Genomic DNA, 273,237 nt, shown 5'->3' on the forward strand with positions numbered 1-273,237 from the left:
ATGTAGGTACAGATGTACGCAACTAAATAAATAAATAGGAAGGAAGGAAGTAGGTAAGAAGTACGTAGGTAAGCAAGGAAGGAAGGTTATAGTAATTAGGAAGGATGGAAGGCAGGAAGTAAATAAGTAGGTACATAATTAAGTAAGAAGTATGTAAGGAAGGAAGTAAGTAAGGATATAGTAATTAGGAAGGATGGAAATATGTACATAAGAAAGTATTGAAGTAGGGAAGGGAAGAAATAAGTAGGTACGGATGTACGCAACTAAATAAATAAATAGGAAGGAAGTAGGTAAGAAGTATGTAGGTAAGGAAGTAAGTATGTAAGGATATAGCATTTAGGAAGTATGTAAGTCAGTAAGTAAGTAAGTAAGGATATAGTAATTAGAAAGGATGGAATGAAGGAAATATGTAAGTAAGTAAGGAAGTAAGTAAGAAGTATGGAAGAAAGGAGGAAGTAAATGGTAAGTAAGTAGGTACAGTTGTATGCCAGTAAGTAAATAAATAGGAAGGAAAGAAGGAAGTAGGTAAGAAGCATGTTGGTAAGTAAGTAAGTAAGGATATAGTAATTAGAAAGGCTGGAAAGTAGGAAGTAAGTAGGTACATAATTAAGTAAGAAGTATGTAAGGAAGGAAGTATGTAAGGAAGGAAGTAGGTAAGAAGCTTGTCGGTAAGTAAGTAAGTAAGGATAGAGTAATTAGGAAGGACAGAAAGTAAGTAAGTATAAGTAAGGAAGGAAGTATGTAAGTAAATAGCTATGTTATGAGCTAAGTTCATAGCAAGTAAGTAAATAAGAAGTGTGTGAGGAAAGAAGGACATAAATAGTAAGCAAGAAAGTAGCTAAGAAGTATGTATTATGTAAATAAGTAAGCAAGTAAGTAAATAAGAGTATAGTAATTACGAAGAATGGAAGGTAGGAAGTAGCAAGTAAGTAAGCAAGTAGGAAGTAGGTACAATGTAAGGAAGTAAGTAAATAGTAAGGAAAGAAGTAAGTATGCAAGAATGAAAGCAGGCAAGGAGGTAAGTTGTAAGTAAGTAAGTAGGTAAGAAGTGCGTATGGAAGGAGGGAAGGAAGTAGGTACATATAAAGGAAGTAAGTAAATAATAAAGAACGAAGGAAGAATGTCAGTAGGTAAGTAGTAATTAAGTAAATAAATAAGTAAATAGGAAGGAAGGAAGGAAGTAGGTATGTAAGGAAAGAAGTAGCTAAGAAGAATGTAGGTAGCTAAGTAAGTAAGGATTTAGGAAATAGGAAGGACAGAAGGTAGGAAGTAAGTAAGTAAATAAGTATGTAAGTTTATAGGTAAGTAACAGGTATGGTAGGAAGGAAGGAAGAAAGGAAGTAGGTACGTAGTAAGTAAGTAAGTAAGTAAGAAGGATATAGTAAGTAGGAAGGAAGGTAGGAAGGAAGAAAATAAGTAGGTATACAAGTAAGTAAGAAGTATGGAAGGAAGGAAGGAAGTAGTAAGTAAGCAAATAGATAAGTAAGTAGTAAGGAAGTAAATAGGAAGGAAGGAAGGAAGTAAGGAAGTAGTAAGTGATGAAAGAGCTGCTTTTAAAAACTACACATATTTGCTCAATGCAGAATTCACAGAATTTACAAAAAAAATCACAATACAGAAATAATGATGTAAACTTGTTACTACTGAAAACCTCATGTTTCATGTAACTTCCAACCTTCAGTTCAATTTAATTTTCGTTTTAATTGATACAGTCACAAAGCAGTTTTACAGAAATCCAGATGTAGGGTTGCGTTTAGATCCATAATGAACGACACACACACGTTACCTGCTGCACCACAGACAGCGGCAGAGACGAAGGAAAAACAACAGACTCCAGAGGGAAGCCGTGTTGTTCTGGGTGACACCAGATTATACTTTCTTTTTATTAAGATTAAGATTATTACTCTTGTACAGCTGTATGATGACTATAAGGTCTACAGTATCCAGGTAAAAACAGTGAAGAAGATGGAGGTCAGTGTTCACCTGAGAACATCCACATCAGTGCTGAGAATTTCCAGCCTTTACACCAGCACATTACACACACTGTACATGCAGTCAGGCTCCTGTTTTCCACAGTAACATGTGGGTTGATTGACTGGTGTGTTCTCTCTGCCTCGTGATGGGAAAAATGAGCAAACATGACCTCTTGTGGTGAACTTACACTACTACTATAACTACTATAACTACTATAACTATACCTACTCTAACTACTATAACTATAACTACTATAACTATAACTACTATAACTACTCTAACTACTATAACTATACCTATTATAACTATAACTACTATAACTATACCTATTATAACTACTATAACTACTATAAATATAACTACTATAACTACTATAACTATAACTACTATAACTACTATAACAACTATAACTATAACTACTATAACTACTATAACTACTATAACTATACCTACTATAACTATAACTACTATAACTATACCTATTATAACTACTATAACTACTATAAATATAACTACTATAACTACTATAACTATAACTACTATAACTATACCTATTATAACTACTATAACTATACCTATTATAACTACTATAACTACTTTAACTACTATAACTATAACTACTATAACTATAACTACTATAACTATAACTACTATAACTATACCTATTATAACTACTATAACTACTATAACTATACCTATTATAACTACTATAACTACTTTAACTACTATAACTATAACTACTATAACTACTATAACTATACCTATTATAACTACTATACCTACTATAACTATACCTATTATAACTACTATAACTACTATAACTATAACTACTTTAACTATAACTACTATAACTATACATATTATAACTATAACTACTATAACTACTGTATGTGTAGTATAAGCTATATAACAGTGTTATAAGATTGCAGCTAACGTGTTCATGTAGAGCTCATATGGCTTAAAACCACCAAGATCCATCTGTCCATTTGTCTATCTATCTATCTATCTATCTATCTATTGAGAGAGAGAAAGAGAGAGAGCGAGAGAGAGAGAGAGAGACTACCAGTATTTTCGTTTTTAATGAAGCAGGATTTGGTATTTTTCAGTAGCTCTTTTCCTTTCGTTTATGAACGAACAGACGACTCGTTGTATTTGTTGTTTGTTGTTGCTTCCTAGAAACCGCCGTCTAACAGAACCGGCCTGTCTATAGCACACCTGGAAAGGAGAAGAGAAGGAATGTAAATATAAAGGTATAAAACGACAGATACAGCCGCAGTCATTACAGGAAAAATAGCAAAAACTTTAGAAGTATGGTTTAAAAAAAGATTTATTTTACACTCAGATTTGATTGTCGTGTTACAGATATGTTCATGAACCTTTTCATGCATTTTAAATAAATCATTATCCTCTGGTATAGCTTTATAAACTTTCTACACAATCCCCCCAAACAAACAAACAAACAAACAAACAAACAAAATAAAAATCAGTCATAAACTGCGTACATTTTCAGGAATATTGCTATATTTTAGATCAGAATGTGAACCGTTTTCATTTATAAACACATTAGTAGATTTTTTTTAAATTTCTGATATAACATTTTATCCTTTTTTAAACCGTTTTTTTTTTAAACAACATATGAACCATTTGTTTATTTTTTAATATAAGAGATATTTAGAAAAATTCATGACATGCAGTTTTAAGTAAAGAAGCAAAAATTTTAGTAAAAATAGGTTCTACAGGAATAATAAATAATCTAAATAGTATTGTAGACATATAAATAATGCGCCTGTTTTTGTTTTTTTAAAATAGCTTATTTGCAAAAATAAATCCTCATTTATTTATTTATTTGTTTGTTTGTTTGTTTACAGTTAAATAAGTTCCTGACTGTAGAAGGTTTGAGAATCCCTCCCTGGTTTAAGAAACTTATGAGTATGCTAATTTAATTTTTTGAAAATGGGAAATGGAATAAATGAATGTTATATGGAGAATTTGCATCTAACACCATGATTATTTCCCTCTAAGGCCGAGCGATATGATCATATAATATCAATATCGTGACGATACACTTTACTGAGATCTTTTTTTACTGTTTTTATTTTATTGTATTTTTTAATACATTCCCTCGACCCTCACCAACTATTCCCAGAATCACGCCCATGCTGACCATTATGAGATTAATCGAAGAATAATTTGTATTTAAAAAGAAAAAAAAAAAAGTTGTTAAGTAAATAAATAAATTTAAAGAGTAGATGAAGTACTCTGGTTTGGTATCCTTTTAGAATTTGCTGAGTCAATAACAAGGAATTATTTGGTACATATGGATGGAAATGATGGATAAAGGGGTTCTTTAAGATCTTAAAGAACTGTTTTTCAGATCCTCTAAACGAGTATCTGACCTTTTCAAGATGGAGGCAAGATGTTATATCTCTGGTCCATTGAGTGTGAGTGGGCGGGGCATAATATCTGGATTTTTAAAATTGTGAAATGTTTTTAAAAATTTTGTGCAGATTTTAAAAAAAAATCCTCCTTTTCAGTGTTAATTTTGCATTTTGAAATGCAACACTTTGCTTTTGCTGGGACTTCTGTTTGACCTCTGTGTGACCTCTGATTGTAGAAATATCTTGAAAGATTGAGATGGGATATTTTTGTCATATATTGTTCGTGTGTAAAGTTTAGTCATGGTCTGCATTAGCTCGAACAGGAGTTCTGAAAGGGAGACTGATGTTTTCCGAGTGACTCACGTGACGCAGCAGAGCAGCGTGATGGCGATGAAGGTGACGGGGAGAGCGTACACGGTGGCAGGAGGAGCGTGGAGTTTGAAATGTCGAATCATCTTGCTCACAAATTCCTTCAAACCTCCATTTTGTTTCTGCACAGAAGCTGAAGGAGATGTGATGCTATAGAGCTGTATGTGTGTTAGTGAGCTGAATTAGTAACACATGACGAATTTGTTTATGACAAAGTGTAATTAAATCATAGTACCTTTAACTGTAGTGAAAGTCTAGGTTAGAAAAACATACAAACCTGCCATGAAACTCAGGAAGACTGTAAACCAATGAAAAGACAGTATGTGCAAATTTTGTGATTTTTCCAACAAAATAAAGCAGTTTATTCAGCAGCAGCAGCAGTGTCTGAGACAGTGAAGACAGATGAGCATCGCTGACCCAATTTATCAGCTAGCTTCAGTTTTAAATGCTTCAGCGTGATAATGATCTGCTAATTATATTACGCGAGACAAAACTCGTGGAGATCTCGCCATTTTAGAGCTCAACATCCAACCTGCGGAAACATGTACAGGTAAGCTGTTAGCTAGCTGAGTGAGCTAGACTAGCGCTAGCCAGATCTTTTAATCTTTTACAGTATGAAAGTAAACTTAAGGTGTCACTTCGATCTTCAGTAGAGATCGTCTGTTGTGTTAAATATCTCCAAGTGCTGCTGCAGCCTGTAGGACAACATGTCAGGGGCGATCGCTGTTCCTCAGATACAGAACATTTTCAGATTAGACATAATCAACTGAAATTAAAAAAAAATTTAATTTCTAAAGTAATTACTTCACCAGACGATTTATTTACTCTTAATTGTGTTGTTTTCTTGTTCACTACTTCTACTTTTACTCAAGATTATTATTATTATGATTATTATTATTATTATTACAGCAGCAGACCTTATACTCATCAGCTTAATAACAGGGTTGAAGTGTGTGTGTGTGTGTGTGTGTGTGTTAGAGCAGGTTAGGATCTCCAGGACCAGGGTTGGTGCTCCATAAAAGATCTATAACAGTACCACGGGTTCATCACCTCACCTGTACTTGCTGCTCTCTCTGATCCTCGAACAGGCCCAAAGACGTGATCTTTCCTCTGAACGCTCGTCCGTGTCGTCACTGATCGGTCTACGTCTCTGCGTACGCCTGTAGGTCGGCTGCTGACATCATCAACATGCGCCAGCAGCGACAGAACCAGACAAACTGCACACACCGTTTTAAAACCCATCGAATATAAACAGTAAAGAACAGAGCAGGATTTTTTCTTCTCCTCTGAACTGAAATCATCTGATGTTCTTCTTCACGCCTGGATTTCAGGCCTTTATTACACAAGATTCTGTTCCTTTATGATCTCAGAACCTTTCAGTCCATGATTCTTCACACGTTTTTTTTTTTTTTTTTTGCTATTGTTGTTGACACAATAGTCTCAATAATCATTTTACACCACGAGGATCTTTCCCAGTATATAGCTTACAGCATGTTTAGTGGGATTTGTTTCACTTCTTTGTGGCACCAACAAAATATAAGATCCATCAATCAACCTTCAGTTTCATACTTGTTTTATAAAATTATGGATAATTGTGAAACTGTATAAATGAAATATATCTGAAATATAAATGATCTGAATTAGAAATACATATACAGATAGATTTTTGTGCTAGAATTGTTAAGGCTGTTGTTTAAATGGTTCATAATGGTCCAGACTGCAGTTCATGAGAGGTAATGGTGTGTGATTATTCTAATAGAAATCCATAATTTCAGACTTTTCAGGGAAATGTGCAACTTTTCTGCCAGAAATGTTCAAAACATGACAAATCTCCTGACTAGACTATTAATGTTATTAAACTGGAAGCAAGAAAATCCCTCGACCCGCTGTATAAAATACAGATTAAGGAAATGATGCAGCGTTTTGTGAAATTAAGGCACACAGATGTTCCGCGAAGTGCTTTAAACTTTGGCGACTCTTTCTCGACAATATATTTATTATGTATAAATATAATAATTATAATGTGTAAAGGATAACTTCACAGTCTATACTGTACAGTACAGCCGATTATTTTTGCTTTTAATGCATCGTGTCTGTGTTAGCATATGGATTATTAACGTTACTATAGAAACGATAACATATTAGAATGAAGAACACCTTCATAGAAATCGGCCAGGACTACCTTCTGATTGGAGAACGAATGAACAGAAAACAGTCCGAAGTTTGTGAGGTCGAATCTCAACGAGTCCAAGAGAGCAGAATCGGTCTCGCTCTGGGGGTGGGAGGGGCATACTCTCTCTCCGCTGTCAATCACAGCGACACTAGCCAATCACGGGCGTCTATGAGGTCGTGTATGTGGAAGAGGGCGGATAGCGCTTTAATCCGAGCATGTTTACGCTGAATTGTGACGCAGTAGTTTGGGAAGATGCGATTGTTTTGGCTTCACGTGTCTCAGAGGAAGCACTTCACGTGTTAGCCTTCACTCTTCATGGCTGATGTATAATGAGGGGAATTTACTAAATTAGAGAGAAAAGAGGGGGAAAAATTCAATCCATGACTAAACATGAGTCCAAATTAATTTACAGCATGTTTTGAAATTGATAACATTCTGTTAATTAAGGTGTTAGTTTATTTTTTTTTTTTAACTGTTAATGTTACTTCACTGAACTTAATGTGTTTGTTAATTCATTTGTTAACTAAAGCATCAATAAAGGGAAATAAAGGGAAACCTTAATGCAAATTATTACCACAAAACTTTCATCTTTACCTGGAAATGTACAAAACAATGAAGTCAGGAAACAGATATTAACTTATTATAGACTCATTAACTTACGGGGAAATTTAATGACATTACAGTCCTTACAAATTCTTTTCCCGGTAAAACCAAGGGCTTCGTTTTTCTGAATAAACTCTTAGGCGAGATGAGCAGTGATGATGATGATAGTCAGTGAGTTTAGTGGTGTACCGTTAACATGGGTGGGGAGAAAACACTGAGTAATTTCTCAAACGTCTGATAGGACGGTTTCTGAGCAAAGCAGGAATTCACATTTATTTACTTCATTTTAATTAACAATTACATTATTTCCCCCTTTCCAAAATATTACAACTTTCATTTCTATTCTAACCCTAGCTTTAGCATTAGGCTGTTTCTGTAACTGAATTTTGTAAACATTTAGCATAATAATGATGCTGATGATGTTTTTTTTTTTTTTTAATTCTTTTTATTCTCTCACTCTTCAGTTACTCCATCACTGTTTTTCTGCCTTTCTTTTCTTTCCTTTATTTTTTTCTTTTCTTTCTTTTTTTTTTTTTTTAATTTTTAAAAAATATTTTAAGTTTTCCAACTTTTTTCATTCTATCATTCATACATGGTTAATTAGAGAAAATCTGAAGATAATTTGTGAAATCGTGAAATTCTAAAACTAGATTTAGGTTTCAAAAATGAACATATTGATCACATTATTTTAAAAATAAAAAAAGGAATATTTTAAAAACCACATTCACTTGGCTCCTTTGCTATGAAGGAAAATGTAAATACTCTTAATAAACATTTAAACTAACAGGTCTGGTAAAGCGTAGGACCGTTAAAACATTTTCACTGATGATGTTTTAACCATATTTCACCTAGGCAACATCAACGACAATGCACAAGTAAACAGAGAGAGAGAGAGAGAGAGAGAGAGGGAGGGAGAGAGAGAGAGAGAGAGAGAGAGAGAGAGAGAGAGAGAGAGAGAGAGAGAGAGAGTGTGAGCGAGAGAGAGAGAGAGAGAGAGAGAGACAGAGAGAGACAGAGAGAGAGACAGAGAGAGAGTGAGCGAGAGAGAGAGAGAGAGAGAGAGAGAGAGAGAGACAGAGAGAGACAGAGAGAGAGAGAGAGAGAGAGAGAGAGGGAGGGAGGGAGGGAGGGAGAGAGAGAGAGAAGGAGGGAGGCCCTGCCCACTATCGGGGGTTGCTGGGTAGTGACAGGCATTGCTCTCACTTCCTGTACACTACAAACTCACAAACTTTCCCTCTTCAGATGCTTGGGTTCTATATGATTCACCAGAAATTTTATGCAAATGTGCTTTATCCTGAGGTTATGACATCATTATTCGAACCTACATAAGGTCAACAGACACACAGAAGTGTGAGATGTGATGTAATGTGCTCATGCAGGGGAAATCATTTCATGAGAGAGAGAGAGAGAGAGAGAGAGAGAGAGAGTCTCACAAATCAAAATAAGTTCCTCTAAATATGATGCCCAGATAACTAACACACACACACACACACACACACACACAAAGTTCACCAGTGTAGTAATTTTCGGTTTGTTCCTCACGTTAATGGAAACTTTTAGAGTAATAATGATGCTAAGTGTTTTTTTTTGTTGTTGTTGTTGTTACTTTTGTTTTGTTTTTCTAACTCTCACTTCGTGATTTTTCACAAATGGTCCCGTGTGTGAGTTATTGTGTTTAATTCAGCATTATATCATTCACACACGGTTTTGGTGTCTGATTGAGCTAAACAAACAAACAAACAAACAAACAAACAAATAAATAAATAAATTCTGAAATCTATGCAAAAGTGCTAGTGGTGTTACTATTAACAATTAAATAACAATTAAATAAAGATCTCTGTATTTATTAAATAATTTTACATTTGTAAAAAAGCTTACTGTATAATGTACAAATTATGTTGAAAAATAAATAATTATAATAAAAAAATTAAATAAAATTATGCACAATATATATATAATATTAAAAAATATTAAACAATTTAATATTTTTGTTCTTTTTCAGGACAGTTTTTGGATTTAAAAAAGAAAACATTTTGAAGGTTTTGTCCATTTATAATCATCATAAAATATTATTATTCATTTATATATTTTGTAGCTTTATTTAATAAACCTTCATTTGATTGTAAATCATTTTTATATAAAAGACACACAACACCATAGGTTTGAATTTGTTATTGTTATTTTTAACTTTTTTTTAAAGGTAATGATTAATTTAAATAAATGATGTACTGTTTTGTTTTTGTTATGGAGAAAACATTTAATCAGGAAACAGCTACAGAACTGAACAGAAAGTAAAAAATTTTAAAAAGTAAATAATAAAAATTTTATTTCCTAAAACACACTCTCTAGAGAATATGCTTTAAAAACATTCTCAATGTCACTAATAGTTAATATAGTTTGAATTTTATTCCATTTTATTTTTCTTTGACACACCTTTGACCTTGAACTTTATATTCTAAAAAAATTATAAAATTGTATAAATAAAATAATGAACAAGAGCAAAACTAAAACATGTCAGTGATGTTTAAAAAATCTGTTAATGGAAATATAACAGTGAAATGTAATTCTTAGTCTTTTTTAAACTAAAGAAAATTGTTACTATCAGTAAAAAGGATTATTTACACGAACAATAATTTGTTAAGGTGAATAAAGTTAAAGAGAAATTTGACTCGAAATAAATCTGAAAGAAACTAGAAATTTTTTCAGGGCAAAAAAAACAAAACAAAACAAAACACAAAACTGAAAATGTAAAGATCAGAGAAACACTTGGTTACTGCTGCAATACAATATCAGTCTGTATGATTGTGATATTTTATATACACATTAAAAGCAAAACATTTAGTAGATTTACTAAACTCTGTAAGGTGGTGGTAAGATGGAGATTTGCGCTGAGCTGTGTGTCAGGAGCCGGCTGAGGGACTGTCCCTTACCAAGGTGACTAACATACATAATTCCCAGCCAGGTGAGGGGAGAGACCCAGGGGAAATTCATCAACACTCGATAAAACCGTGGCTTGCAGCTTGCCCTTGCACACTTGACAAGAGACACACATAGGAGCAGGAAGGTCTACAGCGCATATACACACACACATACACACACATACACACATACACACACTTGCACACTTACACAGTTTTCTTCTCTTCTGCGATCGAGGAAGTCGCTCATTTTTCTCTGTCGGATTCTTAGAATTCAGGGTCGAGTAAAGCGGGAGGAAGGATGTGGAGCAATAGGCAGTTTGCGTGAAATACCGCGCGAGAACTTCACTGGAAATAGGTATGGTCTGCAGCATGTTTTTCCGAGTCGACAGACGCTGCTTTGTGCATGAGTCGGTTCTACAGGAGATCTTCGAGACTTGTGCACTGGTGATGGAGCGCTGAAGAACCTCTCCGAAGCGTGCAGTAAGTTTTACTCTGAAGACAAATCAATCTAACAAAATCTAAAATGATGAAGAAATGTGAATCTGATTTTTTTTTTTTTTTTTTTTATGATGATGATGATGTTGATGATTGCAAGGTTAATTGTATCTCCAGGTTGAGAAATCTAACAAAAAGTTCAACTTTTATCTTAAGAGTTAAGAAGTCTGATCATATAATCCTCATGGAAATATAAGATATACGCTACTTCCAGCAAATCATCACAAGACCCTTTTTTCCCTCTTTAACAGTTTCAGCAGAGACAGAGAGATCTTTAACAAGAGACACGGAAGTGTGGACACATTTGGAGGTCAGGTCAGTTCATTCATGTGTGGATGTTTTTTGGGAAATAACCTTCTAAAGCGCATGTATAACACATAAAGGCCGTGGTATTCCCCCTAACAAACTCACAAGCAGCGAGAAGTTTCACTTTTATTAGTGCTTTCTTTCGGATCCGGCGTGCAAGAACGGCTTCAACCACAGCTTTACTTTCAACAGTGTCTTCCTCTGGATTTATTTACTTATTTATTTATTTTTTAAAACATGAACATTCACTTTTTCCACACTCATAGTTTTCTAACACACATTAGAGACCTGCAATCATCTCCATACATCCTACATTAAGACACAAACATAAACATATACAAATAATCCACACCAGGGTTGAAATATGCGATAAGAACTTGTTTTTAAAAGTGTATGAGTGAAATTTTTTTTTTAAGATGTAAGAGTTTTTTTAAGAGTTTTGGTTAAGTTTAATGTAGAAAGAGACGAATCTTTACCTCGAGACCTCTGCAGTTTCTCTGAGAAACATCTGGCTGGTTTTAGTTCGGATGTGTTTCTCTGACCCGGTACTCAGTGTAGGGTCTGTGTGTATCCAACTACAGCTACATCTGATTACTGGGTCAGGGATGACATCACTGCATCACCTGCATCACTTTAACTTTTACTGTCCATTTCTGTAAAAATGCATGTTTTGTTTTTAAATATTAAACATTATAAATCAACTTGAAATAAAAAAAAATCACAAATCACATTGTGATGCTTTCAGACTTCTTTTTTTTCCTTTCCTGTTTGTATTTCATTATTTCTATTCTTTATATTTCAGAGATAAAGCTGTTTATTTTAAAACTTTTCTGCTGAAAAATCCAGCTACCAGTTGCTAAACCACAGACTGAGCTTGTTAAACTGCTCTACGTTACTTACAGCTACTAATACAACCTCGCAGGCAGGCTGTGTAATAGAAAATAACACAATTACAAAATCTCAAACACTGATTGTTCAAATTAGACACGTCCCATGGAAGCCTGAGAAGCTCAAACAGTGTTTTATTTCCACGTAGCTGATCACACCAAGCTGGATTTTTCAGTAGAGTTGATCTACAATGGGGATGAAGTGTAATATTAAAGGATTATAAATACATAAATACATTAATACATACATGAGAAACTTGATCATAACACCTTCCTCATCCGTGTCACTAATCTACCTGTTTTGGGATTTATTTATCTCTTTAATCACTTTAGCTTTCATACACTGTCATGTATATCAACACTAACTCCACTGCGTTGGAGAAAGTCATAAACAGCCCATGAATCAGCTATAAAAGCTATAAAATAATGACGCTAAACACTGAAATGTAAGCTAGCAGCGTATAACGAGTCCTGATGTCACGGCAATCCTCAGCCAATTAGATGCGATGACACGTGTAGAGATGGCAGACTTCCCCAATATCCAGTTTTAAGATGAGAATTATGTCATGATGTGATAAAAGACAGCAATAATCTGCGAGTTACAGTGATTTTCCATCCATCCTCCGTACCGCTTATCCTACACAGGCTCGTAAGGAGCCTCGAGCTTATCCCAGGTGACTCAGGACGGGGGCCCAACCCATCACAGGGCACAATCTCACACACACACACACACACACAACAGACAATTTGGAAACGCCAATCAGCATAAATGCATGTCTTTAGACAGGGGGAGGAAACCGGAGTACCCAGAGAAAACCCCTGTAGCACGAGGAGAACATGCAAACACCACGCACACAGGATGGAGGTGAGATCTGAACCCCCAAGCCCAGAGGTGCGAGTCAACAGTGCTAACCGCTAAGCCACCATGCCCCCCTACAGTGATTTTATCAAGGCAAAGGGTGTTGTTAAGGCACCACGTGAAGTTTCTGTTCTTCTAAAATCTTCTCAATACCCTCCTGTGAGCGCATCACAATAATTAAGCTCTGTATTTAAACCAATAACAACGTTACACTTCAGGGTTCAGGGTTCAAGGTTCTTTATTTGTCACATACATATGACATACGTGTGACGTAATGTAGTGAAATGTTAAGCCATACCCTAAATTCCACCCTAATCTTTGCTTGTTATGTTGCTTAGCAACCAAAGTTTACTCTTAACGCACTACATGGTGTGATTTTAGAATAGTTCATTGTGAATATTATTAAGCAATAATGGCGGATGACGGTTTCAAGGTGGTTTAGACACTCGGCTTCATGTCGAACCCGTGATAACATCACTGTAAAGAGTGTCTTTATGCTTCACTGAAATAAACTGCACCACTGATTTCAGATTAATGAGCTACACCCATTTCTAACTTTCCTTCCAAATGTCCTTCAACCTTCAGAAACCTCGAGCCGTGAACCACGCCCTTACGGGCCACCATCTTGACGAGATCCAGAATAAATGCTTTTCATTTATTAGCAAGGTTTTTATTTTGCCATAACCTGCTCCAAGAACTTTAACTGTTATTTGTTGTTATTATTATGCAATAAAAATAAAATAAAAAATAAAAAAACAGACATTTGACAAGTTTCAAGTAACAAAAAAAATAAATAACTGGATAATTAGAGTCACAAAAATACATAAGTGACATTAATTCATAAAAGCATCATATATTTGAACAGTTTTTAAGCTTTTCTTGGTGTTCACCACTCTAAAGGTGATTGTTAATAAGGCAAAACTTTGAAAAATGAAAATTTGTTTAGGAAACAAATGAGACCCCGGGTGGGTCACGTGACTGAAAGGGTGTGCTCGGGATTAAGGTCCGGGTAGGAAACACAAACAAAATGGCTGGGAAGAAGAAAGGTAAGAAGGTTCTACTGCTTTTCTAAGAACAGCCTTAATTTTAAAATAAAATAAAATAAAATAATCTATCAGGGTGGAAGTTAAAAGGGAATTATTTTATCGTGTAGTATTGTTTTTATTGTATTTCAGAGTGACTACACAGGCTTGATGCTAGTCAGCTAGCAAGATTTACGCTAGTGCTGATTTATTTATTTGTATTTATTTATTTTAAAGTAATTAATAGGTAAGTGGTGTATAGGTGTTGGAGGAAATGTTGCTCCTGATTAACCTGAGAGGTTTCAGAGCATTGTAGCTTAAGAGTTTTGGTGACTTTGGTGAAAGAAACAAAGGGCTGAAATGACGCAGGGCTGAGGGTTTGAGGGGAAATCCTCTGCGACTGATTAGCGAAACGAAAGTTACCTCCGATTATTTTTTGGATGATTAAAAAAACCCAACAACAAGGCAATAATGTCTCACAAGGAGTCCCTACACAGACGGGTTTAATGACAAACCCTGTCTGATGGAAAGGATGACCAGTGCGCTGAAGCATGGTTCTGCGCATGCGCAGTTCTCTTCATGCTTCTTTATATAGGATATTTTAATATTTATAATATATATGACCGTAAAATTATCAAAGTACAGTTTTCTGATAATGTCGCTTCAGTAAAGTAGGCACCAAAAAAAACACAAAATACGGAAAAGTATAAAAGGCTAGGACATATTTGTGATTTGGACTTCCGAATCTTTTCAGTGAGTCAAATTATTTGACTCATCTCACGAACAAGAGTCGACTCCCAAATGACTCATTGCTATTTTTTTTGTCTTAAACGAGACAAATTCATACCAGTGATTGTTGTTCTTTGTATAACTATGACTAAAACTGTTTCATGAATTCTTACTCTACCTTCTGATGTACAACTGTATTTAAATAAAAGGTAAATCAGCGAGGAAGTACTAATATGCACTGTATATACAATAAACATTCGTGTATTAATGTTATTGTCTGTGTGCTTCATTTAGAAGATTCGGTTTAATTCATACTAATACTAATAATCACCTTCACCTAATACAGTACATGCTCACACACACACACACACACACACACACACAGACACACGAGCTATAAAATAAAAACCCTAAACGTCTCATATGCAAGAGTCGGCTCTCAACATTCATCAAAAAAGAATCAATTCAGAGAGTCGACTCGTTTGTGAATGACTCACCGCTTGGTGTCTGGTATTCAAGGGCTTCTGAGGTCATTGCTAACTCGGTAACCTCCAGTCATATTATCTTAGATTATCTTAGATTATCTTAAGCGGGGGAGAAAAAGCGGGGTTTGCAGAGGAAAAAGGTTGTAAAAATAACATTTTTTTTTAAAAAGGATTTTTTTTTTGGTGCACAAATGTACAAAAATATTCCGTTGCATACTTATAAATAAAAGAGTTAGAAAAATTTGCACGCATTGGAATTTGTTTGAGGGGAAAATATGCTAAATATGTGGAATATTCTGTACAATAAAAACGTACACGAATACATTAACACAAGCTCTAAACGACTCGGTTTTCTTTAGCCCTGTTCGGATCGGATTAGTTTCTCAGCGAGGCGTCTGTAATAAATATTTTACTCCTCGGGGAAAAAACTCTCGAATCCTGACAGCAATAAAATGATTCACAGCAGGAGCGAGTTTCTAGCAGGTTTTATTTTCTACGTCACGTTCGTCATTAGATATTTAAGGAGCCGTCAGTGTTCGTATTAGTCATTATTTATAGAAAAGCAAACGTTGATGATATTTTTGCGTACGTGAATATAAAGTAACGCTTTATACCTGTAGCTGGTGTTATAACGTCTCTTTTAATCAGCCTGCAGGATCTCGCTTTTATTAATGATTTTATTTTCTTCCTCCTCCAGAAAACGCAGAGTGTACGGCTGAACGTCGCTTCTAAACCATCCGCTTAACGTTTTGTGATTCAGGAAGTGTTTACTATCTGATACGTCTGAATAAATACAGCGAGTAGCAGCAGTCAGACATCTTTTTTTTTTTTCTTTTCCCAAACTTGAGGTGATCGAAATCTGCATAGAAAATCACATGTATCAGATGAGTAAAATGATCAGATGAGCGCTGAGTTTTGGTGAAAAACGGTAGAATTTTCTCAGAGGAGGATGGAGAAAAACACCGATACGTCCGATCCGGCTGGAAATAACATCACATCACAGAGTAGCTCCTGTAAAATAAAAAATGACCTTGTGTATAATTAATCCCGTCCGAATAGGGCTTTAGCTGTTCTATCGCTCTTACTACCTCCTCTCTAACAGCTTGATAGTATCCTGAAACCCTGTGACCTGTCAGTATTAGTGTGAGGAAATATTTTCCCAAGACTGGATGCAGCTTGATAAATGTTTTAAATGTAAAGAAATCCATAAGTTTAGAAAAACATGAGGTTTACAAATAGTTGCATCAGACTGAATTAGTAGTTGAGGTAAGTAATGTATTAATGCTGAATATGTTCTTGTTGTAACAGACGCTGAAACCTTCGACGTGATCGAGTTGGCCGAGCACGTCAAGAAGCAGAGATGGTGGAACAAAATGTTCGGAGATAATTCCGGCCCGGCTGCCGAGAAGTATTCCGTCGCAACGCAGCTCGCTATCGGTGGAGTGACTGGGTGGTGAGTAATACGATCTGAAATTGAGGGAAAATGGACCAAGCGTCATTTAGAGTGCCATCGTTTAACATTTGTTATGAGACTGCGTTAAAACCACGTGTTCGTGTTTCAGGTGTGCGGGATATTTGTTTCGGAAAGTCGGAAAAGTTGCAGCGTCGGCCGTAGGCGGCGGCTTCTTTTTGCTTCAGGTAACTCAGTATAAAGTTTTACTGCATTTATTTATTTATTTAGTGCATTTATATATTTTTATTCAGCCTTTTAATCCATAGTGACTTAGGAATGAGGTTGACTTCAGTTCATTGCTGCATTTGATTTAACTTAGAAGTGGGAACTCGGAATGTTCGAGCTCGAGAAGCAAAGTGGGGGGGAAAAAAACATGGATGCCTCCATGGACGCGTGTATTTTGTTAGCAAAAAAGCTAGCCAGCTAAGGTTAGCGATCATAAGGTCATGTCTGTGTTGTAAAGTAACTACTACTATAAACTCTTTTAAACTAAAGTAAAGGAGTGAAGTGATATTTTATTTACTGTTAATGGTATGTGCGGCCATTTTGACATTTCCTTCATCCAGGAAGAAAACAAAGAAAATGGGAACTCCTTTAACTCGAAATTCCGACTCAGGATCTCAGCTCCTCAACTCCGAGTTCAGCAAGTGACGTCAAATCAAAATGGCCGCTCGCAGCATCAGCAGTAAACTCAGCAGCACTTCTTACCTCAGCACAGTTAGCTGACTAGCTAAGTTGTTGCTTAGGAAAGATGAACAAAAAAGACTCTGTAGCTTGAAAATGACGTAATTCCGAGCTCTGACTTCCCACTTCCGAGGTAAGCTGAATACAGCATCAGGGTTGAGGGATACCATTCCCAACTTTCTGAGTAGGAATTCCTCACTGAGGGTTTTTTTATTTGTTTTCTCCTTTTGGAAATTTCAAACTAGCATTAGCTAGCAAAAGTTATTTTCTAAGAACACGTAGCTTTACATCATTGTGTCAATTGGCACACTGTCATATATATATTGGTATGATGGCGATTCTGCAGGAATTCCGTCCAATTTCTGAAGATTTTGATCACCATTTGTCTTGTGAGACGCAAACCTCTCGTGAGGCGGCATCTCTCAAACGTCAAACATCACGCAGTAACCATGGAGACGTCCCGGTCCCTCGGATCGGCTGGGAATGAAACCGATGTTCAGGATCACTGAAGTGTCCATGACGGTGTAGTTGCAGTTTTCTGAGTCTCCGGACACTAATTTGGAAATTGTCTATCACTGACAAACATAAGGATAGATAGATAGGTAGATAGGTAGATAGATAGATAGATGGATAGATAGATAGAGAGAGAGAGAGAGAGATAGATCGATGTACTTCATTGATGCACTTTTACTATACAGCATGTGTGTTTAATCCTGAGGAAAAACAAGTTGATAGCTCAAGAAAACAACTTTTGTAGTATATTTAAAGCTTCTCTTAAACCTTATTTCTTTAGGATTGCTTTTACTTGATTACTTTTTGTTTTTTGTTATTTAATTTTTATTAATAATAATAGTAATTGAATTGTAGTTTATTTTTAACTGTTGTTTGATACATGTCTATATACTCTTATGTAAAGTGCCTTGAAAGGCCTTTTAAAGACACTATATACAATAAAGTTTATTATTATTGTTATTATTATTATTAGTTTATTACAAGATCAGGGGGAAAAAATAACCCATAATAATAATCCATAATAATTCCAATGGTCTGATAAAGACAGGTTCAGGTTCAGGACCCCAACCTTCAGCTCACAACCTTCTGGTCATCACTGATCCTAAGAGCTGATCATCTGAAACGCTACAGGTCTGACCCCGGAGCTATTTTTGTCCTTTTCAGATTGCTAATCACACCGGATACATTACAGTTGACTGGAAGAGAGTGGAGCGTGACGTGAACAAGGCCAAGAAGCAGCTAAAGCTGAACGCAGAGAAACCGAGTCAAGAAGTGAAGACAAAAGTGCACGAGGTAACTGCGTGCAGTCCGATCGTGAGCGCTCGGTCGTACTAAGCCACACAGACAGTCCAAAATCCTTCTTTTCCTTTAATGATTAATTAAATTCATTTATTTAAGTAGTTATTCATTCAAAATTGTGTCAATACTAGTTCACCTTTACTTCTGAAAGACATACTTATGTGTTTAGTAGCTGCTGAAACACCTTTTCAGGGCAGAAACTTTAACGACTTGGAGTATATTTAATATTCTTCATTTTGTGCGTCTTCAGTTCAGACCAAAAGAGTCTGATCTTACGGCTAAAACTTCTCCAAGCGAAGAGTTTTGTTTTAAAACCTGCTGCGAGGGACTTTCACTAACAAATTCCTAAACTCAGGGAAAGATTATCATCCATCTATTAGTGTGTGAGAGAGCGAGGGCAAAATGTAAACAATAAAATAATAACGTTGCTATAAGAAATTATTTTGTGTGTCTGTAGTCTGATTGTTCGGGTCCCTGAAGTGGTCAGTCTGACTATTGTTCAAAAATAGCTTTCGTATAAAGAAAATGGCGACAGAATTAACAAAAGCTGTGTCATCTTTCAGAGTAATGAGTTGTCTATCTGGATATGAAATTTGATCTTTCTCTGTCTCTTTGTTTTGGAAAACAGATGCGTCGCCTCTGGGTTTGATTAAATACTCCTGATGCATCGTGGCCAAGTATTTGGGACAGCAGATGGATAGAAACAATAGTATCATAATTTATTTAATAAAATGAAATCTTTTTAAACCATGATCTATTTTGGTGCATGTCTGTCGTTTCGTTTAAGTGAGTAGTCTTTGGTGTGCAGTGCTTACATTTTGGGACTTAAACTGAATTAGTCCAAAAAAAGAAAATGAGAAATTACCGTATTTTGCCTTCTGAACAAAGGGGTTTTAAAAAATGCAAAAATAAAAACAGATTAATTAAAACATGACACAAAGCCGTGCACAGTTAAAAAACAAAAACAAAAAAAAGCTACTTTTTTGTTTGTACAATGAGTTCAGTTCTCTTTGCAGAACAGGCGATCCTCTCTGCCTGCGTCTAACAAACCAATCCTTCCTTCTTTCAGTACAAAATAGTGCCCTAAAAAGTCAGGTCTTTTTATTTTCTTAAGAAAGCGGGATTTGGGAATGAGATGCAGTTTGTTACGTGGAAAATGGTGTAGTGTGTGAGGCTCAGTCGCGTACTCTGCACACCGCTACGTCCACCACACAGCTGATCACAAGCGATTAAAGTCGTGTTCAGCGATTGTGATTTTTTTCCCCATAAAGTAAGTCATGTAGTGTGCACTTGTTTAAGTTCTGGCATGTTTAGGATCCGTTTTTCATGCTAAAATACTTTGCAAATTACTTTCACAAAAAAAAAAGAGGAGTCTATATATTAGGAGCAGTCTGAGAGATAACAAAACACTGATTTTATGTTCCAGTGACTATTTCTACGTTGAAAAGATCTTGTTGAAATAGCCATCTTTCAACAAATGACAAATCTATAACCTCCTGGCAGAGGCAACCAGGTTTACAGCTAAATTATCATCAGTAAGCTCAGGAGTCTGTAAAGCATTCAGTTTTTTTCATTATTTTTCCTCTTCCTCTCTTTTGTAAAGGTGCAGACGTTCGTGAAGAAGAACATCGTCCTCACAGGAGGCTTCGTCGGAGGATTCCTGCTCGGTCTGGCGTCATAAGAAGCCTCTCGTCCATTTCACATGGTCTTAGAAAGAACTACGAAAAATGTCAGCTTAGTGCAAGCAATAGATACATTTTCTTTTCTTTGACGACTTATTTATATCTTGTAGGTGGTTATATATTGCATGACAGCCAGCATTTAAATATTTGCACTGATTTTGTGCCTTTTGGTATTATTTTCACATTTTGGTGATCATTTCTCCTTTCAGTGTGACATTTTCTTTAAACCATTCCGGATTATATTTTGGGATATTAAAGATCATGGTACATATTTAAATATGTATGTCCAAATATCTGTACATACATACATACATACATACATACATACATACATAAGGCAACCTTTAAGCACTGTGTGTAAAGTGATGAATATTACAGATTTAAAAAGTGTTTAAGAATTTTCCCTTCAGCGGATTATAAAGCTTGAATTCATCGTGGCTAATAAATGGGATTCAAGGAAAAAAAAGTTGTAATTCCTTCTTTTCATATCCATAAATAAACAGTTAAAGTTCAACAACAGTTGTTCTCAGTCTTGTATTTAACTTTCAACTCAGTCGAGTTGGTTGTTGGAGTTTTAAGGTTTGTGGATTTGTTTTTGTGCATGAATGCTGCAAAAAGCACGTCAATACACACGCTCAGGGCTGCGTCCCAAACCGCAAACTATACGCTTATTGCCTTATCATGAAATGTGTGAAATGAAAAGATATCTCACCCCAAACCACTGACAGCCAAATAAGAGAGTTTAAATAGCAACGATACCATCAGCGGGCTTCATTTATCAATCTTTTACTGAAGTTGTGTGTAAATGTTTGTGAAAGCTAAACCGAACTAAAATTTTCCGAAAAGTTTTACAAAAGTTCTGTAAAATTTTACGAAAGTTTCAGAAATGTGGATTTTCTTTGTACTCACGTGTGTGTGTGTGTTGATCAGCTGTAACATGCACAATGTGTTTCCCACACAGCTGATTTGCATGTAGTGACGCCTACAAAACTCCATAAAAGGTAAAGTGCACAGACAGCAGGGAGCACGAAATGAGGGATCAGGGTGAAGACTGAAAAACAGAAGTGGAAGTTATTTTGACTCACTTCTACACCATTAAAAATATTTAATATTAATAATTAATAATAGTAGTAGTAGTAGTAAGTGAACACTAAATCCTCCATCAGCTGAGGTGTTTGTTTACGGCTTACGGCTCTGCGCAGACAGAGCGGCCCGTCCTCCATTTATACACCACCATTTCTTTTATGAGTGTGTGTGTTGCCTCACTTTCTTTATTTTTTATATTCTTTAATTAACACCAATAAAATAAAGCGTCTGGTTTTGAGTAAATGTTGTGGACGGAGCTCTGAGTCCCTGAGCGAGTGAACTAGCATGAGGACGTGTTTCTGATCGAGACTCTAAAGCTCTTCTATCAGTCGCTCTGGATAAGGGCGTCTGCTAAACGCTGCAAACGTCATAAACACAAACAGTTTAAACTCCACAGAATATTCCGGATAGAAAAGTGCAGTAATCCCTGCAGATTATAGGATCTGAAGTCGATCAAGTCGAGATTTACATTAGTTAGTCTTCTTATACGTAAATTTACACACACTCAGGAGCACAAGTAGGATACGATCAGATTTATTCGTAAATCATTCATATGAGCGTTTACACACATTAATGCATAAGAAGTCTAATTAGTGTAAACCTCAATTGATCGGCTTTGAATCTTGCAATTTGTGATGAGTTACCGCACTTTTATATACAAATTATGCTTAAGTTCCAATTAGAAATTTATTTCAAATACACAGATTAAATATTTTTTAGATGTCATTTTATATAGGCCTAAATATAAATATAAATATAAATATAGGCCTGTATCATACAGATACAGATCAAGAGCTTCAGTTAATGTTCACATCAAACATCAGAATGAAGAAAAAGTGATCCGTGACATGGCTGTTGGTACCAAATGGGCTGGTTTGAGGATTTCAGAAGCTGCTGATCTCCTGGGAATTTCACACACACCAGTCTCTAGAAGTTTACACAGAATGGTGCAAAAAACAAAAAACATCCTGTGAGTGGAGGATCTGCAGGCTTAAACACTGTGTTGATGAGAAAGGTCAGAGGAGAATGATCAGACTGGTTTGAGCTGACAGGAAGTCTACAGTAACTCAAATAATCACTCTTTACAACTGTGGTGAGCAGAAAAGCATCTCAGCATGCACAACACATCAAACCTTGAGGTGGATGAGCTACAACAGAGGAAGAGCACATCAGGTTCACATCAGGTTCCTCTCCTGTCAGCCAAGAACAGGAATCTGAGGCTCTCGTGGGCACAGACTCGCGTCTGAGTGCTGCCTGGCGATGAATTTTTTGATGAAGGTTTCTAATCTGAATAGTTAATAAACAAACAATAGTCGTGTCTGGATTTGATTTTTAATTAAAAAAAAACTTTTACTCATGAATATTTTAGCTTATTTAAATGTAGATCTTTCTGATTTTCACCCAAGTAGTGGGTTTGACAATACTTTGAGTAAAACGTTTGACACTACTAAAGTACACGTTTCTCTGTACTCTCTTTTCTTTTACACACCTGTGCAAACAATACAGGTAATAAAGGTTCAGGGTTATACATGTTTTCTTTCATTTTCCTTTAATCAACATTGAAGCACATTTTTAGAACAATGTAAAGTGGCTTCCTTGAAGGAATCAAACATCCACACATCACTGTTTATACACTATATGGCCAAAAGTTTGTGCCCCCCTGACCATCACAGCCGTGTTCTTGTTGAACATCACATTCCAGATTTATTCCCCCTGTGTTTGCTGTTATAATGAGCTCCACTTTTCTGAGAAGCTTTCCACTAGATGTTGGAGCGTGGCTGTGGGGATTTGTGTTCATTCAGCTACAAGAGCATTAGTGAGATCAGGCTCTGATGTTGGGTAAGGAGTCTCCAGTTCCAGTTCATCCCAAAGGTGTTCAGTGGGGTTGAGTAAGGTCAGGGCTCTGTGCAGGACACTCGAGTTCTTCCACTCCAACCTTCACACACCATGTCTTCATGGAGCTCGCTTTGTGCACAGGGGCATTGTCATGCTGGAACAGGTTTCAGCCTCTTAGTTCCAGTGAAGGGAAACTGTAAAGCTACAGCACACAGAGACGTTCTATACAATTGTGTGCTTTAAACTTTGTGGTAACAGTTTGGAGAAGAACCACATATTATTGGTGTGATGGTCAGGGGTGCACATACTTTTGGCCTTATAGTGTAGTTATTATAAATATGCAAGTCTTGAATAGGTGACATTATTTGGTAAGAGGTGCAGCTGGGTCTGTTTTATCCTCTGTGGTTTTGTGTTCTTGTGTAAATCCTGAGCAGCACACTGAGTTCTCTCCTGCATGAAGCTCACAGCATCTTCTCATCGCCCGGATCACATCTTCACACCGACCTTCAATGTAGCTGTTGGCTTCCAAAGACAGAAAAAAGACGAAAAGGGCTTTCATTTAGCTTAAGGTTTAAATGATATGGCTGTGAAACCTGATTTACCTTGTAAACACTTCTGTATGGCACAAGCTTGCTTCTGGCATGGATCCTTCGGAGGCATCTGCTTGGCAAAAAAAAAGGCTCAAATTTCTAAAACCTCTTAAATACTAATAAATTCTACTTTCCCTATAAATGTGCACTAATTATGGCATGATATAATAAATAATAGTTTCTATATATGACGTAGTTCTTTACGTTCAGGACACTATTGTAATGCACTGACAGCCTGGTGCACGTCTTATTTACTTCCGACTAGAAACAAATATCTTCCAAATTAAACTAAAGGTAGGGAAGATATTTCTTTTACAAACGCAGTGTAATAAGAAAGTATCCCTTTTTATGTAGGTTTGATTATATTCTTTTTTAACAAACACAAATATTTAATTAAACGATCATCAACTCCTTGGTGTTGTCCCCGGAACCATTTGATTGTAACGCAAGCAGGTAACGCTAATGCGGAAATACTGCATACAGGAAAAACATTAGTTAAAAATCAGAGCTAGGTAGGTCTGATTTAAAAAAAAAAACTTTTAAAGTAAATATCATGGCAGTGAGCGCGGTGCATTTAGAGTCAGACGCTTTTCTAGTTTGTATGAATCATGCCTTGAGTACAGAGAAAGAAGAAGTCATGGGGCTGTGCATCGGAGAGGTGAAGTTTTTCAACATTTTACTACTGAATTTGTTGCATGGCATCTCGAACTCGTCCTTTTTGGGATTTGTGTAAATAAATGATCACCTCCACAGGTTGACACAAATCGCATTGTCCATATTCACTCGGTTATTATTCTGCGGAGGTCAGACAAGAGGAAGGATCGAGTGGAGATTTCTCCTGAACAGCTTTCTGCAGCCTCCACTGAAGCTGAGATATCCTTTCACTACATCATCATCATCATCATCATCATTATTATCACCACCATCACCACCTTCATCACCACCACCATTATCATCATAATCATCATCATCATCATCACCATCATGATCATCAATATAATAATCATAATCATAACATCACCACTACCATCATCATCACCATCATCATCATCATCCTTATCATTATCATCACCACCATCATCATCACCATAATCATCATCATCCTTATCATTATCATCACCACCATCATCATCACCATAATCATCACCATCACCATTATCATCATCATCATCATCATCACCACCATCAAGATCATCAATATAATAATCATAATCATAACATCACCATTATCATCATTATCATCACCATCATCACCATCATCACCACTACCATCATCATCACCATCATCATCATCATCCTTATCATTATCATCACCACCATCATCATCACCATAATCATCATCATCATAATCACCATCATGATCATCAATATAATAATCATAATCATAACATCACCATTATCATTATCATCATCATCATCATCACCATTATGATCATCACCATCATCATCCCCAACACCACCACCATCATAATCAATATCATAATCATCATCATCATCATCATCGTCATCGTTGTCACCAGAATCATCACCAACACCACCATCATGACCATCACCATTATGATCACCACCATCATCATAATCACCATCATCATCATCATCATCACGAGACCAACAGCCTGACATTTCATCCAGATATACAGAGTCTGTGGCTGTCACTATCGATTTTATTGGTAATCACATAATCTGACGATTATTTTGACGATTAATGGAGTAATCAGATTTTTTTTAAATTCACAATAAAAATAGACTTAAGTGAACAATAAGTGCACTTAAGATAATTATTTAATCTCGCCAAACTATATATAAATCAAAAGGCTCTATCAGTAGATATTTGATATCTGACCACTGTTTTACGATAGAAATGTTACGGCGATTATAATTCCATGATTTGTGTGATGAGTAACCATGGAAACATGCGAACTCAGAGCGGGAGTTATGACCTTGTTATGAATGTTTTTCACATCTAACGTAAAGTTCTCCTAAAGTTCACGGACCCTCGTCTGCGCGCTGCCATTGCAGCCGTAATAGAGTCTAACCTTTTTGATTAGGCTTCTCAAACCTCTGGAGCTTTTCACAGACCATCTCATTACACATTTATTTTCCAAACAAACTATTTAAACTATTTATTTGTCTAAATGTGTACACTAATACAGTATACCTCTCTATTAATGTCTCATTCGATTCCATTTGACGTTATTTATAGGTACAGTAACTTTGATAACGGCAGGTTTACAATGTCTATCCCTGTAATAAAATGAAATAAATATGAAAAAGTTTTATTTCTTAACCTGAAGCACCGGTTGGCTGAGATGACGGGGCGTCCTGTAAGGGTGGTGGGATGGTACCACTCTCATCCTCACATCACCGTGTGGCCATCGCACGTCGGTCGGTGGAGTGCAGGCGTTCTCAAAGACCTGCACAACACACACACACACACACACACACACACACACACACACATATCTGAAGAAGAATCTAGGGAGTAACTGCGGTGTATTTATATAATTATCATAGATGTGGTAAAAGTGAAGTACACAGAGTTTCCAGAGGAACAGGAAAGATATTAAGGGTTACACGACTATTCGTTTTTTCTAGTTGTCCAGTAATTTAAAAAAGTACTCGACTAGTCGTCTTTTTCACAGTTAAAGCAAAAACTGTTTCAGGACATTGCTAGTTTTAAGGTTAACAGCCATATTGTAATTTTTTTGGCTACACTGTTCATGTGTTAATGACAACAGTAAATAAATAAAGAAAATAAATATCCCTGTTCGCTCGCTTTGATGTCGTATGACAGATTCATGAATCAGACACAGATTTGTTCGTATATCATTTCCTGCGCTCATGTATATGCAACATTGCTCAATTAGGGCAATATGTTTCAAAAGAATTGCTAAATATTGCGCAGCCTAAGTCGCATTATGTTCTTAAAGCAGATCGTCCGTCTCTCGTCACTTTAAATACACACGCGCAGAGCTCAAAGTACAAATAACATGCAACTATTTCATTGTTTAATTCTTCTTACATTATGACTTTTATCCTAGTAATTACTTCAATAAGGCGTAATTATATGTGTGTGTGTGTGTGTGTGTGTGTGTGTGTGTGACACTGTGCAGATGTGAGGACTCAGGCCATGTACCAAATGATGGATCAAGGTTTTGTTGGTCTCATCTTTTCTTGCTTCATAGAAGATAAGAACACAAAGGTAAGAGAAATGCAGGAGTTTCACTTAAGACACATTAGGAGAGAAAAACCTCAGGCTTGGACAAGGAACAAAATGATTTTGATTCATAAGTCAGCGATTCGATATTTGACGATACCATTGGATCTGATACGATACGATTCGATTCAGTATCAGAATCTGATCAGACTTTGTTCAGAATCTGGGGTAATTCTAGTGTTAATTCCTGAATGATGATGGAGGTAAAGAAGGCTTATTTTATAAATATCAGAGTTAAGAGCAATTTATGATTTTTGCATTAATTAAATTCAGTCGTTGCCTTTTAAATCAATGCATCAGTCCAAATCATTGCATCGTTACACACCTACTGTGCGTTAACTTTCTCTTAACTGACCTATTTTTTAACGCTTTAATTAACAAACCTCAACTTTCAGCATTAATAAGTAACATGAACAGAGTAACTAACACTTGTATTCACTGATGCTTTTAAAAAAAACAAAAAAAAAAACAAATATAGCCAAATAATCAACACATGTATTAACCTTTAATTAATGTTCATCCCATCAGTGAGTAAACTTAAACGCACAGTGACCGATATAAACCAACACTCTGATTAACAAAACTGGCTAACTTACTAACTTTTTTACACCACATTGTGTATGGTGTATAAATGTTGACTTTCATGGTCTGTTGTGTTAAATAAAGCAGTAAATAATTAGTTATATGTAAAGCAGAAGTTCCCAGACTTTATGAGAAATTAATTGGCTGGACCGAAAATTCAGTTTAGTGACCAATAACACAATAACAAATCCTCTTAAATGTGCATCTATTTATTTAGAGAGGGGGAAATCAATATAGTTAGCAAAATTACTTTGTACTGAAAAAACCTGACTGTTATGATTGTATAAGAATTCATCCCTTGTTGCTATAAAACCACTAAATATGTTCTTTTTGTAAGAGTCGTGATTAAATACATCAAATTTTTTAGCTTGCTAATTAAGAATTTCATATATTTAGCAGATTTTATCAGTAGCTGAGTTTATGGCTCTATTTCGCCCTCTAGTGGAATAACGCAGCTTTTAATTCAATAATGATGCAACAAGACAATTTGTCATTTAAAGCTTGGATTCTAAAGCTGGCTCCCGGACCGTGGACCGGATGTTTCACACCCCTGGCTTAACTCCTACGCTATCAGGAGAGCGAAAAAGACTAAAACAGCACGTACGCTCTTTATTTAAAATCGGCTTTTTTGAATGCGACTCGCAGTAACATTTCGAAATAATAACAGGAAATAAAATCCATCTTCACATTCATCCCTTGTTGCTATGATACCACTAAATATGTTCTTTATTTCGTGATATAAATTAGGTAAAATAAATGAATAAAACAAAAAGAGGAGATTTTCTCTCACGGTCCCATCTGTAAATGAAGGTGTCGCGGCCGTTAACAGATTTACAGGTTTGCTCATTTTAATGATGCTGGTTCTCTTTTAGACGGGTCGAGTTCTGTACACATGTTTTCAGTCAGTGCAAGCCCAGAAAGGCTCCGAGTAAGTACTGAACATTTATATATATATATATATATATATATATATATATATATATAATGTACATATATATTTTTTACAGAAATTATACTTTACTTAATCATTGGTCTATATATGTATATAAATATATATCGATTTTATTCATCTACAACAATTCATTTCATTTTTCTAACCCTGATCTGTGTGATTTTATTCATGATTTAAGTCATGAATTGTTCTTGTATGTAAGTATGTAAGATTGATTGAAAAATCATAAATATCTAAATTACATTAATAATATTTGCAAACTGAATGGTCTGCTGTTCAGCATCTTTAGCTTCATTAACCCCTTTGGTATGTCCGGATATATATATTCCTTTTTGTAAATTAGTTTTATTCGTTTTACTGTATGATATGCTGTTATGGATAAACAAATAATAAGATACGTTATAAGCGGTTAATGACTTCATCGCTTACTTTATATTTGTGCATGCATCTCAGTACCTCAGTATTGTTTTATTATTATACGACAATTATATACTAAACCATTTTCTCCGTATGACGACGAGATATGAGAGAATTGAGATTCCAATCCATGTGGTTCCTCACGAGGCCATCGGTAAAGTGTGTCTGGAATCTGCTGTGGAACTTCCCAGAATTCTCTGTCAAGAGGAGCAGGACACGTACAGAAGGATTCACAGGTGGAAAACTGTTCTAATAATGTACATAATGTTCCTTGAATCCACCAGAGGGTTTTAGTAAGTTGATTTATTAAACATATTTAAGAGCTCAGGATCCAGCGTGAAGAGAAAATATACTATGATGAAATAAAATAAAATAAACAAGTGCTCCAGGGGGGTTGTGGGGAATCAAAACGCACTGCGTAATGATTTTAAATCACATTTCTGTAAGATTATTGTGGAGACCGATCCAGGAAGTTCTAATCTAAGGTCACATGGTGATGAAGAGCAGCCTAAGATGATGTGCTGCTCATTATAATGATTCGATTTCTTTTTATGAAACTTGTACCATGGGGAAATGAACTAAATGAAATGTCTCTCTCTTTTTTTTTCTCTGTAGTTTAACTCATTTGGATCCGATCACAAAGATACACAATGGATCAGGTACTCTGCTTTACCTCCATAAATGTGCTCTGCAAATTCTGGTAGATTTTATGGCCTTTTTAATCGACTTGTTGGTTTAATCTGTTTTAAATTTGGAAAGCATGTTGTAAACTTGTTTTTTAAAAAGTGCTATATAGGTAAAATTATTATTATTAGTAGCAGTAGGAGTAAGAGTAGTAGTAGTTCGTGATGTAATAATAGTAGTAGCAGTTGCTGTACGGGTAGTTGTAGTAATAGTTGTAGGTACTGTAGTTGTAGGAGTAGCATTAGTAGTAGTAGAAGTTAGTAGTAGTAGTATTAGAAGTTGATGTAGCAGTAGTTGTAGTATTAGTAGTAGCTGTAGTAGTTGGAGGAGTTAGAAGTAGTAGTATTAGAAGTTGTAGCTGTACTTGTAGTATCAGAAGTTGTTGTAGTAGTTGGAGGAGTTAGTGGTAGTAGTAGAAGTTGTTGTAGCAGTAGTTGTAATATTAGTAGTAGTTGTAGTACCTGGAGGAGTTAGTAGTAGTATTAGAAGTTGTAGCTGTAGTTGTAGTATTAGTAGTAGCTATAGTAGTTGGAGGAGTTAGAAGTAGTAGTATTAGAAGTTGTAGCTGTACTTGTAGTATTAGTAGTAGCTGTAGTAGTTGGAGGAGTTAGAAGTAGTAGTATTAGAAGTTGTAGCTGTAGTTGTAGTATTAGTAGTAGCTGTAGTAGTTGGAGAAGTTAGAAGTAGTAGTATTAGTAGTAGCTGTAGTAGTTGGAGGAGTTAGAAGTAGTAGTATTAGAAGTTGTAGCTGTACTTGTAGTATTAGTAGCAGCTATAGTAGTTGGAGGAGTTAGAAGTAGTAGTATTAGAAGTTGTAGCTGTACTTGTAGTATTAGTAGTAGCTATAGTAGTTGGAGAAGTTAGAAGTAGTAGTATTAGTAGTAGCTGTAGTAGTTGGAGGAGTTAGAAGTAGTAGTATTAGAAGTTGTAGCTGTAGTTGTAGTATTAGTAGTAGCTGTAGTAGTAGTAGAAGTTAGTAGTAGTAGTATTAGACGCTGTTTTAGCAGTAGTTGTAGTATTAGTAGTAGTTGGAGGAGTTAGAAGTAGTAGTATTAGAAGTTGTAGCTGTACTTGTAGTATTAGTAGTAGCTATAGTAGTTGGAGAAGTTAGAAGTAGTAGTTGTAGGTATTGCAGTAGTTGAGGAGTAGTAGTATTAGAAGTTGTAGCAGTAGTGGTAGTATTAGAAGTTGTAGCAGTCGTTGTAATATTAGTAGTAGTTATATTAGAAGTTGTTGTAGTTGGAGGAGTTAGTAGTAGCTGTAGTAGTAGGAGTTAGTAGTAGTTGTATTAGAAGTTGTGGAAGGGGGAGTGGTTTCAGTTGTAGTAGTAGCTGTTGATGTAGCAGTTGTTGTTGTACAAGTAGTTGTTGATGTAGTAGCAGGAGCAGTTAGTAGTAGTTGTAGCTGTAGTTGTAGTAGGACTGGTGGCTGTAGTTACAGTAACAGTATGAGTAAGAGTATTTGTAGAGGAGTTTTAATAGTAGCAGTAGTTGTAGTACGAGTAGTAGTGTGTGTAGTTAGGAGTAGTTAGAGTTGTAGTTATAGGTGTAGGTGAAGTGCTTTTGGCTTTTTGTGAGGTATTTCGATATTTTAATATGTGTTCACCTATAACGTGTGTGTGTGTGTGTGTGTGTGTGTGTTTCAGTATTCACCAAAAACCTGTGCAGTCAGATGTCAGCAGTCAGCGGCCCGCTGTTGCAGTGGCTGGAGGATCGACTGGAGCAGAACAAAAAGAGCATCATGGAGCTGCAGAAAGAGAAAGAGAGACTGACCCAGGAGCTGGCCTCGTTATGAACACCACCAACACCACCATCACCAACACCGTCACCAACACCGTCACCAACACCGTCACCACCACCACCACGGTGCAGCTTCAGACCTCCATGTTCTACACTCGTAAAGAAGCTGGCGCACTGAACACAGCGGCCTTTCTGCCATTTTGCAAACTTGAGATCAGTAACCGGTGGTTATGAGGAGAGGAAGAAGGCAAACGGATGAAGAGATAGAGAGATGTGGAGTAGAGAGAGATACAGCGTCTGTCAGCGCCACTTTATAATGTTTATTACACTGTTGTTGTTGACGTTGTCGATGTTCTTGGCACAGTTTCTGCTGGTAGATTGTTTTTCCGAATCTTGCCTGATGTGACAGAAATGTAAATAGATTCTTTTTACTAAATATTTCTGCATACGTTTTGTTCTACATTATATCCTTTATTTTTTTCCCATTTATGTTCTCATGAACAAAATGTAATGGCAGTACTGTTTTGATGTTTTTTTCCCCACACACACACATACACACACACACACACACACACAATGCACAAAAATGTCAAATTATAATATTATAATGTTAAATAAACTGGGAAAGTTAAAAAGTCTGTAGCAGGAAGTTCTCAAGCTTTTTACAGCGCATCTCTTATGTCCATTTCACTTCTTTTATTTTAATCCCACTGTTATTTAGGTGATTTAGCAATGTGCTGAAGAAAATAAAATGCAGCTGCATCTTTACAAGCTGCATCTTTATGAGCTGCTTTATATTTTAAGTGGAAAAAAACCCCTGAATCCTAGCATTCCTAGCTAGTATTCATAATTAAAAACATTTTAAACAATTGAGACTCATCAATTGAGACAAGTATTGGTTTTACAATTATTTTAACCACTTACGAAGGTAATTAAAATACTAGCTTGATAAAAAAAAATATTTGCTCCCTTCACTTGATATCTGTAGCTGTAGAGTGCAGTAAGAAGGTTGTAGTTACAGACGAAGCCTAGAGCAATAATTTACAAACAGCAATCTATTGGTCATTTAATGAATTGCTAAATGGATCCCTGTGTGTTTTATAGCACAGTTATTTTCTTATATATACAGTGAGGAGAAATGAGTATTAGACACTTGGTTTTGTTATTTAATATATTTCCAGTTTATATATCTTCCTCAAATCACACATAATGTCTTTTGACTTTATACTTCTAATTATGCACAAAATAAAGGATGCATTCCTAAGCATAAACAAAGATCTGTTTAAAAAATGAAAGTGATAGAGAAAAAAGTATCTGGACACTAAACTCTAGATATAAAGTAAAGTTTTATAAAAGATGTTGCCACTGGTTGGGAAGATTTCACGCAAGTAGAAATCATGGTGAAGGTGAAAGAAGAAGGTGAAAGTTCTCAGGGACAATATTATTAAACAACACTCAGACGGAAAAAGCTACAGAGCCAGGATTAAGACTTTAAACATCCCTGTCAGTACAATTAATTCAACAAGAAGCAAGTGGAAAGCTCATTGAACCACAACTCATCGTCCCGGGACAGGCGAACCACGTCAGATTTCACAGCGTGCTCACAGACTAATGTAAAGGAAGATAAGAGAGAAGACAGCAGTCACTGGAAAAGAGTTGCAGGACGACCTGAAAGCAGCAGGAACAACAGTTACACAGAGAACAATAAGCAAAGAACTCGTCCGCTAAAAAAAAAAGAAGAACAGAGATGCACAGTGTAAAGCATTTGGACAAATCAGAACTCTTTGGGAACGACATACTCTGATCAGAGGAAACAGAGATAGGACTCTTTGGCAATAATTCAGCTTTTGGAGAAAGAAGGGGTCCATCAGAGGGATCCTTGTGACCTTGGGGAGTTGTAGACGATTTGCTGAGAGGACAAAAACGAACCACAATGCTACAAAAAATGAATTATTTCTTAGTGTTGATGTCTCAAAGTTGTAACTGCCAACAACGGCTTTGCAACAAGGACTAATGCCGGTAATTTCTGGTGTCCGAATACTTTTTTTACTTTTCCCCCCGATCAGTCTCATGTGTTAAACCTCTCTTTGTTTATGCTTTTAAATACACACTTTTTTAGTCATATTTATAAGCACAAAGTCAAAAGACATGATGTGTTTAAATTTAAAGTGGATATATGCACTGGAAGTATATTAAATTACTCAAACAGAATACTGTCTCAATACCTACTTCTCCTCACTGTAGACTGAAAATCTGAGAAGAGAGAGAATTATTATTATTAATAAATAATACAGTTAGTAAGCTTAGCTTTTAAATATGGACATATATTTATACATTCCAGAGGATCTGTTTTAAGTTGTCAAGCAGACCACAAGACCCTTGATATAGGAGCATCATGACTTATTCAAGCTCGTTTCGCAGTGCACCACAGTTTTTTAGGGTGTATTAATACATTAAACTAAACAAACTAATTATATATATAATTACAGATAAGACATTTTGTAGGCTGCAGGAAGAAAAGCAGGCAGCCATTTTTTTTGCTTGGAAAGAGGACAAACTGTCATTTAGCATCAAGTTCAGTGTTTGGAAACTCAAAACATAAAGGATTAGTCGATTAGTACGAGCAGCGCAACAAATCTCCAACAAATGAACTCCATAAAATGTCAATTATACCTTAAAGATGTTAATTTAATGTTCTTAATTAAAAACTCATGATTTAACACCCTGAACCAAATTCATTATGACTCTAGTTTCAAATCCAATAATTTTTGAACAACATGTAAACTTATTTCACAGTTTTATTTAACAGATTTCCATCAATATCTTAGACATGTTTTGATACACCCTAAAAAAATATAGTCCATCAAGCAATAGGTTTTTAGTTCGGATCTATGTGGATCTGTGAATAAGTTTCAGAAAATGTTCCAAGAATAATCTATAACCACCCAAAGTGAAAAACCTTCTGTAAGCGTTCCTAATTAACTGAAGGATTTATTAAAACTAACCATTTTACAAAAGTATTGTTATGCTCTGTTTGTTCCACAAGGGGGCAGGAAATGTCCAGTTGACACACAGTAAATAACTAAAAAAAATCTGAAGGGAAAATATGCAAAGAACATTCACACCTTTTTTCATAAGAAGATCAGTTCTGATTGTAATAATCTCAGATCTGTGAAGAACAACACTTTACGGTAGAAGATGATGAAATTGAGAGATTATAAGCTTACGCCAGTTCGGTCAAAGAGAAAATCACAAAGTGAAAGAATCACGGGAGAAAATCCTGGCAGATCATCATCACAGGTTTCGTATATTTATACACTTAAAGCAGACATACATGCTCTAAAAGCAAATACGTTTCTCCTTTTGCCACAAACGTATAAAAAGCATAAAAATGTAGATGGTTTCTGTTAGTCCTTTACTGTCACAGCATCACCTCCTTTGCTGATTCATACATACTGGGTGAGTAGACAAGTTAATATTGTGAAGGCCATGCTCCTGGGCATATGAGGAGGAGGGAGAGAGGGAGAGAGAGAGAGAGAGAGAGAGAGAGAGGACAGATCTCCTCCTCCTTCACGTCAAATTACTGTTTATTACCCCTGGCACGCGGTACCTTTTATTGAGTGCTAAGGGGAACTGACTCCAAAGTTCATTCCTCTATATATCTGGGAGAGAGTGTGAGTGTTTGCTTGTGTTTATCCCATAGTGGCTGTTCACTTTATTAGGTACACATGTACACCTTCTCATTCATGAAATTTTCAGTTAAGGTTCACATCAAACATCAGAATAAAGGAAAAAAAAATAAAATCTTGGTGATCTCAGTGTTGTTGACCGTGGAGTGGTTGGTGGTGCCAGATGAGCTGTGGTTTGAGTATTTCAGAAACTGTTAATCTCCTGGGATGTTCACACACAACAGTCTCTAGAGATTACAAAGAAACAAAAAAGAACCAATAAGCAGCAGTTCAGAAGGAGGTTGATGAGAGAGGTCAGAGAAGAATGGCCGGGGCTGAATACGGTAACTCAAATCACCACTCTTTACAACTGTGGTGAACAGAAAAGCATCTCAACACATTGAAAATTGAGAGGATGGGCTAAAACAGCGGAAGAACACGTCAGGTTTCATTCCTGTTATCCAAGAACCAAGGAATCTGAGGCTGCAGTGGGCACAGAAACTCGAGGATCGGAAAAAGACCAGGCGATGTTTCTCAGGTTTGGTGGCGTACACAAGGAAGGCGCCTGATGACAACGTTTTGCTCCCTGGATATATTTCTGGCAGAGGCTCTGATGACATGATCAATGATGAATATCCCAGAGGTCATCAGTCTGTGATTTAAAAATTTGGGATGAGAGACAAATCATGTCAACGCTGCCCTCTAAATATCCTTTGTAGGAATAATAATAAAGTGATTTAAGGACAGTGAAGAAAAAAAGTTTGAATCTGTTATACTTATATCACCAGCTTCCTTCTGAGGTGATCTTTGACCTTTCTTAAATGACTGTTTGTAGTTTTATACTACACCAACAGTATTTTATAGTTTGCTACCAACAAAAAACCTGGAGTTATATTACCACGACTCGAGCAGACATGAACACAAGGTCACTGCAAGTGTCAGCACACAGCACTTCAGTTTGAAGGCACACAATGCACAACAAAACCCATGACCTTAAAGTCTGCAAAAGTTTCAAAAGTGGACAGTCAGGCAGAATTTTAATATTTGTGTTGCGTTCTCTTAAAAAGGTCTGAATTTGTACTTGCATGCAAGTTGAGTGCTGGAAGATTTGATTTATGGGCTCATGCATCAAGTTAGATTTTATTTTTTACAAATGGCACTTTTACATTATCCCGCCCAACCTGCGCATTTTTATTTATTTCACATCCAGTTCCAGAAACATCCATCCTTTCAAACTTTCCGAAGCCACTCCATCAAAGACAGTGGCATCCAGCCCCATCTCTCTCTCCCTCCCTCTCTCCCTCCATCCCTTCATCCCAGGAGTGTTTACGGCTTTGATTTCACTCCGAGATTTATTCACTCTATTCCAATGAGAAGTACACCCTCCCCCTTTTTATTCACTCAAATCCATTTAATAACATCTGCTGCTGTTGCAAATCAAAGAATCCGTGAATGTGAAAAAAGATTAATATGGCACATCCAGGCGCAGGCGGCGTGTTGGAGCAGCGGTTTGCGTAGGTGAAATGGGAAGAGTGAATGAGGTGGAATGGGAAAATTCATTGCAATGGACTCTGGGATGAGTAACGGCAACATAACCAGCAGCTCCTGCAGCTCCTCTGGCAAAGAAGGTCACTCAACCTCTATAGCATAAACATTGATTTTCCATCTCCTCCTTCCTCCTAAATCAGCTTCCTGGTTAAATAAGAGAAAGTTATCATGAGGTCGGTGCAGATATTTATATGCATGCTTTCAAACAGCTTACTTGGTGTCTCTCTCTTTCTCTGCATCTCTCCGTTGCCTCATTTTTCGCCTCACCAAGCAAGTCTTCATTACACTGGTGGGGGTTGTTTGTGCAGAAAAACAAGAAATGGGGAGAAGATGGAGTTTGATGAAGATAAAGAAGTGTAGATTCTTTGCAAAAAAAGCTCTTGATATTGTGTGTACAAATACACTACATGGCCAAAAGTATTTGGACACCTGACCATGATACCCATAGGTGCTTGCTGAACATCGTATTCCAAAGGCATGGCATTAATATTGACTTTGCTGTTATAATGAGCTCCACTCTTCTGGGAAGCTTTCCACTAGATGTTGGAGCGTGGCTGTGGGGATTTGTGTTCATTCAGCTACAAGAGCATTAGTGAGATCAGGCTCTGATATTGGGTAAGGAGTCTCCAGTTCCAGTTCATCCCAAAGGTGTTCAGTGGGGTTGAGTAAGTTCAGGGCTCTGTGCAGGACACTCGAGTTCTTCCACTCCAACCTTCACACACCGTGTCTTCATGGAGCTCGCTTTGTGCACAGGGGCATTGTCATGCTGGAACAGTATTATATCATAATTTGATGTTATGGTGTACTCCATGTTAACACAATTAAATAATTTAAAAGAGGATTGCATATGTGGTGAAATAGAAATTAGTCTGGCCCTTTAAGGATTTCTCAGATGTATATGCCACTGAAGCTGGGAATTGCTCTTCACTCCTTGTGAACTTGTCATAAGCATGGCTTTACTCGGCTCTAAAGTACTGTAGGTTTCTGGTACCTGGTGGTACCACGTCTGAAGAACAGAAGGCCGTGATGAACTTCGCTGGTTGGCTGGCGACGGCTTCTATACCAGAATGGCTATTTGTAATCTTGTGACAGTGATGCTGCTATTTTGCCTTGATTTTACTTCTTGCACAAGTTACTCATCCTTTCATTGCCATTAGGCTGCTGTAGAAGCTTTGAGGGTTTTTTGTTTTGGAGAACTTTAGTGATTAGTTGTCTTCATTTGCTAAGAGGTTTCTTTTTGTGTTTGTTTTCTTGTGTGGATCTTGTATTGTATTGTTTATTTCTTTAAATGTTGTGATTCACTGATTTTATTTGAGTTTTAATTTTTTTGGTTGTATTGCTGATCTTCTTTTTCTCTTGATCTGTTTTGTTTCTATTTTTGCTTATGTGGTTGGGCCAGTAGTGTATAAAAGCCATATCTTTTTTTTTCTAGGAATTGTCAGTGATTGACCACGTAACAAATAATCGTACAGGTTATTGTGTGCGCTGTTTTGCATCGTATGAGGATTGTTTTAGTGAGGGTTTTTCTAACTATTTCTTTCCCTTTAGTTCAAACGCTAGTCCCCTGGTGGTGGCTGCTTTTATTACACTCTCTCATCTCACTGATTTACTGTGTGTTTGTCCATTTTGTGTGGTGTACAGTGGTGTAATGTGTGCATGTGTGGAGTGTAAGTCTAGGGCACACCCTGGAAGTTTCTCTCCCCAGTAACGCTCCACTCTGTTTTTAGTAGTCTTGTGGCCACTTTTAGCTTTTGAAAAATGTCAAAGATTGTGAATGAATTTGCTTTTTTTAAATAAATAAAATTTTGTTATTGTTAAAATTATGATTTGACTTATTTCCCTCGGTATAGTTCCTAGGGTGGTGTGGTCAAGTTCATTCCTCTCAGTCCCTCGGTATGTTACATGTATATACTTATGTATACTTAATAATCAGGGTTGGGAGGGTTAGTTTATAGAAGAGTAATGACTCTTAACCACACTATCAGAAGAAGATGGGTTCCATTTTTGAGTCTGGTTCATCACTTCTTCATGTCGTCTCAGCGAGTTTTTCATCACTCCTGTCTTCTATGGCATGTTTATTAGTGATCTTTCTATAAAGCTGCTTTGTGACAATGTCTATTTTAAATAAAAATTGAATTTTATTTCATTCACCTCTAAGCACAATATGGCAACAGGTTTCATTTTGCATACAAATACAAATACAGCATAAAATACATTGATGGACATAGACACAAATTGTTCATTAAAAAGCATGAAATATTTGAGACTTCGTGCAACACTATTACTCCTGTGATGTGCTTGCTCGAGAAGCAGGGCCTGATGTTTTCTCCTGTCACTTTATCCGAAGCAGTTTTTCACTGGTTTAGTTCAGTTGTCATGAAGTGAAAATAATTTCATAATCACGTCATTGTGATGATTTCAGGTGAACATGCTTCAGTTCTAGATTATAAGATTATACTGTATGTAAACAAATATTTGTCATCGCTTTAGCATCACATTTTAATCATATTTTGTTGACTATAAATTGTTTTATAATCTATCCCTGTATTTCAGGAATAGATTTTGTGTCATTTATTTGTCTCATGTCTTCCCTGTACAATTTTTTTACAGTTCAAAAGGCAAACAGAAATTTCATGTACTTAGACTGTATATACACTACATTTATCCTAGTATTATAAACGCTGCATTAAAGCAACAGAAGTGATTTTTATTGCTAATTAATCATCAGCCAAAATGTTATAATGGTGTAACATCATGTGTCCTATAACACAGGTAGATTTGGACTTTTGTTTCCTACACACACTAAACCCTATAACCCCTGACTGGACTAATTTGAGAGTTGGAACTTTCCCAAAAAGAGTTAAATGAATTTTTATCTGTCTTTATCTGTCTCCCAGCGGTGCCACTTTGCCTTTATTGACAGATGTGCTCAGACAGATGTGCTCTGTGCACATCGTAGCGTTTAGTATCGTGTATAGCTCTTTCGCTTTTCAGTGTGACGATGCCACAATACTTTGCAAGTGACCATGAGCTGGTGATTTGGTGTCTTTCTGTCACGTTCATTTTGAATGTAGGCCAAATGTGCCAAATCTGTTTGGGCTGAAAATTAACAAGCGACCGAAGAACAAAAGATAGCTGGAGAATGATATTTTTTATCTGCTTTAACTAAATACACATTTTTAACACATAACAACAAGGTTACAGCCACATTTTATTACTTTTATTTAGAAATACAGCAATACAGGCATGACATCTGGGTGAGACATCATGATTTCTGTCTAAAGTCTAACTTTCTCACTAAACTTCTTTTTCTTGTTTTGCCCGTGATGTGTTGGATAGCTTCATCTGTTAGCCACAGGACTGAACTAATCACATTAGTAATGATCTTTTTTTTTTTTCCTTGTGTGAATCCTACCGCATCATCACAACAAAAGATCTCAAATCGAGTTCTTAAACATGAAGTATTTACAGATGCAGAACGAAGCTGCGCTTGCACAAAAATATGATTTATCAACAAATAACGCTGAGGAAAAGATCAGTGGTCTAATCGCATAAGCTGCACAAATCCAATTATGCCAAATTGTCAAAAAGAGGCTCCAAGAGATTAAAAAAAAGTCTCAGTACTTTTTGTTTATTTTCACAGCAGCTTCGGGGTGAAGAGACTTCCTGTGGGTACCACCGTGACTTTATTGCACCAGGAAGTGACAAGGAGATAGTTTAAAGCATCAAGGTCAGTATGACAGGAAGCCTGTTGTCCTGTTATCAGGATTGTTGTGAAAAAACTGATTCACCCTTCGAGCCGTGTGGAAGAGAGGAAGATGGAGAAAAAGGAAAACGCTCTAGTCGTTTGTTTTGTTTATGTGTACTTGTATGGTGTTATGGTGTTACTTGTATTATAATTATATCAAATTTATAGTTTATTCTTCTCAATACGGCTGGACGATATGATAAAAATAGCATATCATGATTCTCGAAGGCATTTCTATGATAGACGATACGTCTCATGATATACGGGTTTGCTCACAAACTGCCAGCAATATGCTGCATTTAACAAAATGACAAAAAAAAAATCTGTATTTATTATTAATAAAGAAATGTATAATCATTTCATGTATATTTTTTATATAATAGAATAACATTTATTTATAAATTTGCTCCTTGCTGGGGTCTCCTAGTCTACAATATAAAACTAGAATAAAATTATGTGCAAAACTCAGCAGCTAGAATCCTGACTAGGTCCAGGACACCAAACCCAAGTTTATTCCTAATGCAATGCTCTTTTTGAGCAGGATAATAAGAATTTTGTTGCACGTTCAAACTCCACTAACGTACACCAATGATCGATAAAGTTCAATTCTATTTAATCTGCAAACAATAATGGGTTTTGCATTATTTAATCCTGTTGTGGAAAGACTACTTTACAAATACAGCACTGAAAAATCGGAAACCTAACCAGCAATGATCATCATAAAACCACAAAACACCTATTAATATTTTTTCCTCCACAGGTCACTGTCTTCCTTAACGCTAGCCAAAGGGAGCGGAGTGGCCTCATAAAAATGAATATTAGAGTGACCGGGAAGGAGGATTGTCTATTCTCAGGTTCAGTGGTTCATTTGATAGAGGCTTTACCAAGCAAATAAATAAAAGATGTCTTGCTGTATCAGGCGCTTTTCGACAAATTAAACGCAATACAGTGGAACGGAGTGTTCCGAGCAGACCGTCTGCTCCTGCTGTGTTCGAGTGGCGACTAACGGATGGCGCAGGCCCTTCTGCCAGCACTATTACAGATTTAACAAAACGAATATGTGCGAAAGTGGCTGAAAACGTATTAAACCCAGTAGGATCCACTTTAGTGTTACATTAATTGATCCTGATTAGCTTTTATTTTTGGTTAGCTGTGCACGATTGCTTTAGGAAGGTCATTTATGTGTTGTTTTGTTATTGATGGCTGCATTTGCCTGGCTGTGTAACTGGAATTCATTCCCCTTCTCAGGAATAGCTGTGATGTATCAGATCTGTGCTCTATTCAGAAGGTCAGACGCGGACCTTCGTTATACATGTGTTTTTATACTTGAAATGATTTTTCAAGGCCTCTATGCCTGTTTGCATGAAGTCATTATTCACAGTGAAACTTTAAGTAACATTAAATGACCCATAATATCAATCTCGGCTGCAAAACTGCATTGCATCACTTGCTCATTGCTTTAACATTTTATTCTTATGGTTTATGATGTATGTACATCTCATCCAGAGTGTATTCATGCCTTGCACACTGCATTCCCATTCCTGGGTTGCTGTTAGAACTGAAACACGAGGGCATTTGGGTCGGTTTTGCTGCTAGAACACAAAGCCAATGACAGGACAGAAGTGAAGCGAACATCTGAGAGAAAAGTCATAAGTATGTTCAACTGCACACATCTGCACTTTATTCCTCATATAGTCCACAATATTTCCTGTCATCTATCTTTTATATCCTTTATATAATATTTTATATTTTCTTTTTCTACTTCTACACTAGTAAATTTTGTTTTATTTAAAGCATTTCACTGCATGTTGTACTGTGTATAGTTTTGTGTGTGACCAATAAATTTTGAAATTTGAATTTGAATTCTCACATAGTCCTTTATTTAGGAAGTGGTGGCTCAGCGGTTAAAACTTTGGGCAACTGATTGGAAGGTTAAATTGAAAATTAAAATCCCAACAAGTACAAATCATTGCCAAGCTACCACTACTGAGTCCTGAAACCAGACCCTTAACCTTAACTGTACATCGCTTTGGATAAAAGCATTTTGGATAACATCATGTGGAAAAAAAAAAAAAAACAAGGAGTATGTTAACTTTAGTTAACACCTTCAACTAGCAAACTTTAGTTTGTTTTTTTCCTAACAGGACCGGTAAACTAGATAGACTTACAGCAATGAGCGTTCAGCTTGTAATTTAATATTAGCTAGCAATAATGCTTGAATTTACTCAGGAATGGTATCTAATGTTAGCCAGCTAGCATCAGAGCTCATGGCTGTAGCTAGAAAAATATGCCGATGCTAATCTTCGCAGTTAAAATAACTTAATTATATACTACTAAATGCATACTTTGTATTGCAATTGTAAACAAGCTTACAATTTCTAATTAAAATGGATTCAAATCTACATCCACACAAGGAAATAGTTCATGAGTAACATTTGGTCCATATTATTTTGTCCTTTGGCTCGATTTAGCATCTCGCATCTACAGAAAAATACCGCAGTCCACAAAAACCCTTGGCACATTTGCACGTTTTGGTTCACCTCCTGCAGTCGGGTCGAATCAGAATCTAATCGCTTTCTCACTGCAATCAAACTGCACTGGAGTCTGATTGGAACCAAACCTAGAACATCTCACTCAGACGCTCTCAAACCGCTGATTTTGGTCCACAGCCGAGTGTGATTGCTGTGCTCTCACCTGCTTAGAGAACCGCACCAAAGAGGAAAACACACCAGGGTTTGATTCAATAGAATAAACACTGCATATGTGAAAGCACTCTAAAATCAACAGCAGCAGTACTGAGATCAGTGGCCTTGCTTGTGGTACAAGAGGACAGTGCATACACAACACAAATATAACAGAGCTGCACATAGAGCTGGTTTGAAAAGAGTATGATATGTGTATTATAGTGCTCCAAGCTATGGGATGTATTACAGCAGCACATGGGAACTCATCAGGTCTTTTATCTTCCTCAAATACCATTCTGGTGAAACACTTTGCTGCATACGCCTCTCGTGCATGAGCAGGTCTTAGGCGCACAGCTTCAGGTAGCAGCGAATGATCACCTCTCCTTGGTTAAATGACGAAATAAACATATGGGACAGCAGGGAACCAGTGGGAGCCCCTACTCATGGTCATGTTATTTCTGAAGAAGTGAATATCTTATTGTGAATATATGGAAGGAGTTATGCAGGATACATCATGCACCACGTTGGTGTGCACGCAAGTCAGGACAAAGATCAAACACAGTTTTGAAAAGAGGTGGTTGATAACTTCAACAAAACAGACTTCATGTGAAAACTATAATGAATTTCCTGGTTACACAATCACACTATTTGTCCATGTAGTACACAGTTATAGAAGGGAATGATTTATAATCACACTATTTGGTGTCACCCAGATCAGGATGGTTCCCTTTTGAGTCTGATTCCTCTCAACGTTTCTTCCTCATATCATCTCACCACTGTCACCTCTGGCTCGCTCATTAGGGATAAATTTATAAATTTAAAATTTATATCCTGTACTAATATATTTCTGTAAAGCTGCTTAGTGACAATGTGTACTGTTATAAGTGCTATACAAATAAAATCAAATTGAATTGAATGTTGGGCTGGTTTCTGCTCCGCAATTAAAGTATTGGAAGTCAGTAATATCAGCGGATTCCCAGTGGCTACAGGAAACACAGTCAAAGTGCAAGATACAAACCAACTGGCCACTCCTACGGTAGCGAAGTCAGTGCTGGAAAAACGGGCAATACAGAGTGCAGATGAGCCAGAGTTCCTGGCTGGATTTTTCAAAAAATATTTCCTGATTTCAAAAACAGAGGCAGAATCTGCCATTTTCTAGATTTAAGAGACTTCTTAATGTCTTCTTAAAACACCTGCCATTCCATATGGAACTCATACACGATGTGATGCGAGTGATGAACAAACACGACTGGTTTGTGACCATTGTCCTGATAAATGCATTTTTCCACATTCCAGGTGCTCAGAAACACAGACAATTTCTTTGCTTCTGCATAAACACGGTGACATAACAATGCCGTCCTTCTTTTGGGTTAGCTTTAGCATCCAAGGTGTTCATGAAGCGTGTGTAAATCACCCTAGAGGGTTTGTGTGTACTTTCCTGTATATATATATATATATATATATATATATATATATATTTATGATAGACTGCTATGTCGACAGTCTGAGCAGCAAGTGATGTGACAGACGGAGCTCCTGATTATACACGTGGGGATAAACGTCAGTCACAAAAAGACGAGCCATTTGTCTCTGTACAGTTTATTGGAATGAAACACCGACTGCTTCGTGAGTCTTTCATGAAGCAACCTTGATTATGAAGGCAGTCACAGAACTGCAGCACGTATTGCACACATGCAGATTTTCTGCTTCTGACGAGGATGTTCGAGTAAAACGAGTCTCAGCGGTGACAGAAGCAGCCTGAAGTATCGGTCTATCTGATGCTTGTCCTTAAGAGCTTATCTTTACATTTCAGTTTTCTCCATTTTGTCGAATAGTTTCTGACAGCCATTCTCGCTTGCTCAGGGAGTGAAGGGAAAGTTGGAAGGAGCCACAAGGGACCAGGATCAGACGCTACCTCGTTTCCTCTTCCTTCTCATCGCTCCCTATGCTCCTGTCGTTGTCTGTCAAGCCCTCTGTTTTGTTTTTCCATGATTTCTCTCCACTCCTTTTCTCTGTGCTCCTCTGAGCAATGCATTTCCCAATTTGCCAACTGTTATCTAAGTGCCCCAGTTTCTGGGAGATCCAGCCCTTCAAGCCATAACACACATGAATACTCCATAGTGTAATGCCCAAAAACTCTGGCGATGGGAGAATCCAGAAGAAGTCGATTTTGTACAGACTGCTGTCTTGTTTAGTCTTGTCACTGTTTAGAAGTTAAGAAGTGTTTCTTAAGAAGATAATGGAAGTGGATATGGAAGTGTAAATGTAAGCATAAACATAAGCATCATTTCTTCAGGCACAAAAGTGATAAAAAATGGTGCTTGGACTTTATACTCAATATATTTTATGCTCACTGACATGCCTGAAGCTTACATTGTGCATGTGTGTGTGTGTGTGTGTGTGTGTGTGAGTGTGAGAGAGAGAGAGAGAGAGAGAGAGAGAGAGACTGCACCAGGATGAGTGATGGGAGTCCTGTTTCCAGCTACACCTCCCTTTGCTATCTGTTATCTGTGTGCTCAGTCATGAGGACTAGTGTGTGTGTGTGTGTGTGTGTGATTTAAAGCAACTCAGTTCTGAACATAAATTTCACAAGAGCCTAAAAGGTCTGCCTGTGCAGTGGTGTCACAAAGCAGCTAAGATGCACTGCACTGACTCGCTCATCCCCGTGATTTACCCAACTGCAGCAGGACCTGGGGTAAGTGGGGTATTTAGGGAGCTAGATATGACACACACACACACACACACACACACACACACACACCTGAATAGAGCTAAATGCCTTTAGAGCTTATCTGTAAACAAATCATGACCATGTGTGCAATCGCAGTGACATCAGTAAGCCTGGAACGTGCCACTGAGTGATGCTGTGGATAAATCGTGTCCCTAGTGACTGGTTTAATGCCTCATTAGTGGTTTATGTCAGCACACAAGAGCACACATGATTATGGGCTTTGTGATACTGATTTTTTTTTCCTGCTCATGATTTACCTGTTTAAAAAAATCATGATAAACAATTTAATAGTACAGAACCAAAAGCGTTAAAAAAAGACAGAAAAACGAGTGATAACTCGAAGTACTAGCGTACTCTGATGTTAAATTGCGGAGCTCCTGCGCAAAATGGTTGGCACGTCTGGTGATATAATCGGCGTAAACGCCACTGGATATCTTGGCAGTGTAATATTGTGTAGAGACGATTAAATTGTTATCATTACGGGCCTAGATCTCAGGATGCTCTAAAATCAGTCAGTTGAGAAATTCGTATAACACAAGAAAACTCTATGGCACTTGATTCAGGTGTTATGTCAATCTGACACCTTTTTAAATGTTCACGTGGGATTATGTCAGTCGTCATGAAGGGTTTATGCAGATGTCATGTATACTTCGCATACTAAACTAAACCGTTAACCTGTAAACATGAACACAAACAGGACAAAAGGACAGGATAGAAGCAAATGGAAATGGCTATGGCTTTTCTCTGCAAGAAAATGTCCTTTTTTTTCAGAAAGGATGTCCTTCAGCGCTCTTGGTTCTCAGACAGAATTTAATCAAGGACGACGTGAACACTAAAGAGACAATGCTGTACGGCTACTGCATATCTGTTGAGAAGTAACTGGGTAGAGAGAACCTTGACATTCAAAAGTATCTAAAGCTCAGCGTTCATATTTGAAAGTCAAATAGGAGGACGTTTAAAGTCTGTTTCCCTGTCTCAGTCCCAGCCTCTAGTTATGCACTTTTAGTTTTCTAATATAAAACATCTCAGCTGCTGAATAAAAGAATATGTAAATATTTAGAACCTAGGACACTGTTGGAAAAGTGGTTTCATCAACAACAGGATGTTAGGATCAGATCATTCGTTGGTCGGTTCGTTTCACTAATTGAGATCGTGTTCTTTGTGTGTTAATATTCTGCCTTTGACGTAACGCGGCAGCAGGAACTCGGAGCTTGGAATTACGTCATTTTCAGGCTCAGCACGTTCAAGTTGTAAAGTGGGGGAAAAAATCATAGACGCCTCCATGAAATTTACATTTATGGCATTTGGCAGACGCCCTTATCCAGAGCGACGTACAAAAGTGCTTTGAAGTCTCTATCAATAAATACATTCTCGTTCTCTAGCTCATAATCTAAGAATAGCATCAGTTCAAAATCTCTTGAGGAAGTAATATAGTAAATCACGTGTTCTGTTAGCATATTAGTGATCATGAGTTTATGATGTATTTACTTTCTTAAAAATGGAATTATATGGTCGGGGTTATAGATTTAACCAACGAACATGTCTATGTAAATTGATCTAAAGTAAATACTGCTATTAATGAATTTAAAGTGGTGATATTTTATTTAATATTGACCTTGCTGTGTTTCCAAGTAGGAATTCTGTTTTCTTTGTTTTTTTTCCCTAGTTGGAGGTCAGAAATTCAGAGTTGTGGGCTTTAGTTTTGGTCTCCAGTCAGGCAGAAAATGTAAGTGAATTCAAATGAGTTGTTCTGTTAGTTATGTTTCATCCTCAGAGGCATAGTTTTGGATTTGAACACCCTCTGAAGCGGTTTTCCAAATGCTTATTCATGGAACAAAACATATATACAGGTTCACATCATTATATATTAAATTTATGAACATTTCCGTACATTTTTGTACATTTATAACATTACGAACATCATTGCGCATTGACGGTGTTACAATAAAGTTCAGACGTGAAATGAACGTGTTGCTTAGTTTCTTTAGTCACATTTCATTGCCTAGCACCTGCAACAGTGAGAAACAGGATTAATCAGTTGGAATCATGAATTGGTCCTGTTTCTGGTTGAAAGCCAGCCAGCTACACTCTGCGCTCCGGGATATCGAGATGACAGGCAGGTGGAGGTTTACTTCGGGAAGAGAAAAAGAAGTGCAAAGAAATCTAGTTTTATAAGATAAAATGTCATTTCCTGGCTCCGGAGTGTTCAGGAGATTGAATCCCGACGATACCACAGCCATCGAGAGACAAGAGAGCAAAACTGGCTGTGTTTTCTGAGTGGGAGGGGCCTACACTTTCTGTCCCCTGTCAATCACAGTGACACTAGCCAATTGGTGGTGTCTGTGAGTTCATGTATGTGGAAGAGGGCAGATAGTGCTTGTGTGATACACTGCCCTGTGATGCAGCAGATTGAAAAGGAAGAAGCACGTGATAGTCTTCACCCTCCCAGTTGGTGGCTGTCGTATGATTGGTGAGAGCTGGTTGGTGGGAATTGCTCAAGACCAAATTGGGGAGAAATTGGGGGAAAAACAATTTTATGGAAGAGTTATTAATATGGTGAGATTGTGTGACGGCAAATCGTGCCTTAAATGATTAAAATAACACATTTGTGTCTCCTATTGCTGTCTCACATCAAACCCGAAATGCACAGTCATGCCACATTTATCAATTTAATTTCACAGACCATGCTGTGCTTTTATTCAGTACATTTCCTCATAAAAATGTAACTGCTGGCTAGTTAGTCTGGTTAGTTCAATTGCTAGATTAGTACTAGAATTCCTAAACCAATAACACTAACATTGTACACAAAGATGGATTCAAATGCACAGTGAACTGACTTGACTGATTTATTCAAAGAATTGCGTTCTTTTAGCATTTTTGCTATGATCACATATGATCATGTACGATCAAACTATTATCTCCAGATCACTGGCATGACTTGCTTTATGTCTGGTGCGAGCAAATTGGGCTTTTGGAACATCTTAATGGTCCAACAACAGTGATTTGTAGTTAGTGGGTGCTTCATGATTGACCAGAAGATGCTGCTATTGCTCTATGTCGTTTTTTCTGCACTGTAGCAGTCTCTTCATCTACAGTGTTGTACTCTAGAGAGAGAGAGAGAGAGAGAGAGAGAGAGAGAGAGAGAGAGAGAAATATATATATATATATATATATATATATATATATATATATATATATATATTCTATATACATATAAGAAAATGAACGTATGATGTTGCTGTGAATCAAGAGTTTGCTTCACATTATTTTTGGATATTTGCTGATGTTTGCAGAGTAAACAGGCCAGGTTTTCCTTCATGTAAATAAATGAAATGAGTGCTGTTAAGCTCCAAACACATCATGCATGAATAGATGGTTTCAAGGGCGTTTTACAGTTGCTAGGCAACATTCTTCTTGTTTCGGTTAAACTTCCGGTTTAAAGCTGTAAACACGAAAGTGCTGGACAATGAGAGTTGTCTGAAATGGTTTTTCGAGCTTGCTGCTCGTGATCTTTGGAAATTTTTCTGTCCGCCCAGATAGCGACTTCCTATCCAAAATAAAAGTCTATCATTCCTTATTTTTTTTTTGCTTTTAAATGGTGACATTTTGCTGTTTGTTTACAGTGAAAGCAAAAGTACAGTATGTATTTTACTTTGTTAAAAATGAAATGGTGAAGTATGATTACCCAGGTGTGAAATTGTTTTATCTACTGGGATGCTTGTTTTTTTTTTTTTTTTTTGGGAGATGTCAGTCTTCTGATCCTAGCCCTTGTCTGAAATAGTCTTTGCAGCACCTAGTCATGTTTGATACGTATATTTTGTTCTCCGCTCTGTGTTTCAGACTCTTAGCCTTGCGTGAACTATTGCTTTTGTTGCAGGTGAATGGGATAGTTTTTTTTTTTTGCTCCTGGTGTTCCTGTAGTCACTTGGTGTGATGCTCTGCAGGTCCACAGCATCCTGGTGACTCTGCTGAAGCTTAGCAGTGCTGGAGATCGTGTGTGGAACGGCATCATTGGCCATCAAATGGAGCAGCGAAACCACACCAATACAGTATATTGGCACATATACAGCTTTTTTGTGGACTCTATTGTCTGGTCCATGTCTGGTTTTGTGTCCTTCCTTTTCTTTTGCTTCTTGGAGAACTTTCCCACAAGACACCTCTCTGAAATTCATGCAAAGGAACAATCATTGTCAAATTACACTAATACAGGAACAATAAGCAATTCTGAAGAATCCAAATAAATCATTATTGGTATTTTGTTATTTTGAACCCCAAGATATTTAATAGTTCGACATTCAGTTGATCTAGGAGAGATTCTGTCTATACCAGAGAGGATGAAAAACCATAATCATTAAAAACTGACTAAATGAATCAAACATCAAATGAACATTTAACAAAAAAGAAATACTCTTAAAAGTCCAATTAGCAATATATGTATATCCTAACCTGTTTTTATCTGAACATACACAAATACAGTACATACAGTTCCTCCGTAACTGAAGCCTTATGTTTAAGAGAAACACCATTTTTAGCTGTAATCGGCTAAATCAACTCAACTCAGTTCTTACTTAGTGTAATATTATCCATTTCACTCCAGATGTAATGCTTCACTGGCATCCCATCATCACTAGCATCAGGGGTGAATTGTCTCACTTTGCACCCAGTGTTCCTGGGACAGACTCTGGATCCAAGACGGCCCTAACCTGGATGAAGCAGTTGCTGAAGATCAATAAATGATCAATAATATATTTAATATTGACCTCAAATGGCTGTTCATACTGAGTGTATTTACAGCCAAAACAAATTTCAGCACAACATATCATGGTTACGTCAAACTGCCAGACAGTGGCGCTGGACTTATTACTTCTCCTCACTCGAGCCGATATCATGCAAGAAAAATCGACCTAAGGGGTCGTAGGGTCAGAATTGTGTGTCTCTGTTTTAGCATACGTAAATCTTGTGAAACTCTTTGAATACCGCTAAAAAGTCAGTAATAATTTTTGAAGTATGAATATTTGCGGTATTAAATCTTCACTATGTGTTTAACTCAAAACTGAATATGACCCAGAGTTCTAGCAATGCTTATATATTGTTTTTTTTTTGCTTATATAATGTTTGCTGAACTATGAAGTGAACATGAAAGCCCCAACATGACATATCAGCTGTAAAATACACACACACACACACACACACACACACACACACACACACATTATGATATGCCAAAAAAGATGAAATGAACATGGTAAAAGGCACACAATAAAGAAAGAAAGAACAAAGTGAAAAACAGCAGGAGTCAGAATGACAGATTTTACACTGATTTTCTGCCCTTCTGCTGCAGACTTTATGTTATTGACCCTTCATCCAACACCTTCGACACCTAAAAACCCCATAAAAAATACCACGTGATATTCAGTTGTTTGGTGTGTTCATGAAACTGCACCTTGGTTTGACTCAAATGGAGTTTGTTCTATTATTTCAACTGTAGTGACATCACCTTCAATCTTCCACGAGTGGTTGAAAGTCATGACAATAACGTAGTTTCCATCATCTTTATGTCCGTATTGCAAACAGGAGAATGGAAACGCATTAAAAATGTTTTGTGAATTTTTCTGCTTTCATGAAATGGACTTCAAATGCTGAACGTAACGACGCCAGTTTTGCTTTATTGAGAAAAATATGTTCAATGCATTTCCACATTTCCATCAAGACTTTTGTGTATATGGCAAATTTTGCACATTTTTATCTTGTATGGCTTCCCTGAATTTTCCCTTACCTGCTGAAAAGAGTGATAAACATAGAACAGATAGGATCTACAGACAGACAGATAGGATCTACAGACAGACAGACAGGATCTACAGACAGACAGACAGGATCTACAGAATCTCCACTGTGACAAACATCTAAAGACAACAGTGCAGAAATAAAACAACTGATCACATAAAACAAGGAGCTTGTCCTCTAATGTGCCATAGTTTCCCTCAAATCCAGGCCTCGTATTATTTTATATCATTTAAAACATGTTCTCGTCTCAGTCTTCTGATCCTGGTCTAATCTAACGACCCTGGACATGATAACTCCTAACAGAAATCATTGTTTCAAAGCATTTTCCAAACTTATGGAACCATAAGCAAACAGATTCCTCCGTCTTTAGCCCATGATGTTCGTTTTCATAACTTCATAACATAAACAAATATAATAAAATCTATATAGTTTCAATCACCGTCAATCAGAAACAATGTCAGTAGTAAAAAATCCATTTAATAACACACAAATTGAACAGAACTCTTTCCAAATTGTTGACAAAAATAGGACTTCTCATGTCCTAAATCCCAGTTTTATTCCTGCATACTGGTGCAATGACCACTGAGGATCTCGCCCTCCCCAACTACATCTAAAAAAAACACACAAAAAGACCTGAAACTAGTCTGAAAAGATGAGGCAGTGGAAAAAAGGAGATCTTTTGGGGAAACAGGGTCACCGTGGTGCGCACGCATTTCTAATGTATGGATATTATCCACATAATCCCATAATCCTTCTTTCCCTCTCCCAAACTTTACAATATATCTTACAGTAGAAATTCTGTTCATCGTACACACACTGTCTGCACTTACACTTACACTATGTTTTATGGAAATTTAATTCAGATTATTTGCTTTAAAACTACATTTTGGTGGTGGTTGACTATTTTTAAACTCAAGCCCATTTTTTTGCGTAATAATACATGTTTTATGTGTTTTACTAGCTGTGTGACTGGCCCTGACTTTCCCATACATGCGACAAAATCCTTTATTTCAGTACAACATTAATATCCAATATGTTCAACAACCATATAGCATGAAAGCTGTAACTTATTTCCTTGTATAAGACCTCACAGAGGGGAATATAAAATCACAGTGTGATCTCAGCATCTACCGTCATCTGCCATGAACAACGATTTCAGATTTTACCCCCAAGTGCATAAAGTGCGTCAATTAATTTGGGAGTTCAGAAATGCAAGGAGGTTCGGGAATGTTTAAATTAAGTAACAATTTCCAGCATTCCTGTACATCGCTTGGTCTGTAGCAAGCTCCTGAGACAGTGTCTCAAGACAAATCTCTGAAGAAATTCATATTCAAGAAGCTAATTAATTCAGGTAGGAAACAGATCCAGTGTGAATCGCTCCTGTAAACTCAAGCGTCACTCTCTCTCTCTCTCTCTCTCTCTCTCGCTCTATGTCTCTCACATCTTCAAAAAAAAGCTGTTGATGAGATTGAGACATTGCAGTGCATTCTTTTTAACATGCAGATAATGTGAAAATGTCACCTGCTTATTTTAAGGTTAAAATATTCTTGCAAATTAAGACAGCTTTCACAGACGCTAACACGGACACACTTGACTGTGCAGCAGTCATTATTTATTTAAAAAAAAAAAATACTGTGTCATCTATGCAGTAGTTTGAATAATGAAATCTGAATGCAAATATGTTTTTTTTTTTTTTTTGTTTGCCACCATAACCTTTCTTTACTTTTCTTATTAAAAAAATGTGTAATTATTGAAAAGATTCAGGCAAGGCTGTAATCAAGAGGGGAATGTCAAGTCCGAGACCAGGACTAAAGTCGAGATCGAGTCCAAATGAAGGTGGCACAAAGTCAAGATTGAGAGATGAAACCATCAAGCCACTGATATTCAGTCAAAAAAAAAAAAAAAAAAACAGAGATGAAGCTGTAATCACAAAAAAGGTGTTCATACTCATGTCACATTTGCAATGATGTCCTTAAATTGCAATGATTTATTTAAATTATGTGTTTGCTGTTATAATGAGCTCCACTCTTCTGGGAAGCTTTCCACTAGATGTTGGAGCGTGGCTGTGGGGATTTGTGTTCATTCAGCTACTAGAGCATTAATGAGATCAGGCTCTGATGTTGGGTAAGGAGTCTCCAGTTCCAGTTCATCCCAAAGGTGTTCAGTGGGGTTGAGTAAGTTCAGGGCTCTGTGCAGGACACTCGAGTTCTTCCATTCCAACCTTCACACACCATGTCTTCATGGAGCTCGCTTTGTGCACAGGGGCATTGTCATGCTGGAACAGGTTTCAGCCTCTTAGTTCCAGTGAAGGGAAACTGTAAAGCTACAGCACACAGAGACGTTCTGTACAATCATGTGCTTCTAACATTGTGGTATCAGTTTGGGGAAGAACCACATATGGGTGTGATGGTCAGGTGTCCACATACTTTTGGCCATGTGTATTGTTTCAGTGATTAGGCTGTTTTCTACAGGGTGTCCCAAAAGTCTCCATACATAAGGGACTGTGTTTGCCAGCACCAAGCTGGTTGTGCTATCGTCAGTTCAATACTCGGTTGATCTGCAACACAACAAGTCTTTTTGAATTGTTTATAAGTTTGGCAACGGTGTCGTGTGTGATGTGCTCGCCATGTTTCCTGTTAAAGTCCATCGCAACCTTGCGACAGCTTCCTGATCCAGCCATGAGAATGATTTCCCTGCGTTCATCTTTTGTCAGAGGCGTTCTTAAAGGCTATCTGGAAAAAATATATATAAACTAAGGATGAAAATTTTGGAAGACATTTTGCTAAAAAGTGCTAACTTCCTCTATGTATGGAGACTTTTGGGCCATGCTGTAGAAGAAGGAATTACTTCCTGTCCAACTTTCTCAAAAGCATGTGAAAAGAAAAGATAACATTATTATAATTTTTTTTTTTTTACAAACTCTGTCAAGACTAAGTGCATATTTAGTGAGATCAAGAGAGGAACCAAGTATAGAAAAGTCTCGAGACTGGACCATATCCCCAGGTGCAGGTGTCTCACATTCGGAGGAAGCTTTGCTGCAGAAAGTCTAAAGACATTTTACTGGGTGCTTTTGTGAACCAGAGTCGGTTTGGAAACTCAGCTGAGCATCAGTCATGCGTGTGAATCAGCCAGCGAGGAGAAATGCAGCAAACTCATGCATACTCCGCCTGAGAGATCTGTGGAGCAGGAAGTGAGGGTATTACAGACACAGACAAGCTGAAGGAACTACAAATATTCAGACAATGCAATCTGCACCCAGGAGACCGGTGTCATTAGGAGCACTGTTCCCTTCTGAGCCGCTCTGACTAAGTGTAATCTGCATTACCAAAATCCCCGACAACGGGCTAATGATCCGATAAGAAATTAGCAATGAGCCAGGCGGTTTTGACTTTTCTCTCTGCCATGAGTGCTGCAGGCTGGTCTACAGGAGTTTGTTTCTTTTGTGTTTTGCTAAGAATTACACCCAGTAGGCACGAAACACAGTTAACACATATGATACAGTTAACCGACTTCAGTAGGGTGAAGTCGGTTAACTGTATCATAGAGAACAAGCAGTAATAACATCTGTGTTATAATCCTAGGGAATGCATGCGTATGCTCTTAAACTCTACAGCCCTGTTACAGGGTTCAGATTTACATTCTACAGCCTTCTAACTATGAGTGAATAACTTATAGCAGTGAATAATATGCTTTAAAACAGAGATAAACAGAGATCTCAGATCACCCTTGTGTTAAGTGACGTCTTCGTTCTAAGCAATAGGGCCACCTTCTGTCAAAAGCGCTGCCTTGAAACTCCAGTGTGTTTTTGGTGTTTCGTGTCGATAGACCACGAAGAACAGGAGATATCAGAAGTTAAATCTGATATAAAAATGATCTCGTGTTTGTTTCAATTGATTGTCAAACTGTGCTCAGGACAGTCTTTGCGTTTATTGGAATATCTTTGCCATTTTTTTTGTTGTATAAACAAATCTGATATTGTCGGTTTCTGATCCAGTGTGTAGATGTTTAAGTGAAAAAAATAATAATTACCAGGTCATATTGGTTAGGTTGTGCTGGAAAAAAAAAAAAAAAAAAAAAAGATAACAGACACTTGCATACTACACATTTTTAAAGGTGCCTTCGTAGAGATTTGCCAAAATTAGTCAACATTAGGTCCTTAATGGTTAAGTAAGTGGCGTCAAGAACGTTTGAATATATTTTTCCTTGAGCTCGTCGTCCTGTTCCTGCCCATGGACACAAAGCTCCACCTCTAGAACTTGGCACATTGTGTTCAGTTAGAGTTAGCATTAGCTTCAACTTAGCAATTAGTTCAACTGCTTGAAAAGACACGTTACATTATAAACATGTGAAATTCATCTCCTACTGATTTATGAGAATGGTCGAGTGCTTTTTGTTGTCCTGTTTTTTTTTATGTAAAAAATATCTGCCTGATTTGTTACGTGAAGCTGGCATTCAAACAACTCAAAGCTTTATACATACATGTCCAGAAGCAACGCTGCTAATTCTGCATCCAGCTTCACCCCCATCACTGGTAATAATTTACTCCATCTTGGAAAGCAGCAGTAAAGAAGCCTGTTGTAAGGAAACTGAGGCTCTGCTAATATTTCTCGCTGAAAATGACCATAAATGCACACATGACAAGTTGCAACTGATTAAACAATCTGAAGTATTTGGTTGATATTATTTCCAATGCAGGAAGACAGATTGATCCAGTTAGGATAGTTTCAATTTCCAAGTTACCCAGACCTCGCACCAAGAAGCTGGTTATGTCTCTTCTTGGCATGTTGAATTATTGTCATGCTTGGGTACCTAATTACGCTGAAATCTCCCAATCATTATCAGCTCATAAACACCCCATTCAGATGAATGATCCAGAAATCTGGACAGAAGAAGCCACAGCTGCATTTGAACACTTTGAATCTGCTACAGTCTGTGCTCCTTGTTTGGGTAACCCAGATAATACTAAACCCTTTAGATTTACGTTCATAAGAAAAATGGTTTCATGTCAGGTATTTTAACACAATCCCATGGTGAGAAATGGAAACCCGTTGCATATTACTTCAAGCACCTTGACCATGTCATGCGAGGACAACCTCCCTGTCTAAGATCTCTGTGAAAGCAGTCTTCTGTGCTTCTGACCCAGTAGCAATGCATGAGCTTGAAGTACATGTACCACATGATGTGCATTAAATTATCACTAGCGCTAGAACTATGAATCTATCGAACGCCAGGTTACTAACATTTCAGAATGTTTTATTTTTGTTGCAGAATGTGACTATACACAGACGCACCACTTTAAAATCCAGCACCTTTGCTCCCCTACACTGAGGATGGTGTACCACATGACTGTTTGATGGTACTGGATATAATATCTAAACCAAGACCTGATCTGACTGATGTTTTGTTGATGGCTCCAGACTGAGGTTGTCTGATGGTTCACCTTCATCTGTGTGTGATCAACACTGAGTTATTGAAAGTCATACATTGCCTGCTTCACTTTCAGCTCAGGCTGCCGAATTGTTTGCTCTTACTAGAGCATGTATTTTAGCTGAGAATAAGACAATGACCGTGTTTCAGATAGTGAGTATATATTTAGAACATTGCATGATACTGGTGTGTTGTACAAACACAGAGGGTTTCTTACTTCAACGAGCAAGCCCATAGCACATAAAAATTTTGATTATGAATTTATTGGATGAGATTTTGCTCCCCAAATCTATCTCTGTGTGTAAGCGCAAAGCTCACACACACACACACACACACACACACAAACACACAAACACACGACACGACACTGATCCCGTGTCATGCGAAAATGCATTAGCTGACTTGACTGTGAAACAGACTTCTGCGCAGTGACGCGATTCACACACACACACACTGCAGATGTTGGTGCAGCCAGATGTCAATCTCACTGATCTAAATGATTTGCCTCCCTTACAGCAAGCTGCTACGATACAGGAACTGAAACTGTGCAAAGCTCACTGCAGAAAGGACCCGAAAACAGATACACAGCTGGACGATCAGAACAGACCAGCCATTCTAATGATGCATTTCATCGAACCTACCCCTGCTCAAGGATACAGCTACGGTCTAGTAATAGTTGACATGTTTTCAAAAATACCCTGAATGTTTCCCTTGCAGGAGACAAGATACACTTACAGTGGATAAACAGTTGGTCAGAGAAATTATCCATCGTTGGGGGATCCCTAGAAACCTCTCATCAGACAATGCATGTACGTTTGTAAATAAAGTGATTAGATATTTGTCTGAAAAACTACATTTTGATTTGAAACAGCACTGTGCTTATCATCCACAATCAGCTGGTGGAAAAATTGAATCAAACTGTTAAATTTAAGCAGAAATTAAGGCAGACACAGGTCTCAATAGGTTTCAAGCACTACCATTAGTGCTCATATATATTAGAGAAAGGGCAAAAAGACAAATGGGACTGAGTCCATTGGAAGTTTTAACCAGTCTCTCAGTGAGATTAACTACCTCTCTTCCTTTCAGGTCACCTCAGTTGGAGGAATCTTTGCAGCCGTCAGATGATCAGTTGGTGTAATATATGTCTAAATTGTGCAAAATTGTCAAACTTGTTCGTTCACAGGTGAAAGAGGCGCTACCTTCACCGCTTGAAGGGTCTCTAAACAGTTTGAAAGCTGGAGACTGGGTGATAATGAAAACTCATAGAAGAAAAGCCTGGCACAGACCGAGGTGTGAATCCTTCCTTGGAGAATCCTTCCGATGACTCGAACAGCTATCAGGGTCGCTGAGAAAGACACCTGGATCCACTGCTCCACTGCCGGAAAATAAACTCACCAGATCTCACACCTGGCATTCCTCTAACTCTAGTAGATGTATAAGAGTCTCTAAGGGAGACCAACAAGGGTCTGGAGAGTAAGAAGGCTCAAAAACTGGGAGTGGGTGAAGAGTAGTATGAGAACGAATGTCTAATGAGAAACTTGCTTTTTCTTTTAAACTTCTGAATACATTGTTTGGATATTTATTGTGTTAGATATAAAGGTTATTTCTTTATACACACAATGATATAGATCATGATCTTTTCCCTTTTCTGGTTAAGCCCCCCGTTCTGGTTATGAGATTGTTTGAAAGAAAATCAGGATTTACTAACATACCAACTGTGAACATAGCAGTTCAGAACTGAGACAGAACAGATTGTCTGAAGAAAATGGGGAAATGAAATTTATGATCTTAGGGAGTTGTCCATTTTTGGGAGAAAGTACCGACTGTTCAGACAGTACTTCCCTGTTTGGAGAATTGACCCAGACAGACCCAGACAGGCAAGGGCAAGAAAAAGAAAACTGAAATAGATAACTAGAGTGGATGAGATAAGACGGGGATATATGATGTGAAGAAGATGATGAAGAGGAAGATAGGAGGTGGCATTTATGTTAAAATATGATAATATATCAGAGTACTCTGTTATCCAGTAGGATGTTGATTTCCTTGTTCTTTACTAAATGAATAAAAATAACTATGAACTTAATAATTCAAGAATGTAACCATATATACTCCAATCTTCTGTCTCAACCCTTGTAGCACTCGGAGCTAAGGTACGGTTGGTAAGGGAAGAGTGGCTACGCGGGCTCTTGAGCAACTGCTGATTGATTAAAATATTTAATGAAGCATATGAAAGTGTTGGTAGTGATTTCTCATTTTGCAGGTGAATTTCCACCACAGGTGCTTCCAGTGTTGATTCTAAACTGTGTTTCTTATTGCTAAGTTTCTTTGAGCACTTGGGAAGCGGAGTAAAGGGGTGGGGAGTGTCTATAAAATGACTGACAGGAGGTCCATGTAAACACACACACACACACACACACACACACACTCCGGACCATAGTGCAGTTTTCCAAACTGCTTTCCTCAGACATGTAATACACTTGCACTGAGGTTATGGATTAAACAGTGATTTTTTTAAAAAATCATGTTCTGTTTTTCAGGCTATTTGTACAGGTAAGTATTGTTTTTTCACCTATTGCACCTATAAAGGTTTTATTTATAGGCAAAATCAAAAGGATACAAAAAAAAGCCAATATACTGTAGCTCCAGATCCCCAAAAGGGTTAAGGAGTTAATGTGAGCGTAAGGAAATCGATCCTAGGTGAATCTGAGATGAAGCGTGGCGCAGATTGTCCTGTACATACACCATCATAGTTTTAATGCTGGCGTTCATGAGAACCACTAAGCAAACAGGAACGAGCTCCTTCTTTCCTCCCCCTTTTCCAAGGACATCGCACAGCTGTTCTAATTTGCTCTGTGAGGGACTTATGTCTCGTCCATAGGACAGCTCCGGTTTCTGCACCACAAATAATCGAAGGTTTGCCGTCTCTTGACAGCTCCAACAGACTACAGCCGTACTGTGCCAAAGACAAACAGCCTGCTCGTTAATTTTTTCCCCCCATCTCACCTCTAATGGTTCAGAACATCAGCTTTTGCTCATCAATCAAACATAAAGAACATGAAAGCTAAATGGCGTGCATCATGACGGTTGGGACTGGCAGGATGTTCAAGGATGGCATGCAGGTTTTTGAAACGAATCTTTCCTAGCCTGAAGCACTCAATGCAGCATGAATATTAGGTGGTGATAATTGCACAGGAAAGGCTTCGGGCACTTAAGAGCAATCTCTGTGGCAAATTGGGAAAGGCACGAAAGGAAAGTGCTGGTTATCACTAGCAGCAGATAATGATTTATCAGTGATTGCGCTCTTAAGCCTGAAACTTCAAAATAATTGGGTGGAATGGATGTAAGAGCAGGCGAGCAAGTAAACAGCAACGTCAAGCGATTCGTCATACCACTTTTTCCTGTCTCACTGAAGAAATATCGTCCAGCTTCTCAGGACCCGAGCAGAAATGTTGAGAAATTCAGTGTCAAGGTGCAAATTTACAGAGACTAGTGGTCCGATTCTTCCAAGAGTTCTTAAATAATTGGTACGATTTCACATACCAGTGAAGATCAATTGCAATTAAGATTTTCTACACAGTCACTGCCAAAGAGGCTTCTCACTTATGACAAAGACATTTCTAGGATACACGATATGGATTACGATATTATAGAACTATGAGCAAACTGCCGGTAAAGCAGTTGTAACATTTAAAATAAATAAATAAATAAATAAATAAATAAACTGAGTTTGATTACAGTTTTATGTCTACAAAAAAGTTACTTAAAATTGAAAAAGGGGAAAAAAGTTAAATAATTCTAATAAATTGAATAAAATAATGAAAAAAATGTATTTACAATTCCATTTTTTAAAATGTTTAAAAATTCAGTGCAACACTTTCTCAGATCAGCTGCCCCCAGTCAGAGTTTGTAATTATTTCAAATAAAAAAATATATTACGATACCTGTGACATTTCAGAAAAACAACAAATACAGTGTACTAGCATTTAATTTATCATGATGTCAATATTTTATCGTCATATTGCCCTTAACACAGCATGATTTCTAGAATCTTCCGTCTTAGACACTGGAGCACAGATCTGCAGCGCTGGCCCTTAAACGATTTGTCACGTTCAGAGGTTTGGGATCTCACTCTGCTCGACACAGTAGCTTTAATACAATCCTTGCAATAAATCCTAAATGACAAATCCGGGTCACTGAGATTCTGACTGTTATATGGGGAATTTCAAGCCAAAGGTCTGCTCGGAGTTCTGGCATCAGAGGTCTGAGAGCTAAGAGCAATCTTTTATGAGTCTGACAAAAGAGGGTGCTGCAGGGAAACCAAACAGAAATCTCCAGCACAATATACTGTAGAGCTTTAGGAAGAAAACTGAAAAACTCATCAAATCATGGGCACTAGGTATGATTTTTAGATTGATCCTGACTGAGCGAACTAACATGAAGATGTGTTTTAATAAAGACTTCAGAGCACTTTCGTACGTTGCTCTGGATACGGGCGTCTGTTAAATGCTGGAAATGTAAAATGTATATGGAAGTAAATTGCTGTTTTCTTTTAGGTCTTTAATAATTAAAACAAGTAATATTGACATGAACATACTGCATTGTAAAAAATGTACTGGAGAATTTACCAGTAAATAATTGTAAAACATTTACTGTAATATATTTTTACAGTATATTCCAATATACAGTATAAAATAAAATATAATCCACTACATTTTTCTGAAGCTTTTATCCCAAGTGACTAAGGCTGCTTACCTTGTGAGCGGAAATTCGCAGCTCGGAATGACGTCATTTTCAACCTCCCTGCGTTCGAGCTACAAAAAATAAATAAATAAATAAATAAACAAACATGGACGCCTCCACGTTGTATATTTACCTCGGGACAGTGAACTGTAGAGTCAGTGTTATAGATCTAACACCTGAACATGTCTGTATGCTGATTTATCTAAAGATAATATGTGTATATACATTTAAAAGTAAAAAGCACTGCTGCGTTTACTGCTGATGCTGTGAGCGGCCATTTTGATTTGACGTCACTTGCTGAACTCTGTGCAACTCCACCATTTCCCTCAACAAGCTCGCGCCGATTCCAACACCTCTTCCATCGATTTGAACTTGAACTAAAAGATGAGTTTCAGTGCTTCACGCTTTACTAAATTTCTACCTGCATATAAACTTATATCAGAGAGGGTTTTTTTTTAACCTAAAGTAACCACTAAAATTATTTTATGTTTATCACTCACTCCCAGAATAAAACATTAGATATCCCACTATGCATTGCGTTTTCTGGTATTGTACTGTAAAGCGATGCCATTGTTTGCTGTACAATAAATCCTAAAACATTTTTATTTTATAAGAAAATGCATTTCTTAATTCTCTCATTTCCACATACAAGATGTATTTAATTTTATATTGTTTTTTCTTAAACAGAATTTTATATACAGACAGCAAATAATCTAAAGTGAATATAAGCAGAATAATTTGTGTTAGAGTTTGTGTGTGTGTGTGTGTGTGTGTGTGTGTAAACAGCCTGTATAGAGGAAGTTTATTTTCACCAAGTCACACATTTCCCTCATGGTAATTGCTCGTTAGAAAATCCATTCAGTGTAATTACTCTCAGATCAATAGCTGACATTTCAGTGTTCAGTGAACATCTCAAAGCTTCGGAAACGTGTCTATATTCCAAACCAGGAGTGGAAAACACGTACATGGGTAATTGTACTTAGTTACTGTATTTAAGTATACGTATTCTGATATATTTATACTTTTATTATTGAAATTGAATACTTGTACTCTTGCTTTATTACATTTCCAATCAGAAAAACTTGACCTTCTCATGCTACACAGTGTAGTTAGCGCTATAGCTATCTGTGTGCGTCTGAAGACGACGGATAATCCACCGCACTGCAGTGTGGGAGTTGAGGATGAGCGTCCCGGGCCCTACCTCAGTAAAATATTTCAGTACGCTGGAGTAAACAAAGTAAACAAAGTAAAATGAGGCGTCTCCTTTAACCTCCCTAGAAGCCACAAACTCCATCTAAAAGCATGTTGAAGAAAGTTGAGCTATTTCTGAAACATTAACTAGCTATATTTAACTAAGTTAGCCTGTTTTCTTTGCTAATGCTAGGGTAGATTAGCATCGATTCCAGTAGCTAATGTCCATTAGCTAGGCAGCAAGTCAAATTCAAGCAAATGGTAAATATCAGTTATTTACAGGATATTTTACTTCTGATTAATTCATTAGCAAACTATGTAGCGCTAGTCATGTACACGAGCAGCAAACTTACACAGATTCTAAAATGATCTAACAATTTTTAGTAATAAAAGCTACTTTTCACACGATATCATGACATTAACTTCATTTCATCAGTTAAAAACAAATACTTTTTGAGTATGTTTAAAAGTAACAACGTTTTCTGACTTTCACTCGAGTACATTTTTGGTTGAATACTTTTAATTGTGTAAGATTTTGATACTTAAGTATAAATTTCTCAGTAATTTTTCCTCAAAGGCACAAAGAAACAGAAAATTCTGGATTTTTATTTTCTCTTTCTTGTTAATGTTACACTAGCAGTCAATCAGCAGTACAAGTGCTTTTCGTTCTCGATCATTTTCCGAGTTATTTCTAAGTTAACGTGTTCTTTGGTTGGTTGTTAAGAGGCTCTGAAAAGCAAAATAAACAAATAAACAGATTGGAAACTATTTCAGTCATGCATGTTAGAGTTTTCTCCATTTCATTCATTCATTTATTTATTTATTTATTTTTTGCACTGAAGACTAACAATATATTTTGAAAGATAACTACTCTATTACACTCCTTTTGCAGTAAAAGTACCTTTAATTGCAGCTGTTCCGCTGTGACTGCTGTATGGAGAAGAAGCGTTATCTTTTCTATCGGATCACACTGTAAGCAACATCTCTACACAAACACCCCGTTGTGTTGTGTTGTGATAATGATACTGTGTTTTTCATTGTTTATGATTAGACTTCCCTTAAAAAAAAAAAAACAATCTAAGACACACCACTGTTCACTTGAATAGGTTCTTTCTGATAATGATAGACTCTCAGTCAGAGGGGAAAAAAGGAATATTCAATCTCGATGATTATAAAAAGCAAACAAGAAGCATTCGCTCTGGTGTTTGACCATGAAATTGGATCTTAAAATTCACCTACAATAATGAAGAACTGGGGTTTGATTCCCTTCTGATCACCAATCGAACACTTTTACGCTGGAATAGGGAGGTTTTTGCAGATGATTATTAAGCCGTGGGAGTCTGGGGCTATTTAAAAAAAATTTTTTTTTTTAATGCTTTTCAAATTATATATACATTTACACTAAAGACGGCACAATACCAGGTTCTGACTTATGATACTGAAACATTGAGTATCAGCTGATACAGATAACCATGTAATTTTTTTTATTATTATTAAAAACTACTAAATGATTTTTGTTTTATTAACTGAAGCACTTCACTTTAAAAAATATAGAGACAGTTGAAAAACAGAACTTAGACAAAACTGCAGCTTTTTTATTCAGTTTAACTCTTAAATTATTTTTTAAAAATATGAATATAATAAAATCAATAAAATCAAAAAAAATAAATAAATAAATTCAAGCATGTTTCTTCATATGTAAACATTTCCAGTTCCCAAAAAAAAAAAAAAAAAAAATCTTTTCCAAATTCAATTCCAATCTTTGCCATTTATTACAGAATCAGTTTGAATTCATTGTTTTTTTTTTTTTTCTCTACGATATCCGATCCATCATTTTTCTCTGGTATCGGCCCGAGACTGATCCTGAGTATTGGAACAGTGGCATCTCTATACTTATAAAACCTTTAAAAATTTATTGTGCAAAACTTCTACTGTTTTCCCGCATATTTTGACAGCGAGTCCAATCCAGCCCGCAGATCTGAATCTGCAGATTCCAACATTTTTTTCCAGTTTGTTTATACAAAACAAAACAAAACAAAACAAAAAAAGGGCAAAGATATTCATATAAATGTAGTGACTTTTGACAATCAAAACAAGCATGAGATAATTTTTATATCAACTTTAACTTACTATATCTCTGTTTCAACATGGTCTATTGAGACCAAACAAAAACCACAATGAAATTTCAAGCCAGATTTTCAACAGAAGTTGTCTACTGCTTAGAATGACAGCATTCTTTGAGACACTGTCATTAAAAAAAATGACATGGGCATGAATGGTGTGACCTCGGTGTGTTAAAATAAAATTTTAAAAAGCACCGTGAAGTTGCATCATGGTGCAAATGCAAATGTCTGACATCTGATAAAATCCTGAAATTAATGGACTAATTGCAAACGCAGCTTAATGCAGGATGTCAGTTTTCAAGCTGATAGCAAATCTTCAGTGATTTTGAACACCTTCTCACATAATCCCACATTAGAAAAATGAATGGCAGGATGTCTCTAAACTCCAACTGAATATAGACACTTAGCTCATCTCATTCTCAAGAACAGAAAAGAACAGAACAGAATTTTCTTCCGGAAACATTTCAGTTTAGTTGACTGGAGCATTTCTTTGGAAGAACAGTCACTAATCAGACTTTACAGGAATCCATCATGGATTACATGTTATCTAGGTTTAAGTTGTATCTTCTGTCATCTTAATACTTTAAATGGACCGCTTGGCATGATGTTAGCATCACTGATTTGCTTTAATGATTGTGGCAAGACTGGTGCAGATGGACAGGCTAATCAATTCACAGCGATCTGGGCCGGCTAAACGACTGATTATGTCACACATCATCCCTGAAGAGTCGATATGATATTAAATCAATGCAACCTATGCTGTGGCACGAGTACTTCTCTTAATTAAATAATAACACATTAATGCTAAATTGGCAAACGCTTTCTCATTGACTTCAACTAAGCAAACATCTGTCAAAACAGCTGTATTGTACGGCAGCTCAGCGCTGCAGTGGTTTCATCTTAGATCCTGGTGCGTACACAAAATAAAAAAAATAATAAATAAATAAAAAAAATCACAAACAAAATGGATTCATAAACCAGAAATAAATCATATTCCCACATGCCTCTGCAGAAGAACAGAAAAGACGTAGAGTTCTGGTCAGGAAGCTTGTTCAGTGCTGTTAAGTGCAAGAGGATTTTTATTTTGCTCACTGGAGCGGATCCTGATGTGGTTTCCTGTGGAAAAGCGCTGAACTGTCTGTGGATGTGAAAATACATTTGCGCTGTGTGCTGACACAGATCATTTGAGCAAACATCTAACATGATACTGAAGTAAAGCAGTAAAGGGTTTAAAGGTGCAGTAGTTGAATCAATAACTTTTACAATTAACCTGGAAAATATGTACAGCATCTTTTGTAGTACAACAAATTTTGTAATTCTTTAAGCCATGGCTTCAGGACAAGTGAATTACGTGGCTGAGAAATCCCTTTTCGGGAAGAAATGCCTTCCCTATATAGGGCCTCCTGTCAATCATTTTCTAGCCACTCCCCAAAGCCTCTTCACCCCACCTACATCTGAAAAAATATGGCTGAAATCAGTAAGCGCCCAGCACAGCCAGATAATTAACCTGTGAGCATAAAATCATGCCGTGCTTCGAAAAAATGAATGAAATGCAGTGAAAACAGAATAAACTCTGGCAGCTCTTTTCCAAGATGGAGTCATTTATTACTGGTGAAGGAGATGAAGCTGGACACAGAGTTAGCATCTGGTCTGTAAATGCAATCGTTATAAAGCTTCGAACTGTTTGAATGGCCGGCTTCACATAACATATCATTACAAAGAAAAAAAAAAGACAGCAAAGGCACACCTGACTATTCTCATAAATCAGTGAGCCGAATTTCATCTTTATAGCGCTATAACTTTGCTTTCAAGCGGCTGAATGGCTTATAGTGTGGCTTAAAATGCTAACCATGCTAACCAGGTACTACCAAAGCTTTAAGGTTCATGAGACTTCATTGCAAAGAAAATCGGGAAGGCACACGAACATTGTCATAAATCAACAGGAGCTTTTACAGTAATAATTTTAATAATTTATAGTGTTATAACTTTCAGGCAGTTGAATGGCCAAGTGAGTTTGAAAGTGAGGTCATGACAGTCTTTGCTAATACTAATTCTAGTTAGCGTGATAACTAGTTGAAATCTAACATCCAGGTTCTGGTAGGTGAAGCTTTGTGAACAAAGGGGGGAATATTCCGGTTTCACACTTAGTGTTCCCTGGATAACAGGCTTTGGATTCGCCACAATCCTGACCAGCTAAAGCAGATATGAACGATGAATGAATAGAAAATTCATCCACTTAATATCCGGCATTCGGTTCCAAACAGTCAGTGTAGGTCAAAGCCATGAAAACGTCTTCAGTTATAACAGAAGCTGGATGTTGGAGGAAAAAAAAAAAATCAGCAGCAGCATCATGTCGAGCTGCGTAATGCAGACCCTGTATGGCCGTTTCAAACAGCTGCCAAGCTTCATTGCAGGCTTGTTAGCAAAGACGTCTGCTCAATCTGGTGGCATTCCCAATCCTGTCATTTGGAGCAATGACTGGCAGATCCATTTTTAGCATCTCCTGGCTTGGCGAAACGATCCTCCCAGATGGCACCTCTGTCTTCATCTTGTAATCAAATTTAGCAGAAAGTATGGTATGCCCAATCTTTAAAAGAAAATCACGTTATTCACGCTGAGAAAAGCCAGATATTCACTCAGGGTGTTGTAGGGAAATCGGAGGTGTTTCAACAGGAGGATCATTATGAGTTGAATGTTTTAAGTCAATAGAATGTATAATTACATTCAGTATTTATACTTACAAACCAACAGATATATAATTGCTATAATTACTGACCTAATTACTTTCATTTCTTGTCATGTACTGCTAATGGATTAATAGCATATACTGTACAATAATCACATGATGTAATAGCAAATACGTACAGACTAGATTTGATATTTCATTTCAGTTTTTCCTCAGATGTTTAAAAGAACTGTTTTAGGATATTTCTTCTTGTGCTTGAGATGGTTTTGTGCCATACAGCTTGCCTGAGACTCTAGATTACTGCTGCAGGTCTTCTCTATTCTCCAGGTCTGACGTCCCTGGATGCAGTCATCAAGGCTTGATGTAGCGTGACATTTCCCATGAAAACACTTCTGTGTGTTTGTGCAGGGACACATTTTCCTTCACTATACCCACTGTCTTATCCACTGGACTTTCTGTCTCGGGCCAAATTCAGAATTATTGGCCTTATTGTACATACAAAGTCCAATTTTTATGCTAATAACTGCTTTCAAAAGCCACTTCCTGTAACGTGGATGGATCTTAGACCACTCGTCAATGCAGAACATTGCTTTTGAATCGTAAGATTGTGCAGAGTGTCATGGAACGATGTACAACAAGCCAGAATATTTATTAGTCGTGTTTCCATTTGGGTTGTAAGTAAAATGGGATTATTTTTACACTCTAGGTTAATAGTTAATGTTGTGTTACTGCTTCACTCTAATAATGGGATCAATTCTAAAATCTAACAAAATGACTAATGGTTTAAAAAAGTTTTAAAAGGGTTTAGCTTCAAACCACACTTTGGTAGATAAAACATTCTTATCTAGGTTAAAGGAAACAGTGCTGCTTTTAAAACGCAGGAAGTCAGAACTCTTTGTACTCGGTAAACAACAGGGGAAGACCTGCTTTTATCTCTTTCACAGACACGCTCAGATTTGACAAAGTGTTTCGGCTCTCCGGCTAGTGCCTTGCCGATGCTATCACTTAAGAAATAATAACAGAGAAAAAGGAATGGCCCCTGCTAGCCGGGACATCGTTCTCATACTATAAAGGTCCTGTGGAGGCGGCAGGAACCAGAAAGGCCATCTGAGCTCTTATTGAAATGATCAGGAAACACAAAATAAAAAAAAGTCTGTTGGGGGAAAATAAAGCAATTAAAGAATACGAATCCAATCATCTGCAGGAGGTGACTGTTATTTCGAGGGTTAGATCAAGTTGCCTTGAGGGGAAAGTACAGAGCTGCGTTCATTCATCTAGCTACAGTCAACACTTGTTGGGAAGGAAAAAAAATTAACAGCACTGGTAAAGCAACACAATAAGCACTGAACTTGAGGTGTTATATTTAACAATAAAAAGAGTGACAAGATACAGTATTTAAGCACAAGTGACCAGCGTGGTTTCCATAGGCAAAAAAAAACAAACAAAAACACCTCACACTTTTACAGTACTGTGCAAAAGTCTTATGCACATGCAAAGAAAAGCTGTAGAGCAGAAATGCCTTCAAAAATAATGAAAATAAATGTTTTTACATTAAAAAATACTATAAAGAGCAGTAAACAGTAGTAAATGAAACAAAGTCGATGTTTGATGATGACCTTTTGCTTTAAAAAAAAAAGAAAAGAGCTGTTTCAGGTGCAGTGTGTGCAGTTTTATAAGGAAATGAGCTGGAAGTGTTACTGAGCATCTTGCAGAAGCAGCCACAGTTCTTCTGGAGACTTTGACTGTCGACTCGCTTCTTATTTCTGCAGCGAAACCCAGCAGCCTTCATTATGTTTTTATCTGAAAAGTTTTATCTCTTACATAATCTGCTGCTTTCTTTACTGACATACAAACATTTTTCTGTAACATTTGATTTTGTGCTGGAAAACTAATGTCTTCATTAGTTTGTGATTACTACATACCTCAACTCATCATTAGTTCATATTTAAGTGTTAATTGAGGTATTAGAGCATGATTATTCATATACTGTTATTGTAAAGTGTTATCAAAAATTCTATGTTTGTTATATAAGGAACAGTCAAATGAAGACTTTTTTATTTCGCATTGTTTAGTGAAAATAGGTGGCAAAAAGTGTATCAGGTTTAGTAGAAGAGGCGACTGAAAACAATGGTCCAGTCGTACATTTTTACTTTTTCAACTACAAATTTAATGTACTGCGTCTCTAATTTATGTCGCACTTTTAAGGTTTTTTATTTGACTTGCTCTTGTACAGTATTTATAGTACTGTGTAAAAAATCAGAGACCATCCTTTTGTTTTCAATCAAATGGCCATTCAGTATTTATTGTTAATTATTTGGTGGCAAACAGTAATGATGGGAAAATATCCAGTACATTAATTCCCTTTTCAGTTAAACAAGCCATGCAGTTCTTATTCATGCAGGTCAGAAAGTTCAATATTACAAAGAAAGTATTAACTGATCTCATACTGTTTTTACTGCTGAAGACCTTTGTGTGATTTATGAACAATAACAACAATAATGAACGATAATGATGGTGAAATGTTTTTAACAGAAAATCAGTTAAAGGTCTTCCACAGTAAAAAGAGTAAGTAAGTACTGCATGACTGTTTGACTGAAAATGAAATTAATGTACTAGATATTTTCTCATCATTACCGTTAAATAATTAACAATAAATACTCAATGGCCATTTGATGAAAAACAAAAGGGAGGCCTCAGCCTTCTGCACAGTTCATATGTCCACAATAAATCATGAAAAACATGTACAGAACAAAAAAATGAACTGTCATTAAGGATGATGTGCATGTGAACCATTTTCACTAATCACTGCTGACTAATCAGTTCACAGAAAGTAGAATTTCTATGAAATACTAAATCTTTCCAATTGGCCACTTAACAAATTCATATCCCTAGTTTGGAATGAATCACTCTTCTCCTAGTCTTTACATTTCTCTAATAACACTTTTTAAAAATTATTTTCAACCTATAAGTCATTCAACAGTTGGCAGTTTTAATGATAAATCATAAATCAAACTTTGAAGATCCATTGTACGGGGTTAGTTAGAGTTAGATAGGACAGTCAATACATGACCAGTAATGATGTAGTACATTAATTCACCAGATTAATAAATGATTCCCAAGTTTCCTGTGATCCAAAGCATACCACATCATCTGCCAAACATGGTGGAGGCAGTGTTGTGGCATGGGTATTTATGGCTGCCTATAGAACCGGGTCACTGGTGTTTGTTGATGATGTGACTGCTGATAGACGTAGCAGAAAGTGTATAGAGCTACTTTCTGCTCAGATTCAGTCAAATGCTGTAAAGCCAATAGGAGAGCGCTTCAAAGTGCAGACGGACAATGACCCAAAACATACTCCTAAAGCAACTCAAGAGCTTCTTAAGTTAAAGAAATGGAATGATCTTAAATGGCCGAGTCAGTCACCTGACCTCAACCCAGTTGAGCTGCTTTTCACTTACTGAAGACAAAACTGAAGACAGAAAGACCCACAAATAAGCAGCAACTGAAGGCGGCTGCAGTAAAGAGCTGGCAAAGCATCTCAATGGAGGAAACTCAACATGTGGTGATGTCCATGGCTTCCAGACTTTAGGCAGTCATTTACTGCAAAGGATTTACATCCAAGTATTAAAAATAATCCTAATATTTATGATTATGTTAGTTTGTACAATTACTTTTGAGCCTTGCCTGTAAAAAATGGCAGCAATTCCTAAAACATTAATGCAATATGTTTGTTGAACCCCATAAATTAAAGCTGAAAGCTGAAAAATTAAATCACATCTTGATTGCTTAATTTCAAATCCACGGTGGTGGTGTACAGAAGCAAAATTAAAACAATTGTGCCACTGTCCAAATACCTATGGACCTGACTGTATGAAAATATATACATATACAGATACATATACAAAAATTCACTTTATTTTACATTTCATCTTAGTTAGGCAACGCGTGTGAGGTTACTTCAGAACGTCACTGCACAGTATATGTACAGTAACCTAACAATAATAACGTTCTCTGACTTTAAATAATTGACTAGGATGATTTTAGTTATTTATGAATGTTAAAAATGAAGATATTACTTACCTGAAAGCAGCCAACAACATAGGAGATATAACATTAACTTTACTTTTAATCTAACCCAAACTGTTGGGTTGTTACCAAAAAATAACCCACCCAAACTACCCATTATCTGTAGTTTTTGGTGTGTATTGCTTTGATAACTCAACACAAGCAGTGTTTCATGTAACCCTGAGATTTCTTTTAAATCATTATGTTATAATGTGTCCTGAACTGCCAAGTATCCCACACGACACGTCTCTGCTCTACAGTCATTCACATTGACTTACATTTCAATTACACGGCTAAGCCTTTGGAGAGGACTACTTAAGTAAGATTGTACTATTTTTCCCCCTCACCATGACTGGCTCTCATGATTCACTGCTCTTGATTGGGTATGAAAGTCTGCTAATAACATTTTGAATCCGAAAGCCAGAAACTAGGTTTCAGACGGTGCAGACAAATGAGCTTCTAATTAGACAGGTTAGTTTCAGACAGATGTGACAGATGTGACACTTCCACCCCAAGCCAAGTTTCTGACTATTTTTAAAAATATATTTCCTTTCTGGTAAATTGGGGTACAAATGTATATCACAGACTGGCCTGGATTTGTCATTAATATGCTAATGAGAGTATACCAACACTGTGATCATTTGGATACGGCTGAAGAAAGGCCAGCGAGCTTTGGGGGCAACATGCCATTGTATTTTTGGCCTTTAATTAAAAATTCATGGCTGAAGTGCTTCTTGGAATAAATCAATGTTCCCAGAGGTAAGAGTTGATCCCAAACATGCTGACACGTTCCAGATCAGAGGTGTTGCTTGGAAAACAAAAAGTTCACGATGCACTGGCTCACTGGACTTGCCTATGCATTTTGTCCATGACGTTTCTGAGACTCGTGTGAAATTTAGAGAAATTATTTGTATTTTAAGTTGCAATTTTGCGTATACTCAATTCCATACACTGGTTTACTACTGGGTTTTTGAAGCAAGAAAAAAAAAAAATCAGTAAATTTGTTTGAAACACTGAGTGGTTAATAAGCAAAGTTACATCTAGTGAAAGAATGTCGGTCCTGGCCATGTTTAGTGACGAAAAGTACAATCAGAAGCGATATTTCAACACAATGCTTTTGTTCATCATCTTCGTGGCAATTTTTGACAAATCATACGAGACAGAAAAGACAGGCTCCTGTGATTAAATAAATCACAGACGAAATTTCAGAGCTGCTGCTCCATTTCCCACCTTCTCACAGGACATAATTAAAGAGCGATGATTAATAAAGTGCTTCCACACCTCAGACCTGTTGTGGGACAGCACAGGGCTCAGGGTTATGGAGACAACTATCCCATCTACCCTTGACTGAAATAGGTTTTGTGTTTTGTGAACTGGGTTGTCCCAAAAGTTTAATTTGGTATGAAAGTATGGGTCTGACCTGGATAGGAATGTCTAAAAAGTGATTCCAGGACAGCTAACTGGGTCCAGTCCAGAGAGCTTTGCTGCCATATGATGAACAGGACAATGCCGTGGACAGTCATATAACAAATAGCCTGAAGACCAGCTTAATAAGTAGTCAGTAATCCACATTAATTTAAGAATTTATGGTAAAACCTTAAAATGTATAGGAAAGAATAAGGCGTTTTGAGGAAGTACATATTTATAATTAGTATTCTGGTTCATTATAGTTGGTTACAAGCTACATTGTATGGCCATTTGTAGGTCAATGTAGTTATTACATCTTGGTGCAACAACAGCAACAAATATAGCCGCAAGCAGCGATGAAGGGGGCCAAGCACTTTCTGGATCCACCCCTCAGAGGTTTGGAGGAACCTTCTGAGACCATCAGTGCTTGTTCCCTCACTTCCTATTTTCAGTGATCTAATTTCAGTGGCATAGCTGATCACAGTTTCACTGAAGTCCTACGGTGGTACAGTCCACACAGACGAAAGCAAACACAGACACATCGCTGAACAGAAGGCTGAGCAGCTCCGAGACCACTCAGAACAACAGCACCAACCACCCGCCATCGACAAAAGTAACAGGCACTTCCAGTGACCAGATGCCACACTTTACACACATCACACATGGGAGATCAAGGCCAGGGGAAATTCACCACTCGAGCTTGAGTCTTGAGCTCCTTCACAACCGATAACAAGCTGACAAATTCCCACGAATGACCAAAAACATTAAAAGAAATAAAACAGAAAAAAAAAACAAATGTCAAACATCCAAATGTGAAAAAAGGAAAGAAAAAAAGAAAGGAAACGGTTCAGTGAGAAGCGGCAGCATCAAAGTGTGTAGCATGCTCTCAACCAGAAACAGATAAATCCAATCTAATCTAATCTTAACCAATTTCATTTCCTGTACTGACCTACTCCCACCCTGGTGAGCTTCCTTCTGACCCGTTTCTTACAACATTTCCCCCTCACGCGCTGCTCGATTCTTAATGCGTACAACCCAGTGCCCTCTACCTCTCCATAATCCTAATGCACTTTTAAAGCTAGCCAGGCTGCATCTATTGGACTGTAGTCCGGAGAGGATACTGTGTGACTGAACAGGAGATGGGAAGCTGATCAGAATTCAAGATTAAAGCTTGTACGGTTTGTTGTGTGAGGCTGAAGCGCCTGCCATCTGTCTTGATGCATTGCTTGGGCCACTGATCCACTTAGTCATTACTTGAGCACAAACCTTGAGCAAGGACAGCATTAGCTAAATATTGGAACAGAAAGCTTGTGGCATAGGGCAGGAAACACAGCGAAGAGTCGGTGTGGAGAGATGGAGAGGAAGTACAAGGATAAGGACAAGGTTGAGGCCGGGTATAACACTATAATATGCTTGTTTTATTCCTTTATTCAAACCAGAATTTAATTTAGCCTGTTGTAAGTACACATCAATAAGAGTATATGTTTGTATTCTTTAATGCTTTACATTACGGTCCCTTCACAGAACATATTTTGCATAGTTTTGTAAATAAAAATGTCCCTTTGAGCCAAAACTAATTTAGATATTAAGAAAACCTTACATCCAACATACATACACCAAATCAGCTTTCTAACAATACATAATTAAATAAGTAAAGATTTAAAACCACATGTTACACCTCTGTTTACTGTGACATAGCAAAAGATCTGATTCTTACTCATTCACTTCAGGTAAGCAGCGCTTTTTCCTGATCAGAGTCGCAGTGGATCCGGAGTGTATCCCAGGAACACTGGGCTTGAGGTGGGAATACACCCAGGATGTGAAACCAGTCCATTGCAAGGCACCACACACCCACATGTTCACACCTAAGGGCAACTGATTTTAGGAAATTTACATTTACATTTACATTAATGGCATTTGGCAGACGCCCTTATCCAGAGCGACTTACGATTATCTCATTTATACAGCTGAGTAGTTGAGGGTTAAAGGCCTTCCTCAGGGGCCCACAGTGGCAGCCTGGTGGTGCTGGGATTTGAACTCTCAACCTTCCAATCAGGAGTCCAACATCTTAACCACTGAGCTCCCACTTCCCATGAAATCCAGCTATCGGTATGTTTTTGGGAGGTGGGAGCAAAGCGGAGACCCCAGAAAACCCACATGGCACAGGGAGAACGTGAACAGACAGTAGCCCTAGCTCAGGATCAAACCGGAGAAGCTGCAGCTGTGAGGCAGTAATGATACCCGCTGCACTACCGCACCTCCATTTATAAACTGGAACACTGAACGTTCAAAGCAAAATCAGGTTTTACACCTGATCTTAACCATCCAAATATTTATGAAATTCACAAATCAAAAAGCTAGTCTTTACATCCTGATACACAAAAGTGAATATTAAAATTTCGCATGTTCTTCCTTGTGGCCGTGTGGGTTTCCTTTGGGTTCTCTGGTTTCCTCTCACCTCTCAAAAACATGCCAGTTAAACGGATTGGTTAAGATACATTGCTCCCTGTGCGAGAGTGTGTGTGTGTGTGTGTGTGTGTGTGTGTGTGTGTGAGTGAGAATGGTGCCTTGTGATCAAACGCTGGCATCAGCGCTTACTGAAATATGATATGCTTATTATACTTAAACATCTCTTCTCTAGTACTGTGTATATTGAAAAGAGACATTTTAAGAAACAACAGGAGAATTAGGACGAGGGGAAAACAGCAGAAGAAAGTGCATTAGTATGCAGGAGAACACCTCTGCATTGCTCACACTATAGTTTGATTCGCTTTCAGTCCACCTGAAATGACTCTTGTGCAAGATCATGATATGGATAGTAATTATAGAAAGAGATCTCGTCCTGTTTGCTGATAATGGAAAGTGGTAAAGCAATCTGAATCACACGATTCTTCAATTTTGCTATCCAAGTTGCTTTTCAGCCATTTTTTTATTACTGTGCTGACCAAAACAATTTTATATACAGTACAAGAATCAGGCTTTCTAAAATCTGCAGCTTTTAGTAAACTATAATAGATTTCTGACTAAATCCGAAGTTTTTTTTTTTTTTTCATTTTGTTGTTCTGATATCAGAAGTGATATACGTACCGTAGGGAATTGACGCAGAAGTGTGTTGGTAATCCTTTCAGCTCAAAAGTATGAAGAATGACCTGTAATAATAATTATATTAACTTCACATGACAAAATGAATGTTATCTAAAAAATAAACTGTACACTTGCAAGACCATCAGTTCGGGTTTAACTGCAAATCCAGATTTTTTTTCACAACTTGATCTCAAGGTAAGGGTTAGACGTGTGGTTAGCATTCTTACTTTTTTGTGTAAAAACTTCATTTGCATTAAATTGAATTAAATCCAACCCCATTTCCCTCGTTCAATTCAAATGTCTATGAATTTTTCATGAGATTCAACTTGTTTATAGCTGTACTCTAGTAGCTCTCAAACTCTGCAGTCAGGGACAAAGAAAATTTCCAAGGACCTTTTGTGATTTAATTTTAGAACAGGGAAAATATGTACACTCTCAGAAAAGTTACTTTTCCTTACAATATTTGGGGCGTTAACTTTAAGGGTTACATCTTTTTTTTTTTTTTACCTTTAGTGTGTATCTCCAATTTAGAAAGGTGAACCTTTAAAGCATTTCTCTAAAAGGTAATTAGGAACCTTAAATCTATTTAAAGGCACATTACATCCACATGTCCACGAGAAAGATACAAAAGATAAGGGTACCACTACAGCAAAGAAAGTTTAAAGAGTGTATCATCATATTCATTTATTTGATCCATTAGAGTATTTTTTATTCCTTTTATACCTTTAATGTTCCATTTTATAACTTTCCACTCACCGAGAGGCATATTTGAAAGACTGTATTTCATAGTAATATAATTTCCTGGCTTTATTAAAATTGCATTTAGATTTTGTACACTTGTTTTTTTTTTTCTTTAGACTAACCGCTTTCGTTTCAAGAGACCAGTGTTAACTTTACAACATTGATAATTAAATAACTTTAACATCACTGATAGTAGTTGATAGATAATCTCTACCACTGACCCCTGGGGTTCCCCGGACTCCACTTTGAGAACCATGTGTTCAATTTTTTTTATTAAATAGATGCATTTTATAGATCAGAAAAAAAGCACACATTCTGTGAATTAGTTTTCTGAGAATCACAAACAAACAAAAAAAAGCATTAAGTCATTGTGTGTAATGTATTTAAACTCAGATCAGGTGGCTCACTTAGCTATTCAGGAAATTATTGTCCAGGAAAAATAAGGTTGTCCAGATGTTATCTGCAGGGTGAGGTGCCATCCAGTGATCTTGGAGATAAGCATTAGGGATCTGAGCAGTTAAAATACATCTTTATGCTTTCAGATTCATCCTGTTGCTGCCATTTGGAGTCACATCATCAATAAAAACAAGCGAGATCCATGCAGTAGATGAAATGGTATGCTTCCTCATTCCATCACTGTGCTACAGGTTCATCTTTATCTGTCCAAGAGACCTTGAGCAGAACTCTACAGACCTTTTGTGGACTTTTTAGCAAACAATAACCTAGCTCTTTTTCCCTGCTTGTGAGTTAATATTTATAAAATCATCATAAAAGATTTAATCATCCAGAACTGATAACTTAAAAAAATGACCGAAACCACAAAGTTCTAATTTTTAACCATTTTTCTGTGGAATCCCTAATAAATGTATTTAATTGATAACTGTATATATATATATATATATATATATGTGTGTGTCTAATGTTCACTAAGTCGAACACACACTTATAGAGAAAGCGAGAGCGTGCTGCGTGTCCAGTCGAGAGCAGGTGAGATGGTGGAAGGGGGCGGGGCTTCCAGGTGATGTCAGTTAATATTGGAGAGTTGAAAAGACCTGCGCAAATCATTCCAGATTCATACGCTGATTGGATTATCTCCCGTTTTATTGGGGAGAAAAAGACTGAGTGATAATTCCTACTCTGATGTTAAATTGCAGAGCTCCTATGCAAAATGTGTAAAGGTTGGCAAGTCTGTTAATATAACTGGAGTAAATGTCACTGGATGTCATGGCAGGCAGATATCGTGTAGAGATGGTTAAACTATTTGACAAGAACAGAACGGAAGCAGCAAGCACAAAGTTACAGTGCATCTCAGGTTGTTCAAAACATTATGTAAACTTGTCGTGTTATCGACCCTTCCTGCCGAGCTCGGCGTCACTTCAGCCCACCTTTAAAATTAATCTGGATATTGCTTCTTCTGACACATCTATGCATCTACATCCAGGATAGTGTACTCGATCTGTTCAACAATTTGTCATCATGATTGAATGCTTCCTTCACTCGTCCACTGCTGACAGGTTTGTTTGCTATCGCTAAGCTCACCAGTGCGTTCTTGCTTAGAATGTATTAAACCATTTATTTTGGCACAGCTGAAGTTTTGGCTGCGGTTCTAATCGATTTACTCGGAGTGATTTGTCAGCCACGTGATGGACTGCTTTACTGGCATTGACACTTTGGGCCTCATGTTGTGTGAAAGCAGCGGCGGATACAAATGCCACACTTTACACACTATTTGTAGGAAGTGAACTTATGGTGTAACAATACAGCTGAATAAGAAATAACTCAGGATCCAACTGTGCAATTTCCTGAAATGAAAGGACTACTGTTCATTCAAATAAATATAACAGCTGCACGGTGGTGTCCCGCCACATACATCAGCCGTTCAACAAATGTTAATCTTAATAAAGTCCTCTTTTACAACTCCATACAGTTCAAATTCTGTTGAAATACTAATGACCTCTTCGTAGTGACTAACGATTTTTTTAAAAATGTCACTGTTTGACAGATATAAGCTGATACTCCGTTGATTTGCTCGCCTTTCTCTGTGTTGCGCGATCATGGCGCAGCGTGCTCACTGCCTCATTTAGCCCCATAGAGTTATTATTGCACCTAGTGGTCAAACATGAGAACTGCAACAGTTGTTAATAAAAATAGGGGTCCACTGGGGCAGGAATCAGGCTGCCCCATTCTCGCTCTATAAACGCTTTCAGTGAAGAAGGTGGAGCGAACAGGACAGGGAAACAAACCAGCTGCATTTTTTCTGCCAAACTGGGCTAGTTTAAAAATACTCTGAGGCCACCATGATCTTCTTTTATAGAAAAATAATCAGAATTAAATCTAATAAATCTCCAAAAACAGAGGCACAGTGTAAGTGCAGACAGCGTGTCTATGATGTACAGAACCATTTCTATTGTAAAGATTTATTGTAAAGATGCATGTACATCAGAGAAGGTGACCTTGTTTCCCCAAGCAAAGGCTGAGAAAAAGATCTCACTTTTCCAAAACCATTTTTTGAGGCTATTTGCAGGTCTTTTGGGAAATTTAGCTGAAACCTGGCAACCCTGGTTAATGAGATTAGCTCTTCAGCTCTTCAGGAAACACACCTGCTCTATGGAACACAGCTGAACAAAGATTCATCTAAAACCACTCAAAACGAGCTGCTAGACTGTACACCGCATGACTGTACGTTGTGGATTCTCAATTTGCTTATTCCAGGATTACTTTACTATATAGTAGCCTATAGCATGACTTCATTTTGTTATTAATGTCATTCCACAACACCAGAATCTATGTTCATAAGCCACCACAGTAAACAATACACTATGAGCATTTCACAGGTCTATCTCTTGCAAAAGGATGCTTCAAAAGTCCTGTTTGTTTTTTCCTCATGAGTGCGAGCGAGTATGATCTGCCATACATGCAGACTTAGATAAATAACACAGTTTTCTACGTGTCTGTATCTGATAAATGGTCTGACATATTGATGAATTCTCGTTCCTGCCTTCTGCTGCTTACATTAAGGTGTTCACATCCACAAAAAATTGGTTTGTATAAACCCTAGGTGCACTCCTGGTACAGTTTGATTACTTTGTACCAAACAATTCTCTTTACATGGACAGTAAATCATCATGTACTGTTACTCGATGACGCCTTCTTATTAGTTATGAAATGAAAAGCAATCAAAGACTGTGTCCTCTGAGCGAGTAGAAATAATTAATGATCACCATTAGAATGTTTCCTATGGGAAAGACGACACGCCACTCTCAAGACAAACATCCATTCAAGTATATCGAAACAGACATGATTGCAAACCTCCGTTTGTGCAACTTGTGGTGTGTCATTAAGAAGAGGACGTGATTCATGAACATCGTTAACTGGAACATTGTCAGATCTGGAGAAAGGATGGAGCTTCATTTGTTTCTACTCACAGACAGACCTGCTTTGGTACCGTGAGGTGTGTTATTCCGTCCCGGTCATCCAGCGTCCCGTGATTCACCTGATACCAAACATAGTCGTTTAAAGTTTAAAAAAAAAAAAAAAAATTAAAAAAAAGAATTACACTTTTTTTTGCCATTTTTCAGCTCCATTGTTATCGCTATCATTAGCAGTTCAGCTAGACAGTAGTTTAATAAAGAATAAACTACATATACTCTCGTTACAGTACTTGAGTACATGATTCACTGTCACGGTATTTAAAAAAAAAAAATAATAATAATACTTTTACTTCAGTTTTCTAAAAATGCACAGGGATGTAAAAAATGTACACATCAGATTAAGAGAATAAGCATTTTGCAAGACTTCAACACTAATTATGCGTGAAGGGCAAGAGAGCTTCCGTTAGTTTGCGCATAAATTATGTTTATTTTCTTCGCCTCAGTTTGCTGTATTTAATTGACATTTTTTGACCTTTCCTCCATCCGTGGTTGCTTCCAGCATTTGCATGTCTTCGCTTAACAGAATTTTTTTTCCTTGTACAAACTGTACTCATTCAGTTCTGCTCAAAATGTACAATGCGGATTTAGCTAAGCTTTATTACATTTTATCCAAATTAGATCAACTAGCACTTCCTTGGTTTTATTACTTTTTCCCACTTCCTCCTGTTTTTCCAGGTTTTTTCCCCCCAGTGAACTTCATCCACCAGTAAGACTTATTTAAACACATGGGAAAGATTAATATACAGTATAAATGTAATTATGCACAGTATGTTAGTTTTATTTATTTATTTATTTTTAATAACATTATTATTAAAACAGGACCCCATCCCACCTCTGATGCTACACAGAACTTAATAAACGGAGCTGGAACTGTACTGGAGACCCATTCTGACAAAATATTTCCCTCAATCGATGTTAAGACACTCGTGGTGAAGAGCGCTGTCTAACACACCGATCCAAATTGTCCCACAGGGCTGAGGTCTGGTGCCTGTGAAGGCCAAAGCATTTATTTTTATATCTATTAAACCATTCAGGAAGCCCTTGAGCTCTGTGGATGGGGGTGGAGTCATCCTGGAAGAGACCACTCCCATAAAGATAGAAACGTTTCCTCAGAGGATAAAGGTGATCAGTCAGAATGACTCTGTATTGATTTGCAGTATTGATGCTTCTCTTGAACGGGATTCAAAATGCCTCTCACGGCATAACAGCCACAAAAAACCTCCCCAAATTTATCACCTGTCTCACATGAGTTTAGTGTATAATGTGGCTAAGACACGCTGATCTCTTTATGCCTGTGAGGTTCTCCTTCCTTTCGTCCATAAACAGCCCTGACACCAGTAAGTTTTTTTTTTTTAAAGTTGAATATTTTGGTTTACCTGTAAGAAAGTTACCTGGTCATTTCAGCCTTGCAATATCGTAGAGCTTTTTTTTTTTTTTCTCCAGAACTTTGCTTTCATGTGTCTTTAAAAATGACAGTGAATTGACATCATTAAAAGAACACATGGTATATTTGTACAGCCTCTTATACTATTTATTTTATCTACTTATTAAAATTGAGCTTTTTATCAGTGTCAAAAATATAACTATTACTATTACAGGGCATTTTCTTTATTTTTCTTTTTTTCCTTGCAGATTTAAAACATTATTATTGTGATGATGATGTTGAATAAACTTATGCAAACTTATGCAAAACGAATGAATTCTAGGAAAAAAGATGTTGTGTACAGAAATTAATGAGAGTGTGCATGTAAACTGCTCTAGTGTCTACAATTTAATTAAAAAAAGACAAGCAGCAGCTTTTTCCCCCCAAGCGCCTAGTGGTTACTGTAAAACCCTGCAAACACACACACACACACACACACACACACACACACACATACACACACACCAAGGTCTGGACCTCCTTGTCCTCATAGCTACATGCAGCCTGAGGACCAGCTAGACTTTCAGTTGTTATTTTCTTGTTCGTCAACAAACAAACTTTGACTGAACAGTTGGTTTGGGCTTCGTTCCTCATATGTTTAATTATTTGTCCTGCATTGACAGATGAGACCGAAACCAAGAAGCATTGGATTGCAATCCGTCTTCTAGGACATCTCTCTCTTTTCTACTCCTCCTCCTTGAACAGATGTCAGCTGACACGGACGTCTGCTTGGAGTGATTTATGCACATGCTTGTTAAAAACCAGGATTTTACGGGAGGCATCTTGAAGACGTAAAAGCTTTTAGACTGCAGCAGGTGTTCAGCTAAATCCTCTTTTCCTACTACCAATAACTACAGAGACGATATACGTATCACGTTTAGGGAGGACAAACATAATGGACGATCCTCTTTAAGATGGAAGTGGATGTAAAACGCTCAATGAGGCATTTATGCTATAAATGGTATATTTTAAAGCAAATGAATTCTACTTTGATACAAAGCGGACTGAAAGCTTTATTTATTCACCGCTGTGTAATAGCTCTATTCCAGCACAAAGAACATTTCATGATTTTTCCCCATATTCAAAAAAACAAAACAAAACAAAACATTCTCTATTTATAAGAATTGCAATTCAACAACAATGATGGACAGAAGAAGTAAGAGATCAGTGTTGCATTAATATCAGATTAGGCTCGCAACTTTCTGAGAGCCTCAGACTACAACTCAGGATTCAGTTTAAACTCTGGAACAAGGTTTCTTCTGCCATGTGCGAGAAACCATCACAAACAAATCTCTAAAATGTTTACGTATAAATACACACACGCACAAAGTGATCGGCTTCATGGTCTTCACATGCTAGTTTTAAAATTAGGAGAAATAAATTCACGACCCAAGCCCAAATCTTCTCTCTCAATGTCAAGCGAAATTGTTTCAAGATTAAATTTAATGCAATGAACAATATTTAATATTTTCCTTCCCAGTATTATAAATGTTAATTATTTTATATAAAACTATACAACATCTGGACTGCAGTTCATAATATACTCAGGACAAACATTCTGTAATCTTTTTCTATACCAAGGCTGTTTCTAGCTTTAAGCTTTCTAAGCAGTTACATAATGTCACGAATCTCCTCAGCACCACGGTGCTTTTCCCAGCATGACTTGCACTGCTCGTGCTTTTATTGTGACATTTCTGTTTTGCCTTTCTCCTGTCTTAACATGGGTTAATTTCCCAATGGTGTTTACTTGTCCTCTTTTTAGATCCTGTGTTTTTATACCCTCTTGTATCTCCATCTCATGGCAGAACCTCGTTCCTTGTTCCTTATTTCATTTCTGTGTTTATTCTGACTCATTCCTAACTTTCACTTATGATTACAGATTTTACATTTTGATATTGCCTACTTGTGTATTGACCTCTGGATCATATGGGGACCCTGATTTTTGGAAAGCCCCCAGTATTGAGACGGCTGAGTGTACACACTCGCATCCTGCTTCTAATCGCATGTTACACTAAAACTGTATTAAACAATAAGATTGGTTTCCTTTTGAATCAGGTTCCTTCTCATTTGTTGTTATTATTGTCAACTTATCTCATTAAAATCTATGATCACGAGCCGCTGCTGCTGGTCAGTGCTATGATATTATTGTTATATTATCGGTGTTCTATTATTGCTAGATCACTATTCATAAAGGTGCATGAGGAAACCTGTCTAATATTTGATTTGGCAAGTTCTGGTGTTTCCATTTCCCATAACAATACTCCTAACAGCAAAAACACTTACACTCCTATTAATCAGCATCAGGCTCCTTGCTGTAAACCACTTATCTCTGGCTTTGGAGACACAACCAGATATGATCTTCATGGTTATTACAGTATGTGAAGATCCAGAAACAAAGAGCTTACTGAATATAAAGTAAATTGTCACTAGCTTTATTAAATGCACAAAAATTTCAGTTCACAATATTTCCATCACAGCCTTGTCATGCACAAGCTAAACCTTCTTTCCTTCCTTACATCAGAACTCCTGCATACAGAAATTATTTAAAATACATATCCAGCTTTTTTATGACTTAAAACTGCATGTCATGTGAAGTTGAACTTTTTCTACATCACTTATATTAAAAACTAAATACATTGTCCATGTGTAGGATAAAGAATCAAACAAAAATAATAATGTGTTTGTAAAGAAACACTGTTAAAAATTCAGGTATAAACTATTCAGTGCTGATGACCAGAATTTCTATAATATCAGTTTTGAACAAAATATAGATAGCAATATTCTTGATAGACATGAACGACATGAAAGCATGAAAAAACCTTTTATAAAAAAGCTAAGGTGTTCATGGGAGTCTGGCACAAATATATATTTTTTTATTTAAATTTTCAATTTTGTGTAGAAAGTTTGTAAAAACTGACCAGAGAAATTGAATATGTTACATTACAATAAGTGATTTAGAGGTAATTTACAACTTTAAAAAAGAAAAGAAAAAAAAGGTCTTAATTTGACCATCTGTAAGCGTGGACATTATGCATGAAAGAGTTCAAAGGAAACATTTGTCTAGTGAAGCAGGGATGCATGTAATTATCAGGAGAGAAGAGAAATTTCTCTAAATGGCAGGATAGAAAATTGGGGGCTATACACAGAGAGATCTGGCAGCATTAGCATCACGGAGGAGATAAATTATCCCTAGCAATGGAACCATCAGGTGCCACCTTCTCTTTTGGCTTTGAAATGCAGCGGAGGCGTACAATAGCTCCCCCTTCAGCTATTCACCTCTGGACAGAAAACCAGTGGATAGGGTAATCACCTGCTTCACATAACAATGCTCTTTTTCCCCTCCACATTCCACAGATCAGGCTGTCTTCTGAAAGGCACTGTGAAATTAGACACTGAATGTTTGAGGAGGTTCTTCTACCTTTCTTTATGACCGACTGGAGAGAAGGCTTAGATGTGAAATGACAAGATTTCTGAATGGAAGGTGTTTCTGAATTGCCACTTATCCCTCCCTTTTGTTGGCTGTGTGTGCAGCGCAGATGGAAGATTTGTTCCTTTTCACTGTAATGTGACAGAGGAGCTCTCTAAAATGACATGATTTTGGCCAGAAGTTTGAATGGACAAATGTTCTGTTACATTTCCAGACATACTGTACACTCGCCAAACCTGGACAGTTCAAGGAGATATTTTTCCAATCTTCATTTGTCTAGTTCCGGTGCCGACTGTAGCTCCTGTTCTTGGCTGACAGGAGTGCAACCAGACGTGGTCTTCTGCTGTTGTAGCCCATCTGCCTGAAGGTTTTACGTGTCGAGATGCTTTTCTGCTCACCACGGCTGTAAAGAGTGGTTGAGTTACTGTAGCCTTCCTGTCAGCTTGAATCAGTCTGGTCATTCTCCTGATCCTCTCTCATCAAAAAGGCATTTCAACCTGCAGAACTAGATTTTTTTTTTTGTTTGTTTTGTTTTTCACACCATTCTGTGTTGAGACTGTTGTGCCTGAAAAATCACAGGAGATCAGCAGTTTCTGAAATACTGAGATCACTGAGATTTTTCATTCTGATGTTTGATGTGAACATTAACTGAAGCTCTTGACCTGTATCTGCATGATATTATACATTGCATAAAAAACTGCCACCATTTGATTGGCTGATTGGTTAATTGCATGAATAATTAAAGTGGCTGGTTAGTGCATATTGACGCATTTTAAAATAGCATGAAACCACAAGGTAAATCAAAGGCTTGCAGTCGTTCTGATCTGTTTTCTCAGAGCTGTCCAGAGAGAAAGGTGATGTCCTGCAGAGTATACATTTGGGACAGCGGTTAGAAATCAGCTGAAAACGAACTTTACCCAGAGGTTATGGAGAGTTCTGTTCTTGGAGGAACAGATGAATGTATTTATTTACAGCTTTGCAGTGGGAACAGCTCATTTCTCCAAGCTCTTTTCAGTCATTACGTTGAGTTTATGTTATTGCTCATGCTAACCAGGGAGTGTGATTAGCATCCCAAATCACATTCTGGTGTATTAAATAATAATATGTAAAATACTGCCAGCTGTGTAAATACGTCATGCAGCGAAGTAGCTTCCTATTTAGAGTCGTAGCATGCATTTTGGACTCTTCAAAAATCTCATCATTTTTCTACAATGATTCAGTGAATTTATAGAACTAGCAGAAGCAAAAAAGTTTCATTCACATCAAGTTACTGTACTGTATTCCCTCAATAACAGCAGTTTATTATGTCCTTAAGAAATCCTGCTGGGAAACTGAACGACAAAGAGCATGAAAATGGTTGTGCTAATGCAAGAACATGTTTATAAAGTTAGAAACTCTCGTGTCAGCTTATAGTAGTGTGTTGCTTATTTTCTCAGCGTGTGCCAGCAAGTAAAAATAAAGTCAAAAGTCATGACTGAGGCAGAGCCGCTGTCCCGAACATACCAGTGGGAGTGATGCGAAGTTTTTTTGCAATTATTTCCCAGTCTTGCTGCTTACATTCTTTTCTCAAAGCGACAAAGCTAGTGGAAAAGAAAGATTCATCAGAATGGGAGGACCTGGGCGTCTGGGCTTGAACGGCAACAGTTTCAGCATTGATTTTTTTGCTTATTCTCTCCTCCTGGGTATTTTCTTTCGACTAGCTGAGCTGGCTACAGAGAGAGAAAGGCACATAAAGCAGCTTGTGAGACAGTACAGCAACAGCAGTGAAGCAAATAATCACACTCTGGGCTTCCAGTGTGCTGTCGAGTGCCAGTGACCGGACAGAAAGCAGCATGTTTCGCTCAATCAGGAGAATTTGTTTGAAACAGCTTGAGTGAAATTTACCATAAAGAACAAAATTGTTTTAAATATATGTAGTTTTACTCTCTCTGAGGTTAACAATTGGACACAAGCTGTAATCGTACTGAAAGTCTACTGAAACCATATTGTCATTTAATGGATAATTTCTTTCTACATGGGGGTGGGAACATTTGGTATACACGGACATGTTTGGCACACGAAACCACCGTTTCTCATGTGAAGAAGTGGAGTGCTTCAGCTTGTTTTATCATCAGGTTTTTCACAAACCTGACGTGTACATGTTTACTTCTATGTAGATAAAGTATGCAATGCAATGCCACTGTCTGTATCTGTGCAGTGTATCTGAATTCAGATTTGAATTCAAAGTGGGTGTGGCCTACACCAGAGGATGTTGTTTTGCAGGTGTTTTCAGGTTGTCCGTGTGTCTGTCAAGAGCAAGCGGTTGAATGTTTGTAGGATTTATATGGAATGATCATTGTAACAAGCAGATGAACTGATTAGATTTTGAATTGATCCAAACATCGTCAAGCTCACAGCAAGGTCAAATGTCTGAAATATTTTTTCCTCAATAGCTTCCTCCATGTTTGAAGTATATTTTAATGGTATTTGAGGCAATCAAATTAGTAAAAAGTAGGACTAGTCTTGTTGGTGGAAACGACTTCCTTATCCACATGATTGGCATCGAGTTCTACTTCTTCTGGAATTAAGTACTAAGCCTACAGCTAACCGAAAACCTTGACTTTCTTTTACACTTACATTTACAGTATTTGGCAGACGCCCTTATCCAGAGCGACTTACAGAAGTGCTTTGAAGTCTCTATCAATAAATACATCCTGACTCTGGTTCACGGACTGAGAATACTATCAGGCTAAAAAATTCTATAATTTTATTTGTATCTGTCTGTGACATTTTCTAACAAATTTAGTCTGCTCTATTTCCCAAAATATTAACAAACAAAAAGTAGCTAATTTAAACCAGAGCGAACCTGACCAGGCAGTTACTAAGGATGAATGAATGAACGCTGTAAATGCATCACGGAGCAAATCATTTTCATGTTAATGGCTCTTTCTTTGTCCCGTGAACGTCAAGCTCCTGCTCTCTTGACCTTCCTTCTTGTGTCTCTCCACAGGATCCCTGTCTGAGACACACCTCTAGTCTCACCCAGACAAGAAAAAAAAAGTAATGTGCACATATTCGGTTACTTCTAGCGGAGATATAGTTGTGCCAACATAAACAGATGGTACTTGATCTCATATAAGGCTTCGTAATTGTAATGATTTCTTAAAACTCATAAAGTACTGTAATTTTTCATGCAGAAATAATTGGCTTGTATGAATTCCTAGCAATCTGAATTTGTGACACATTGTATTATAAGTGGCTCTCAAAGAATAGCCAGTGGGGCTGTGATTTTTGTTACAGCTGTGAAAATCACAACCTACCATTAGCAAAGCTATTAAATTTATTATTTATTTAGAGTTCTTACAGTTATTAGCCTGTTTGACTAGTCACTGAAAATAAAATAGTTGGCCTATAAATAAAGTCAACTTGAATATATTGTGTTCTGTTGGTGGAAACTCTACTCTTCCAATACACAGCCAGAATATTATTATACAGATTTAAATAATGAGCCTAATTTTCAAATAGCTCGATTATGTGCATAAACAATCTGGAATGATGGGTCTGTGATATTTATTTCACAGTTAAAGGGGTCCCTGGCTGCAAAAAGAACCCGTTTGAGAACCCCAGGTGTAACAGACACAAGCCAATATAAATAAAGGCTTATTAAATCTTGTCAAACTGAGATTCCCTAGAGCGGAAAATCCCTTGCTTAATCTCTGTTTCTCAAAAGAAATATGAATGCTAACTAGCGTAAGCAAAACAGCCCCCGTTGCAGAACGCTCGTGGTCTTATACATGACATCATTTTACATCAGTAGTGGTAGTATTTGTAAACTCCAGGAAAAGTAATCACCTGAATCAGAATCTCATTTTGTAGAGGAGCTGTTAGACGTTAGACTAAAGTATTACTATGCTAATGGATGGTGTGGTGAATAAATCATCCTGACTTACAGATACTTCACTTCTTTTATGCTACCTTCAACACCCTCTCTGAACTTTCTTTCTCGCTTGCACTTGCGTAAATCACCACACAGGGCTCTGCAGTGGGAAGTGGGGAGAACTCGGAATGATGTAGTTGCAAATTTCACTATCCTGTGATTCAGAACCCAAGTGAAATGTGTCATATTGCAGTTTTTCCTTGCAGTTCATATCTGTTCTCACATTATGGACTGGTTCCTCAGTGTGTGTGGTTAGTCAAGTCAAACAAAGTGCTACCTTTCCCTTGAGAATAAACCATGAAATTAAGGAGGAGTTTTCCGTGCTTATGGACATGCCAAGGTCATGGACTCTACAGCCCTCTGGTCTTGGCTTTCAGCTGCAGTTTAGCCCTGGTGCCAATTTCAGTGAAACTGAAAAAAAGGGTTGCGGAGTAAAGGCTCTATTTTCAAACAAAGGTCTCTCTTAATCAATGTCTTTAGCCTCACCTATGGTCAAAAGCTATGGGTAGTGAAAGAAAGAATAAGGTCGCAAGTACAGGTCACACAAAGCAGAGTGAGTAGCTCAGTGATCCCAGAGAGCCTCGGAGTAGAGTCACTGCTCCTCCGAATTATGAGGAACCAGTTGAGTTGCTTTGACTTTGGAATTGTCACACATTCAGTGCAGCATTCTTGAGGTCGCTGTGAGAATCCATCTGCACCTTCCATCCGAGTCAGACACTAACTCCATGAGCAACATGGCTTGTAATACGATTATTTGTGGTATAGCGTGAACCATGCAATCAGTTGTTATGGTCGTATTTTGTCCCCAACTTGGTTTTCCTCTATTCTCTTTGTCTGCTTTATGTTCTCCATCATGCGAACCTCTCTTATAGAAGCATCGACTGCTCCAGTTCTTTTGAGTTCTCCATCTATTTCACTTGAGTTTTTATTAACAGATTTTACAGCATTACAGTAATGAATTAATTTTCTTTCTGCTTTTCCTGGTAGGGGTTGCAGTGGCAACAGATGGAGGAGGTCAGTCTAGACTTCTCTATCCCTGGTCACAGTCTCCAGCTCCTCCTGGGGGATCCCCAGACGTTCTAAAGCCAAATGTGTGTCATGACCTCTCCAGAGGGTCCGCCCCAGGGTCTTTATCCAGTGGGACGTGCCTGATACATCATTACCGAGAGCTAAATGCCCCCTAACCTAATCCAAGTCTACAGCATAAATACAGCATTTTCTGTTATAGTGTTTCTAATTAGGAATCATGCCAAACGTGTGATGGCATAAATATAACCTGAGCGAATAAAATGCTTCCGTGTGTTCACTGGGCATTCAGGGTAAAAGGCCACATTGCTGGACGTTGAAGAGAGAATGGATGAAGCGTTTTTTTTTCCCACATCTGGTGCAAAATTAGTGAGCGAGTATGTAAATAAGTAAGAAGTAATTTTCAATTATTTTATTTTAACCAAGTATTGCCTCCTGAAGAAGTGACACCTACACTGAACAATGACAGATTCATCATTTTCTATATCTTAGACCAAAAATAAGATAGGAGCTCAATCAGAAAGGAGTTAGTTTCATCATTCTGGACGTAAGAGCTCTTGTACGCCTCTGGCTAAACTCTGAGCAACTGTGCATCTTCAGCCTGAGGCACTGCAGCTGTTCTGTTAAGATCATCTGCACAAACAACAGCACAAAATAGATGAAGGAGAGACTATATGAAGCACAGTGCCTCATGATGTGCCTGGTGACAGTGAGCTGTAAAAGAAAAGCTGTCTCTTAATCTTCCAGTGACTGTTATATTCCTGGATATTCATCACATAATAAAAGAAATACATATTCTCTGAGTAGACAGGGCTTATAATAAAAGCAGAAACAATAGCATTTGAATAAATATGTTTGGATGTATCAAGATGAATAAGGCTTACACTTATGAATAAGAAACAAATTTCTCAGAGGAGGAATTTAGTAGGATCCCATACAGCTGAGGTTTGCTGGACCTCTACAATCGCTGGTTTACGAGGTGTAATCGGCATCTTATCAAAGGATTCAAGGAGCCAGGTGTCTATGTGCAGATAAAACTTCCCAGCAGCCTCAGCCCATTATTCAGGAGTTAAATAAGCACGGTAATCTTAGGAGGAGTTTCTTATCTTCTGTCATCTGTCACATGTGTCACTGTTCACTAATCCACAAAATGTTGTATAGTCCGTTTTCCACGGTGGCTCATCTGTAGTGTCAGGTTGTGTACAGCTCCACCATATAAATATAAATATAAATATAAATATAAATATAAATATAAATATAAATATATACACACACACACACAACATAAAAAAAAGTTGCTGTTTGAAAGGATATAAGACGATGTTCTGTTGATTTGCTCGTCTTTCTAGATGTAGCGCGATCATAGTGTGGCATACTCACTGCCCCGTTTAGCTCCATAAGAGTTATTATTGCACCTAGTGGTCAGAATGGGAACTGCAACAAGCGCTAATAAATAGAGGCCCACTGGGGCAGGAATCACGCTGCCCCATGCTGGTTTATTTTATTAAAAAAAACATTTTCAGTGAAAGAGGAGCAGAGGACAGGACAGTTAATGAAAGGGTTGCCTGGGTCACATTTTTATGCCAAATTGAGCTAGATTAAAAAATAAACCACAGCTGCCAATAAAAAAAAAATTAAAAAATAAACCACAGCCGCCAATAAAAAAAATTAAAAAATAAACCACAGCCAAGATCTGTTTTTATAGCCAAGAATTAAATCGAATACATTTCTTCAAACAGAGGCACAGTGTAAGTGCAGACAGTGTGTGTATGATGTACAGAACCATTTCTATTGTAAGATATATTGTAAAGGTTGGGAGAAGGAAAGGGGGATTATGGAGTGGATAATCCGTACATTAGAGTGTGCACCAAAAAGCAAGTTTCCCAAAGCAAAGGCTAAGAAAAAGAAGGAAAATGTGTCCAATGGCTGAATTTTTTGGGGCTAAATTAGCTGAAACCTGGCAACCCTGGTTAATGGTATTAATCTCCAACACAATTGAACAAAGTTAAATCTAAAACGGCTAAAAATGAGCTGCTAGTCTGTACGCTGGATGACTGTATATTATTGACTCTCAACTGCCTATTACTCTAAAAATTCACTAGATAGCGTAAGTCAAGTGTGATAGCTTCTTGACTTCATTTTGTTCGAGGCTATGTCTTTATTAATGTCGTCTTTCAACATGAAAATCTAGCCTAGCTGTAAAACAGACTGTGTCTGCATTTTACAGTGAAACCATCAATCCTGCACAAGCACCAAAACAGACTAAATGGGTTAAAAAAAAGATTGGATATGAAGTTATGAAATTATTTATCAGCCCGCTGAGGCAGATTTGGGGTGAGTGTGTTGGTGCTAGCTGGGTTGAATCACTACCTCTTGCACCAATTTCCGAAAATCCTTTTTGACACACACATTCAGTTGAATAAAAATGAGGCTGCCATGGCGGTGAAGGCCGGGGAATCAATCACTGTTGACAGGGTCTATTAGGTGGCAGCTGGTGACACAACATGACGTTTGCTAAGCGTGCGCAATTTCACCTACCACCATTACTTCAACTCTCTCCACAAAAAAATAATGCGAGCAAACTCTGTAAAATATATGGGCATTTGAGAGCAAAAGATCAGTAATAGTGTGACAGATGATATCTATCTCCATGTCATGTTGTGTGTTATTTTGTTTATTATGTTGAATGAAGCAGCAAAGATAAAATGTCAAGAAAAGAAGTCTTACCCTGCAAAAAAAAAAAAAAAAAAAAAAAAAAAAAAAAGACCTCAGCATCCATACTGTATATTTGGTTCCATATGCTGGGAACATGCTCTTAATATTTTACACTTGATAATGCTAACGAAAGATATTTAAAAGCTCTGAAACGGTGTCTCTGGTTTTCAAAAAACACTTTTTCATGACAGGTAATTTTGCAGTGTTTGACTCCGTGCTTTGAGATGCAATTGATCATAGGTGGAGGCAGGCAAGTGCATTCTCGGCAATTTTTTTGCAACCCAAGGTGAAATAAAAAAGTTTCACCCTCCATTATTCATCTGAAAGTGATGAAATGTGTACACACGCTAGCAACTCATTCAGATTTTTTGATTATAGGTGATGCTGAGAGACCGCTCTCTCAACTGTAATCCATGAATAAAATACTGTCATTGCTATAGCGTTTGCTGCTAACGTAATGCTAGCATATGGGGCATTCTGTGTTTTGCCACGCTTTGCACAGAAGGCCTACGGAAAGCCTGTTTAAGTCGTATTTACGAGTTTGCATGAATACTACAAACTCAGTATCATAAATGTAGTTTATTAACATCATCAGTCACACTTATTACTATTACTTACTGCTGTTAGAATGATTGACTTTCAGAATATATTTTCTTTCAACATCTACGAATAAATAAGCAATTCATTCAGAACTTTATGAGAACTTCATATTGTTCTGTCTATAAGAACAACAAAAACAAAGCGATTTTCCTCCACAGCATGCTGCTCATCTGTTCGTTTATAGCGTGTTACATAAAATTACCATCATTTCCCCCAGGATTCATTAAATACACTACTTAATTAAACTACTTAAAAGTACAGTTGATTTAGAGAGATTAGTTCTTGCTTATTTTAGATCTTAATAAACAAACCATTACCAGTTTTTTGGCATCAGTGGATCTTTCAGAGTCTAAAAAATAGTCTTAAAATGTTTTTAATTTTTCACCCTTTAGAAATTAAACTCTTCTCAAACATAATACTTTACTTCTACACTAATGATACACATTTATATCTATCAGTTCTGCCAGATTCAACAGCACAGCTACCTAAAATGGAAGACTTTGTTACTGACCTAAAATGCTTAGATGAATATAATCTTACTTTTTAAGGTGGTGATCTTGATTTTGAACTTCATTTGAATGTGTTGCTTGCTTTACCAGGTTGAAGTGACATAAATATCACATTTTTTTCCAGGAACACGTGAACACGAAAAGCCGATCTTTCTCAAATCCAAGTCACTTCCGTATTTGGTCCTGGATACGTGGTGATGGGAATGAGAAAGGTCAGCTGCTTTTCCCCCAACACGCATACACATCACTGTCGTCGTCATTATCCCGTTTCGGTGTTCCGGCAAAAACAACAACAATGATGGAGGGCAACTGCACAACAGCTGTGATTCGCTATATTCGGTGGAAGGATGGAGAAGTTGGTAATTTACTTGAAATTTGTGGAATCAGTTCAAGCAAAACTGGAAGGGACCTACAGAAACCGAGTAATATGGTGAAACGATTGGCCAAGAAATCAGTGTGTGTATGTGAGGTGTTTCAGGGGACAGGTGTGTTCACATTAAAAACACATACAGGTCATTTGCGGTGACATAGGCGAATCATCAAGACAGACAGATCCGATCTGAGAATGTTGCTACTAATGAGGCCTCAGTTAACTCAGTTAACTTTTCTCACCTCAAAAGGTAGGCACATGAATGATAAATAGTTTGTCAAAATTGTGATTGAAAACATATTCCGATCAGCCAGAGCATCACACTGCCTCCGCCAGCTTGCGTTCTTCCCATAGTGCATGCTGGTGCAATGTGTTCCCCAGGTAAGTGACGCACACGCACCCGGCCGTCCACATGATGTAAAAGAAAACGTAATTCATCAGACCAGGCCACCTTCTTCCATTGCTCCATGGTCCAGTTCTGATGCTCACATGCCCATTGTAGGAGCTTTCAGTGGTGGACAGGGTCAGCATGGGCTCTCTGACCGCTCTGCAGCTACGCAGCTCCATACACAGCAAGCTGCACTGCACTGTGTGTTCTGACTCCTTTCTATCAGAGCCAGCTTTAACTTTTTCAGCAGTTTGTGCTACAGTAGCTCTTCTGTGGGATCGGAGCAGACGGGCCTTCACTCCCCACACGCATCATTGAGCCTGTCGCTGGTTCACCGGTTGTCCTTCCTTGGACATTTTTTGGTAGGTACTAACCACTGCACACCGGGAACACCCCACAAGACCTGCTGTTTTGGAGATGCTCTGACCCAGTCGTCTAGCCATCACAATGTGGCCCTTGACAAAGTCGCTCAGATCCTTACGCTTGCCCATTTTTCCTGCTTCCAGCACAACAACTTCAAGAACTGACAGTTCACTTGGTGCCTAATATATCTCAACCCTTAACAAGTGCCATTTTACCAAGATATTCAATGTTATTCATGTCACCTGTCAGTGGTTTTAATGTTATGGCTGATCGGTGTAGATCATTCAGCATGTTTCTAAATGCAGCATTTCTCTAAATATCAAACAAAAAAGGAGAAGACAGAAGAAACCACACACTAACAAAAACTAAAAGGTCCAAATCCAAGTGTCTATAGGCAAAGCAGCACCGCTCTCTCCGCTGGGAAACGATGTCTTTTTTGGTGTAAAGTGGTTTTGCACCTGCATCGTCTACATTGGCTTCCCATTCAGCACTGCACTGACTACAAAGTCCTGCTTATGGTATTTTCTGCTCTGAATGGTTTACCTCCAGGATATCTTGCTGATCTGGGCTGAGTCAGGACGATTCTTAATCCAAGGAATCACACGCTGCTTGAATGTTCTGTTATTTTGCCAAAACCATTGGAAGTGTCCCAGGGAACATTAGGAACACAAACTCAGGTGTTTTTAAAATTCAAATTAAAAGCCTAATGACAGTTCTTGGGCTTTTATCTTGTTTTGTAGACTTTTCATGAGATGTCCATATCCTTGTATTTTCATGGTTCATATTTCTTTAATATGTTTATCATAAAGTCTTTGTGCAACCCTTTAATCTTTTACATGGAGTAAAAATCTGGATCTGGAGACTTTATGAAAGGTTTCATAGAAACAAAAATTTTGCACAGAAATGTCTTGGTCAAGCACAACGCCACGAAAGCAATGAGAACAGAAAAATGATTGACATGCCAATTTCAGAGGTGGGAAAGTGATAGAAAAAAAAGAAAGACAGCAATAAAAATTAGAATTCAGGTAGTGGACTGGATGTGACTTTGAGGATATTGTGGATCTCTATGCTTGCCTCAGCAGCATCACAAAACCTCTTCTGGTTATCATGCTCATGGCAAGTCCTCCATGCTATCGTTGCTAAGAAACTCCATGCACTTGGAGGCGCGCCCGCATGTCACACATTAAACGTAATGGCTCTCGTCACAGTGTCGGGCCACTGACATCTGCACACCACAAGACCTCCGCTACTCTCCAGCTCAAGACTGACACACTTGATTTGTCTGTTCACGCTTCTGTGGCTGTCGCTGCATGCCGCTGAGATCCAAACACAAAAAGCAACTGTGTTTTTTTAAGCATCATACAAATAAACCTTGCACAAACCTTACAGCTTTTTCCGCTTGTCTGCCCACTGCACCAAACCTGAAGAGGTTTAATTTAACGTTGGAATAAAAACTTGTTTATTCAATTTTATATACGACTTCAAATATGTATGTTGAAGCAGCCTATAGGAACTAAAGGGCAAGATTTAATTTAATCACCCCAATTTTAATATTGCTATATAGATTTTGCTCTTAATATCGCTGAAAGGTCAAACATTAAACAACAAGACAACAGCAACAAGCAGAATCTGGCCTAACTACAAATCTTCAGTAAATTGTAAGTTTTATTATTTTTGAATTCCAACTCCTCTATTAAAAGTCAGAGGTAAGTCAAAAAAGCTTTACAAAAAGTGTCCAGACACACTTCTGAATTTCAGTCTTCTCACAAAAACACTCTCCACTAACTCAGGAACAAAAAGGATCAAGCTCACCAGTCCTTGTAATCAGAAGATCTCCAACACGAGTGCATAAATCTTCTAAGATATGGTTCCAGTAGACCTCAGTTCATCCAGTGATCCACAGATTTTCTCCATCTGCTGTTCAATTTCTGAAGTCTTTTAGCCTTTTTGTGTGCATCCTGGATAAAAGAGAAAGCTAGCTACTTGGCAGGAGCGGTCTAGTTCTTTTTTTTAATCTTCCTCCTTTTCTTGGCCTTTATTCAGCCACTTAAAAACTATCTATTATTCTTTTTTCCCTCCAAAACAAACCCCGCCTCCTTTTCTTCTTCCACCAGGCCACACCCTAATAAGGATCAGCCAATGAAAAAAGGGCAGGTTAAAAAAAAAAAGAAAATGTGTAAATAATGTTGTAGTCTGCACCAACATGGCAATATTATAATCACCAGTGTCACTGCCCAAGACAGCCATAATGTTGCTGTAGCACTTGCATATGTTCATTTTATAACAAGGAATCTACTGTTAAATAGAAAAGTCACAACAAAAACAATAAATACATACTTTACATTTTAGCTTCTATTGCTCTTTTTGATATTATTTATTGCTCATGTTCAGCAGTGCGACTCTATTATTAATTGTTTTCTCTCACGTCATTAAGTTTGAAGCTTTTAGTCACACTGGGACACAGTTATCAAGCTGGATATGAATAAATTTATTTATTCACAGGTACTTTCAGACAAAATGTGGTATTCATTAAAAAAATGTGAATTTTTTTGTTCATTTTTGAATGTGTAAATTTATGTGTAAGGAGACTCACGAGTTGACTGATCGGCTTCAAATCGCAAAATTGGTTAAGAGTTACTGCGATTTTATACACTTTGTCAAATTTAAATAGCTTATTTATTGTAACTGCATGCATGTTTCATGAAAAAATTTGTTTCATATTGGTGACTTGAAAGAAAGCGATCCAAATACAAATACAAATTCACTCTATAAAAGAAGGAAGAGTTAGTCTGTGCTTATGGTGGCCGATGCGCTGCAGTGGCTGAGCTGGCATTATTGGAAGACCACAATGTCGTTTAGTCACCAGTTTGATGTTCGGCTCTCTGTGAGCTTTGCCTTTTATGGAGTTTTTTGGGTGTTAAATGTAGATGTAAATCATTGTCATTACAGCATACCCTCATGTGATCAGCTGTATGAGGGATGTAACTGAATACAAATACAGACACAAATAGGAGCCGTGCTTTTTGTTTATTATTATTTTTTTGACAGCTTGCCAGAAACTTGAGACTACACGTGTGTTTCAGGGGATTTCACAAGATGAAGCAAAAAAAAAAAACAACAAAACATAATAAAAATAAGAGGTGCACTTTTTTTTTTTTTCGGTTTTCTCTGTTAGTGGAACCTAAACACTGCCTTACTAAGCTCCAAAATAAAACAATACTTCTGAAAAATATAGTTCTGCAGAAAAAAATGAATTGACTTGAAATTAACTTATACATTCATTGCACATGTTTTTCGTTGATTTAAGTTATTGTTCTCCATCATTATTTAAAGAAAACCTTCCCAGTAAATCGTAGAGGCATTACAATGAAATGGAGAGTAAAGGACACCATTTTGACTTGCAGCAGCACTGTGTCTCAGCAGATTCTGATATCATGTCCAGCGAAAGTAAGGTATAAATATTATTAGAAGGTGGCTACAGATACTGATAGTGAAATTATGTTTACAACACTAAGCTGTATGTTTCTGATCATTATCTATATTTTTCTGAAACCTTAAATAACGCAAGTCCGGTCTCAAGATGTTTTCTGTATGCAAATACAGATGCAAATGCGTGACTTAAATACCCGTGCTCATTGGACAACTACGTGATACAGGTGCTCATGGTCATGTGACATGGTGCGTGCAGTGATCATGTGAAATGGCTTGTGGGTGATGTAGTCCAGTGCCGTATCAGCGCTACCGTGACAACTTGGACTTGTCTTTTGTCTCCTAAGCATTGGTCTTGCTTAATATGGTCTCAGTCTCCACTGAGAGTTTGTAAAATAATGTTCCTTTTGTCTTTTTCTTTCTTGCTTCTGGAAAACAGTTTAAACATTGGCACAATACATGAATGATTAAAGGCTTGGCCTTGAAAAGGATTTGATGGTTTTCAGTCTCCATCTTGAATCAGTCTTGCTTTCATTTGGACTCATTCTTGCCTCGACTCTTAAGCCTCGGTCTTGACTCGATTTTTGTGTATTCCTGATTTTGGACTTGTGTTGGATTTGACAATGTCAGTCTCGAGTACAGCCCTAATGAATACACCTCTCATCATGATGCACCTAACCCTAATCTTTTTTTGGAGTGGAACTTAACTCTGGGTAATTTGTGCCCTAAATTCATGAAAGGCTCCTCAGCCAGGCAGAACTAATTTGGCCAGAGTCACTTCTACTTTCCCTGGATAATAGTCCTGCCAAGAGAAGTGAGTGAGCGATGTTCTTATTATTAGCAACCATACAATTATACTAAAGCATGTGGTGCAAAAAAAAAAAATCTTGACAGACAAATCTTTTCATATTTCCACCTACCCCAGGGTTTTTCTTTTTTGTTCAGGATAATCTGTGCCATCCACCTCCCCGCTGGCTCAGCAACACGCTGCTTCATGATGGAGAAGAATGTGCAAGTGCAGCATGAAAGGTTACACTCACTCTGACATTTCCCAGTGCTGCTGTCTCTATTGAGGATGCTTTTGAAAGGCATGCCTCTCTCTCCTGGCTGCTAACAAGTACCTCAGCAAATTCATTCTCCCACTACAGTATTTTACGTCCCAAAATCCTGAGCTCCATAACAAACAGCGAGTTCCCAGGCGAGTCAAAACAATCAGGGCGTCTCACAGCATGCACAGTTGTAAATAAACCTGAGCTGCAAGCAAACACACATTACAGACAAAAATCACCACTTTGTTTGGAGGAGCTCTGAAGGAGGGCACTCAGTTTTTATTTATGTAGAGAAATAAATACACCGAGAAATTCTTAGTCATGAAGAATGCATGAGGAAAAAAGTGTGGGAGTGAGTCTCATCCATTACCATTGATTTAGTGAGTAGGAGGATCATTTAAATGAGGAAGTCGAGTGAGCGACTTGGCACATGAGTAAGCATGGTGGAGAGACCGTGATAATGGTGTGAATTAGTCCACTGCGGCTCGTCCATAGGGGCAGGAGTTGCAAAGAAAATATTGCTATTTGACATATATAAGTCGATGTTTCATTGATTTGCTTGCATTTCTAGATGTTGTGCAATCATGGTGCAGCGTCACTGCACCATTCAGCTCCATAGAGTTTTTATTGCACCTAGTGGTCAAAAATGGGAACTGCAACACACGCTAATAAATAGCAGTCCACTGGAGCAGAAATCACGCTGCTCCATGAATGTTTTGTTTACGAGTGGAGAAATAGGATCGTTAACACCATTACATCTTCTGTGTTCATTTCACACACTGTGATGATGGTGACGTGAAACAAACCAGCTGTATCGAAAACAGCTGGATTTTCTTTTAAATAACCCATTTGAAGTAAGTTATCAAAATGAACACTGCCATCTTTTTTAATCTATAGTTTTAAATCTTTTTCTTGATTAGGAAAGATGTGATTAAAGTTTAATCTTCACTTATCTAGTTATCTAGCTAGCTACGTAACTAGCTAAGCTGTCTTTAGCATGCAATTATCAGCAACCAGAAACCATCATAGTTGCACCAATTGCTTATAAAATCCAGTAAAGCTGCGATTGAAAAATTTGCATGTCTAAAAGATTGATGAGAATTTTTTTTTCAAATGAAGCAAATTGAACAGTGAGGTGGCAGCGTTGTGTTGAACAACACTGAGATTTACGTTTGAGTTTTTATTTCTGTTCTCTCGTTGAAAATTTGTGTTGAAAGATAAAGTGTAGAAATTCACTATTAGCCTATAGCATATGTCATGTGTGATAGCATCTCGCCTCGAGGTTCTGTCGTTGTTAATGTCGTCCTGCTCCACCAAAATCTGTGCTCACGAGTCGCCTGTAGACTTAGCGAACCATAGTTTCGTATGCTGTTCTGTTCCTGAGTGAGAGACTCCTTACTGCATGGTTGTTACCTGAGGCTAGCCTTAGAGGCTTCTGCTAGATCATGGCGTGATTCTCTCAGCCCCAGGGAGCCGGATTTGTGTCCAGAGAATCGATGTCTAGGTTACTCTGGCAGCTCTGCTTTTTTAATGACACATGCCTCAGGCAAAGATGCACAATACTTAATGGAGACCACAGATTTTCGGAACTGTTTCTTTTACATTTTTAGCCAGTGTAGCCGCCAGTTTCGAATGTTTCAAAGTTTCTTGCCTTGTCACAAAACCGTCTGGTGAACGGCTGAACATATTTCCACAGACATACATAAAAACGTGGTAATTAGGCTTGTGCGATATTTTAACCATTTAAAAACTGTTGTTATTGACAGATATAAGCCCATGTTCTGTTGATTTTATTGCCTTTCTAGATGTTCTAGCTCTTGTCTAGAGCTAGACATTTAGCTCCATAGAGTTATTATTGCACCTAGTGGTCAAAAATGGGAACTGCAACACACGCTAATAAATAGCAGTCCACTGGAGCAGGAATCACGCTGCTCTATGAATGTTTTGTTAATGAGTGGAGAAAGAGGATTGTCATCACCATTACATCTTCTGTGTTCATGTCACACACTGTGATGATGGTGACGTGAAACAAACCAGCTGCATCGAAAACAGCTGGATCAAAAATGGGAACTGCAACAAGCGCTAATAACTAGAGGCCTATTGGGGCAAGAATCACGCTGCCCCATGCTCTCTTTATGAACATTTTCAGTGAAAGAGGAGCAGCAGACAGGACAGTTAATGACAGTGTTGCCAGGGTTGCTGTTTTTACACCTAATTAATCTAGTTTAAAAATACTCAGAAGCTGCCAAGCTCTTGCTTTATAGCAAATAATTAAATCAGAATTCAGTCTAATAGATTTCTGCAAACAAAGGCAAAGTGTAAGTGCAGGCAGTGTGTATGGGTGAAGTGTGACAGCATCTCGACTTCATTTTATTTGAAGCTATCTCGTTATTAATGTCATCCTGCAACACCAAAAATAGATTCAGTCATGGAGCTCTACAAGGCATGAAATGTATGTATCTGGGAACCTATTCGGTTTAAATGAGTTGATCATCTATCGTTTAAATCAATGCCTGTACGGAACGTGTACAGAAATGACACATTTTTAAAAAGTCAGCCGTGACTTTGCTGTCCTGTGGCTTCATTCAAAGTTGTCAAAGGACACAATCATTTACTCGTGTTCATTAAAAGGCAATGGTGGAATCATGCTGCTGTCATTTTAATTCCCATGCTGACTAGTTGACATCAAACCAAGAGATATAGGAACACTCTTGACAGCCTGCTCTGTGCCTGTGCTGAGAGGGAGGAGTGTTTTTTCAGGAGGCTGCAAACAGGGAATGGGGAGCAGTAATCACGGACGTCTCCTCTGCTGACAAAATGAGTAGTGATCTCTGGTTAAGTGGTAATTACGTGACAAGGGCTGCCTCCTTCCCTCCCTGTCATACATCTACGGCAGGAAAGAAGGCAGATGTATTTGATAATATTTTGACCCAGCCTCTGAACGAAGGAGAAGTGAGATGATGCAACTCAGGGAGAACAGAACAAATGTTTCACTTGACACTGGAGGCAATGGTCTCATTGAACGTTTAATAATTTACAGGGCTGGACTCCTCCTGTGTGTCTTTTCAGGGACGCAGGGAGCCTGCTCCTGCAAAGTCAGACCTAGGTGAGTGCACCAGGGAAGCTGGCAAGAGCCGACAGTCGGTGCATCCCTCCACACGGCGGCTGTAATTTCCGAATGACAGCTTGAGTCATTCTAGTCAAGGACAGAAGAGGAGCTGCAGCGTTCCATGTCTATGTGGTAACTCTGGAGTCTAATAAGAGCGCTACCTCTTCCCTGCTTTTTGTACTTTCAATTTGCATTTGCAGAAAATCCGTTTCAATGCCATTATCTGTTAAGCGCTACAAATATTGGAATCTGTATTTCTTGAGTAAAAAAAACAAGGCTAAAACAAAATCAAACAAACAAATATCATATTTTATAGAACATAACTTTATTCAACTCCTGAATGTCTGTACCATTCCTCAACCTCAGCTACATCACTCAAGTTCATCATCACTCTCAACCAGATGCCCTGAGGATCTTTCTGGAAAGCTTTCTATCTAAACAACAACGTCTTTCCCAAATGTTGACAACAATAGCCACCTATCGGAATTTACTACAAAGCCGAGACACGGCGAGTCAAAACGGAGTCATTTAGCAAGTATTTTCTTTTAATAACGATGGAGAATGTTTATTTAAGATCACTGAAAAACATGCACAATGAACATACAAGTTCATGTTTTTAAAATTAATTAATTTTTTTTGTAGACCCCCAACAGAGAGTCGCTGCCCTGTACACAGCGCGTGGTCTGCGTGGGCTTTACGGAATGGCGTCTCTATGGATGAAAATATGGTTTTATTTTGGAGATCTGTGAGGCTACTGGAGGAAAAAACCAAACAAATAGCACACCTCGTATTCGTATCATGTTAATGAACACTGTCTTTGTCCTTCTAGTTCACCATTTCAGGGACGAAGTATACCATCAGGCTAAAACCCTGTTAGTGGGATGTTAGTACAGCTGGAAAAGAAAACACATGGGTCAAGTGATTTAAAAAAAATAAATTAAATAAAAGCTAATTCTCAAGTGGTTGGTGAAGATGCATGGTCTTGACTGTAGCTGGGTTTTACTTGGTTTTATCTGAGGATCCTACTGCAGTGATGTGATGAACTATTCATTTATTACAAAATTAAAAAAAAAGAGAGGAAGGAGAGTGAGTTGAGTGAGCATGTTTTTGACAAGAACATCTGCGGTGATGCCAATGGGGAACCAACGCTAAGATGCTTTTTGTCAGCAGACATCATGGTTTCTGAGCAGGATTCAAACAGCCAGGACATAAAGTGTTAATGCGAGGCATCTGGAGAGGTTCAGAAGACACACGGTGGACAAACAGTGGACTGGAAGCAGACTCACGTCTTCTCCATATGATCAGAGAACAGAGCTGAGTGTCTGGGAATTGTTAATAAAGAATTGTACAGTGTTTATAAGCATCTCACATACAACACAATCATAGGTAATAAAAGTGGAAGCCTTTTTTCTAATTTCTTGATTTTTACACTTATACTATGATCTAGCAGGGGTGAAAAGTACCAGACTACTGTATATGTACTCTTATTATAGGTCTTAAGTGCATGGTTCACTGTGATGGTACTTTTTTGGGAAGAATTAAATCATACTAATTTTACTATGAGGAGTTTTTACACTAAAAAATAATAACGGATTTAACCCTGGAAGCCTGACAGTCAGTTAAAAGACAGTGGGGTAAAATTATAATGATTTGAATTTAAGACCCAATCAAAATAAAGCAGAAAGTCTACACTTCAGACACCAAATATTTATTCAGCAGCAGCAGTGTCTGAGACAGTGAAGACAGATGAGGATCCCTGACCCAATTTATCAGCTAGCTTCAGTTTTAAATGCTTCAATGTGATAATGATCTGCTAATTATATTACGCGAGACAAAACTCGTGGAGATCTCGCCATTTTAGACTCAACATCCAACCTGCGGAAACATGTACAGGTAAGCTGTTAGCTAGCTGGGTGAGCTAGACTAGCGCTAGCCAGATCTTTTAGTGTTTTATGTATGAAAGTAAATTTAAGATATCATTTTGTTGTTCAGTAGCGATCGCATGTTGTGGTAAATATCTCTAAGTGCTGCTGCAGCCTGTAGGTAACGCTCAGGATAATGTGTAAGGGGCGACTTCGGTAAAGCAAGAAACATATATGAATTGACATGAACTAGCTAGGTAGCTATCAAACCTAGCAAGATACTCAAACACCAACAGCATTTGGCTAAGTTAGCTAGCCAGCTAATGTTACCAACATTCTTTATATATTGCTGATGATGGAGGTGCTGTTCACTTCAGAATAGCTCACTTGGTTAGTAATTACTCCACCAAGCAACTTATTCGAGTCATTTTCTTGATCACTACTTCTAGTTTTACTCAGTGTGGTTTGTACTCTTTACACCACCGGTGGATAACCCAGTTAAAATACAACCATAATTAAAGCAACACCAAGCAGGACAAGCTACACTTCTAAATATGGATTTGACAAATATCTTCTGAATAAATTTAGAGCATTGTGTCCAAACCAGAGTGGAAGGAGAGATTTCTTACAGACCTCACATACTGCGCATCTGAATTCCTGTAGGATGCAATTTGGAGGTTTCATTCTGAAGTATTTTGAAAGCCTGCTAACCAGATAGCTTTTCTGTGTGTGTGTGTGTGTGTGTTATTCCATGCAGGGTTCTCTCATTGAAGTAGGAGCACATCTTGCTACATCTGAGTCACTGATGCTCCCAAACCTTGAATGTGTCCTTCCTTGTTTGCTGTTTAATCTAGTCCACCTCTCCGTGGGTGCACAAACCTATTTATACATGTGGACGTGAGTGTGTGATCTGCCCGTATGTGGGCAGTTGTGTGTCGTCGAGCGTTATCTCCAAGTGTCAAGGGATGTAAGCGATGTTTGTGTTAGGTATTTGTTCTCTCTTAATCTTTCTACATCTCTCTCTCTCTCTCTTTCTCAGCAGCCGCAGTTGGAAGTATTTTAGTTCAGTGCCTATAGATTTCCCTCTGTCTCCACTTCGTCATGGCTGCCGTGAATTTAACGAAACAGCGGTCACTGTTCTGTTCTTTGACTCTGCGCTGAGATAGAGCAGAGAGCTCATTCTGCCTCTGAGCCTCTCTTCCACCAATCTTTTCGACCGCCTGTCCAATAAAACATCAATATTTACTGTGGTAAGCCAGCAGTTAGTGTTTACACATTAAATCTGAGAGAAAGAGAGAGAGAGAGAGAGAGAGAGAGAGAATGTTGAAGGGAGTAAAGAAGGTCTGGACAACTCCTTGCTTGAATGGCATTCATCTGAAAAGAAAAAGTCAACACAAATTTTATTTTTTATTTCTGAGAGTTACAGATGTCCTCAGTCAAAGCTTTGACAGTCGCTGATGTAAGACACCATGCACAACACAGCTTCTGAGAGTAATATCTCATTATAATTTGACCTTTACCTGCATCCAGGAGAGACTTTTAGAGGTCATGGCCTTATTATTATTAGCCTCAGTAGCACTGATGTCTTAAAAGCAAACATAAACCTCAAAGTTACATGTGGGTGTGTGCTAATGTTCTCTTCATTACAATAATAAAATATCATGCTTCTTCTGTTCATACTGAGCAAATGGATGCAAAATGGAGTCAGTAGACCTGCTATTGTCTTCCAATCCACCTGAGGGAGGAACACACACACACACACACACACACACTCAACACTCTGCACAGCCCGTGTTAAAGTAACTGTGTTTATATGCAAAGATTTTCACATTCGATCTTATCTTATACAATCTTCATTCATATATTCGTTACATCGAATCCGATCCAAACTTATTCAAACTTGTGTGCAAGCACGGAGCGAAGTTCCGGCCTGTTACTCTACGCAAGCCAACACGTGCAACAACGCAGAATTTTTGTTGCTATATACACGAACGTTACCCTCAGCACATCAAAATGGAGGACTTACGCATTTCCAGAAACAGTAGCTATCTCCATTCCGCTGCCACCTTTACGTCACTGCTGCTTATGACTCGTTCAGGTTGATAGAATATGTGTAAGTTATGTAAGAAAAACCTCGCATCAACTCACACACTTGTATTCACATTTGCATGCTTGCGTAGTGTATGTACCGGGTCATAAAAACGAGGCGCACGTGAGTCCGGTCAGCGTGTTCAGAAAAGCCGCTCAGCATTTCATGCTTGACTCAGATTCAGGAACAAGAACATTCTAGCTGTTGAAAATAACAAAATCCACACATCACCGTATCCATCACTATAACAGAAAGCTAACCGCTTTACTCATCATCTATTTGTATTGATATTAAAGACCATTTTTGGGAAACAAATTTATCAAAGTTCCAAGTTCCGCATATATGTTCGCTGAATTTCTGGCGAATATTAAATGCTGCCTCAGAATGTTCCAATACTGAAAATTATTTTAAATAAATTAAAATCTGTAATATAAGCTCTTTTGTTGCACCAGGACTGCTTCGTGACTCAAACACACATGCTCAGAGCGTACGCTGATTCTGATAGAGAACGTAATCTTTCTTAGAAGGACATTAACTCAGCTCGTTCAATCAGACTGAAATCGGTTTTCTCTTTTCCAGTTGAGGTCAATGTTTTTTTATTTTTTAAACTCTCAGGTTACTGACAGATTATTAAGATGCATGTAAACACAGCCACTGACTGATGAATAAGTAATACGTTTAGAAGTGCAGTATGATGAGGTTGTGTGAAGTGTGTTTTTATGATTCGGTGTTGTCGAAAGATATGAATAATCAGTTTGTTGGTATGCCTAATAATGTGATTTTTTTTTTTGAGAAGTTGGTTAAGAGCATCCCCAAACATCATACAGATACACCTTAATACAAATCCCATCCAGAAAGGATCAAAAGTTCAGTGAGTAAGAGCTGCTCTGCTTCACTGTGTTTATTTTCTCTCATCAGCTCACATCTGGCTGGAAGCGTTCTGGTAAATATTGAAGGACTCACAGGAGCTTTGCCTGGCCTTGTCTTTCACGTGTCTCACTGACTCTTTGAAGTGGAGGAGAGATTTCTGAGAGATTTCAGAAGGGGCTGATGCATCCTGAATGATGGATACGACTGCAGCAATCCTTCTCCCTCCATCCTCCACTCTGCACCAGCACTCAAAAAGAATACCACATTGCAACAATCTATATTTCATAAAATCGACGTCATTGCGAGAATGCCGCTAACGTACCTGGGGATGCAACACCATCCAAGGTCCACCAAGGTCAAAGCAATGAAGGAAAACCTCCATCTGACCCTGTGTGACTCACAGATTTTTAATTATTTCCTTACCCTTTTAGTTGTGATTGCCTTTCAATATCTTCAGCCCTGCATCCAAACCTGTCGCCATTTCATAACAAAACAAAAACAAAAAGTTCTCACGTTTAATCTGAATAAATCATGACCATTTTATCATAAGCTAAATTTCACTACTCAGGCAAAAGGACGACATTAGGCAGAGAAATTTTCATTGTGTGTTATAACATGTCTAAAAAAATACTGTATTTGATCAAATTCTGGTTATCATCACCATTAGCATTATTGGTAAATTGTTAGATTTGACATTTCATTGTTAGACATTGAATATTTAATCTTTTGAGGTGAAAAGGTGGGCGGGGCTTCCAGGCGGTGTCAGTTAATATCGGAGAGTGCGCAAATCATTCCATATCGACTGAATTGAAAAAGAACAAACTTTAAAAATGTCTGCAAAATGTTGAGTTCAAATCGATATATTTTTTTTGCTTGAGAATAGAGAAGCTAAGTAAGATGAGCGGTACTTATCCTGGTGCTTCTACGTGCGTGTTAGCAGTAATTAATCTGGATCTATAATGTCTATAAGTCTATAATGATTGACTAATATTGTCACAAATTCCTGACATGATGAGCAAATGTCGTGTTTTTTTATGCCACATGATTGTGTCTGAATGTGTATTTTGTGTATGTGTTTCTTGATTGTGTCCGTGTGTTCTGCGTTTAGTTCTTGATTAGTTTGTCTACTTTTACCCTCCTGTGTCTTCTTCTCTCATTGCGACATCTTCGAATGCATTTCGTATTGTTAAATCAGACCCTTGGTTCCCAGGTTCCGAGTTTTCTTTGGTTTGTGATTACGGATATTCCACGTTTTCTGTGTTTTTTTTTCCTGAGCCCTGTCTGGAATGACACACTGAGTATACACACTGAGTATACACACTTGCGTCCTGCCTCTTATGAATATATTTAACAGTCTGGGAAAAAAGTATTGTAATAGAGATGATGTTTCTAGTCTGTTCATTAAAAAAAAAATCAGTGGTTCTGGAATTTATTCGTGCCAAAATATAAATCTTTTAACTCTGTTCAATTTTTCCATTTCCAAAAGATAAATGTTAATGTATGCATGATATTTGTTGGATGGTAACATGGAAGGTGTTTACAGGGCCAAGAGGGCCAAGTTCAGACACACACACACACACACACACACACACACACACTTTAGAATACTCTGACATTAATGTGAACGCATTGAAAAAAATGACACAAGGCACATGAGTATCTGAAAGTTGAGTATCTTTATTCAATGTAAGGAACAGCTAACCCAGACACACGAAGGGTTAAAACAGAATACTGTCATTACGCTCACAAACAGATCACAACAAAAAGCACCTCAAAAACATAGCAAAACACCTCAAAGTCAAAATTTCCACAAAAAACATCCCCAATGCCTTTTCTGACTGTAACACCTTAACGTCTGGCTTTTACATGTTTCTGTAAAACACAGTGACACAGCGGCAGGAAGGACGTTTAAAATAGCAATTCAAAGACTTTTTACCTTTAACAGGAAATTTCAACAACAGATATAATCAGAGTTTACTGTTTTACTGTCTTCCAGGTTAAAATACAGTGTTAACTTTCTGTTCTTAAATAATACTGGACTCCTAAACTTTCCACAATAGATATCTTTACATTAGGGTCGTTGTGGCAGAATCTAATCCTAACTGTGACGGAGACTGGATTGTTTTGTTTTCTTTCCTTTTTTTTCAGAACTGTGTGAACACAAAAACCTAATCGTTTTAGATCTTTAGTGGTCCAAGATTAGATACACATCTGAAACGTGGTCTATCAGATTAGAATGTATTTCTGTATTTTTTTACTGATGGAAATGAGCAATAAAACTTACCCATGTCACAGAACACATATCTCATTAATCTCACTCTTGTGGAATTCTTCTACGGAAGTGAGCAATAAGCAGACGGTGTAAATGCGCAGTGCGGCTTATATAACAGCAGCTCCGACAGTTGTTCCGGCTGTAACATAAACGATTAATTGACATTTTTTTTATTAAAGCACTCGTTCTACTGTAATGCGTCATCGTTTCTATGGTAACAGCTCATTCACAGGGCGAAATCATGTTTTTGTTTAACAAAGAAAAACGTTTCATCGTTGATGTGGTGAAGCTTTCTGTTAGGACATTTTAGGTTTTTTTTTATGGAAGGAGTCTCCAGTGTCAGCGCTTTGTAACAATGACCTAACGATTTACAGTTTCTCGGTAGCTGTGTTTTTTTGTCTTATTAACTTCAAGAGAGAGAAAAAATGAGAGTCTGGTGAGGGAACGACTGTTTAAAGCTGCTATAACATAAGTGAGAACAGGAATAATTCATCTCATGGACGTTCCACATACAAAAGCATTGAATAAGCTGAACAGTTAAAAAGTGTGATGTTTCATACGTTACTGAATGCAAATCACTGTCGTATAAGAGGAATGAAACACTTCGGACTGAGCTCTTCTGCGAAAATAATTCACGTCAGGGTGGTAAGAGTAACTCGCTTCATCCCACGAATTATATACGGTACGTGACTCGTATAATCCATCATGATTCTAGAGAAGTGAGCCGGTACGAGGAGAGGTTTTTAACTGCACTCGGCTGTGTGAACACAGGAGGCGGTGGAGGGTCAGTGAGGCACCGCGAGCACTCGGCACAGTGGGAAAAACCTCAAAACACAGCAGGAGCCACAGAAAGCATTATCGATTTATAATTAATAGCAAAAGCATCTCCCACTAGCAAAAAGCACTACATCTCCACAGCAATTTGGAACCAAAAAGCTCAAGCTACGTTTTCAAATATTCATGTGGACATGATGGAGATTATTCCTTACATACGGAGTGTTTATCTGGGGGGAAAAAGGAGAAAGTTTGGCTCAGCTTCACTCTCATCTTGGAGAGTATAGCATTGGATGAAGATCTGAGATATTCCCAATTCTTTAAAGGTCGTCTGAGTACGCTTGTAGGAAAATAAATGCAGGGATGACGGTTTAAGTTCGTTCATTTGAACTGAAACTGACTCGCCTTTGCTCATTAGAGCGTCTGGATGAGACTGTTTTGACACAAGAATTGTTTTGAGCTGAGAAATATGCAAAATAGAAAGAGAAATTCTTTTACTGCTCACAATTACTGCAGTTCTGGAACCGGCAAATGGAAACTCCGTCACTAACATATTTTAAGCTCTCATGGCATCTCAATGGAGTCTGCTTGATTGAGGCACACACACACACACACACACACATACACACTCAACAAGTCAATATCTATGGGCAAATCAGTTCTCTCACTGCGCTTCTCTCAAAAGGTCATTTGGCACGGCTGATAATTTGGCAATAATCATGATGTATGGCTGAGGAAGCGAGTCGTAAACATTAGAATTTATTTTGAGGAAGGCAGCTTTATCAAGTCACCCTTGTTCTTAGCACAGTATTTTTTTTTTAAACTGCAAAACAATTTCTTTTCCGGACAAGGACTGCTTCCTTTTGACCACAAGTCTGGTTTATACAGAAAGTAACGGGCAGCGTGTGCTGAGTCTTTGTTTATCCGACAACGTCCTTACTCAAGACGATGACAATAAAAGCACTCGGTCATGTTTTGTGCAGACTTCACTTCATTCTGCGAAGACAATTCTTGCCCAGTCTTCCTTTAAAACTCAATCACAGTGTAATGCCACTAAAGGAAGCGTAATAATAATAATAATAATAATAATAATAATAATAACAAAATTGAGTGATTCAGCTTTCAAACCAAACTCTGGCAGACATTTACCATCCAATAGGCGTAGTTATACAGGTAAGGGATAATCCACGACTAGGTTCGCATTACACGATTTTAATGCACGACGTGGAGGCAAAGAACGACCGAAAGTGAAGCGGAGTGCATTAAATTCGTGTAACGCACACCTAGCCATGGACTATCCTGCTTATACCACGGTCACTCGCCTGCACTGACAAGTTAAAGCTGTCACTGATGTTTGCAGAACAAAATTTGACTGAAAGGATCAAAATAATGGTTAATTTTCGTTAGCTATTTTATATACGGGTCGCAAGATCTAGAATTCTGTCGCTCTAAATCATACACAGAGATAAAGTAGTGCCATAAGATTACATATATTTGAATGAATTATAATAAATAGTTATTATAGAGAGAGATAGATTGTGCCGCATCTCTACTAATAATGAAGCTGTGAATTTAACTACTATATGCGACTGTAAATGTATGTTGCTATGGTTACAAGTGTTTATAGGCAGCGCATTAATTTAGAACGGTGGTTAAACTGACTGGAACTACCTGGTTTGAATGCACACCTTCCAGCCAATCAGAACGGAGTATTCTGACAGACCATGGTATAATTATAAGTATACACTCACTTCACCGGTATTCATGCCATTATTTGATCAGCCAATCATGTTACAGCAGTGCAATGACATAATATCAGGTTTCAGATTATGTTCACATCAAACATCAGAATCTCAGTGAAACTGCTGATGTGCTGGGATTTTACACTTGAGTTTACACAGAATGGAGAGGAAAACAAACAAACAAACAAACAAACAAACAAAAAATCCAGTTCTGGGGGCAGAAAAGTCTTGTTGATGTGAGAGGTGAAGGAAGAGAGAATGGAGAGACTGGTTCGAGCTGACAGGAACTCACATAACCACTCTTTACAACCACGGTGAGCTGAAACGCATCTCAAAATGCCAAACTTTGAGGTGAATGTGCTACAAGACCACATCAGGTTCCACTCCTGTCAGCCAAGAACAGGAATCTGAGGATCCAGTGGACACCAAAACTGGACCAATGAAGACTGGAAAAATGTCACCTGGTCTTTTTTCTGAGGAGTTTCTGAAATACTCGAACCAGCCCATCTGACACCAACAACCACGCCACAGTCAAAGTCACTGAGATCACACTTTTTTCACATTCTGATGTTTGATGTGAACAGTAACAGAACCCTGTATCTGTATGATTTTATGCATTGTGCTGCTGCCACATGATTGGCTGGCTGATTGGATAACTGCACGAATGATCCCGGATACAGGTGTTCATACAGGTGAGCGTATAAATAAAAGACAACGCTGACTTCCCCTTAGGCCATTTATTATATCAAAAAGAACTAGCCAAGGGTCTAAAAAGGGATGAAATCTACCAGAGTTTGCATGTTGAAGCAGCTGAGACATGCATGAAACTGTAAGACTATTTTTTGCCCTTTTATATAGTATGTACAAGAAACCTTGCAGACAGAGCATTTTTTTTTCCAGAGTAAAAACGGAAAAAAAAAGTGCACACAAAGGCAGCACGACTACCACGCAAAGAATCTTGCCAGCAAATTTAGGTAATGTAGGGGACATCTGCTAAGAAGATTCAACCAGAACTAAGAAAAGGCTCTATTACAAACCATAACGAGGCAGCAAAATAAAAGCTTACCTCATGCTAATCGAGCAAAGATAAGCAGCATTAATACGGTGTTGTAAGAAACTGGCAGTGACAAACGTAACATATTAATACTGGATGTCTACAAACGTTAATCTAATCATGGCTTGGACACAAATGCAAATCACTCCTTCATCATCAAACCTTTCACCACAAACATAATCATCATAAAAATACATATCTAGAGTACTTCCTCAGTGTGCATATGCTAGACGGCAAAGTTATAGAGAACTGTTACACAGACGACAGGTTCCAAGTATCTTATTTAAATCGGATTCACAATACATAGAACTATCACAACTTTTACCTGGCCTTGAGTATAGATTGGAATACAGGTCTGGTCTAATTCACGGCACTACGTTGCTGTACGGATCACCGATTTTGTACATTTGTTCCGATATTATTAAACAAGGAAGCCCAGCTGCTGTCTCAGATGGTCTGACCAAGACTCAGAGTCCAGCACAGTTCACTACTGACTTCTCAAATAAACCTCAGAGATTCAGAAGGTTCATTAGAACAGGAAAATTCCCCTCTCTTGGGCTCCCCTGATATATATATATATATATGTCATATATTATGTCTATATATTGTGTATAATAAATACCATAAATAAATGTTATATCACTATATAAATATATTCCTATATTCAGATATGGTTTTATTTACGATTTACACTATTTGCGTCAAAATACAAACGTATGAAGTATCCCCATGACAACAAGGTATCTACAGACTCCAAATACAGCTATTTGGAGAAGCTACACGTCGGGCGTCATACTAAATCATGACAACCGGTGTAACAGGAGGTGACAGACTGAATATCGAAGAGATTGTCATGCATTAAATCTACTATTAATACAGCATGAGGTGTATATGAACAAACATATCTGTGGAGAAAAAAAAGAAAATAAAAGTATGTTCCATCCTCTAATTGAATTCTCTCATGTTTTTTTTTTTTAATGATGGATGGTAATTTATATTATGTACTCGGAACTATTAATCAATAGCAATGATTCATGAAATGGTCAGGTTAATGGGTTTTTTTGCTTCATATAGCTTGCTGTCACATAAGTACATACATTACGCAACTTTAGAAAAAAAAAATTCATTGTAAACTTGGCTCTTTCAAAGTAGAGAATGCAAAAGTCATATTTGTGATGATTTGGCACTTTTTTAAACATATTATCATTAATTAATATTGTAATCTACAAACTGTACGCCGAACATAATCACATGAAGCCTACTGATGGTTCTATTCACAGTTTAGCTCTTGATAATGGCATGGCACAGTAAATTTAACTTTAGTCACGATACTTTAACTTGGGTGTTAAAGCAGTAAAGCAGTCTTGTGATTTGTCACTGCAGACTAAAAAAAAAAAAAACAAAAAAAACATTCAGCTATAGACTGGAAAAAGCCTGTAAGCAATACAAGGTGCAATTCATGCAGATGAACATGGTGGAAAAAAAGGAGTAAATATAATTCACACGTGCTTTTAAATGCAATAAAATGTCAGGCGCTCTCAGTGGAGCGTAAGACGACTCTATGGGAGCTCGTTTTAAATTTCTTTGTTCGAGTAAAAGTGTAAGCTTGAGACAATGACCGTGAGTGATGAATGATTCATCTCAACAGGAGAGGGATTGAGAAAAGGCACACAGTTTCTTTACCTTTGAGCTTGCACGGGCTCTTAAAGCAATACAAAAACAAATAACCGAGGCAACTCATGGGGATGATGAAAAAGCAGTTCTAGATGATATTGGTCTAAATTAGCTGAGACTCCAAGAGCAAACACTGATCATTATGAACGATACACAGACATACGGACATCGCTGCTGGCTGCTGAAGGCTACAGACGATCGGCAAGTCGACTGACTACCAACGATGGCTCGGAGTTTTCTATCTAATGATATACGGCGTGTGGTGAGCATATAGCCTTGTAGATCATCCTGAACGAGTGGCGTCAAACAGGCGGCTGTTCATATTTTGCCATCGAAACGTACTACAAGGCTTACTCAGACCTTACCACACAAGTCTCCCATACACAACGTTATAAAGATTGTAAGTGAGTATACATAATCTACAAACACTTCATACCAATCGAACGATGGCATGTAAACCTGGCGTGGAACCGATGCAAACCTACAAATCAAAACAAATAAGAAAAATAAAATTGCACATGTGGTGGTAGCATCGTATGGCTACTCCAGACTTGACTAGGAGGTTTTTTTTTTCATTGTTGTTTATGGATATATTTCAGGTTCAGTTATGGGGGTTGGACCTCCTGATGGTTGGCTTCCTGTTGACATAAGTGGCCCAGTAGGCCAGGTTGAAGATGAAGAAGAGCACAGGAAAGATGATGCGTGAGATCTTGTCCACTTTGCTGACTCGGTTGTAGGACTTCTTGACACCTTCGCAGATGTACTCGCCATCCATTCTGGAGAGCCGCACCTCTCGGACGGGCTGAGCTGGGGCTGGGGCTGAGGCCGTGCTGGAAGCGCTCTTAGAAATAGTGGTCAGTCCCGGTTCTTTTCCCACGCTCATAGGATAAGTAGTGCCCACGATGTTAAACGTGTTGTTGGTCTTTTTGGAGAATGACGCAGACTCGCGTCTCTGTGGGAGAAGAAATCAGCAGAACCAGACTGTTATATAAATGCAGCGAAGTGCTTTTAAATGCTCAACAGTTTAAAAATGAAGTTCAATATTTCCTATAGCAGGATGAGTGAATCACAATTCATCTCACTAATAGCACATTCCATATGCACTGCTTTTTAACTCGCTGGATATATATAATAAAAATAATATGCAGAAATGACTCATCTGCAAAATGTTATGTGCCTGTGGTTTTCTGAACATCAGGATGACTTGGATACCTTCTTGTGAGTGTGTGCTGAATGCAAGGTCATGAAGTGACATATGATGGAGGATTTGCAGGAAATACTGCCGTCATACGGATTAACGCTGGTTCTGAAAGACAGGGAAGCCTGGTGGTTGTTCGGTTCTATTTCACTCCTTCTGAATCACCTGGATATATGGTGTTTGGAAATGAACGCCACACTCGTGGCACTGGGAAGGATGATGGTCACCCTGAAGAAAACAAACGCTGACACTAGCGCAAACTTCTTGGAGCAAAATGATGCCCATGAGGAAGAGCCAAGGGTGCCAAACGGAAACCAACTCAGGGACTAGCTATAAACAGTGCCTCGACTATGCTAGCGGCACTAGTCACAGGCCTGCTAGTAGGCTGGATAATGGGCTTTTTGGAAAAATGCAGACCCCTGGTGGTCAGGAGGGGTGAAATAGAACAAATTGTTTATTTTTTAAATTGTACTATATTTAATCTCAACATGAAATTCAAATGATCTTTAGGATATATTGTCAAAACCTCAGAAGACTGACCTTCTCAGCTACCAGTATACATGAATGATGATTCTTCTCTTGACAATGGAATACCATCAATTGTAAGGGCAAGTTAAGTGTCAATTTAAACAAGTTTTTGTCTGGTGCACTTATTTATTTATTTATTTGTTTGTTTATTGATTGATTGATTGATAAATTCAGGTTAAAAACCTACCTGTTCAAACTGTGATTATCATAAATCTATGATAAATCTTGATTTTTCCCCCACCACCTGTAGCATGTTTTACTAATTGGGAATTGTTTTATTATTTGTGTTATTTTTAATTATTGTACTTTTATCTTTCACCTTTTATCTTCACTGTCATCTAATTTCTTCGAGCTTTATACATAGTGTGTTTTATTATAGTTGACTCAAAATGAAAATGGTTATATAAAGAAAGATTATTATTGCTATTGCTGAAAAATAGGATTACATTTCCTTAGTCACAATCCCTAGTCAACTGACAGACTCCAAACTCATCAGACTCTTGATCTACCCATATAAGTTCATGGTCTGATCACTTCTGATTACTCGCACATCATCGTCATCAACTCACCAAGAACTTGGCAATATAAACCACAAATTGTTCACACGGCATTCGCTTTATTGTCTGCTACTCAGCCATGAATCACTCTGCATTGGTCTGTTCTGGTCTTGACATGACCTCGGTTTTAGTTCCTTTAGATTTGTGTGAGTGTAGCCTGGATTGCGCATCACCTGACCCTCTGACTGCTCTCAGATTTTTTATATCTGCCTCGTCATTCTGATTTAATAAACTCCTGCATTTGTATCCATTACCTGTCCAATTTCATGACACCTCGTCACTGCTGACATTTTTGCTTAAGTGCATTTATTGTGCGTTCCTGCTGTTATATGTAACACTGCTAAGCCTCGTAGGCACTCCGGTCAGGCAAATACTTCGATATGGTCATGACTGTGGGCTGATAACACAGCATTTACAGTATGCCTCCATTCTGACTCACTGGCCAAAGCTTTACTGAGAAATATCTTCTTGCTGAGATGGTTCCTTCTGAAAGAAAGAAAGAAAGAAAGAAAGAAAGAAGGAAAGAAAGAAAGAAAAAAGCTAGCCACCTGTTGCATCAGCTCTTAAGATTGTTGCCTGGTTTGAACGTAAATGGCCATTACATTCGTGTTTACAAACTACTGAAAAATTAACAGTTGCACCGAGTGGCATAGTAATATAGCCTTAAGTTATAACGTATAATTTACACACTTAAAACTACTGTGTGATTCTTTTCAAAGCAAACTTGAGATATTTGCTAGGTAGTATACGCCATAAAATATTTTTTAAAGGAGTTTAACGTAAACATAAAATTATACTGTCATTCAGCGTACTCAAATGCAGATTGAGTTTGCATGACTTTGTTATTTTTTTGTTCATTACCAGTATTAAAAATAAAAATACAAGACGTTATAGTCACCACTTTATTGTAAAGCACAGTCCTTCTTGATATGGTTCATTTATCTACGGTTAAAATATAATTAAAATCAATGAAAAAACACATTATCCCCAGATACTGATGTGTGAAACACATCACTCTGTGCGACACAATTCTGATCTACAATTTTGATCATTTCATGGACATGGATTTTTCCCCGATCACATGACAGCTAACAACCCAGGGAGGTTGAAGGTTAACATGTGCTTCCTCTGAGAAACGTGAAGCTGCCGACCGCATTGTTTCGAACTGCTGCTCATGCTGCATCACTGGGTGGTGTAACACACTCGGAGAAAAGTGCTATTCGACCTCTTGAGCTCACAGACTCCCGTGATTGTCTAGTGTCGCTGTGATTGGCAGGGGAGAGAGAGAGTAAGCCCCTCCCACCTAGAGAGCACGGACAATTTTTTCTCTCTTGGACTCGTAGCCTCAGATGGCTGTGGCATCATCGGGATTCAAACTCGCCATCTCTGAATGATCTCATGACAACCGAAATTAGACACTGCGCTAATTTTAAACTGACTCCTCTCACCGTATGGTTTAGGATTAAAATTATATTTTGCTAGTGCAAGAGGCCACAGGTTTTTATTAATCTTCATTCCTTTCCATCAGGCCATCTCTGCTCATAACAAAACATCCATATGTTAAAAAACCCAAAAGAGTTCCTAAGCGCAGGAAAGAGACTCATTACGTGTGAGTGGTTTAAACGTTTACACGTGTCGAGTGAGCGATAATAAACACCAGGCTCGTTATTTGTGAATGCTATAATATATCCGCTTCATTTATCCAACATTTCATTGGACAAGAGTCAGAGAAGGCTACAGTACGAACTGGTGCATCAAATGAGTAACTGGTCCTGAGAATGAGCAGCTCAAACCAGGGAATTAGGATACACACTGGCACACACAGCTAAATAAATAAATAAATAAATAAATGATAAATAAATAAGTGTTGGCCAGAATAGTTTCTGGCCTTGAGCCTCTGAGTGAAAAGGATTTTACCTGTCAAGCAACCTATCCCCTGGCCACGAAAACATTTGGCTGGTGATGTCAAGCTGGTGTCAAAACCAAAACAACCGCCTGCCTGGATGACAAGGTAGGCAGCAGAAAACTCGACTAAATAAGCAGAGCCTCTGTGAACCACAGGCCGACCGGGAACAAATACATATCAGTAGGAGATATGATGCCTTGACAGGACTACAGCACAATTCCTAACAGCACTGCATGGAAGCTGCAGAGGCAAAGAAAACCTTCATCCAAAGTTTTTTGAGGTGAACTAACGGTCACAAAGCATATTTACTCTAAATATCTAATAACATTAGCTGTGACTTATTATGCAGCAGAGCTCTAGTGGCAACAATTTATTATGACAAAATAGGGTATTAAAATCCAGGTGCGCTTTAATTTATATGTATAACAGCGAGTTTAGTGTGTATTTGAAGCTATTTGACCTTTATACTGAAGACACAAGGTACAAAATAATCTTTCCAGCACTCTGCTCCACACAAGAAAGGACAAAAATCCTCAACAAAATACGCAACAATGGCCGAGAACTCATTTATAAAACCGCTTGTAATGATTCCAAAACAGTTTTTGGAGAGAAGCACAAAGCTGAGATGTTTCCATGCCAGGATGCAGCTTCTGGTGTCTGATGCCAATGTTTGTGGAGGAGAGGAACACAAAGGAAGCACTGTCATTGTTACCTACTAAGGCTGGGTGATATTACTCCAAAAATATCAAATCATGATACTTGAAGACACAAAACATATCACAATATATGTAGGGCTGCTAAAGCAAAACAGTGTTGCATAAAAAAATATAAAAACTGAGTTTGATGATACTCTTATTTAATGTCTGCTGAAATGGAGAAAAAATAACTAATTCTAATTTTTGAGATTTTCCATTAAGAATTTTCAATATCAGTGTCCAATCAGAGCTTGTGTTTGTTAATTAAAAAAATGTTAGAAAAAGATATGATGTTGTATTGTGATATATCGGTTTACTCACAATTTCTCAGTAGTGTTGCATTAAAAAAAGTGTTCATTTATTTAAAGGATACAAAAATACATTTTATAGTAAGAATATCATTTATCTTTTTTTAAATGATGGGAATTTTTTTTTTTTTTACAATTTTAAAGATTAAGTATAAAACTATAACATGAAATCAGCTCTTCCAGATAGTTTGTAATTATTAAGAACAAAAAACATATATCTGAGAAAAGTGTATTATAACATAATTTATCATGATATCGATATTATATCATCATATCATCCAACCCTATGAAGTACATAACAGCTTATATCTTCATTAAGGACGGATCAGTAATAAAACGTTCCACATGTTCTGACCTGTTTAGACTCAGATCCTTAGAACTAGGTTACTGGGAACTTCCCAAACAGAGCAGCCTGGAAAAGGAGAAGGTTTTGCTTCCAGGTCTTTCTGATGGACTGCGTTTATTTCCACTTTACTGACACGATGCTTAAAATTTACAAAAAAATTACCACAGGATGGAGAAAACTTTTTGAATTTGAAGATCAGGGTAAATTTAACTTATTTTGTCTTCTGGGAAACATGTAACTATCTTCTGTATCTTCCCAGTAACCTAGTTCTAAGGACAGTACTAAATGAAAAAATACGATATTTAGGCAAAATAAGAAAAATGTTCACATCTCCACTCTGTTCAAAAGTTTTCACCCCCCAGCTCTTAATGCATGTTTTTTCCTTCTGGAGCATCAGTGAGTGTTTGAACCTTCTGTAATAGTTGCATACGAGTCGCTCAGTCGTCCTCAGTGTGAAAAGATGGATCTCAAAATCATACAGTCATTGTTGGAAAGGGCTCAAATACACAAAAATGCCGGAAAACCAAAGAATTTGTGGGACCTGAAGGATTTTTCTGAAGAACAGCAGGCAGTTTAACTGTTCAGGACAAACAAGCGACTCATGAACAACTATCAGTAAACAAAAGAACACAGCTGTGGATCATTCAGGTAACAACACAGTATTAAGAATCAAGGGGATGTAAACTTTTGAACGGGGTCATTTTTATAAATTCAGCTATTATTTTCTCTTGTGGACTTTATGTAAACATCTTTTATGTGAAATATCTTATTCAGGTCAGCAATAAATAAACAATAACATGCATTTTGTATGATCCTCTTATTTTGGTAAAATAATTAACATTTTGCAGATTCTGAAAGGGGGATGTAAACTTTTGACCTCAACTGTATATAAATTCTCTCCTTCCTGTCTGAACACACCATCAGAGGATACAGTGCTGCAGAAAAGAAGTCATGATGTGATTTAAACAAGAAAGTTTTTGTTGAATAACAACTCTGACCCAATGTCAGAAAAATTTAAAGAAAAAAAAAAAACCCCAAACAGAACCCAGTCTTAGTCAGAACAGTTATTTAACGAGGTTCATTAGTGACCTAATCACATTTGTCAGGAGACAGTTAGCCGCTAGGAATTTCTTGTTGTGAACTGTTTGCTGCTCAGACACTGCATATTTGCCGAGAGGGTGCGTTTCCTTTCAAATGCTTTCGATGGCAATGAAATGATTTGGGTGAAACGGTTCAGTCAGTGAATCAGCACAAAAATTACAATCATTACATTCTGTTTTTTGTTAAAGCTTTTAATGGTAAAACTCTCAATAGACCCCGTCTAGACGCGTGACTCTGACGTCAAAAACAAAGCGGGAGACTATTGTGATTTATAAAAGCAAGCCAGAATTTCTTTTATAAAATGTTGTGCTGCTTGGTGTCAGAATCTGAAGTTTTCATTTTATTTTTTTCCTGCATACTATCGAATCGGACACCTTTCCATTTTCCGTGTTGCTCCCAATTCATGTCAGCTAATTGAATCTGGCTTGCTAACAAAAAATTGAACAGGCTTAGCTTGTTAGTTATATTGCTTCAACAAACCCACGTAGCTCGCCTAAAATCTATAGCAGGAAACTAGCTAGCTAAGGCTACATATCTAGGTCATGTTCTTACTGAGGAGTTGCCTATAATGGACATGTTTAGCTAGCGAACTTTGCTCAGATAACTTGAGATTATGGCTTTCAGGGCCACGACGTCCGCAATGTTGTAGTCGCAAAACCATCCATCTTGAACGTTCCCACAAACAACAGTAAAAGTTGTAAGAATCAAGAGACTTGTACGCCTTCAATTTCTCTCTATAAACACTTGGAAGTTTCTAATATATACGTATGTGCTAGACCACCACTTAGCATCATTTATTCACTGACAGGACGCCGAGCCATAAGGATCTTTTAGAGCTACACCATGTGACAATGTTAGTTTAGCTGAATAACACTCCCTGTCTTTTAGAGCTAAAACACAGCAATAAGTGGAGAACATTTTAGCTAACATCAATCCAATTCCTAAATAAAATTCTTGACAGATTCTCCAGTCAGGTTATAAACAAGTAGCATCAGGTTTCTAGGCTACTGTTTCGTTTACAAACACTGAAGGCGTCTATATTCACAGGCGAGACTTTCCTCACTCTGAATAATTCATAGTAGTTACAAAATAATCTGCTTTAGGATGAGTAACTGAATCATAATCTGCGACTGTAAGTGGTTCAAGCTATCGTCTAGATGTTACACAGACACATGAACTGTTTAAACCCAGTGTGACCCAGTGTGTGTGTTACTCTCCACAGGGCTTAGTGGCTATACCGAGAGCTCGCGATGCTGCGTAATACCACTGGATTGGACTCATTATGGACTACTGTGTAATAAACAGGCTGTCAAGCAGCATGAATTAAACATGCTCCAAATCCCAAATGAAGGTAAATGCCTCCCATCCCTACTGCTAATTCTGCACTGATCCTCACTTTGTCTCAGAACCACACACAGACCAATTAACTCATACACACACACACACACACACACATACACACACACGGTGAAAATATGTTGTAGGTGTAACACTTACGTAATCCCATGTTATTTCCTTTCTTGCTCAAATCTTCTTCAATAGTTAAACTTTAGTCAAAATAGCATTTCTTTTGGCCTGGATTTATTTAGTTCTATTAGTTTTATTTATAAGGTTCTGATTCGCCAGAAAGATATTTTTAAGATGATCTACTGGAACAGAAAGTCAGACAGACACCAGAGCTAGATTCAACTCGAGAGAAGATTTAACCAGGAGATAGCTTTTTGCTATTAAAATGAAAGAAGACTAAAGTCATTACAGTATTTATTATAAAACAGAATAGCATTGTATGCAGCAGGTTATAACACTATAGCATTTGTAAAAGCAACAAGACTATGTCTGAAATGTTGTAGCTAATCAATTATTACGACTTAGAGCAATGTGGTTTCTTTTACATTGCAAATGTAGCTAATGTTCCTAGTCAGATTGTTGTCATCTAACTAGGCTAGTGGTTAGCTATGCTAAGCTAACAATATCATAGATGTAAAGAGTATGTAATGATATAGCTAGGTAGTTAAAAAAAGGTTTGTTTTTATGCACTGCACAAGATGAAATCTCAGCAAGTGAAAAAAACTTAAATATCTTAAATATGGGCAAAGGTATCTAATAGTTCTTTTTATGAGATTATTATAAATCAAATATAAGATTATTCAGCTTGTTTTTAGATGATTTCACTCATTTCAAGCTTTAGAGTTTCTTACTCTATTTGTAGATAATTTCACTTCTTTCTGCTAGAAAAATGACCTGCCAATAGAACAAGACTATGTCAAGCCTGAAATTGGTACAAATGTTTAGAAATAGGTTTAATTATCTTATATTTGGTTTATTGTAATCATATATTGGGAAACACTAGCTAGATTTGACTATATTCGAGATATTTTCACTTTTTAAGACGTCCTTTTTTGCTGTAGTTTATTTTCCCGTATCTACAATACCCAGAAGATCTGTAATGGAAGCTGTAGCGCAAACACATTCTCTCTTCTTTTCCACTTCACCTGCTTTCTATTCTGTTATCTCCACTCTTTTTACTCCTATCTATAGCAAATCAGGTTTAGCAGCATTTTTTATGCATTAGAACCTAGTGATTCAGTTCTTCCCCTTAATCATCTAGGTGCTTTTGGACTTTCTATTTTTCCCTATAAATACTTTACCATCACACTCATATGTGGTTCTTCTCCAAACTGTTACCACAAAGTCTGAAGCACACAATTGTATAGAACGTCTCTGTGTGCTGCAGCTTTACAGTTTCCCTTCACTGGAACTAAGAGGCTGAAACCTGTTCCAGCATGACAATGCTCCTGTGCACAAAGCGAGCTCCATGAAGACATGGTGTGTGAAGGTTGGAGTGGAAGAACTCGAGTGTCCTGCACAGAGCCCTGAACTTACTCAACCCCACTGAACACCTTTGGGATGAACTGGAACTGGAGACTCCTTACCCAACATCAGAGCCTGATCTCATTAATGCTCTTGTAGCTGAATGAACACAAATCCCCACAGCCACGCTCCAACATCTAGTGGAAAGCTTCCCAGAAGAGTGGATCACATTTTTTTGTAGTGTTGCCTCTCTTACATACTATCTATTTATCTGTATAATGATCATGAGCTTTAGTAATGAAACATCACGGTTCAAAAGGTTTCAAACCTACAAATATCGAGGAATAAAAGTTTTCTGTGCCTGCATTTTGGTATGTTAATGTGATGTGCTTTGTATGAATAAGGTGATAGAAGATCTGCTTCAAAAGCACAATAAAAAAAAGAATAAAAACTTAGCAAAAAAAAAAAAAAAAAAAAGGACAAACACTTCGTAAAAGCAGAGCTCAGCATTAGGAGCTGTGCAAATTCTCATCTTTCATTCACAAACTCGTATAAGATCATAAGATAGCTCCGTATACAACTGCCAGCCACAATTATTTCTCTCTATTTGTGCTGTAAAGATTTTTTTCAGCCATTTTCAGCACTTTTCTCCTGAGGCTCCACTTTTCTGTTCCATCTAATGAACAGTCACTGAAAAACAGCTAATGAATAAATAACATACTTCTTAACAGATTACACAAAGTTGACTACAGGAGAATGAAATGGAAATTTATATCAGCAATAACCCCTCATCCTGAAAACAATATGGCTTCCTCGCTAAGCTTTCTTTAGAGTGTTTCCCTGCCATTAGCTGTGAGTGCCCCATATTTCAGTGGTTATCAGGAGTAGGACAGAAAGAGGCAATATGCAGGAGTGAGCAAAAAGGCATTTGGGAAGGAATGAAGAGGGGACTGAATTTCTGAGATGGAGCAATCTGTCTGAAAAATTACAATCCTGACAAGTTTTTTTTTTCTTTTCAAGGACGCTGACTTAGACCAGAGATTTGTATTGTGTGTACTGCGACAGCTACAACTCTTTACCTATACTTGTGAAAGGGAACTCATTACTGAAATTCACTTCAGTTGCTAAACTGAAAAACTGTCCATTGTAAAGTCTTATATTTTGGTTCACAAGACAAACATTTTAAAGTCTGTAAACTGTAAAATAGAACAAAATGATAGCATCAAGGGTGGCCTTACCTTAACTTAACTTACCTTACCTTACTTTAAACTGACATTTTGACAGATTCCAGTCATTGCCCTTATAGAGGTATTAACACTTCTGGTATTCCTAGCTCTTAAGTGCTGCATTTGACACTGCGGATCATAAAGTACTTCTAGACAGGCAGGAAAATTGCGTAGGACTACCTAGGACAACCGAAAATGTTTCAAAAGGCTGGAGTTACTGATAGGATGTTTATGAAACATGGAATATCTCAGGGATCAGCTCACGGGCCGCTTTTATTCAATCTGATATCATTCTAACTGGCGTTCTAACAGAATCAGATCTCACCTTCACTAGATATACCAAAACTATCACTAAATCAGCCTTACATCATTTTAAAAACTTAGCCAAAAGATTTTAGGGTCCCAGCAAGATGGAGAGAAACTCATCCATGCTTTTAACTCCAGCAGAGTAGACTTGTGTAACAGGCTTTTAACTCCCCCAAAAACAGCTACAACTCATTCACAGTGCTGGTGCAAGAGTTTTAACCAGGACAAAGAGAACAGAGATCATTACTTCAGGTCTAAAATCTTTACTCCTGGCAACCAGTTAGTTACAGAATCGATTTTAAAGTGCTGCTATTAGTCGATAAATCACTAAATGGATTAGGCCCAGAATACGTTTCTGAAATGCTTAAAGAATAAACCAAGCGGGTCTCTTAGATCCAAGGGTACAGCTCAGCTTGTAGAATCAAAAACAAAACACTGTGAAGCAGCATTGAGCTTTTACGCTACAAACACCTCCCAGAAGATCTTCAGTATTCCCGTAATGTAGCCATTTATAAATCCATATTAAAACCTTTCCATTTTTTGTGCCTACAATTGAGCTCTAAGACTTGCACTTCATTTCCATCATTGCACTTTTAATTAGTCTTTTTTTAATCTTATTTTAATTCATTTTATTATTCAGTGATGTTCTTATTAATTTTATTATCTTTTCTCCTATGAAAAAAGCGGTTTAAATTACTCTGTGTAGGAATAAACTTGCCTCGCCAGTATTTATATTATATTACCAGTATTTGTATCTTTAACACAGAAAATAATTGTAAATATAAATTGGTCTAAAATTTATAGAGTTATAATTCACATCCTGTGGAGCATAATTATGTATCCAAAGGCTTCATGAGAGCGCTAACAATGGTAATGTAATGTGCCAGTGTGGGGTAAAACCTGTGTAAATTGCAGGCATTTTTCTGGCTGTATGACGCACCACTGGTTAGGAAGTGGGGAATGATAATACTCCTGCTTACCCTCATATCCTGGCTCTCCTTCTGACCATCCCAGGCCCAGCTGCGCTTGGTAAAATAGTTGACGGTGGCAAACTCAATGAGGGCGGAGAAGACGAAGGCGTAACACACGGCCATGAACCAGTCCATAGCTGTAGCATAGGCCACTTTGGGTAATGAGTTTCTGGCGCTGATGCTTAGCGTGGTCATGGTCAGAACAGTGGTGACTCCTGAGGAGGAAAAATAAACATCTATCACCATTAACATTATTTGTAAAGTGTTCAGTCTGACACTTTGTTGTAGGCGAGTTTAATCTCAGCTCATCTGCTGTTTTTATTGGGGAGAAAAAGACAAGTATTTTGGAGTAATAAAGCATAATAGCAATGCAAGATGGGTAAATGCTGGCAGATCTGGAAATAATTGGAGTAAATGTTACTGGATATCGTGGCAGAGTAACACAGTGTAGAGATGATTAGTAGGGGTAGATTAAGTAAAGAATAACACACTTCAGTCCATGCGGTTGTACAAAAATAATCCACAACGCAAAGAGTTACCGTGACCACCCCAAAGTGGATTGTTTTCATATAACAGCACCAACTGCACTGTTTTATTGCGCTTATACCACAGCGATTTGCCAACAATTACAATGTTTAATGTATTAATGAACAACACGCCACATATTTTAACGCTTATAGTTAGATTTAACGTTGTGGAAGATCCATGAAACAAGTTAATTCCTGTTCTGACCTACGTTATAGCTGTGATAATCAGTCGTTCCTTCACAGTCTGTCTCTCTTTTTCTCTCTCTAAAGAAAAAAGCAGCTTGTCATTTTACCAGAAAACCAGAAAGCGTAAACTCCGCTATCTTGTCTACTCTATTTGCAAAGCATTGTGACTGTTACAGCACGCTGACAGTGAAGACTACCTCCATAAATGTTAAACAAATATCTCCTAGGAAAAAAAACTATACATTTTTCTTTGTTAAAAACATTTTTTTTTTAAAAAAAAGCCATTAGTTATTATTCTGAGATTATGTGGAGCATCCGCTGTACAAATCCCTGTGAATCAACTGTTACTATAGAAACAATAACGTATTAGAACGAGTGTGTTAATATAAACCGGTCGTTTATGTTACAGCTGGAACTACTGTCCAAGCCGTGCTGTTACACGAAAATAACGCACACCTTCTGACCAATCAGATTCGAGATTTCAACCGCATTGTGGTATAAATCGTTGTCGTTATAAGCCTACTTATCAATGTTTGACTTATTTCCGATGACAAATCACGAACTTGTCATGGAAGGATTGCACCACAGAAGCCTACAGTCGTGATGATATTTGCTCAACTGCCATTTTGAATAGACCACTGGAGCAAAATAATCAGAGTATTGACAAAATGGCAGTGCTGCCGTGGAGTACACAAGTCTCTCGCCATCTGTCAGGACACCTGTGATGCCAGTATAGAAACTGGAGAAATTGCGAAAAGCATCATTCCCAAGCAGACGTATTACAGTAGCGCTCTCTAGTTTTGAAGGCCATGAAGATAGAAAAAAAAGAGTGAAAATGCAGGTGACATCAGTTCTGTTCAGTGCAGCTGTAGATAAGAGCTGAAATGCATCTGAACAAAGATGAACTCGAAGGGCAAAAACATACATCCTTGTTAGTGGCTGGGAAATTTAAAAAGGAAGGAAAGTGAACGCTCCCTCGGAAAACCTCGACACCCTGAGGCCATGACGAGATTTTGAAGACTGCGAATCCTTCTGTATATTTTTCCAAGGTAGAGATCCATGCTGAAAACCTTGTCTTTGGTGGATGGAAATAGCAACAGACTGTTAAAGCTTGGAATGAAATCTATTACATCTATGAGCTCCTTGAACGTATTCACCAATAAATTGAGAGTCTTGGCTTTGCTATCAACTATACGCCTTCTTTATGGGGCTGTGGAGACGGTGTATATCTGGGTTACGATAAAAGAAGGGGTAGAAAATAAATCAATCACACTCGGAAATCAGAATTTTTCATAGGTCACTGTGTGGTGACCCAGAGCTTTCTGCTCTGAGAATGGCATATCAGGAGCGAAATGAGGGAACGGTCCAGAATCGGTGCCCATTAAAGCAGATATAAGAAATCATTCCACTCGGTCTGCTACCACCTGCCTCAATGGCAGAAGACTAAAACCCAGACAGTGTGTTGCCTTCCAGGGAACTGACGTTACTCGTCCTCTATCGCAAAGTGCAGATGATCTCAGAAGATGTGTAATGCTTTGTAATGCCTACTGTGTAATGCAGGGTAATGCTTTGTCTGTTATTATTAAAAAGCAGGTCAACAATTAAATTTACATTAGGGCGTATCTCCATCAAGCAGTGGAGGAGAAAAACACAGGGACATTAGCGAGGAGTGTCACTGGAGATGCCGTTGTGTCGGCAAAGACAGTGGACGATTGTTTGGATTGTGCTCTGAAACCATAAATCACACATTACACACAGGCTGCCGTGAAAATTCTAAAACAGGATTATCCGAATGAAATACAGAGTCAAGCCCATCACAAGGGGATTCAAGAAGCTGGCAGCCTTCCAGGGCGTGAACGATTAATTAAATTTCAACCTCCATGTGGGGTTTTTAGAGCAGCAGCAAGGGACTAAAAATTCGAACATGATGTTCGCCTCTTATTTTAAAGTACGGTAAATGAGTAGTTTGGACAAAAAGATGCAGACTTGGTGTACTTAATCACTGTTTATTTATCATCACCATTAACATTATTTGTAAAGTGTTAAATTTCACACATCATCGTAGGCCTAGGCTCGTTTTTGACCATATTCAGACAAAATTTCAGTGGCATCCCTAACAAATATAGTAACTGACATTAACTTTATACTTGTCTAAATTTAGCGAAGTCAAAATAGATTTTATTTCACATTCATGAATTCAAAACATTGTCCATTTACTGTGAATCCAATCGAGAGAATGTGAGATGGAGGGAAGTGGGCGGGGCTTCCAGGCGATGCTAGTTAATATCAGAGAGTTCAAAACACCTGCACAAATCATTTCATAGTCTTATGTCGATTGTCTCATGTCCTGTTTTATTGGGGAGAAATTATACTGGCGTATTTTTGAGTGCGAAGCTCCTACGCAAAATGCGTACTCTGATGTTAAATTGCGAAGCTCCTATGCAATATGCGTAAAAAATGCATAATATAATACAATCAGAGTAAACTAGACATTGTGGCAGTGTGATATTATGAAGAGAATATGCAAGAATCGTGAGAGTCAGTTTTCAGCAAAGCAAGGTGTGGGGAACGTGATGTATATGACCTCCAGGCAGTTTAAAGAACACTCTATTTAACACTGAGCCTTCTCCCAGTCTGACCTGCAGCCCGAAGCGGACAGACGCGCTGCTTCATCACGTCCGCAGACACTGGTACTGCAAATCCTGCAGAATACTAATAAGTTTGTTCTCTGCACCTCATTAGGATCTCCAGACTGGAGGCGAGCAGATCATCTATACTGGCTGTCAGCTTGCTAGGGCATAGCTAAAGATCTGGGAATATGTGATGATGGACTTCATCTGCTCACATGACAATTAATATTTTAGCTGTAAGTATTAGACTTGGGAATGTGATGTCATGACGCAGTGTCTTACGAGTGACTCATCTTTTTGACAGCTTTAGTCAGTCATGCAGTCAGATAGACAGCTGAGCTTGTCGACAAGTTTTCATACCAAAAGTGTGAATGTTTGAGTCATCGTAGTGTGAAACTTTTTTTGGTTGTAAACTGTCACAGCAGCACCGATGACAGCCGATGTAACGTGAGAGAACGGTATTCCATACACTATACTGGAATACTGAAATACCCATATTCATACAGGATGTGATGATTGTGTTCTGTAAAATCTACTTACCTTCCACAATCTATTTTGCCTAATAGAAGCTGCACCAACAGTTTTAAAGAAAATTGAGTAAACGTCCCCTGTATGTGGCAGGAAGGCATTCCTTTGCACAACTGGGACAATGATTATATTACGCAAAGATTTTCATCAATCCGAATGAATTCATTCTGTTCACAAAATCATATATGATTTATCATGTAAGTGTACGCTGGTACCAATTCATTATGATTGTGCCCCTGAATTAAGTCAAGATATTCCAAATGACATAACTGCCCTTTGTCTATGTTGCCTTATTGTAGTGTCTGGCAATTCTCTTAATAAGTTTTGATCCGCTAAGGTTAAAAATAAATGCTTTAGGAAGGGATGCTGGAACTCCAGATGGGGCAAACTGAAGCCTAAAATAGCTCATCTTAAATGTGGGGCGTCTGGACTGGTGACAAGGTCAGTTTTTGCAGAGTGAGAGGTCAGAGGAAGTCTGTAGGGAAAGAAAGTCGCGACTTTAAAAAAAAGAAATAAAAACAACTGCTCTCACTGGACAATTGAGCTGACGGTGTAGTATCAATCTGTTTCGTGTGACGTCACTGTACGACCACGCCAACTGACCGGTATCCTTATTGCCTTCAACGTGTGGCACTGTGGTGATGTCACAATAGTCATCGAAGAAATAAAGATATATATATATATTTTGGGATTTACTCCTGAAGAAGATGGTTAGCAGCAAGGAAGTGAGAAAACTGGATAATAAACACTTTACATCAGGTAAGTTGGCTGGCTATTGCACCTACACCCCTGACCATCACACTCATATGTTCTTCTCCAAACTGTTTCCACAAAGTTTAAAGCACACAGTTGTATAGAACGTCTCTGTATGTTGTAGCTTTACAGTTTCCCTTCACTGGAACTAAGAGGCTGAAACCTGTTCCAGCATGACAATGCCCCTGTGCACAAAGCGAGCTCCATGAAGACATGGTGTGTGAAGGTTGGAGTGGAAGAACTCGAGTGTCCTGCACAGAGCCCTGAACTTACTCAACCCCACTGAACACCTTTGGGATGAACTGGAACTGGAGACTCCTTACCTGACATCAGCGCCTGATCTCACTAATGCTCTTGTAGCTGAATGAACACAAATCCCCACAGCCACACTCCAACATCTAGTGGAAAGCTTCCCAGAAGAGTGGAGCTCTTTATAACAGCAAAACACAGGAGGAATAAATGTGGAATGAGACGTTCAACAAGCGCATATGGCTGTGATGGTCAGGTGTCCACATACTTTTGAACAGTGTAACGTGTGATAAAGTGCTGTTTATTTACCTGACCGGAAATTACAAGGTGCCATAGCTTTGTTTTGCCAAAAGTACCATTAGGCTTCTCTACTCTTGAAAGCTCCCAAAGTTTTAAAATATTTAAAATATATGTAATTGTCTATGAATGTTAGCTCTATCAGTGTCTATCAATGCTGATTTCAGATCTGTATATATTTTTCCTTGGTCTTGGTAACCAATGATGAACGTTTTTTTTTTCTCCACCATTGCTATAAATATACTGGCTAGGAGAAAAAGATAATGTGACTGAAACTGAGCGATACAGGCAGAATGACCTTCCCTTTACATCCTGCCTCAGGGATAAAAAAAACTCATCAACAATAGCAGACCAAAGTTGACTCAAGCTCAATAAGCTCAATAATAATAATTCCTTAACTCCAGCTGGCTTAAACCTCCTGCCAGTCTGAGCCAATATCCTGCTGCTTGTGGGTTTATCTCCTGTACTCCATATTTCCCCTGAGGAACAGCATCGGCCTCACTTTTTTCTTTAACATCACCTCACGCCAAGTTTGGGTTCAGCTAATCTGTAATTAATTAGGTGCCTCTGTGGCGGTCGCAGTAATTATAGGTCAGTCCACTGGTCTCTGCAAACTTTCAAAGATGAATCCATCACTGTCCAGACCAACGCGCTGTCCAGTCAGCGCTTTGCGCTAACTTTCTTTCATTCCAAGCAGAACTTTTTAATACCATCCCTGGTGCGCTCGTTTGTCAAAGGCATCTTGTCAGGGATTGAGGGGGAGTAGAACAGAAAATAAAAAAAATACCATGACGTGTCCTCTCAAATGTGCAGAGCATGGCTTAGTTGGATATAGTCTCATCTTCTGTAGATCAGCCGTCAGCAAAATCGGTATTAATTAGAAGTGGCACAATACCACAGTTTCTTTTCCAATACACGATACTCACTAGAAATAGATTTAATAATCTAATACTTGCTATATTTTGCTATACATTTCCCATGCTAAGATAATATTTTTGCAGTGTGTGGAGAATAAGCGTCAGAATAAGTAACGTCAAAATAATCACTGCGATTTTGAAACTATTTTTCCTATTCTGAAACAAAATGAAAGAAACCAATAAACAAATCTCTTCCCTTTCCTAAAAGAAAAAAAAAAACATTAAAGTTGGCATGATACTACATTTTCTTTTCCAATACTGAGTGACACCTCGAGTATCAGATGCCCACTGGATATTGTTTCCTTTAAAAACTACTAAGCTTTAATGTTTTGGTTTGTTAAACTGAAGCACTTCACAGTTCAACTCTTTTACACAAGAGTCACTTACATTGCAAATAAAAAACAGTCAAGTCTATTTATACATAAATGTTTCCAGTTCTAAAAATAAATCTCTAATCCAAATCCAAACTTTTACAATTCTGATCTGTTACAGGATCTGATATCCGATATGTTTTCTCAGATATTCGATACACCATTTTTTTTTTTTTTTGCTGGTATCGGCTCGATACTGATACTAGGTATGGGATCGATGCCATTTCTACACTAACTGTTCATCAGGTAAATTTCAGGTTAATGAGGTGACGAAGGAAGACTCACCGAAGACGGTTCGCGCCGGCACCGACTCCCGGTTGAGCCAGAACGAGACCTGGGAAAGGATGACTGTCATGATGCAGGGTAAATACGTCTGAATGACAAAATAGCCGATTTTCCTTTTCAGATGAAAGTAAGTTGTCATCACCACATATTCTCCTGTAGAAAAAAATGAAAAGAGAGAGGAAAGGAGAGAAAAGAGGAAGGCAATGTATTATTAATGAGGCTCATGTCACATCCAGACGACGCTCACTTGCTGAAATATTCAGGACTTATTTATGAAAGTTAATACAGATGCAGTATTTTCCACAGGGAACTCAACGCCTATGAACTCGTACATCACAGCACGAGTATTTTCCGGATCTGCAGATAAATACTCGAGAAATTCCACTTCGTTACCGTACTTAAGTATTAATCTGGAAGAATTATTCTTAACTCAAGTATTACCGAAACTAAATACGGTACATGCGCTCTTCTTACTTGAGTAAATTACAAATACGTAAGTGAATATGTAAGAAATATGTAAAAGAATATGTAAGGAGTAGTTACAAAACATTTTTTTCTCTGTAATTACTCCTTATATATTCATTCTGACCTTCAAAACTCCCGTTACAAATCTCAAATGTGATGAAATTTCTGTTTTTTACCACTTTTTTCCTATTTTTTGTTTTTTTTTTTTAACAAAAAAAGTAAGATATTTTCTTATGCTGGAGTTACTGATTCATGGATGACGTGTCTCCTTAGCCTCCCAAGAAAAAATTTAATATCAGCCACTAAATATCGCTAATCAAAGCTAAAGAAGGTCAAAATAACTTTTTAAATGTAGCTACTTAAATTAGACAGAGAGTTAAGTTTTGTGCATTGTTTGTTAAATTAGCTACCTACCTAGCTAGCTTTTGTACATGAGTTTTTTAAATTAGCTAGGTGTTTTTGATTTATGCATTACTTAACTAGCTAGTTAAGTTTTGTACATTAGTTTTTTTATTATTTAGATAGTACAGTTTTGCTTATTTTTCTTTATTTTTTTTTATTTAACTAGCTCAATAAGTTTTGTACACTGGTTTTTAAAATTAGCTAGGTATACAGTTTTCTTCATTAGTTTGTTAAATGAGTTAGATAATTAAGTTTTGTACATTAGTTTTTTTTTTAATTAGTTAGATAGTACAGATTTACACTATTTTTTAAATTAACTAGCTCAATAGGTTTTGTACATTGGTTTTTAAAATTAGCTAATTTGTTAAATTAGATAGCTATTTAGGTTTTGTATATTAGTTTTTTTAAAAATTTAAGTTAAGTTTTGTACATTTGTTTGGTAATTTAGCTTGTTAGTTAGGATTTGTACATTCGTTTTTTAAAAACCAGCTAGCTAACTGAATTTTGCACACTAGTTTTTTTTTTTTTTTTTTTAACATTAGCAAGCTATTTATGTTTTGAACATTAATTTGTTAAATTAGCTAGTTTGGTTCAATTTTGATTGTTGTTCATGTGTCTTAGCATTTATTCCAGAAAGGTTTTTAAACATTAACTAACCAACAAGACAGAATCTAGGTGTGTGTGAGTTAGCAGAATATTTCCCTTGTGACTGATTGCATTCATCAGTTAAAAATATTTACTTTTTTACTCTTGAATACTTGAGTGTGTTTAAATGTAGATACTTTTTCTCAAGACCTTCACTAGGTTATTGGCTCCACACTTCTACTTTTAATCTTGTTAGAGTCTGACCCAGTACCCGAGTACCGTACACTTCAGCACAGTTTCTCTGTACTTGATCCTCCCCTTCTGATGTGTCAGGGATTTCTGGTTTAGATTTGCACCAGTTGTCTTTTCTCAAATCTTTCTGAAGCTTACAAGTGTCGCACTTACAAGTCGCGAGCCTTTAGATCATAATGCACACAGGAATGCGTGGGCTTGGATTCATCTTCGAGATGAGGTTCTTGGGAGCATACAAAGTGTGATATATGGTGTTCATTTAATTGTGCTGTGGGTAAATTTAAACAGGTATGAAAAACTCTGCTGCTCATTCATTAAAAAAACATATACACGTAATGTATTTCTGTAGAAACAAACAAGATATATATGACTGGCTTTACTTTCAATAAACTCCTTTTGAAAATGTCTTGAAAAGTTTCTCACTTTAATGATGGGATTTCGGTCCTTTGAGGTTTGAACACGATCGGAGGTAGCAATTCAGAGCTGTATCAGCTAGCGAGCGTGTCCTCATAACCCTCCTCCTTCCACACTTGAAGGCAGGAGACAATTAAATAGAGAATAACAAATGTTCCTTGTCCTTTACAAGAAACTGAGAGGGCCATTTATCTTTTCCAGCTTTGCCAAGGAAGACTGTAAAAACGGCCGTGTCCACAGGCAAGTCAATGCAAAGCGCCACCATCATCACAGCCAATTTAGACGAGTGGTTATTTTAACACATCTCAGGAGTTGCTATTTCTCTCCTTGAGCACTCGCTGATTCAGAATAAAGCCTTACTCCTGTAATGTGCTGGAGTCTTGACTGCTTTCTTGTGATCTCTAATGTTTTGTCAAAGTCACAATGCACTGAACTCGAAAAAAAAATGCAGGGAAAAGAACTAAAGAGAGTGTCAGGGAGTAGGTTTGTGTGATATAACGATTTAATTGTCTCGACACGATGTTACACTGCAACGACATCCAGTAACATTTACTCCAACTCTATTACATTATATTCCCAAACCTGCCAGCCTTTATGCTCCGCAATTTAACATCGGGCCACGCTAGTACGAGTTATCACTCAAACACATGGCAAAACAGAAGCCTTCTTTTTCTCCACGATAAAGCGGGACATGATCCAGTCAACACATGAATCTGGAATGATTCGAGTTCATTAATCACTGTGTGTTCCACTTAGCTAACATTGGACAAGTTAACATCAGTTACCTGCATTTATTAGGGATGCCACTGAAAATGGTTTTCACTTGAAAGAAAAAAGATTAAATATATTCTACAGTGACACGTCAAATCAAACACTTAACAAATAACGTAAATAATTATGATATTTATAAAGTGATGAAACATGTCTGCTTTAATCTCATGAAAGCTGAATTTTAGAAATGCTCATTTCCCTGTCTTTGTGTACAGCGATTAAAGTGTTAATCATGATTTTTTTTAACAATGTTAAGTCACGAGCAAGAGAAAATCAACATCACACAAGCCTATCTCTGAGAAATGCCACTGCCACGATTCCGAATTTAAGATTAAATGAATGAATAATCATCCACACCGGCAAGTTGGATATAATTTGTTGCCGATTCACATAAATCTCAGGATTGGTTTTAAATAGGACAGGAGTAGACACCGCCTTCCTCCCATCCAACTGCGCAGGATTTTATCTGTACGGTTCTTTTCCACTTTAGAGATTCAGAAGGTTGGGAGAATATTTTGCCTTTTACTTAAAAAATTCATGAGCAGCTCAATCTCAAGTCAGAGCATGAGCTCTTTGATAAAACCGCACTGCTCTGGGCATCGGCTGCTGTTTACGTTTTTTTTTTTTTTTTTTTTTTTTTCAGTGGACACTTTCAAAAAGGATAGAGAGAGTCTGAGGTCTGAGATCTGAGCGGCTCGGCTAACGAGAGACGCTCATCTGAAACCGTGTCAGGAAGAGTTGTTAAGCACATACATCCATCACGTTACACTCTATAAGACAAGACTGGGGAAATGTTTTTATTTGACCGGAAACCAATTTTTTAACCTTTTTTTTTTTTCTTCACACGTCCATTCTGTTGATTAGAGAAGGGAACTAAAAATACACATTTCCAGCACAAAAGCACACAGAAACACAATCAACAAGCCCTTCACTCTTCACCCAGGCTGCAGTGGCCCCAATAACTGCGGCAGAAAGCAATCGATGAGCTCAGTGCTTGCAAAGCAGGCCAGATAAATTACTTCACAAACAGACACAAATGGAATTTGTAAGCGTATGCCAGGCACACACACACACACACACACACACACACACCAAAGGGAGCGTACGGAAAGTTTATCCACGTAGGTTGTCTTGCTGTTCATAAACTGAAAAGAGAAGTTTTGAAATTGAAAATGTAAATAGGATTGCTGCACCTCTGTCACATCAATACAATTTGTGAATAAATTTAAAGATTTGTTTGCTGTTTGTTAAAGTAAAGCAGGTAAAAGATGACCTCTAACACACATGAATGTGTTTACGGGTCACAAGATATGACGGATTTACCATAGAGATGGACAGGAAGGGAATATGGGATTCCAGTCCTGATACACACCTCTAATCACAACACATTAGTCTGATTGGAAAGATGTGTTCATGTGTGATGTGAACATGAACATAGATACGAATAGTAGGTGCAGTATTCGTTTTTTTTTCTCAAGAAAGCTTCTGGTTGTGACTAGAGGTGTGAATCAGGACTGGAATTCCAGAGGACGCAATAAAAATAAATATTTTCATACTGCATACAAAGCTCACAGTTCTTCAAGATGACATTCATTTACAAATAAGAGGCACATCAGTCTTTTTTTTAATCTATTGTCAGTGTTTGATGCAGTTGAGCTCCAAAATAAAAACATATTTCTACTATATTTGTGTCCAAACTGGCCCGCAATTCATAAAAGAAATACGCTTTAATTTATAGAGCCACAGGGCGGAATATCTCTGCTGCTGTCTCCGAAACTATTCAATTAATTAATTTAAAAAATATTAACATGTATGGTTATTGTGTATGCTTTTCGTCGTTCTTAAAAGAACGTTCTTCATCCTCATTTGGAGAAAATCTTTGCGGAAAATCATACAAACAGACGTACAGACTCCATTTTGACTCACAGCAGCAATGCATCTTGGCTTCATAGTAGATCCTGATAACATTTCCAGCAAACTTTTCTCGTCTTTCTGGAAAATCTTTGCGGAAAATCATTGGTCTTTGGTCTTTCTGGAAAATGTAACAAGTAAATCTGATAAAATGCTATTTTGTTGTATTTAGTGTTGTTTTGAAAGATAGTTCCCTAGCTTACTGTGTTACATTAGTTAGAAAGCTTTCTAGAAAGTTCCACAGAGCGTCTGGTTGAGAGCGATCATGAACTCGAGTGATGTAGCTGAGGCTGAGGAACTGTAGAAGTTCAGGTGGTGAATAAAGCATCCACTTCTGGTTTAGACCACGCCCTCTTTGAGTAAAGATACAAATATTTTGAGCGTTACACTACTCTAATTTTGCAAAAGTAATTTTATGCAATTCTGTAAACATTCCTCATAGATTTTGATTTTTCAGTTACAATAGTCTCTACCTGTGCTAGAGCTGATGGTCTCTTTGCCTATGACGTGTCCCAGCAGGTCATACTGGTTGAGACGGGAGCCATCTGGAGCCACGGACACGGACTTCTCATCATCCGCAGTCCAGATGTAGACCACCTCGTTGTTGGTGTAAGCATCTGAGAGAGACAGAGGATGGTGAATATTCATTTTTTTTTACAAAAATACAGAGTATTTCAATTCAGCAGTTAGAATATTATTAAATGCTTATGTCGACCAAATGAGAAACGCAAACTAACGCACTATGTGCTGCTATTCTGTAAAATTTTTCCTGCTTCTGAACTATTCCTTTTTTTTTGCAACTGTATGTCTTACCTGAGTTTCAAGTCCTGTTTTTTTTTCAATTCCAACCAGACAAATTCAAAATAAACACAAAATAAATATCCAAACATCTACGTCCACCAACGTCTCTCTTACTGAAACACCCCAATACTAAATTCATTTTGCTTGAATCATTTCCGGTGTGTGGAATCGACTCCAAAGCTTTAGGATCGACTCGTAGCTTTCAATGCCTGGAATTAGTGAACTCTCAGTGAAATCATCGACTCTTTCTGGGATCAGCTTCAATGAGGACCAAAAGCAGGATGGAGACTTGATGACTTGACACATAACATTTATTAAAAATATACACTGATGCGCCAAAACATTATAACCACCTGAATAATATCCAGCTGGTCCTCCACGTGCCGCCAAATCAGCTCCGAGCCGCAGAGGCCTGGACTCTACAAGACCTCTGAAGGTGTGCTGTGGTATCTGGCACCAAGACATTAGCAGCAGATCTTTTAAGTCCTGTAAGTTGCGAGGTGGAATCACCATGGATCGGACTTCTTGTTCCAGCACATCACACAGATCGGATCAGATTGAGATCGGGGGAATCTGGAGGCCAGGTCAACACCTTGAACGATTCGTCAAGCCCTACACGCAGCACTGTGCGTTGTGACAAATTCCTGCTGTAACGATCATTGAAGTTTTCTGTGACTTGTCCCATAGTAGCCCTTCTGTCAGTTCGGAGAGGAAGGGATAGACTTTGTTGCCCCTGCGCATCGATGAGCCTTGGGCGCCCAACATGCTGCCGCCGGTTCGTGATTTGTCCAGACCACTCATCAGTACTCAACACTGCTGACCGCGACTCACTGCTCTGAACAAGTCGTCTGGAATAACAATGTGGCCCCTGTCAAAGTCATGTCATGTCTTCACACCTGCCCAATTTCCCCAAACATTGATTACGAGACCCAACTGTTATACAGTAAGCGATTGTATCCCAGACCTTATTATCAATAATCAACATTATTCACTTCGTCTGTGACTTGTCCTTTAGCTCATCGATATATTTGTATATTGTGTATATGAAGAAACGCTCCGCTGTTCGCTGCCCAACACAGCTTAACGCACATGGCTTCAAGACATGAGCTGTGTTTTGAAATGTGAAAATGTCTTGTAGACTAATCACTGACTCGAGCACTGATTGAATAATGATTGATTCAAGCGCAGAACACAGGCGTTGATTTTAAACTGCTGTTTCAAACAGCGGTCAGGCCAACTGTGATAGAAACCTGAGTACACATATATACGGCTTCGAGACAGCTAGGATCAAACTCACAAACTTTGTGCTCTGTACGCTACTACTGCTGTAATTAATTATATATATGATATATATAATAATTAAGAGGAATTTGGTTGTTTTCTCTGTTGTAACGTGCACCGCCATTTCCCTTCAAATTTCAGTCTAAATAAAGTGACATATTGCACCACTGTGTGCTTCATAACATGGTTCAACTAATGAAAATTGGTTGCTGACTATTATTTATAAACAATTTATCATATTTTTGTTGTCTGCTTTGATATGATTGACATAATTTTCATTCTCATCAAACCATTTACTGAGCCCGTGTGTCCTGTGGATGGGGGCGGAGTCATCCTGGAATAGACCACGCCCCCATCCGGATAAAAAAGTTTCATTGTTTGGGTTTATTTTTCAGCAATCCTTCCTTCTAAGAGGAAAAATGAACCCAAATCATGCTATCAAAATGCTCCTTTGTCACGTGTCTATATATTATACACATAAACCTATAGACATTATATCTTAATTGTCATGCAGTGCTAGTGCTAACGGTTACACAGAGCTCTCTGCTCTGAAATGCGAGCTTCATCTTCGAACATAAATCCCTCAGAAGAAATATCAATATCAGCGTCACTTGATATATAAGAAAAAGGGAACAATCAATACATTAAATTAATGTTACATTATGCTGAATCCAAGGTATGTAATAAATCAGTAACCGCGAGAGACAAAAAAAACAGATGTGGAACAGAAACCAAATTCACACACCATCCAAGGGTTTGCTAATGAAATTTTGATGGCCAGAGAGAAAAGATATTATTTTATTCAGTTGGAAAACCGTTAATCAAAAGCTCAACACATAAAATTTAATGCCGCTTCATCTATACTGAATTGTAATTGGCAATGAAGTGTATTGTTCAGGCTTCTGATACAGAGTTTGCAGCAGGCAGCGAGCACAGAGAGGTTTATTTACAGTCAGCCCAGCTTACGGGGAGGGAAAAGGGCAAAAGTGTCACCCGCTTTCAGCAACTAGAACAAGGACAACCTTAAATTTATCACTTGAATTAAACCCAGAACACCAAGAGAGAAAGAAAAGAGAAAGAAAAGGAAAAATATAAACTCCATTGTGAATATAATCAATACACACGTGACATAAAAACACTAATTTTCTAATTAAACAAAAAAAGGAAGTATTTTCTTTAGACATTCCCACCCATGCTGAGCAATGTTCAAAGCAATTCTATCCACTTTAATAGGAACACCTGTGCCCCTGCTCGTTCACGCAATTATCCAGTCAGCCAATCACGTAGCAGCAGGTGAATAACATTACGTCGTCTTTTTCAAACCTGAAAAACTGTCCAGTTTCGAGGCCCACTGTAGACACAGATTCCTGTTCTTGGCTAACAGGAGAGGAACCTGGTGTGGTTACAGCTCATCCATCTCAGGGTTGTGCTTTGAGATGCTTTTCTGCTCACCATGGTTGTAAAGAGTGGTTATTGAACCTTCTTGTCATGCCATGTTCCTCTGACCTTCCTCTGAGTGTGAGGACGACCGACCCGAGCACTCTGAGCAGTATCAGCGAGCATGGACATTACAGATGAGCACAACGTGTCGTGAACTGAGTGGACACGTATGCACTTCAGTTCTGCAAGCACCGAGCGTTTCCTTTCTCCCGAGTCAGTGTGTAATTCTCGGCATCTTGTGCAATGATGTTCAGAAGAAATAACGTCTTAAACATAAAACTTAGCCCCAGGAGTTCATCTCTAGCAGCATATGACAGCAACCAACATAAACAGAGCTGAATAAAAAGTTCCACAATGTCTTTGATTGATTAATACGATTGTTGTATTCAACTAAAGATTGTAACAGTAAATAAAATATCACTTTTCTACTTTAAAAGAGTTGATAGTGCTTTGGATCAATCAACATAGACATGTTACTTGGTTAAATCTATAACATTGACTGTACAGTTCACAGTTTTGGAAATAAAAACATCATAAACTGATGATCACTAAAGTTAGCTGGATAGATTGTTGAGAACAAAGCACACACTTTCATGGTCTTTCCCCACTTTGTAGCTCGGACAAGCCAAGCTCAAAAAATGATCAGAAGTACAGTAAGTTTCAGTATCAGCGTAGATGAGGACCAAAAATCATCACATCCTCGCCTCGCTAAATCTTACTTACCTTCAGTTTTTAACATTTTAAATAAAAGTAATTAGCATTAGTCTCCTCATGATGTCTCTTCCTTTTTGTTTCTGTTTTCCCTCTTTCTTTGGGAAATCATTTTATTTAAAGTAATTCTTTCCCTTATCAGGCCACTTATTTTGTAAAACAAAAATGAAAGGAGAACATTTCCATTACAAGTGCCCTCACACAAAATTGTTTTCTATGTCCGTAGTATTGATGGGGTAATGTGCTTCATTCAAACTAGAAATAAATCACCCGGTTCTTCTGCTTTGCTGATTTTCAAGATCCAAAGTTCAAAGTGTATTTAAAAAAAAAAAAAAAACATGTGATTGCTGAGCACAGTTTGACAGGCAGCGTAAGATAAAATGGAAGTAGGCAGTGATTAGGGAATGAGGCGAATGAGAGGGTACATGCAGGAGGGGAAGGCAAGAGGGAGCACGCTCATAATTGTCAGCCGCTAACAAAAGCGGCTAATTACTCGCTGATCGTACAGCATCGGTTGCATAAAAGAGCCGATTGTTCACCATCTTTTCAGACTGATTTCCGATGATATCCAGAAGGATCAAATGAGATGCCCCTCTGTGCTGAGCCCTTCGTAACGAGGCCCGTTGGATGGAAGGAGGAAGGTGCAGCTGAATATGCAGGAGTGGAAGCCTTTTGTTTTATCGCCTGGGGGGGGGGATGTTTTATTCATGGTGGCATGACCGCTTCGTCATGGTGATCTCCAGCGCCTGTGGCTACATTCTTAATTTAAACCTGTGTATTTCAGAAAGAAATCATCACTAAAAAAGTTACAAAAAAATAATCAGATTTACAGTCTTGAGGTTGGATGAATGCTTTAACTAGTTAACTATCATAAACTTAACTACTCAACTGACATTTGAAATGTATATTTTCAAGCTTTGAAGCTTTTCATTTGGCTGAGGATATTTTTCCAGTGCAACCAATAACTCACTCCAGCAGTTATTTACAAATATACACTCACCGTCTACTGTATTACAAACATCACACTAATACTGCGCATCACAACCCCCCTTTCATCTCACAACAGCCTGAATTCTTCGTGGCATGGATTCCACAAAGTGTTGAAAGTATTCCTTTGGTCCATGTTGACACGATTGCATCATGTAATTGCCGCAGGTTTGTGAGCTGCACATTCATCTCCTGTTCTACCACTTCTCAATGGTGCTCTATCGGATTCAGATCTGAAGACTGGAGAGGCCACTGAAATACCCTGAACTCATCATCATGTTCATGGAACCAGTTTGAGAAGACTCTGTGACATTATCTTGCAGGAAGTAGCTGTTATAAGGTGGTAAATTGCAGACATAAAGTGATGTATTTGGTCAGCAACGACACTCAGATAGACTGTGGGGTCCAAATGATGCTCAATTGGTATTTATAGGGTCTGATGTGTGTCAAGAAAACATTCCCCACATCGTTACACCACCACCAGCAGCCTGAACTGTTCACACAAGGCAGATTGGGTCCATAGTGCAAAATTCTGACCGTGCAGCAGACATCAAGATTCATCAGACCAGGTGAGGTTTATCCAATCTCCATCTGTCCAGTTTGAGTGAGTCCATGCCCTCTGTAGGCTCAAAATCCTGTTCTTGTCCAACAGGAGTGGAACCTGATGTGGTCTTGACATGTTGAGATGCTTTTCTGCTCACCGCGGTTGTAAAGAGTGGTTAGTTGAGTTACTGTAGCCTTCCTGTCAGCTCAAAGCAGTCAGGCCATTCTCCTCCGCCTACAGAACTGATGCTTTCTGAATTTTTTTTGTTTTTGGCAACATTCTGTGCAAAATCTAGAGACTTTTATGTGTGAAAATCCCAGGAGGTCAGCAGGTTCTGAGCTACTCAAACCAGCCCATCTGACACCAACAACCTCGCCACGGTCAAAGAACTGAACTGAAGCCATAAGAATTCAAGGTAGGTTGAATCTCTGTTTTTGTGAATCATGTTTTAGACAATTTTACCAAGATCTGCATCATTTACATTAGAAAACTGCAACACACCTTATTAATCCAACACACTAGATGTAGTTTAGTTTAGTTGTGATTATACCAAGGGCAAAACTGAGCACTATTCCGGCCCTCTTAGATGGCTAATAATCTTTGTAATAAGGACAATGTTTCTGAATCAGTTGTGCCATTTTAGCGCATGAAGACAGAGCAGTACGAGCAGCTGGAGGCGGTCGATTTCATCCGAGCTGCTTTATGAATACCAATCACACTGATAGAGGAAAAAAAAAACCACTTACAGCTTCCAAACTTGAGCGGGCAGGCATGAGCATCCATGGGAAAATCTTCCAGATGCATGGGGCACTCAGCGTGAATAGTTAATCTGCACGTAAAAGAGATAACGACCGTAAGACAGAATGATGACGGGTCCGCAGGTATACTCAAGTTAAATATAAAGAAATAAACGCTTTCAGTTCTGCTTCAAATGTAATCTGAGACCAAATCTGTCATGGTGATGAAATATAAAAACATCTTTGAATATATGTTTCACAGAAGAAACTTAAAAAAGGTTTTAAGGCAGAGTCCGCAGTGAGCTATTTACTATTCCTCAGTTACATTTCCACATATTGACATGTCTCTGAGAATAAAAGCAAAATGAAGGATGTTTGCAGGCAAAAAATCAAAGATCGTGCACATTTTATTTTACAATTTCATGCAAAATTTATTTAATTCTTTAGAATGTTTATTATTACTTAAAATTGCATATGAATTTCGACTTTTTTCCCATAAATATCACTAAGAAAAGTAATTTTAAATAAAATATAACAGTAACTTGACATGTTATAGAGTTTAGAACTGTTGCATGATGCAGCTGAAAGAAAAAACAAAAAACAAAAAAGCTAAGGTGTTTAATTTAATGCTCCTAAAGGTACCAGAGACACGCTGCACTGTCTACAGATGAAAAAGAAATCAAGATAATATTCCTTATGATAATGATTTGATTTACGTCTCATATATTTTTCAAAACTTTCTTAAGTCGACTGCATGAAAGGGTTAATTATTTATTAAGCCCTTCAATTTGTAAAAAGTTTCAAGATCATTTTAAGGAACTACACACACCCTGGAACCCGAAAGCAAAAGAGTGAGAAACAACTCAAGTGTGTGAACTTCAGAAGTGTACTGCAAATTTAAACACTGTCATGTTTTATTTTGCTTAAATCATGTGTATCTGGGGCAGCTTGCAGCTCCGCATCTTAACACAGAGAGACTGAAATCATCTGATAAGTTCAGCACATTTTCTAACAAAAGTACAAAAAAAAAATTTGTGAAATGTGCATGTAACAGCTCTTCATTGTGTTCTTCTGACAATTTAAGGGCAGTCAAAAGGTAAAATGTAATCCAGACGAAAACTAGAGGGTGGAAAGTGTAAGAGTGTAAGTGCAAGAGTGAATGACTCAGCTATTCTTCTCTTCAGCAGCACATCATACACTTTACACCAGGCAAGCTAACACTTCAATGCTGCAGTGTTGTTGATAAGGTGAAACTAGCTATAAATAGCTCCTCTGAGTTGCTAATTAGCAAGTGGAACAGCTTTATTCTCAGAGGTGAATCAAAGTCATATCACTGCTTTATGACTGGAGGGTAACAGTAGCTTGTTTCTCATCTCCTAACTGTTAAGTGTTTGAAAGTGAAAAACAATAAGTGCTGGGTTTTTTTTTTTGGACACTTTTGATATGCCCCAAAATCCTGATGACATCATCGCTATTTTCCTGATGCTGCAGATAATATACAGCTCTGGAAATGATAGATTGAGTGTGTAAGTACAAAATATGAATGCTTAAAGATGAGGTCTACCCTGTAGTGACTTTTTACATGTTGGTTTATACACGAGAATAAAGCAGAGGTTTTTTTTAAAAGTGGTACACTGCTCAGCGTCTGTATGTGTGCAAATACAGCATATGCTAGGGATGGAATCAAATACGAAGACATTATTCGGATTAAACCGACAATGTATTCAAATCTACGTACGAACAAGAGGAGCACGTGGCGTGTAATGTGAACAGTTCAGCGACGTGACGTTCTTGGTCTGAGAGTGATCACAGAGGCGCCAATATTTTCAAGCATGCTTGATTTTCTCGTTGATGAATCATGTAATCTGAACTCCTCTACGACTCACAGCAAGAACAGCGCTGAGAAACAGCCAATAACAATCCGAGACGACATCAATTCTACTCCTGTCCTGCGCAGCAGATCCCTGAATCCAGTTTATCATCCGTCTATTAGTGTGGGAGAATGAGGACACATCGTAAACACAACTGCAACAATAAAAACAAACACAACACGATTCCTATCATATAAAAATAGCCACGTTTCTTTTCACCATGCCTCCTGTTCTCTTTACAGAACAGACAATCCTTGCATCTCACCAGTCAATATTTAGTCCACAGTGTTCTCTTATTCCTCTAGTTTATGTTTCATTAAAACTAGACATGATCCAGAGCTCTCACGTTAAGTTTCACGAGAAAGAGCGATTTGTGGATCATGTTCTCTTCGTCAGGGATCTCTCCAGGTGAAAGACTGTGTAGTCCGTGAGAGATCGTGTAGTGTGCACACCACTATATCCACCAATCACAAGTGATTAAGTCGTGTCATGTGAGCGGGTTAACGATTCTGAGCTTCGGAAAAGCATGTAGACTCCACTAGTCGTTATTGTAACAGTTTTATTGGTTTGAAACCTGGCACATTAATAATTTTATAACGGCTTCGATTGTAGCTCAGCCAATCAGATTTTAAAATGGAAACTATTATTGGATTGGGTATTTAGTTGTTTCTAAAAAAATTAAAGAATATTTCAGTTTTCACTTTTATTATTTGCACTTATATTTCTAGACTTATATTACATCACGTTTATTTTTACCTCCACTTTACCTCCACTGTTAAATTGTCTTTTTTTTTTTTGCTCCAGTGGTAACATTCTTAACAAATATTTTGATTTTTACTTTATTACCAGTATGTCTCTAACTAGCTTTTTTTCCTACATTTATTTATTGCTATCTTCACTATTTTGTATTGTCTTGAGCAACTGGCACAAGAATTTCCTTCATGGATTGATAATTTCATCTTAACTCATTTTATTTTACCTTGTTGTACACACTTTAACACTTGCATGCATAAACACTATCTCTAACCAAATTAACCCAACTTATCACAACCGAAATCATACACAAGTTGATCTACTATAACTTCTTCAAATTCTTCCAATAAACGATATCCCTCCAGTCCTATTAGTTCGACTCTAGCGATAGTGAACAGCAGTGCTGCGGCTTCCGAGCTTTTCAGGAATGAGTTGTCTCTCATTTGTTACTTCGGACCAGATGTGAAGCCTCAGCTGCCTGAAATCAAGAGTAAAGCCATGTGTTCATCCTACACCTCCATCTAACTGGCCCCCTGGGACAGTGGAGTGGGCTATAAAACTGCTCTGGCTGGCAGAAATCTTGCCAAGCTGGATAGTGCGGGTAAAAATATATCAGACTCTGTCCAGTGCTAGAGGTTTGTGCTGAACATGCTGGGATGATAGCAGCATCGTAAAGCTACACGATTCTCAGTGGTTGAGTGTTTGACAGTTTGGTACATGTGATATAACAGTTGTGAAGTTCTACCGATATGCTGGGAAGCACAAAAAACTTTCGTGGCACTAATGACTTCATAACCATGGGGTAACTTCTCTGTGCCATATGACAGCTTGTGCTACTTCTCAGGGTGGATCTACCAAGCAGAACGGTATTACAACTACAGTTTACAACACAGATAAATTCAGGAAGGAAGACTTCTCTCCCAAAAAAAAAATATATATATATATATAGCTTCAAATTGATATATTCCAGGCTTGTTTTCAATATATGCTCTAGTACATACAGAGCATCTATACTTCCTCCTTCATTCCTATCTCTCTTCTCACTTCTTCCACTGCAAGTTCCTAGCTTCTTTAAGTGCTTAATTAGATAAAGCTTGGTGTCTCCTGGGTAATATTCAGACATAATGTCTATGATGTTCAGGGCCTGGCAAATGAACTGCGGTGCACTTCTGCCTTGTTGACATTAATTAATGAGTATCAACCAGGTTCCTGAAACTTCTTCACACTACGCTGATCCAAAGGCAGTCACGCTAACGGGTTTCTCTTGGAAACACCAACACTCTGCAAAGCCCAAGTCAATCCACGAGCATGTTTGTTAACACCAGCGGTCGACTCCTCCAAATGTCCTCTTCATCAAGGATGACCTCCTTGAGCTCGGCTCTGTTAGAGTGCCCTTGACGTGTATGAAAGAATTCTGGAAACTGTCCAATGCAGCGGCGTTCTTCATACTTATTATTGTTTTGAACTTGGAGGATGATCAATGAGAGGAGCTGAGAGTCAGTATTCCCACTGCGCCATGCCGCTGTGCTGAAATGATCACTGTTCCAAGAAATGCTTTACTGAACACACTACATATCAGCACACATGAGACTGTCGTTCAGGAGATGGATGACAGAGAACGGATAACAGTTCACAATTCATTAGACTTACATCGAAAGCAAAAAAACATGGATATGGTTGAAAGAGTATTAAAATTGGTTAAAGTTTAAGTGCTTGTCTGGTTGGATGTTTAGTCAAAAGGAAGCTCTCTTTCACTACAAAGATTATCACATCATTCATCCTTTCTAAAAATGTTTTTATAAAGAAATCACACATGTACCTATTTTGGCATTTCACCTCCTGTTGCAAAGAATCTCACAAGTTTTATATGTAACTGAAGCCAGATGAAAAAAAATCATACATTTTATACCTTTAAGAGAATTCTGAATGTTAAAAAAGTGTGTGAAAATAAAACTATACACAATACTTAACTCTTTTATAACCTTTAAAACATCAATATTCTTTAGATGTTTTTTATTACTTAAAAGTGCATGTCAAATGATTTAATTTAGTGTAGCACTGTGATACAGCTGATTTTGGTGGGAAAAAAAAATTAATAAAAACAAGTAATTTCAGAAAAGTTAAAGCATTCTTTGGAGTCCTAAAAAATATTTTTTTATTTAATTTGGGTATTTTTTGTGGAAAGTCTGTTATAATATACAGACCAGAGATACTACACACTGAAAATGGAAAATAATCTACAGAGCAACAGAATAATCATTGATGTTAAATTACCTTAATGGTCTCAAGTGATTTGGAGGTGATTTACATCTTATATTTTCTTAAAAACAGCCTTAAGCTGACTGTCCATAAGTGTAGACAATGTATATGTGATGTTTAATCTATTAGAAACTGCACGAGATTCATTAGGGGTGTGCATCTCCCTCTTTCTGAAAATACGATATGAAAATGATGCGGTTAAACAAGTATCGATTCGATGCACTGCAAGTCGCCACTGATCCACTTCAGTTCTGTTAAATTTCACCTGCACTATTGTGTCCAGGATTTAACTCCATAATGAACAACAATTTCAAAACATTTCTTCACTGTCTTGATTCTGCCTGACAATTACTACTAAATTAATTCTCTTCCCAAATCACTCCGTGTTCCAGCGTAGCTATTGTTTCTGAATCCAACATTTTCTGTAGTGTTATAAAAGTGCATGTCCTCACAATTAAAGTAACTGATTTCTTTTATTATTACTTTCAACCAGCTAAAAGTATTGATTAGTGAGCTCTGAAACAAACTAAGATTTATTCCCCCTTTGCTGTTATAATGAGCTCCACTCTTCTGGGAAGCTTTCCACTAGATGTTGGAGCGTGGTTGTGGGGATTTGTGTTCATTCAGCTACTAGAGCATTAGTGAGATCAGGCTCTGATGTCAGGTAAGGAGTCTCCAGTTCCAGTTCATCCCAAAGGTGTTCAGTGGGGTTGAGTAAGTTCAGGGCTCTGTGCAGGACACTCGAGTTCTTCCACTCCAACCTTCACACACCATGTCTTCATGGAGCTCGCTTTGTGCACAGGGGCATTGTCATGCTGGAGCAGGTTTGAGTCTCTTAGCTCCAGTGAAGGGAAACTGTAAAGCTACAGCACACAGAGACGTTCTATACAACTGTGTGCTTCAGACTTTATGGCAACAGTTTGGGGAAGAACCACATATGGGTGTGATGGTCAGGTGTCGACAAACTTTTAGCCATATAGTGTAGGTGTGCAGCAGGTCTGTAGTGCTGTCAGTGTGCTTTACTGCAGTGTCGCAAGTTCTGCAGTGTGTTTGTCAAGATTTCCTGCTGAGCATTTGTTGTATCCGAAGTTGTTTGAAAGTTTTGATTAAACACTTAAGACGCACACTCTCTCCTTTTCACTTTGAACCAGATCTAGGCTCGTGGCTGTATTGAACCCTGCCCATTTTTCTGATTCTAACTGTTTTTCTTTACATTCACTTCCCACTGGACGTAAAGATGTAAGTCCTCTGCCAGACAATGTACAATTTCATTAGACAGCAAATGAAACAATGGGTTTCTGTTCTCTGGTCCTGCTCACAAGGTCAGAGAGCACTTTGCTGTTGCCTTGGTTTGTCTTGTTTTGAAATCTGCATCTTCGTCAGTACATGAGCACGCAGGTGTATGGGCAAAGTCTCACTCTGACTCATCACCACAGAACAAAAAAAGATCCATTCCATTTTCAAGCCTCTGCAGACGAGGATGTGGACTAGCCAATGTTCCGATGTTTACTTTCTTATCACCAGAGCAAGTGCTTAAGAGAAAGCACGAAGGAAGCCAAAGGTCATCTAGGCATACTTTTTAATCAAAAGGAAAAAAGATGACTCAATTCTAGACATGCAACTTTCAGAAAGCAGATAAGGAGCTTTCAGAAAAAGAGGCAGAAAGATACACAATTAAATTCTGATGTGTTTTATACATCAGGACACACCAAAGAAAGGAATTTCTCTTCAGCAACAAATACGGCACATGGCCAAGCTCGCAAAGTCTCACACCTGCAACTTCCTCTTCTCCTCAGCAGGAAACATGGTGTCTCAGAAAAGAGCTAGAGTGAGTTAGGACTATGCGGACGAGCGAAGATTCTGGCATTTCTCCACAGAAATTCAGAGACACACAGGTCAAAGAGTCTCTGAATTTCTGTTGGCTAAGATGTGAATGTTGGCATTTTTCCTGCAGCGTCATTTGAGGAAGACGATTTACTAATGGAATACATTTATTTCAGTTTTGAATAAAGCGTTGATGTAACATATTCGGGTTTTACGTTATCGGTTAGACTATTATGTAATCTTAAATGTAGCTAGCTGTTCAGCTACAGGTTAAATCTATAAAAAAAACAAAAAATTCCACAGAAAGAGAAAGTGAAAGAGTAACTAAGCTCCACCCGACTAATTTGTTAAGTAAGAAATAATACACTTCAGACCCTGCTGTTTTCCCATAAGAGTACAATCTAAAGTGTGTTATTCCTCGTATACCACAGAGATTTGCCAATGATTACACTTTCTAATTTATTAAAGAACAATACGTTACACTTTTTAACTGTTTATAGTTACACTGAATGTTATCCATAAACTATAAAACTCTTCTGTTCGCTGACACTGGAGACTCCTTCCAAAAATGTGACATAAACGTCTCCTAACAGAAAACTTCACCACAGTAACGATTATATTTTTCTTTGTTAAAAACAACATCTTAATAATTCTGTTTATTATTAGTCTTAGATTACAAGAAGCGTCTGCCGTACAAGTCTCGCTGTTACTATAGAAACTATAACGTATTAGAACGAGTGCATTAATATAAACCTGTCACTTACGTTACAGCTGGAGCTACTGTCAGAGCTGCTGCTATTGAAAATTAATCCATGCCTTAGGATTCAAGAATTCGACCGTGCTGTAGTATAAACTATTTTAAACTATTTTAATAATCAATTAGCAGAAATAAAGGTTCATCATTACATCTTATTGTGTTCATCCATCAGAAAAAGAGTGGAGTCAGACACGCTTTCTGAGCTCCTGACATCACTGCGGAGGTGTGTAGGCACTTTAGAAGCTTCAGTTGGGATTTCGTTCACTGCCACTTAAAAATGTGGACACGCTAGATTGAAAAGTATGTTTATTATCGTCTTAAAGACATTTTGATAAAGGTTTAATGGTTTGAAATTTGATTCTAAGATAAAATGTAAATAATGGAATTAATGCCAATGTATTTTTCATTCCATTCAGTTCTCCATCTCATTAATTTCTCAATCCAAATGCATATTAATAAGTAGCTTATATTAAAAAATTAACTTAAAATTATCGCATCCCCCAAAAAGTAGTTTTCATTTCAATCTTTTCATCTAGAAGAAGCAATGAGGAGTCTGGCCTATTCGGAAACTTGTAAAATGTAAAGCTTCATCAGGAATACTATTAAGAAATTAAACTATAAAATAGATCTGATTTGCTTAACACTTTCATAGTGTTAATGCCTTCATTATGATTATAAAATAGTAGAAAATAGTAAAAATGCAGAAAAGTCATGTTCAGGAAAACACAAGCTATTTTTTTTTAAATGTTGTTTTGTATTTAGAGTGTGAATTTATTTTATTACATTTATTGTTAAAACATGATGAAACTTTATATGTAATATATAAATGATAGAATTCACGCTCTGGTTATTTCAACCTGAGACTTACAAATTAGGTTTTCTGAACTTGTGCAATATAACGATTTAATCGTGTCTATGCGATTTTACTCTTCCTTCTCTACGCTCCTTAAACCTGAAATGGTGGAAATGACCGTTTTCCTGTCTTTTTTTAAGGCTATCTCTTCTAGACAATTAAATTGTTTATCATGATTTTTTAAAACAGTAAATCCCGAGCAGGGAAAAATCAATATCTCGCAGGCCATGTAGTCACCGAGACAGCCACTGCTTGGCTAGTTAATAACAGTGCACTAGACATGTTTTGATGAATGTCCAAGGGATTCATTACATCATGTCCCATCGGTATCAGTGTCAAAAACAAGGGACTTTATTTATAACTGTAGAACTCCAGAAGTAGACTAGGTATAGAGAGTTTTGGTGTTTTGGTCTCTTCCTGCCCTGAGGCCAGGCTGAGTGAGGACTTTAAATAATAACCCTGTGCACTTTTCGCACAGTGTGACAATCAGCAATAATCAGTCTCCGTAATTATGGTTAAGTAAAGATGCAGTAAGAGAGTGGCGTAAGCATGGAAGAGAACATGCACGGGTACAGGGGCAGATCAGTTCAGGGCCGTTAGTGGTATTGTATTAACCTGCGTCAGTACCCTGTTGCTTGGAAACCCTGCGCAAGGCCCTTATTTTTAGTCCACTAGCATAGCAGGAATGCTTTTTTGCAAAGGGGGGTCTATAAAAAAAATCTTCCCACAGGGAGAAAAGGTATGCATCCACCACTCCACCGTACCTAAAGCTGAACAGTTTCTGAGTCGCTTGTTATTGAGTACACTGTAGAAAAACATGATTTTCTTTTAAAAATCAGTAACAATACATTCACGTGAAAAGCATAAAAATCACGGATGAAATGATGGAGAAACATTCTGCTAAACTAATGGAAATTGAGGCAAGAGTTAAAAACCTTCAGAAATTATATGAGCACTTTTTTATAAAAGCCTATGTGTATTTCTAGAGCGTTAAATGTTTCTTTTAATACTTAATACACGGGGAAGACACCTTAAAAGCAACCCAAACATCAGACTCCTTTAGGTTCCAGCTCGATGCAGAACTGTACAGAATCTGACCCAAAGTACGAGCAGTGACTCTGTTCAACTTTCAACTTTTCCCAAAGGTTAACATAATGAGATGGAGGTTACTTGGCCACTCTGTGACAAACCTTTGATGGGGGAAGGAGTAATACGGCTAATTTCCTAATAGGGATTAAGAAACACCCTGGCTGAGTGTACTAATGTAATTTACACAAAGCCCTGGGTGCTCATTAAACACTTCAAGAACAGGAGCGACAGGAGCGACTTGACTGAATAAGTTTAAGTTTTCTATTACACATGGCTACACATTTTCAGTCCATACAAAACACCTCTCCTGTAGGAAAGTGTTGTTATTGCACCGATGTTGGCTGTATTGTAGTAGATCTTAAATAACTGCTATATTGATGCAGCTCTAGTCTGTAATGAAGTCGATAAGATATAACTTTACAAAATCTCCGGAGAGATCGATCATTCAATGGGTGTGTAAAGATGCAGTGTCACTGCTGATGATAATGACTGCTGAAGTGGTTATATCTGGTGTCTACTGGCATATCCTCTGAGAGGATTACACCGAACCCACTGCACCGAAAACTCAACGTCTTTATAAACAGGAATAACCGAATATTATTACAAGCATCACTGGAAACTGTTGGGGACATGTGTGAATGTGAGAGGACGTCAGACTTAACAGTAGTAATTAATAGCTCGCTTGATGCTTCTGAACACAACCTCGTCCTTTCCCTGTGCTCCTGGGACTTTTTCCCCAGTGAAGGAGATTATACATGGGTTAGTATTGGCTCTGCGACAGCACTTTGCCAATAGGCTTTAAAGTTACAGCCTGTTATAGCTCTGAACATGCAATTAAATCCTAACCTGAGCAAACTGGTATTGAGTGCTGGGTCAGGGCCAGCTCAGGAGGCTAGGCTGAAGAAAGGAGAGCCAGGTTGCTCTCTGTGCTCCCTACTGCCAGCTAATCCCAGGCTAACAAACTGCCACGGCTGGCTGCCCAGACAGGATATGAATGCCACTGAGAGGTCAGAGTAACTGAACACAGCCAAAGGGTCCCAGTGGCCAACTTCTTCTGCCAACTCATACAAAGGCTTACGCCTTACACTTCTCCGTTTGGATTTATCTGGGGAGATATGGGACGCAAAGCCACTTTGGGACAATTTAATTTAATTAAATATCCAATTGTGCCCCTGGCTCATTAGGGGCAAAAAGGTTACGTGTCAATATTTTTTATTTTCAATTAACGCATCAATACATGTCTGTAAATGTACTGCTGGTCAATTCTGTGTCATCCCTCAACATCAAAAGCTTTTAAACAGAGATTCAGTGAGGAATGTGATTACGAAGCATCAAGCCTGTCCAGACACTTCAGACATGCCCTTAAATTTAATAAACTGAAGGGAATCTTGAGCTGCGTGTTTATTTGGTTTGCTCAGCCGCTTGTTACTATCCTCTAGAAAGGAGGCAGTCTGACACATGAGTTCTGCCATGATTCAGTGCCGAGTCACCCTTCCTCATTAATTTTCCTCCGCTGCTTTCCTGGACAAGAGCTGCTTGCTTCATCCAGGCTCTTCGCCCTTCTGTCAGACTGAACGCGTCCTCGATAAATCATGTCTCATCCGACAGGGAGGTGTGGAGGAACATATGTGTTACCAATGTGAAGCGAGGAGGACTGTAGAGGCACCATGTTTCCCACCTTCTCAGTTTTGACTGCACCTGTAATGTATGACATCCTTTCAAGTGTGTCTGTAAGATCCCTGCATCTGCTAAATGCTTACTACAAGGACACAACGGACGCATGTGTCATATAGACAAGTCACATTTTTTCCCCCCAATTTGGTTGTTTGCCAATTTCTCATCTGCTAGCCAGCTCTCGCCAATCTATTGTACTCGTACCTTGACCTCCAACATGGAAAAGTGCATTGGAACTCAAGCAACATTCACCTTGCCCAAGTTCTCTGGCTTAAACACACCTGATATATAATATACAATAATATGGCAGTGCAACAGTAAACAGTCAACAGTAAACATACGCATCATTTTATACTTAATAAAACTTGAAATGGAAAGACGTTTTAACAACATTGTAAGTATTTCTTACATATCTATGACGTAATTCTGTTGATTTCAGCCCGATTTTACAGGACAAGACCATTTTTATGAGCAAAGACGAACAAGACAGTCAATCTGTCTTATAAAAAAGTCATTTCACATCTCTAATAATGCAGAAATAACTAATGTAGATCTTATTAATATATTTATCAAATTCAGAGACTAGCCATACAAATATGATATTGCTCTGGCCATCCGTGTTCTTCCAAGCCGAAGCACTCGGACATGCTTAGATCTGAACTTGGGAAAATCAGCTTGGAACTTTCCGAGTTTTGAGTACAATGGATTGCAGCATAAGACGTGCTTCCTCTGAGACATGTGAAGCCAGCTAAATGCATCTTTTCAAACTGTTGCTCATGCTGCATCACAAGGCAGCGTAACATACTCGGAGAAAAGCGCTATCTGCCCTCTTCTGCATACACAAGCTCATAGATGCCTATGAATGGCTAGTGATTGACGGGGGAGAAAAAGTATGCCCCTCCCACCCAGGAAGCACAGCCTCTCTCAAGATCTTAACTCGTGATCTCCTGACTATTAGGTATACGCTCTTCTGTTGTATTAAATATATCCATTCTTCTTTTCCAGTGTATCGTGATAAGCGTTATTTCAGGTAAATATGAACAGAAAGTGAATTTTATATTAATAGAGGAAATACGTTTAACAGAACCCTAGAGTGTACGACTGTTACGTGAGCCCTGAACTCAGTGAAAATGAAAAAGCAAAACTCATAAACACTTCGGCCCACTGCGAGATGTTCTACATTTATGGGCTGTTTTGCTCCCTGTGCTCTTTCTGCTGTAAAAGAACACCTGATGAAATAAGCCATGCTGTGAGAGAGGAGATGTGTAAACGGAGGAAAAAACATTCTACTTACCAGGAGGGATGGAAAATACTTCAGAAAAGACTTCAGTAAATACTTCAATAAGTGTTATTTTGGAGGATTTGTACTTTACTCAAATTTTACTGAAAATGAATAACTGTACTTTTACTAAGTAAATTTACAAAAAAAACATACCTTTTACTCCTTACATTTTCATTTTGACCTTCGAAATACTCGTTACGAATCGAGATATTTTTCTTGTCCAGCTTCTACACCAATCAAATCAAATTCACATTAAATTTTTCAAATAAAATTGTCCAAAATTATGCTAGGTGGTCTTTGAGCTAATGTTCTGTTTTGCTGGATTTACCAACGATTCCTACAGATTGATGCGTCTCCTTTGTAAAAAATGAAATTAAAATTTGCCAACAAATTTAAAAAGCAAGGTAAGGTTAAGGTAAGTTAATTTTAAGCTTGGGGAAATTTGCTAGCTAACCAGCAAGCTGAATACTTCCAAAACATCCCAAAGACTTGCTAAGATAATTAAAAAGTCAGGTATTAACTGTTAATTTTTGTTCAAAGCATTTCTGACTATCATGCCAGTAGATTTTCAGCTTCAGCTACTTCTACTTTTAACCATGTAAGATTTTGAAACAATACCCATACTTTTACTTAAGTACTGTTTATAGGTACTTTTTCTGCCCCTGTTTACAACTGTATCATTATGTAGTAACATAAACTAGAAAGTACCAACTGTTGTAACTAACATTTAAGCAAACTAGATTCACAGATAAACACCTGAAGTGCTGATTTGGTCTAGGTGAGCTACGTTATGTTGTCTACATTATAATGTTACAAGAGGATAAACTTTACACCAAAACATACCAAGCAAAATAATGATCTCTTAGAGTGCTTTTGGTTCGTTTGTTTTGGGTTTGGTTTTGTTTCACACTACACAAACCAAAAAGCAAAACATGTCTGAGGGGCATGTATGGCTGAAAACATACTCGTAAATCTCTTTCATTCACTGCTCAGAAATGCAATGTTGGAAAAAGGTGAACAAACCTTTACCAAGTGTGGACAGAAATCACAAAAATCACCCCAACACACATGGAGATAAATAAATTACTACATAATTATGTGAATAAATAGTTTAAGACATTTTCAGTGTTTATTTTCTCTTTTTGTTTGTCGGTCCAATTCTCCAAAACACATCACATTTCCACAGTGCTACAGCTCTGCGCTTTGGCTCAGCTCATCAGCTCACGTCTAAAGAAAAACGCTGACACGGCATGTTCGATTCACTTCCTGCGGTGAGTCGATTGGGAGTCTAATCGTTTTCTCACTGAAATCAAACCACGCTAGAATTAGATTGGAACCGGACAGAGAATACGTCACTCAGATGGTCTCGGACCGGACATTTTGAACCACTCGAGTGTGACTGCTGTGTTCTCACCTGCTAAAGAATCACACCAAAGAGGGAAACACACCAAGGTTCGATTCAAACGAAATAAAAAAAAAAAAAAAAAATATATATATATATATATATATATATATATATATATATATATATATATATATAAGAAGCTAATTGGCCAGTCATTAGCATTCTATACCAGTTTTAACCACAAGGGTTAAGTGTTTTCCAAAATGCTATCATTGTAGTGATAAACACACTTTATTGTTTTTTTTTTGTTTTGTTTTGTTTTGTATTTTGTAGTGATAGCATTCAGGTGTAAACAGTTTATACAACATCTCCTTAAACATTAATTATAGCAGTTCCTTAAATACTGACTGGCCATGCACATCCAACGAAGGCACAAAACTAAACGGTAGTCGATCCCATGTCAGAGGTCTGTATCTAATCACCACGAGGTCACTGTCTTTTTTACTTGAAAAAAAACACTATTTTTTGCTGTTGCTGTAGTTGTTGTAGCATCTGGGTATATTGATTTTTTTCTTCTCATCCTTCTTCATCTCAAATTAGCAGAAGTGCTAGCGTTGCACATTTAGCGCTACTTAACAAGGAAAATCCCAAAGCCATGTTAAGATGGTACTGCAGACAAGTTTATTTAGCTGAGGTAGCATCATTTCCCTTGACTTCATGAACGTATGGATTTATTTTTTCGATTTTTGGGTCAGAGTACTTTTAGGATTAGGATGTAAATAGAGGCCTGAGAACTCCACAGAGGAGAAATAATGATGGGGAACATTTTAAAAGTCTCACGTATTTAATTCTCATTCACTATGCATGACTGCGCTTCATAATCAGGGAAGCTGGAGTGATGCTTAGGGGTAAAACAGCCGTGAATCTCTCATGTCTCAATTAACAAGTCATGCATAGAATTTTAACATTCCATGAATGGAATAAGATCCAGTGCATCAAAATTCAAACATACAATACTCTCTAAATATACGATGTCTGTAGAACAGTTACTTGTCAAATGCTATTCACTATATGGCCAGAAGTTTGTTCACACCTGACCATGACAGCCATATGTTCTTTTTGAACATCTCATTCCACATTTATTCTTCCTTTTTACTGTTATAATGAGCTCCACTCTTCTGGGAAGCTTTCCACTAGATGTTGGAGCGTGGTTGTGGGGATTTGTGTTCATTCAGCTACAAGAGCATTAGTGAGATCAGGCTCTGATGTCAGGTAAGGAGTCTCCAGTTCCAGTTCATCCCAAAGGTGTTCAGTGGGGTTGAGTAAGTTCAGGGCTCTGTGCAGGACACTCGAGTTCTTCCACTCCAACCTTCACACACCATGTCTTCATGGAGCTCGCTTTGTGCACAGGGGCATTGTCATGCTGGAACAGGTTTCAGCCTCTTAGTTCCAGTGAAGGGAAACTGTAAAGCTACAACACACAGAGACGTTCTATACAACTGTGTGCTTCAGACTTTGTGGAAACAGTTTGGAGAAGAACCACTATTGACAAACTTTTAGCTATATAGTGTATATAGGCATCGAAAAAGTATTGTTGTGGTATTGGCATCGAAGAACACCCAGCTCTTATATGCACTGCATTTAGAGGTCTCAATCCAGGCTTTTTTTTAATTGAACATATTCACAAATGTCAATGTCTTAGCATGAGATACAACAGTTTTTTGATCCTCTGAGAATAACAGAATAGCATCCTTTGTACTCAAGCATCAACTCATGCAACCACCAATATTCATAATCCTTATGTTTTAAATTCATTGCTTCACTCTTACAAGCCAGACAGACCCATCTCGACTGTTAAATGGTCATTCGCATAAATTGAGTCTAGACTGAGCCTGTCATGACAAATTATAACAGTAATAAGAATTTCTTCAGTGTCTGTCAGCTCTGTTTAGGAATGCTGCAGGGTTAGCGTCTATTGTGACATGCTTTAATGCAGAGAAATAGGCTTCGAGTACCTGGCTGTGGCTCAATTGTCTTTCTGATGACATGGTCCTTTTCACCTTCGCTGGACAGACATGGCTGATGACATTGGCTCATGGCTGATGACATTCTTGTACCGAAAAAAACAAAAGAAAAGGAGGACGAGCGCTTCCACTGGGCTGAGATGGTAAAGAACGGAGTGGCGTCTCTGACTGAGTCCCGTTTACCAGACCCATGCTGTATACTAACTCCTATTTAATGTATAAACAAGGATCATCAAACGGCTGCCTGGACACGGAGAGCGTTTTCTCAGGCTTCAGTCCAACAGCCATGAAGGCTACACAAAATATTATATTAAACTTATGATTTAGATTCGTTTCTCAAAGCAATTTAATTCAAGAACAGCGTCAATTCTGCATCATTTGCTCTTTGCTGCATAAACAAAGTACCACTATTCCACCTTATTTGACCAATGATGTTGTACCACATGACCTCATGAAATAACCCAAACCCCCGCTTATAGTGAAAAAGAAACAAATTTGTCCTACATGGATGTTTCACATCGTGTACTGAATATAAAATTCCCAATTACTAAACAAACGAAAGCTAAATGTATGTAATGAACAAACAGGGTGAGTGAGTCATGGCTACGCGTCGTCTTCCTCAAACCTTCGCAGTCACGCGTTACGCATAGAACATGTTGATTAAGACTTGAAGCTGCTACTGGCAGATTTATTTCAACCATTCTTACTGTTTTCGTTCATAAACATCTGCTAGAAAAGTGTAAGAATGTGAGAATTTAATACATAAACGTATTGTTCCTAGGGTTGGGAAATGTATTGATATAATATCGATATCATGATAAATTATGCTGCAATACGCTTTTCTGAGATATTGTGGATTATCTTTTTATAATTACACACTGAATGTCTGCAGCAAAATCTTGTATCCAGTCTTTAAAATTTGTACAGAATTTTTCATTTTTGTCCTTTTCAGGGATATATAATTAATCTTTTTTAGCTGTTAAATGAAAATATCATTAAAAACATGAAACCAGTCTTTTGCTGGAACCTATACATTGTGATACATGTAGTATTGCGTAATGTAGAAAATATTGTGAGGAAATATTTTTGTCATATCAACAACAACTTGTAAAAAATAGGTTAAAGAAATCACGGTCTCAATTCTAAGCCAAAAAAAAAAAAAAAATGATTCATATTTCATTACAAACAACGCAGCGCAAATCTATACTTCAGTCCAAGATTCATCTCAGTCCTCAATTTCATGTAAAATAAATTATATAATTGTATTATACACATGCAACTAATAAAGAAAGGACAAAGCAATAATCGATAAGCATGTAACATGCAAACAGTTCAGGCGATGAGCAAACTAGACTTTTCTAAAAAGCTGAAAAGAAGATGAAACCAGTTTCTGGTTTCTTCCCAACTCCCAAAAACATGTCGGAAGGTGAACTGAGACTAAACATGGCCTGTGATGGACGTGACGTACCCCTTCCAGGGTGTATTATTCCTCCCTCACACTCCGTGACCAAGACCAGGATAAAGCGTTTACTAAAAATTATGACAATTAAGATCTAATCCAAAGGCCAAAATCTTTATCGCTGTCATTAGGTTCTTGTAGCATGGCACGCATTTATGTTTTACAGTTAACACTTAACACTGTCTATATGAGATTTTTATTACATAAGCTTAAGGGGCTTACTATCCAAGTGCTCCTGCTTTTAATGAAGCACTCATTTAGAGTCTCATTACGATCTGAGAGCGAGAAGTTCACGAGACCTACAAAGAGTTTTTTGTTTTTCTTACTGAATTGCTAGTAATATTTTGCTAGGTCTGTGTGCAAAACCTTTGGAGTGGAAGTAAGTTGTAAGTAAGTAAGTAAGTGGGATAAGTTGACATTTATGTTGCTATGGAGACTAGCTATTAATTGTGAGAAATGCTGTTCGCTGGTTTCAGGGCATCGCTGGGAGCATGATGCAAAAAAATTTAGTCAACGTAATCCGAATGTTGATATAAAACACAGCAGGGCATGCTATTATAGGAAAATAATCAAGGATGGGGTGGTATGATGGGGTTAAGCCCAACCCACCCCCCAAAGTTGATTATTTTCCAACAACAACGCACCTCAGAGTGTTTTATTCTCCTTACACCACAGCAATTTGCCAACGCTTTGTTAGAATTTTATTTATTAAAGAATGACATGTATGTTGTATCCATTTATACTTACATTTAATGTTGTGGAACGTCCATAAAACAAGTTAATTCCTGTTCTCACTTACGTTGCAGCAGCTATAAACAGTCGTTCCCTCACCAAACTCTCTTTCATCACCCTCTTGAAGTTAAAAAGACAAAAACACGCAGCTTGTCATGTTACCGAGAAACGGCAAAGAAGCGCAAACTCCTCTGTAAAACTTCTGTATAATTCGGTGAGTTCTGTTCTGTTAAATAAATTTCTTTTTATTCATGTCTTTTTAAAAAATCTGCCTCAGTTCCAAGATACAGGAGGAAATGATTTGCTGCATTTTAGACTCACTAACTCAGTTTAAAATCATCCATCCACATTAAACTAATAAGACATGGCAGTGTTTTGCGTTATTTAATGTTAACCTTCTTCTTTTTTTTCTTTTTTTTTTTTATAAAATCCTAAATCTAGAATGATGTAGTACAACTAGATCAATACTGCTTTTACAAAAAATTAAGACTCAGTGATAAACACACATCACCTTATAAACCGTGAAGTGACTGATGTAGAAAAAGCAAATATTTAAAATTCAGTGTAAGGGGTTATGAAATTGTTCGTATTAAGCATACGTCGTAAATCCATTCATACGTTTACAACGCGTACTTTTTAATATGTAAAAAATGGAAACACATGATTGATGAGATGACTCAGTAAAAGGTATGAACTAAAGATAAAGTTTACTGCCCAGCCCTGTTTAATAGTCCAGACAAAATCCATATCTTAGGAAGAATTACAGCTGGTACATCGGATCATCCGTCGTACCACGCAGTGCTACATTCAACCCACCCACTCTATCTGTCTCATTTTACTATGACAGTAAATCAGTTTAAAACTCCTGCACGCAAAATGAAAGGAGGTGGTACATACATCACCGGCATCAACAATACAGACATGTCTCTGCACATAACTGTCATCAAACATCAACGTCCCTCTGCTCTGAGGTGCACTAGCTCACGACTTCACTGCTTCCTAGCGCTAATGCTGTTCTCAACCGTGCGGAGGAGCAGAGGAACATCAGCTCCAGGCTGAAAGAGAAGGGAGTTCGATCACACTTACAAGACGACAACTAAGTACATGTTCCCAGACCTGATTTTAAAAAATGAACTCTGCCTTCATTAGCAATAAAGCCCATGATCACAAACTCTCTCTCTCTCTCTCTCTCTCTATATATATATATATATATATATATAGAGAGAGAGAGAGAGAGATAGATAGATAGATATACATTAAGTGTTTTCTACAATACAAGAAAATGCTGAAGAAGGAAAAAAGAGTAACAGGGGAATACTGGATAAATTAGTTTCCATCTCATATTAGCATTTTAATAAAAAATATACAACAGCAAAGAAAAAAAAACCAAACATCATACTTAAAAGTGACAAATTACAGTGAGTTAAATTGCAAATTAAAGCATTACTGCATACTGCATTACAATATCCTGCTTAAAATACACATTAGGGGTGTAAACCTCAGGCTTACACCTGATACGATACAATTCTTAAGGCAGCGATTCGATATTTGATGATACCACTGAATCTGATACGATACGATACAGTTCAGGATCCTCCGATCGATATGTGACCAGCTTTGTTCAGAATCTGGAGGAAGTTGATAGATAGAGAGAAGGAATATTTTAAAATCCTGCTAGCCTATTAAATGACTTACACACCAGTATTACACAAAAGTATGAATTATTTTTTTTTTACACACCAGTTATTTGCACTCTTTCAAGGATTATTGCATCCATTCATTTTAATTGCTGTCTTTTAAAAATCGACACATAGATTCTGGCCCTTTCCAATTAGATTTCTCACTTCACTAAACATCTCATTTCTCGATTCACTTACACCTATTACTTAATTAGATTTTCAAAAGTCAGTTCAAAAAGATGCGCAAAAGTCTCAGGAACATGTGAAGAAAAGCTGGGAAAGCAAAGACGTCTTCAAAAATAACGACATTAAACATTTCTACATAAACAATTCTTCTATAAAAAGCAGTAAACCGGAATAAACTAAACAAAGTCAATACTTGGCATGACAATACTCTCGTCTGCATTTTTTTTTTGTTTTTTTTTAAATGCAATCTGTCTCAGGTACGCTTCTTAATCTTCTTAATCATCTTCATCTGGACGCTTTGTCACACTCGCTTCTATTTTTGCAGGTAAAATCTGTTTTTTTGTCTGAAAAGTGGTCTATTATGTATGTAATATATTACTGACATGCAAACATCTTTCTATAACATTTCTCTTTTTGTTGGAAAAGTCATGCTTGGAAATCTAAAATCTATTTTTTTTTATTTACGCAATAATGCAGAATCTATAACAGAAGCATCTATGACAAAATTTATATTCCCTAAGACTTTTGCATAAAACTGTACAATGAGGTTGTGCTATAGTGTGTTCTATAACTTTTGACTGGCAGAATATGGTAATGTAGTTTGCTTATCATCTGGCTGAAGGTCATTTCTAAAATCCAGGACAAAAATCAAATTTGACGCCAGATGAATAGCTCCTACTGACTGACTGTCCTTTCACACAGTGTGTACAGAAAGCCCCTGGGGTACATTATAAAGGTCGATAGACTTGAATTGCCCTGCTCTTTTTACGCCAGATGGACACATCGCTCTGGACAGATGCTGGCCATTCCAGTCACAATTCAATTCTTTAATTCATTCTTCAAGCTATTTTCATTTCACAGTGCTAAGTCTGGACCAGGGGCTTCCAGCATTCAGCTCCTTCTGAGATCTACTTAACCCCCACTGCTGAAAAGGCATTACTCTGAAACCTAACTGGCCTCTACCAGACATTCCTCTACATGTTTTTTATGATTATCATCATGTTATGCATTAGGCTTGTGTGATAGAGATTTTTCTCTGCTTGTGATTTAGTATTTAAAAAAAAAAACAGTGATGAACGATGTAATCATCCAAACCTGAGACAGAAAAATGAGTGTTTCAGGATTAAGGATGGTGAGTTTGGGTTTCTCTGTGGAGTTTCCGTACGCTCGGAGTTTTCGGGTTATGTACATCTGGACGATTAAAAACAATGTAGAAAACATCCCTTTCTGTCAGATTTCCAAGTCGATATGTAAAAAGTCTAGCGATCTCACGCACTGCGATGTCAAACACACTTTCCCTTTTTCGTCGTCGTCATGATTGTTGTCATGGGCATTCGTAAATATTCACTAACCTAGAAAGTTCAGAAGACTGGTACGCAAAGCAGACCTTTTCAATGCTACAAGTTTTTTAAAATTCAAACATTAATAGGAAAACCAGTTAGTGTTAGTACTCAATAACTGTCTAGAATCGTACACAAGGATGCGATTTGAGACACAAACGCTAGTTTGTTCAGTCTTGCGGACACGTGGTGCTGTACTGCGCTCAGTGTTTATGTTGATATTGTATCGTACGGACGCATTTAGAGGGATGTACAAGCATCACACTAAACTACCACAGGATATGCACGGCAGCCATCTTGTGTACTTGTACACTTACTCAAAAGCACGTATAATCCATCCTCAAGTGTAGTCCTGGAAGTTTATCATCATGGTCACAGATGTTCAGTGACTTTAAACCGGGTCAAATAAACTTGGCTAGTTTTACCACGTAGCTAAGTAAGCAAGTAATTGCAAACAAATATTCACGAATATTCAACGTAAAAATGTTTGCGTAATTAAAAAAGAATTTGGGTCAAATATGTATTTTTTCAGTATTTTTGGATATTTGTTAAAAAACTTCAGAACAGCAATATCTAACAGGTTTTCCAGACACACCTCATAGTGTACAGCAGGGTCCCGTTGTCCACCAGCCGCAGGAGTTTATTCGGAGTTGTCATGTTGTGAGCCACTGACTTTTTCCCGTTGTGGAAGAAGGTATCCGGAGTCCAGATCTTGCTTGCCAGAAGGTTGTTGAGTGGGAGAACCTGCATGGGTCCATCAAACTTCAGCCTCTCATCCCTCCAGCTCTGCCGGAAGAACACGTCAATTGTGTACTCCTGGAAGAGAGAGAAAGAATTAATCAGGATGGCACTTTTCTTTTAAAAAAATTATTTGATGAACAGCAGTGGAAAATGCTTGAGTAATTGTACTTTGTTGATATACTTAGATATTATTTTGGCGTATTTATACTTTATTGAAATGGAACACTTCTGCTTTTACTTAATCATATTTCTGAGAAAAAAATTACTTTTCACTCCTCATATTTTTTATTTAGACCTTCAACTTGCTCGTTACAAATCTCAAAGATCTCTTCTCCTGTCATCCATCCAGTGACTACACAATGTAGTTAGCGCTATAGCTATCCGTGTGCGTCTGAAGACGATGGATAATGTGTGTGAAGTTGAGGATGAGCGTCCCGGGCCCTACCTCAGTAAAATGTTTCAGTACGCTGGAGTAAACAAAGACTCGTCCTTTAACCTCTCTAGAAGGCATGAACTCTGTCTAAAAGCATGCTGAGGTAAGTCTAGCTAATTATTTTAACATTAATTAGCAATATTTAACTAAGTTAACCTGTTTTCTTTGCTAATACCAGGGTAGATTAGCATTGATTCCAGTAGCTAACGTAAACTGGCTAGCAAGTCAAGTTCATTTTACATTTTTAGTACTTGAGTACATTTAAAGATAGTGACTTTCTGACTTTCACTCAAGTACATTTTTGGCTTCCATTTTAAACTGAGTAAGATTTCGACACACTACCTATACTTTCACTGAAGTATGATTTCTCACTCCTGATGATGACTTTCTATACTCATCTGATTTAATGCCCTCTAAGCTAGAGAGTCTGGAGCCGAATGAGTCACGACTAGCTCTCCTCCATACTCCATTCTCCAAAAAGCCTGGCCTTGATTAGTCAAGATTCTTGCCTGACCTTTTACTTCAAAACATCACTGCGCTTTTTCCTACAGGCTTGTTGATGAGCAATCCTTAAGGCACACTTCAAATAATTATACTTGTATGAATATGTTTCCTTAGCCGCCACTCGCCAGCATAAAACAAGCCATTTTATAATTTTTTCCTCATACTGTCAATGCATAGATGCCATAGAAATGTATAACTTTAAACCAACTGATCATCCACTCAGTCTTTTCTGAGCATCTACCCTGAATGTGTCCAAAACGGAGAGATTTCAGCATTTTAGAGTGAGAGAGAGAGGGAAGGGGATGAGACTATGCTATGAATACTGCAATGCTCAAATGACCTTGGGTTTTTATTTGTTTTTTTTTCCCCTGAAGTCATTCAGGAGTTTTTAATGGGACTTGTATAAAAGGCATCCATAGAAGAGCTCATATGAATTACAAATGAAATCATAAGTGCAAGAATCCACTTAAATAGAATCAATTTCATTGCATTTGTTTCCTGCATTAGTTTAACTCTCGCCTTGCCTTATATAACACATAGTTACGGAGAAATTCCCCACTTGTATCCATCCCTGATAGCTATAATGGCTTTCAGAGGGAACAAGAAACTGGTCTGTTAACTGTAAATGTACTGATATGACAAAATTTTGATGTTTTTTTTTTTTTTTTTTTAATGATGGATAATGTGTGTGTGGTTGAAACAAGCGTGCTGTATACGTAACACCGATAACATTAGCATACATACACAATATCACAAAAAAATCTGACGCATTTAATGTATGTTTTTATAGCTTTATTTAAAATAAAAAGCTTTTCCTGCAAATGCAACAGAAACATTCGCTTCTACCAGTCTTCAGGCTTTTTCCACAATAACGCACATTAGATTATATTTCAGATAAAGTTGTACCCTTGCTATTTGAGGACGTGAAGTTTGAAGTGGTTGAGAGAATGAACAGTGCAATACTAACTGTCCTGATGAGACCTACAAGGTTTTATATAAGACATTTCAGGGTTTTTTTTATTAAATTATTATTATTATTATTGTTCACAGCTCAGTTACATGGTTTTATAAGATCGTTGTTTTGTACTATACTGTTTTGAAATAAAATCTTTTATCTTTTGTCTTGATATTTGTATTATTTATGAACCAAACCCATTATAGTTAAATCTTTGTAGAATCAATACACTAACATGTTAATTATCAAATAATTTAATCAAATCTTTACAATCTCCTTGCCATCAAAACTCCCATCAAACCTAAAAATAGTGTAGCATTAACCTATTTAAGCTTCAAACCAACTGGGCTAATAAAAAGATTTAAAGCTAGAACAACAAATCATTTTGACAGTAGAGAATCAAAAGCTTGTGCTACTGTATACAAACATAATGTAAAGAAATTATAATACAGATATTATATTGCATATATTTTCTAAAAAAATACATATTCATGACACTCCACTGTATTTCCTGCTTCTGCCATGCACTAGGGTTTGATAAGTGAGCTAGAATATATTTTATTGTTTAATTGTAATTGCCTATTTTCATGCCTTTACACTCTAAATACTAATTCAGAGGGTCCCAGTAAAGCTTATCAGAGAAATTAGAACTTTACGCAAACCACGTTACCTTTAAAAACACCTTTGCTCAGCCTCTAAAGAGACCAGGATGCTGGTGATCGATTCCACATTCATATAAAACCGCATAAGGATTCAAAATAAGGGAAATAAGTTATTTCTGAACAGTAAGACATCTGTGGCATAGCTGTTGGTGCCAAATGGGCTGGTTTCAGTATTTCACAAAAAATGAACACTGATCTCCAGGATTTTTCACAAACAACAATCTGTAGAGTTTGTTGTTTGTTGATGAAATTCTTTGTTGATGAGAGAGTTCAGAGAAGAATGTCCAGAGCTGACAGGAAGGCTATGGTAACTCAAATAACCACTCTTTACAACCATGGAGAGCAGAAAACCATCTCAACATGCCAAAGCTTGAGGTGGATGGGCTACAAGAGCAGAACAGGAATCTGAGGCTGCAGTGGGAACTGAAACTAAACAACTGAAGACTAAAAAAACACCATGAACCATGGACCCAACCTGCCTTGTGTCAACAGTTCAGGCTGGTGGTGGTGGTGTGATGGTGTGGGGAACGTTTTCTTGGCACACATCGGACCCTTTAATACCAATCGAGCATCATGTGAACCCCACAACCTATCTGAGTACTGCTGCTGACTACATGCACCACTTTATGGCCATAATTTATCATTTTTTAAACTCTACTTCTTGCATGATAATGTCAGAAAGTCGTCTCAAACTAGTTTCATGAACACATGATGAGCACAGGGCATTTCACCGGCCTCCTCGGTCCCCAGATCTAATCCAGCAGAACATCTTTGGGATGTGGTAGAATGGAAGATGAACATGCAGCTGAAAAATCTGCAGCAATTATGTGATGAAATCATGTTAACAGGGACCAGAATCTCAAATGAAAGTTTCCAGCACCTCGTAGAACCCATGCCATGAAGATCTGAGGCTGTTCTGAGAGGAAAGAGGGTCCTACCCTGTATCAGTATGGTGTTCATAATAAAGTGACCAATGATGAGCCTCCACAAATGTTGAATGCAGGTCCTTAGTTCAGGAATTCTGGCTCTTTAAAGGCTTATGTTCATATTTATACTTAGTGACAAAATGGTTTTAATGAATGAAATCCCACTTATATGTATCTATAGACCACAACGTGACATTAGTCTCTTAACATGTGAAGTATGACCAAATACAAACTGAATCACTCTTCTATCCTGAAAAGCCCCAGGGATCTTGATATTTTGCATTCTGCATAAACACCAGAATTCAAATTCAGATACAATTAATACCTAACTCCATTTCAGATTCAGTGCCAATAAAAATAAAAATGTGCTCTTTCGAACGGCTCCCAGAGGCAAGACGGACTTGTACCTCCGGTGACATAAACGCTGTTCTCAGCATCGCTGTTCTGTCTATTCCAGCATCTCTCTTTTTGTTTCGATTATCAAACACTTTTGTGTAGCTTTGCTTAAGGCTAAACCTCAAAGCGTCACGCAGGTCCTCTGAGCCACTCGGTACGTAGATAAAAAGTCTAAAAAGCACAAGAGAAAGCAGTACTTTCTGCCTCTCTGTTGATTTCTTACTAAAGTCCCTTTAGTATCTCCTCGCTTTCAAAGACAGCATGAGAGCATGCTTTTGTAGAACTTCGTGTTGTTATGCAACCGTTCAGGTATTTCTTTGCTAATTGCAAAAAAATACTACTTTTTCAGAGGGTGATTCTCCCTATAAGTTTAACTTTCTGTTCTTCCTTTTCATATTGCTCTGAATTTTTTAATCATTTGATTAATTATGGCACATATAATTAACAAAGTGCTCGTTATAAAGAGGAAAGGCACTTGTCAAAAAAATTCTCTTCAAAAACACTTTGGCTGTTCTATAAACCCAACCACTGGGTTGAGTTAACGTTATCTTAACGGTAAAAGTAAACTTAATAGTTAAATCATTTCAAAACCAATAGTCTAGATAAAGAAGCATAACTAAAGCTTGGTTAAAAATAACCCAACACTGAGAAGGTGCTATATCAACCCTTAGTTGAGTTACTAGTGTTTTAATGAGTAATATCTTCACTCAAAATATAGTCCAACACCTATATTTCTCACCCCTGGTGACATTTTTCTGCAGGCCCACTTCCAAATAATCAATTCCAGGCACCGAGTCTGACACCCAATGGCTAATCCGCGCTTTCTCTTCTTTTAATAGGAAAACATGTGAGCTACGGTTTGTTATGTGAAAGCCGTCAAATGAGTGCAGCCTCGAAGTGGGATTAATTTAAAGATGAAAAGCAACACGCATGAGCTAATTCATGCATGACCAAGTGGACTTCGCTTCCAGCTGTGCATGGTGAACTTTGTTTTGTTTTGCTAATTTAGGATGGAAAATGCAAACAGGAGAAAGGAGGAATATTGCTCGGGGTTTTCCCTCGTCGCTTGCCTTGATGGCTGCTGACATAATTCCTCAGAAGTGTGTGGTGTTGGTATGGAGGAAGAGCAGACCTCAGTGTGTTGTGATAAACCCAGTGACTCCTTATCCATCGGCTCGTTAAGACATTCTTAGAAGAAAGCACTCGATTCCATCGTGCTGGGAGATTAACATGATGTTGCTGACATGATACGGGATTTTGTTCGACCATTTATGTTAACTTGAGTCACCTTAGTTTAGAAAACTTTAACTGGTAGATAATTCATACCTTTGGAAACCTGAGAAAATCCATATGTGCCTTTAAAACTTAATGATACATAAATTATACAAAATTTACATATTAATGCACGCTTTCTAATACGTTATCGTTTCTATAGTAACAGCTCACTCATAGGCACTTCTCCGGCAGACGCGCCACAAAAAAGCGTGCTGCTGTTTAACAAAGTAAAACCTATAATCGTTAATATCGTGAAGCTTTCTTTTAGGAAATGTTTAACAATTATGGAAGGAGTCTCCAGTGTCAGCGCTTTGTAACAGTCAGTAATTTTTAGGACAGAGGAGTTTACGTTTCGCAGTTTCTCAGTAACACTACAAGCTGCGTTTTTGTTTGTTTGTTGTTGTATTAACTTCAAGAGAGTGAAAAAAGAGACGGTGGTGAGGGAACGACTGTTTATAGCTGCTGTAACGTAAGCGAGAACAGGAACTAACTTGTCTCAACTAACACTCAAGTGTGTTTCATTAATAAATTAAGTTGTATCTGTGGTATAAGTGGAATAACACACTTGAGAGGTGATAGCATATCACACCACCTCGGTGTGGATTATTTTACTGGAACAGCATGGTCCACTGTGTGCTATTCCTTACTTATCACTGTTGTATGTGAGTAAGGACTTCTTGATAATGTGTAATTCGATGTGAGATTTTGATTTGTTTGCACAAACGTTCAGAGCTTACCTAAATGTATTCAGGCTTCGCAGAAAACATCACACAATCTAATCTTTTTTTTTGCTCTATTTTATATAATGCAGAGGTCTATATTCTTTATCTGCTAGCAATTAAAGCACAGCTTTAGAAAGCTCCTCTAACGAATTAGTAATTCCCTAAGGTGTTGATGTAACTGTATTCTGATCCGCTGTAGCATTGCACAATTAATTAAAAAGAAGCGTTATCATCCTACCATTTAATTTGCTCAGGCAATGTGTTTGTTAATGTGCTGCACGCTGTATTTTAGCAATTACTAATCAGTGTTTTAGCATCTCTATATTTTAAAAATCCCTCGGTATTTTAGCAAGTGCATCCAAAAAGACTGCACAGCCTGCTCGTTTCTTTCCATCAGTATTACCACGCAGCCCAGCAGTTCTGTTAAACACGGCCATTTTGGCTTCGTGTCTAATTGAAGGGGGTTTTGAATATCTTCGCCTGCGCAGTCAGAGAGGATGAAGTGCACTGTCTGAGCTCGCTGGCCTGTTTCTCCTCCGAGCGGTGAAGTCAGCCACATCACGGTGCTTATCTGCAGGGCACAGCCTGTGCGAGACTGACACAAGCGAGTGCGACAGCAACAAACAGGATGCAAACTAGCACACAAATTGTGTTGGTACTTAGGTGTTCACAAGGCATGTTGTGTAGAAATAAAGCAGACAGGAGACACACAGCTGAGTTCATGATGCTATAATGTTATAATTCAGGTAAATAATTTGTTGTACCCGAGTCTACCAAGAAAAATAATTAATCTTAAGTGGTTAGACATTAGGCTTGTGCAGTATAACAATTTATTTATCTCTACGCTGCCACGATATGACATACTTACGATTATATTATATTATATTATATTAGCAGACCTGCCACGCATTTTGTGTTGGAGGTCCACAATTTAACATCAGAGAATTGGGAAATGATCCAATCGACATATATTAACCGATATTAACTGGAAGCCCCGCCCACTTCCCTCCATCTCACATGATCCCGACTGGACTCGTGGAAAACTCTCGCTTTCTGTCACGGTAAATGGAGAATGTGAAAGAAAATCTATCAGTGTGTGCTCAACTTAGCTAACATTAGACAAGTTTATAGTTAACATCATACTATATTAATTATTAGGAATGTCACTGATAAAAGTTTGTCCAAAAATAGTCAAAAATGGCACTTCCTCTTTTCGATAGAAAAAAAAAGGCGGAAATATTGTATTTCCCAAGGGAAATATTTTTCCCAAGGACTTCAACATAGTGTCAAATCTAACACTTTTACAAATAGTGTTACTGGTGATGAAATACTAGAAAGTGATAAAAAAAAAAATTCACATTAATTATATTTCACGGTTAGCTCTCAGACACGTCCAAACAATCAGCAGATGAATATTAGAGATCTAATTTGTAAAATCATATCCAAAATGTACTTTTTTTACTATTTACTGCACATTGCTGTAGAATCACCTAAAAATCCACCATCCAGCTGAGTTTTCGTGATTGTCTCTGCCTGTAAGCAGTTCCTGACCGCGTAGCTGGTAATAATATTACGCCTCCACTACTCTCCTTAAACCTGAAATGGTGGAAATGCTCGCTTTCCTGTCTTTTGTTTTTAGTCTATTGGTTTAGACGGTTAAATTTAAAATGGTAAATCGTGAGCAGGGAAAAAATCAATATCGCACAAGACATTAAAGAGATTTAAGTGAAATGTAATGAAACAAAACAGAAAGGGTGTGAAATAACATTTTCGTCTCATTTCCATTACTGATTCAGACAGCGTCAAAATGCGACAACACAATCAGTATAAGCAATTTTCCATTACGCTGATCTTTTCCAAACAGTTCAGCAATTTGAACTTTCTGATTCTGACATGCAGCAGCAATTATTCCTGATTATTCAGTGAGCTGCCGGTTCGGAAAGGTGGGGAAATTCTTTTCGAAAATATTTCTCCAAGTCCGATAATGGGAGACTGCATATGTTGCAGAGGAGGACAGAAAATTTCCAACATCCCCGCCGCTGCCTGAGCTTTGGATGTTGCTGAAATGGCAAAGGTTCTCCAAGAGATCTTTCTATCACAGTAGCTAACAGTGGGTTACTGCGCAGATATTATGGACCCCGACCTTACAAACCATTAGCCAAGATGTAGTAATAAAGCTATTACAATTAAACAATTATAATCCCCATCACCAGCAGCGATTTCCAAAGGGAACCTAATCAGTGTGTTATGCTCGAGTATTAACAAAGGTGCGATGCACTAGTGTTACACTCGAGTGTTATGAGCGAACTAAAATTAACGCCATCTTTTGTGTTACTTTTCTGTACAGCTTAGCTGTGTATTGTACGTAATTTAGCAGATATGATAACAGAGGTATTTAGTAAGAAATACAGTTTTAATCATGAAAGCTCATCACGTTGATTACCGATTATATCCAGATTTAATTCCAGCAGGTGCTACAGTCATCATGACGGTCCATAACAACGAGAATTCCTCTCTGCAGAATGAAAGAAGGACAAGTGTACAGTTTTCCTATTCGCATATCAGAGAGGTTGTTGTTTTTCCCACATCCTCTTCTCTCTCTCTCTCTCTTTCTCTTTTTTTTTTTTTAGCATTTTATTATTTTCAGTTTCTTTTCATTGTTCATAAGGAACCGATCTTTGAAAATAAATTATTCACATCTACGACAGGAACATCAATTACTATTGAAAATAATTTACAACGCTAACATTTCATCATTACGCTGTATCGACTCACACCTTCATGGAAGTCAGATGAAGTGAAGATCATTAGCGGTAGGAAAAAAAAATACACCAGATATATTTATGACAGATCCCAACAATCTATAAATGTTGTTTTTTAACTGGATTTGCTTTGAATGATGCAGATAATGAGATAAAAATGGCACAAAGAGTGAATTTGCAGATTATCTCTATGGATTGTGCATACTTAATCCAGTCAGATGAGATGTCTTCACCCAGCTAGCTTCTCTGTAAGCCATCGACGTCTCCGCACTAATGATTTCTACTGATTATGTGACATTTGAAATTGAGTTCTTTAGGGACTGGATCTGTTGCCCTGCAGATTATGATACAGAATAATGACTGCATGCGCCCTGCGGGTTATTTTGTTCGCTCTGACTCACTGAAGTCACCACATCCGTAGTTTTTAAAAACTCCAGCTTCAACGATCACAGAAGACGTTCGACTGCATGTGTATTAAACTGCGGCGTATTCATAACCGAACCTGTGGTTTGCTAAACGGCATAAACGTTTTATCTTTCTCAGAAGGAAATTAAAGATCATTAGAGATAGAAGACTGGCTAGCAGCAGTAAACAAGCAGGAGATGATAAAAAAAAGTCATTCATGAGGGACACTGGAAGTCCTAAGTGCCTTGCAATTACACAGCATGGATTTACATCAGTCAGCATAATGACTTGTAGCCATGGCAACATGATGCCAATTCTTGTGGATGCCACCTATTAGACTTCATCGGTTAAGCTTTTAAGACTTGCGTTTGACCAAAATGTGAGTTTGGATGACTATTAAACCTACCAAACACCCCTCCACCTCCACAAAAAAAAGATGAAGTACTACTAGAAGAGCGAAAAACAAATCCAATTCATCAGAAGGACGTTTTTCATTTGTCAAAAATTCTCTGCAACAACTGCAGTAACCAGTTAACCTACCTCCAACCATGTCTCGTTTAATTTTTTGGAATCTGTTACAACGCTAATTTGGCTTATACACCTACTGGACGCTTTATTAGGAACACCTGAATACATGTACAATGTGAAAAAAATTGTGATCTCAGTCACTTTCATAGTTTGAAGATTGGAAAGATCTTCGTCTGTCCAGTTTGGGTGAGCCTGAATCCACTGTAGCCTCAGATTCCTGTTCCTGGCTGATAGGAGAGGAACCCAAAATGGCCTTCACCTGTCGTAGCTCATCTGCCTCAAGGTTCGAGATGCTTTTCTGCTCACCACGGGTTGTAAAGAGTGGCTATTTGAATTAGCAAAGCCTTCCTGTCAGCTCGAACCAGTCTGGCCATTCTCCTTTGACGTCTCTGGATGTTTTTCTTTGTTTTTCGCATCATTCTCTTGTGTGTGTAAATCCCAGGAAATCAGCTGTTTCTGAAATACTTAATCTGGCACCAACAAAGCCACTGAGATCATCTTTTTCCCCATTCTGATGCTTGATATGAACATTAACTGTATCTGCATGATTTTATGCATCGGATTGGATAATTGCAAGAAGAGTGTATATCCCGAGTAAGGACAAACTGTAAGGACGTTGACAAACATTGCTTGCTCAACAATATCCATTACAATAGTACAAACTTATTATACAGCATTTTGCTGTCTAGAGAGACTATTTTTAATGTAATGTTTGTCAGTTCATTTCGAGTGCATACAGAATCATTTGGAGAGAAACATACACAGTATTAAAAAGAAACGTGTGGGGGGTTTTTTGGGGACAGTGTAATCAAGTAAAGTCTAGGGAAATATGAAAACACTGACCCTGCTTCTTTTTCTTGCAATAAAGATCTTAAAAAAAATTCAGTTCCAGCCCAGGAGACATTAAACCTCCTGATGTCAGCAGTGGCTTTGCTCTACAGTGCACTTTTGAAACAAGCCGAGAATTAGCCGGGCTCTTGGGGCGAGCCTCTGACTGGCGCTGCCACCCTCAGCATGCATGAGGCTCAACATAGCACCTGAGTTAGATTAGACTCGTGTCAATTTCAACACTCCAGAGTCATCAGACACAAAGCCTGCAAGAAGGAAGTGTGAGCGAGTGAGGCAGAATGATGCAATAACTGAAAAAAAAAACACAAATAAAAGATGGAGGGGGAAAACAAAGGAAAGGTTTAAAAGACTGAAGGACGCAGGGGAGAACATAGGAGAGAAAATAGGAACAGGAAAAAAAACAGAAATGGAAAAGAGTAGAAAATAGAAAGAAAATATTAGTGTAGTGGAAATAGTCATAATGACCAAGAGAGTGGCTATAGAAAAAAAAAGATATGTAGACACAAAGATAGAAAAAAGCAGAAACGAAAAAAAGGAGACATAAATTAATGATGCAGAAATAACCTACATTCTCAAGCAGCCCATTTGGTCTCGTAAATTTAGAAATATTCTTCTACTTAACAACAAAAATGACGCAATCAACCAGAGATATCAGCACTTGAATACTGGTTACCTGCAATTTTCTCCTCGTTTCACTTACTCTTCTTGTCATTTCTTCCTGTATAGAATAAAGTAATGGCTCCACAAGGCTGCACAGTCATTATATAGTTATAATAAGTAAGGAAAAACACACAATGGACTTTGCTGGTACAGAAAAATAATCCACCTCGAAGTGTTTTATTCCTTTTACACCACAGGGATTTTGCTAATGATTACAATTTTTAATTTATTTCTTCAAGACTCCAGAATCCCGTCATCCTGGGGACGATAAAAATAGGGTACAGGACGATGTAAAACATGTTTTGGGATGATCATGTTGTGTGCATTTACACTTTTCAGTGGAATCCAAAAGTCTGAGAGCACTAGTGAAAATGCTTTTATTTTGCATTCTTTTCTAATTTAATACAACTATTTTCATTACAAATTACATTACTGACAACAACTTGAGTGAAAAGGAGAATCTTTACCTGAATTTCAGAGTTTCTTAGTATTTTGAACGTTCCCTTTTTGCTTTAATGACAGTTTCCTGATTAAATAACAACAAATAATGCTTTTTTTCTAACTGTTTATAGTTACATTTAATGCAGGGCTGGGCAATATCACAATAATAATAATATTGATATCATAATATCAATATTATGATATTAAAATATACTTTTTTGGTGATATTGGGTATTGCAATATCTATCTGAAACTCATGTAACACAGCTTATTAAAATTGAAAAATGTATTCTTTTAACAGAATTTTATTTTCCCTCATTTCAATACTAATTTAATTTTGAGATTACATTTTAAAAATCCTTAAATCCTATTTTGGAAGAAAAAAAAAAAGCAACAGTGCTGTTTAAATTAGCAAAGCTAAATATCGCAAAACATATAGTGTATCGTAGAAATGTCTTAGTGTATTGTGATACGACATTTTTGTCTTATCGTCCAGCCATAATTTAACGTTCCCTCACCAGCCGCTATTTTCTTCTCTCTCTTAAAATTAATGAAACAAACAAAAAAAAAACTCAGCTTGTCATGTTACCAAGAAACCGTAAAGCATAAACTCTTCTGTCTCTGACACTGGAGACTCCTTCCATACGTGTTAAAGAAACTTCGCCTACCACAAAGCTTCCCCATATCAACGCTGATATGGTTTTCTTTGTTAAACAACACTTTTATTTTCTATGTTTATTGATAGCATTAGAATATGCGGAGTGTTCGCCGTACAAGTCCCTGTCAATGAGCTGTTAGTTCAGGAACAATAACATATTAGAACTAGTGCATTAATATAAAACTACTATAGACCTTCTGAGGCATGAATTCAACCTCATGTGGTATAAACTCTGGAATAATGGTGGCTCTGGGGTTCTGCAAGAGTTGCATCAACACTGAGAGGAAAACATATTTCTATTCAGATACATCTCTAAGCTAAGTAGCTGAGAATATTATATAAAAGTCATGCTAATCAACGTCCTTTTCAATGTTTCTGGAAAGATGGTACAAATACACAAATAAATAAATGAAAAAAAAAATCATAAGGAAGCGTACATGCCTTATTTTCATCTCAGACTCAAAGGCTGATTAATGTTAATGTTAACCTGGCTAATTATTGCTTTGTAATTCAAGTATCATTTTACGCTCCATATAACATGACAGAGTGTACAGTTTTCTTCTCACCATTAGGTCTCATCCTGAATACAAAGTGCTGCCACACAGCTGTGGTGATTCATCTTGCGTACCAGAGCCAATTGTGTGTAAGATTAAGATGCATACATTTCCTCCATCCTGCCTTGTTACCAATTACCTTCTCTCTTAAATGATCCTATAACAAAACATCACACTTGTGTGTTCACCGGGACAGGAAGAAGGACAAAAAAAAAAAATCTCGGCACTTTGTCTCTTGACAAGCAAATGTGCACTTACTTCATTTGAAGGTCAAGTAGAAACAGCTCAATTCTCACACATTCAGGTATTTGTTAAGACAGTACATTTTAAAAGATTAGACAGATATATCAAACACCAAAACTGTGTCTTACCATGTCTGTATCTGATACCGGTCCAAAACTGGTGACGTAGATGTTGGTCCGAACTTCAGTCACACTCTCTGATTAAGTAGAGAAGAGAAATAAAGCACAGATATAAAAAAAAAAACATTACAAAAATGTTATGCTGTTCTAATTTCTGACATTTCTCAGTATAAAACGGAGAGGAAATGTATCACAGAAGAAAGTCTGAACAATGTTCCTAATGACTGAGTGGGTTGCTATCACAGCAGCCGACTAATGAGCAATAGCAAAAAATAAAATAAAATAAAAAAAAGAAAGAAAAAAAAAAGGAAATGGGAAAAGTGTAAGCTAGTGTTTGCTTTGGTTTCATTTAATGTTTTTATCATGCCTCATCTGGTAAGATCATTACCATAAAAGGCGACACAGGCTGTGCTTGAGAAGGGAACAATGGAAGTAAACAAATGCCTTGCATAAGTATTCACCCCCCTGTACATTTTATAGTGTTACATCCTGGAAGTGAAACGGATTTTCTGACATTTGATTTGCATGATATGTCTAACATTTGCAGGATATACAGTATGCTTTGTACATATAGATTTATATTTAACCGCTCTTTACAACCGTGGTGAGCAGAAAAGCATCTCAGAATGCTACAACACGTCGAAACCTGAGGAGGATAGGCTAGTGTAGGCAACCAAAGTGGACAGGTGGAAAAGACTAGATGACATTGTTCCAATCTTCAGCTGTCTGGTTTAAGGGAATATAAATGATTAACCGAAGCTCTTGACCTGTATCCGCAGGATGCACTGTGCTGCTGACACATGATTGGCTGATTGAAAAACTGCATCATTGAGCAGGTGTACAGGTGTTCCTAATGAAGTGGCCTGTGAGTGTGTAGTTAAAATTAGTATTCTAACAGATTCCCAAAATAAAACAAGGCCCCATTAACTGTCATTTTTGTCTACAATCTTTGAAAAACATGTCCTTCTGAAGAATGTGGGCACTGGATCTACTATTTACTCTTCTAGTAGGACTTTATCTTTTGCTTTTTATATAGATAGATAGATAGATAGACAGACAGACAGACAGATAGATAGATAGATAGATAGATAGATAGATAGATGTTTGTGTCACAAGGGTTAATTAAACCAAAGATTCTGATTGCCATTTTGAAATTCATATGTGTGGATCTGTGAGCTGAATGAGGTTACTGTAATTTTCCCTACTTTGTTTTGTTTAGGAAACTCTCTCCACAAACATTAAATCACATCATCAGAAACTATAATGATCCAGTCTTTGGGGCCTCCTTTGGAGTTATAAGTGATCTAAAGAGAGTTTTGCCCTGTGCTACTTTCCTTCTTTTCTCTACTGTTGTTAATTTACATAAATTGCACAGTCATGATTAAAAACAATTTAATTGTTTTAGAATGTCAATCTGCTATGGATGTATGTTTCAGAGATGGAGCTGTGCTGTCACTGCTTAGCAGGGAGTCGATCCACAGCTGGGTCATTACACCAATCCATCACTGCTCTATGGTTAATCCACAAAGTGGACAGTACGGAGGACATGAAGAAGAATCAGGACACAAATTTGCAGCTGACCTCCTAGACCAGGGCGCAGCCTGTTGTCATAGCCATCCAACAAGCGGTCCAGAATCCGAGTAAAAATGGTGATGTTGTCTTTGCTGTCATCAGGAAGAGGCTCTCGATGCCCTGCTACGGCCCTGTAGAGTGAGGAGAAGTGTAAGATAAAGTAAAGGTTAGGGGTGACAGGTTTGGCCTGTTAAGGATGATATAAGAGAAGATGAGTCAGGCTGAAGCAATACATGAGGGGAAGAACAGGTAGACAAATGGATATGGTGAAACAAAGGCAAGAGAGGAAGTGCTGGTGATGTGGACAATAAAGAGAGGCGAATAGAAAGGGAATATCAGCTTGATATAAGTCAGTATCTTTGATCTTTTATACTTTCAACAATTTATGCAGTTTCTGCTCCTCCAGTGAGCGTACCCGCGACTACAAATCACCTCAAATCAACTTTGTAAGAGAAATAAAAGAAACGTTAATATATATATATAACTGCATCTAACAAGAAGTAAACAGTGAAGAGCCTGGTGCAACTTTCTCTCATCTTCAACCTCCCAATACATCCAATTTCCTGCGACTGAAAAAACTCACTCACTTATCCAACTCTTAGTTGGATCCGTCAGTGATTCGTCCAGCCTGGTAATGCACCAGACATTCACAAATATGTGTAAGTGTGTGTATGTGGTTGAATGAATGAGTGACAAAATGGAAGTCCAAGATGATGAAAAGATGCTACTGCATTGTTAAATACAGCTCTGCGGCAATCATTATTTTGGGTTTTGGCCGAATAATAAATCTCACGAGTCAGAAATGGTGTCTTAAATATGCAGTCAACCTTCCCTTCCTTAATTAATTTAAATATGCAGCACAATTAACTCTTGCTGGGGTCATGTCTCCCCAGTGAAACAAGAGGTACAATGGAGAGCATAAACGGCAGAAAGCTGACGACATAATGAGCATCCTCAAATCAAATCAAGGGCTTCGTCAGGACTGACCCTGCACAATTAGTGTTGAAGAATCCAACAACGCACTCATAAATATGCAAGAATTGTAAAATACTAATGAGCCTTCCCTCTCCAGAACATGTACTGCTGTAAACATGTACTCGCTTCTTACACTAATGACACAATGTCTCCATATTGAAGTTTTGCTGTAAAATTAATTAGAAAACCCACTGTTATTGACATATCTGAAAGGAAGGTACAATTAGAAAGTTAGAATCTAGCTAGACACCAGAAGGGCAAGGACACTGGAAGATCTCCATTTTGTGTGGAATATAGATTGAATAGCAGTTTTCTTCACATTCTTGAAGATCGCAATAAATCTGCTTTCATATCTCTCCTGGTTATTTGATGTGAAGTGCTTGCTACATACCTTTCTGTAGCCGCAAAATGCTTTAACTTCATTAAGGCGGATTTGTGCAGTACATACTAGATATTGTAGTTACAGAACACTGAAGGGACATAAGCACAATGACAATACAAAATTGCCGACGCAATTCATCACCCGATTGTGGCCAGGGACAGCAGAGTAGGTACAGTGCCACCAGCACGACTCTCTGGTAAATGCAATCCAGATGACTGAGGACCACATATCTGCATTAGCAAGCTCAGAGAACACAAGCCCCATCATCCCTCATTCTGGGTCAAGGCCCATGCTGACTCCACAGAAAAAGAAGCTAGAGGTGCTCTGGCTGGGGCTCTTCTGCTCTGGCTTTCCTCAAATGGAGGTGTCCAGGTCTCCACAAATGGAGGTGGATCTCAGGGTCTCTGTAGTCCAAAGGTCTTCCCCAATCCAGAGCCAAGTACCTGCCAGTATTCAGTATTCTGTCACTATTCAAAGGAATACACATAAGGCTTTGGTGGATTATCCTCTGGCACCACCACGTTTCTTATGTATTGTGTGAGACTGACAGATAGAGGGCCTTCAATTAGCTGGCAACAATCGTTGGGGAGAATGTGCAAGCTGGATTCATGTTAACTTTCCTACATTTTGCCATTTACCGAATACAGGTTGAACTGGCTCATTACAACCCTATGGCTCATTTATGTTGGCCAGACATTCACAGTTACGTACACTGTGATCTTGCCATGAATTAATAATGAGACCTCCAGTCACATTTGCGTCCAATACCAAAATTGGCATGCCCTGGTCACCACTTCATTTTAGTGGACAATGCGATGCAAAATCCTGAAGCAGTCATCATCTCACAGGCATCTTAACCAATCAAGGCACATCATTCATGTCATGTACACTACGAGATTCTTTACGAATTGAAGTGATCTGAATGAGCATATACCACGTGCAAAACCGATGGGTTAGTGTAGAGTCTTCACCGATGGGTTAGTCTGGAGTTTTCAGACGTGTTCTCTCCCCAGCCCAATGTCTCTGACCTCATTGTGCACCACACAACCCCAGTGGCCTTGACTTAAAGTAAAGGCAGCTCTAGGTGGGTGTTCTTCAGCTGACAAGCCGCACTTTTGTTTGTTTTAAGTTTTACATTCTGCGTGCTGACCTTGCCACAGGGGACGTGTCTCACTAAATTAAAGCTCACATGCATTCATAACCAAGGTCTTCTGTGTGGCATGTAGCTGCTGAGATTGAGACTTTTACAGTCAACTTCTTGCGATGTCCTCGTACACTTTATAAGGTGATAATGATCAAAAAGCTAATCTCCCTCGCATGTCATAGTTACAGGGACAAGGAGCAATTAGCACATGATGAAAACTGAGTATTGAGTCAGGAGCTAGCAAAGTTGATACACACTTAATTAGCTGGCAATTTGTTGTTTCACAACACATACTGCACAAGGACATTTCATTAGAAACCGTTCAATTCCTCTGGTTCACTAGGCAGCAGCCAATCAATGCTGTCCCTCAGCAAAGATTTTAATAAGTAGCCAAACCTGTAGGCTTTTACCCCTGACAAGAACATACACAATATGACTTCTTACAGTTGTCTGTGGGGAAGAAAATGTGCCCAGAGCCAAGGAAACCAAAACAAGTGGGACGATAGGAGCTAATGTCAGTTTGATTGGGAGGACAGACTCCATGGCATGCTTCTCTGTGGACTGACATTTCCATTATCATATCTGAGTTAATTAAAGCCTGGTGCTTTTTAGGTGAATTTGAATTAGGCAGCACTGCTAACACAAATAGGGTGTTTATTAGCAGGATCATAAGACTCACCAGGCTTTCTAAAACATTTATGCAATACCACCACTTAGAATAGTGAAACATTCACACTCTGTTGAAACATTCCTATAAAGACTGACGTGAACCACAAAGAAACGGTGCAAATGATGGATAGTGTTTTGGTGGGGGTGGGAAAGAGGGAGAGAAGGAACAAGAAGGATAATAAGACAGTATTGAATCTGTGCTGCCACCCCCTCATCACCACATCATTACAGTCAATAAGGCATGACAAATACTTGAGTAGCTTTCTCAACGGATCTTTAAGTGCTGCTTCATATATCATAAATCAATCAAGTAAGTTTATGTTTAAAGTTGTTTTATTCAAAAGTATCCTGGGATCGTTGTCCTCGCAGTGTCTGAAAACATGCAGATTGATTCTGCTAAAATGTCCCTAAATGTAAATGTGTGTGATTTTATGTGTATGGCTGGCGTAATTACCAGGATTGGCTCCAATTAGGATAAAGTGAATACTGAAGATGAATGAATGGATGCATATTCAAAAGTAACAATGGTTTCAATTCATCCTTAACAATGTGTGCTTTTGGCCATTAAACCTAATGAAAAAATGTTAGATCTGCCAGGACCTTTTACTGAGAATTTTTTTGTCACAGTAGTTTACATTATATCACCAAGAGAGAAAAAGAGCAAACCACCATAATCGATATTTAGGCCACCTATAGAGTGGATTGCTAGGTTCCCCATGGGGACACAGTCAGTTTCTGAGATACTGCAGTGAACATAAAAAGGCTGTGCACTGCCAGACACGAGACATATGTGTCCCCATCTGGTTTCATGTGAGGTGTGTCAAGGCATTGGGTTTTTGCTTCATTCCGTGGCTGAGGCACTAAAGGACAGCGGGCCATAGCGGCAGCTGTTTCATTCCTCTTCATTACCACCACATCACCGCTGCAAATAAAAAATTGACTTTCTCTCCCCCCTCAAACACCCCCCCAAAACTCTCACCATCGTCTCTCACAGTCTCTTCAATGATATCCTTGAAGGAAGCACTCTGTGAATTCCTCTCTCTAACATTCCAGTCTTTTTTGCCCATCATCTTCTTTCTCCTCCTGTGCCCTTCACATCCATCCCTTATTCCTCATCTCTATGTCAATGACTTACAGGGGGAAAAAATGTATTCGGAAGACAGAACCATGACTCAGAACCACCCCTGTTTCATTTGTATATATTATCGTAATCTTTCCAAAGAGCAAACCTCAGCAGAAAACAATCTGCTGAAGTCTAATTACGGTTCAATTAAATCTTGAATATTGAAATGCATTTGCATAAGTGGTCTGGGGAAAGAAAACAGTCAGTGAACATCCAAAATAGAATTATTATCTGACCATAGATGGAGATGGAAATAACAAAACAAAACAAATGTAAATTACATATATAGCAGCATCAGTTACAAAAAAAATACATGCTTTTTGGCAATGCTGACATTCTGTGAAGCACAGGTTCTCTTTCAAGCATTCTTTTAGTATCTGTCCCGCCAGAAGCAATGATCCATTATGGCTTGACATGTGCGTCGTGAAGGCGGGACTTCTTCCTAATCCTCAGCACAATGTCATCTAATCAGTCTAATACCTCTTCTCAGTCTTCAAAAGCATCTCTCAGAAGATGAGCGCAAGAGGCGAGTGAGCTAAACTACATTTATATTTTACTTGTTTGGCTGATGCCTTTATTCAAAGAGACTTACTGTTGAAACCAGATACAACTCAGCTGCTGAGGGTTAAGGACCTTGATTAAGGACCCAACCATGGCAGGTTGGTGATTGCTGGAATTTTAACTCACAATCTTCGATCAGGAGCCCAAAGCTTTAAACACTGAGCCACCACTGCCCACTGCTCAGTTCTTAGAGCAAGCGGTCACTGCTCCAGTATCGCCTCATCTCTCATGAGATCTTTCATCTGGATGCAGCTAGCCTGTATCCAAACAGCCCAAACAGTAGATCCTCCAGCTAGGCACCACATTACACTGTGCTCCAAAGAAAGCATGTGGACTGTGGAATCTCCCCTCAACATGGGAAAGGGCAAAGCCCCAGAGAAGACAGTCTATCAATGTCTGTACAACACACTGTACTGTATGTGCAGTGCCATCCCAAATTCAATTCTCAGTTTTATCATTTATGCAATTAAAATTCAAACCGAAACCCAACTCAGCCCGCAGCACTTTGCCGCTTTGTGAGTGTAGTGTTCTAAAATCCCACACCAGTCTTTAACTCCTGTATACTGGCGTTAAGCTCAGCTCTATCGGGCTGATCAGTGCTGTAGCTCTGCTCTGATCTGCTGAGCACACAACTGCTGCGCCATGCCGAGGGATTTAGCTCACAAAGTTAGAGTCAGTTCCAATGCTGCTATAACAATCTGGATCTGATAATGCCTGTGATATGAAACTATCCGCAAGGGCTCGATCTTGGCTCTGATACCACCAGTATAGCATAACGTACAGCGATTTACTGTAAAAAAAAAAGTTATGGGAATAAATAAATAATGCAGATTAAGTGCTACAATAACAAGTAGGTCGTGATGGATTATGACTTTAGTAGTGATCAGACACTTGTTCCACCAGCCGTAAAGTTACACCTACTGAGTTATAACTCAAGGCTACGTTGATCACGTAGATTTTTTTTTATTGCTTCATAAACTCAAATGTAGTGACCAATTATTTTTAAAACTAGGCTAGGACAGTATTTACGTTCAGCTAAGCATTGAAGCAATCGTGTTTTAGAAGAGACTCATCAGCGTCAGCCTTCACGATGGTCTTTCTCAGCACCGCTGGCAGCTGGAAACTAACTTCACCACCACTTTAAAGCCTTTTAAAACATTCACATAATACCTTTCATTTTAGATGCCCTTTCCTAATGTGCTATAAAATCACACTAAGGGTCTCAGCAATGCTGGATGATAGCACTCAGTTCTGGGTTGTAAATTGGTATCGGCTTTCCAATATTCAGTGCACAATGTAAAATAATCATTCAAAGACCAACCTTGTTAAACTGCAATGATCTATTTTTTTTTTATTGTTTTGCAGAGTCTTACTTTGGCATCCCCTACTGAGTTATTTACCCTAAGGCATTGCATCAGCAAACATAAAATGATTTCTGCAACCTGCCTAATCTTAAAAAAAAAAACAAAAAAAAAACATATTCAAGCCCAAACACACTAGAGGAAAGTTCATTTAGATAAAACCTGCTGGAGACGCCATTTTCTGAAACCAGAATGCTGTGAAGGTAATTACTCTAAGGCTGGATGCTCAATTCATCACTATAAAAAAACATGAGGTTTGTTTTTGATCCTTAAAACATTAAAGGTTGTTCTGTCTTTGTATGATATTCTCTGCATTCAGCTGCATAATTATTATGCAGGACGTGTGTACCAGCTATAGCACTGCTGCTTGTACACTGACTGAGCTCTGATTCTCTTGCGTGCTTCTAAAAGATTATAGCAGATAAACATATTTTCTATTTCAGTTAGCTCATCTGTATGTTTTATCATACGCTGCAAAAACATCTTTAATGGGCACATTTATCAAATAAATCCCATTGTAAGATTGATATAATACTAATACAAGGGCATTTTCATGCATGGTCCGAATACGAGTCCACACCCAAGACCGATTGTAGGCTCGTTTGGGGGCAAGGCTCATAATCGTAGGTTTGCCTTCACACAAAGTTTCCTTACAAACCATGGATCGATTGCGCAATTCTGTATGCCACTTTTGTCATGCAGGTTTGCAAAATGCTAGACACCAGTTTCATCATTTTCTGTCATTTTCTGTGGTACCAACACTCCAGCAGCGAAGAACATGCATGGCAGGTCATCATAAAGGACTCCTGCAAACAAGGAGCCGTTCTCGTCACAAGACATGTTTTCCCTGATGCTCTCAGTGCAAGCAATCGAACCACAAAGTTTGGATGAACCACACCACAGGCCTCCTTGCCCAAAACCTGTGCTTGACCTCACTAATGCTCTTGTGGCTGAATAAACACAAATCCCCAAATCTAGTGGAAAGCCTTCCCAGAAAAGTGGAGCATATTATAACAAAGGAGGACTAAATCTGGAATGGGATGTTGAACAAGCACATATGGGTGGTAAGGTGTCCACAAACTTTTGGCCATGTAGTGCAGAACTTTAGTTATGCATGGAATTGTGGTTCTATAAACCCAGGATAACCACCAGGGTTTGTTGTCATTCAGAACTGGCAAGAACTCTGTGAGAAGGTTTCAGGGACAAACAGCAGTTTGATTGCAGTCAAAGGAGTTAATAGATCCATTTATTCAAGTGTTGGTTCCTTTCTTAACATTACTTATTGCATATTAATTCTGAAGTTCATGGTCTGTTAATGTTAACTAATGCACTAAACAATATTATATAAGGGACCATAACCATAACGTAGAACATTACAGAATTACATGGTAGGTGAGCTGCCCTGTTTTTTTTTGTGTGTGTGTGTTTTTTAATACAGATATGGGTTTATAGTTACCACAGTTTGTGTAAGCCTATTCAGTGCAGCATAACCATTCAACCTGAGGGGTTTTTGTTTTTGTTCTTGTTTCTTTTTTAGTGGACGGATAACTAAGTCTGCACCTGCTCAGTCAGTGCCATCCTGGCTCGACTGATAACACAGTGTGGTTTTTTTTTTTTTCATTACCACTCTGCAGCTTAGAAAGCAAGAGTGTCTAAACCCATAGTACTCTGCAGCACTCTATGAGCAATCCTTCTGGAATTATTCACAGACAGAAACAAGACAGAGTTTCCAGTAGCTTGAGCTTCTGGCCCAATCAAGGCCTGTGACTTGCGGATAATAGGCTTGGCTAGTATTAAGTTAATCGCTGAGAATACGATAATGCAAATCTCTCATACTGAAGTCCCACTCATGTCTACTATTGACAAATGCAAGCTATTTTAAGGATAGTCAGTTTACCAGTCTGCAGACTAACTTAGCTAATGTTAGTGATTATAAAATCCTTGGCGTTATGGTATGGCATCATATTAATAGGCCAAGCTACTGCAGACATATTATGCTCCGGCTCCATCCTAATGGAGCTTAGAGCAGGTTATGGTCGCTGAACTACTGGATGTTCGAGTGGTGTTCCAAAAAATGTTTAGCCTTAGAAGAGGCCTAGTTAATTGGTGACAATCCAGACTAAACCAATCAAGTTTATTTTAGCAATGTAATACACAATAACATTTGTTCAAACCAAATGCACAGCCAGCACCTTTGATCTGAAGTTAGGACTGCTAAATATTAGTAGCCCTCCCGGATATAGCTATATACACCACCCTCGTTAATTTGGCAGAGGAGGTGGCATCGCAGTTATTTATAATGATATTCTAGGCATTACCCAGAAATCTGGATATGAATTTATCTCGTTTGTAATTTTTACTAACATAATAAACATAGCCAGGCCCCAGGGCCCTATTCTGAATTTCTACAGGAATTTTTAGACTTCCTTTCAAACCTAGCTGTATTGAGACAATTATTGAGAGCTTGCTCACCTACTGCAGCTCAACACAGTACGCCAGCTGCGCAGCTGCGGAGAGGAAAACCCAGAAACGAGTCTTCAGATCCCACTTCGGGGTAGCAGCACTCTGGTGTGCATCACGCATCACACACTCCAGATGTGCATTATTTTCATATAACAGCAATGCCTGTCATGTGTTATTCCCTATTTTAGACACTCCTCTTATATCTGTGTTGCATTATTATATGTCTGTATTGACTGTGGCATGGGTGCTGGTGCCAAACCTGCTGGTCTGAGTATTTCAGAAACGGGCTGGCTGCAAGTGTTTACACAACTCTGAATGGTGCGAAAAACAAAAAACATCCAGGAGAAACATCCATTCTGTGGATATAATGCATCTTGCACTGTGTGACGCATTTCTGCTCACGACATTGTCCTCTGAAATGAGATTTTCCAAACTTATAGCACACTGTATATGTCATTATCACTTGATGTCTCTTCTAGGTTTTAAAATAATGAGTTGTTAGATGTTTTATTTATTACAGCAGATTTATGATGCATTTCTAAGTAATATTGTAATAACCGGCTGGCTGGAGAAGAGAAAACAGTCTATTGATCTGTCCAGAGACGCAACAGCAGCCAGGGCCGCGTAGAATGTGGCTGTTCTTTCAAATCATCCTGACAGTATGTAGGAAAAAAAATATTGTCAGAGTTGATTGGAGAAGCAAAAAAGCGACTAGAATTAAAATGTACTTTAAACAGTGTGACTGTTCTAAAAACTTGTAATTTTCCCTTGGTGCAATTAAGAGGCAAATCAGTAGGGAGGATTAAAACATCCAAAGCTGAAATTCCAATCTTGACAGGCCCTCCTTGGCTGAACATTTACACAGCTCTGAGAGAGCTTAGGAGAGTATGTACAATGAATGAAACACACTATTTTAATAATGTATTGAAATTAAAAAAAGGTCATTTGCACGATAAATATAGCCTAAGTCATTGATCGAATTAGATAATGAAGAATTTTTCCATTCCTTCTTTGATTTTCTGGTATGAAGGGGAGAAAAATCTCGAATCTGAGTCATTCTTGTTTAATGTGCTTGTGGAAGGTCTCAGAAATTGCATGGTCATATGAGTTTTTCATATCGAGTTCTCAGTATTTGGCCTGCAGTCTGCCCCCTGTAGAGCCAGGGGAGAGCATAATCAGACCCTGGTCCCTGGCTGCCCACTGGAACTATTAGCGAATTAGAGGGTCTGAAGTCGACAGTGCTATTACTCAGCTAGTGAACATAGTGCTGCTGTGGGTTCTGTCACAAAAAAATATGAGGTGATTAACATGGTAATCTCTGCAGAGGGGTCATATATCACAACATAATCATGATAGAGGTGGAAATGATGAATTTGAAATCAGTGCATTTTCACTGCCACAGAGATAAAGTATTTCAGTATAAGAAAAGCAGCGAAGTCGGTGGCAAACATGTTCAACTAATGGGTGCTGCCTAGGCTTGTGCGATATAAGATTTAATCATCTCTACAAGATATTACACTGCCATGATATCTAGTGATGTTTACTCTGATTATATTATATCACATTATATTATATTATGTGACCAGATCTGCCGATCTTTACGCATTGTGCGGAGGAGCTCAGCAATATAACATCGGAGTACAACTTTGTTTATTTAAATACATTTTTGGAAGAATTTATACATTTGTTTATTTATTTTTAAGATATGGTGAACCTGTTGTTTTGTTTGTACATGCTTTGTTTATAATATTAAACCTCTGTTCACAATTTTCTATTTAGTTAGTTTTATACAGACAGAAATGCACATTATTATCATAATTATTCTTCATTCATATATCGTTCAAAATATTCAGAGAATCCAACCACTCGCTGCTGCTGAGGACGGCCCCACACGGACAGCCTGAAGTTATATGAGATTACTGAAAATGGTACCACTTAGAAACCATGAAGATGGCTTTGGACTTCAATGGATATGAACAGCTTTACTACGCTGGCTTAGGACTACAATTGCAATGATAGCTTTAGGACTGCAATTTCCACGAACAATTTTGTACTCAAGCCTCCATCAGTGAATAGCTGATAACTCTTGTGGTTACACAATTGCACTTTTTTGACCATATATTATACAGTTATAGAAGGTAATTATTTATAATCGCACTATCTGGTGTCACTCAGATGAGCATGGGTTCCCGTTTCAGTCTGGTTCCTCTCAAAGATTCTTCCTCATATCGTCTCAGGGAGTTTTTCCTCACGACCACCACCTCTGGCTTGCTCATTAGAGATGAATTCATAAATTTAAAATTTATATCCTGAGTTTATATATTTCTGTAAAGCTGCTTTGTGACAATGTCCATCGTTAAAAGCGCTATACAAATAAAACTGAATTGAATTGAATCCAATTGAATTGAATCGTGAATCCGGTATCGCAAATCGAATCGAACAGAATCGTGACCAGGGTGTATCTATTTATTAGGTACGCCACTAAAATATTTTGGGTTAAAAATTGTCTAAAATGGCACTTTTGGTTTTCAATGGAAAGAGGGAAAAAAAGGATGAAAATTTTGACCTAAACTTGATCACTTAGATCTACAACAAAATGACAAATCTAACACTTTACAAAATAATGTTAATGGTGACAATAAAAAGAAAGTGATTCAATATGCAGACGCTTTCCAAAACAGTGAGCAGCAGATCAACAGTGAAAATGTCAGTCATGTGAACTTCAGACAATTTATTTGTAGAAGGATTATATTGAAAATGTACTGTTATGTTTTATTTACAGTTTACTCCATATTACAGAGATTGTCTCTGCCGGTAAGCAGTTCCTGACTGCTTTAAATTATTACATCTTCCCTCTTCTACTCTCTTTAAATCAATATCATACAAGCCTAGTGTAGGCTGTGCCGATTATATTCATAACATCTGGGTATTGCTTTCATCTGTCACCATACTTATATAACTTATATGTTCATAGATGCGTGAAACAAGGACACTATTGAGACCCTGATTGGTGATAAAAACAGAGATGATAATCACTAAGCACCTGGCACTGATACTTTCTCCCACAACCCTGTAACCCGTAAAACATGACGGCATTGCGCTGACTGTCAAGAGACTCCTATTTGTTGCCTAGGTCACCGTGCCACTGATGCCTGGGATTAGGAGTAGTAGTGGAGGAGTAGTAAAGGAGAGAAGTCAATGAGCAATCTATATGACAGGATGGCAGGAGTGGAGGGGCACTCTCCCCCTCGTCGCCATTGATTTTTTGTCACTTTAGCCAGGGGTGCTGAGACTGATCCCAAACAAAACAGACAACGGAAGAGGCTCAAGCTGTCCATGCTCATTAACCTGAGATTGTGCTTCAAAGAGTGGAGATAATAAGTGTGTGTGTATGGGGTTGGGGGGGCAGAGGTATCAGCCACTCTCTGGTACACAGGTGCATTCAAATGTAAAAGATGAATTGTGGAGAAGAATTATTTAATCGAGCTGTGATACTGGCAAGCAAGTGCTCCCTGGGAGATTGTAATGACTAATACAAGGGATCTGTCTTGGGATAACTTCATCCATTAGCCAAGACTTCTGCCTGCATTGTAGAGATGCTGATTTGTAAGCAGGTGAAGACATGATGGAGGATGATGGATGGAGAAAAACAGGCAGGGCTTGTGGAACCTTCTGACGTTTTAGAACTCGGGAATCTTTTCCGCTCGTGCTCTTCCTTGTCTTTGAGATGGGAGTTAAATGTCCACTCTGTGTAACGGGTATCATGATAAAGCACAAGAAGAAGAAGAAAGCAGCACAAAGCTGAAGCCTGATGATACTTTGTGGAGGTGACGAGGTACTTGGCAGGGTCGGCAGGCACGACTCAGCCTTCTTTGCCTTCAGAGTGATTGAGGTCACCTTGTTAGCATGCACGGTGAGCCAACTGTTTTTTTTTTTTTCCTGCCCCCAGATAACATTAATTCCTTGGCTCCACAATCAATGAGGAACTGTCAGTAGTCATTTAGACACGTTTGGACGATGTACTCGCAGAGGAGCACAGCTCCTGAGGCTTTAATGCCAGTACCTTTGAAGCCTGGAATGCCAATGATACAGTGCAACGTGTTGAAGGGATTTGTGGTGAAGGTTGTTATTATCTGATCTCTCTCAGCATCTTTGAAATGTCAGCTGGTGGTGATGGAGATGAGGGGGGAGGGAGGACACTGAAGAGGGCTAGCACTCACACTTCATTATGCTTATTAATGTATGGAACACATGATCCAATTTACAGAGAGAAACACAATGCCACCCAAATAACCTTAATTATGTCTAATCTCCTCTAAGCCATGGTGGAACATGTTTTTCTCCCTTCACAAACAAAGCAGGAATAACCTTAATGCCTGCTGCCTTGTAGCAAATTCTCCACATTTGTTACCCCCATTTTCAGGACGTTTGCTCATAACTGCTTTAAGGGAAAATAATTTTAAAAATTGAGCTATACTCATGCATGTCTGGAGAGGTTGAAATTAAACTTGCTTTGAAAAGGCGCTGAGAAGCAAAAGGTGGAAAGGATCAAGAGGAAAGTTGATGCACAATTTTTTATTTTTTGGGGGATTTTTTTTTTTTTTTACCATTTTCTCCCCAATTTGCTCACCCTCCAGCCAGCTCTCCAAAAATTACCAACTGAGGAAGGTGAAGGCTATCAAGTATCACTCATCTTGCTCAAAGGGCAGCAAAACACCTTCAGAGAAAGAAAGCGCTATCTGCCTTCTTCCGCATACATGACCTCACAGATTGCCAGCGATTGGCTAGCGTCACTGTGATTGACAGGGGAGATAAAGAATGCCCCTTCCACCCAGATAGCTCGGCCAATTTTGCTCCTTTGGCTCCTCGCCACGGATGCTTCGAAGGATTGCTATTCGCGGGAGCCGCTCTGATACACTCTTTTAAATTGAAGCTCCTTCTGAGAGAGTTGGAGAAATGGATCAGCTTAATAAACAACATTTTGTTCCAGTACTTAAAAGATATAAAAAAATATATTTCATAAGGACTAAGTTTATTGCCACTTTTTTTTAATCATCTTGGTTATTCTTTTTTTTTTTTTTTTTGGCTGCTGTTGTTTTAATCTTAGCAAGGGAATAATAAGCCCGTGTTTTTAAGTGAACTGTTTACAAACGGAAAAACACAACATGTTTATCAAGATCAATTCAATATTAAAACTTTCTTGTTTTCAACTTTCAGAAAAGAAATCGCTCATTATCACGGTTTCCAGAGTGACAACAGAATACTGCACCTTTCCAGCATTTTTTTTTTCACAAAGCAATTCCTTTGAAAATGAGATGAGAAGTGTGTGAGGAGAATCATTCTGTTATGTGCCACTGAATAAAATTCAATATGTCACATCCTCTCCCTGCTGACATGTTAACACGGTGTAACGTGGTTCAACCACCTCATGAATATTACCTGTGCAGAGCACTGAAGAGAAGCAGTCCTTATCTCTTTATCATTCCTCTGGTCTGTCCCTTTCTCATCCTTTTTCTGCCCTTCTATCTCAGACTAATACGCAGAATCAAATTAATGCCTTTTTATGGAAGATACTGTATGTAATAGAGCTATAATAGGTTTGAGATAAAGAGACCTGCTGCGTATGCTGGACCATATGTGCCAAGTTAAAGCAGCAGTTACACACGGCACATCCTGTGAAGTGCAGAAAAGAAAAAACGCAGATTTTCAAACTGCCATATTTTCGTTTCTATCTAAGATAACTGATACCAGTTTGTGTAGGACTTACCGTGCGTTCACATTAGCGAGTGACAAGCCTCTCGTGTCTCTTATGGGTGTGTAGCAAGCGCTACTATTCTCTCTTGCGGCCGTGTAGCATCCATCCAGCGTTTTTAGTCCCGATGAGAAACGATAATAGCTAAAATATATTGCTTACAGCACATGATTTACTACTGTATACGGTTTACTTTTGTTTAAAATGAATTCTAACATTTTAAGTTTAAAAAAAGGGTAAAAATTGGTTGTTTGATATACTTTACTTCCCAGGATTCATATTAGCTTTGTTAGCAGATCAGCAATGCAAACTAACTGTGCTAGCTACATACAGTCACCAGAGGAACCATCATATACCTATATATCTATATATACATATATCCTCTTCTAACTAGTTAAATGCATATTAAATAAAGCCCTAATCAGTGAGAAAATGTTACATTCCAGGCTTCGCGTTAGCTACTAGCAAATTAGCAGCACAAACTAACTTACCAGTAACTTACTTAGTACTACCAACTTGTAGTACAACATGCTCCAGAGACACCAACGATCTCTGCTACTTCTTCCCAAGTTTTATTTTTCTTCATAACGTCTCTATACACATTCAATAAAAGATCATATATGACGGGATAAGATGAAACCACAGTTATAAGGTTTTTTTCCCTTTTTTTTTTTTGAGTTAAGAGGTACATAGGAACTAATTGCAGGTAGGAACTAAAGATGTGGGTGGAGAACTGAAATCTATCCTGAAAACTCTATCCTGAAATATATCATAAAAAGTAGTGGTTAACACAGTGATAGCTGACTGGTACATACAACCAAACTCCCCTACTTGAAATCCCTCAAGTTGCTTGATTCTGTTTCAAAGTTTATAGAGTTACACTACAAACTGATGCAATTTTCTCATTCACTAAAAAAAAAAAAAAAAAAAAAAAAAAAACAATTCTTTTTTGGCAGTTTTGCCAAGCAATTTAAACCCAGCTGCAGCTGGCCCAAATGACATTTCACAGACCATCAAAGCCATACTGCTGTGAAAGACCTTGTTAATCAGGGTATCACTTGTAAAATATCCATGGAGCTGGAGATATGGAGTTCGGTGGGTGTAGGGGAAGTTGCAGACAATCATCTTACCCATTCTGAAGGCTGGGTTCGAGGAGCATTAGAAATATCCATATGCACGACACAAGAACGGCAAGCTTGTTGTGAGCGCCAGCCATGTCACACATGCGAATCCAGAAAGCCTGCAGAGGGAAGAGATGATGCCGGGAATGAGCAAACCAGTGGAGTGATAGAAGACATTTTATGATTTATTGGTGGTTGCGTTGTTGACAACTGCCTGGCATGCAGAAAGCAACACATTAGCATTTGCAGAACACATGCTCTCAGCAGCCGTGCGAGAAGCTTGCTGTTCCACATGGACAAACTGGCACCGGCTTGGCTCCAGAGACACCATCTGAATGCGTTTTCTGTTCGCGCATCAATTTTGATGAAGACAGACAATCATAAATGGGGCAAGAATCATAAATTTGTTAAACCTGATAATTCAGCAATCATCATTTTCACCCTAACTTTAGGCATTAATGCAGAGCAGGATCCACAGCTGCTCATGGGAGGTACATCTCACTGGGCTGCCATAAAAACATTTTTTCCCTGCCAAGCAGACTATAATAAACTGAAAGTAAAAAATTAATGTGAATATTTCTATTCAGACTGTATTAAAGACCTCTGCTCCCTCTGTGCGTAGTATGGAATTATAAGTAGACCATAATACAACTCCAGGGAACAACAAATAAACAGGCCAGGCAAGAACAAAGTTTTACTCCTATGTTTTGTAACACTAGTTTGATGCACTTCTCACAACAAACATTCGTAGCTATATTTCAAAGAATGCATCTTAAGCAATTAATAAAAACTCAGTGAAACACATCTGCATGAATGAGGCACACCCGAGCGGCAAAGTTAGGTTTGTGCGCTATTGATTTTTCCCTGCTCGCAATTTAGCATTTTAAAACAAACAATTAAAAAAAATTTAAAAATGCTTACGGGCAGTGGCTACTTGCGAAGACTCGGTTGGATGGTGGATTTTTTTTAGGTGATTCCACAGTAATGTGCAATGAAACAGTAAAAACAGTACACTTTCAATCTAATCCTTTTATAATCCTTTTCTAATTATCAACACCATTACCATAATCTCTAAATTATTAGATTTGACACTTTGTTGTAGTCCTATTCAATCTTTTTTAGCTCAAAATTTCCGTCTAATTTTCGCTGAAATTTCCGTGTTGAACGAAATTTTTCAGTAGCATCCCTAATACGCATAATTAGTTGATGTTAAATATAAACATTGATGCTCTAATCTCCAATATTATTTTATTTAACATTAATGAATTCAAACCATTCTCCATTACCAATGACAGAAAGCGAGAGCGCTCAGCGAGTCCAGTCGAGAGCGAGTGAAATAAGGAAATCCAGTGAGCACCTGGTTAATTAAAACCTGATAAATACACATGGCCTCAGGAGAAGCACTAGCATGTTAGAGATTAAATAATTGAACATTAGTTCCTCTTAATGGCAGATAACAGCTCTTATTTATTTAAAGCCTTATCCAGGAACTGTTGGCACAGCAACACACATCATTGTGTTAGCTTTATTTGAAAGCCTTTATATTTGCAGTGGTTCTTGACTTGTTTAATTTTTTAAAACTCATTTAAAACTGAACATCAAGCCTCAAGTCCCATCCCATACAATCCAGTAGCATTCTTTTCAGGGAAGTTAATATGTTCCTGAGAAACCACTCTAAAGTAGAGTACAATTTTAAAGTTGGAAATATGCTGTTCCCATCCTCACCGATTCCACAACATATTGCATTTTTAGCCAGTCCAATCCACAGAGCTTAATTGGATCCCCACAGTTCTTCTACCTGCTCGGTCAACCGTGACACTAATCCAGTGCTGCGGTTGTGTTTCGGGTGAGCACAGTGATGAGATTTTCTTTCTTGAGATCTAGGATTAAGCCTGGAGCTTCTTAAAGGGATTCAGCGTCCTCAGTTAAAAGGAACCGAGCAATAGAAGTAATAATGTACCTACTACAGAGGTTTTGCATGGGCTTCAACTTGGGATCAAGATTATTTTTACTGGTGTCGAGTGTCGATTTCTCTGTGCCGTATCACATACAACACAAATGTTCAAAATAATGTCCATAAAACCTTTGTTTTATATTTCAGACTGATACATTAACACTAACTCTGTATCATTAGCCATTGCTCTGAGCTAATAGCATGGCATCCCTCACAGACTAAATAACTGTCTCCATGAATTTATTAAGCCTTAATGGATAGATAAGCCATAATAGATAAGTATAAATAGGTATAGATAAGTCACCGATTGGTAACCCATGAAATTAATTTATTGTAGCCACCATTTGCTGAAGTATGAAGCCTGGGAGAAAGCACCTTAGATGTTAAATGTGCATCTCTTTATCTACAACTCTGATAGCATACATATGCTTGGGCCACATGGCGGGCTTTTAAATAATTGGTTAGTAGTTATTTAAGAAAAACAGGAAACAGTTCAGTATAAAGATATCACAATATCCATGATTATTAGCAAAGGGTATTGTGACATAATTTATAACAATACTGACACTTCAGAGTTTAGCATATTGAGAAACAAAAAAATTGCAAACTTCTTTAAAATATGACTATGACTACACATTAATATACTCATTTGTTTTTCTTATTCTGTATTAACACACTTAAGCTAACTAGCTCGCCATACGGTACATTACTACATACAGTCAATCAAAAATCTTTAAAGCTTAGTGTCTAGAATAAAATATCAGATGATACTTAAGGTTTTAGCATCAGTATCGGATCACTTCCGTCATAAACAATTCCATAACATCTGGTCACATCAACGTTTATACTCATCATGATAAGGCCCACGCTAGACAGCTCAAACATGAGCAACTATCAACCCGTATCACTTCTCTTCATTCTTTCTATACCTGAATAAATCATCTTGTTCTTAGTTAGTGCTTAGTTAAATATACATAGATTTAGTTAAATTTTTTAAATGATTCACTTATTCTTAGAGCACACCATTCTGTAAATACTCTAGCATTACTACAGTGATGCTAAACAGGAAAATAAACATTATAAGGCTAAAAGTTTGTAAACACCTGAACATCACACCCATATGTGGTTCTTCTCAAAGTCTGAAGCACACAATTGTATAGAACGTCTCTGTATGCTGTAACTTTACAATTTCCCTTCACTGGAACTAAGAGGCCCAAACCTGTTCCAGCATGACAATGCCCCTGTGCACAAAGCGAGCTCCATGAAGACATGGTGTGTGAAGGTTGGAGTGGAAGAACTCGAGTGTCCTGCACAGAGCCCTGAACTTACTCAACCCCACTGAACACCTTTGGGCTGGAACTGGAGTCTCCTTACCCGACATCAGAGCCTGATCTCACTAATGCTCTTGTAGCTGAATGAATACAAATCCCCACAGCCACGCTCCAACATCTAGTGGAAAGCTTCCCAGAAGAGTGGAGCTTATTATAACAGCAAACACAGGGGGAATAAATCTGGAATGTGATGTTCAACAAGCACATATGGGTGTGATGGTCAGGTGTGCGCAAACTTTTCACCAGTATGGTGTATATATGTACAGGAATGAAGAATGTAATTCTGAACAGAATCTGAGATTTTAAGGGATTATTTGTTTTCATGGTTCTCTTCGCATAAAATAGTACATAGACGTGTGTTAAATATTAAACCATTTGAATATATAAATGTTATGAGGTGAAATTGACCTTGGGTCAGTGAATAAAACTTGATGAAGAGATGCAAGTTTAACTGCTCTGTATAATGGCTTAGTTTTATTATTATTCCAACATTAAAATTTCAACTTTGACCATACTTAAAGACGATTTTGTGATTCAAAACTAAAACTTGGCCAGCAGCTCACTTACCAGCTTAGCACCAGCTGCAATTTGGTTCTACAGAGGTGTCTGTTCTCACATCAGTCACTTTCATTCATACCTACAGGTTGAGGGTCAAGTTCTGCTCTGATATTTCTCCCAGAGCAGAAAAGAACAGTTAATTATACCCATAACAAAGGCCACACATATACAGATGGTATACACAGCTCCTGGATATACAGTCTCTGTAAATTCTTTAGATATAGTGTGATGGTTTCATTGATAATTAGAGCTGCTGTCCATCATTCGTTTGAGGTGCTTGTGCACCATGAATCAGATGTCACCTATGTGCCTGCCCTGGCTTCTTTTATTACTTTAAGCTTTACTAGATTGTTTTTCCAGGAAAATTTCTGCCAGGTGGCTCTGTTTCATCTCTTCTACACAGCAGAGGTGGTAAATATCACCAGGATGGATAGACACCAAGGGAGCAAAATTGGCCATGCTCTCCGGGTTGGAGGGATGGTGTTATTCTCTCTCCCCTGTCAATCACAGTGGCACCAGGCAATCATAGGCAATCTGCGAGCTCAAGTATGTGGAAAAGGGCAGACAGCTCTTTCCTCTAAGTTTGTTACACTAACCTGTGACATAGCACGAGGAGCAGATAGAAAAGATATTGTAGTTGGCTTCACGTGTCTCGGAGGAATCACATGTTAAACTTCACTCTTGGTAGCGGTTGTAAGATGGGGAGAGCTGGCCAGTGGGTGGAAATTGGCAGGTGAGCAAATACAGGAGAAAAATAGTGAAAAATCTAAGAATGAAAATAAAATATCATCTGAATACCTTCTTGTGCATGTGCACACACATGCCAAGACCTTCCAAAAGTCATAAAGATTCACAGAATGTAGATTTTGCAATAAATATCATTGTTTAATCATTTGTATTTAATGCAATTTACATTTGTTTGTGAACACCAGGCACTGTGTATTGTTCGTTTGTATGGAAATATTCAATGACTTAAAAAAAAATACTCTAAAACACAAGGTCTCTGAGCTACTTTGAGTCGTCCTGACAGTCCTGTGATATTAAATCATAATCATTCACAGACAGAGCTGTCGGATTTGAACTGGCAGAAACTTACACATCACATGCCAGATCACAACATGCACAACATCTTCATCTTCCAAAAATTCACAACAAATTTCTCGTACAGTGTAACACAAAGCACTTTTTTTTTCTTTTACTGCCTTTGAGGCAGATGAGCTCCTAACAACTGTCACACAAAGCCGTACGGACAGCTCGTATAGTCCTTCCGCAGACCTGCAAAAGCAGCTAACATGCTAGAATCAGAGGGGTTTGATCTGATCTTGCAGATTGAACAGCTATAACAGGTACTTGGGGATTGTGTTAGTGATTCACAATACACTGAAGCATCACAGTAAAGCAAAAGAAAAAAAAAACAGCGAGTGTTCAGAAGATAACCAGCTAATATTAGCTTGCTAGCTAAAAGACAAGCTGTTAAAGAAGACGAGTTTATGTGTCTTCTCAAAACACTTCCAAAATATCTGGGAGATCTCTATAACAGTTGCAGATACAATAATAACTTATTGCACAAAGTAGTTTTTTTAGTTTACTAATGTCTGTAATATTTAGGCATCCTATTTAGTGTCCAGAATGAGGATTATATGGTGCAAGGGGTTAGAAGTTCAATTGGGGTTTAGAAGGAAAAACAGATAGCTCCTGTGTCAATACTATCGGCTCTCACGTTCTTGACAGTCTGAAGAACACAGACCCATTGTTGTGCATTTTTCACAATGGTGAATAGAGATTAAAATAACTAAAAGCGCCTGGAGGTGCAGATTGGAAACTCTTTTCAGACAAAAGAGCTGAGTTTTCTGTGCCTTGATTCAGAATGGTACTCACTTCATCATTCCCTCCATTCACTTTCCTCCAGAGGCTAAAACAAATGCTGATTATATTAAGCACACTCTTAGACAGGTTTATGAGTGATAACACTGGAAAATCCAGAACTCCCTGTATAGGGTATATTTTGTACACTGCTGGGGTGTAATGTATGTCTGATCTGTTGGGAAAATCTATTGTCATAAATCTGAAGGAAGATCAGACTGATATCCTGTCACCACTGGTTTTTATGGCTTAGAGTAAATGGTCTATAGGTTCTGCAACCAAATAAATCATATAGTCAATATCATAAGCATTAATAACAATGGAATATAACTGACAAACTTTTTTTTTTAGTAATTTAAGAAACTTTGTGTTCAGGCATCTACAAATTCTCATGACATCAGACTTTTGAGGTAATGAAAAATCTGTGCATAATGTTTCACCCTCGCTGTAATAAAGCATTATGCTCATACAGCATTATTATTTTTTTTTTTAGACTGATAAATGATTCTATCAATGTAAGACTGAGTTACTGAAATACTCACACTCAGAACCATGCTAAAGCCTGACAATGTGCTCTACAACGACAAAAATTGGTTAATTAATCAAGTTAGTTAATTAATCATGCCTCTGGAATAGTACTGCAGTGTCTTGGGGTTGACTTGAATTACATTCTTAAGGTAAGTTAATTAAAAATACAAGTAAAAAGTGAAAAGTATGACCAGACAAAACTATAGAGTGTGACAATATTGTGACATGTGGTAAGAGAAATGCATCCACACAAACAATTCACATCTGTGCAAAAGAACTGCGAGTGTGTTTGGCATAGATAACCATCCGAATATGTTTTTAAGTCTTATTTCGCATAGGTAGCATAAAAACACAGTTTAAGCACCATCTGTCGAAACTTCAAACTCCTCAAATCGAGTCACATAAAATCAGAAAAAGTTAGAATCCAAACTCGATTATCACTCTCAGTGCTAGAGAACAAAAGCAAGAGGCGTCAAGAAGGAAGGAAAGCTCAAGCGTCCTATTAGTCTTAACAATCAGAGAAAGCTAGCATTAATGATTGCATTTAGCTAGCCAGGAGAACTGAGTTATGCACTGGTCATATTCAAACCAGGTGTGACTTTGTAGTCTGCATATTCCAAAGCTCCTTCATGGATAATGGTGAAGGGGTTTGTGTACTTCGGTGAAACTCAGTGCTATGGCACCAGGAGCTTAATGAACAGATCCTTGAGGTCAGACCCTTGATGAACAGATCTTTGAGGTCAGACAAGAGCGATCCTAAAGACCGCAAAAAAAGGGTACAAAAAAAGCAAAGTGCATCCTGCCCAGGTTGGCGTTACCAGGACCCACCCTTACAGCCAAGCCTGAAGGTAGTATCCGCACGTGAGCACCTGTTTATCTGACCACCCAGCCGACGTGAGGCAATCTTTTTGGACTCAGCACCTACAAGATGAAGGTTGGCGGTCAGGTGGATTGCCAGTGGGGGGGCTGGTAAGCGATGGACATACTTACATTGACTAGACCCTTGCAGTGGAAACTGGCTTTGGCAACATGGACTGTCACTTCACACTTCACATCCTTGAGTGTGAGATGGATGACAAATGGATCCCAGCAGCAGTGTTACAGTCACTGCACCGCGCTGTGGTGGTGAAGCAGGAGCTCAGTTTTCAGACATACAGTAGCTTTTTGTTTCCCAGTCAGTCTAAATCCTCATCCTCATCCATGATCACTACATGTTGGTAGTGACTGGAAAAATAACATCATGTGTACAGACAGTAGAAATGAGCTTCCTCACCAGGGTTGCTGGGATTAGTCTTCGTGATAGGGAGAGGAGCTCTGTAATCCAGGAGATCCTCCAAGATTACATCTCTTATCGGAAATATGTGGATCCTCCAGAAGGAGTTTAAATCTGGTAAGGAGTACAAAAGTCTGTTCTGGCCTTCTCAGGCGGTTGGCAATGCGACTCCCACCAGGAGAATAAATAAATTAATGAATGAATGATTGAATGATTGAACAAATTGATGGAAGGATGAATATCCCAAAATGACTTCTGTCAAAGAGTCAAATGTCCCTTAGACCTTAATAACATTTTATAAACATAAAGCTAGCTATAACTGCATACAGCAGACTTTGTCTGAACACTTTTTAAGGATTATTCAGATAATTATTAGACAGGACTATGAACAATTTAGTACAACATATTTTTTGCTGTCTGGATCGGGGAGTCATATAATCCTGAGTGGTTAAGGGGATTTCCCCCGGCTAATTTAATGAACAAGAGTTTGCATTTTTCACAGTTATTTCCTTAGAACCTGTAAACCAGTGACTGGAAACCAGTCTTCTGAATTAAATCATCCTTGATATAAACTGCTGTTCATGCTTATTATCTGCTTGCATATTTTTTGACTGAAGAGTTTCAGTAAATGAAAGAACACACACACACACACACACACACACAGACACACACACTACTACTACACACCAGTTTTGAGGACAATTCCAGTTCAGTGGGTAGATATGCTGAGGCTGAGAATGGGGTGAAATACAATCGCATAATAGGAATAGAGAAAAAAAAGAGCAAATACATCAGAAGCAAAGGTCTCCAAGGGGCAGTGCTTTAGTTTCTGAATCAGAACCAAAGTACACTGTGAAGAGAAACATTTTGACCCCATAGAAAGTGCTTTCAATACATGACCTGCCAACACTGCTGCATCAGCACAGCTTCAATCACGCCAGTCTGTGAAAGATGACAGGCTGACCGTTTGAGGGCAGATGGGGGGTAGCTTTGCTACTCACATGTCAAAAACCACATTTATGAAACATTTACTACATCATAGCCATCTTACAGGAACAAGGCAGTGTTCAGGTTAAGCCTGTGGAGCTTAAAGGAAAACTGGTGGCTGGTGGTGGGATGTTAGCATTGGCCACTCTTATCATGAGACATTCAGGAAGCTGAAAGCTTTGATGACTCAGAGATCAACTAGGATCTTAGACTCTCTGAAATGAATGTGTCATGGTGAGAAATTCTTCAACATTACGCAGTGGAAATTATTGTTAAAGTAGTTCTGAGAGCAAACATTATCAACAATAATCTATTAGCAGGCTGGGTTATTGAACATTAGGGTGCCAGAGAATGAGGAATTTAGATGAACCTGAACATAAGACAATTTAGATCATTCAGAACATTAGAAGAGCCATCTTAGAGTATCCTCTAAACAATCGTGTTTTGGACGAGTTATGAGAAGTCTGTTTACTCATGTCAGGACTGAGAAACCATAGCACACAGAGTTTAATCTGAAACAATACACTAAACAGTAGTTTCTTCTAGTAGTGTTTGTTTTGGAATTAGATAAAAATCTGAATTAACACAATGTGAAATTTAATGGAGAAACTAAAATGCCGTTTTTCCACCATAGTACATTTAAAGGATTACTGCTGCAGCGCAATTTCAGACCATCTCAGGTGAAAATGTGAAAAAAAAATTAATTGACCCCTTTGTGTAATACATGCACAATAATACTGCTTTCGTTTTATATTTGAACGCACCTTTGCTAGTCACTTATACCGCTTTTCTGCCAGCCAGCCGGGTTGCACATGAACCAAGAACGAGTGTCCGTTCTCCTACTACATAATTTTCATTACTCTGTACCTGTTATTAAAAGTATATTATACATGCGCTAATAGCTAGCAACACTAACAATCATTAGCAGCAATCGTAGCAGCAAGCTCCAAAGCAAAGCAATAACTAAAAAAATGTATCCGAGTAGAGATAACTAGTTCTCTAAAGTCAGGTTTATTTGCATGAATCAGTTGGTTACTGGTAGTTAATGAACCAGTCTAGCATTACGAATGTCAGGTTTGTTTTTGTCTCAAAAACCAATGACACAAAATATAACCGTTGTTAGCCGATTCAACAATGCTAGGTTTATTTTTGTTGGCGATATTTGACGTGGTGACATTTGCATCAATTCACTCGAATAGGTACCACCACAGACCACAATTCTGAGAGGGAAAAAAACAGTAAAATGTTTCTAGTTCTTTCCCGAATGCTTTTAAATGCTTGCAATCATCTGCTTGGAACATGGAGCATGGGTGCTATTTACTATGCTGGCTAAATCGAGCAAAGAGTAAAGATCGACGCAAAGTCTTGCCACCCCTTATTGATATTAATGCATAATATCTTTAGACTAATAGGTACTAGTGTTTAAATAATTATGCATAACAACTCTTATGAAGTTCTCTATACACTGGAACACAGAGCACTGCAGTACACCTCAGTATAATTAACCCCCTTCACTGAGTCTGCTGAAAAGATTACACACAAAAGAACATGTCAATCTATTGGTTTTGTACAAGAACCACAATAGTTGTCAACATGAGAGTTAGGATTTAGGTCAGACTTAACTTTTGCAAAACAATCTTCACAAGAAGTAAAAATGACAAGCCGTCTGAAGGATGACAAGCAGCATGATGTGGAAATAAGTAACCGTAAAGTTAAAACATGGCTGGAAGTGCTTTCTTCAGAGAACAGTACAGTAGCTGATATTTTAGGGAACAGCAATAACCTATTGTTAAGAGATTTATTCAGCTTTAGACATACGCATAGACAGATTTTCATTCTGAAAACATGCAAGTCTGCATCTATAAATATCAATAGGGCTTAAAGAAGTCTACACAGTCTACGGACGGACTATATTTCAATAAAATAAAAAACCATGCACTTTTTTTTAAATTTATATAGGCTGTCCAACACGAGCACAGACATTCTACATGAACATTACGCTACTTAAAATCTTCATTGACAATATTGATGATAATTTTTCCGTCATATACCATAGAAAATTATAATAACAAATGAAAATGACATACATTTGCGTAACTTTTGAACATTTTTGCATTCCTCATGCACCAGTAACACTTTAATCGCATGTAATGAGCACATGTACAGTTTGTGCAAAACTGATTAAATTTCATCTAAATTCAGTTTTTACTGTTCGAATTTTTGCCAGTTTTTGTCTCCTACGATAGAGGAACAATATTTTAGCATAACATTACTAACTTAATTCACTACAGCAGCCTTTTCAATATGACTACTGCACATGCGGAACATGCGATGTTGATGTCAACACAGTAGCCGATATCATTCAGCTCTAAACTACGCTGAGACTATAATATGTGTTAAGTAGTATGTAGTATGAAAAGCATTATGCTTTTGTCGAGTTTGTGCTGTTGGCAACTTTAGCTTAGAATCCAACAAAATCTGTAGAGGTTAGAGTAAACACTGCTTATCTTATAAATGGTGGCTAATACAATTAATTAACTTAGAGTTACCTTAGGTAATTTTAGTCTTTTTTTCAAGATTAGGTCTCTAGCCATTAGGTGGGCTCAACGTTTGAATGATTTCTGCCCATGGTCACGAAGCTCCGCCCCCAGAAACTTAAGTGGCCCATGAAGTATCTATAAAATGGCTGACAGGAGGGCAAACGCACACAAGTATTTCAGACTCGAAGTCAGTTTTCCAAACAGGTTTTCTCAGCGAAATAATACACTTTTGCTAAGACCCTGGCCATTGTTTTGTTTTTTGGGTTTTTTTTTTTATGTTCAACATATCTTCAAGGTTATTTGTACAAGTAAGGAATAAACAACATCAACCACTGCACTTTCAACGCTTTGAGAGCTAGGAATTAAGCCTGAATGGTTGTTCTCTGGGAACTTTCTCTGTGATGGCTCATTGCGCTTGAAGGCAGAATGCGATTGCCGAGCGAGCTCGAGCACTTTTGTCGATCACCTTAAAATGCTTAATGTCAGCCTAATTAATCGTCCGTGTCGAGCAATCATTCAACCACCACTCAGGATACTATGCGTCTTGACAAATCCCGATTTTTCTATCGTTTTCTATAGCTTACGCTATGATTTTTTCGCCAGTGTTACGACATACTGCTTTTAAAACGCATCACTATTATTTCCATCAATCATTAAAAAACACTAGGTTTAACATATTTCTATTAAAACTGTCAACACATTTACTAATCTAATTTTCATAATATTTACATATTCCAAGGCAAAAGCTAAAAGTTTAATATTTATTGTTGTATATTTAATTAATTGTACATTTAATTCCCCCAAATGAGTATTACAATCCCATTTTTACCATAATTACCATGAAAAACGAATATTCTTTTTTTTTTTTTTTTTTTTAATTCACTACTGCTAATTTTTATTCTGTCTGCAGCAGCATAAAATTATAGTCTAAAGAAATTCAAATTAGTTTTGACAGCCCTATCCTATAGGGTTTATTTTTCATCAGGAAAATTATGCGGTAAGTCTACGCCAAAGTTGAATTGTCACGTATTTGGCATCGGTGCAGAATCAGAATTTTGCGTTCGCTTTCTCTATCTCTCTCTATCTATCTATCTATATATATATTCTCAAGTTTTTATTGCCATGATTCTTCAACTGGCTGCTTAATGGCGATAACTAAGCTACAAGATAAATTGCAGCCAGATGTTCTCACTAGTAATGATAGCCTAGTTTGACAGTAAATAAGAACTCTTCTGTGTTGTTTTGCTAAGAAATCTATCATTAAAACCTAATAAACATATTATTAAGGGCTTGTATTTAGATAATAAACAGAAAGGAAGGGATCCACTTATATAAAATAGTACGATAGTTTAAATAAGAGTTGGAATACAAGAGTAAAGACAAGAATATTAATAGTATACTTATTTTCTGACGTGTATCGTTTCATGACTGAAAATCTCAAGTGACTCAGAAATTAAGCTCTCTCCATCTTATTTTATATGTTCTCTTGTCATTTGACCACACGAACATATATAAATATGTCAGGCATAGCAAGCAGTGAGGATTTTTCAACTTTCAAACATTACCTTATGGACAGCTGTCACAAAAGTCACACGAAATACATCAACACATCATGTTCAGGCTCCTGTAGGACTCATGGTTTATCAATATCATCATTTCAATGTCGGTTTGCATTAAAGCTGATGATGAAGCACATATTTCACAGGTTGCTTCTGGCTCTTTGCCCTCATCAGAGCACGCTAATGTTGCTCCGCCATCTGTAAATAATCAGTTGGGTGTCAGAACTGTGACAGCCACGTCACTTCCAGAGGTCTCCATTTGATAATCCTGCCGCTCTTTAATCGATCGTCCCTCGTGTTTCTCCTCCTTCAAAAACGATCAATACAATAAGCAATCTGTGGCTTTGCTTCTCAGTCTGCTTAGCACCTATTGAGATCATTAGCAATCCGTCTGGTTCCCCTCCAATCACAACTGACTCTAATTAAAATTATGAGTAGGGTAATGATTAATAGCGAACACATGGCAGTTAAAAAGTTGACTTGGCTCGCAATCTTGCTCTGACAAGGGGAAAATTAGTACAGAGAGCTCAAGACGGGGCTGATGAGATCGCATCCACAAGACAGGAGAAGAAAAGGAGATGAGATCTGGCTAATCGTAAGCCAGGCTTGAATAGAACCATGTAAGAGAATGAGAATGAGAGAGAGAAAGAGAGCGAGAGAGAGAGACCCGGCTTTTTTCCGCCACAAATCGAGGTCATTAATGCCTGAGAGCCAGCAGCCATAGACAGGGCATAGAAGAGGATGAAGTTAAGCTACAGGAGAGCTGTGACATTATGGCCTCAATTTGCCCAACCTAGAATTAATGCTTATCTGTGACTTCGCAAGACTATTTTTTCCGCCTTGTACATCTATAATCATTCAGCTAGAAAGCTTATAGAAGCAGGAAGAAAAGACTGACATGCTCGAATAGGCGATGTTTGGAAATCAAGGCAGCTGTTAAGCTATATAATAATGAGCTCATTATTACTCTTCACTTGTTCGTGTTTGCTTGTTCTCTGTGATTTTACAGTAAGCTCTGGCAAAGCTGCAGGACAAAGCACAGTGAATGCAGGTCATGAGGCCAAATGAAATTCAGTATGAATTATGAGTCATAAACCTGCGTTCACACTGGCGAGCGACAAAGCGACAGCTGACCGTGCATTGTTCTATGTACATGTGTGACACGGAGCAGCGATTTCAGTGACAGCGGCAAGTGACAGCGCGAATTGAGATGTTCTCAATTTTATGCAAATTAGATATGACACTGTAAAGCGACAAATCCAAACGACTAGCTCGAATGATTCCTCGGACCAATCATACGGTGCATACAGTACAACATTATCTCATTTCCCGTCTCACAACTTTAGTTCTTGCTTAACTCGAACAAATCGAAGAAAAAATTATAACCGTTGTTCCATCTTATCCTGTCATTCCATCCTATACAACCTCTCGTTAAATGCATATACAGATGTTACGAAGAAAAATAAAAGCTTGGAAACAAGTAGCAGAGATCGTTGGTGTCTCTGTAAAGTGTTGGCTGCTACTACAGTTAGCTTGGGCTGCTAATTTGCTGATAGATAATATCAAGTCTGGCATATAACATGTAAATCAAACAAACAATTTTCACACTGATTAGTACATTAATTAGTATACGTTAACTAACACACTAATCAGTGTGAAATTTGATTGTTTTTTTGGTGCCACTGGTGGGTCTACATAGCTAGTAAAGTTAGCCTTGCGCTGCTGATCTGCTAACAAAGCTCATACGAATCCTAGGCATGTGTGTAAAGTACATCGAGCGATCAATTTTCATCATTTTTTCACTTTATTGAAATATTAGCATGTGTTTTAAATAAACAAAGATAAATCACATATTATAATAAATCGTGTGCTGGCTTCTATACTTTCTCATCGGAACAAAGAACGCTGGACAGACGGTTCCCGCCTACGAGCAACAAGAGAAGCGCTCATGCCACGCCCGTAAGAGACAAACTGCAATGTGAATGGTTGGTAAGTAGCCAAATCCAAACCTCTCCTTCCTGTTCCTTCGCTGCTTCTACCTGTTAAGGCTGAAGAGACTTTCTGGTAAAAACCTTACCTAATTTACCTCTTATTATCCTTCCAGTGACTGAAGCTTGCATCATCTCCAAATCCAGGACAGGCTTTAAAATATCCTGATGACAGCTATTGTATTGTATTGTATTGTACTGTACTGTATGCTAATGGCTGTAGTTATGCACTCCCTTTATTCCTTTATTCCTCTATTCCGACTTCAAAAGATGAACGCTAGGAAATAGTTGTGCTCAATAAGTGCTGAAATGTGGAACAATAAAGTAACATTTGTCAAAACAAGTATGGCAAGGCTTTCACACAGCCCTGCTGTGAGGGAACAGATTCCAAAGCTTCTTTATTGCTTTCTACTGAAAGATGAGAGACCTTTTTTTCCACCTTCCAAATTAGCATTTCGGAGCATGACATGACCTGGCCAGTACTCACCTGAGACACACATAAACATGAACGTGTAACTGCCATGCAGTCACTTCTTTCTGCATTTACTCCCCCCTACTAACCCCCCCCCACCCCCGTGTGCTGAGCTCAGATTGCAAATTTCCGGAGGGTTAGAACGAGACTGCTGAGTCATCTGGGAATACTTTTGGCCAGATTTTCAGATACCACCTTTCCTACTGGCCTTCGATCGTGTATTATGGAATTTTTTTCACCTGGATCCTGATCATTCTACCTACTGAGAAAAAAGCTATGCATTTTTAGGAGTTCTCTTTGGAACCCTCTCTGAAAGAGAGGTACCTACGAGTTTCCCCCATAGAGGACAACTCTCTGGAACCCTCTCTGATAGAGATGTACCTATGGGCTTCCCCCATAGAGGACCACTCTCTGGAACCTTCTCTGATAGAGATGTACCTACGAGTTTCCCCCATAGAGGACAACTCTCTGGAACCCTCTCTGATAGAGATGTACCTATGGGCTTCCCCCATAGAGGACCACTCTCTGGAACCCTCTCTGATAGAAATGTACCCACTAAGGGTTTCTCCATAGAGAAAGAGCCCAAAAGAACCCTTCAAGTCCTCATGAAATGGCTTCTTGGCTGTTATTTGATGGACGTATTTCCTTTTCAGATAGGAAATCAGAACCACATCGTGTTGAAGTGATTGACTGACTTACACAACTGCCAATAGTGTTCGAGATGCGCTGCAACCCCCCTGATCTGAACAAACCTGATAGTAGCTTAGCGAGCTAACTAAATTTAGACAACTGTGAAGAGAGCCTTTTACTGGCTCTCTGATGAAGAATTCCCGACAGTGTATAAAGACGGAATTCTCGCTCTGTCTGAGGAGCCGACACCTTCCAGCATTGAAACTGAAAAGCTCCTGTCACATAACCGCCACCTCGTACAAACTCCTCCTTTTTCAAAACGAATAAACTCCAACCATTTTGTTTTAACCAAGCAATGGCTGGAAAAGGAGACAGTGTGCAGGAAGACGCTCAGCCAAAAGCACACCATCGAACCCTGTTTACTGCTAACGAGCTGCTACTTTAGAGCAAGACACAGTTCCCGGGGTTTGGGTGGGAAAACTATTCTCTGATGCCATATTACATGTAGTCTCACCTGGTCCTCTCTCTAACTTTAACACAATGTGTTCTGTTCCTGGAAGTATTTTGATGTCTTCTCTGTCATTTTCCTCTCTCTACATCCAAGAACAGCAGGATTCGACACTGGCAGAGACAAACTTCATGCTAACATTGCACCTTGCATATTCTGACAAGTTGTCAGAACGTCGAGGACTACTTTTTAGATGGTACATCATCTCAGGTATTGGATATTTTGACAACTGTAATCACTGGTGCTGCCTGGAAATTGTACGGATGTATGCATTTTCTCATGTTTTTAATTTACAAAACTACCTCAATACGAAACCAAATTCAAGACCAGCCAACATAAGACCAAACCAGACCTTACTGTTATATTCCCTCAACTTAGGAGAAGGATAGAGGACTCAAGCTAAAACAAATATTCAGAAATCTTAGTGTTTGTTTACCTCAGTGTGTTAAAATGAGAAACGCACTGAATGGCGCCGCCACCATGTGGCGTTCAAATTAACCAGGTGGAAAGTAATCACAAACATATTAAGCTTAAAGAAATGTATTTGTCTTTGTAGAGGTATTGCATGTTAATAATATCCTGAAGGTCCGATACAGACATATGCATGTCATGTTTATTTAATAAAGCACAGAATAGGCTCCACACTTCTCTGATGCCTGAGACTATGCAATAAATTAGATTGTGGAAAAAAATGTTTTGTTGTTTAGTGCTGGACAGCTGATGCAACATGTGTCAAACTCACTTCCAGATTCTTTCAGGAAAACCAATGAAAATAAAACACGGAACAAAAAAACAATCAAAATGGCCGCTCTCCTCAACCCCGTGTCAGACGCGTTTCAGTTAAGCAACCATCTAACTGTGTTTTTTTAATTCTCCAACAAAGTAGAAATGTGATTCTCGCTTTCTCAAATGATAGCGAGTAAACATTTCTGTTTGTGGCTGTTTCCATAAACACATTTATAGCTGCTCTTATCCAGAGCAACTTACATTTATATAACGGAGCAGTTGAGGGCCTTGCTCAAGGGCCCAACAGTGGCAGCTTGGCAGTATTGAGGATTGAACTCATGACCTTCTAATCAGTAGCTCAACAGCTTAACCACTGAGCTACCACTGCCTAAGTAATATTGTTGGATTTGTTTTTTGTGTTGTGATAATGCTGTGGTGTTTGCAAAAATCTCAAATTCATGCTGGTTTCAAATTTAGTTTTGCGTTGCGCTAATAATGAAGCATTATGCATCTCACAGCTACCATATGTTTTTTGTTTTTTGGGGGGGCGAGAGACAACATGGACCTTATGTTGTTGTCTTGTTGTTGCGCTTACCATTTTTAACTCACGTGAGCAAAGGGAAAAAATTTAGGTACAAACAAACACAATGCAGTACTGTTGTACTAATGAAGAATAAATAAACAATCCTAACAAGAGGAAATGTGGCCCAATTATTAATTCAAACCACTTTTGAGCTACAGAGATGATTAATGAGGGGCGGTTTACATTATAGGTTTACAACAACATTAAGACCTGAAAACAAAACACTACAAAGAGAGAACAAAAAAAAAGAAAACAAAAGTGTGGGAATAACACAAAATCCTTGGGAATAAGATCCAATAAGCATCTTCTCCACATCTTCTCTGAACTGATTGCATTTACGCTTGGCTAGTACATATCAAAATGCCTAAATGTCTTCATAGTTAATAGAATTCATTAAATAAAGTGGTCTCAAGGCGTGCTCTTAACTGTGGCTATGACTTTGAAGCATGTTTTTAGTGAAGTAGAAATCTCAGTGAGCCATGAATAACTTTTTTTTCACAGGCTTTTAAGAAGATACTTGATGGGAAATGCTAAAATAAAGGCACAAGGTGGATAAATCAATAAATAGATAGCAGGGGTGAAACAATACACAAACTTCTACACAGCTCTCAGGAGCCCTAGATGTGTTTTTGAATCCTGTGTTCTCCACTACTGAATGTGAACTTCTCAATCGCCAAAGTGATTTCTTCATCCCGAACTGAATCAGCGAGAAAAGGCTAAGAATTTGTTGCGTGTTCATGTGTGTGTGTGTGTGTGTGTGTGTGTTTTGTTTTAGCCATATGTTTGTGGTATTAGCGCTGGTGCATTGTACCCCACTAACTAGTCATCAGAGTTGTAACTTACCAGGAAGTCAGCAGTCGATAGAAGATTTGAGGGAATTGTCCAGTTCCCATTTGCTGATGAACATAGCCATTGCCTGTTTCCCAAGCTAATACACTAGTACAATAGTATGCTAGCATATTAGCTTGTGAAAAACAGTGTGCTTAAGAGAATCATGTTTAAAAAAAAAAAAAAACCTACAGCTTCTCCTAATTCAAGAAATAGAGTAGGGAGTGTGGACTTGATTGAGTTTAAATGTTTACTTCACCTCACATAATATAAGCATTGTTTTACGACTATTATGTGGGCTGTTAAATATTTTGTTCATTATGCAGGCGTATCGAATTGAGAGACTTGTATCAAATGACACAATGAACCGTTTCGTTATCCCCCCCACCCCCACCCCACAGATACCTAGCTAGCTAGGTAGCTATCTATGACTTATAGATTTTAAGCAATTTTCTATGTGTAATCTACTATCTTTCAGTTTTCAGTCACTGATTTTAAAAGCGTTTGGGGTTTGAGAGTCTTCCAGAGGCAATGGAACATCTAAGTGGCGAAAAATTAGAAAGTAACGTTATTAGACTGAGTTTTTCAAAAACATCGCAAAGTCAAGATGATCTAGTATTTAATGATGATCTTTGTGTGAGCTTTTAGGAAACTTGACTCTGTCCAAAAGAGGCTCTCTCTGAGTTTGCTGTGTATTTCTCACTTTCAGCACACGAGTCTGAAATACGTCGTATACAACATTAGGTGCTAAAATCCAGGAAACGTTCAATTTGGAACAGAGTAACACGAGGCGGCTGTAAATGGCTCCCCTGAGCCTGCAGACCTCCAGCGTCCAGCATTTAACCTGACTCGTTCCTCACCTGCCACCGCCTCCATTCCCTCACGGCCTTGACTGTAGATCCTGTGGCTTCAAATCATTAATCTGTTCCACTCCGTTTCCCGTGTGTTTATCTATACGAGGAAAGAAAATGTGTTTTTTTTTTTTTTTTTTCTTTTCTGCACGCTTCTTTGTTGTTCTATGCGCAGTCACAGAGATGAGCCTGGCAGAATGTTCTCTCATTTCTCAGGCAATTGATTTTGCTCAGGGTTGTTTTGTTTTGGGCTTTTTTTTTTTTTTTGGTCTTTATTCAAGGTCTTTTGCAATGGATTTTTTTTCCATGGGATAGAATTTAAAAAAAAAAAAAAAAAAAAAAAAAAAAAAGCACAATGAAACCAGGTTCACGCCTGGTTTTGAGGGAAAAAAACCAAAACAAGACAAAACAAAAAGCAACAGATAATATCATGAAGCATATTTTACGCTGGGTTGAAAAGCTAAATCTCTCTCTCTCTCTTTCTCTCATATACAACCCCCTCTAACCGAACACACACACTCTCACACACACACACACACTCTCACACATTCTCGAGAGCTTGATACTCTGGTAGTTCTGCTTCCCCGTTGATCGCAGGAATAAAATAAACACAAAAACAACTGATTCCTCTTCATTCTCATCTAAATGACAGTGAAAATAAAACTGTTTATCAGTGAATTAGTGCATCTATTCTCTATTTAGTTCTTCTCTTATTTATCATTTTACAGTTGCCTAGCATTACTGAGAGCATCCTATAAATACATTAAGCTATCTAACAGACATCTGTTTAAATCTAAACCTATTTATCTTAATGTTATTTAACATAACATTTCCTGTTTAAATATCCACACAGGCTATGTTTGCAGTCTTCCTACATTACGAGAAGAGTATCAGCAGACTGATTTATGTTCCTTAATTAACATGACATTCAAATTCAGATGCTAATGTGAACAGGTGTAAGTAAAAGTAAACTGAAGTGATTAAAATGTCGGCTAGTTTGATGGGTGATGGGTGATATATGATGCCACACTAACATTGCCCTTTTTATTGCATTTTACTTAAACATCAATCAATCAATCAATCAATAAGAAGTAAAAGAATGGGAAACTCAACTGTTTATGTCCTCTCCTACCTTTTTTTGTTATATGAATGAGGATATTTGAGATGAAATGAGACTGAATGAGCTACAGATTCACCTCAGGACTGCACTTCTGCAGCAGACGAAGGAGACCTGTTAAACCTTTAACAACAAAAAACAACTGTATAACACACACACTCACACTCACACACACACACACACACACACACACGTCCTTTCTCATGAATGAAACATCATGCTATTTTCCATGAACGTTTTAAGGATGTTTCTACCTCACAAAGACATTGTGAGACAAGTGTCATTATGGAGAAGGGGGAAAAAATTTACCTCAGCAGAGATGAACGTCGCTTTTTCTTCTTTTTCTTCTGATTTTCGACCTACTTCAGACTTTTCTCCAGCTTTGACGCGCCTGATGGCGAGTCGTTTTCTCTCTCTTTCTCTCTCTCTCTTCCACTTCGACACGAATCGTTTCTTTTCCAGAGAAATTTCTGATTTTACTTCCAGTGAAGTGTTTGCTAAAGACGCTGAGGTGAGAAGGCTGCAGTGAGGAAAGAGAGAGAGAGAGAGAGAGAGAGAGAGAGAGGGAGCCGTTAGCGTCGCGCGAGCCTGCGTCTCTCAAACCAACCTTCCCGCCCCCTTCTAACGGCGCGCGCACATTGGTTCTGGCGGGAAAAAAAATAGAAAAAATTTAAAAATTTAAAAAAGAAAAAAACTGCTAGAGGAGGGCTTCTTCAGTTACACATCACTGGCTAAATCCCAAACGGTTTCCCACTCCATATAGGGGTGAGTGCACTATTTAGTATATGAAATAATCCATTTTGCACACTAAGTAGTGGACTACAGGGACAACAGAAGGGTGTTTGAAATTCAGCCAGTGGACTGGTATCCATGTTTGTAAAGTAGGGTTAATTTAGATATACTGTGACAGTATTATTTTTATTATTTCTACATTGTCTAAGCTTTCTTTGAGATGTGGAAAGAGTTAAAACACAGTGATTAAAATTAAAATTAAAAGTACTCAGATAAATAAGTCCTCTAGTGAAAACCTACTTGAGTAATTTACTTCACAAATTATGTTTTTTTTTACATCTCTATAACCAATACAAAATATTTAACATCTATTTAACATTCATTTCTATTTGTCATTTTTTAATATAATAAATAAAGACAATGTTAGCTGGATAGCTAACATAGCCACATGCTGTTGGGGGTGCTAGTTTCATTAGCTAACTAGCTAGCTACATCATGTTCATTCATACATGTTTCTAGCTATCTAGCAAAGATACCCCTTAGACATTATTTCATGCATTATCTATAATCCGTAGGAGCATTTAGATATATTTAACGCAAATGATCAGAACATCGGCGTGACGTTTTAAGTTTAATACAGTGCTTTCATATTGTAAAACATCAAAAGATCTGGCTAGTGCTAGTCTAGCTCACTCAGATAGCTAATGGCTTACGTGTATATGTTTCCGCAGGTTGGATATTGAGCTGTGAAATGCCGAGATCTCCACGGGGTTTGGTGGCTCACATACTTTGCAGATCATTATCATGCTGAAGCATGCTTTATTTTTATTCCGTCTCTTAAGATCGTTTAACGCCAAAACCATTTTTATGTCGTTTTTGTGTGTTAATGTTGGTAAGTCAAGTCGTGTTTATTTCTAAAGCACATTTAATAAACAATAAATGTTGATGTTAGGGAATTTGGAACACATTTTCTTTGGTTTAGTTTTCAGTTTACAGTCATCCATCAGTATTAGCAAGAGATTTGTTTTATATATTTACATTTTTTAAGGCCTTATGCTCAGAAATGTTCCCCAACTGGAAAAATTAATGTTGTTGTGCCACATTGCTGCTTACTTTAGAATAAAATGGAAAAAAAATTTGTTTCATAGGAGTGCTATTGTACTAGACAAATTTAGACGATATATTGTTCCTATAGCCTTTTTTATTAGTAGAGCAGATATTCCTCTCTTCCACAGTCATGGTTTGCAGTAGTTTTAAAGTAAAAAGCTATATGCTAAATGATTGCATGGCATTCGCCCATTTCTACAATATGTAGAAATACTAGACAGGTTAATTCATCCACACAGATATGATTACATTTCTAGATCACTGGTGTTTAGCTTGATATTGCTTGTGCATCAGATGATAAGGAAAAATGCTTAGCAGACCCAAAGGAATCAGGAAGTAATAGGTATCCAAGGCTCACCATCTATTACAGAAACAGAGGAATAATGTGCTGCAAGCTTGGAATTGGACTGAAATGTTTCTTGCCTCCCCAAATGTGTCTCAGAACCACATAATATCTTTCTGAATTCCTGACTTATTTTGCAATAACACACTAGATTCCGTGTTGCACCCTTAAGGGTTCTTTGGTTGGTTTCTCTGGGGGAACCCTAAAGGTTCTATGCACAATGGTTGTTTTTGCTATCAGAGAGCTTTCCAAGTCATACCTCTTTAGGAGGCAAAGAATGCATAACTCTTGTAGAAACTTGTAGAAATTTACACAAGCCAAATGAAAAGTTCTGAATTGTAAGAAAATGTTATTGGATTAGTCACTTTTCTTATTCATATAAAATTACATTTCCATTTAGATCAGACTAATAATTTTAAGTCAGAGTGTTTGTTTATTACTGTTGATTTATGGTATTTTTTTCTGAGAAGCTTATTTACGAAAATAGCTAGCCATTCACACAGATGGAAAAAGGGCTGTTTGGGGTACAGTGGGGCATTGATTGGAGCTAATTCTGAGAAAATTCTGCATTTGAAATTCAGCATGACTTAGCAATCGCAAAAAAAAAAAAAAAAAAAAAAAAAAAAAAAAAAACTCATCAGACTAGCAAACACTCAAAATGTATGCCAAAATGCTCGAAGCTAGAAAAGAAATTAAACAATTCATTTCAGCCTTTCAAGCAATTTATTCTGCCTGGCTGAGGATGCCAAGCTGGTAGAAGCAGTCTGTTGGATTGTGAATAACATAAAGAACTTGGTGAAGTAGAACAAGTGTTGCTATTAGTTAAACCGCTATTGAGCCTGAATTGTTCTTAAAGTTGCCAATTGAATTGGGCTGATTTTAGAAGGCAGCATTACAATAAATGAGCCAAATTGACTAGATGGTGCCAAGAAATGTTTTTACTGAACATATGCCATGCTGAATATCTTATGAGAACACAGAAACAATAATATCAATGTCAATTGTTTGTAATTCTCATGTCTCTGAATAAAATAGCCTTATAGGCAGCTATGTTGCATGGTAAAAATTGGTAGGTACATTAGCCAAAGTTCAGGTAGACTCAAACCATAAAGTAAATAGAGTAATTGTTTAAAACGAGTGATTTGTCATTGCTGTTGAGTATGATAAATGGGCTTGTTCTGAAGCCAGTCATATCCAAAATTTAATTTTATTCAGACATCTGCTGTTTTGTCTAATAGGGAAGCTGTTGAGCTTTAAGGAAATGTCTGTAGCTGGAATTGGTACCTTAACATACTCATGTTTGGATATGCCTATTAATCTCATCTTTAGAGGAGGACAGAGGAACAGCCCTCATACCAGAGAGATATTCTGACTGTTCTGGTTGATAACAGGACCTTCTAAAAAGGCTCTTTTCCATTTTGGGGTGATAAGGATATGGAGTTTTGGTCTTCACCTAACCAGGCACTCTCCCAGGTATAATTAATCAGTACAATCTTGCAATTCAGCATTGGTGCTGTACTTAGCCAGAAACGACAAATATCCTGTGAAGCTTGTCACAGTTTTTAGTTTTTTCACAGAGATGAACCAGTGTGGTGCTGAGCTGTTTCACTTCTATTTTCTCTTTGCAGAGTCTCACAGTGAGTAAAACACAGTGGTTATCTGGCTCTTCCTATTTCCATGATGAAGAACAAAACCTGTGTTAGCTGCCAAAAGCTGCACAAGTAGTTTTCTCTTGACAGAGAAGGTGGTTCTTTGTGATAATGCATTGTTTACTGGGCAGCAGAAATGCCACAGGGGCGCATTTTGAGAATGACTAGCTGTAATCTGCAAAATACAAAATTTCTGTTGTGTTTTGTTCTTTGGCGTTAGTCCAACCTGCCTGCCCAGCCTGAGGTGCACAGGATCAGTGCAGACCACACAGTTCTTCATAACAAAGAGCAAAGAGAACACAGTCTTCCATTATTACCGCTTTGGGGTGGGAACGACCGTGATGCAAATATTCCAACTTACGTAAATTTATCTAATATTTTGTTCAATCTATACACTGCAGAACCAGAAAGAAAAACCCCGCCATCTAGTTTGTATTGTTATTAATTTACAATAATACATTAACAAACCCAAAGGTAAATTAGCCTACAGGTTAATTTCTAACAGTAATCTCTGAAGCTAGGTGTTATTAGTAAGAAATTCATTCAGCGAAATTCTGAATCAGTTTCGGTTATTCCATGCGAACAGTTGAATAACACGTAAATAGACAGTCAGCGAATGTGGTTAATTTGTTAAAAAAAATTTATTCAATTGTCAAATGTGACAGCATCTTACTGGTGTTAGCAAGGAGTAACCAAGTGTGAATAAATATTAAATGAATGTGGTTAATTTGTTAAAAAAAGTGCGATTGTGTCTAAATTTATCTTCAGTTCATACTTGACAGCTCATCTGCATATCAGCAGTTTGACAGGGCGCCAGCACATGCCCTGAGGTTAGCCACTAATCACGCCTTGGCAGCAGCAGAGAAAGTTGAGATTCATGTCAGAGAATTGCTCACCATGATTAATGGATCCTCCTAGAGGATAGTCTGAGATGCAATTACAGAAAAAAGCCAGAAGGTGCTACGCTAACTCACACTTCTGAATGTCCCATAATTGAGCTGCTGATTGAGTTTGCATGAGGACACAATGCTCGAGAAAGCGTTGTGGAATACGCAGTCTTACGCAGATGCGGATGCACATTGATGCAACATATGTGAATTCCACAGGGTTGCAGCTAAAATGATTGCTTTCATATTGTAAATTAGATCTGCTGTCTATAATCAGAACATATTGTATAAACTCAATGATATGTGATTGTAAAAGGGGTCGTTTGTACAAGAGGAAACTTCTATTCCATCAGATACTGTATGACATTTAATGCAGTTCAATATGGCGTTATCAAGAACGACAGAACTACAAATTGTAAGAGCTTTCATCTATGCAAAAAGGTTCTTAAAATTAGAATGACAGCAGAGTGATTCATCTTTGTGCCACCCTCCTTCATAATTAACCACAGCTTTCATTAGATGAAAAAAGATTAGCTTATATTAAATTCCAATCAGCTGAATAATAGCTCAACTCTCCCTTGCCCTTTTCTGTGATCATAGTTTTTGTCCTTTCATGATATATGCTGTGGCAGTTCGGTATATGCTACTGCTCAGTGTACTCTTTGGTTTTATTGCCATAGCTTTTATTGCAGGCTTTTTAGTGGAAGGAGATGCATTTTCATTGAAAAGAGGAAATAAAAAGACAGCATATAAATTCTAAGACAGGAATGTTTGCATAGATCTGAAAAAAAAAAACGAAAAGAAAAGAAAAACCTTACTTGATCTTACAGTGATATCATGTGATATCAGAAAAGTCAGGCTTGATTAATATCTCTTAAAGTTTATTATTTAGCACGATGCTATTTATTTAATTTGAATAAACCCATCTCTCTCTCTTTCTCTCTCTCTCTCTCTCGCTCTGCTCTCTGCTCTCTATCTCTTTCAAAATGTCTGTTTTCCTCCACATGCCTTCCAGGCAATTTCATGAGATATAAATGATGTTTTAGCTCTTGTTTTCACATTACTTGGAATATATTTTGAGCACCAAACCGACACATGGTCAACAATGAACCAGCTCATTTTATGCCTTATTTAAGAGACTGAAATTGTTAGTGGCTGACAAAGATTGATAGGCCTCATAACCTTAATCCCCTTGAGGAAAAAGGTACTGACTCCATTTTGCATTTTACAGTTAACAGTAAAACTAGTGTTGGATATCTCTTGACTCCTGGGGTGACCTGAAGCAGGCTGTGCACAGGAGATGCCCTTACAATCTGATGGATCTAGAATGTTTTTGGAAGAAAGAGTGGGAAAATATTGCCAAGTTAAGATGTGCCATGCTGATAGACTCTTACTCAAAAAGAATAAGTGGTGTTATAAAATCAAAAAGTGCTTCAGTATTAGTTAGGGGGTGTGTACACTTATGCAATCAGGTTATTTTTTCCCCAAAATTTTTCCCTTCAAAGGTTTCTGATTGTTTTTCACTTAATTTTTTGTATGTTGTAATTTCACATTGAGGGTGGAAAAATTTCTGACATGATTTATCTTGGTTTCTTTTTTTTTTTACATCACAAAAACCTGCCATTTTAACAGGGGTGTGTAGACTTTTTATATCCATTGTGCATGTTTCTGGTTAACTGCAGTGTTTGGTTTTATTTATATTATATTTTTACTATAAGCAGAGTAAGCAATCATATGTAAAGAATGTTATTACCCATTCTTTTCTTTCATTCGAACCAGTTTCCAACTAAACAGGGTAATGTGGAACACTGGAGCAGGAACGTAAAAATATCCTTTCTGTTCAGAAAGAACCAAAATAAAAACTAAATCATTTATATTCAGTATATTCCAAGGACAGTATATTTGTAACTATTGGTCATGTAATACTTATTACTGGACACATACAGTAGATGTATGTGTAGCTCATTTCTTCATTCATCTTCAGTAACTGTTTTATCCTCTTCAGGGTTGCAGTGTATCTGTAGCCTATGCCTGGAAGATAAGACAGGCATAAGACAGTAGCCAGGCCTAAAATAGCCAAACCACCAGCATGTTTTCTGGAAGGGTCCAACCCTGTACAGACAACATCTGGTGCTCAGGATCAAAATGTGGACCCCAGAGCTTGTCCCATGCTGGGAGTGACCACCATTTGCAGAAATTCCTACAGCGCCTTTAATATTGCCACTGTGGTAATGTCATTGTGGTGCCCCATTTTCTCCACTTGTTGATGATGGCCTTCATGGTGTTACATGGTACATCTAGTGTTTTGGAAATTTTTTGTACCCCCATGATGAATATTTTTTGACAATGAGATCCCGTACATTGATATTCTATGTAAAAAAAAATCCTACAGAAACAGCTGATCTTTATTTGGGGTTCATTTAATAGATGATGAGTGTATGATAATTACTTAACATGAGTTTGGATATAAAAAGTGTACACATCTCTGTTAAAAGACAAGTGAATGTGCAGTTTTATGGCATGGCAAGTGAAAATGTAATGACTCCAGCTGCAGGCCAGCACTGTGGGTGGTGTATGACTGCAAATGGTGTGATTTCTTTTCTTTTTGCCTCAGGTCTTTACACTATCAAGCTCTTGCTCTTTCTATACCTCTCTCTCTCTCTCTCTCTCTCTCTCTCTCTCTCTTTCTCTTTGACCTACACATCTGCTGAGCATAACAAGTATACTGACTCTGCTTGATTTTGCCTTCTAGAAACAACTGAACCAGAGATTTGGCTTCCATGATACACTGTCATCCATCTGGCAGGCCTGTGTTGAAGCTGCAGCCTTTTCCAGACTAGGCTCTCAGCAATTTGCACAGATAGTTGAGTTGAATAGGGGAAAAAAGCTAACAGGATCATCACTGTAACCCTGTCAACACTCACAACACAGACATGTGAAAACAGGAGCACTCAAATTAATGCTGGCTCCAACACTTGAGGTGCTAGTACCAAGCTATCAATGCAATTGGTTTCAAGTCCTCAACAACCTGCACGGTTTTGGCAGATAAGTAGAAAGATAGAGTGGTGATGATTGGATGGCGAGAGAAAGCTAAGATCATAAGAGCATAGTGATGTAATTTTTCTGTAATACACAACTAATGGAGCATTTGGTGAAGGATGTACGAGACTGACTGAGAGAAGGAAGAACCTTGACACACACTTGAGAACATTCATATATTTCCATATACTTTACACAGGACAGTAAAAACATTTAGTTCCAACTATCCTACAGTACCTATAGTATAAGAATTTTAGAGCATTTTAGCAAGGCAGAATGTGAATCACAGCAAGCAAGAGGGCGCTATCATACAAAACAAAAAAAAAATTACTACACTTCTGTGCCTTTCTTAACTAAGGTGCTGTTTTAATAGTTAGGATGCTTCCATGAATCTGTCCCTAAATTCACTGGATCTAGTCCAGTTGTCATGGTGAGGTAACAAGATAACAACAGCAAAAATAAAACAAAAACAATCAGACCATTGGTTTGGGTTGTTATCCTGCTGAAAGATGAATTTTTTTATTCAGCTGTGTAACAGAGGCCTGCAGATTTTGTGCCAAAATATATTTGTATTTGGAGCTATCCATGATTCCCTCTATCTTGAATAGAGTCCCAGTGCCAGCTGAAGAGGAGCAGTCCCACAGCTTGATGCTGCCACCACCATGCTTCACCAAGGATACAGTTTTCTTTGGGTCATAAGCTTTCTTGTTTTTGCTCCAAATGTATCTTTTTAAATTATACCCAAAAAGTTCTACCTTGGTATCATCAGACCATATAAGAGAGAAAGGGCTTCCATGTAGCCGCCCTACCCCATAGCCCAGAGATGTGACAAATACAAGAGATTATTGTCACAAGTTGAGAGTGAGCAGTACTTGCCAGAAATTCCTACAGCTCCTTTAATATTGCCACTGTGGTCATGTCACTGTGGTGCCCCATTCTCTACTTGTTGATGATGGCCTTCACGGTGTTACATGGTACAGCTAATGTTTTGGAAATTTTTTGTACTTCTCATGATAGATATTTTTTGACAACGAGATCCTGTACATGCTTTGTAAGCTCTTTGCGGACCATGGCTTCAGCAGTTGGATGAAACCGAGAAGATCCTAAGAAAAGAAAATCCTACAGAAACAGCTGATCTCTTTATTTGGGGTTCACTTATTAGATGATAGGTGTATGATAATTACTTTTGTACATGTGTTTGAATGTGTTTGGTTAATTCTGAGCCCAGTCACACGCCCCATTTGTAAAATTGTGTGCAACCAGGTTATTGTAGGTTTTTTCTTTTTTTCCTTAAAATGTTTGTTTGTTTTTCACTTGAATGTTGTTGAGGTGCTACATCACCTTAAAGGTGGAAAAAGTTCTGACTTGATTTATCTTTGTTTCATTTTTAGTTTCATTCACAAAAATCTGCAATTTTAACAGAGGTGTGTAGACTTTTTATATCCACTATAACTTGCCACAAAGGTGTTAGTTTGCCATCCGGGTCACGGCACCAAGTGGTCAGAAATTCAGTGAAGTTTAGTCAGTAGACAGAAGACTGGTGTGATTTTGGAGTCTTTTTAGATCAGCTGTTTCACTAACAGAACTAAATCTTCAGAAACTTTGCACAGCTCACTCTCAGGATGGAGAGGCCAGCTTATGTAAATAGCAAAGAGAGTGAGATGGAGAAGAAGAGATAAGCTAGAAGCAGCCGATAAGATAGAAGCAAGCCTACGGCCAACTGATCCAGGGAGTGTTATCACCTCTGACCTTGGTATTTTCTGTCACAGAGACCCACCATAACAAAACACACACAATAAGAAATACAACATATTCAGAGACAGTTCTAGGTTTAAACCTGTTATGAAGAATATGAAACAGAATACATGAATGAGCCTAAAACTTTAGCAAATAATCATAAAGTCAGAGGCAAATCATTAAAGGCAAAGATTTCCTTCAAGGGCCATAACCAGGCTCAAACGTTTATTGAGGTTAACAATTCATAGTTATTATATCACAATGCTAAATGCTTGCTGCACCAGTTGGTAATTATGCCTCCACCACTAGGCATTATGTTTTCGGGTTGTCAGAAATTCTCCTTGGCACAATATCTCAAGAGCGAGATATGGTGTGGTTGAATGTTTGTAGGATTTATATGGAATTATCCTTGGAACTAGCAGATGATTAAAATTTGAAATTGATCCAAACAGGTTTAAGGTGACAGCAAGGCCAAATGTCTGAAATAGTTTTTTCTTCTAGAAGAGTTCATGTTCAGGAACTCCTGGCCCATTGTCTGGCTATCTAAGATGTTTGCCATCGGTGCATCAGTCCATCTGTCTTTCTGTCCTTGCTGCTACCAGATGAACTGATTACATTTTGCCATTGATCCAAACATGGTCAATGATATTTTATTAATTTTTTTGACTCTCAACTGCCTATTTTGTGGTTACTCTAAAAATTTGCTGGATACTAGCCTATAGCCTATAGTCTCGACTTCATTTTATTTCTGCTGATTGGAATGCTGTTTTTTTTTCCACACAAATACTTGGAAATTAAAGATTGTGTGTGTTTGTGTGTGTGTGTTTCCACATACAGATCCTAATGTTGACAACATTAAGAACATTAATCAATTTAAAGAAACGCTTTGCCTAAACATTAATTAATCACACTTAAGTATTAATCGCACTAAAGGATTACTTCTATTTCTGTTTCACTAAAACAAAGAAAGTTAATAACTATATACTGTACATTCAATGAGATTAAATACCATCTAATTGTTCTTGTTTGAGGACATGTTTGGACTGTCTACTTGCTCTTGTTCATTAGTTCCATAAGATTTTGTTCACTCCTCTTAAACTTTAATATTGTAGACAGTTACTCTGGGAAATACACTTGCATATATCTAAAAACTAGATTTATTCTCCTGATAAAGACTTTGATGGAGAATGTGTCAGATTATGTCAGAATTATTCATTATAAAATAAATGAGCCTTCCCTAAGATCGATGTTATGATTATAGTTCAAGTAATATATTAGAAACATGGCAGCAGTAATGTCCTAACATTATTACTGATGATCAAAACTTATACTAGGACATTACCATCAGCAGACGTCATACTATCCTGAGTTCTAACCCAATCTCTGACCCCAATTTCCTGTTCACTTCCCAATTTCACATATATAAGCTAAGAGTTTTCAGTAGTTTACTGCGAAGTCTTACCAATTCTCTTACCAGTCCAGTGCATTACAGTATCCATATAAATATTCATGATTTATGTTCAGTCATGACTATAGGTGCCTCTGAGACAAACACACACACACACACAAACACACACACACAAACACACACACACAGCCCATCTATCACTCAAAAGTTTCGCACTTGACACAGATGTCCTTCGGCTGGACAGTTGCAGCAATGCACAGAATGCACAAACACACACACATTCTGACTGTGTACTGGCAAAGACAGCTCATTTATACAGGAATTAAACATTGCACACACACACACACACACACACACACACAATACAACAACAACAATTCTTGCGCAGGAACAGAACACTTCAACTCAGGCAAAATTGAGATGTCTATCTATCTATCTATCTATCTATCTAAAGATCTATCTATCTATGTGTGTATATATATATATATATGTATGTAGTAAGAGTTAAGCATAATACACAAACTTTCCAGAGAAACAGGATATTTCTTCATAAACAATATATAAATATTGTATAAATATGAATATTGTACCTTCCAAAAAGTATAAACACATAAAACCTAACTAATTATCCTTTTGTCCTAAGTTCATACAAACTTTTAAACTGTACATAATAGATACGTTAGATCTATTTCATAGATTCGTTACATTCTTTGAATTATTTTTAAACAAACCTCTAAAAAGAAAATAACATAATAATAACATCTTTTTTTACTTATCAAAAGAAATATTTTGATGAATTATTTTCATTATTATTAATCATAACAATTTGTTCTACCAAAATATGGTAGCATGATTTTTGGGAGAATTATTTATAAAAGCTCTTGGCTCATGTTGTCAAAAAACATATTCATAATGTTGTGTGCTTCAAAAGAATGCTCCATCATTAGCCAGCACTCATAACTAGCCATTTCTCCATAACCTGCATCCCAGTGCTATATATTGCATACATTCAAATTTGCATACAAATGAATAGGCCAAAACTATAAGCTAGTGCGACTCAGCAATGATGCAATCAGAATTATTTAACAAGAATTATGCCAAGAAATTGCCCAAGCACTTTCCACCATAAATTAGGTGATTAGTGGACTAGTCCATGTGAGATGCTATTAGGCTTCTTTCTCTTCAAACTCTAGGGCTGGTTCTAATGAGCCATATCAGCAACCACACAGTTATACCACAGCATACTGACAAATGACTGTTCTCTCCTCATTTAAACTAAGCGACCAGTGCCATGAAAGGTAGCGGCAATTTTATAAAAATAAGTCCCTTGGGCCAGAGCTAGACGTCTCTCTTTGGCTCAGTTAGCAGGACAGGTAAAAAGTGCCATAATTTCCCAGAAACAATTGTGTATGAGGTAGGACATAAAGAAAGTGGAAAAGAGTACAGGTCACAGAGAGTGAGGTACAAGAACAGGGCATTTCTCTGCAAACTGAAATGGTGAGCACATTAAAAAAAAAAAAAAAGCAGAAAACTCCTAAAACTTCTGCTATGCCTCCCTCAGATGAAAGAGAAGCTTATGCAAATTGTTTCTCACTGCAGTCCTTCAAGATAGCCCGGTTTTGGCTTTCTTCCTGTCGGGATTTACTGCTTCTGGCTTGTTGCTGTCTGCTTTCTCTTCCACGCAGTCAAAAAATGATATCCTGGCATATGCAGAAACGTGTGCAGATACAGATCAGTGAGCTTTATGCAAATATTGACATGAATGCACCCACACAAGTTTTCATACGCTCATACACTCGTATAGAGTGTGTGTTATAGTAAATATGAACATACTGCATAAAAATACACACAGAAACACAAACAGATAAATTCCCACTCAATTTGCCACAGTAATAATATCATTAAATATAGCAGCAAAGGAAAATTAGACCGGAAAGTGTGCACTTTTTCTCTGTCTTTCTTCAGTGTTCCACATGGCTTATGATTAAGCCAAGGACCTTTGCGAATCCACCCTGAGATTACTAGAAGGTCACAATGCGCAAGCTGATTTCTCATTATTTTTGGCCTTCATTGAATTTCCTTTGTTATTTAGAGATTTCTTTTTCTTCCTCTCCCCTAATCATACTCTCTGTTATTATGTTTATGATTATCCCTAGCCTATTTCTTTCCTCCATGCAGAATTGCAGGGAACCAGAAGCTTACATCCGTTCTCTCATCTCACCTGTGCTTGCTCACAAGATCATGTAATCATCTGGACAAATGCAGCTAGAATACTAAACTAAACATAGGTACACACAAGGAGGGATATCTATAAGCTACTACAGAAATGTACTGAAAGTATACAGCACCGGAGAAAGCTGATGGGATATATTTAATGTTCTAAGGTGTTTGGATGGTGTGAACCAGGCACTTAGCACAACATGCTGAATAAGCAGCATATGAATTTCTCAAATTCACTTCTCTCAGTGAAAGGTAAACTCTTTTTGATAATAAATACTTTCCCACAGGCTCATGACAACACCAAGCACCCAGTACTATAAAAACACGGTCCACCCCACACTCAGCTTTCCAAATACTCCCATTTTTTCTAATCTATATAATAAATAATATCCTCAGATTTTTTGGAATATAGCTTTAGAGAATCATAAATCACACATAATTACTTTAAGGCTGCACAGGAAGCATGACTTCTCTTTAAATTTCATTAAAAAATGCTTCTGTACCTAATATTTCTGTCTAACACTTTACAGATGAAGGAGAAATGGGAGCCTGAAATGAACACAGTTATTTGAAACAGAAACTTGGGCGGAGGCATGTGGGGAGACACATCTAGTGACCAGCTCTAATATCTGGAGGGAGTTCAAATGGAAGATAAAAACAAGATATTTCCGAACTCCACAAATAACAGCAAAATGAAATCTGACCAGTTCAAAGTCAACACCTTGAACACCAATCTCCAGCACAACATCTTTGTCATGTTCCTCAAACCATTCCTGAACAATTTTGCAGCGTGGCAGGGAATACCGTTGCCATGAAGGGGTGTACTTGGTCTGAAACAATGTTTAGGTAGGTGGTTCATGTCAAAGTAACATCCACATCAATGCCAAGGTTTCCCAGCAGAACATTGTCCAGACCATCACACTGCCTCCGCCGGCTTGCCTTCACCCTGGTGCCATCTCTTCCTCAGGTAAGTGACGTGCACACACCCAGCTGTCCACATGATGTAAAAGACCAGACCAGGCCGCCTTCTTCCATTGCTCCATGGTCCAGTTCTGATGTTAACGTGCCCATTGTAGGAGCTTTGGATGGTGGACAGGGTCAGCATGGGCTCTCTGACCGCTCTGCAGCTACGCAGCTCCATACGCAGCAAGTTGCACTGCACTGTGTGTTCTGACTCCTTTCTATCAGAGCCAGCTTTAACTTTTTCAGCAGTTTGTGCTACAGTAGCTCTTCTGTGGAATCGACCAGACGGGCCTTCACTCCCAACAAGCATCAGTGAGTCTTGGGTGTCCATGACCCTGTCGCTGGTTCACCGGTTGTCCTTCCTCGGACCACTTTTGGTAGGTACTAACCACTGCATACCGGGAACACCCCACAAGACCTGCTGTTTTGGAGATGCTCTGACCCAGTCGTCCAGCCATCACAATTTGGCCCTTGTCAAAGTCGCTCAGATCCTTCCGCTTGCCCATTTTTCCTGCTTCCAACACATCAATTTCGAGAACTGACTGTTCACTTGCTGCCTAATATATCCCACCCCTTATCAGGTGCTACTGTAATGAGATATTCAGTGTTATTCACGTTACCTGTCAGTGGTTTTAATATTATGGCTGATCAGTGTATTTGCTAAAAATCCTACTAGCAGCTACTATTAGGTGTATCACCTTCAGATGGTCAAAACCTGACCCTCAATCTTACAATGTTTGGATCCAGAAAATGTGGTAGCTGTACGAAATGGAACAAATCACATGTGCTATGGCTTCAGAGGCCGAAATTTTTAAAGAGATGGACCCCTGTAATACCTTTATTAATGCAAAAAGATAATTCATTCCATGTCATACTTGTTCTAACTACCTTAAAGTCACCTGTCCTTCTCTTATTTATTTATTTTACTTATTCATTTATCTATTACTATTTTTACTATTTATCCTTTTTATTTTTACTTTCTCCCTTTTTACCTTCTTTTTCTCTGGGTTTTGTATCAAATAGACATGGATGTTTTCATTTTTTGTATAATGTACTTGATATACTTAAACTGAATCACTATCGACACAGCTGGAATATGAAAAATTGAACCGTACTGAATGCAATGTTGATCTTAAAAACAAAATATAAGTTCAAATATAAATGCTTCTATTAAATGTTTGAACATAATAGATATATTATTCATCACTCATGCTGAAAATCATTATTACACTTATAAAATAAAGTGTACCATTTTTCTTAAACTCTCAGGACAGGTTTAATGGGTCCATAAGCAGATTTCTCAGTCTGCCAGCTTTCGACAAAATTTCCAGCCCAACTTCATCTTTAAAAAAAAAACACACAGAAAAGACCAGAAACTAGCCCAAAATATTTGGGCATTGGAAAAGGAAGATACATTTCTGCACCTTTGCATGAGAAAAAAGGTCACCGTGGTGCTCATGCATTTATGATGTACGAACATTATCCACTCCATAATCCCCTTTTCCCTCTCCCAAGCTTTGCAATATATCTAACAATAGAAATGGTTCTGTACATCACAGACACGCTGTCTGCACTTACATTTTGTGGAAATTTATTAGATTTAATTTAGATTGCTATATTTCGAACTTGCTATAAAACAAGATCTTGGTGTTTGCAGAGTATTTTTAAACTAGAGTCGGCCCTCCACTTTCACGGGTTTAACGTTCATGGGTTTGAATATTTGTGAGTTTGCCAACAATAATTAAAGGGGAATTTTTTTGGAGTTTTGCAAATTTTATAAGTCATAAATGCATAAAATATATGTATTATTAATCTATTTCTCATTTACTACCATAAATATATACACAATAAAATATTTATTATAAAAAGTTAAATTTTGTAAAAAAGTTTCAGTATATTAAAGAACTACGGATTACATACTCTGTTTGGGGATGACATGCACCACGCTCTTTGTCTCGGCACTAGCTAACCTCACACACCTGGTTTGTCTCTCAGTGTGTGGTGCATCTCGCAGAGTTTCCCTCAACACTTTGCATCTTTAAAGTGCAATAAATTATCAACTGTAATCATGAGTTATAAATGTTAATAATTTTACTGCTATCCAAATACTGTACATGTATTGCATCACAAAAGTGTACTGCATTGCCTCTCTCTCTCACTCTGTGTGTGTGTTAGCTGACATTGTTGATACTTTATAAAACATACTGTTGTAGTACAATGTATTGTTTTACTTTTTTTGTGTGTTAAATATGGGACCTAGAGATATTTGCATTTTTGCGAGGATTGACTGTAGTCCAATTTGCCATAAAAAGTGAGCATGGGGCAACGTGATTCCTGCCCCAATGGGCCTCCATTTATTAGCGCTTGTTGCAGTTCCCATGTTTGACCACTAGGTGCAATAATAACTCTATGAAGCTAAATGGGGCAGTGAGCAATCTGCACCACGATCATGCAGCATCTAGAACCGTGAAGAAATCAATGGAACATCTGCGTATATATGTCAAATATGAAGATTTGCTGATATACGTATACGGTGGGGCCTCACCTGTATCTACGGACGAGTTGCCACTGCTGTAGCCCAAGGGGTTTAGAAGTGAAGTGAAGATCAGTGCTTTTTCAGAGTGATCAGTGCTGTGGCAGTAACCCTGTGATTATATTATTGCCTTCAAAATTATCAAATGTAGTCTGTATCTTGTAAATGAATTGTAAATACTGAGCTCTCAGTTTGGCCAATTAATTTAATATGCCAAGTTAACAATAATTTGAATAACTAACTACAATTCTTCTTCTGATATTCTTCTACTGAATTCTCTTACTCAAATTACAACACGTTAAAACAAACACTTTTATTGTTACTTTAAAACACAAAGAGCAGAAAATACAGTTCAGAATGGATTTCATGTTGTTCCAAGCTGGTTTATTCCAACTGGTGGTGGTTTATGATTGATTAGCAAAGCCTTGCTGGTAAATCTGATCTCAGCATACATTATGCTGCTCAAAGCTGTTTTCTCTAAACCTGGGTGAAATGCTAAATTTCTAAGCACTAAATAATTTATTGCCATTTGCCATAACTGACAACCGTGCTTCCGCCGCTGACATACACATTAGTTAGAAGTAATATATTCTGGATTCTTTTCAGTTCAGCAGTTTAACCACAGATTTGTTTTCAAGAGCCCTAGAATGGAGAGGTTTTTTTTTGGTCATAAATCACCTCAATCACAGCAAACAGTTCTGTGGCAACTTTTATAAGGTACATTATAATATGCCACAGATAACAAATATAACTCAGAGGTAGATTTAGTTCAGTGAATGTTGTCGGGTGGATTTGGGGAAGACTGACAAATGGTTGAGAACATCTGAGATTAGAATTCGGTTTTACTTTAAAGTTCACTCAACTCCGAAAGAGGACAAGACATTTGAAGCATGGATGATTGGGGAAGGAAAGAGAAAAGTGTTGAAGGCACAGTGTGAGGAAAGGCCAGGCCAATGTGCAGCGAGACAATCTCTTTGATGAGGAGTCCCAGAAGTGCCGAGACGATCGCCCCACATAACTAACAGTGGGGAAATACGAGGTCTTTCAGTGTCTGTGTGTAATTCCTCACTGGGTAAAAGTAAACTCCATAACTGTCTAAACTCAGAGAAAAAGTATGTCATAACCTGGATGTGTCAGAATGTGCCATCCACAAGCCCTTTTGAAATGCGATTGTCCCTTACTCCCTAACGCTGTGTCACCACAAAGCATCTAACATGCCTCAGGATGACACTGGATTGCAACTGAGGTGGAATCGAAAGGAATTCTGCACAATTAAAAGCGGAGGGGAAAGATTAAGTGTCAGGAATAAGTGACCCTTTCCCAGTGGTGAGATGGTCGAACAAAGAATGTGTCGCTTGCGGCAATGTGGAGGAAAAGTGCATTGATTAACTCTGCTGTCATGGAGGGAACTGTATACAGCCACTGGCCAAAATTAGATTAGATTAGAGTCTGAGTGCTGCAGATACGAATCCCTTTGATGGATGTAATTGGTGAATGCAGTCCATCACTGACTGATTGGACCAATCAATGCTCTCACAGACAACCCTGTGAGAAAAACATTAGCAAAACGTTCAGATGGGTTCAAATTACAAATAACGCTCGAGACAAAATCAGGAAACAGATTTGTAGCGAGGTTACAGAGTATTACCGAATTACTTGTGCCCGATGCTGCTGTATGCCTATTTGTCATGCAGTCATTGGTGGTTGTGGTTTATTGAGAGACTATTGTGCAGAAGTTCGCAAACTGTTTGGGAAAATTAACATTATACATTTTTTCTGCGACCCCAAGCTTTGATATTTTGATTCTCCTTATTATTGTTCCTTTACCTTCATGCTTATAAGTCCATATTCAGTATAGGTTTCAACATAAGTAAGTTCATGTTATTTTCTTGACTTCTGTCAGACTCACTCGATGATGCTGAGGAACGAGTGCAATTGCTCCTACACTAGTGGATTGTGAAAAAAGAATAAGATAGCGTACACTCAGTTTCTGAATTTGGTTTGTTTGAATGTGACTCCTAGTAACATTTAATTTAAAATTAGTAGTGAAAAAAATCCATCTTCAGAGTAGTATCATGACAATATTAATTTGTAAAATAATTAAATGAAACAAAATAAGAGAGTGGAGTTTCTCTTACGACCCAATTTGTAAAACAAGTGCGTCTGTGACCCCTGAAAAGGGAACCCCTGCTACAGTATAGATGGGTTGTGGGGACAAGCTGAGTACCCCTCACTGCAGAACCAAAACTCCAGGAGGTGGAGTTAGACCTCATCCATCTCCTCCTAACTGGGTGGAGTCAAATCAAAATTCCAGAGGACTGTTGCACGAAGCGAGTTGAACAAACTCAGAGTTGCAGAGTAAGTTTTGAGTTGACAAAACCAAACAAATCCAACCCGGGGTAAATTAAGGTTAATAGGGTTCATGATGTTGGTTATCAACTTTCCCAATCAACTCAGGTTTTAACCCTGAATCAATGTTTACTCATCGTGTGTGTGCACATAAAAACCAGACGCTTGCAGCAAACAGCAAATAGCATTCAACATGGAAAAAAGCAGGTGTGCATACTTTTTGGTTGAGGAGCAAGAAATTATTATGCGGAAATATGAGGAATTTAAACCTACACTAACCACAAAAAGCGACACTGCTGAGGCTGCTAAAGCTCGGGAAAATTGCTGATAGTGTAAATGTGTAAATTTACTTTTATAGGCTCACAATGAGAATAAACAGATTGAAAACTTACAACCAACATATTTCATGTATATAATGTATATTTCATTTTATATAAATGTACATTATTTTAAATAAATATTAATACAATAAATATCAATTTGTGAAAATATATTAGGACAGGAATAATAAATTGGCCCTGATAGAGATTTAGTATTTAGTATCCCTAAAAGTTCTTTCCCTTCGAAGTGTTCTTATTATTATTTAAAAATAAATTTTCTCACATTGTCGAATTTTCCAACCAAAACCACTTGATCACACACCACCTCTGAACTCGTACGCATAAACTTCTGAGGATGACTTGAAGGCTGCACATCTCCAACAAGCTGGTATAGTCATGGCAGAAACTGTACAGCAACCCACCTGTACCTGATTCCTGCTTGCCTATTTTTGTTCCCTGCTTTGTCTGAATGTGCATGTGTGTTTTTGTGTGAGTATGTGCAGAACCTCAAATGTGAATAGCAAGCTGGAAAGTCAATATTTTTTCCCCCATTTTTTAAGTTATAATGTACCACGCAAAGGAGTGTGAACGAAAGCAATAAAAAGTTCAAGTTCAAGGCTCACTCTGCGCCCGTAGTGTCCTCTGTACAGCCATTTCACTTGTAATAGACACTTATAGAATGCCATTTGTCACCTCATTAAATAAAACGTCCATGAGCATGCATGAACATTTAGATCTAGTATGCTGAAGTGCTTATGGGACATGACAACTTCAGCACCAGTGGAACTTTCACACAACAGCTCCTATCATCTCTCGTGTAAATCCTATTAAAACGGTATATCAAAAAGTATTAGCTGTCATCTATGAATATCCAGGGCTCGCCATACACGACCCCACTCACAAATCTGACCCACAGCGGAAGCCGAGTTAATTAGGTGGAAGGTGGAGGAATCGTTCCAGCAGCTGTCATGTAACCCAATTTCCTCTGCTGAGACAGGATGTCAACGTGGCTCACTCTGCAAGGTCAGGATGACAACCTGTGATCATAACTGAGGGAATTATGCATATATCAATGAACATATCAACATGGAAATGTATGCCTTCACATCTTTTAAATATGGTCAAATAACAGTGTTTGAATGTGGGACGAGAACTCTTCATATTTCATTGAGTCTCACCAAGTAATTAGTTTCTATTAGATCGGTTTATTTTGGCTTGCCAGGCTCATGTTACTAAACTGAAAGGGGCTGGATCGTATGCTGGAGAATCTGAATACATGAGATACATTCTCGGGAGTGTGCAGATGATGCCTTTCAATTGGAACGCACTGAAGATCGAAATAAATGACATGAAGTTGCGTGACAGTATTTGAGTACATGATTCACTGTAATGGCTACTTTGGAGTATAATTAAATCAAAATACTTTAAATCAAATATTCAGCTACACTACATTTTTATCGATAAAAAAAATAATGCATTTAACCCAATAAAGTAGATAATAAAGCAGTTTCCCGACGAAAGTCTACACTTTAACCGAGAAATGTTTATTCAGCAGCAGCAGTGTCTGAGACAGTGAAGACAGATGAGCATCCCTGAACCAATTTATCAGCTATCTTCAGTTTTAAATGCTTCAGCATGATAATGATCTTCTAATTATATTACGCGAGACAAAACCCGTGGAGATCTCGCCATTTTACAGCTCAACATCTAAGCTGCGGAAACATGCACAGGTAAGCCGTTAGCTAGCTGATTGAGCTAGACTAGCGCTAGCCAGATCTTTTGATGCTCTACAGAATGAAAGCTCTGTATTAAACATCAATGTTCAGTAAGGATCACATGTCATTTTTGTTTTATATATATCGAAGTGCTCCTACAGCCTATAGGTAATGCTCAGGATAATGTGTAAGGGCTAGATAGCTAACTATGTATGTATGAATTAACATGAACTAGCTAGCTAAACAACAACAACATCAGCATCCGTCCAAGTCAGCTAGCCAGATAACGCTACCGTTCTTTATATACTGTTGATAACGGAGGTGATATTCATTTCAGCATAGCTCACTTGGCTAATTAACATCATTGTTGAAAAATGTGTTCCTCAAATATAGAACATTTCTGGATTAGTTGTGTCACTTGTTTAAAAAAAAAAAGTAATTTGTAAAGTAATTACTTCACCAGACAAGTTCTTTACTCTTGCTCGACTAATTTTCTTGATCATTACTTTTAATCAAGTCTGTGTGTTTTTTGTACTCTTTCCACTCCTGAGAAAAATCACCACTTAGACATTTACATTTACGTTTATGGCATTTGGCAGACGCCCTTACAGAGCGACTTACAAAAGTGAGTTTAACATAGTTTAATTAAATTACATAAAATTAAATTTGAATATCTTTCAGCATGTGACTTGTATGTCAGTGTAATAAATAAAGCTGTCTCCTTGGCCAAAACAATGGGGGCCTGTGATATATGTCAGTGCCACATGATCAATCAGTCAATAAGATCAATACAGGCAATCATCCTATTACGCCCACAGGCCTGAGTGACATTTCAATTGTTAAGCCTGTTCGATCACTCAGCTAGCCTTTTCTGACATTAGCGTAAAACCCCCTCCATATGGCCCTGCAGGCAAGTAAGTTGAAATGCTGGAATCTTGTTCATTAATGTCAGGCATGAATTTTTTATGACTTTGTAAAATAATCATGGATATATGCAATAGAGCTTGTGAGCACACACTTTTTTATATTCTGCTCCTTTAGCCTCAAGCCCATAAGGCATCTGAAATGGAAAGAGAGCCTGTTTTATTACAATGCTGAATCCTTATTCAGGGAAATCAATATTTATAATGATTTTGACCTGCTTACTGATGTAATATATTAGTGCTGGGACTGATTCTCGTACTACTTGCCATTCGCTTGAACCGTAGACAAGAATGTTTATGCTACTAGGCGATGCATGTGCATAGGACACCATGAGTCAGAAATAGCGCAGATTCAATTGGCTAGTCGTTCTGTGTTTATTTAATAATTAAAGCATCATGGGTCATGGTTAGATATGTGGAGACTGGAATAGGGTTGTGTTTGTGCTTTAATAACCAAAATGCTGAGCAGGCACTCTGTGTGGCTTTAATTCTACTAGAAAGTAGAAAAAAGTGAAAAATCATAGCTTCATTCACATTAGAATAAAGGATATCCAGCAAAGTTGAATGTCTGCCGGGTATTTATTCCAGTAGCTGTAGGGAATTTGCTGACTAGTACTTTGTAAAGTTGCTCAAGAGTGCATTTAAAGTAAGATCCTTAATCCTGCAGCACAGCTTGAGTCTTGTCTTCAGCACCTGAACCTGTTTATTTCCTCTATCCTACTCTGTACTGCAATTTTTTTCACCTTTAATCAGTGCTGTACATTCCCTGTGGCACATGGTGTCCTTGGTGTCTACTTCATTCCAAACTGAAGGAAGGATTTCTGTCGTTTGCCTGTGGCCTGACAGCTTGGTGATCATTCATCTTCATGGACCAAACAGACTTAAGAATATTTTGATGCGTCTATCATTTTGTCTGCAATCTTAACACTTATGCATACCTTTAGCTCTTGGTCTTCTTCTCTCTCATTTACGTCTGTTGTTCCTTTTATTTTTTCCATTCTAAAACCCTTTAATGCATTTTCACCCTTTCCTACTCTGGTTATACCCCCAGCAGGAACGTCTGAAACATCTCCTTTCTTTTCTTTCTCACTCACATCCCAGGACAAAGTGCCTGCAGGTCTGTGTGTGTCCAGGAGAAGAGGGAGATGGTGGCAAGAGAGTGACGGATGCACTCCTGACAGAGGACGGATGTTGGAGACACCCTGCAGGACGTAAGAGGTACTGCACTGCATGCATGCCACGGCCATACAGATTTAAAAACATACACAAGAGCTTTGGGAATTAAAATCAATATATATATAATGTAGTAAATAGTAAATCCAATGGGAATATAGGGATGTCTTTGTGAACGAGAATGAATAACTTATACAGTATATACAATAGAAATTAAATATAGAAATCAGGTAATGCTTCTAAACAGCATGGAAGACTAGGAAGACTAAGAAAGGATAGCACATAATTAATTTGCCTAACAGCTGGAATGTGAACTGCTGGTGTGCTTATAGCCTCAGACCTTGCCAGAAAACCTCTAATCATTTATTCCATCCACGTGGTCGTTGAAAAGAAAATCGACCAGCAGGGGACAGTGTTCAAGCAGGATCAAGCTGGGAAGAGAGAGAGGAGAAAGAGAGAGAGAGAGAGAGAGAGAGAGAGAGTGAGACTTCAGTCCATTAATGCTGAAGAAGAGAAAGTGGAGCACCCACATCAGGACCAGCATCATAACTCCGGGCGTCTTTGACATGCACTCCAGCGAACACCGGCCTCTGTAAATTTACAGAGACACGAGCTCAAGCCCAGCTCTCCAGACCTCCATGTTTGACAGAAACCCTTATCTAACACCTAAAGTTCATAACACACTTAATCTATGTTATGACCTTTAGGTTAATATTATTAGTATCATGATAAATCATGAAGCAGCATTAATTATTACTCCTTCTAAAAATGTAATTTACTACATTGTGCGCCTTCCTATAATTGCTGACCTTTATTTGATTGAATATTGCATCCTAAATTAATTAATATAGTAGGAAGAACTCAAAAACTCAAACGCACTCTAGCTGATAATAAAATTCAGTTTTTTTGGTTTGTCCTATAATATAAATTTAACAGAATATAGGTCAGATAAGAAACAATAAAAATCAATAGCTGTAAATGTCAAAAGTATGGTTCCTAATATATATATGGTTCCTAATATTTTGTTTGTTTTAGCTTCATTTCTCCAGCATTAATTATATAGCTAGACACAAATATTATGCTATATATAAGATATATATTTAATATAAGATACCACACAGGCTGCATTCTTCTGCTTTAGCTTTATGTAATACAACAGGATTTCTTCGATTTCTCCGAATGATTTTCCTCTGCTGTGCTCCCATGCATATTAATTTGACCAGAACATGCTAAGATTAAAAAAACACGCTGGAAAGTAATGACCATCCCTATAACTGTACATAATTACTATGTTCTATTTTCTCCCCAAAGGCATAATTTAGTGCATTTCTGGTAGCCTTTATTGAGGCCTATAATGAGTATTTCAGCTGCCTTAAAAACAGTGCTGCTTTGATATGCCAAAATAGACAACAACAACAAAAAAAAATCATCTTATCACAAGATACGCTAAATAAAAAAGCATCCCTTCCCTTGTAGCTCTGTCTTTCCATGAACATGGAGATCATGTTTCCTTATATAGACACACATGATTTCCACACATGCGTAGCATTAGCCATGGCCCAGGCGCTCCTGTTAGACCCAGGTGGGCCTGTGGAAACTCTGAGGTGGGCATAGAGGGATGGGGGACACGTAGAGGACAACAGCAGATGGGTTTTGGGCTTCCCATTAGCACAACGCCAAAACAGCCAAGCCAGCTGCCTCACTCTGGACTCCATGAGCATCCCTGAGGAGCTTTTACCAACGCCAGGATCCTCTCTGTACTCAAACGCCATCGCCATGGCTTCAAATGGCTGATCTCAGCCTTCTAGATTATTGCAGAAGCACACTGACTTGAGTAAAAGTACTGCTCCTGTAGTAATAATTCTCTTGAATAAAAGTAAAAGTAGTGATCAAGAACATTATTCATGTTAAAGTATATAAGTTGTCTTGATGAGTTACTACTTTGCAATTTTACCTTTTTTTTTGGACACAGCTAATCCAAAGATGTTCTATATCTGAGGAACATACAGTATTTTTGAACAATGATATTAACTAACCAAGTGAGCTATGCTGAAGTGAACATCACCTCCATTATCAACAGTATATAAAGAAAGGTAATATTAGCTGGCTAGATAACTTGCTGGGGTTTCAACAGCTTGCTAGATTGTTAGCTAGCTCTTGTTATTTCATACATGTTTCTAGCTATCTAGCAAAGTCACCGCTTACACATTATCCTGAGTGTTTATCTATAGCCTGTAGCATCACTTATTTATATATATTTATATATTCAACACAACATACGATCGCTACTGAACAATGAAGTGACATCTTTAGGTTACTACAGAGCTTTTATACTGTAAAACATCCAAAAATAAATAAATAAATAAATCTTGCTAGCGCTAGTCTAGCTCAATCAGCTAGCTAAAGGCTTACCTGTACCTGTACCTGTTCCTGCTGGTTGGATGTTGAGCTGTGAAATGGCGAGATCTCCACGAGTTTTGGCTTGCGTAACATAATTTGCAGATCCTTATCATGCTGAAGCATTTAAAACTGAAGCTAGCTGATAAATTGGGTCAGGGATGCTCGTCTGTCTTCACTGTCTCAGACACTGCTGCTGCTGAATAAACATTTGGAGTCTGAGGTATTTTGATTGGGTCTCATAATTGATCTGCATATATTCTCTTTAAATTGACTTACAGTCTTCCAGGGTTAATAAATGCATTATTATTATTTTTCTGTGATGATGAACAAAATCAATGTAGCGATGTTGAATATGTAATTTTTAAAAAGTGTTATGACTTAATTATACTAAAAAAAAAAAGTATTGTTACCGTGAACCATGTAGTGAAGTACTGTAACGAGATGTAACATGGAGTTCCATTAATGTTCTTTTAAACTGAAATGTCATGGAGGACGTTTCAGACACAGCATAGCGGTAGCCTTCTTCTCTTTATGTAGACTATAAAAAAGGTCAAACAGCCTACCCTTTGAAATAAAAACACCTCAGACTTTCACAGACACTGGCCTTGGATCAGGTCCAGATCCTGAAGTGCCAGTAGACCTTTATATGAGGACAACGGGGAATGAGGAAGAAGATCTACACATACATTTGTAATTACAGATCGTCGTGGTTAATTAAATTACAGTGATGCTGAGGGAGTATGAGGCTTGTACGTGATTACAGTGGCAACCTCGGGGGACAGAAGTGCCCCAAGAGTGCTGATCTAGCATCGGCTTGGTGCAGAAAATCAGGCTGTGAAGCCGTCTAGGACCTCATGCTAGGGGTAAACATACAAGAAGTAGGAAAGGAGCAAAATAAATCCATTTAAACCTTTTAAGAATGTTTCATTTTAAAAGGTTAATGCGGCTAACTAATGACTGAAAGCATGTAGGGGCAAGACAGCATGACCTCGTTCTCATGTATAATGCTAATAACTTTTTTTATTTGTCATTAAATAATATAGGGTGCTAACTGGGCTATTTTATTACTTATTAGCAGGCCTAAGGCATATTAAATCTGGCTTTCGGTCAGTACAGAGATTCTCGTTTGGTCTGAGAGTGTGTGTGTGTGTGTGTGTGTGTGTGTGTGTTTTGGGGGGGTGCAGGCCCAAGAGGAAGCCCTCATACAGCCCAGACGGCGCTGTTGCTTTAAAGTGAACTTCACTAACAGAGGGGTTTCCTTGCCCACACGCCACATGTCAATCAAAGCGCCACCATTTTAAAATCGTTGCTTGCTTGGCATTTGCCAGCATCCGTCCATCCGTCTTCTTTCTTCGTCGTTCTTCTTGCATACTCCCTCTTTCTTACTCCCTCCCATGTGTTCTTTTAAATAGCCCTTTGTTCTTCTGGCCTCCGCATCTATTTTTATCCTTACGTTTCCACAGGAGCAGTCATAGTGATGACGACGCTCTGGAAATTGGCTCCCGGTCGCCATGGCAACACTATCAAAAGCCCGAGTCAAACAGACACATGCTCATGTGTGGTTTCTCTCTCCCTTTCTCTTTCTCTTTCTCTCTCTCTCTCTTTCTCTGTCTGTCTTTCATTCCTCTTGCTCAAGCACCATGTCACCTTATTTACCTTCATGCCTATATTGTTGTCAAGTTTGCGTTGGCATAATACGATGCCGCTGAAGCGCAAGTGTTCAGGGTGAATTCTCACGCCTGCCGCATTTCCCCCACGGCATACTAATCTAGCCCTGCTGTTTTCGATCTGGCTTCCTTCTCCTTCCTTCCTTCCTCTCACCCACCCCTCCTCTCCCCACCTTCGTCCCTTAATTCAAGACTGGATTGAGCTGTTTTTACCTCAGTGAACCAACTGGAGTGCTGTTGTACTGGAAATCAGACACAGTCTCTATGACTCGCAGGAGCAGAAGAGCTCAGGTTAGCTGGAACTGGCATTTGTGTATACATAATACTCAGATAATGCTGGTAGAGGAGAGTCTGCGGCTAAACGTAAGGCGTAGGATGTAGCGCTGCCCTCTAAACAAGCTCTAACAAAAATATTTGTGATGTGCAACAATGCTAATGTGCTAAGATGCCAGATTTGAAGTCAGCAGATTGCTGAAGATGACCAATGGGTTGCATGCAGGGCATTCCTCCTCTAGCATTGCTAATATTTCTAATATTCATACATCATTACATTTATTATAGGGTGTTAATGATGTAACCGAATACAGTATTCAGAACAGATAATGGCTGAGCTCCAAAATAAAACTGAAATTCACGAAAGATTATTATTAAAGATGTATTATTTTATAGAGTCTGTGTGCTACACACAGGGGAACATATCTCTGCTTTATTATTTATCTTGCTGCTATTAAATGCAAATCTTACTGGAAAATCATAATAAATTGTAAAGACATTTCATGTTTACAGGTCTCCATTTTGACTCACAGCAGCACTGTGTCTCAACTTTGATCCTTCTTGAAATATAACAAACCCAATAACTAAAGTAAATCTGATAAAATATTATTAGGCAGGATATTGTTGTCAACTATAGTAAAAAAAAGGCAAAATATTAAGCTTTTAATGGCCTTAACAACAAACCATTGGTCAGGAAATGAGCAAGAATTAAACAAATAGATAAAGGAAGTTAGTATGCAAGAGCTTTTCCCTTTGATTTCTTTAAATGTTTAAGCCTTGTGGCTCTTGATGGGCTGTATCAGGTGCGGCAGATAACCAAATAATCACTAATGTTTAAAAAAAACACCATTAAAAGACCATTAAAACCATTAATATTTACCATTTTGGGCTTGGCCCATGTTTTTGCCCAGGAGCGGATATATTTAACACCAGCTACTAATTATCAGTGAGTGCTTTTTCCTATTTTCGTGTTTGTGAGACCATACGATCACCTCATAAATTTATTTACATTAAACAACAATCATGATATTGCTATGATAATCATAATATACAAAGTGTGCAGTGTTACAAGCTGTAGTAGTTAAATGGTCAATTTAATTGCCCTTTTGTTTACTTTCATTTGCGCTTCTAATGACTTCCTAGTGCAACACAGAGTAGCTGATGTAAACCTACATCTACATTTTAAAATACTTTACTTTAAAAGACTGTAGTTTTACAAACCTGTTGGTTAAGCAGTGTTGTTTTCCATGCGACGCGCTTGACACACACAAATAATAATGATTCAGTAACTTGGATCCATCATCATTCATGCCTCAACATCTTTCAAAAAAGTGTGGATGTTGCACAATCATGGTGCCGCATGTTTTCTGCCAGATTTAGCTACATATAGCTATTATTGCACCTAGTGGTCACATATAGAGACTGCGACAAGCACTATAGAGGCCCATTGGGGCAGGAATCACTCAGCCCCATGCTTTTATGAGCATTGTCAGTGGAGGAGCAGTGGGCATGACAGAGATGCTCTGCAGAGCTTGTTTTATAGCAAATAATCAGAATTAAATCTAACAAAATTCCACAAACAAAGGTAAAATGTAAGTGCAGCCAGTGTGTCTATGATGTATAGAAACATTTCTATTGTAAGATATATTGTAAAGATTGTTAGAGGGAAAGGGAGATTATGGAGATTATGGATAATATCAATGGCTGATTTCAACGGCCACATGTTTTGGGCTGTTTCAGGTCTTTGTATGGTTTTTGAGATGGAAACGTAGCTGAGATCTGGCAACCCTGGTTAATAATATTAACCCTTCACCTTGACCCAACACACCTGCTGCATGAAACACAGTTGAACAAAGGTACTGGGTCTAAAACCGCTCAAAACGAGCTGCAAGACTGTACGCTGGATGACTGTATGTTGTCAACTCTCAACTGCATATTACAGGGTAACTCTAACAATTCACTAGATAGTAACCTATAGCATAAGTCAAGTATGAAAGCCTGTCGACTTCATTTTGTATGAGCTTGTGTCGAGATTAATGTCATCCTTTAGCACCAAAATCTAAGGTCATAAGCTGCTGCTACACCTTTTGTATTTATCTGTATGTATTGCACAAAATAATTCCTTTATGCCCTGAAAAAAAAGGCTAATTTGGTTTCTACCATCTTAAATTCACCGTATTTAGTAATTATACTTGAGACTGTAAGACTGTAATACTTTTTTTTTAGTATAATTAAATCATAGCACTTTTAAAAAAATTTCATATTCAACATCGTTACTTTGATTTTGATCATCATTACAGAGTAAAAAAAAAAATGCATTTATTAACCCTGGAAGATTGTAAGTCTCAGACACCAAATGATACACACACACACACACACACACACACACACACACACACCATCAGTACGCCCAGGATTCACTGTGAAAGGTGTAAAAGTCGCCATGCTTTGTCTGCCAGGCCAAATGATTAAAGGCGATCAGTAGCTGTGGCTGTTGCCAGGGTTCCACGGGGAGATCGCAACGGCAGCTGACCATCCTAGTCCACTAAGCACTTCAAATCTCATCTGCCGTTTCATTTCCCACCATGTGTCACTAACCGGCTGAGAGGCAGGTACCCACAGAGGGGCCGGCTGTGCTGGTAATGGCCTCACCTACTGGAGCTGTCATACTGCCAGCCAAGTGTAAGGCACACTCCAACCACATACACACACAGACACACTTGTTCAGTCACTCGCGGTAGTTCAGAAAAAAAAAAATAGTGAGTTGCATTGCAAGCAGGGGATTAGTTCACATTACTGGCATTTGATTGAATTGTACTGGACTGAATCGGGCCCCAATATGGTCTGAAATGAAGATGATTAGCCAAAGCACAAAAAAAAAAAACTATCCCACTTGACCTGCCCTTTACAATGGTAATAACATGTTGAGCTAATGTAACCTCACTAATAGAAAGCTGACTGTAATGACATAGCTGAGTTTTAATCTGTTGTGCATGGACCAAGTCCTTCAAGGCAAACCCACAAACACATTGCTATCTATCCAGAGCTGCCACTCTGGCGAAAACCACTTATTAGTGTGTGATTAGTGTGATTAAGCCTCAATTTGATAAGCCAGCACATTGTAGCAAGTCAATTCCAATGCTACCCTCGACCACAAACCGAGCTGCTTAAGCCGAGTGCACGCTACATGACATTAGCCTTGAATTCCCAGTCACTGACTCATTTTGGGGCTCGGTTACTACTCGCTATGTGCTTCTGCAGTGACCCTTGTGTAAGAACAGCAATGCGAGGCTCTGATATTTTCAAGCATTCTTAATTTTCTCGGAGATGAATTGCTTAGTGTGAACCCCTTTACAACTAGTAGCAAGAACAGCTCTATAAAAAACAAATTCATCTCCTGTCATGCGCAGCAGATCCCTGAATCCAGTTTATCATCCATCTATTTGTGTTGTAACGCGAGTGCAAAATGTAAACACAAATGGTTGTTAGAATAGTATTGTTTCTTTACATAATACCTCCAGTTCTCTTTGCGGAACAGACAGTCCTTGCTGTTGGCATCTTCCCAACCAGTCCTTTCTCCATATTTTTCTCATTTTTTATTGTTTCTGTCAAAATATTGACCAAGTAACAAATCAAATTACAGCTCTTGCATTTATTTTCATGAGAAAGTGTGATTTGGCTATCAGGTGCACTCATCTGCAATTAAAGATGATTTAGTGTCAAGCGCTTGCGTAGTGTGAGCCGGTCAGCGATTCTGAGATTTTGAAAGTCGCGTACTGTGCGCTAAGCCCGTTTTGTGTGTCTTGTTAACCAGCAGAGACTTCATGAATAATTAGTGTACATACAGTACATGTAGAGCTGAACAGCCATCAGGCCATCAACCTCACCAAAACTTGCTGACTGCACACACAAGAGGAAAGAATGGATTGAAAAGAATGAAAAGAGGGCAGATCGGTGATATTGATGTTTCTGTATTAGAGGTTTCCTGCTTAGAATTTGAGATGAGCAGACACATCTTTTTCAAAATCTTCTAAATCTAATTTGAGTGTTTGGGCTTTATGTAGGAATATGCTGATGCATTTCTTTTTCGATTTGGCATAAATATATGACAATATAGCATTGGCAGCAACAACAGAAGCACTTCTCGCTAATGTCTAAGCATCCTACTTCAAAGTAATTGCCTACGTGCCGCGTTCACACTTTAGGAGGTCTCAGCAAATCCATACAGAGACAAGAGGGCCGGGACCTTGGCGTCGGTCCTGCTCCCCTGTGCTTTGATCATCTGCTGGGAACATAAGCAAGTCACTCAAGAGTCCTGGCACTTTCTCGCTGTCTGTCTGCTGTCCTCGACAATTCTTGCCAGCCTTTCCCAGTGAAGAATGTCTCTGTCTCTCCAACAGTCTGGGCAAATGTGTGTCTCAGAGTCTTCTCTCCCAAGAATAATAATAACCCAGGCTGGGCGTAATGCACAGGGGGCCTGACCCTACTGGCGGCTTAGTGACAAGTAGGCAATCAGCAACAGTGTCTTGGGTCACACGCCATTGAATTCAGCCCAATCAGTAAAGGCAATGAGAGGCATGCATGGTGCTGGTGGAGGAGGTTATCAATACCCATATTCCCTCAGGATGTGGAGAAGAGCCCACGTAAATCAATCTCATCCGTCTGACCACGTTTGGTCCTAGAACTGTGGAACAGGACACACATTAGAGATTTCCATCGAGGAGTACCGAAAAAGTACCTCTGAAACATGCTAGCTGGTTGAAAAGTTTTACGGTAAAGCTGTACACAAAATCAAGCATCTACTTTTGGGAATCCTGCATGCTTCACCTATAGCCTAATTTACATAAAATCTGTATTTTTGATATTTGTAGTTAGGGTTCTGATTTTTTACTGTAATCCATAATTTCAAATGATATGTTTTTACATCAACTCTTACCTCTAGCAAGTTCAAAATAAAGAAAACCCTAAAGAAAACCTTATAAAAAAACCCTAAAGAACCCCTAAAGAAAACCCTATAAAAATAGAAAAATATGTTTTTATTTATTGTGATGTGTGCTCTGTATAATTCAATTATCCGAAATACATATTTTAATATTTTTTGTCAGCTTCCACGCTCCAGGAATTATGGTCTTTTTTTTTTACCATCCTGATTAATTTCTTCAAGAATGACATAATAGTGTTATGAAATTATACCTCAAATAAAATTAAGCCCTAAATAAAGCTATTGAGAAGAAATATACTGTATATAATGATTTATCATCAGTGCTGTTTTGCAGGACATATCCTTTCATCATTTCCATTTAAGTAAAACCGGTCCTGTCTGGTCTTCACAAGATGTAAACATGACAGAAGGTAGAAATATGTGCCATGTGGTGTGTGTGGGTGTGTGCACGTTTGAGCAAAAGCACAAGAAACCGGGAATTCCTGCAGAAACTGATCCTTCCCACACATAAAATTTGGTGTTGAGTGAAATGTATGGTTTTGTCTACATAGTGCTATTTCTAATGATTTATTTCTATTAGAGGAAAAAGGAAATACAGACTATCGTTATCTTCAAACAGCGCTTCTGATTATTGATCTTTTGTATGACCTCTATGGGAGATCGATGCAGCATGCGTATGTATATTTATGTCCATGTGTGTGTGTGTGTGTGTGTGTGTGTGTGTACATGCAGATCCCCCAAAACAAACCTCTCACTGCATCTCACTGATGATGCGTCACCACATTTTTTTTCTACCTAGACATGATAATGTGTGATCAGAACGCACACATGTTTCTGGGATAACTGTACAATTAATAAAGGTAAAAGATAGTAAAAGATACATACACTGAATTGTATTGAAAACATATTAAACTGTCTATAAATACAGTATGCTGTAAATACACTAACAAATTTAAAATGTGCTAAAATAGATTAATCTTAAAGGCTAGCAAGTATACTTTGATCACGCTTTAAAGAAAATTGTATTATTGTATGAAACTGTAAAATACAATATACTTCTGCTTAAATTTTAGTTTGATTTCTTTAGTTTAATTGTCTGTACATGTTAAATTTCTGTAGGTAAATACCTGCAAGTTTATTGCTTCTCATCATGCAAGCCAGTGTAAACAATGTGAAAGGTTAGTAATGCCAAAACCAAGAAAACTGATAAAACCTTGATCTTTGGGCTTACATTCTGAGCCAAAAAAATCCATTGTTTAGCTCGAGTAGGAGCAGTGAATCCAGATCAGGTGTTGTTAAGAGCAGGGAGGAATTTAAAGCTTTTAAAGGAATCTTGTGAGTAAATGCACATCATAAAACATGATGGTTGTGTAAACCTTCCTTCACCTCAACCAAGATCTTCTCTCACTTAATGTACAAGCAAATAATAATAATTTTACCTGCAGCGAAAACTGCTGCATTTCCGTTTTATTACATGAATTAATGCACATTTTTGAAGACCTGCTGCATAGAGAACAAATCGGATGTGTACATGTAGGATTAGAAGCTTCTGATGTTAGCACAATTCATTATGTTCATGATCATCGTGAGAAATAAGGAGCCTGCCCCACAAAAAAAAAAAAAAAAACCTGCAAATTGAGCTCATATGTGTTCACATCTACTCATTCCAGTAGTAATTCTTCCAGCTCAGCCTGAGAAATGGAAAAGCAGTGCCTCCATTTGCCTATGTAATGCCATATAAATAGATCTAAAGTATCACATTGTAAACTGTGGGGGTCCCTGTAAAAATTCAGCAGAGTTGCATTAGCACACAGTCGATAAATCAAGCTTGGCCACCTCCAGGGGAGTTCAGAAGCTCAGTGCAGAAGTTTACGCTCCCCTGGAATGAGATAGCTTTGGACCCCTTGACTTCAGGTCTTGCACATGTTCCTGAGAAGTGACCTGGCCGCTTTATGTCCAGTATGTACAAGCTGTAGACCACCTTCACTTTAACAGCAGATCTGTGCCAGCAGATGAGATACGAAAGACAGTATGATGAATTCATAACCAACTCTGAAGGAAAATATCAGCTATTCTGACTAGAAAGCATTGACATTTTGTTCAGTAGATAAAAGTGGTGGTTTATTTTATCTAATATTTTCTAGCATTAACACAGGAATAATACAGGATTGACCATAATGCTATATCACTTACTTTATAGCAGCTGTAAAGAGCCGTTCTCTCACAAGTTTCTCTCTTTTTTCCCCTCTCTCTTGTAGTTAATAAGGCGATATAAAGTCTTGTCCTGTTACAGAGAAACCTCAAAAGTGTAAAAGCTCCTCTATCCTGAAAACTGACTGTTACAGAGCACTGAAACTGGAGACTCCTTCAATGAAAATCTCCTAATAGAAAACTTCACCACAATAAGGATTATACATTTTTCTTTTTTTAAAAAATAATCTATTTACGATTATCCTTAGATTATGTGAAGCTCTTATATCTTATTAATATAAACCTGTGATTTGTGTTAGAGCTGTAACTACTGTCAGAGACGTGCTGTTATAGAAAATTAATCCACACCTTCTGATTTGAGAATTCAACCACAACGTGGTGTAATAGCATGCTATTTTCCTAATCTTTAATAGAAATGAAATGAATAATGAAATTTATCAGCTGTAATTAATTATTAGCTGAAATATGAACTAAAATGCCAGTTTAAGACCTTGGACTTACAGCATGTTTATGTAGTGTATGTTTATGTAGTTTATGTATTTTATGTAGTGTATGTTTATGTAGTTTGGATTGAGAAATCAAAAAAATGAAATATTATCCAATATGGAAACCTCATCAATAATGAGGTAATAAACAATGACAATATAAAGTAAAGAAATCTCCACCGTAGTAGAGAGAATGCCGTCTTCACAGTGCCGTCTTCACGGGTTTTACATTTTCGAGGATGGTTGAAAGTAACAGGTGATAATAAAAACACTGTTGTCCCGACATCTTCCCAATTAACAAAAGAAGACACTGTGACGTTGATGAGACGTAAATTTCACGTGTATGCGTGTGCTATCAGGGTCTGATACCTGAACAGACTATAACTACTACAACCATGTTTTTCTTTTTTCAGGTTTCATGATGCTCTGCTTGCTCAAGCGCTAATACAGGAAGTTAAGATAAACATATACAAAAGTTTAGTAGTTTTACTCAAAGCTGCTCTGATACACACCCCATTGAACTCTTAAGCTGATTAACGAGCCATTTGTCAGTCGAGTCGAGTGTGGTGGAGGAAGGGAAGGTCATAAACTGCAGTGATATGTTCCCTTGGGACTTGATTTGAGCTAACAGGGCCTCGGAGGAAAATTAGCAATACCAGTCAACCCTAAGGGAGACAGTTAGATGGTTTAATGTTGCGGTAAACTTGCTATGTATAGCATGATGCTTTGTTATTAATATGGTGATGTGTACAGTACAGTACACAAGCCTTGAGGAAAAGGAACGGATGTGGAAATGTTGATGTTGATGATGATGATGATGATGCAGATGAAGAACAGCCATACAGTATATAACACACTTACTAGTTTTCTGGAGAAAATCATTCAAATTCATCATCCACAGCTCCATGGTCTTGTCTTATTATTATTATTATTGCAATGACTTAACAAGGCTGGAGATCAAGGAGCTTTCAGCAGCTGCTATAACTTCCATTCTGATCATACAGAGAGCTATAGAAGTCACCACCACACACACCAAGAGGTTTCTTGGCTGATTGGTAAGAATATACAGCATGAGTCACGTACATCATAACAAAGCAGACCTTTTTATTGCAAATCAGGAACCCTCGGTCGTCCTTGAAAAACGGACAGGATACTGATGTGTTCTTTTGTTTATGAGTCCATGTGTCAACTTTACAATATTCATAAAGTTTTTTATCAGGGTTTAGGCAATCTGTGCATATTGGTCCTGCGTTTATTTCAGATGAACTGGTGTATTCATAAAAGTTCTAAAAGTTAAAACTGAGCAGAATTCAGTAACATACATGTTTTCTCTAAATGTACGCATGCAACTGTAATTTTCATTAAGTGCATATTAGAGATGACACAAAAAAAAATTTTTCTTTTCTGATACTGATACGAAACTTTCAGTCGAAATCAAAAGTCTTCTATATATTTTTCTTTTAAAAATACTAAGATTTTAAAATGATATTTATTTGGAAGCATTTCACTTCAAAATACAAAGCTAAAAACATGACTTACACACCGCAGCTTTTTATTTTTTTTATTTAATTTGATTTTTTCAATTAAATTTACTTTCAATTATATGGTCAATATTGTAAATATAATAAAATCAGTCCTAACAAAAAAATATGATCATGTCTCTTTACATGTAAACATTTGCAGTTTTCAAAACAAAAATAAATCTTTTCTATTTGTTACAGGAAAGGATTGAATTTATTTTCTTTTCCTCTGATATCTGATCCACAATTTTTTTTTTGCTGATATCAGCCAATCCCGATAAATATCAAACTGGTGCCATGTCAAATGCACATACAGACAAGTGCATCACTTCAGTGTCCATCAGAAAAAAAAAATAACACCAACAACAAGAATTTTCATCCAGTCTTGCAGGAGATATTTGTGAAAATCCCACATATTTGTAAAAACATGAATCTGGAGTATTTTTCTAATAAGATTTTTCTGAAACCTGTGCAGTTGTGTACACTTTTCCCTACACTGCCTGTTAGCATAGCATTCAGATCATTCAGAGCTAATTCTGTTTGCAAGATTTTGAGAAACATGGCTGTGACCTGTATAACACATTTTATAATTACACAGAAACCTGCTTTAGAGGCTTTCAGACTGTTTAGAACAGCGAAATTCACTAATTTATTAAATCACTATTTCCCGCCTGCAAATAAAAAAATAATTACAATCGATGAAAAGTGCATGAAAATGTTATCTTTTTTATTTAATTTAATTATTTTTATTTTTATTTAATTATTTTATTTATTTATTTACGTTTAATTATATGTAAACATATAGTCTAACATAATGATCATGGTCATTATGATATAACAAAAAATAAATAAATAAAAAAATAAATAAAACAAACATAAAAAGTATAATGTCTTTATGAGCTCTCCATCTGATTCTTCTGCATGCTGGAGCTCCAGTGATCTTTTTTATTACTATATAATGTATTTTCTGTGATACTGTCACTGGTAAATCAGACCAACAGTATATCAGAACAGATGATGATTTAATGTTGATTATCCTGATGTACATGTATGTTTACAGCATCTTGAACTTGTTTTAGTTTCAGTGAAAATGTAAAGTACAGGAAAACTAGCACATGATAAAAGAAGTAAACCTGTGCGTGATGTTGTGTGGGTTGTATGTGTAAGTCTGTAATTTAAAATCTACTCTTCCTTGGACTGAACTCAGTGTCAAACTCAAACAGTTTCCCCATCCAGCATTCCCCATGGACTCAACCCATACCTCATCCCATAACCGAAACCCTGGCGCACCTCCAAACAACTGTCCCCATGCCCCTCCTCCTCTCTGCATGCTATTTTTATTCTAACGATATGACGAGTAATTTATCATTGGGCTTTTATTTGATCTAAGTGAGGAGGGGGTATGTGTCCCAGGACACAAAAACAGTATGATTAATGTGGCAGGATGTTCAATATCCTGGTGATGAAGGACCACCAGAGGACTCTAGATGCTGAATCTCTACCTTTCCAACAACCTCACAACCAAATTATTATTAATAACGTAGTAGTACTGGGGAGGATTGAGAAGACTTCCTGTTTATATGTTGCAAACTTAAGACAACATTTAAGTTGGGTAACACTTCTGAGTCACGCTGACAGGCAAGGGTGACAAAAAAACCCAAAAAAAAAACACAAGTTACGGGGATGTTTTTCACAGGTTATTGTGTTGTTGGCAGGTACGAAGTGAAGCAGAGTAAAACCCCCATTTATCACCTGCGATAAAATCATGCCCTTGAGTGGCTTATCACTTTTATAAAAGAGCGACAAAAACAATATGATAATTTATTATTATTAATTTAATATTCGCAATAAGCAATTCTTTCACCATGCAATATAGTCTGTTAGCAGTAAGGTTTGATTGCTAAGCAGCATAGATTATGGTATTCCTTGGATAAGAAGAACAGCACTGAAAAACATCCAATGAGAAACATCCGACAAGAGCAAATCAAATTTATCTGCTGTCATGCGCAGCAGATTCCTCAATCCAGTTTATCATCCAGCTCTCACGTTTATTTCCGTGAGATTTAGGGCTCCGGTGTCACAAAGGTTTAATCAGCTCAAATCTACAGATTGAACAGGCCAAGTATATGTAGGAGGAAGAGGAGAAGGGGAAGGGGTAAAGTAGAATGGAGAAAAAGAGGAAGAAGGTGTTTTTAGGAGTACGATAACCTTCATCCATGAGGTCTTTGCAACGTCAGTGACCTCAGTACTCCGTGTAAACTCACAGTTTTCGTGAGAATCGTAGTTGTCATACTTCTGATATGACATGAATGCAGCAAAACACAGTTTCCGTCTCCGTAGGCACTGACATTACCAACTTCCTCTCTCTTTTGTTTCTAGTTTAATTACATGTCAGGAGAAGAGAAGCTTGTCGTCTTTCTGGTTTTTGTCCTCTGTGCACGCTCTTGTTTGGGAAACGCATTGTGGTCATGAAGCTCTTCTCAGATTAGCTCCTCACTCATGCTAGGCAGTGGAATTACATACTTCCAAGAACATATTTAATAACATCTCTCCTTCTATTTTATTTAATAACATGCCTCCTTCTATTTTTTGAATACCATAAAGACGACAGCTACACATAATGAGTAAGTCCATGGAGACCTGCAGTATCTCAGGTCATAAAACAGGACTCTGAAACAGAAATCTTGATTGTTGTTGGTTCCACTCCTAGAAATCAGTCTTAAAATTTCAGCGAATTCTGCGATTACACACTACATAATAACTGGGGAACGAATGCGTGAAGACATTTCACACATACTCTTTTTTTCATCTCTCCTATTAATTTATATTAACATGATAAGTAATTGCATGAGCAGGTTAATAGCTTCTGACAGCATGTTCTCGATACGTCAATAAACCCACATCCAACATGGCTGCATCTGTTTCAGGGGCAACTTTATTTTTCACACTAATTTCACAAGTTTCATAAAATCAATGCACTGAAGCCAATGTGTAATGATGGTACTGAAAGACAGAGGATGCAGTGCGCACACGTTCACAAAACATGACCAGGTGAAGAGAGGAAAAAGACCAGGTGATGTTTTTTAACCTTCAAAAATACATCTTGAAATGTGTTTAAAAGATTTTAGATCTAACAATCCATCTAGTGTATCATCGTCTGGTCTTTTTCCAATCTTCATCTGTCCAGTTTTGTGAGTCTGTGCCCTCTGTAGCCTCAGATTCCTGTTCTTGGCTGATGGGAGTGGAACCCGATGTGGTCTTCTGCTTTTGTAGCTCATCCGCCTCAAAGTTTGACATGTTGTGAAATGCTTTTCAGCTCAGCACGGTTTTAAGTAGTGGTTATTCGAGTTACCATAGCCTTCCTGCCAACTCTGGCCATTCTCCTTTGACCTCTCTCGCATGATTGGCTGATTGGATAATTGAATGAACGAACAGGTGTGTGTTCCTAATAAAGTGGGTGTATATAGTATATCAAATAATATATAGTGTTTCAGTATGGGTTACATCATAGTGATACATTTACCCAACAAATATAGAGAAAGAAGTGAATCATATGGAAAACACAGATTATTCCATTGGGTTGCCAGTCTGTCACCACTTTCCCTTCTTTTCCTCTCCTCCCTCCTTTTTTCCCGTTTTTCTTCCATCACTCCCGCCCTCCATAACGCCTGTGGAGAAATGTGGAAAGCATGTCATCACTGACTAACCTCTCTAAATATAGCCATGCTCACACTAGATGCAGATGCTATGAGAGAGATGCAATGAGAGAGCGAGAGAGAGAGAGAGAGAGAGAGAGAGAGAGAGACTGGGACTCCGTTGTCTTGTGACCTAGTAGTGAATGCAGGACACCGTCTGTCTATGATCCATATACATCCATGCTAATGGTCACAATGAACACAATGACTGTTCCATAAACACACACGTAGCTGTAATAGCAGTTACATGATGGCTTACAGAATGTATCAAGACCATTTATAGCTTCATCTGAGAGATCCCCTCTGATACAGCCGCCATATAGAAATCGTTTATGCTCCTCTTATGTGTAGCAATTACTTACTTTCTGTCTTTTCCACTGTCATGACAATGATAGCGTAATGCACTGTTCTCTTTACAGAAAGTACCGGACCATACCATGTCCACATCAATACTAAATTTGCACATTCCACTCTTCTGGGAAGCTTTCCACTAGATGTTGGAGCGTGGCTGTGGGTATTTGTGTTCATTCAGCTAGAAGAGCATTAGTGAGGTCAGGCTCTGATGTTAGGATGTCGAGGAGGTCTGGGGTGCAGTCGCCGTTCCAGTTCATCCCAAAGGTGTTCAGTCCTCATGGACCACGTATTTAGTTAGTAGTTGGATGCCATATCATATTTATGATGAAGTGAGGTGATATTCGATGTACATTTATAAAACTGGGTTTGAAGAAATGGGACAGGACTTTAAAGGCCTTAAGAGGTTAAGAACAATTTTGGGTTGTGGGTTCAACACTTTTTTACCTACATGTTTGTTGTGCTACTGCACCCTCGCTAGAGAAATTACATTCATTTCTGACCAAGAAAACATTTACTTACATCCAACCAACCTGGCTCAAAAATAGACCCCTAAAACTATTTGCCTACCTAAAACTATTTGCCATTTACACTGCCTAGTTTGTCTCTGTGACAGAGTGGATATCTTCAGCATTGCCTCCTGTGCATAGAATTTGGCTCGACCCCTTTAAGCATTACGAAAACAATTACTCATATTACTAATACTACTCCTTGTGCCAGAAACAGTCCAGTATATGTACATTTTCAGTTTGACTTCATCCTTCAGAACTATCTAAGCTTCGAGTTGCAGAACAAATCACACGACACTTTTAGTACAAATGTTTTGTAACTGAGCCACTTCCAAAGTTTTTTATATCTGCAATTTTACAACAAAACATCCCTTGTAACCTTAAAAAAACAGATCAAGGTAATGAAATAATCAAATTATACCAGTAGATTAGACAACTACAGTCTATCTTAATATCCTGCTTCAGTTTGATAATTATTGTTTAAAATAGATCTTCCAGAATAATAATAAAAAAAAATGTGTGGACAGATGGACAGAAATAATTTTCAATCAGTGGCTGTGGCAGTTTCAGGCAGTTCCTCCTCTTCTGCCTCATTAACAGATTCATTAGCTTTGACTGAAACTGCACACTACTGTAGTAAACAGCAGTTTAGAACGGTAGTGTACACCTCTGACTGCAGCTTTACATATTGCCAGGATATTATTTTTTACGTTTCACTGCATCTGCAACACAGTTTGTTGTGTTTCATCTCTAGAAGTGCTCGTGTATTATACTGGTCTAATCGGAAAGTTACGAAACTTAATCAAAGTTTCAATAGCTGTGCGGCAGCGTGTGTGTGTGTGTGAGAAGTGGGACAAACATGGCCATGCATTTCCATTTTGCAACGTCAGCATCCTTGTAAACAGGAGTGTGGTAAATGCTCCAATTTCCTGCTCATATTCTGTGCGGATAAAATGTCAAATGAAAAATGCAGATACTGCTGCGTAAAAGTCAGACTGAGAAGCCTTTTCTTTATCATTTACACTGCCTAGTTTGTCTCTGTGACAGAGTGGATATCTTCAGCATTGCCTCTCGTGCATATAATTTGGCTCGACCCCTTTAAGCATTACTAAACCAATTATTCATATTACTAATACTACTCCTTGTGCCAGAAACAGTCCAATATATATACATTTTCAGTTTGACTTCATCCTTCAGAATTAGCAGAGCTTTCCCATTCGATCAATTCCGTGCTGAGAACTAATAGCATCACTATGACATCACCTCATGACCATGACTTTATGTTTTGTCGAGGAGTTACTGTTAAAATCTTGTTACTGGGAAAATCTGCACCGTCAGAGAGAATGTGTTGAGGCACACTATTGGTGACAGTATTTCTAATATTTTGACTTTCCCAAGACTCCACTGAGTATTCCCATAGAGGAGGAGAGAGGGCATCTGGCCACAAGGGACATTAACTATATCATTTACCTGCATACCTCAGACATTAGTGAAGTGAAGTGACTTGTGGGGAAGTATGGTGACCCATACTCGGAATTTGTGCTCTGCATTTAACCCATCCAAGTGCGTACACACACACACCTTGCTCATGGTCATTCACTCCCCTCACCTACAATCCCTGCTGGACCTGAGACTCAAACCCACGACCTTCAGGCTACAAGTCCGACTCTCTAACCATTAGGCCACATCTGCCCCCAGTACTATAAGGTAAACATCCCATAGAAGGTTCAGTAGAAGACTTGAAAGCAATCTAACCAACAAATTAACCTAACCAGCTAGCATTAACTATCAAAAAATGTTATTGTAGCTAGTCTTTAGACAAGAAGAAAATCTAGTTACTTTAGTTAAGATATTAACTTCAGTAAACAAAATATTTATATGTTTTTAACTGAAATAAGTCTGAACGATTGTCATCATAGCAGAAGGTCATGAGGCCATCCTTACTTGGCTTTTATTTATCTTTATTTTTCCATCAAATTAACATTCTTCAAATTACTATAATGTACAATGTATGATTGGGAGTGATTGGTTATGATTCTCAAAAAAAAAAAAAAAAAAAAACTAGTATCACCATTTAAAGCTAAATTATATAGTTTTGTTAAATAATTGTAAATTTAAATGATAATTGTAATTAACTGATTTGCAATGTAATTGTATTACTGTAAAACCATTTCTTTGATTTTTTCTCCTATGAATTAACAGATTTTTTTTTTACAGTGTAGACTTTCCAATTAGCGTCATCTGATAGACCTCGAAATAGAGACGGAGGGGGCATTTCACAGACCGCTGACTCCTGTTCTTCGGAGTCACTAGTGGACTCATCATGGGTAAAGCGGTGACATTTCTTGGATGATTGCAATCGATGTGGGCGCTCTCTCAAAACACGCCTCCATTGACTCTCTTAACAGTGTGCCAATGGGTGAAAATGAAGTTGTGAGTGAATATCACGTTGGCCCTTTAATTGATTCTGAATGAGACGTGTCCCACTGGAGCTGATCCAGCGAGGAGAGCGCATATGTCAGGCAATGATGTATGACGGATAACAAGACACATGGCTTGGCCCATAAGATTCCTGACACACATGGACAGTATGTTGCTTTCCAGAGTACATACATATACATATATTGCATTCTCTTCTTGGCAAGATCAAAGAAGCTGTAAAGATAAAATATATTTTATTATTACATGTACCGTAATCATATGCGGAAGTGCAATGCATAAAATCATGCAGATACACGTTTCAGTTAATGATCACATCAAACATCAGAATGAGGGACAAATCACAGTGATCTCAATGACTTTGAGATCATGGAATGGTGGCAACAGTTAGCTAGCTACTTTAAATATATCACAAAACTGAAAACCAATCTCCTGGCATTTTCACGCACAACAGTCTCTAGAATTTACACAGATTGGTGTGAAACAAACAAAAACTCAGAAAGGTGAAAGTGCATTGTTGATGAGAGAGGTCAGAGCTGACAGGTTTGAGCTGATGGGAAGGCTATGGTAACTCAAAAACCACTCTTTACAACCACGGTGAGCAGAAAAGCATCTCACAACACATCAAACCTTGAGGCAGATGAGCTACAACAGCAGAAGAGCACTTCAGCTTCCACTCCTGTTAGCCAATAAAAGGAAGACAGCCAAGAACAACTGGACAGATAAAGATTAGAAAAAGATCAGCTGATGATACACTAGATACCTTTCCTTATTTCTGACAGAACGGTCCTGGTGGATCTAAAATCTTTTAAATACGTCTGAACATACATTTAGTGTTCTGTAGCTTTCATCTCTAATGGCCATTGCTTTCAAGGCATGATCAGAAAAGCCAGTGCACATGAGAAAGAGGTGTTAATGTCCAATTTTAGGATGAAATAATAACATCAATTTAAAAAAAAAGAAAAAAAAGGGATTATATTAAAAAAAACACCAAAATATTTCAGAAATGAGGTGAATGGAGGTGAGAAAGAGGAAGAAAGGGGAATAGGAGCACAGGAGAGAGGGGGATTCTCTGTGTGCCCCTCTTTTCCACGTCATTACAGCACTCAGTGATGGTTATTCCTCCCTCTCTCTCTCTCTCTCTCTTCCTCTCCCTGTATGTGTCTCTCTCAGGATCTTTCCCATTCTGAAGAGATCTGCTTCCCAGTCTCACCCTCCCTCTTCTTTTTGTCTTCTTTCCCTTTTTTCTCCGTCTCTTTCTTGCTCACAGGCACCATCCTTCACATCTGCTACATCACCCAGTATTTCATTTATTTACAGATTCATACTGATATTTTCTCCTGTTCTTATTTATTTATTTATGAATGTATGTATGTATGTCTGTATGTCTGTCCCATATAGCAGCATCAGATTCTGATCGGATGCTGACAGAGCTGGTTCTTTATGCAGCCTAGACCTCTTCTTGTTAACACATGTGATGGGTATATCTCCGGTTCATCTTGCAAAGAGACTGAGAGAGAGAGAGAGAGAGAGAGAGAGAGAGAGATGGTGCACAGATTACATACATCTGGCTAGCTGACTGAAGTGTCTTTCACGATATTTGGTGTTTTTTTTCACTATACTAATTCTTAAACACTTCAGTTAGTGCTCTCAGAATTTTAAAATAGCTCTCACTCTATTGTTCTGTCTCTCCTTCTTCTATCTCTCTCTCTCTCTCTCTCTCTCTCTCCCTCTCTCTCTCTCTCTCTCCCCCTCTTCCTCGGGAGTACCAAATACAAGCTGCAAGCAGTCACGCAGCTGTTTCCATGGCAATATCTATCTCTGAGAAGGATTCGTTAACCCTTTCCGGGATGGTTTCCTTTTGCCCACATAGTCTTTGCATACAGACAAAGCAAAACAGCTCTCCTGCTATTTACAGCCAGCTGTTCCTTCTTCAAACAGCACACATTCCAGTAGCTTCTAATGCATACTGATACAAACCAAATTAAACCACATAAAATGACATCTTGCTGAGAGTGGTTCGATAATGCTATGACGGGAATTAACCTCCTGTGTGTGTGACAGAAGGTGTTTTGTTGTCAGTGTGTTAATATCAGACAGCCTAGTTCAACCACATCACTGGTATTCCGAGAGAGAAAGAGAGAGAGAGAGAGAGAGAGATGTGTGTGTGTGTGTGTGTGTGTGATGGAGCCGTAGCCCAAAGGATGGTTTCCCTTTGTATGTGTGTGTGTGTGTGTGTATGTGTGTAGATGAAGAGGGAGGTCAATTAGCAACTCCTTTAATTCATTCAACCAGCTCATTTATGAGAAAATCTCATCTGGAATGGTGGAGTTTTACAGCCCCAGTACATAAGAAATGAAGGAGAAGCATCTGAAATGAAAAAGAGAGAGAATTGCAGCATCATGATCACAGTCGCAGGTGACAGATCAAACTACTTTGCCTTTCTCTTAAAATATAGTCGTTGTTATGTGAAGCTGGTGTACAAAGCAGAGTAAGATAGAAAGAAAGAAAATTATTTCTGTAGCTTGGACACAAAAAAATCACCTTCAATAATACAGCAATACACTCAACATCTGTGATGTCAGTATACACTCATGCACACCTAAACATCAACATCCTTCGTACTGGGCATTGCGGTATACTGGATTTATATTGCACTAAATATTAAGTGTTAACATGCTGTTATACGAAAATCATCCGCGCTGCACATCAGGCTAAAGCATTACCACTCTGAAGTGGATTATTTTCATATAACAGCACCACCTAAAATCTTTAACTCCTCTTAAACCACACAATTTGCTAATGATGCCAACGACACATTGTGCTTTTTAACTGTTTATAGTTACATTTAACGTCGTGTAACGTCCATGAGACAAGTTCGTTCCTGTTCTCACTTATGTTATAGCAGCTATAAACAGTCGTCCCCTCCCCAGTCTCTCTTTTTTCTCTCTGCTGAAGTCAATAAGACAAAAAAAAAAAAAAAGCAGCATGTCATGTTACTGAGAAACAGCAAAGCGTAAACTCGTCTGTCCTGAAGAGTCTCCCATGTTGTGAAAGACAATGGACAATGACTGACAATGGAGACTCCTTCCATAAATGTTAGCTAAACATCTAGCAGAAAGCTCTACCAGTCCAATGATTACACGTTTTCTTTGATAAGCAACAAGACATTTTAAAAAAATTTTTTTAATCCTTTTATTATTAGATTATGTGGAGCATCTTTTGTATTTGTGTGAATGAGCCGTACTAAAGAAACGATAAGGTATTAAACCGAGCACATGAATACAAGCAGGGGAAATCCACCTCTCTAAAAGAAAAAGAAGAGAAAAAGCTCTGGTTCGAAGTGAAAACTGAAAAACATGCACAGCACACTCTCATACATAAATGAAGTACCTGCAATACAAAACCCAAATTCAGGCTCTGAGATGGATGACTATCTCATGATCAAAAAATCTTGGGTTTGCTCTTAAATGGCACAAACAGCTATTAACCATTACAGCCCATCGTGTCTGAGTGACCCGTGCTCTCCAAGCTTAAAAGATAGTGATGGTGGGCTGAATAGCATTTTATAGACATTCAGAATTTTCTTTTTAAAGGAACGGTGGATACAGCCATAGACCTACACGTCCCTGTGACCTCTCTTCTTCAAGGTTAAAGAATACAAGCTTGCTCTTGGCTGAATCCCAATGACACCGAGCTGTCACATCAGGATTCACGGGCTGAAATGTGTTAGACATGTGAGCTATTGATTTGCAGCCTGCTGATTATGTTCAGTTGTGAGTATCAGGCTGATACAACCTGTGAACATAAGCAAGAGAGACAGAAGGGTGATAACTAGACATGTAGATAGATACTACAAGAAAACTACAGTAAGAGTAGTTGTGGTATGAATAGAATGTCTTTTTATTATTATATTGCCAGCCTTCATGTACTGTACATTATATTAATGGTCAGTGATTGTAAATTCATGGAAAGTAAGTCAAGAGATCGTGATTTTGAATCCTGACGATGCCACAGTTCAGTTCACTTTCAGTCCACAGTGTGCTTTATTAACATGACTGTTTTAACAATGTTGCCAAAGCAAAATAATATAAAAGTTATACAGACAAACAATAACAACAACTAAAGGAAAAGAAACACAATAATGAATAAAATAAACACTAAACATGAACAGACATGAATTAAAGTAACAGATGTATTACAGAAAGATATGCAGTATTGAATTACTTTATATAAATTACATAGCTATATAAAATATTATAATAGATAGTATTAGGATTGGCTCAGATTCGAGGTGATTTGTATTTCTTATATGATGAAGAATGAATATGAATACAGTAAGAGTGTATTTCAGATGCTTCTCCTTCATTTCTTATATTCTTCACAGATATCCGTGGCCAGGAGTCTAGAGAGCAAATTGGCCGTGCTCTCCCTCCCTGTCAATCACAGTGACGCTAACCAATCCTGAGCGTCTGTGAGCTCATGTATGTGGAAGAGGGCGGATAACGCTTTTCTCCGTGTGTGTTACGCCGCCCTGTAATGCTGCATGAGCAGCAATTTGTCTCGGAGGAAGCACATGTTAGCCTTCACCCTACACCAATTGATAGCTGGGGTATGATGGGGAGAGCTGTTTGGTGGGTGGGAACTGGCAACCAAACAAATTAGGAAGAAATTGGCAAAAATTGGCAAAATAAAAAAAGCTATAGCAGTGGGAGGAGCTACCAAAGCCTGTAGTATCATTCTTAGTATCATTCTTATGAAATTCAGACAGTGAAATTACCTTCACTTCTTATAATTCCTAAGAATTTTTTAGCTGAAGTGACAGCTGAAGTTGTTTTATATTTATATTTCTTTCACCTGCACAATTACTAAATCTTTTTTCATTCAATTTATTGGAAAACCATATAGCTGCCCAAGGCTGTGTGTCCTCAGGCTTGCTGTTGAAACAATACAAAACCCCCCCAAAAAAAACCTTTGTGACAGAATATCCACATCAAACTTAGTTTTCACATCTGTTTATCAAAACAGGAACCAAACACCACATCTGGCCTTGTGACTGTGTGTCATCAGCAAGATGGCGGAATGAAGGTACTGAGCATTCATCAGTTTTACAACCATTGATTTCCACATCCTGCTGTCCTCTCTCTCTCTCTCTCTCTATCTGTCTGTCTGTCTGTCTGTCTGTCTGTCTGTCTGTCTCTTTGTCTCTCTCTTTCACATACACACACACACACACACACGCTGCCCTTCCCTGGGGCTCAGGAAAGGGTTTTGGATGTTTTGTTTTGTTTTACTTTGTTTGTGTGTCTTTACAGTGTTATAATCTCTTCATGAGAAAGAAAGGAGCGACAGAAATCATGCTGCCAACAGGAAATATGTGTGGTGTGTCAAAAACTGGAGTAAGACAACAGCTCTCCTGCCATCTGTAACTCCTGGGATTGTGAAGTTAATATTATTTTTAAGGCATCCTCAAATACTCTGGGTTAAATATAAAAATACCATCAAGATGATGCCTACAATACAAGTTTTGGCCTTCTGGATCTTTTTATGACCTGCTCTACCCATTTAAGAGGCTTGTATTGGTTTTGGGACAACCAAGTATAGTAAATTATATTAGAAGCAAAAATCAGCTGTTGTATAACATCATCGTGCTTTGAAAAGCAAGTGATTGTAGTGATTTGTGGTTACCTTGTGGCTTTTCCTCAAGTGAAACCGACTTCGGCAGTCCAAAAGCTTTCTTTTCTTTTTTTTATCACATGACGACATACTTTCCTGTAATACAACTAGGGAGCCATTTGCTGAAACTATGTTGTAAATATGCCACACACACACACACACACACACACACACACACATCCATTAAAGATACATCCATTAAAGATATGTTTTTAAAAGCTCAGACATCTGCGTGGTGATATTTTAGGTTTAGGTTTTTGTGAGGGGTAAAAAAGGATTCAAAGCCAGCTATGCATCAAGCATGTAATACTATTTATACCAAATAAGACAAAGTGACCTAGTAATGCTCATGTCTTACACAATATGTGTGGTTGGGGGGCTGGATGTGATTGTTTACATGTTTTTTGTGCAGGAACAAAGAATACCTATACCTCTAGGGCTTCTTGTGTTCTCAGCATAGCAGCCAATTAGCACACAAGGCCCTGGTCAGGTGACCATGAGGTGGTGAGTCATAGTGTGTCTGAGTGGACATCAGGAAGGAAGCATAGTGCTTCACTGGGAGACGACTGCTAAAACTGGACTCAGGGGACATGTCTGAGAATGTGTCGGGACAGATTGTCCATCAGTGTGTCCAGGAAACATTCAGCCTTCATAACACACACTCCACACACATATCCACAACAAACACTCACCCTCAAGGGTTTCTGGAAGAGTTAAAAACCTTAATTAATGCTTTAGTACCTACTAACTAAGCAGTAAGTAATTAAGTGTTACCATAGTAGTTCTTCAATAATTCCTAATCACTATAATAAACTAGCGTATTGATTAAAGTGTAATGATTTAGTAATTAATCTTAAATTACTATGCTGACAAAACCATATTGACCCTTTATCCAATTTTGAATCACTGTGTTATCTGCGTGTGTCAGTGCCATGCACTGTCCTTACTTTGTCATTACAGAAGCATTCCAGATTCCATTATTTATAGGCATAATAACTTTGATAATGGTGGGTAACAAATTTATAAACTCACGAACCCCCTTGGCTCTGCTTCATGGACCCCACTTTGAGAACCCTGGTTCTAAAGAGTCAGCATATTTTTAACCAAAGACAACACTGAATGCGAAAATTGTAATTTAAAGAAACTCACACTGAGCTGTACATTGTGTGAGACGTTAAAGCATTATTGCAATCCACGGAGAATTGTTCCACATCTCCACAGCAAGAAATCAGCCCTACATTCCTACACATAAAGCAATATATCAAGCAGGAAAGCCCAAAGGGAAGGTGAAAAGGAAAAAAAACCTTAATTAGCCTTCTCTAACAGGAATGAGTGGCGTTTCCAATAAGAGAATTTGCTGGCAATGAACAAGAAAACATAGCTTAGCACTTCTAAAAGCATACGCTTGGTGTTTTTCTACAAGTCAGCACAGGAAAATTTTAACCTCTTGATGACTTAAAGGTTTCAGAAAATTTAAATGGCTCCTCTTTTTTTATTATTGGATAGCTATACGGATAATATTGCACCAGAAAAGTGAAAAACCCTTATAGCTCACAGTTTAAAAATGTAATGTTCTGTTTTATTTTTCTGTATCCTCCAGCTTAAAATATCTGATAATACAGTTTGGAGTTTAATACATTTTTTGGAGACTGTACCATGATTGAAAAAAAAAAAAAACTAAACCTAAGAAAAATTGGCACCTTTTTCTGTTTTCCCCTTTTAACCTTCCAAAAAATGGTTCAGCCAAATGAATAGTACAATCTTTATTTCATGCAGTATTCATCACTATCATAGCTGCCATTCTAATTCATTAAGGTGGCTAATTGTAACTGGACAGCCGAGCGCTCAGAGTAAAGCACATTAAAGTAATGAGATGACTATAAAGATGCCTCTCACGGACAGTACGAGGGCGTACGTAGTGTGAGGAAGAGGTCTGGTACAGAGTAGTAATTCAAAGACCTTCTTTCCTCACACCATCCATTTGAAAGACAAGTTCATCCATTTTTCATTCCAGGTGTGTCAAAGTTGAAGGTGAAGAAACATCTAGAAATTTACCACATGAGATATAAATGGTATCTCTGACCGCGTTTTTGTGCACAACATTTTTATTTTTATTTCGGTGTAATATACAGTCCTATTGTTAGCAGGGAGCAGATGCTGCATATCATCATTATTATTATTATTATTATTATTATTATTAACTGGCATTCTAACAGCAGTGTTGGAAAAAGTACAAAACACATGGACTTGAGTAAAAGTAAAAGTAGTGATCAAGAAAATAACTCAACTAAGAGTAAATAAGTCATCTGGTTAAAAACTACTTGAGTAATTACTTTACAAATGCCTTTTTTTTACTACTAATCTGAAAATGTAGTATACCTGAGGATTGCATTTGCGAAGTGAACACCACCTGGATTATCAACTGTATATAAAGAAATGTAACATGTAGCTAACTAACTCATCTTAATTCATTATTATAATTTTTTTTTAGCAAAGTCACCCCTTACACATTAGTGTGTTACTTACAGTGTTAGCTACAGGCTGTAGCTGCACTTAGGTATATTTAGCTACAAAACATTGATGTAACATCATAAGTTTAATACAGTGCTTTCATACTGTAAAACATCAAAAGATCTGTCTAGTGCTAGTTTAGCTTACTCAGCTAGCTAACGGCTTACCTGTACATGTTTCCGCAGGTTGGATGTTGAGCCGTGAAATGCCGATATAATTAATTATACTCAAAAAAAAGTACAGTTACAATGAACGTGTACTCAAGTACCGAATACATGTCGTTTGTTACTTTCTACCCTTTTCTAACAGACAATACACAGATACACTCTCTGGCCAAAGTAGGTTGACATTTGACCATCATATCTATATGTGGTTCTTCTCCAAACTGTTACCACAAAGTCTGAAGCACACAATTGTATAGAACGTCTCTGTGTGCTGTAGCTTTACAGTTTCCCTTCACTGGAACTAAGAGACTCAAACCTGCTCCAGCATGACAATGCCCCTGTGCACAAAGCGAGCTCCATGAAGACATGGTGTGTGAAGGTTGGAGTGGAAGAACTCGAGTGTCCTGCACAGAGCCCTGAACTTACTCAACCCCACTGAACACCTTTAGGATGAACTGGAACTGGAGACTCCTTACCTGACATCAGAGCCTGATCTCACGAATGCTCTTGTAGCTGAATGAACACAAATCCCCACAGCCACGCTCCAACATCTAGTGGAAAGCTTCCCAGAAGAGTAGAGCTTATTATAACAGGAAAGGGGGAATAAATCAGGAATGAGATGTTCAACAAGCACATGTGAGTGTGATGGTCAGGGGTGCACATACTTCTGGCTGTATGGTGTAGGTAGACAGATAAAAAGAAAACAGGGACCAGGAACCATTAGGAACAGAGGTTTATCATCGAAAGAGGAAAGCAGTTCTAATTTTGGAATGGGCTTCCTTCATCTTTTCAGCATCTTCCTTAAAGCATTCTCATGCTTCGCCCCAAATAGTCTTGCTAAGTCAGGTGTTGACGTTGATGTTTTTACTCGCACAGAATTATACTGTCATATTTCAGCTGTAACAGATTAGTTGAAGTTATTTATCAAGGCATAATTTCCTCTCATCCAGTCTAAGCATCATTTCCTTTTTCTCAAACACTGAGTACTCAACCCTTCAAGGCTACCATATGGATAAAACTAATCAACAATTAGACAGCTATCTATTTATGATGGTCAATCGCAATTCATTTCCTTAGGCAACTCTTTGCTACATGATTTTTTTTTAATGATTTTCGTGGAATTAGCTCTATATACTGTACACATCTCTTGTCTATTAGTCACGGTGTAAATACAACCAAGTGCAGTCACAGTGGCTGATAGAATTTCATCTCACTGGGCATGTATGTGTAAGGAATAAAACAGGATGGGGTGTGCTGTTATAGGAAAACAATCCACAGCAGGGTGCCTTGATGAGGCATGACACGAAGCAGAGGATCATTCAAATCCTGGAGTGGATTATTTTACTATAAGAGTACGTCTCGAAGTGTGTTATTCCTCTTATACCACAGCGATTTGCCAACAATTACAAAGTTTAATTTATTAATGAATGACACATCATGCTTTTTACCCATTTATAGTTACATTTAGTGTTACAGAATGTCCATGAGATACATTAGTTCCTGTTCTCACTTATGTTATAGCAGCTATAAACAGTCTCACCAGCCTCTCTTTTTTTTCTCTCTCTTGACATATATAAGACAAAAAGTGCAGCTTATGTTACTAGTTAGAAACTGGAAAGATTCCTGTGGTGGAAAACTTATTATTTACTTGATTGTTACAAAGTGCTGACACTGGAGACTCCTTCCATAAATGTTAGTAAATATCTGCTATAACAGAAAACTTCAACACGTGAATGACTATATGTTTCCTTTGCTAAGTAATGACACAGTTTTTAATCTGTTTGCTTAATAACAAATTAAAGATTATGTGGAACGTCCATCATACACGTCCCTGTGAATGAGCTGTTGCTATAGAAACAATACTGTAAATGTAATGTAATGTAAACCTGTCATTTGAATAGTTACAGCTGTAACTATTCTGACCAATCAGATTTGAGAAATCAACAACACGGTGGTATAAAGTGTGTTTAACCATAGGCAGAATGGTGCTCTTGTGGCCTGAGCAGAATATAATGTACTGAAAACAGGACGTCCGACTGATTAAGACCTAAGCACGCTATCGACACAACTGACAGCACTCTGACATTCGCTATGGATCGGTTGTTTTAATACTTTTTCCTATATGTGCTGCAATCTGTCATGTCCACTTGGCTCAATGATGCACAGAATTCCCAAAACATTTATCAGCCTCACGCTATTATATACGGAGCATGTGTTAAAGGGGAAGGAGAGAGTTTAATGAAGTGTGGCAGCTCCTCAGTAACGCCTGAACAGGACCTTATGTAAACTCATAGACGATCCTGGGTTATTCTGTGCTGATTATGCGCTTGCTGTAATATTGTAATTTAAGGATTGCGATATTATTGAAAACTTGAACTCAGATCCGTGGGAATGTGAGCAACCAGCTGGTGACATGGCTGCATGGGAATTCATAAATAAACTTTGAGTTACTGCTGTCCTGTGTGCTGAACAGACATTTTAGAATAATTGCTCTCCACACCAAACTTTCCTGAGTACTGAGCAAGAAGCTGTGTCTTTATCTCTAATCAATAGCATAGCGCTTTTAGCTTATTCCACTAAACTCCTCTGAGATTTTTGAGTCACTAATAATAAGAATGACTGTTCAGTCAAATGCATTCAGGTTTCATGCACTTAGAAATAGATTTTATGTAAATAATTTAAGGCCAGAGAGTAGCATGGTCACCTCAGAGCTCTGGGGAAATCGGTTCGAGTAATCTTGTCTGTCAGGAGTTTCACACGTTCTCGCCATATCCGTGTGGGAAGAATACCCCAGGAGGTGGATTGGCTATGCTAAACTGCCCCTAGGGGTGAATGTGTTTGTGCGTGGTTGCCCTGCGATGGACTGGTGCCCCATCCGGGCTGTATTCCCACCTCACTCTTCCCGGGATCCAACAAAACCAGGACCAGGATAAAACTGTTCCTGAAGATGACTGAATGAACGAATGAATTTAAGACGATGTAGAAATGGGTTAATTGTGAAAGGAAGTAGTTGTGACTGACACTGATAAAAGATGGCTCTCTAATGGTTTTACTGCTTTGGTGCACTTAATGGACTTCACCTGGGTGTTCATACATGACACTCAAGGCGACTCCATACTACACCGAGGCTCACCAATGCTTTACAAGACAGTTAACAAATCATGTTTGGTCACTGGATATGAACAAGCAGATGTGGCTTATAATAAAAACAAATAATCTCACAAAGCTCAGCGGAAGCACTGCTGGCTGCCTGCGATTGAGAAAGCTCCAGGACCGGCGGAGCGGCACCAGAGCAAGAACATCGAAGAAGCTTTGAGAAGGGAGAAAATGTTGCAAACATGCATTCGCCATTTGGCCCCGCTGTCCTGCTTTAGCTGCTGTAAAATGTGCCGAGGCCTTCTGCATCAGCGGTCGCAGCGTTGCCTAGCAACTGGACGGCACAGAGATCTCTGCAGAAACCCTCATCTTATGCTGAAAGAAAAAAAAAACCAAAAAAAACAAACACTCACTTCTTATCTTTGCGTTTGCATCTGATAATTTATTTTCTTTTAATGATATGAATTTACCAAGTCGACCTGAACATTATGGTTGATCATGTGCTGCTTTAAAGTGTGACTGTGTGAATCTAACAGGCTGGCATGCACTCATGCTGGAGACATATCCACCTTCTCGTGCTTGTATGTGCATGGTGTGTCCTTGTGCTGAAAGCTGTGGCCGGTGTGAAAGCTCTCCAGGATACACCCGGCGCATTTTAATGGGCTGCAGGG

General features: G+C 37.9%; 4 protein-coding genes and 2 long non-coding RNA genes across 11 annotated transcripts; 3 read left to right on the forward strand and 3 right to left on the reverse strand.

The window, feature by feature from the left end:
* Positions 1–13,901: 13,901 nt before the first annotated feature.
* On the forward strand, positions 13,902–20,848 carry fundc2 (fun14 domain containing 2). Of its 2 annotated transcripts, XM_026938930.3 has the most exons (5): positions 13,904–14,011; positions 16,510–16,654; positions 16,764–16,839; positions 18,515–18,643; positions 20,253–20,848. In XM_026938930.3, exons 1-5 carry the CDS (start codon positions 13,993–13,995, stop codon positions 20,328–20,330), a joined length of 447 nt encoding a protein of 148 aa, XP_026794731.1. In that variant the 5' UTR covers positions 13,904–13,992; the 3' UTR covers positions 20,331–20,848. The 2 variants fall into 2 exon arrangements, with proteins under 2 accessions (XP_034167137.1, XP_026794731.1); XM_034311246.2 differs by lacking the exons at positions 18,515–18,643; positions 20,253–20,848 and adding an exon at positions 17,221–18,508 and having other exon boundaries at positions 13,902–14,011.
* Positions 20,436–24,198, reverse strand: cmc4 (C-x(9)-C motif containing 4 homolog (S. cerevisiae)). 4 transcript variants are annotated; one of them, XR_008303952.1, is made up of 3 exons: positions 23,856–24,188; positions 22,280–22,704; positions 20,436–21,382 (listed from the first exon to the last, which is right to left on the reverse strand). XR_008303952.1 is itself a non-coding variant. In XM_026938932.3 (2 exons), the coding sequence occupies exons 1-2, from the start codon at positions 23,911–23,913 to the stop codon at positions 23,615–23,617; spliced, it is 219 nt and encodes a 72-aa protein (XP_026794733.1). In that variant the 5' UTR covers positions 23,914–24,115; the 3' UTR covers positions 22,725–23,614. The 4 variants fall into 4 exon arrangements, 1 of the variants encoding a protein (XP_026794733.1); XR_008303953.1 differs by having other exon boundaries at positions 20,436–22,415; positions 22,551–22,704; positions 23,856–24,179; XR_004579601.2 differs by having other exon boundaries at positions 20,436–22,704; positions 23,856–24,198.
* Positions 24,199–24,262: 64 nt separating this feature from the next.
* brcc3 (BRCA1/BRCA2-containing complex, subunit 3) lies at positions 24,263–32,164 on the forward strand. The gene is made up of 8 exons (XM_026939009.3): positions 24,263–24,501; positions 24,597–24,716; positions 26,141–26,228; positions 26,957–27,045; positions 28,515–28,570; positions 29,116–29,247; positions 29,627–29,670; positions 31,341–32,164. The coding sequence occupies exons 1-8, from the start codon at positions 24,397–24,399 to the stop codon at positions 31,487–31,489; spliced, it is 783 nt and encodes a 260-aa protein (XP_026794810.1). The 5' UTR covers positions 24,263–24,396; the 3' UTR covers positions 31,490–32,164.
* A 42,528-nt stretch (positions 32,165–74,692) lies between these two features.
* On the reverse strand, positions 74,693–97,286 carry LOC128320463 (uncharacterized). The gene is made up of 3 exons (XR_008303982.1): positions 97,042–97,286; positions 76,324–76,385; positions 74,693–75,111 (listed from the first exon to the last, which is right to left on the reverse strand). It is a non-coding gene; the product is annotated as an uncharacterized LOC128320463 (long non-coding RNA).
* An 8,152-nt stretch (positions 97,287–105,438) lies between these two features.
* LOC117599189 (uncharacterized) lies at positions 105,439–109,074 on the forward strand. The gene is made up of 3 exons (XR_008303990.1): positions 105,439–105,575; positions 105,718–105,928; positions 107,686–109,074. It is a non-coding gene; the product is annotated as an uncharacterized LOC117599189 (long non-coding RNA).
* A 220-nt stretch (positions 109,075–109,294) lies between these two features.
* Positions 109,295–218,129, reverse strand: LOC113541817 (gamma-aminobutyric acid receptor subunit alpha-3). 2 transcript variants are annotated; one of them, XM_026939011.3, is made up of 10 exons: positions 217,839–218,128; positions 197,243–197,352; positions 181,692–181,813; positions 180,120–180,187; positions 166,873–167,093; positions 145,160–145,242; positions 139,123–139,266; positions 133,850–134,002; positions 127,116–127,321; positions 109,295–116,105 (listed from the first exon to the last, which is right to left on the reverse strand). In XM_026939011.3, exons 2-10 carry the CDS (start codon positions 197,335–197,337, stop codon positions 115,755–115,757), a joined length of 1,443 nt encoding a protein of 480 aa, XP_026794812.1. In that variant the 5' UTR covers positions 197,338–197,352; positions 217,839–218,128; the 3' UTR covers positions 109,295–115,754. The 2 variants fall into 2 exon arrangements, with proteins under 2 accessions (XP_026794812.1, XP_026794814.1); XM_026939013.3 differs by lacking the exon at positions 197,243–197,352 and having other exon boundaries at positions 217,839–218,129.
* Between the last annotated feature and the right edge of the window lie 55,108 nt (positions 218,130–273,237).

The sequence above is a fragment of the Pangasianodon hypophthalmus genome, chromosome 15, assembly GCF_027358585.1.
Source record: "Pangasianodon hypophthalmus isolate fPanHyp1 chromosome 15, fPanHyp1.pri, whole genome shotgun sequence".
Taxonomy (NCBI): Eukaryota; Metazoa; Chordata; class Actinopteri; order Siluriformes; family Pangasiidae; genus Pangasianodon; species Pangasianodon hypophthalmus.

What these genes read in the sequence shown, in the direction of transcription:
- LOC113541817 (XM_026939011.3), bottom strand. Translation starts at nt 197,337, where the DNA reads ATGTGTGACATGGCTGGCGCTCACAACAAGCTTGCCGTTCTTGTGTCG. An exon ending in GCCGGCGCGAACCGTCTTCG is followed by an intron (nt 127,322 to 133,849) that starts GTGAGTCTTCCT and finishes TTTCCTCCTCAG; the next exon opens with GAGTCACCACTGTTCTGACC. An exon ending in AGGAGAGCCAGGATATGAGG is followed by an intron (nt 116,106 to 127,115) that starts GTAAGCAGGAGT and finishes CTTCTCCCACAG; the next exon opens with AGACGCGAGTCTGCGTCATT.
- brcc3 (XM_026939009.3), top strand. Translation starts at nt 24,397, where the DNA reads ATGGCAGTGAGCGCGGTGCATTTAGAGTCAGACGCTTTTCTAGTTTGT. An exon ending in TGGGGCTGTGCATCGGAGAG is followed by an intron (nt 24,502 to 24,596) that starts GTGAAGTTTTTC and finishes TCACCTCCACAG; the next exon opens with GTTGACACAAATCGCATTGT. An exon ending in TAGAAGATAAGAACACAAAG is followed by an intron (nt 27,046 to 28,514) that starts GTAAGAGAAATG and finishes GTTCTCTTTTAG; the next exon opens with ACGGGTCGAGTTCTGTACAC.
- cmc4 (XM_026938932.3), bottom strand. Translation starts at nt 23,913, where the DNA reads ATGCCTCCGAAGGATCCATGCCAGAAGCAAGCTTGTGCCATACAGAAG. An exon ending in CATACAGAAGTGTTTACAAG is followed by an intron (nt 23,776 to 23,855) that starts GTAAATCAGGTT and finishes TGTCTTTGGAAG; the next exon opens with CCAACAGCTACATTGAAGGT.
- fundc2 (XM_026938930.3), top strand. An exon ending in GCGGCTTCTTTTTGCTTCAG is followed by an intron (nt 16,840 to 18,514) that starts GTAACTCAGTAT and finishes TGTCCTTTTCAG; the next exon opens with ATTGCTAATCACACCGGATA. An exon ending in TGAAGACAAAAGTGCACGAG is followed by an intron (nt 18,644 to 20,252) that starts GTAACTGCGTGC and finishes TCTTTTGTAAAG; the next exon opens with GTGCAGACGTTCGTGAAGAA.